Here is a 288,358-nt window from a genome sequence, read left to right as displayed (position 1 = left end):
TGTGCAAATGTTATTTGTCCTGTTCGTTTTTTCTCTTGCTGTTGGTCCCTCAGCTAATCTGACAGTTGGTAACAGTGGAGCCATCAGAGTCATAGGCAAGGGATGCAAACAGAAGCATCATGTGTATGATTCAAGAGCGGGAAGGGAATCCCATTCAAGGGACTCTTCTTTATGAAATCCTGAGAGATCCTCATTTGCTGATGGCATCCTGCAAGTAGTGATTGCAGTACCCCATGAGATATTAGTGGCACTGGGGATCAGACAGCTCTTAGAAGCTAGCACAAACCCCAGAGGAGCCCACTGGTTTTGGAAGGCTTCTCTAGGACTGAGTAATTTATTTGATGGATAGTTGCACAGCTAATATTTTTCTAAGGAGCTAGATCTGTAATAGACGGTGTATGGCACAATTACCTGGCTTGACTCTTCAATGGATGAAATTTCCCAAGTTATTTGGGGAAAAGTGTTTCTTTAGTTTCTGTGATTTGAAGTATTAGCTATAAAAGTTTGCATCACCACTGTTAATCATGCATATTTGAATAGCTGAGTGCCCAGTACATTAGGTAGCTACATAGGATAGTGTTATCTAATGATGATCTTTATAGCTAGTTGGGTAAAGTACAGCTAGTCACATTTTCAAAAGAAGTATGCACAGATACATGCACACAAATAATCTGGGAGAGTTTTTCAGTGACATATTATTAAATTTTGCAGGTAATGATTAATTCTCTTTTTTGTCCAGTTTCTCCAGTTATCCTGTATCTGGTGATCTACCTACTTCTAAATAATGTTGATCACTGGAGTTCCTGACAACAATGCACAAGTGGAGGTGTTCTCAGGACAGCATTCCAAGAAAAGACGGGATAATGAAACTCACAAGACACTTGGTTTTATTTCCAAATATAAAATTTTGAGATTTGGAGAAAATATTTTGTCTTCCAGGTTTTCATATTTCATAGAAAAATCAATGGAGCATGAAAAAACAGGCCTTGGAAAATTAACCAAAGCTCTAATTTTCTGCAAAAAGACTGCTTCAGTAGAAATATTTTCATCAAGCTGTTAAAAGCATGACCCCACCTGCTGATATAGTGCTCTGCTTTGAACTGGAAAAATGAATGTGGATTCTTAGACATTTGCATACATCCTGAAGATACAAGTTAGGTTGCAGAAGTTTGTCTTCATGCAAGATGTCAGTCCCTTGAACTCCTAAGAGAAAGCTCTTACTCCCAGGCAATACCTGGGAGATCTGCTTCCAGCTCTTAACTCTCCTTTTGCCTGATCTCTCTCTGAGTTAGTAAGAAGCTTTTTGCACTTCATGACTAAGATGCTCCTGTCAATATTAAACTATAATTGATCCTCAACTTCACCATTTATATCAGCAACAAAGTGTATATTATTTACAAAACCTATGACTGGTCTCTCTTAGTTTCTGTTGCTTTGGAAGCTAGTTACATGTCTTCATCTGTAAATTGTTAGTCTTTAAAAAAAATTAAAATAGTATTGGCTGAGGTTTTTTAATCTTTCTTTCTTTCTGTATTATCATTAATATGCTATGTTTAAGATCTCTCTTTCAAATTGGTAGGCTGCAGCTTCTGAGTCTTCTTAGTCAGCCTTCTGAAAGCTAATTAACTCATAATTCAATTTAGAGCAGGACTTTATCAGCAGAAAGTCATAATCAGAGAGGAAGGATGGGGTAATGACTAATGAAGTCTTTTTCCAAGGTCTTTACCAGTCTTCCTTGGTGACCTTAGAAAATCTGTGTAAATACTCTTATTTTTCTGTGTCTACTTTATCTAGAGAAGAAATATTTTGATCAAGGACCATCACTGTAGATGAGAATGACTTCAAAGTTCTGCTGTCCTGATAGTATTCTTCAAATATGCGTCATGTTGCCTTTTGTCAGTAATAGGTCTCAGGAGCTTTTCATAACATAACCAGGTTAGAACAGTCCTCTGTTACTTAAGGTCTAGCAAGTAAGAAAGTTGAAAGCATGGAAAAATCTTTCCAAGTCCGTGGTAATAAAATCTCCACTATAAAATTTTAATGCAGTATAATTGTGATGATTTAATTGTAGCTTTTAAATTGCATTTTCAGTTGTTTTAAGATGCATCTATCTATTTAATGAGACCGAGAAGGAACTTACATAAATATCAATTAAGTTCACATAATTTTTAAAAATAGTTGTTTTGGGAGATAAAATGTAGAACAGGTACACATCCATTCCATGACTTTCCTCTAAGTACACGGTTAAAAACATCATTATCTAACATTCAGTAATTGTCTAGTTAATGCCAAAAAACTGTTAGGGCGCTTTGTCTTCTGTATCATACTCAGACATACTGAGTTATTTTTACATTAGAAGACAGCAGGGAGTCTTATTTTAGTACTACCTATTCACCACAGTGCAGGATTTCTGGCATTAATCTGAAAAAGGCTGTTTTATTTTTGCCAGTGGTTGAAATGCTTTTGAAAGTTACTGAACTGACAACTCTGGAGACTGGCATCCTGTTTTTATCTGTTGGATGGGTACAATGCTGGCAGTGACTGCTCAAGCTTGTTCTGCATTGTTCTATTGCTATCTACTCCAGGCAGATGTAGAAGGCCCACCCATAAATAGGAGAGAGACAACCTTCATGACTTTATATTGAAAAACAGTAACAGTTCTGCAGAGCTTCTAAATATTATAATCTTCTGTTGGAATGACACTCTCTACACCATATTTATATCTGTCTTGGCTGATACCAGTTGCAGATAATTAAGTCCATTGAAATAAGATATTTTCTCCCTAATTTTTGTATAGTCAATACAAAGGTCAATTCTGCCAAAGTAAAATTCAGAGCTGGAGCCTAAATCTAGGAGCAGCAAATCTCTAATGTCACTCCACACTCCTCATCAAATTGCAAAAGGTTGAGTATCCCTACAGCAGACTTGCAGCTCAACCCACCAGTCCCCCTACAGGCCCTGAAAGTGATTACCTCTAGGCATTCTCCTAAACTACCTGAAAGGAAGTTGTACTGAGATGGGAGTTGGTCTCTTTTCCTAAGAAACAGTTGATAGAATAAGAGGAAATGGCCTCATACTAGAGGAGGTTTGGATTAGATATTGGGAAAAAATTTCACTAGAAGCTGTGAAAAGATTTCACAGCCAGTGCTGGAACAGGCAGCCCAGAGAAGTGGTTGAATCACCATTCCTGGGGACATTTAAAACCATTGAATAGATTGATTTGGAAGGGATCTTTAAAGGTCATCTAGTCCAACCACCCTGGCATAAGCAGGACATCTTCAATGAGATCAGGTTGCCTCGAGCCCCATTCAGTTTGACTTTGAATGCTTCCAGGGGTGGGGCATCAACTGCCTCTCTGGGCAACCAGTGTTTTACCAGTCTTAAAGGTTCAGAACTTAATATATAACATAAACCAAATGACTGGGGATACCAGTATCATAAAGTCACCCCAGGACACCACCTCATTGTGAAAAAGTCTTTTTTATATCTAATTGAAATCAACCCTCTTTTAGTTGAAAACCTAAAAATTTTGTTCCCATCTTTATTGTAGGCCCACTTCAAGTACCAAAAGGCTACAATATTGTCTCTCCAGAGCCTTGTCTTCTCCAGGCTGAACCATCCCAAGTTTCTCAGCCTCACCTCATAGGAGAGCTGCTCTATTCCTGTATCATATTGGTGGCTTTTCTCAGGACTCACCCCAACAGGTCTGTGTCCTTCCTGTTAAATAGATGTGGTAATTAGGAACATGGTTTAGTGGAACTTGGAAGTGTTACTTTAATGGTTGGGTTCTTAAAGATCTTAAAGGTCTTTTCCAAGTAAGTAATTCTATGAATCTATGTTTCTAACCCACGAGTTTTCAGTTCTCTCCCCAGGAAATACTGTACAAGAGGAATGCCTTAGTACTTTTTAAAAATTTCTGGAGAAATTTTCATTTCTCTGAGTATTTCCCAGGACACTTGTACTAATGAGTCACGTGTTCTTATAGGATTAATATATTTTAATTTTACCTAGATATTCCGAGTTTGTAATACAAGGGAAATTAAATTTAAGCAAACAAAAGTACTCAATTAAAAATGCCCAAATAATATTTACTATTGTAAATATTTAATGACAGCCTAGCTACAAATGTTAAAGAAAACCATCAATTGATCCTAAGCTTGTATCTAAAGTCATCTAGCTCACAAGCCATAAACAGTAATAGTTGCATAGTCCATATGACCAATATGAAGTAGAATTTGCACACAATATCTGCAAATACTGCACTTCTGGGACATGGTATATTAATGTTGGACTGTGGAAGAGTGAGTGCATTTCTTTTTATTCTTTTTGATGATGCCTGCAAGGGAGCAGGAATGTACTGAGACTGGGTTTTCCACTGAGATTTCTACCTCCTTTGTGACTACAGATCCTAAACTTTTTCAAGATGGAGGTTGATCCTCATAGACTGCTTTTCCTTGTATGGAAATGTTAATTCCCCTTTTGCAGTCATCTCCTCTCTTATGGTAAACATGGATTGTTTATCATTGCTTATCTAATCTGCTAGCAAATCTTTACTGTAGTGAGAGGTAAAATGCTCTTCCTACCCTGGCATTCTGTAAAATTCATTCTGAAGACATTCTGCACAGGGCACCTTAAATTTACTGTGGACATGTATCAACATGGGATTCGAGTGGTGTCTCATTACTATGATTCTAGAGACTAGAGGGTTTGATGATAAGTTTGGGATGGCTAATTTCCAAACCTTGTCCTTAATTGGTACAGTGATACTACTGCATCTGCATACATGTGCTCATTCCCTGCCTGGCAAATAGCCCATTCACTGCCTGACACTTTTCTTAGTTAACTAGCCTCAACTTTTTAAAGCATCCCCTTCAGTTTGCTACGACAAGGTACATGCAACCAAGGTTATGAAGCTTTCAGAAGTCTGAGTGTTCGATTGAAGCATGTGACGTACAAGCATGAAGACACTCGAGACAGCAGCTGAAAGTTGTAACTATCATAATTACTTTTCCTTTCTCAAGTAAGAAATATTTATTCCTCTTTAGGATCTGTGGACTCACATATTTCACAGAACATGTTTTTCTGGTCTTTGAACTGCAAATTTCTTAGGTCTCCATAGGAACATATATTAAAGGATGAAACTAGATGTTCTTGTGAAAGTTGAGATCTGCAGTATTTGAAAGATTTAGTTCCTAAAAATGTGTCTCTTGATCCATTGTGAATCAGCTCTCTCAGTCTATTCCACTCCCTACTTAAAGCATTAACAAAAACCCCCAAAATACTTCAAATGTATTAGAGACTACTTCAACAGCACAACAGAGTGGACAGTATTAATTTATCCTCTTATAACCATTAACTACAGTAACTTTAAAATTAAGAAAACACTTACCTTCAGCTTAGTATTCCCAGCAAAAGTAATGGACAGCATTCTGAGTAGAAGAATATATTGATCTCATCATCATTTAAGGCCACTTTTCACCTCAATGAGCTTGGCAGAATAGTCAAGCATTTTTTGTATAAATTATCTCATTTTGTTCCTCTTCCAAGCATTAGCACTTACTATTCTGGGCCTAAATTCTGGCTTCCTCAGAAGAAAAGTAATTATAAAGTTTTTGAAAAATATTTAAAACATTAGACTTGTTGTTATAAATGAAAAGTATGCCTGCATATGCCTAAAAGTTTAAATTAAATTAAATTTAATTTTAATTTAATTTTAATTTTAAATTAAAAAATTTTCAGGTGAAATATATTTGAACACAAAATGGTTTTGCATGCTGATAGTGCCACTGCAACATGCTGAATATCAGAAAAAAGGAAAAAAAGTGTTGCCTCAGGATAATTTTTGTCAAGTGATAGGGAATGAAATATGTATCTCAGATTTTCTCTTTTGACATGCATTTAGTCAGAAGTCACTGGGTAGCAAAAGGTGCTGAGTGGCGCAGAATCTTAAGGGAAAAGCCCAAATGCTGAAAAGAGGAAGAAGGGGAACCTTCACTTGTTCTGGAGCTTGTAAAAATGCAATCAGAGTCTTTCTTCACTGTGGATAAAAGGATCTTTGAGAAGCATCTACGCTGATTATATTTCGCTTCTTGACAATGCACTAGGACTACTTAATTGCTCCATCTGTCTGCATACAAATTCTGAAACAAAAGGTCTAATGGTTTTTGAACATATTAACTTTTCACATCTTTGATTGTTTCTAGTACAGATGAAAAATATCTCAAACTACCTCTGTGAAAAGAGCTGTGATCTCTGTTAAGATCCCTATCCAGAAGTTTTATACTTATTTAATGCCTAAAGAAGGTTTCTGTTTCTCACAATGTCATTATTAGAGCCATAGACAAGGTTTATAAGGCTTTCTTGTAAAGCTTCCTGCAACAGCATCATAATGTTCAAATTGTAAATAAAGATATAAACAAACAGTGTACAAATGAAAAATATTATTATTTTATGGTGGATACATGTATCCTACAAGTAGTAGGCAGTGAGGTTCAACTCTCAGTGGGTGGAGACCAAGACAACACACAGGACTGAGACCAGAACCTTAGAAATATTTAGTTTCACCTGCTGTTGTTTTGGGATGAAACAATATACGTTCCTGGCATTTAATGTCTTGGTTTTCTGAATGTAACTCCTTCTTCCATCTTTACCTCCTGCAACATATTTTGAGTCTAATGGGTTGAAACAATATTGCTTCAAATTAAAAGGCAATGCTTAAATCTAAAATCTCTCTTAACAGAGTTTTACTTGAGATCATGCGTTTTTCTCAGGCTTAATTGCACCACGTTTAGTTTAGTGCTTTGAAATATGATTCACATCACCTTTGTATCGTTAATGTGAGACAGTTTGATAGTTCATCCATCAGCAATTAGAAAACAGAAGGCCAAAGGCCTATATTAACAAGTAAGTAATGCAAGTATGAAGCAATGTCACCATAGCAACTTGGCTTGCACACAAGATGCTGTATTTAACTTTGGGGAGCTCTTAAAAACTCCTGAATCCTGAAATAAGTAAAGTCTACGTGGTAGTGGGGCTGTGCCTTCAATGCTATAGAAGTAGATTTATCTTAGAACTGCGCAATTGCTTTGGCCCAATATAACTTACAAGAAACCAATGGTGTATGAGCACTTAAAGACATGCCTCATGGAAATCTTGAGTTGCAGTTAAAAATGTGCAAGATTGCTTGCTTTTTTTGGGAACTGGGAAGGAGTTAGCTGTAGAGCTTATTGCAGTAAAACAAGCATTTTAACAAAAAAATATTCGCAGGAATTACTGTTAGATTTTTATATAATTTTTTTTGCTAGTCCACACACATCATTCTGTCTTCACAGTTACTGAGAGCTTTGTCAAGTAAAGGGTGAAAAACACACATGCTTTTCTGGGTTTGAATTTTCAAGCTCTTAAATTAGCTATGTGTTTATTCACATTAATTAATAATGTGAATCTTTATGTCTTCAAGTCAGGTGAAAATCGTGTGAATTAGCTTCACTAGAGGGTCATGCTGCTAGTAAAACGAGCTCTAGGCAGACAGTTTTTGCAAAACTAACATTTCAATAACCTTTGGTAGGGCACACAGAAGTTTTATAAGAGTGAGATCATAGGATCAAAATTAATTCTTAGAAGGCACAAACAGTGGCAGGTTTGAATACTGTATGGTTACTACTTCCCCTCAGTGGTCAGGCTGTAATGGTTCACCATTTCCCCATTTCGCTCAAGATGATAAAATTCAGAGTGCCTAAATCACATATTAAGAGTTGCACAAACCCCTCTTGAGCTTCTTTTTATCTACAACCCCTTGGCACCTCAATTTCCAGTGGTAAGTTGCCCCAAGTTCTTACATTTCTGCAGAAACAATGCTTAACTACCCAGTGTCCACCTCATACCTCCTGCTCTGGCAAGACTTGTAAATGAGGCCTTTCCTGTCTGTATCTCACCTGTAGCATAAAAGTGCTCTTGTCTTTATATATAATTATTTTCATAGGAGAATCACTCATTTGTAACAAGGAAATGTTAAGGTGTGTCAGTAGAAGAGACACCTTTATGGACACCTAAATTCCAAGGGAAGATTTATCAGAATAGTCCCCTTTAGCCTTTTAAAGAAATTACCAGCAGGCTTACCAATAATTGAAAAAACACTGGTATTCATAACATACAAAGAAAAAATAGTGTTTCTATTTCAGAATTATACCTGACATAGTGTGGATTTCAACTATATAACTAAGAAATATGCATAGAGAGAGTTGTGTTAAATGTGTTGGGGTTTTTTTGCACACTCTGCTATAGCCCTCTTGTTCAGGACACGTGCTTGTACTATGTTTTTGTACCCTGTGTGAACAGATAGTTTAAAACCCTCCATTATATTTAAGTGTATTTTACCTTATTTCACAACCAGAAACTGTCAAGAAAGTAGAAAAGTGCTGAAAAACAACCTGTTAAATAAGAGAACAATAAGGAGCATGAATAATTTTAAAATTCCTGCCAAGTATCAAAATCAGGTTACAAGACTAGCTGAGAATATCTACCCCATCAGTTTCCAAGTCATTAATTTGTAAAAGCTGTGGGTTCTTTTAAGTCAGGTCCCATGCCTATTGAATTCAGATGCCAGAGATTCCCCATTGCAGCAGAAAAGAAAGGTAAACTCCTTTAGGAGGGATAAATGTTGAAAATTTCCTGCTTTAAGACAAATGCATTTTGGTTCAGGTCTTCAGTAAGAGCTGTAAGGTACAATCCTATTATTTTCTGTGCTGCTCCAGTGACAAACTTCTCAGTGGATGACTGTGATTAGAGACTCTCTGTCTTGGGGCCAGAGACATCCATCTGCCCGTCTGACCATCCTGCTGGGACATGGGCTTCTTGACTAATTCAAAAACCTTAGGCACAGTGGAAAGACTGTTGAGGCATATCCAGTCCCTGACTGTGACTCATGCTATTCATGTTACTCATCCATGTGGGCACTAATGAAGTGACTGTGAGGTTCTGGGAACACAGGGAATGGAGTCCGGGTCACAAGTGACGCTTGCCAATACTCCCATTTGACTGCAGAGGCCTGCCCTGGGTCATATGAGTCATGAATTTGGATGCAGATCTTTACTAATATTGTCAGCAGCGCTGAGCTTCAACTTCCTTAAAAATAACATACTGCTTTTTAAAGGTGGACTGGTGGGAAGAGGGAGACTGTGACAGGGAAACTGTCGAATACCAGTGTTCAAGCTGGGAGAAGGACTTTAATCTAGGGTTAAAAAGATATGTTCTCAGTATCGAGAGAAGTCAACTACTGAGTTTCAAATACTGTTTGAAAAGCTACATGTCATTCATGTCATATTGCAAAGACTAGCAAAATGTCTAATCTGGTTCCCAGACTGACCTTCAGCTGCAGAGCAGACCACAACTTCAGGTTTTTAAACATTATTGTTATGAAAAGTTAAAACTGCTTGCAAAACACTCTCTGAATTCAAGGAAGGACATGTAAAACAAATAGCACTGTCTTATAAATTCTTAGAATTGCAGAATGTTTGAGGCAGGAAGAGACCTCAGGAGGTCTGTAATCCATGCCCCAGCTCAAGCAGGGTCAGCTACAGCAAGTTGTTTAGGTCCATGTCCATTCAGATTTTGAGTGTCATCAAGCTGAAGACTCCACTTTCTGGGAAATTTGTTAGTGTTCGGCCATGCTCACAGGAAAAAAAGAATAAAAGTCTTGTGTGTATGAGTGTAACTTCCTACATATCGGCTTGTCATCATTGCCTCAGCCTGTCAGGACATGACTGAGAAGGGTCTGCATCCATCTTCATTACTTCCTCCCAGTGTATAACTTTGCTGGAAAGGTGGATGTTGGGAAAAGGTGTCATAATAGACTATAATGCTAGGCACTTCCACAGCCACCATGGTGGTTTACCCATACCCAAGTAAAGTGAGTGCTGAACCCCCTCTTCATGGTTATGGAGTGACTGCCAAGAATAATTTTCAGTGATTCACATTAAGAATATGAACCCTCGTGTGGAGTCCCATTTCTTCTAAGTAGTTTTATTAATGGTTGAATGATGAAGTTCAATTAATATGTTTAGAAAATCTACGGTCAATATGAATGGAGAGGTTGCTCTGACTTAGATGACAGCATCAAAACTAGGAATTTACGAGTCTAAAAAATCAGACATCCTCTTAAATTAAAAGCAGATGAAATTCAATAAAAGATATGAAAATAGACATGTAACAGGAGTGACTTTACACAGAGAAGGATCTGAGGGTTGTGGTGAATCACAAATTGACTATGACTAACAACATGGTGTTTTTTCCAAGAAAAAGTCCTGGTCAAAAATACATTCCTAGGAATATTGTATGCAACCCTTGGGAAGTAACTGTTTTGCTCTGCCTGGGAGCCAACTGGATCTCAGACCAGGTGTCCACTTTTAGACACCACATTTTAAAAAAGATGACTTGGAAAAAGTCCACAGCATGGTGCAAAGAATGCTAAAGGATTTAGCAAACATAATCCATAAAGAAAGGTAATCCCATTCCTTTAGGCTACAAAAGGGAACATTAAAAGGAGAAGTTTAAATCATCTAGTATGTAAAAAAGATCATTATAAATAAAATAATGGTCACTTGTTACTTAAGACCAGAAAGGAAGGACAAAAACAAACCACTGCAACTAAATATTGTAATTTCTAAATTGCATAATTAGTGCAGTCTTTTAAAAAGGAGTATTTTGACTGTTGAAGTATTTAATACTGAAGTATTTAAGAATATGTGTGAATATGTTTTATTGGATGTATTTAAGGACAGTTCATACCAGTACCTGTTGGAGACAGTGCAGGAGAGGGACAGAACAGCATCCTGTTGTCCTTCCCAGATCTACATCTCTGTGATTTTAGGACAGTGAGTCTCAAAGTGAGATAACAGGCAAACGTAAATTCTGGCTCTGACAAAGAACACACCTTGGAGGGGAAAGGTTTGCATTTACCACAGTCTATAGATAGAATAAGACTCTATAAGCAGGAACAAAAGCCCCAGATATTTTTTCTCAAGTGTCCTGAAAAAATATAACCTAAATTTTTCCTACACAGACCCCAGACCTGGTGTAAATCAGTGTGTCTCTATGGCTAGAATGTGCACTTTGTGGAAGACGAATGGCTTAATATTTTAGTAGGTAATTAAATTAAAGGTATCAAAGCAGTGTTCTGAATCTAGCAACAATTCTTAGAGAGACAGAAATCCAACTCTAATTTACCAGTTTGCAGTGCAGAGACAAGGTTATTAATCTGGTACATTCAGCCTTTATTAGTAAAACTTAATTACACAGCAGAGTTCTTGTGAAGGCAATGGCCGCTACTGCTCTCCCACAGAAAATGCAGTTGCAGTGTCAAACCAGCTGCAAACAGAAGTAAACCTGCTGCTTTTTGTCTGCCAGAAGATCTGAAATGAACTTTGACTAAACTGAAAAGGCACAGGCGTCCCTGGGTGTTCCTTAGCTAAAACCTTGCTCTCTTTCCAGTTGAATGGGCTGTACTCAGAGCAGGAAGATCCATCTCATTAGTGGAGCAGTCACTGATCTCAGTCAGTGTGAGCTGGCCACTCAGTCTTGTGGATGCTGTGTTGTTCCTCACTAGAACTTAAACAATGTAGGAATTTAATGTGTTCTTTATTTTTTAAAAATACAAGTCCAAATGGCCTAATATATAGTGCATGCAGATCCCATGAAGCATTTTTGTTGCTGAATCTTAAAACAGTGTTGCTCCCTTTTGTTAAATTCTGAAGATTTTGTCTGTAAAAGAAGCCATCGCTAAGTGCCTTTCTCTATAGCAGTCGTTTCAGGGCAATATGCAGAAATTTCTTTACTCATTACAGTGTAACTTTATCAATATCTCTCTAAATAATTTTATAATAAGCTGTGTGGGACAGATTCATTCCTGAGGAAAGCCAGCAGAAGTCAGTATAAACAGACTTATATGAGCACCTTTTTTACCACAGATGGTTTTATCACCAGCTACACAGTTGAAAAGTTTGATCCAATAATAAGGCATCTGAGAAAATGCAAATTTACCATAAGACAAAAAATACTGTCACTACCGATAAAACCTATGTTAAAAATACTAGTGTTCCTTCAAACCCAATTAATTCCAATAATTACAGTCATTAAAGCAACAGTCTAAAGGTGAAAATACAAGAGTTCATGTGAACAGTTATTTAATCTGCTTTTTAGAATATCTAGATGAATGACTTTTTGATGAATATAGGACATTCTATTATCAATTCTTTGCAGTCATTCTACTTAATTACTTCTTTGCCAGGATCATTTGTTCTCCCAGATGCCTATATAAGGCTAGTTTGGAGGGAGAAGTTTTATCCCTGCAGCTCTAGGAGAGGCCTTTTCATCATTCTGTGAGTAGTTTCACACTGTATTTTCTTCACTATCCTCACTATCCAGCGCTAAATAGACAACTATTAATTTCCAGGTAGCCTTTTCAGTAGTGTGTCTGAGGGCTGCTGCTACAACCAGATTTGAACATTCAAATTCCACCTAATCTCCAGTATGAAGACTTCTGTCCCAAACATAGATTATTAACATCATGTCTGTGCTGCTGCTTAGCCAGGGGTGCCCACATATTTCAAGGGAATGTGTTCCTCTCACCCACCTTTCCCACTAGGCACCCTAACCGCCCAGTTACAGACATATTTCTGCACTTTCATTCTCTCAGGAACCTGATGAATATTCATTCCATGCAAAGTGGAACAGTTTGAACAGAAATAATGGAATGCCTCACCCTTGTGCCTTAAAATAGCCGACCTTTTATGATCAGCATATTCACCTCCAGGTGGGAGATACCAGGTCAGATTCCCTCAAGCAGCAAAATAAATTTAACCCAAGCCTCCCATAGCCTTGCTAGGACAGGTGGGTATCCAAGTTTTTCTTTGCTATATCTTTCTGATTACCTTGGCTTAGCTTTTGTCTACATGTAACTCTTGACTCCTTAAATAGTATTTGTCATTTATGAAATGAACATGATGGCCTCTGTGATGTATAGCTGAGCTTCCTTTCAGTGAAAACAGCATGCATAGAGCTGAGGACCCAGCCCTACCTGAGCAGAATATATATATATATATACTCAGACTGAGAAATGTGAAAGTGGTCACTCTTTACGTGGTCTGGATGCTGTCATTAAATAACCTGACATGTTGGAATCTCTGAAAGATGCCTCACTTTCCTCATGCTGTATGGAAGGCAGTTTCACAAGCTTTTTAAACTGGAGAAACAGCTAACTCTTTGGAAATATATCTGTCTTGCAGTGTTGCCACAACTGTTTTAATTTATAAATACCTAAATAATATAAATACAGATAGTTTAGCTTGGAATGTTTGTTTATTCCTTTTGCTTTCTTCCACTCTCCTTGCTTGTGTGCTTGTGCATGTAACACTATATTTACATGTAGGGGAAGATGTAGTTCAGTTTTGGCACTGGTTTTATGCAAAACCTTTTGATTTCTTGCAGACTACTAACTCAGAGTTGTGGGTCCATATACTATGATGGCTATCTGTTCCACTGCCAGAATCTCTGCAAACTTGCAGTGATTCTCAACTGTTAGTGAACTTCCCTTCACTGCATTCCTGTAGAAATGGTTTGTGCTAAAATCCCACTGTCGGAGATGTCCGCTACTTTTAGAAAGCCACCTAGAAAATCGTGTTTCAAAGAGCTTTTTAATGAAGAGACCTTTTTATGAAGTTTTATGCAGTGGGAACCACCCCCACCTGGAGTTGTGAGTATTCACTATGCATGCAAATTCATCCACAGCTGTTTCATATTAGATACCCAGAAAATGAAGAAAGCATAACTTGTGGCCACTTTTTGAAAACTGTGGTTTGGATGACCTTCTCAGCACCGTGCAGAGCTTGAGGAGGAATGCAGAGACACAATCCCAGCTCTGGATGCTAATACTCAGATTTGGAATGAAAGAGGCAGGTGTTGGGGGGCAATATTTTCCTTTGTTCGTACCCTTCATTTGCCATAGGACAACACAGACTGCATGCACTGAATGCCTCAGAATGCCTGTGAAAACAAATAGTACTTGATCAGTGAAATAAAGACTTCATTGTAATATTTCTTATAAGATCAAAATACGCTTTAAAAGCAATACTAGTCCAGAAGCAGCCCATCTTGTTCCTTCTGAGTGCTGGTGTCTCTTGTCAGTATGGGCAAAAGGAGCTGTGGTTACAGAATCAAATGTTGGCTTATCAACTGATCTGGTAATGTTGTTTAGTTTATAAAGATTTTGGGGATCTGACAGATGAGCCTGGCCACAGATTACTTTATGTAGCCTAAACCTTAGGAAGTGAAGCAATCATAAAATGAATTAATTTGAAGGTTTTTTTCCTTTTCTGGGAGGTGTGAGTTTAACTTAAAGGAGATTTTAATAGAAAAATAATACCAAAACCTACTCTAAAGTTTACTTTAGGCTCAATGAGAAGAACAAGTAGATGTTATTAGACAATGTTGATAGACAGAATGTATAAGAACTGTGACTGTTATCACCTACAGTAGTGGTCTCATGGGGTTAAATTTGATCATAAACTTAATGGAAGCAGGATGGCTTGTTTGGAGCAGCCTGTGTGTGTATACACAGCATCCATGTGCACATTGAGTTGAAGGCAATGTCAGGAAAGTACCTATAAAAACGACCCAGAAAAGAAAACCCTGAGACCTTTTGAGGCTCCAAGACAGGAAAACTTCTGCATTTGTTTATTCCATGGTGGCAAAGCAAAATTATGTTGGTTTTTTTTTCTCCGCTTTTGTTAAATAAAATGACAAAGAAAATGTCCCTTTTTTCTCCTTCTTTCCCCCCACTCCCCCTCTTCTGTTAAGTAAGATTGACTTATTTGAACGCTTCATAATTATTTGACCAAAAAAAAAAAAAAGCAATGGAAAAGCAGACTTCAGGCCTGAAACAGTCTTGCAAATGCCGTGGAAAGATATCACCTGAAAGCACTAGGGGAAGCAGAGATCTCAACAGATAAACCTCTGAATTAAAGTCGTATGTGTTTTCTGTGATTCTGATTATTTCTGGTAATTTTTGTTTCTATTTATGCCTTTTTCCCTCCCTTCTTTTAGGAAGTGCACAACAATATTCATGGAAATTTATTATCAAAACAATAAGATTTGTGTTGAATTTACATTCTGCTTAAACTTCATTACTTTTAAGAAACTGTGTAAAGTATGTAAATTGAAATGAAGTAGTATAGTTTCTAGAAGAATTAGAAGATAATAATTTTATTAGACCTGTTGAGATTATTAGATATGCTTAGAACTTAATAAAAGCTAATTTTAGATCTTTACGAGTCAATATGGTTTCACTGGCAACTCAACTAAATCAAACCTTGACCAAGGAAAATGAATGTTGAAGGAAACCGTCTTTACAGATACTACTAATACTTAGTATCAGTTATTATGGACTGGCTAAAATACAGACAGTACATTACATTACAACCGTTTATAAGAATGCCTACTCAAAGCTTGATCTTTATTGCTATTAAGATGAAGGTTTGAGAAATCAAGAAGTCAGAATCACAACTGGAAAATTTGGGGGAAAAAAAGGACAAATACATTGTTTACACAAATAACAAAAGGTCACTATTGCAAATAATTATAATGATGAGTCTGTGAAACACGACAAAGGGATGTGGTGTTCACCATCACATCATGGGCATTGCCTTGTTTTGCTGTAGGTCATTACATACAGACTAAGAGGAGATGGGGAAGAACTTCAGTAGCAAAATATATCCTTTAGATCCTGTACATAGTACAGAGAAGATCCCTTCAGTGGCACCACTATTAAAAGGTTCATAAGATCCATCTTGAAGAGTAGCTTTTGTTTACCCAAACGGAAGAGATTACTTCTATGTTTTTTCAATGTTGATTTCCATCGCTGAAGAAGCACCATGCAATGACTCCACTAACAAAAGCTAAAATGTGCAGGAGAAGGTCCAGGACACTTTTTCTTTGGTTTGCTCTGTGTAGAAACAGACTTGTATGGCACTCCATAAAGATGGAGAGTGAGTATTTGCTTAAAAGAAAGGTGTCTAATGCTGAATTTGCACAAATTTTAATTAGTTAGAAGATAAACCTTATTTTTATTTTGCCTTTTATGTAGCAAATAAATTCTTTTTGTAAATTATTTTCCATGGATAATCCCCAGCAGACATTGGTGAAATGATTTGAAGAAAAACAGAGCAAGGCTGAGCTTTCATCTTTCTTCTGGGAGTATCCAAGTAGTACTCCTGAGAGATATGGACAAACTGGCAGGCCAAGAGATACTGGAAAACCTAAGCATAAAGGAATATGAAAGATATGGCAGGAGAGAGAGAATTTTTAAGTGGTATGCAAAATTATGCAGAAAACATGTAAGTTTCGTTCTTTCAAAGCTGACAATTACTCATCCCTTTCAAATGCAAATGTTCTAAAGATGTCTTCTATCTGAGAAGGTAAGAGTGCTCACTTACTAATGACACATAATATCAAACATATTTTAATTCAGTCTATTTGGAGTCTGCTAGTCAGGAAATTGATCTAGGCAGAAACAAAAGTCAGTAGAGATATTTACAGAGGTTTCAAAAATAGGCCATACATTTTTACCAGAAGTCTGTATCTGAGAAGGTGGAAGCTAGAATTAACTTCAATTTCCTTGGTGACAGTAATGGCTGAATTAAAGTTTTCCTATAGTGGGATGAAACTGCTGCTATGGTGCAGCCTTGCAAAAAGTTTTTCCTTTTAACCCAGTGCTCAAGATTTAAAATGAAGTACTGGTACAATTTCTTATGTTGAAATGTTAAGTGAGGTGTTTAGGGGTTTATTTGCATATAAAAGAATTGACTTACACTTGAGGATGAGGCAGTAAATTGGGGTAACAATCTAATTAAATTATAATTTACAGAAAGTGAAAGTTGAAAAATTAAATGTCTGACTTTATTTGTAACATTCTTCAATGAATCACAAGTTTAATTCTCTCTGGCTAGAAAATTATTAAACCCCTCAAGTTTCTGTTGGGATACATTCAGCAGGCCATCTAAATAGCTAGTCTACAGAATTGTTTGCAATTGTCAAAATGTTCAAGTGAGCTATAAATAGCCAGAAATAAAGTAGAACAGCTTGCTGCCTCCACAAAGTTGTATCATTTTTCTCTATGGTACTTCATGCATATCAGGAGATTCTTTTGTTATAATAGGGTCTCTGTTCCTCATCAGTCAAAAATAACAGGGAAGAATTGGGTTTGAAGACTGTCCTGTGCAAATGTGTCCCTGACATGTCACAGCTGCCCTGCTCCCACTGAGCCAGCTCTGTGCCTCCACCCTCTGTTGTCACCTCCAGCGTGGATGTCCTCAGCTTTGTCAGAACTCATGCTGGCAAGCAGATACATGCATGTCAGGCTTTTCCATGGTCTTTCTTCTCAAAGGTTTCATCAAGTGTGCCAAAATTGCTCTGAGTTGACAAAATTTCAATGGCTTAAAAAAACCTGTCATCAGTTGTAAGAGATCAGTGCTAAGAATGCGTGGATCTTGTCCTCTGTAATAGATCTTCTTAGGATAGGAACAATCTTAACAGATTTTGGTAACACCACATAGGTAACTGCTGCTGCATCCATTTTTCAAGGCCAGAGGGAGCAGTGGGGAAACTGGACACTTTCTCAGGAGCAGTGACATGCTGCCCAGCATTATTCCTCTCAGTCTGCCTGGCTCCCATTGGCCACAAATCCTCCAGCTCAGAAGTTCTAAAGTCTGATTGAAAGCCTGCTGAGGTCAGAGGTAGTCCATTTCCTTTGAGGGGCAGAATGATGGCTTTTAGCACATCAGTAATATTTTTGTGCATTTAAAATTATCACATATTTTGCTAAATATATTTCAGAGCCAGATCATCAACTTATGGATCTATAACCAAGACAAATTCATTGGTAATAACACTGTGACAAATTTATTTTCTTTTATGCTTTTGGGAGCTCCTAATATTTATTTACTGTGCAGTAAGTCAGTTTCACAGTGCAGGTGTGTAGGATATAGAGACAACACAGACTATTTGCCTCCCTCAGTGAGACTGAGTCATGAAAGAAAAGGTTTCTTTCAGATCTTGAAGTATCATTTGTTATTTAACATGATTCTATATTTTGTTTTGTAACAAAAATGTTTTTTAATAGCTTTAAATGAAGGTGATCTCTGTGTATGGAAAAGTGTGGAAAACCATTTGGCACACTGTGACTAATGCTGAGGAAAGCTGTTTTTGTTACTGTGTTTAAAGAGGATTATGCAGTAAAATTCTTTGATTTTAGTGATCAGGAAACTTTAAAAGAAGCCGTCTGATCATGGCAGCTCTGCATCTCTCTGGAGTTATAATATTCAGCAGTAAAACAGGCGTTGCTATGGTAATTAAGTATTTTTCAACATTTTGGTTTTTTTCAGATTTCTTCAGTTATTAATAATTTTCCTGAAACAGTTTGGAAAAGTGCTGGTATGTTAAAATATCACTTGTTCCTCATAAATAGACTGTTTATAGTGAAATCCTTGGTTTTTAAAAGTCTGTGTTAAATATCCCACTGACTCTTATGGAAACATGGCTTGACCTTAAATATTTCAATTTCTGTATTATTGCCTTCGAGTATATGCTTTCTAATCAGAAATATTGAAAATTCCATGGTTTCTGACACACGAATTCCACCAAGGCTTTTGCAGGCACCTTGTTTGTGGCAGCACTGTTCAGCTAACTTGGAAAGGCCCAAGGCCTTCACACCTCCTGTCAATGCAGTGTTGTCTTTTGAGGCACCAAAGCACCCAAGCATGGTCATTCTCAGCACGCTGTGCCCAAAAGGCTGTGAAACTAGAGCTTCTTGTATGAACAAGATAACTTTGTAAGAAGGAAAAAATAAAAGATTATCATAGAATAACAGAATCATAGAAGAGCATGTTTGAAGGGACCTCAAGATTCGTCTGGTCCAACCTTTCTTGTCAAAGACACAGTCTAGACAAGATGTGTGAACTGTGTCAGCTGAATCTTTAAAGTGTCCGATGTTGGGGCATCCACCATTTCCCTGGGAGATTATTTCAAGGCTCATTGGTCTCATTTTAACAGGCAAAAGAATGCCATAGTCTGCAGCTTTCACCAGTGACATTTACCGCCAAGCCACCTCTGTCTCAGAGTGCCTTTCCCCCATAACTGACTGGCTGGATGCAATGGAGAAATTCCTCTACATGGAGATCCTGGAGGCAACTCCCAGAATGGAGCTGAAGGCTGTGTCACCCATCTCTGCAGCACCCAAAGCAAATGTCTCTGCTCCTGGGGGAGATCAGAGACTCCAGAGGCTGCCTGGGCACCACCAGCAGCTCAAAACAAAAGTCACAGTAGCCAGGTACTGAGTGAGGAGATTCCTGCCTATGCTTAACTCAGACTGTCTTTTTGAAAGTCCACCTTTTCAGATATTCCAAGTGGCTCAATCCTGTGAAAAGACAAACTGGGCTGTCTTCCATCTTGTTGAGAGCATTTGAGTGATTAAAAGTATCTTCAGTCTTCAGCCGTTAACAGCAGTTGCTGTTGCCATTTCATTAAACTCAGTGTGTATGCAGTATGTGCAGATCAGGCCTCCAGACGGGTCTCCTAGGAGCCATGCCTATTTTATGAATTTTAGGCTGGAGATGGAATCTTAGGTGAGAGATGGGATTTTATATGTTCAGGTCAAGTAAGAAAATAATGTCTCTGACCATTTGTGCAAACACAGAAGTTGGCACCCCAGTAAGTTTTCTTTGGATAAGGCTTAGGTACAGACAGACTTTCAGGCATCAGAGGAGGGGTCAGGATTTTTTCTTTTTGAATCATTGTCTTGAATCTTCATATCTTCTGCTTCAGCAGTGCTTTAGATGCCCAAATGTATTTTTTATAACTTGTCCTTAAGGAATTATGAGACTAATTATCATGTCTGTTTTGCCAAATATGTAGTGTCTATGTCCTGTATAGAGTACTGGAATCTTTATGAGACTTCTGCAGTAAGATGAGACCAGTATAGACAAAGTTCTTAATCTTATTTTTACTAATTGGAAATTCTCCCTCTTTATTAAGACCTCAGGGAAAAAACCAAATCATTTGGTGCAAGATCATTCCACAAGTTGAAAGAAACCTCCTTTTTTCTAGTGGAGTCACAAGATCTGGAGCACATCAGCCTTCAGCAGATGAAGAGACTTCAGCCCAACATGATCTTTCCAGGCTGTTTCATTTAACCAAAGATAAAAATTATTCCTTGACACACTATTCATTCTAGTCTTGCATTTTCAATGCCCCGATTTTTAACACAGGGTTCCTGCAGTATTCTGAAATTTCTTTTTTTCTGAAATAATGTGTACAGGTAACTTGGGCAAGTACCAGCATAGGTCTTCTCACTTCTCCTCTCTTTTCCCTTCAGAATAGTAGTTTACATTACTTTGATGCAGTGTGCCTTACAGTATATCTCCTTGTTAGCTTACTGAACAGTCAAGGATCTACATCTTTCATGACCTATAACTTGAAGATAATTAATTGTAGCCCTCAAGATTCTGTCTCCCAAGTGATCACACTTAGTTCAGCTTATAACGGGAAAAGCATAAACAAGCATTTTTTCACTTAAATGCTGCAGGAAAAGCAGACCTCAGAGCTCAAGCAAAGATCTGGCCTCAATACATTGCTGGATCTCTCCCCGGTGCTTTGGATTGTCCCCTCAGGTGATTGATGAAAAGTGTGGTAACCCGAAGTTTCTATGGCAAACATTGGATATGGAAATGTGGAGCTAACTCAGTAGACAACAACATCAGAGAAAAGAACGTTTCATTGTCTGGTCCATGAGTATATGTCAATGATGCAGACTGACTGGCTCAGAGTTCAGGAAGTTCTTGCATTTTTCTGTTTTGGTCTCAATGAATTCCTTCCTTTTTGAGGAAAGTATGTCTATTGAAAGTCTAGTCTATAATGGTATTGATTACAGCTGTTGTTCACAGGCATAATTATTTTAGGTGGGATGAAACCAGTACAAGAAATGTAGCCAAAGAATTTGCCAACAATACCAGGTCAACAGTCGTTGTCTTGTCTTCTGTATTTTCAGTGAAGTTCTCTGGTTAGATAGAGCTCCACCAGATATACCTAATACAAACCAAAAAATCAGCAAACCCCACAAAGATTAACAGTTAACAGAAGTTAGTTTCTGCTAAGGCCTCTTCATTGCAAGCAGTTGAAGTTTGTAAGAATGAAGCAATGCATATATCATGTAACAGTGAACAAAAGATCTAGAACAAAGGGTCTGGTTATTTGCCTGCTTAGACTTGACAGTAGCTTCTAGAGATTTTTACCAATGTAAATTTCAATTCTCAAGGTAGCTTCCTGAGCTGCACAAAGGATGTGATAAGGTGGTTTCTGAATGAGAAGGATTTGCCCAGACCCTGAACTGGCAGCAATATTTTCTCAAAATTTTAGTTTCTTGAGCAAGCATGGTTCAGGGTTTTGACAAATATTTTTCCTTCAGGAAGAATGCAAGAAGTGCACACTCAAATTCAGAGTTCCAGAATCTTGAAAGGACTCCGGTATTTCAAGGTGTCTCTGCAGAATGGCTTTGCCACAATGACCATGGCTTAGCACCACTTGGCAAGTTTGTAACAAGGTCATTTTTTGATAGTATTCCTGAAAGCAAACAGCTTTGAGTAAGCCGAAGGAACCTATTGCCCCTCAAGCTTGTATGCCATTTCTCCAGCCCAATAAACACTTTTGGAATTCTAGAACTCTTTTGAACACTATAGCTTGAGATTTGACCTTTGTCAGCTTTTGATCAAGGACTAAATTTTTATTTCCACAGCAGTTCAGCAACTTTCTCTCAAGGTCTTTGATCTTTACAGATAAGATCCCGTATTTGTACCGCAGCTGTTCACTTACCATTCATGTGGTGTTTAGGGACCCTTACTCAGATCAATACCGTCTGATCAATGGGCAAATATTGAGATGAGCCAGAACAGGCTTGCAGAAATTTCCTGTGGAAGAATGACAGCAGCCCTAATGTGACTGTTAAACATAACTGAGTGTCCAGTGACTCACTTGAGCATCATTTGCAAGTTCATGTACTGGAAGAGATGTGACATTGGGGCAAGACTAAACCAACTCACAACATATGTTTTCACAGAAATATTTTTATAATGAAAACTGCTACATGTAAGATTCATCATTGTAGGTGCTTCTATGTTAGATGCAGTGAGCAGATTGCTGAGGAGAAATTGGACATTTTTAGGAGACTCACTGTGATCTGGTGACAATGTCTATTATTTAATGATGGTATCAAATAATAACATAATCATTGTCACTTGGCTTAGCAAGACTTTGACAAATCTCTTGGGTGCTGCTGTTTCAAACCTGTTGTAACTGTGTTTATAGGTGTCAGACTAAAAATTTAGGAAGAGTATTTAAGGAGGAGATAAAATATTTATCAAACTTCCTGACAAAGTATTAGGTATTCTTTTTGCTTCTTCAGATTTTTTTTTTCAGGACTGTATAATATTTTGGGCTTCTGGGTCAATGGCAGAGAGCAAGTCAGATCCTTTTCTAGCTTTTTTTTTTCAATTTTGATGCTCACCCAGACCCCCTATGTGGGGGCCGGGGAACCCGCTGGCTCCGCGATCCTGGCTCTCCCTGGAGGCAAGACACCTTTCACTCAGAGAGAGACAATGTATCGCTCCCAGGGATCTCTGAGTTAGTTATGTTAAACTGTTGTGCCCCATTGGTGTTCCCCCCTGCTGTCCCACCCCGATATATGTATCTCAGGCTCCCCCCCACCCCCCCCCCCCCCCACCCCCGCCCTTCTCCCCTATAAATATCCCCGGTTTTCCCCTGTTCGAGAGATTCGCTGTTGCTGGCTCCCTTCGCCAAAGCTCTGCCTGAATAAAGGTTTGTGCTTAGCGGAACATTAGACCAGCTTTCTCGTCCCTTCTTCCCATGTCACCTGCCTGCCGCCGCTGAGCTGAGCTGGAATCACTCGACTGCCCGAAGCCGATCACACGCACTTCGGCCCAGCCCTTTTCAGGGCTGCCTCTAGAGAAGTCGCGGCACTCCGGCCTTTCTGTCGCCGCGGCACCTTAGATTTGGTTTTCCATTTGCTTCAATTAGAAGCAGCATGAAAAATAAATAGGTCTGGGGTTGCAGCTCTCTAAGCTGAAACAATGGAGGCTAAGACCCTACTTTTTACTCAACTCTTTCATTGATAATGTAAAACTTACTGTTATCAGAGCTTCCACTATTGCCCCATGCTAATATCATACAACAGGTTTATTGTATTAAAGATACCTTCTGTATCTTTAATACAATAATATCTGTACAATATCTGTACAAGCTTGTACACTACACTGATTTAGAGTATCTTTATTCAGGGGCTGCTTCTTGGAAGAGGAAAGAATTGTTTCAAACAGGGGAGGGTATGGTCTCTAATTTATTTATCTATTTCAAAAGAAAATAAAATCTTTCCACATAAGTTCAGAAGGAAGACTCCACTTAATAAATTAACTGACTCTATTTACACTTCATTCAAAAAAAGATATACTGAAAATGCTGGTGGTGTTACACAATGTTTAGCTTGTATAGTCCAAACTTTGTGTGGATCTTGTGTGAGGCTCTGGCATTTCCTTTCTAATGATTTTTAATATCTTCCAGTTCATGCTGCTGGAGCATTTAAAAACTCCTGCACCTCATATTTATTATTCTCTATTTCACTCTAGGGTGCCTTCAGCATTATCAAAAAGGACAAGTTGTTTGTTGGCTCTCTTCAGTATGTGAGTGTATCTTTAACAGTGAAATTTGGTGGATGCTCAGGGATTACTCTTCCCTGGAACAAGGAGTTCCAGGGTGCAGCTGGCTGTTATTCAGGATGAGAACTAGGAACGTTCTTGGGACAGCTGCCTCACTGCCATAGGACTAACTGAGAAGGAGCAAGCAGAATTACAGAATCACAGAATGGTTGGGGTAGAAGGGACCTCTGGAGATCAGGGTCACCTAGAGCAGGTAAGTGGATGTCTATGGCTGCTCAGGCCTCAAGTCCCATTGAAATGTAACAAAACAGACAAACTTTGAGCATTCAAATTTCCCAGACACTTTCCTGACCAGAAATACTCAGACAAATGAAGATTATTAATAATAAAAATAATAATGTGTGAATTACAGAACCTACTCTTTTTTCACTTCAAGGGCCTGATGTGCTAGAGCAACAGCCACCCAGCATTCACCAGTTTAGGCTGTTTAAAGCTCAGTCTTTCTGAATAATTATTACAGTCAATGCATTAGACATAATTTTTGCTGCTGCTACCTTACCTGGCCAGACACATTATTTTAGGTAAAGTTCACTGCATAATGCATTGCCTCTGAAGTGTAGGACCATCAGATGATGGGAAAAAATGAGGAGAATAGTTTCTGATTACCTAAACCCTCAGGTTTAAATCATGTCACACCATGTAATGACAGGTAAGAGGGTTGCTGTATGAGAATTACTGATTTTCATGGCTGGTGGTATTTCATATCCACTGCCTGAATTCTGGAAGGAATAATTGCAAGTAAAGGTAGATAGACTCCCACTAAATGGTATTTCCAATCCAAGTTTGAGATCTGAGCTGAAAATTATAGACAGTCCTAGGTGGTTTTCTCTTTAAAAGTATCTAAATATTTTTATTTAGATATACACTCTGCATCTCTAAAACTCTGACTTTCATCTCAAAAAACTGAGAACAGTGATCTGGAGTTCTATCTGTATCTTGAGCTGATTATCACTTAATGTAATTCCTGAAAGGCTAAGGCTAAGCTACAGACATGCGTTATTTCTAATGGTGACACTATATGTCACACCAATACTCATAAACGGACATGAAGAATTAGTAAATCATAGACCAAAAAACCATTTAACAATTCTGTATTACGAGAGGAAGAGCTCCCTGGATTGTGACAGGCAAGGAAGGGTCAGCTGTGTTTCATGTAACAGGTCTGCTTGTGAGTATGTCTAAGAAGTAGAAATACATTGAGCTGTTGCCATTGAATCAGCTGTCAGTTAAATCAAAGAAACAGACATAGATAGAAGATAGTAAAAATAAAACATGTCAATTGAAATACACGTGAGGGAAGACAGTCCACTCTGCAGGATGGCAGTGGAAGTAAGTGAAACAGGTATCAGAGTTGGAAGGGAAAGTCTTATGATGGGAGAGAAGGACAAATGAACCAAAGCTGAAGACTTAAGCTTAATTAATCACTGATGTATCAGCACATTAGTTGGAGAGAGGATCAGAAGTTGAGAGGGGAGAACAGGTGAGAAATCATTAAAAATAATGTCTCAGAAATTATAGGGGGATTAAATGATGAAGCACAGAGGGAGAAAGAGGACATATGAAGTTGAACTAGAGAAAGGAATAAGAGAACAGCCAGTGCAGGCCAAGTTTATGAACAAGAACATTGAACAGGGACTACCTCTTCCAGGGTAGCTTCTCTTAGCTATATAAAAGTTGCGCTGTGAAGATTTACTGCTTTTGTGAAAGGGGACATCCAGTGCTTAGCTTGTCACACTCTTTTTTCTCCTTCTCTCACTTCCAGAGGTATTGTGTTTTTCCTCTGAAAATCATCCTTCTCTTTGTAAGATATTAGGCAACACACTTTTCTTAGTGCCTGATAAAGAGCTGAAACAAGCTATTTCAGACTTAGGTATTTTTAGTGCCTCACCAGTCACTCCTTTAATAGGCTTTTATGGCTCAGCACGAATTCCCTGCAGGTAGATACTGAAAGCCTAATCCAAAATTGCATAAAGACAACTAAAAGAAGTAACATAATATTTGCAAGCAGATCTACAGTTTCTTTGTCCTGAAAGAATGTGATCAGAGGCCTAAGCTAAAAATACATTTGTTCAATATGCTTATCTTAGACCTTGAGAGAAAAAAGAAAGGAACAAAATAATAGCTATAAATAGATATAAATAGATATAATAGATATAATAGATATAAATAGATATAAAATAGTGGAAACAAGAAATATGGGGTATTAGAGCTTTTGCTACCTAGTATAAAGTATAGCAAAAGGATGTCAGGCTCTGCTAAATGTATCTCCATTGCTAGATAGTTTATGAATGACCATTTATTTTCAGGCAGCAAATCTAATGATTCTAAAGCTTTAGTCTTAATTTTTGTCTTGGGCCACATTTGGGGAGTTAATAGCATCAGAAAAAAATTCACCTTAAATCTTGAAATATCCAGGTGCAGCTGATCTAATTTAAACAGGAATTACATGACCAGACACATAGTCATCTCCTTTTTCTTCAGCAAACAACTGTTTCATTGAAACTTTCAGAGACTGCTACCAGCTGTGTGGTAACTCTTCCAGAACATATCAGGTTCCTAATGAACAAAACTGTTCACCCTAGCTTTTTAACTCATCAAACCGTAGCACCTTCACTAGTAAGAGAGCACAGACAGTTGCAGATCCCTGCTTCAAGAGACCTTTCACGCCCCACTGCCCACATCTGCTTTCCATGGTAGGCTCTTGGCCACCAAACAGCTGGTGGGTTCTGGCACAGTGATGCTTCCTGAAACTAAACAAAGCTCATTTTTCCCCTAAAAGTTCATGTGTTAAGCCTATTACTCAGTCTCAGTGTTTTTAACCCCTCAGGTTATGGGGATGTTCAAGAGCTTCCTTATGAAATTAATTTCTATTGAGAAATGGCAGGTTTTTTGGAAAATAATGCCTCAAGCCAACTCTTCTGCCAGTTCAACCTTCTCTTTGGTTTTATTCAGTCTCTGCTTGTTTCTGATGACCTGGAGATAGGCTGGAGTTTTCAAGTCCCCCAGCTGGTGGTTGCAGGGAAATGGTAACTGGCGTCTGAGCAATACTTAACTAAGTTGTCAGTGGAGTTGGGGTTCCTGGACTCTCTTGGCTGCAAATCTCATCCCAAATGCTGGCCTTCCTAGTGGCAGAGCCTCTTAGTCACCAGGAGAGTAGATTACTGGTTAGCTGGGTATCTGCTGCCCAGGGTCTCCATATCAGCCCAGTGAAGGAGAAAGCAGTGGTTCCTTGGTCGGTCTCTCTTGGTCGGTCTCTCTTGGTCGGTCAGCAGGTTTCAGGGTTTCTCCCTCATGCTCTCCACCCAACTCTCTCTGCAGAGCAGGCTTTCAGCTCTTTGGGAGCCTGCCTACATAGTGGGCAGCCAGAGGGGCTGGGCAACCCAGGAAACAAGCTAAAAAAAATGCCCATATCCTTCCAAGACTTTTCCCTCCCACAAAAATGTTCTGATTGTTAGCTTTTGTGTCCCACCTCAGCACAGCTTTGCTTTTCTTTCAAAAATAAAGCAATTTGGAACAAAAGACACTCTTCTTACCAGCTCTGGTTATTTTATTTCCCTTTTTGGACCATACCTGGATACCCACCAGGATACCCTGAGTGGGGAGCCAGAAGCAATAGGCTCTCATGGAAACTAAGGCTGAGATTTCCATCTCTGGATGGAAAGCCAACCAACTGAGCTTTAAAATAAACTCTGGATCACAGTGAAAGCTTGGACTAGTGGCTCTATGACTCTACATAAAAGAAGAAGGCTAAGGTGGGCAATACTTGAGGTGTAGCATAAAGCTGTTTGGGCCACACTCTTTTTTTAGCTGATCTAGTGATGTTTGGAACAGATAATTACTTCAGCTATTGTTATGAGAATACGTACTTCATGCTCTTAAACTCAGAGAGGAAGGGAGAGAATGAGAAACAATGAGACACTTAAATAGCAGAGCTTTAACTGGTTATTGTCAGTATGCAGGCAGAACCTGTGTAAGTGGAGCTCACTGATAATACCAACAGCAGAAAGCCTCTAACAAGCTTTAGACCCATATAAAAGCTATGCTGACACTGTAGAGTTTAGAATTTAGGTTCTTTCATTTTTCTTTCTTTTATTTTGTTTATTTGCTTATTTGTTTTGGTTTTGTGGGGTTTTTTTTTGGTTTTTTTTGTTGAGGTTTTTTGTTATTGCTTTCGGGTTTGGATATATTATTTATCTGTGGTGATTATTACATTATGTGTATCATAAGGAGATTCTTGGGTGTTAAATGTTTAAGATTGCTCTTTTTATATTTGCCATGGCAGGAAGAATTAAGTACATGTTATTACATATTAGCAAGATTGGCTAGAAAATATTACATGACACACATGTATCACTTGTATTGCTTTTTTCTGAGGTTTTCACTTCTGTCATGATTTTTTTAAACTTGATCACCCTAAAATTCTGATGAGCACATGCCTTATATTTTATTTTTCATAATAATTATTTTTCATAAATAAGCATTAAAATATCTGTAATGGCTCTTCAAAGAGCAGACCTCAGAAATGGAAAGGAAATTTAAGGAAGTGTTTTGATAAGCCCATTGGCTGAAAAATGCCTTATTTGACCAAGTAGGGAGGAAACTGAATATTGAAAAAAAAAAAAAAAAAAAAAAAAAGTGAAGAACAATATATTTAAATTCTTGCTATATAAATTTTAAAAATATACCAAGAAAACAATCTTCAGTGAGCTTGGTCAAATATTTAAAATTTTGCTTCACTAAATATATATGCCAGTATTGCAAAACATTTAGATGAAGCAGTAGCTCATTTGATTTAAAAAGTAGTTGTCAAGAACTTTCCATCCATTTTCTAGATGGTTTATAAAATCAGCAATCTGTCCCTCATTCAATAGAGAATCACACTGGATGTCTTCTATAGGCCACCTATTGAAGTAATTTCTTACAAAATATACCCTAATTGTATTTTGGTGACTGATTAGCAGTTCCAAAGTCTTTGAAATTACATTAAACAAAAGTTATTAAATGAAAATAAGTATATTTTGTGAAGCATTAATTCCTGCTTTTCATTGATTTCATGATCATGAGTTCAAAAAACTTAGCAGGTTCCAGTGAGTCACCCAGTTTTAGTGTAAAATAGGCAAGGTTCAACTGTACTTGAAGAATTAATTACTCTTTTACTTGAGTAAACTTGAAAGAAGAGAACAAAATGCCAGTCTGCATGTAATTCTTTTAGTATTAAATCAGACTTTTCAGTTGTCTAAAAAGCTTTGACTTTTCACAGTCAAGTCTTTCCACTCAACCCTAAAATGAAAAGTGCAATCTTGTGTTTCCCACAGAACCTAGCAGTGTAGCAATGAATGCCACTAATTCATCCCAAGATCATGTAGGAGGAGAAGTGGGCTTACTCCGAAGCCATCTTATTTATATAAATAATAATGTTGCCTTGTTTTTTTCATGGTGCTTTTTTTTCCTTCTCAATCTGAAATATTTGTCAAGAAGCTGTGCAATCTACACCTTGCAGTCAAGAAGAGTTAAAAATATTGTCCTATGCATCACCATGTCTGTGCTCTGAAGGCCCTGGCCACATGCTGAGCTCTCCTTTGTTTCTCCTCAGAGAGTGCTCACCACCCACCTTTGGGCTCCTGGCAGCAGTGCATCACCTTCTCCCCTGTGCCTCACAAAACCTCCTTAGCCTCTGCCTATATTCATAGCATGAATGGCTTGTCAAATGTCTGTGCTGAAGCACTACGTGTACAGATAAGAGAAAAAACAGCTGCCTTCTCCAAGCCCATAAATCCACAAGTCTGATAGAATCAAACCTCCTTTTCTCATCTTAGAATCTTTTTCTCATCTCTAATTAGACATAATAATTCAGTGCCATCACTGGCATAATTGGCCATCTGTGTACTTTCATATGTGTGAAATGAATACTGGGAAAGGTTACACAGGCTGGTGCCATTAATGCTCAGGAAGGATTGATGGAGACTAATCTTAGGAGCTGGATTTGAGCTGAAATTGTATTTGTATTTTTTCTTGTTGGCTTTGAGAGTTTTGAAAGGACCAGACAGTACAACAGCAGAGTCTGATGGCTGGTAGAAAAGCAAGGGTGGTACCAGAAGGCTTGCAATTCTTTTCAGGGGAAAAGACAATTGTGTTTTTCATACTTGTTGCTCAAGTTTTGATTTACTCCTAGACAGCTTCCATTATTAATGAAAAAAAGGACAGTATTTCAAAAACATGTCTTCAAAGCAGCGTCTCTGAGAAACTCCAGTAACAGGCCTTACTACCTATAATACCTTTTTTCCAAGTTTTTCAAAATGTAAAACTAGTATGAAGAGAGTGATCACTCTCATCCTTATTTCAGAAGAGTTCACTGTAATAAGAAATCACTGCACAAGGCTGCTAGGCTTGTAAAGGTTATAATGAGAAAGTAATACTTTTCATGTGAGATAATACATGATGAATATAAAGTGTCAACAATCACATCAGAGCTTCATCTCCATCCACAAAACCAGGCATGAGTTCCTGGTCAAAAAAAGGCTTCCCTCAGCAGAAGAAAAAAAGTCTTGTAAGAGTCCACTTTCTCTTTTAGCATATAGAGGATATTGGTCAGGTATAGAGATAATAGAGCATGAGCAGTTGAAGGTGGTTTTCATAGTTCTGCAGCACGATGAAGATAAATTTTTGAAGAGCTGATTCTTGGCATCCTCTGCTTGTAGTTTGCTTGTCTGCAAAGGACCCCATCTCAACTCTACCAAAGGTTCAGAGCATTTTCCTTCCAGTGAAGAAACTCTCCAAAATGGTATTAAATGGCACAGAAAATGGTGGCCAGGAGAAAACTGCTGCTATAAACCAGTATGCCCACTGGTATTATGCACCAACCAGGGGTGTCTGTATTGTGGTCCTACTTTTATTACGATGTCTCAAAGCTTATGTATGTGTTATGTGTATTCAGATATCTGTAAACATTTACTATATCTCACTTGTCTTTGGACTGTGAAGTCAGAAAGGCATTTTGATATTGAAGTCCAGCCAGTGAACACATGCTCACACACACACATGAGCCAGCTTCACACAGAAACATTGCATTGCCAGCACCTACATAAACACACACAAAAGCACTCACAAAAAGCACAGGCTGCCCAGTGCTGCTCCGCCTCTCCAACTGATTAGGACTAAAGTCCACAAGTGGAAAATACATGTGTATTTTATATATTGTACATATATATATAAACACATTCTGGATCATTCTGATAGCAGGTCAGAGCTTTCCTGGTCTCTCTGCATGCTGGTACCCAGATATACTAGATGTGGAGTTTCACCTTCCTATTCTTGTTGCTGATACACCGACCTCTTATCCTATTTTTCTGCAAGTCCAACTTGAAGCTCACTAGCATTCACACATAAGATCGTTGTAGATAGGATTAAACCAGAGTATCAATTAGATTGTGGTGAGGAAGCAAAGAGATCAGTTGGGCAAGTGCACTAAGAACCTGTTTACATATAACCAGCTACTTTTGTACCCTTTCATCTCCATTTTCACTTGCTTGTCCCTTCCCAGTCTACCTTGAAGCTTTTCCTTTGTTTCATCCCCTAAATATCCCGTAAGTTTCATACATTCCCATGGTCTCCTTAAGCCTTCGCACAGTTAGATGCATACAACTGCCTTTCCCAGTGCCCCATAGTCAGGCCTATGTCCTTGTAGGCAATAACCCCTGTCAGTCTGCAAGGTCTTCTGGGGAGATGGCATCTTCAGTTAAATTGTCATGGTGGGTTTCACACTGGATGTTATGGGTGAATGCTTCTCCTAAGATAGTTTTCAGAGCAGCCATTTTAGTGCACGCTGTTACTGCCTTTCAAGGGCTTCTCCGCTCCACTGTTCATCTGCTCTTTGCCAGGCCCTTGTGATTCTGGTGATTAGCCTTTAATCACATGACTAACGACCATCTTCCTGCTGTGCCAGAAAGACCTGGAGTGTCTAATTACGAACAGGATGTAAAGATGATAGCAATCCCTTCGTGCTATAGGGAGATGTGCAGAACCTGAAAATGCTGGTTTTCTTTTAAAATTCATTTTGGTATTATGCCCAAATACAGTGCTGGGGAATATTATACTCCTGAGGGATTATCCTCTGGAGCTGCAGTATGGGGTGAGAAAGATTGTGTGCTTGTAATGTGACAACAGTGTCATTGTCCTAGCAGGTCCTGGGACAAACTTGTGTTAGAGGACATGTCCTACCCAAATTCCAAATTGGATTAAAATATTATGCCAAATAAAGATCTTCTGTTGTCTCATTGGTAAAAACAATTAGCTCTCATTTTCTAAATGCTAGCATAGGAAATTATTAGCCGTCTCTCACATTTTACACATGCTGATGGGAGACCCTGGGGGTGGAGTCAGGGTTTCCATCATCTTCCTGAGAAGCATGCCAGGAGACCAAGGCTCAGGATGGACAAATAGGACTGTGCTGCCTGGAGGCCACCTCCTGTAGCTTAAAGCTATCCCACAGAAGGCCATAGTGGTATGTGATGTGCCTAGCAAGATGTCAAGTCCCAAGCTATCCTCAAAAAATTGCAAGGATGATAAAAGAAAAGAATGGAAAAGCACTGCTATCTTTCTTGAGGCAGAAGCAGCCATATGCATTTTTAGACAAATCTCTTCTATTTGGGTACAACTACTATAGTTGTCTCCATAGTTGCAGTAAAAACTTCTGTGAATGCAAAAAATATCACACTGGCAGAATGTTTTTTTCCATGCTAATGTGGAATACTAGTATACGAAAGCAAATTATTAGTCAGAAATTTGTGAGACAGAAATGGCAATGGTCCTCCCAGGTAATAAGCAATAGATGGAGCTTGTAAACCAGAACAGATTTTCAAAAGATCTTTTGGCAATAATTTCAAAAATGAGTGCTTTAGTGACTCAATAGAAATCAGGTTAGAGACACTGATAAAAATGGTTCTTAAAACACTAAACAATTTGTCTGGGAGAGAGCTTTCTTCTTAAGAAGCACTACAGAATTTAATATTTTGAGATTATTGCTTTACTGTAAACTGTTTATCTTGGACAGGTGTCCCTGCCCACAATACAGGAGTTTGAGCTAGATGATCTTTGATGTCCCTTCCAACTCAAACCATGCTCAGTTTCTATAATTCTGTGACCTATATTTGCGTTTAAAATACAATTATTACAGTACTTACTTGATGTATTTGAACTTAATTTTATACAATTTAGGCTCTAACTCTCTAATATGTGTGAGCCATTTCAAGTTTTTTTCATACCCCCCCCCACAACTTGACCAAAGGATATTATAAAAATATATGGCCACTCTTTGTGGATCAATGAGTATCCACTGACTATGGAGAAAATGGCTTTCGACTGCCTGCACAGCAGTTTGTACTAAGCCTGAGCTTGGCTTAGCTCCTGGAAATACTGGGACACTGTAGGTATATCTATCACCATGGACTGCAAGCGCATGCTCACACACACTAATGTGGAAAATGACAATTCAGGGCTCTCACCAGAGAGGTAAACTGAAATCTGATCTATTCTTCCACCAGTAATCAGCATAGGTCTGAGAGGGCTTCAGCAGCTTGCACTGAAACGTCATGTCTTGGATGGTAATCAGTCCTGCATGTGTCTTTACCAGATTCAGGAGCAAGTGTCTGAGAGGCTCTTTATCCTGCATTATGCCAAGGTTTTTTGTGCAGTCAACTCCACTCCAGACCACTTATTAGTTAGAATCATACAACAGTTTCATTTGGAAGGGACCTCTGAAGGTCCTCCAGTCCAACTCTCCTGCCACGAGCAGGGACATCTTCAACGAGACCAGTCCAGCCTGAACTTGAATGTTCCCAGGCATAGGACATCCACCACCTATTTGGACAACATATTCCAGTGTTCCTCATTGTGAAAAACTTCTTCCTTATATGTAGTATAATATGTAATAATATGTAGTATATGTAGTAAATCAAACCTCAAAATTTGTCCCCATCTTTCTTGTAGGCCTCCTTTAAGTTTGTCCCCATCTTTCTTATGGGCCCCCTTTAAGTACTGAAAGGTTGCAAATGCCACCTTCTTATTTTAAATGTTACTTAACATCATGCCAGCTGGAGTTTTAAATATTTCTCCAGAAACTAGATCAAGAAACCAATGCACCTTGTGATGAATAAATTAAGACTGCAGAGCTGCCACATTGCCACACGCATTGTCACCTAACTAAACGAGTGCACAGATGCACCACCAGAGATGAGTGAACAGTCTAAACACATGTCTATAAATAATTATCTGAAAACCAACTTATGAGTTCATGACACTCTCGCAGTCACATCTAAATGAAGACAGGCTATTAAATTGCACATTTGGTCTAGAGGGATGTTTGACATTAAATTTCCAATGGTATATTTGATGACAGCAATGAGTGCTTGCCGTTTGCCGTCTACTGTTCTCTTTAATCCTGAGGCAAACCCAGCAATGCATGAGTTACTCAGCCAAAAATGTCCAGATAATCACTGCTTTTTTAGAAAATACGCACAGGCTCTGCACTTAGGTAATGTTCTGTAAACCAATTTGAAAATAAATTTGAATAATGAGCATATCTGAAGAGGTTGAAATTTGCCTGCACACATTTCTCAAACAGAGGAAGAAGTGAAAGACAATTGTTTATCCTTAACGGATTAACAAGAAAAGTGGTAGGATTTAACTTACCTGGTGATACGTATGTCTGTAAACTCTTAGGTAGGTCTCTACTGCTGACTTTGTGCCCTGATATGCTTGTGATAGGATTTGAGCTGTTTTTTCTGTCCTTGAGGCAGGCATGTGTAATCTGCTTTCTGAATCAGCTCTTGTACTGATAAAGCCTCCAGAGCTGTGCATGAAGACAAAACAAAATAAGAACATGTTTACCTTCATTGCTCAAAACTGCAACATATGAGAAGCTCCTGCCTGGGGAACAACAAAGGACATGAAAGAGGGATAGATGAGGGTAAAGCACTTTGAGCTGATTCTGCTGCCTCAAGTACACTTTTTCCTTCTCAGCTCTTGCTTCTGCTCTTCCACTTGCCCACCAAGAAGGGGTTTTCACTAGGTGGCACAATATATATATATGACCTTGAGGCCAAGAATTGCTTATCCTTGGACTGATTATTCTCCCATCTTGCAGTTGCAGGCTAAATCAGAGAGGTGCTGGTGACCTCCTGCCTGCCTTCCCACAGATCTCTTTGTACCCAGAAAGATAGACATGCTCATTGGAAAAGAGGTAGGGAGCAAAAGCTCTCTTTATGGCTGTAGAAAGAAGAGCAGAGCAGTCCAAGTGCTACCAAGAACTGCCTTCTTGGAGAGATCACAGGGTATGAGATGTGGAAATGAACCAAATGAAACTGGCTAACTCAAGAGCTCAGAACCGAATGGCCTCTTGAACATGCAGTGAAGATCCCTTGAACATGGGCATTATCTGCTGGAAGGCCTTCCCTCTCTGTGTGGAAGGGCCTGTGATAGGTGCCTTTGGGGATTGCCCTTTCTGAGCAGGGAACCCTGGCTGCTGACACCTAGCCAAGCTGCCTCAGTGTGAGGTATCCTGCCCTTCTTTCCTGGTCTCCAGAGGCCACTGGCTGATGTTCAGATATCTCCAGTTCATGACTCAGGTCCCAGGGGTACCGAATTATCTTCTGGTGACATCTTCATCTCACTGACACAGGGACACCGAGCAGGTATCTTAGGTGCCACAGGTGGTGTCTAACCTTAGGTGACATTGATCTCCCACTGCTCTCTCCCTTCTAATCCTCAGCTTCCATTAGTCATGTCTTTACACACATATAGCAATTTTGTAAAGAAAACAGTGACATACAGACTCTGAGAAAAAAGAAATCAGGCTGAAAACCCTTTTGTAACTAACACTCCCACAGAAAGGTAAGAACAAAAGAAGGAAGGCCAAGGCAAAATATCTTAAGGTGGTGCCAGGGAGATGGAGGAGGAAGTCATATGTCTCTTTTTTATTGCCAAGCAACCAGGAAAAAACTCATATGATATATCACCAGTATAAGGGATTTAGACTTTTCAGCTTTTCTGTTTTACTTTGGATATAAAGCTTACAAAGTAGCAACACATTTGCAGGAAACTTGACAGCTGTAGCATAGACCTACAGAAGAAATAGGTAATTTAGGAAGACAGACAAAAACCTTGATGAAAAAAGTTAAGAAAATTGTCTGTTGGGCAAGAGAAAAGAGATGAATATACAAAGAGTGGAAATCATCAGGAACAGACAGACAATCTTTTGAGTTATTCATTTACAAAATCATTTACTAATATAATCCAGATTTCTCACCCATCAAACAATGCTGGTAAGTGACATTCCACCCTGCACATCTCAGAAAAATCCCAGATTGCAGTCACTGTAAGAGGAAGAGCTGCCTTGTACCACAATTGTGCTTGACCACCTCTATTTCTTTCTCTGTTTTTCATTGATAGATAGTGTCTGACAAGACAATAAATTATCTGCAGGTACTCAAGAGTAGATGTAGGGGGTTTCTTTTCCTAGTGTGTCATGTCAGTGCATAATTTGTACAGCATAATATACTTTATTTATTACTCCTGAAACCTGGGCCAGGAGTATACCTATATATCAGTGGGTTTCTTTTGCAATATCTGTACAATATAAGAAGATTAAATGTATTTATATAGGATATGTCTCATGTCTGAACTATTCTTCAACCTTTCCAGCAAGAGAGACTGCTCAGACACTATCTACTAGATGGTATTTTTCCAGTGTCCACAGCCCCTTGGATACCTTTTTTGCCCCAAAGTGTACCGTGAGTCATCAATTGCAGCTTCGTAATTTCTATGACAGAGGGCAGTTTATATCTCCATCTTTGCAATTGTTATTATGTACTTCTACAGATGAACTTAATTTTCTTTCTTTTATCCCATACATCAAACTTTCTATCCACTTTAATACTGTTGCTTGACTTGAGTGAAACTATTTGAAGAGTGGGACCTGTTGCAAGAGAGTTGAACTGCCCAATTAAGAACTTTTCAAAGTAGAAGAGAATATTATTCCCTGCTTTTTGCAGCTTCTGTACCAGTTTCCCATTCTCAATATGGTGTTTACCCACTTCTCAACAATGACTTTTTTCTGATATACATCTGCTGTCCATGATGAGCTATTAAATGGTGTCTTTAAACTGCAGAATATAACAGAAGGGTTGACTACCGCAAAAAGTAATCCTTACAACTAACTTGGAGAACTTGGCATAGTAGTCATGAAGACTTGCAGAATACATTGTGACCCTGAATGTCATATATATGTCAGGAGAGGAAGTCAACCAAACAAACTGCTGTTCATCTTTTTTCTGCCTTGGATTATGGTACTTTGAGCTACTAAGGCTTTTGATGTTGATTTTAACATCAAAAATATTGAAATAGGGTGAGGTAGGTTAAAAAATTAATCCACGGGTTTTTTTTATTTCAGTGGGTATTTAATGGTATATAAAGGTGGACAAAATCAATGGCAATAGAGGTGGCTTTTCCAGAACTCTTTGAATATGAATCCACCAAATCGGTGTACCTGATTTTTGTAAAACCAGAGAAGTGCTCTTTATTTTTGTCTCAGTTTTCATTATGTTTTCATTTTTTTTGCCTTCTGCTCTCTTCCAAAGAAGCTTCCCAGTTAGTCTTGCCTTTACTGTGCTGTCACCTGTTGCCGCTGATGATGAACAGATCACACGGACACAGGTCGAGGTGTGGTGAGAGAAAGAGGAACGTTTATTTTTCCTCCCAGGATTTATAGGCTTCTGACCATGGCCAGGGATTGGATGGTCAGGATAACACTTTCTCACTGCACTGGCCATGAGAGATGCCCATCACAGGACGTATAACAGAAGGAATGTACACATATCTATGTTTACAGTTACTGTCCTGGGAAAGGCCTTAGAAAACCATGTCAGCAAGCTCAGAAGCTGAGTTTTCAGGGTGACAGTCACCCTCTGACCTTCCTGCTGTGAAGATCACTTTCCACTAAACACATCAGCTGCTTTTATGCTTTCTCTCCTGACGCTAAATTCCTTCTCCAGTCAAGTTTTTCCCTCTTCTCCAAGTCATCCATACTACTGACTCTATAGCTGTTCAAGATCTCCCTCAACTTGCTCTCATACAGCTGCAATCCCTCTGCCCAGCTTCCATTGCCTTTGAGGCCGTGGTACCATCTGCCATGCTACCTGCCAGGTCTGGCACCTGGATTTCCTGTCTCTGCTCCTGGGCTGGAAGACAGATTCTGGTGAAATAACTGTGTCCGTGTATTTTCCATTGCCACATTCATTCTTCTTTAAAGCAGCAGAAATGAGTAGCAAAAAGCTAAATAAGATGCAAATTTGGTGAAAAGTTCTTTTACTGTAATGCATATGTATGTAATACATATAACTCTAAAATCTTAGGGTGGAAAATATAAGAGGGATGCTTAACTCCATTTGTGGCATCATTCTTAGAAGCCTGAACACTACGGTAAGGAAACCAGTCCCATGGCTGCACTTTCTTGTCTCACTGTCTCTGATAATCAAACCAAAGAGTAGTGTTTCCCTACAAGTATACCTGTGCAAGCAAACAGAATGCTGCTTAGTGCCAATAACCTCACATGAGAGGACCTGAAACTAAGAACAGAACTGGCCAGCATATGTTATAAATAATATCTCTGTAAACAAGAAAAAGGCTTAAGGACAAACAAGTTAGAAAATTGATTTTTAAGCTTTTCTGGAAAGCCCAAAGATGAAAACAGTAAAAAGTAAGAAGGATTCAATACTTTGGATATATCATTAAAAGAGTAAAAATTAGAGACAAAACTGCATTTGCAGTGCATGAAGTTATTCCCACCTCAGGGGCTGTTTGCACACATACATCCCCTAAGATGTTGCAGAGGCATCTTGCTACAGAATTAGCTGTCACTCAACAGCTGTGCCTTTGCTGACACAGATTAAGTGATTTGGAACAACAGAGAGTCCGATTCACAAAAGTCTGATGAATTTGAGTTTTGTAAAGCAGAACCATTAAAAACTCATTCATGACAAAATATTTTTATCAATCTGTTATGGTGATGGTGACAGGATTAAAAGGAGATTTTAAGTCTAGAAGTATAAGATCCTACTGAAGAACAGAGAAGTGTTGAAAAAGATTTGTAGGGGTATGACTGTGGGATATATAAGTTATGATATTTGCACTATAAAATGTGTGCTTTCCTCAAACATGTTTTAGACAGGGCACATTCAATTTGGGCTGTTGTGCGCAGGACCAGGAGTTGGACTTGATAATCTTGCGGGTGCTTTCCATCTCCAGGATATTCCATGTTTCTATGATCCTAATCAAAATCAGCACCTAGATGATAAAACTGAAAATATATTGTCTTGAGACCTTTGTCAGACAACAGATTGTGTTCAAATTTATGTAACATGCATAATTTTTGCATTACATATCTGAGGCCTGATATAGCAGACAGCATGGTGACTTGGGTGAGAGCATGTATAAAAAAAGCTCAAAATGTACCTCTTTTTCACTGGAAGACTAAGTCAAAACAACTGCCTGATCAACAGTACACAGTGCTTCCACTGTATTGCAATCATGTAGGCATGTGTATTAGTAAGATCTCTAGGTCATGTGTCATTTTCATTTCAACCCCTAGCTCTTTGGCCATGTTAGGCCCTCTACTTTCCTTTTTTAATCAGCTTGCTCCTGAAGTTTCATCAGTTTTGCCAGTCAGAGTCTAGACGATCAATGTCATGAATGAAACATTTTCATTCCTTTTTTTGTCTTGCCTCCATTTTCTGCAATACTTCCTATTTCACAGTTTCATTTTATGGCCAGGATTTCAAATGATGAAAAGGCAAACAGAAATTAAAGACAAGAAATTAAACACAAAAATTACTGTTTTGCTCATTGGCCCTTTGCAAATGCATTTTAATCTCTTCACAGGTAGAGAAAGCACTTACAGTTCTAGGCATTTGTATTTTAACCTGAAAGCAAGTTTTATGTTCAAGGGAAGTTTACTTTCTATTTTAAAATTGCAAATAAACTAATAAAATGCACACTAATAAAATGACACACTTTTCACAAAATTAAGTAACAACTTTGGGTTGAAAGCTTCAAAGAACAGAAAGCACCTCTAGGGCCACAGGTATAAAACAGATGCAAGTGCTTGGAAGTAGGAAATGTTTCTTGTTGCCTACAGTCATAGTGTACATGTATGGAAAAAATTACTTTATCAGGCACTGTGCAGTAGACAAAATGATTCTAAGTAGTCTTTCTTCGCAGCTTTGCTGGTCTGAATTTTCAATACACATTGTGTGTTTTTATCAGAGAGATCACACCCTGATATATGAAACAGCTAGAATTTGCATTTTCAGTTCACAGTTATACTGGTGAAAGAAAGGAGGTTTGCGTGGTTTTGTGTTTGCTACTTTTGTTGGGATCTTGCCTGTGCTTTGTAGATTAATGGCTGTTGCTTCCCAAGACACAAATTTGTCAATCAGGAATTCCTTCATTACCCAGAGAACAGTTCCCCATTAATGCTTATTTTTGAAAGTGTGAATAATTACTATAATATTAGCTGAAATCTACTTTTCTGATGACCTGTAACACTGCAGAAAGCATATTGACAATGTGATTTGGAAAGTATTTCTTACAGGCTACCTAACAAAGTGTTCAGCTTCAGTTAACATTAAACCTTTATTTCTGACCAACTTACATTATTGGACACTCCAGCTCTTCATCACCTCTTGAACTAGTTTATCTAGTTTTTCTTTTTATCTTCCTTTTTGCTAAATGAGAAACATCTTTATTTGCTCATAGCAGACTATTTGCTGTGTAGTTTTGATCTGTTGGCAATTCTGTGTAGCAGAATAAGAGAAGCAAACCCATAAAAATCATGTGTAACCTAGTCAGCAAAAGGCAATTTTTATACTATAAAACTTTCCTTTATAAATTTTTAGTCCTGATCTAACCAGAGGTTATGGTTGGTGGGAAGCCAGTGAAACATTAGACAAAGTGCTCAGAACCAGTCTTGGAGTAGAGTGAGAAGGCAGTTTATCATACCTACTGGAGGTCCTGCCCTAAGGCAGAGAGCTTGTAGGCCTGGAAATGAAAACTTCAGAGAATCACTCTACAATAATAAACAGTAATAATACAAAAAAGGAGGGGCCAGGATTTGCTGGCTTAAGGAAAGAAACACAGGGACACTGTAGAAGAGTGCTTTGAAGCCATCCTGAGCTACAGTTGAGATAGCAGAATATGTATAACCTATTTTGAGACCTGTTTTCTCAAGAAATAATACTTGGAGACAGTTGGCTGGTTTTAATTGCTCTTGTAATTACACCTGGAGGGAACAGAATTGCAGGCACTGAAAATAACTCAGCCCTGCCAAGGTAATCACTGTTAATGCTGCTCTGTGGGTTAGTTAATCAGGTGACTGTGTGGAGGTGTGTGATGGTGAGGAGGATAAGCTCCGATGAGAGCCATACTCGGAGGTTAGTCTGTGATATCTGCAGGGTAGACTGGACCACGGGGATGTCAGGGGGATCCCTATCACAGAAGCATGCACCCTTGCAGTTCAATTTATAAAATACCCAGATGCTGCTTCTGGTTTGTCTTTACATGCCAGGTCTAAGGCATGGTGAAAAGTCTGGTGTGCTTCCTGACCTGTCTCAGCATACCAGGAGGACTTTTGCACCTTGAGCACCCTGCACATCTGTCTCTGCATTAGGTGACATCAGTGTTCACCCAAGTAACAGCACTGAAGTCAGGGTAAAAAATGTTGAGCTTGCTATCCTATCTGTCCCCAGATAGTCACTAGGTGTGTACTGTGGTTTGACTGCATATATATATATATATGAGTTTTCTCATTCAGGACTGTCAAAAGTCACCTCCAGCCCATGTCCAGCTGCACACTGCATCACCATGATGTTACATTAACAAAAGGTGGTTTATTCTTGCTACTCAGAGTGGAAAGGAGCTTGAGTGTGCTGAGATGGACAGCATAAGGCCTTTCTAGGAACACCTCAGATTGACTCCACTGTGTATTATCAGCCATGTGAAACTTCCATGAGGCATTTGACAACCACAATGATCTGTGGTATTTCCAGACTGCAGGGGGTGATGAAGCTTAATCTGTACTAACAATTATGGAAACAAGTCCCTCCCTCTCCTCCTTCCCTGGTGTTGTGGAACTCATCTTGGAAAAAGGCTGATGTCCAGATGGGATAGAGATTTGTTGGAACTGGGGCTAAGTAAGGATTGGCCTGCTTTTGAAAAAATTAGAGGAATAAGAAGTATGACTGACCTGATAATTGTGACAGATACTACTTGTTACAGGGCCACTTCCACAGACATTTTGTAGGATTTTTGCTAAAGAAAATAGTCTGCAATTACAGTTATTTGCCTGCCTCTGTACCCAGAATCAGCAAGTTCCCACTAAGCTGGGACTCCAACTACTTCCTTCCCCTTGCAGAATACATTTTCATTAGTTCATTTCCAACAAACACATTCTGCAACTGTCAGTTTTGAAGGAAAAATTTCCAGTGTTATTCCTCATTACAAACTATTCTAATTCATAATTTCAAAATTATCTTTTAGACAAGGTCATTTTTCTGAGCATAAGTAAAGCCTTTAATGCCATTTTCCACAGCAGTGCCTGTCCCTGGAGACACTGCCTGCTCATGGCTTGGATGGCCTGTTCACTGGGTAAAAACTGGTGGATGTTTGGGCCCAGAGAGTGGTGGTGAATAGAGTGAAATCCACACTAGTGCTTCTCCCTGGGGCTCAGTATTCAGCACAGCTCTGCTTATTAACTTTTGCAATGATTGGGAAGAGGGGAGCCTTGGCACACTTAGTCATTCTGCAGATTACCCTAAACTGGGAAGGAACATTGGTCTGCTGGAGGGAGAAAGGCTCTGCAGAGAGATCTGGACAGGTGGTATTCACCCAGGTGATATTCACAGTATGCAATACGGGATTGTCAGATGGGCTGAGGCTAATTGTATGATGTTCAATGAGGCAAAGTGATGGGTCCTGCTCTTGGGTCACAGCAACCCCATGAATTGCTATAGGCTTGGAAATGAGTGATGGGAGACAGACCTGGGGATGCTGGTCAATGGCAGCTGAACGTGAGCCAGTGTGCGCCCAAGTGGCCAAAAAGGCCAGTGGCATCCTAACTTGGATCAGAAAGAGTGTGGCCAGCAGGACTAGGACAATGATCATCCCTCTGTACCTGGCACTGGTGAGGCTGCTCCTTGAATCCTGTGTTCAGTTCTGGACCCCTCACTGCAAGAAAGACATTGAGGTGCTGGAAGGTCTCCAGAGAAGGAGAACAAAGCTGGGGAAGGGTCTGGAGCACAGGCCTGATGAGGAACAGCTGAGGGACCTGTGAGTGTTTAGCGTGGAAAAGAGACCGAGGGGAGACATTATCACTCTCTACAATTATCTGAAAGGAGGTTGTGGCCGGTTGGGGATCAGTCTTTTCTCCCAAGTAACAAGCAATAAGACAAGAGGAAATGGCCTCAAGCTGCACCAGGGGAGGTTTAGATTGGAAATTAGGAAAAAGTTTTCCACAGAAAGAGTTGTCAAGCACTGGAACAGTCTGCCCAGGGAAGTGGTGTAATCATTGTCCCTGGGGGTATTTGAAAGATGTGGTACTTCAGGACATGGTTTAGTGATGGATTTGGCAATTCTGGGCTAAGAATTGAACTTGCTGATCTTAAAGGTCTTTTCCAACCTAAATGATAATTTAAAAAATATACAAACATTAGCATGCAGTTCCTGCAGACTGTTGGATCTCCTTACCAAGCCATGAATTTTACGAAGCTGAAATTGAAGCAGAACAGTGTTCCACTGAGATGATTAATGTTTTGCATAAATTTCCTCCAGGAAGAATTTCAAATTTTTTGAAGGCAGGAAGTGTTTCTAATTCAGAAATAAGTAAAAATTCAGGATTTCAATTTTCTCCATGTGTCAGGCTTTGTAATCTTGCTGGAACCTTGATCTCAGATGTGAAGCACAAATGTGCATTTAAATGGAATAGGATCCACAAGATAGTCGCTTTCTGACACGGCTGCTTGATACTGTACAGCAAAGATCACTGTCATGACTTTGCTTCACTAGCTATCTAGGGGTTCATCTTATCAGTAATTGCCTGATTAGCCACATCTCACAAAGCAGATCTTCATGCAACGTGTCACGAATCACTGCAAAAATAATCTTAAGGAAGGAGAATGGCATGAATGAGAGCATCTTGGTCCATAAAGTGCAGCAGCCTGAGCAGTGCATATATCTTGCATTGCAGACTAGATTCTAGGTTCCCCTAAGAATCACAGTGATAAAGTTATATTTGATTTCTTTGTGCCAAGCACTGAATAGCAAAACACAATATCCAAGCTGATATTTTTAAGACCCATAAAACAATGTCATGTTAACAAGGAAAAACGTACCTGCCCAATCTATCAAATGCCACCACATATATTGAAGTGTAAGTATGATCAAGTTTTCACTGGGAAGTTTCCCATTTACAGCAGCTCTAAAGAAAAGAAATCAGAAATGTGTTCTCAGAAAAGAATGAGGTTTCAGCTCCTCATTTTGTCTCTGTTAGGTGCTACACGCACAGTGGCATTGTCTCTATATATGTCTATTTCTGTGATTATCAAGATTTTCTGTGATTAAAAATCAGGCTGGACTAAGAACAATCCCTTAAATAAAATTTCATTTATTTTGTGTTCAGGATTGTGTCCGAGCAGGAGGCTGCAGTTAATGACTGCATTAATAGACTTAGCACAAACAGGGTATGTGTACTTTCCATTTGTAGAGCATCTGGCAGCAAAATTAACTGACCTTCTGTGATTCCTGTGCATTGTCAGCAAGCACAGTACCAGTCAGTCTCTTCTCTTTTGTCTCCTGAAAGCCAGACTTACTTATTTGCTTTTATGTAGAAGGCTGAAGGTAACAATAAGATAATATTCATAGTATTTAACAGTTGATTATCAGATTTCTGCAAAATTTTAGGTTGAGTTTAATGACGCTTCTTTCAAGCAGAAATGTGGCATCAGATGGCATTATTCTTTCATGAGAATCTGAGGTTGTTTCTCAGCAACAATAACACAATAAAGTAGACAGTAGTTCTGTAGCCATTCTTAAAGAGATGCCCTCATCTAAAATTTTTACCAGAACAACGAACATTTCATAGAACAAACAATTTCTCTGTAAATCACTTTGAAAAGTGATGTGCTGGCTCTGTTGAAGTTTCCTGTGGGAAGTCATCAAACATGTTTTCTTATGATTCTTATTTACTAATATACATGTATATCAGTCAGGTAAGCAAACAATCCCAAGTCATTCTAGCCACATAATGCCATGAAGTAACTGGATGACTATTTTTTAATAGAGCTGATAAAAAATATTACTGTGAAAAAGAACAATAAATTGTGCCTAGCTTCCAGGAACTGGATTAAAATAAAACACTAACATGTTTACAGGGCAGGTAGCATTCACAGACTTGTTCTTGGGAGCACTAGGCAAACTCAGAATTTCAGTCTCCAGCCCAAGACATGAAAGAAGCTGTTGTATTACTGGGTAATGCTTCTATGAGCCCAGACAACAGACAGAAAATATTTCCAAGTGAAGATTAAACTTTCAAGCCTTAAAAGTTTGCTATGTGCCATCATTTGACAACAACTTTGTTGCTGTCAAAAAGGATCTGTTTCTCTGTTGTTTCTGGAAGACAAGCATGACTCTGGACTGTTAACTTTTGTGGTCATCTGGCCTTGAGATGCCAACTTTTCCTTTGTTTCAGACATTGTTTATTTGTTTATATTGTTTCCTGAAAGAAAAGAAAATATATTTATGTGTATATATATATATATATATATATATATATATATATATATATATGTGTGTGTCTGTGTGTGTGTGTGTGCGTGCACGTGTTTTTGTGTGTATATATATGTATATATATATATATAGATATATAGATATATATTGATATATACCTGTCACTTTCACTTAAATACAGGCCATCAATTTGGACCTCATTCTCTTTCCAGTGACATTAGCATAGATTAGGATTTCTCTAGCTCTCAAAATACAAATGTTTTAATTCAGTATAGAACTGGTAAAACTGAAGAAAGAGCAAAAGTCTGTTCAGGTGAGAGCTTTGTGGATCAGAATCATTCCTTCAGCTCTGATGTTAAAATTGGAATGTAACATCTTCCAATCTTTGAGTTAAATAATGATCAGTTTTAATGAACCCTTTTTTCATACCTCTAGATTTCTCAGGTTTTGGATTCCATCTCTTTCATATTTTCAAAGTTTGCTGTTTTGCTGGAAGGGAGCATTTAGATCTAGATTTCTTTTTTGTTGTGGATTTGTTTTTCTTTCCTGTTTCTTTCTTCTTTTTGTTTCTTCTTGTCTTTCATCCTTAAATGAGAAAGGTATGCAGTTTCTTAGTTTAAGCATCTGATATATTTATAAAGATATCTTCTGCTGTGAAACTCAACAAAATAGTAGCAGGCAGCCCTACTATTAGTAAGGAAGGCATGAATTCCAAGACAACATCAGAAAAAAAACTAAGGGCAGAGGAAGAAAAATCACTAGTTAATAAGCAAATCAAAGAAGCAAATATGAAGGTGAATTGGGGGCAGAAGGAGGCAAAATATACATTGAGTTACCCATACCAGCTCCTTCAAGCAGGATCTTGTACCACATTAATCCTTGTAGACTTTTATCAGATAGCATGTAATTCCCCCAGTGATAATGATAAACCACCTCACCTAACAGCTTGTTACGCTGACTCCCTCTTCTCTCAGGTCAGCTGCCAAAAGTGGGAGCAAAACCAAAAATCTGGGGCTCCTGTGAAAGTGGGCTTAGTGCAGCTGGTGTTGGAAGGGTGAAGACCGACATGGGCAACAGGGCTGCCCAGCCTTGCCCCTGGGCAGGCAATGCAGCCCCCCAGGGCCAGATGTGCAGCCATGTGCCACCTGTGCTTCTCTCCACTCTGCTGCCAGAGACAAACACCCTCAGATGCTTCCCAAAAGTGCTGGCATGGCTGCACAGGTAGCTCAAGGCTGGGGTAGGTGCCAGCAACTTCTGTGTTGTGTTGGGGAAAGCTAGAGGCAGAAAAACCACTGGCCATCATCAGAACAAGCCCACTGCCCTTCCCAAGCCCCTTGGGAGCTGTGCTATGGTGCCCTGGGGACATCTTATGATGCTCTTATGGAGTCAGTTTCTACTCTTTAATTCATATCAGTCTTGTGCATTGCAGTCTCTTTCTGCGAGTTGGCAATCATTCACCTTCTCAAGGAGCAGTTAGAGCCTCAGGGAGCAGTGTGTTGTTATGCTGCTAAGTATTGTTATTATTACTTAGTATTTTAATTGTTAGTGTGCTGCTTTAACCTGATGAAACTGGAATTTCCAAATAAAACCTGCAAACAGTGAATCTATTGAAAAGTATGTTGCATAAAAATGAATCCCGCTTCAAAGGCCTTACTCAGATTAATACTGCTACAGCTTACAGCAGAATTTAGTCCCATGTTATTATCTCTGAAGGAAGATTAAGGCTCAAGATGCAATTAGTTTCAGTTTAGTGAAAAAGCCAGAATGGAACAAGTATTCCAGTAGGGAATTTTTCATAGAAGACCAAAGACCTTTTCTGTTGGTGTTTGAATTATATATGTCTCAAAGATTTCCTTAAGTCTTTAACAAACCAGTCATTAGACAAGCAATGCCTTTGTATTTCAGGGGGTTTGTTGGGGTTATTTGTTTTGTTTTGTTTTTTGTATACTGAAATAATGACTTCTGTAAAATTCCTGGCTTAAACACAAGAATATTGAAAAACATTCAGACTACAAACATATGAAAGTGTTTTTAGTAATAATGTCTATTCTCGTTCTGTTTCAGAAAAAAGTCTACTTGCATAAGCCCACTGATACAATTCATGCAATTCAGATCTTTATGGGAAACAGAGCCATTCTCCTAGTCCCATGTATCTCCTTCAATCAATGTGAGGAGGTGGAAATATGAGAGTTGCTAGAAATGCACTTTTTACCCTCAAAAATTTAGATTTATAAATTTAGACTAATAAGTGTGTTTAGTGTCAATACAGTTCTGTATTCTGGCCTGGCACTCTTTATTCAATAAAATTCTCTAAACTCCAGCAATCTTCTAATGCCTTAAAGGCAGAATGAATCAGGTCTATTCTTAGTTCTCTTTCTGCTACAACTGATCTTTTCACAGTGGTTAGTTCCTCTCTCTCCTTTGTTTGAAGTCAAAATTAGAGAAAATCTTGAAACGTAAGAAAGATTTTAATGATTTTGCTAATACAGACTATACACTTCTTTGGGTAGGGTCACACTACAGGATTGCTAAATCTTTCAGCCCGAAGTGATGAAATATTTAATTGAGATCTCTACACATTACCGTAGACTATGTGTTATGTTTTAAATATTTGGTTTACAAGTAATTCTGAAGGATATTTCTTCTTCCTTTTTGAGATGTGAGCTTAATACAAGAGGCTGTGGAGAAAGTAGGAATGCTTAAAAATAAAAAACATTTGAGAAAGTTTCATTTTAGACAGAGTTAATATAATAAACTTCACTGCTTGCATCAAGTGATGCTTAAATACGACTTCTTACAGGCACTGTAGTTTGAGAATAGGCTTTGTGATTGCTAAGACAATAACTGGTTGAGAGTAGCAAAAGAAATAATGAGGAGAAGCCTTTGTCAGAAGAATGTTCACAGTTTGAAATTCAAGTCCTAGAAACCAGAGCTTCTCTTAGACTTTAGGGGCTCCAAGCACTCTAAAATATGAAAGATAAAATGTTCTCCCACTGGACTATGGAAAGCTCGCAGACTGTATTCTAGAGAAAACATCTGAAAAAAAAAAAGTCTTATTTTTCTCAGAATCACCCCCTTTCACTTACCCTTTCAGGTAAGGCTGAGAGGATTAGGAGTGTGCCCCTGCCAGCTCCCTGGGAGCAGAGCTTACAGTTCATGTACTGTAGTGGGTTAAGGTGCTCTACAACTATTTCCTTGGTGAATTACAAAGAAAATTTCCTGTCTTTCTGTGTGTGGGTGAGGAAAAGAAAGACTGTAAAGCTATGGTTTTGTTTGCATATCCATTGCAAAGCATGCAGTCCTCACTGGATGAAATTGGCAGCCAGTTTCTAGCCAGTCCCTAGAGACTGGAAGACCAGCCTTGTCTGAGGTCAGTGTCAAGATCAAGTTCTCTGATTTCTGACATGTGTGACAGAGGTTTCTATACGTTAGTACAAACATGAGTTATATCCAGCAAAGATCTAAGATTTTGAGAATACCTTATTAACCATAGCCTTTCCATTGCCCATCATTTTTTCTTGCAATAAAAACAGGTTAAATAATACTTCTGAGTGTTTTGAAAAATTAGAACAACTTTTTCATATCCTCAGTGATTAGACATACCCCTTACTGTATGGGATTTGAGTTACATGAAAGCATTTGCTCTCAGTTATCATTTGATAGCTCTTTTAAAATATTTCAGTGCTTTGTATTTAGCTGTGTTTATAAAAAAATATTTTACATAATAAAGTAGGAAATAGGATAAAACAACAAAAAGTAATCATTCAATGCTCTTGAGAACTTTACAAACCATCATCATCATGGATGTAATTTGTTCTAGAGGCGAAGCAGAAGTATTTATAACATTAGAGTAGTTTGAAGTCAGAAGAAACAGTTGTGTAGATACTCAAGATAAAACTTGGAAAACCAGGAGCAGTGGACATCAAAGGCTTTCACAGAACTGAGAAGATTTCTAGAATGACATACATATAGTCTGAAAACCATCAGTGGAATATCATTGTCCAAAATCCTAAGCCTTAGTTGTCTGCAGTCCTTCACAAATGCACAGTGTAATGATTTATTTGTTATATTTGCCACAGCTCTATCTAGAGACTGACTTGAGAGCCCATTTGGGCACAGAATAATACATGGGATCCATACGGAAGGGTCTTGCAAGTAAAATAAATGTAGGGAAAAGACATAGTGTGAACATCAAGAGGGCGATACTTGAATGTCATTTAGTTCTCTTTAAGCGCTCTCAAGTCAATTGCACAGCAGAGTAACAAGTAAATGGGAACAAAAAAGTGTTATATTGAGTAGAAAAGGGCAGGAGAGGAAAAGAAGAGGTGTGGCTGTGAAGACATGGACATACAGGTTTGTGAGGGAAAGACAAGGGTTAGGCAGGAGAAGAGAAGAGGAGATTTGTGGTTGCACAGAGCACTCCTCATCATAGTGCAGTGGGTGCAGCATCCCACTGCATGCGTTAGCTCAGTTTAGCATTTTGCCTCTTTCTACAGAATCCCCTCTCAGGACCTAACGCCATCACACAAATAGGAAATGCTATAAATAAAAATTCATTGTACAGTTGGGTGCAGGAAGGATCAGAAATAATAAATTCATGTTGATTGAAACATAACCATATGGAAAATTCAAGCTTGTGTAGCCTATGTGCGCTTGTGCCAGCCTGGCAATGAGAAAAATGCCCTTGTCAAGTGCTATTTTATGAAAGGTAGAATAGTATACTGACAATCCAGATTTAAATTCAAACTTGGCCCTGGATTCATACCTGCAACACTCATTTATGATGAACCTGGGAGAATATTGTATTAATGAAAGCAGTTTATACGCTACTGGAATAAATGATGTGCCACAGATGGAGAGATCATGGTGAGATCAGCTTGAGATGCATATTTTTCTGATACATTAAGCCAAGAAACTAACTACAGTGCACTTTCTCATGCTGAGGTATTTTTGACATTTTTTCCTTAGGTCTGCTTGTAAAGATGGAATAAATTGTCCTTGACATTCAAATATATTTCTTCTGTCAGTCCATGCCCCTTCTGTCTCTATGTGATACCCCATGGAAACAGAGCATGGGGGAAGCCATGCTTAGTATTCTGCAACAGCAAGTGCCTGAGAGCTCTCAAATGGGAAGCTCCCCCCTCCAACAAATTACTGCAGGGAAAAATCTACCATGCTTGCTCTCAGCTTACAAATATTTGCCTTTGTGAAGTGTAATGCAGTTTGGGAAAACAATGCTGATGGCATTTTCAGGTGATTCTGGAATTCCTGTATTACAGAGTAGTGAAGAAAGATGAAGAGCTGAACCATCCAGAATAACCATCTATATTATTCTAGCTAATAACATATTCCCTGGACTATATTTATTTGCATATGTACATGTTGCAGTCTCCTTTTTACATTTATACAATCTTGCATATGTATTATATAGCTTGTTACCACCAAGAAGAGAAAATCCTACCCCAGCACCTAAGGATGCTATCTGTAGTTCAGCTTTCCTTCTTTTCCCACACTCACTTATGTAAAGACCTCATTGAGACAGAGATTGTGTCTGTCCTGATGCTGGTCCTTTGCAAATGTAAATCCATTTCAAAATTTTGTTGATGTTAATCTGTCACACAGGTCTTTCCTGAAAAATAACCTGTCACTGCTTTGCAATTCTGCTTAACAGGAACTTAAATGTTTAGGCTGATGGTGCCCTTCCTGTCATCCTGACAAATACTCTGCAATATTCCTTAGGATTTCTCTGCCTGTCTGGATTAGTCTGCTGTCTGTAGTTGTCTACTACATGATTTTTTGTTTTGTTTTGTTTGGTGATTTGTACAGCTCTTCAAATGCAGAATGTTGGTCTTTACACATTAAGATAATGCGAATAAATAATAATAAATTAAAAGTGGATTCATTAATAATACACTTAAACAGGATGAGAAATTCTGAAGGAGTTAAACAAAATTAAATCAGACAGAAAAAAAGAGAAAGAAAGTCAGCAAGCGTATCCTGCTGGGTGCCTTTTTTTTTTTCTTTATTTCTCCCCAAAGATAAGGAATGTAATCTGTTTTCTATTTGAAGAATTACAAGATTTTCACAATGACTTTGTTGGCTAACTTAGACACACCAAGATACCAGAATTCAGACATTTTTCTCTGCTTTTCTCTTAGAGTAACATGAGATTTCTAAGCATCTGCCTACAGGATGGTTTCACTTTCTCAGTGCTCTGCACCTGAAGAAACCTGCAAAATATAAACTGCATCAGATGCAGAGAATAGGCATTCTTTGCTCAGAAAGCCCGTTGTGCTGAAATGCCACACATACAGCTGTGCTGACCCAGCTCACAATGCTGAATTGCAGCTAAAAAGGCTGAAACGCCACCCTGTCTTTGCGTCCTCCCTGGCCCAGCCAGCGCAGAGGCACAGCAGAAGGGGCAGAACGCGGCTCAGCATCTCTCCAAGGCACTAAAAATAAATCCATTGATAAACAGGCAGGCAGAAGCTGGTGCTGCAGTGAGCATGGGTGCGGCCGAGCCTGTGGAAAGCGCAGAGGCGTGAGTCGGCGGGAGTGCTTCTCATGGAAGGTACCCAGTCCCCAAAGGAAAAGGACTGACATAACGTGGAGATTGGCAGTGCATATTTGCAGTATGTAATCAGTTTAGATTGCGTGGAATGTGGGACCCACACTCGGCTCTGCTTAACCCCAAACACTGCATGCAAGATGCCTCTGCAAGCCCTGTTTCCATGGAGATGGACGTTAGCATTAGCTTTCTTCGAAAAGTGAATCTATTAGACCCAGCTCAGTAAAACGGGTATTTGATCTCATTTCATTCTGGGAGAAGATAAGGATTAGTTTGAAATCTGCACGTGGCATTTTAGGAGCATGATTTGATTATTCCTTCTGGGCTTTATAAGATTGGGAACTACTAGACTGTATTATGTAGGTAGAACAATAACCGGTTAAGCTAAGGCTGACTCAGATGCATAACTCTGCCAAAACTTTATCAATCTCACACCAAAAGGAGGACAAAATAAATGCTTGCCCTCAAATTAGATTTTATTGACTGACATGATTGTCCTTCCAAAAAAGTATAATTATTCCAATTTCAATAAGCAAAAAAGTTGTTTCTGCTGCCCTACTAATTTTTGTGTGAGTTGGATTTGCTGCAAATAAACCCTCTTCTTTACCACAACATTATATTATTACATCTAAGTCAAGTGAAAAGCAGGCCTTTCCTGTAATGATATTAAATAATAAGGTAAACTCTATTGCAGACATAAAGGAATTGCAGGGTTTATATGGATTTGCTCACAATATACTTCACCAGAAACACTGCCTGATCAATTTCTCTCCGAGCTCTCAAAAAAAAAGGCAAATCTACAGGGAATATTCTGGAAAGGAAAATTTTAAAGCAAACCTAAAGACGTTTCAAAGCTATTTTCAAAGCATGGGAGATCACTGAAGTTTGACAGAATTAGTACAGTGTTCACTCAGTTTAAATCTGGTAATCTTATTTAAAGTGGTCAGTAAAAGGGCTAATGCAGAAAAAAATGGAACAATTTTTCACATTCTCTCTTCATACATATAAGCAATGGAGAAACAGAATATCTCTGTGGGGGTACATTGTCCTGGTTCATGGATCATTAAAAATGAATCACAAATAGAAACTCAGTTACAGAATCATTACTTCTCTTCTTTCTGTGACAGAAACCTAATAAGACTTCAGATCCCAGGCTGGATTTATGGAACATGGTTTACAGCTAGTAAGACCAAAGATAATTTGACCCCTCAGACAGAAACAAACTGAAGCTTCTATTTAATTTTAAGTGTGTTTTCGGTTCTTTTGAGGTAAGGTCTTGATATAAAATAACAGAAGGTTGTACCTGGCCTACTATGCTGATATGTATGTCAGCATGGCCCTTTACATAGAAAATAAAGTAAGATCAAGCAAGGGCGCCTCTCCTGAAGTGCAGAAGTGCACTGGTAAAATCAGGAACATCCTCCCCTCCCACCAAATCCTACAGGGCAGGGTGTGCCCATCATCCCACCCACATTATCAGCATTTTACACCATGCCATCCTCTTGGGAGATTGCAACAGATATTGACAGAATTAATGTATTTTCGTTTTTAAAGCTGAGGAAATTTTCCCACTATGTCCAGATTTTCTGAGACCTTCTGTGTAACACCTGCAACAGTAAAGTTTTCAGGTAAACCTACAGAGTGCTTGTTCCAAGTCATTTTTCCTTCCCTTGCAAACCTTGAAGTATGTAAGTAATCTAAAATTCTTAAAAATGTATCCATCTGTCATTTTAAAGCTACTATATAGAAAAAAACCCAACTATTCAAAAAATCTTCCTGAGAAACAAAATTCTTTCTCACATGAAGGTTATAACATGAGGTTATAAGTGTGTCTTAGTCTAGCACAGCTAATTCTATTGGGGCATAACCTGCTCTCCTACCCTGCAACAATTTACTGTCTATAACATGCTCTTTTAAATCAGTACCTGATCAAATTCATACCAGTTCATTAAAAATTATTGTACCAGAGTAGCTAATAAAAGAACTAATTGGGACACAGGCCAACATCTCTCAGCTTCCTGATAGAGTTCTGACATTTTAATACTTTTAATTAAGTGTATGTGCTGCTGTTAAAGTGTGCAATAAATTGTGCAGTAAAGATATGGAATAGATTTCAGAATTCTTTCTTTGGGAAGAAGTCAAATTTATATTTTGGTTTTGAAACAGATGGACAAAGCCCTCTTAAAGTTCTGTTCTTGAGCAAATGCATGAAATTTTGGAAGCTTCTCTCCTCTTGGTTTCATAATCCTGCAAAATCTTCCTTTTTCTCAAGTTTTCTAAATTTCATTGCCTTTAACAGAAACATTAAACTGGTTTTTTGGGTTTTTTTGATAGCTTTATGTCAGAACTCTGAGAAGAGATCTGAAAATGAGAATGAATCTGCAAATACATTAAATTTCTGGGTTTCTTTCCAAGATTACTTCATTTTTTCATTTCTCCTCTTTAGCATCCCATTGTGCTGGGGATATAGTTTATTCTTCCTGTGACACTTTCCAAAATCTTTGTTTCCATCATCATTTAGGCGAATAGAAGTTCTGCAGCAGACCTCTGCACAAACAGACTAAGACTGGACCACAGATACATGCAGACAATGGGACAGATCACGTACAGAAAATAGAGGGAGCCTAAAATCACTAAGGACATCACAATATGGGTATGGGTCTTGCACATGCCCTTTCTATCCACACACAAATCCATTTGTTTGACATACCAGTAGTCCTTCCAACTGTCACAGCTGAAGGCTGGGCTAAAATTTGGACTGGAACTTCACTTGGATCAATCCTTCTGAAACAGGACTTCTCTATAGGAAAGAAGCACCAAACAGCTCAGGCCAAGGCAACACAAAGACTTGTAGAACATGCTGCAAGGACTCCTGGCTGCTTGGAAAGACTGCAGCATGGCTCTGCATATCCAGGTGGGACCTGAAGAGTAGATTGCTCACATTAGCTAATTTTCACTACAGTTACAGTGGGAAGATCATTCTCATCTAATAAGTATTTCCATTTCAATCCACTTATTTTTACTGTAAAGCTATCACTGGTGTTTCCTTTGAACTTGTTGGCTGAGAAGGAGGTGACTGGTTAGACAGGAAGCAAAACTTCCATTTTACCCCTATAAGACCTGGTCTCTGCCTACATCCTTGTCTCCATAGTGTACATTTGTCATTTAGAGTAATTTGGAGGAACAATATGGAAAGTTAGTTCTGTGTCTTTTTTATATTGCTAAGAAATCATATTTCATGTCCAGAATTGCCTGCAGGATACTTTTTATAGGCGTATAAATGGAAGTTCAGTGAAATTTAAGACAGAGCTTGATACTTCATATATCAAAGTTTTGACCCTTTTTAAGTGCTTCTATTCTGAATAAGGATAATTGGTTGCAATTATTACATCACAACTTGTAATGAAACAATTAAAGGAAGAAATAAAAATAATGGATTAGATTACATGTATCTGTCAACTGCTACGTGTCTGTTACAATGCCAGCAATCCTAGACAACAACCACAAAATTTAGGTTAAGGAAGATGATAAAGGATTAGTATCTGATCAGGCACCTATAAACAAGTAATGTAAAAAAAGCTTTTTGCACATAAAGCCTAATTACTTTGGGAGAAAATCCTTCTTTGCACACAGGACAGATAATGTGCTAGCTCTAATTTATGCTGATCCTTATATACTGTGCAATAGGGATATGCCTTATCCCTTGACTGTCTCTATATGACATGCAATTTTTCACAGTACTTCCCAGTGATTTTCAGAATCCAGGAGCAATTCAGCATGGAGAAGAACAATGGCATGCAGGACATGGTGAGTTGTGGTTGCTCATGTCAATGCAGTTATGTTATCTTGCAGCAATATGAAAGAGATTGCATATTATCATGACTGTTATATGCTCTTGTAACACCTCTAAAGTGGCAAATAATTCCTACTTTGTCTTTTGCAACTTAGCCATGTTTTCTTTCTAAAGTAATTTTAATCTTTTCTCTCTCTTCATAATTTATTCTGTATCAACACCTTAACTTGTGAAGGAGATGAACCCACATAACTTCATCTACAAAAACTACCAGACATTCTACTAAATACAAAATGTTTCTTTGTTATAGAATTTATGCTTATGATCTCTCTGAAAGCTCTGCAAAATCTTTGGGTGATAATACTGGTACAGTAAGGATGGTTATTTTAGGTATATGTTCATATTTCAAGATTAGCAGGAGAATTTTTTTTTAATATGGCAGTTACTATAGTGACAGTGACAGTTTCAGAGAGGAAAGATGGTATTGTGATAAAGATATTGTGCTAAGATTCAGCTCAAAAAAACTCTTCAGAGAGGGTCACTTAGATCTTTTTATTTTCTAGTATTTTTTATTGTGGCAGTGCTTTAGTGAACAAGTTGTTGACCTGAATTGCAGGAGTAAAGCTGGCTGAGAGTTGTTCTTCCATTCTGCAGAATTCTACATTTAAAAAATACTTTTATTCTGTGTCAAAACAACCCCAAATCTCTTGAAAACTATTTTGTGTAAGTAAAATCAACTCTCCCTGCAAAATCTAATGCTCAAGACCTATGCTTTGTGCAGAAGGTAGACTTGACTGCCAACCTGTCCCTAAAAGACTAATACTGCTACAGTAGTGAGGAAGCTCTGTGGTTTACCCTGCTTTGAAAAGGAATTTGATCCTGGATTTGGAAAAAAAATCTACACAAACATTATCTGACAGTAACTTTTTCATGGTTCTTTGTTGAATTCATTAGAAATTCACCAAAGAATCATGCAAAGGCTAGTTTGATTCCCTAAATGGCATCTATAGCCTGCACAGCTCTGCTGGTCAGTTTACAGTTATCTAAATGAAATCAAGAATCAATCTGAATTGATTTCCTGAATATGTGTGTGTAATTCTACAACTTATAAGGCTGAGCTCTAAAAAAAAAAGCTCTAATTCAGGCTTGATCAGAATGTGCCTGTTTATATGTCAACATTTCATCTGTGACTAATAAGCCACAGAAAGCCTGTTCTCATAGTTGCAACCAAATATTTGCCTCATGTTTGCCCAAGATGCAAAAATGAAGCTCTGTAATCCAAACCTCTTCAACAAAAACCTTGAGAGGGGGCTGGCATCTCGCAATGAACTGTCAATGTCCATGATAATTATTGAAGTAGCCATGGCATGATAGTATATCTGTGGTGGCCCAGGTGGTCCATTTTTGCCTCTATAGAGCCTTTGACAGCTTAAATTTACTGTACATATGGAATCATTCATGGCTGCTGGCAGCTGAAATGATCATGGCTAAAGTCCCAGTGACAGCTGGGACAAGGTTCAGGCTTCTTATCTCTACTCCATTTCAATAGCTGATTGCCAGCTTAGAGCTGGCAATGTGAAGTATTGCTGTCTGTGGCCGGCAAGTGTAAGCCATCAGTGGACACAGCCCAGCAGAGGAGTGTAGGATGCTGTCACCAGCCTCAGCTAGGCAGCACCAGAATTCATTGATTTTTTTGTTGCCTCCTAGACAAGATCAGCATCTAACTGACTGTGCTGGCAGAGAAGATTCAAGACCAGAATTTTTCCCTGTTGTAACTAAGAAACCCATTCCTTATCTCTTCACCTCTTTACTACTTGTGAATGCTCCAGGGGGAAAGTCTACCAGCTCAGCTTATACCACCACAGTGTTCACTGACCTGTGAAATACTGTCCTGGAGGGACTGGAAGTGTCAACATAATCAATTACTACATCCCAGAAAGCAATTCCAGAGAAGCTTTCTAGGTTATCTCTGTACTGAAGTCCTTAGGATAAAGCCTTTCTCCTTGCACCCTCCCAGCAAGAACAGTATGTTCCAGGGTATCATAATGCCACATGGTAAACTTCTGCTAATACCACTGTATCCAGACACACCAGGATCTCCTGAGACAAGGCTGTTTGTCTTTGGTAATAGGAAAAGCTTATTTTCCCATTTTCATTATTTTTCAGCTTGCCACTTTGGTAATGTTATCTCTAACAGGAGACTGATGGTAACATACCTTCCAATGCAGGATGAAGAAACCAGATTTCCTTATTGACACAGTGTTGTTGGAGTGGTGTGATGAAAAAATTGTTATGTCTTATTTGGAGGTAATTTGGCTCATGTGGGCAGTGTTGGCATTATTGCCATTTGCCATTTGGAGCTGAAAGGCCTAAAAAGCTGATTATACTGAAGTGTTTGAAGGAGGAATTCAGGACAAAGCCCTGAGAGCATTATAATCCTGCTCAAACACAATATGACTGAAAAGGCCACTGTTCCATTTCAGTTGTTCCCTCTCTGTGCCTGGAAACCTCTATCCTTCAGACTGAAGTGTACTTCCAATTTTGAATAAGGTGATATGAGGTCTGAAAGAAACATTGTGGCTTACTCCACAAATTAGCTTTTCAAAGGGCTACAGTCAGAGCAGATCTCCATTGGTTCTGCTGGCAGTGGGTAAAACAAGTGGTATTTAGGTCTTGAAAATATAATTTCACCTGAGCTGCTTTGTTAGCCAAATCTATAACATTTAGTAAGGTGGGTTCAATAGGTCGCGTTAGCTTGAATGAGCTGGTTCATAGTGGGACCCTGGGTACAAGCTCTGCAATCCATCAAGAAAAGAGGATGGAATCTGGAAAGGTTAGATACATTATAGCAGAGGAACAGCAACAACAACAAGATTAGGGTTATGACAGCTACCTCAGGACCTGCAGAGGGACCTTAACAGATTAGAGGGCTGGGCAATTGCCAGCCATATGAAGTTCAACACTGGAAAGTTTCTGCACCTGGGATGGGGCAACCCTGGATGCATGGACTGATTGAGGAATGAGATAGTGAAAAACAGCACCACAAAAAGGGACTGACCTATGGGTACTGGTCAATGGAAGGTTGAATTTGAGTCAGCAGTGCTCTGGCAGCCAGGAGGGCCAACCCTGTCCTGATGCTCTCCATCTGGCACAGCATGGCCAGCTGGGCAAGGGAGGGCATTGTCCCTCTCTACTCCGAACTGGGGCAGCCTTCCCTTGAGTGCTGGGGGCAGTTTTGAGTGCCACAATATAAGAAAGATACAATACTGTGAGACAGTGCCCAAAGGAGGGCAGCCAAGATGGTGAAGGGCCTTGAGGGGAAGCCATATGAGGAGTGGCTGAGGTCACTTGGTCTGTTCAGCCTGGAAGAGACAGGGGAGACCTCATTGCAGTTACAGCTTCCTCCTGAGAGGAAGAGGAGGGGCAGGCACTCATCTCTTTGTGGTGACCAGAGACAGGACTTAAGATAATGGCCTGAAGTTGTATCAGGAAAGGTTTAGGGTAGATATTAGGCAAAGGTTCTTCCCCCAGAGGGTGATTGGGCACTGAAGCAGCTCCCCAGGGAAGAGGCACCAAGGCTACCAGAGCTAAAGTGTTTGAATAACTCTCTCAAACACAGTGTTATTTTTGGAGTTGTTCTGTATAGAGCCAGGAGCTGGGTTTTGATGATCATTTTGTGTTCCTTCCAGACCAGGATATTCTATGATTCTGTTATATGAGGAAGGTGAGGCTCACAGGGGGAAGAAATGGCAAAGATGATTTATGGTTGTCATAGTTTAAGCCCAGCTGGAAATGAAGCACCACACGGTCATTTACTCAGCCTCCTCTCTCCCACCCCACCCTGAATGAGGAAGAGAATCAAAGTAAAACTTGTAGGTTGAGATAAGAACTGTTTAAGAATTCAAAATAAAATACAGTAATAATGATAAATGATGGTAATTAAAAGGGAAAAAAAGTGGCGCTCTATACAACTAGTCACCACCCACTGAGCAATGCCAGACACCCCTTCCTAAACCCAGATTGGTCTCCCTATTTATATACTGGGCATGATATTCTATTGGAATAGACCTGTGGTCAGTCTGGGTCATCTGTTGCAGCTATGCTTCCTCCCAGTTTCTTTTGCAAACATCCTCACTGGCAGGGCATGACACTCCTGGGAGCAGGGTTGGAACTGGGTCTTAACCAACAGGACAGAGACTTGAACATGCTTATGCCAACATTCCTCATATTTAGGTTCATTTTATTCCTTCACATCTTGGATTCTTATCTGCGCAGTGGCCCAGCTTAAAAATGGAGCTGGAAAACAACCCCACCACAATCATATCATCAGAGCCACCACCCACTGTCAGGAAGTAGACAGGAAGCTATTTAGGTTGAGGAACCAAATATTTATCCTACCAGGCTGAGTGATTGCTGCCTCCTATCCTGTAATTTATTCCTAGTTTGGCACCTATTCCACTAAGAGATCAGACAAGAGCCTGTTAGATGCAGCCTATGCCTGGGGTTTCCTCTGGGTTTGTCCTTGGCATCTCCTTGGATAACATCCAGGATCGTTCCATATTGCGCGTTCCTCAGCACCATACAGAGTTAGAAAAAAGAGATAAAGAAACCATCTGAGAGACCTTTCTTTTTGTTGCACTGATGTGTTTATTTTTTAATAGTTTCAACATCTGAATTGGAAGGCAAGGGTTGGATTCATTTCACCCACATGAAACCATCTGGAAGATAGATGTTTGGTCCTGACTAATAATTTCAGCTGTCTCTGTGTGCAGTTATGGCATATGATCTCTCCAGGGATCAGTTCTTCTCATCTGTTTTAGAGTCCTCTGCAGCTGCTTGTCTCTCTGCAGTGATTTCTTAGTAATTTCTACATCAAAATCTGGTCCAGTGTAATCCATACATTTGCCACAGTAAATGCTAGAACTACTTGTTTGACAGATCCTATTGTTTTCTGACAATCTGTCAAAATTGATCCCATACAGAAATTGGATAATAAAGTCCTGAGCCCTACCAGCATGTTTCTGTCCAAGTTAGATGGAAGCTGAGAGAGAATGGAGAAGGTGGTGGTCCAGGATCTACACATTAGCACACAAAGAGACTGTCCTAAAAGGGAAAATTATCTGCTTGCAGCTTTTGCAGTGTTTGAAGTTTAAGACTGGGTATTTTACAACACTCTCCAGACATTACTGTGCATCTATACATATGTAGGACACTAAAAGAATGTAATGATTTACTCAAGGGCAAAGTGATACCCCACTTGCATAAGCTGTTCATCCCTTAGGCAATGTGAGATTATACTGTCTTTTCCACAGAAGCCTTATTTGTGGCATTTAACCAGATCTAATATACTTGCTATTAGACAAACAGTGGGAGCTAAAGTACCATAAAGATGCAAAGAAGGCTGCTTAAAGTGGAGGGATCTTATCATATTGTAATAGTTGTATTTACTTCAGTAAATACTTTGGATAGTATTTAATATTATTAACAGATAGTTTCCATAGCTTTAAAGGATATGCAAAGGTGCTTTAAAATGATGCCTTAATAACTGAAGGAAAGAGGATCATGCATGTAGTTTGTGTAGAAACTGTTTCTTTCAAATGTCTCTAATTATAAATCAATATTTTTAATAATCCCAATGTTTGACACTGGGAAGTTTATCTATTAAGCAACTTGATTATCTTGGAATAGGAGCTAATGGCATAAATCCTTTTTTGGTACCTGAAGGGCAAAAGTATAATTGAAGAACAGTTTGCAGTTGTGGCTGCAAGCCATGTCAGTGCTGGTTGGTCCTAGACCAGCTGGATGGTGATCTACTTTCCAGTTGCAACACAGTAGCCTCAGGCTGCTCTTGCTTGTACCAGTTTCCCAAATCCCCAGCACTACTGCTGTGATTGCTGAGAGCACAGGGAGACACAAGGGAGGCACAGAGAGGGGAAGGTGCCCTCACCAGAAGAGTCCACATTCTGGAACCTTACACCAAGACCTGTGCAGAGGAGCAAAATCAGCTATTGAATTAGACTGGCATAGATTTTACAGATTTTTCATTTTGCCACTGGAAGCTTTTTGTAGGAATTTTTCCTTACATTGTTGTGCTTTGTTTGTTTTTGTCCGCAGTGAGGTTGTACTAATTAATATTGATTGTGGCGTTTTCATATAGAACTCCCTTGTGATGGGACAGCTGCGATATAAATAGTTTTCAATCATTATTTGGGTATCTTATATATGAGATATTTTAAAAATACTTCTGTGATATAATTTGAAAAAAAAATTATAGAAAGGAAAGTGTTGTTTTCCTTCTCTAAACCCTTCTCTTTTTTTTTCTTTAATCTTGCAATCATCAATTAATTTAGTTCCCAGCATTTTTTGCAACAAGAGATGAAATGACTGTTCTGTCTTCAAAGAGGACAAAAGCAAATCTTCATGCACGTGGGCAAGTATCAAGATGTTAGTGGAGATCTTGGAAGAGGGCTTGTGTGTAGGATATGTGTCGATGGGAGATGCTTAATGCAGTATAGAGGAATTTCTGTATTGCATTTGGTAGAGGGTATGAATCAAGTTTGTATTAGAAATGGCTGAGAGATTTCTGCATAAATGGCAATTTTTCAAATGCAAATGTTTCAGAAAGATGTTATCAGTTTTAAACAGAGTTTTTTTACTGGGGCCAGGGGACATCAGGGTAGTGGAGAGAACTGCCAGGAGCAAGCAGTGCCAGCAGTGCTCTCACGGGACAGTATAGTTAAATGTATTTATCATTTACATAGATGAAGGGATCAAGTGCACCTTTAGAAAGTTTACAGACCACACCAAGCTAAGTAACACAGTTGACACACCTGAAGGAAGGGATGCTATCCAGAGGGACATGGACAAGCTCAAGAAGTTGTCCCATTGGATTCTCATTAGGTTTAATAACACCAGGTGCAAGTTGCTGCATCTGTATTAACACAAGTTTGGGGAGGAACAGATCCAGAGTGGCCCTACCAAGAAGGACTTGGGGCACACGAGAGGCTGGACATGAGTAGGCAAAGTGCCCTCCCAGCCCAGAAAGCAAATCCTTGTATCCTGGGCTGCATCAAGAGCAGTGGAGCCAGCTGGTTAGGGAAGGGGATTCTGCTTCACTGCCCCACTCTGGTGAGACCCCATCTGGAGTGCTGCATCCAGCTCTGAGCCCCCATCACAGGAAGGACAGGGACCTTGGAGCAAGTCCAGGGGAGGCCACCACAATGATTAGAGGGATGACATGTCTCCGCTACAAGCTAAAACTGAGAGAGTTGGGACTGGTCATCCTGGAGAACAGAAAGCTCTGGGGAGACCATATTGCAGCCTTCTAGTACCTGAAGGGCACCTGTAAGAAAGAGGGGGACAAATTGTTAGCAGGGCCTGTTGTGATAGGGAAAGGGTAATGGTTTTATACTAAAATGGTATCAATACTAAATGGTTTTATCTTGGATATAAAGAAGTTTTTTTATAAAGGTAGTGAAGTACTGGAACATGTTGCCCAAAGAGGTGGTGGATATCCCATCTCTGGAAACATTCAAGGTCAGGCTGGACGGGGCCCTGAGCAACTGATCTCATTGAAGATGTCTCTGTTCATTGCAAGGAGGTTGGTCTTGATGACCTTTAAAGGTCCCTTCCAACCCAAGCTATGCCATGATTCTGTGATGTCCTGGGACAGGTCCAGACCATTTAGACATCTTTTGGATGGAGTTGTCAATATTTTTCACTGAATTATGCTTTAATGAATGTCTCAGAAAGATTTTCATTTAATTCTACTCTGTAGTGGAACTAAGTTGCAAACTCCTAGTAGGTGCCACAAAACAGATTCATCTTGTTTGAGTTGGTTTTGTTTAGGGTGGATGTATAGATAATTTTAAAAATCTTTCAAGGTGTCAAAGCAAAGATGCACACCTGTAAAAGTAAATTACATCAGCTTACATTGCACTTTAGGACATGTGACAATCATATAATCATATATATTTTAGTTTGTTTGCGGTATTAGCCAATAGCATCTCTTTCTAGAACAAATGTGTTTCTGTGCAAATATACAGAAAAAAGATATTTAGCAAACTTAATAATCTTGCTGGCAGACTTTTTATACATAAAATCATAAAAAGTTTTCCATGAATTATTATATCATGACATTATAAGCCCAGAAATAACAACTTCAGGCTTTTGAGTAGAAGAAAGCTGCAAGCCATCAATGGAACTTATAGCTAGTTGTCTCCCTATGTCTCATGATAATCTTGTCAGAAGGCAGAATGTAGGTTATTTTCAGGTATTTTATGGAGTATTCTTACAGACAAATAATATCAATTTATAAGGAGAAGGATATGGAAAGTAGCTCCAGTAGCATTTCTAAAAATCCCGTTAAATATTGTGCTTTCCTCATCCCATAATATATGTGAAATCTCTCAGCAACATATGTGCTGCTGGGGGTGTGAGAAATTTTGCATACATAAGTTTTCTCTCAATTATTTAACTGATTCATGGTTTGCCACCTACATGTAGATAACTATCCAAAATCCTATTACTTTTACATGTCATCAGATAATTTTATATTTAATTACAAAGTCCTTAATAACTTTAAAAAAAAACCAAACAGCTATGATGTATAAATCTATATATGCATGTGTTTCCTCTCTTGTTTTAGGCTTTAATTTTGGCCCTTGATAGTCACTGCATGAACATCTGTCAGTAAAAGTTCTGCTCCAGATCACGCAGAACACCTGAAAAACTTCCACAATGGAACTGAACAATTTGTATGAGGATTAATACTCATCTAAATCTTAACCATAATCTTAATCACATTTTGAACAAAACTATCCATAGGATGAGAGAAAGAGTTAATGATAAACTTCACTAAAAACTGCATGGACAAACATAATTCATGATATAATTTCATTTTTAAAAGTTAGATTTATGGATTACAACCAACTGAATCAATTATTCCTGTAAATACATAGAAAATTACTTTATTTCCAACTAGAAGCATCTGTTTTTCCAGTACTATTAAAATTTGAATTATTACTAAAAGAAACAAAAAATGAAGGGAGCAAGTGGATTATAGGCATTACTTGTTCCAAATGACATAATTCCACCACAGACTCCACACTAAGTATTTTTGGTAAAATGATACTTCAGCTTTAACTATGATTACTGAGACCTTAGTCATATTTACTGTAAACTCTTCTCTGTGGAACTCTATAATCACTCTCATGAACAAAATAAAGAGGTAAAACTCAATATGAATAAAAAGCTTTTAGTTTAAAATATGATTAATTAAATCTCAGCTCTGTCCTTCACAGATTCCTTTGATGAGGTCATGGGCAGTAGGGACCACTATAATCAGTTGGTCTGACCTCTGTCTGCAGACATTTGTTCCGAAACTGGATTAAAGCACATTTTATAGGAAGACGTAATCATTTCTTGCAGACCTAAATTTGTGATGAATTTACAGCCTCCTGATTTAAGCTGGTCCAGTTTTTACCTAACTTCACAGCTAAGAAAAATCACATGTCGTTTTAGGGCTCAGAGTTGTTTTTTCTCCCCTTTATCTTCAGTCACAGATACTGGATTGTTCCAATGTCTTTGCCTGCAAGACATTATGTGAACAAAAGCTTTGTTCATGAATCAGATCTTAAAAAAAATCCAGTAGTACTCCTCAGTGTCCATGCTGTAAATTGTGTCTTTTGTGACCTGAATTATTTGTGACCCCCTTTGTATGCTCGGCACTTTCCACATCTTAGTTAAACGAGACTGTCAAGAGTCAGAAACAGGATTCTAGCAATGGTTTTAGTGCTGCTTTGTTGAGAGACAAAATGCCTTACAGCATGTTCTTGCATTACCCTTGGAGCATATGCAAGCATCTTACTAAGGGCTATGGCCAGAGCATTGAAACAGGTCAGTGAAGGACACTCAGGTGTTTCTAGTGAATGTTTCAACGGGTTGCTCACCTGTGAGAACAGCTGGCCTTCTTCGTATCAAAACACTGCACAGCACTGCCTTGAATTAGAGTACATTTTGCTGGACAGTGGTTTTGTCCCTAATCTCATAATTTACTGCCTCACCCATCTTGGTGGCATTTTTATTCTACAGTTGAACTACATCTTCTATGGGTTCTTGATAAAAACATCCAATAATATTGGAACAGACTCTCCTAGGAGATTTCAGGACACACTGTGGATGCTGGATCTAGGAGTAAGTATGAGGTGAAGCCTATCAATATCATAATTTCATTGAGATCTTAATGTGCATTCCTGAGTGGAGATTAGCTTTTCATCTCTCCGTTGGCTTTCACTGTAGCTTGTTTTCATTCCTGTCAGAATTTGTAGAAGTTTTTGAAACAATATAAGAGAAACCCCTTAAATAAATGCCCCATAGTTAAGAGTGGCAGTCAAACTTCTCCAGAACCTGGAAGAGCCCATTAGTGGCCAAACAATGTGATTAAAATGCAGATGGGTGTACTTTGTCTGTGACACCATGACAAAATATAAGAATCGGGCAAGGCATTTTCACAAACCATCATAGACAATGATGGAGGAAGAGGATGAAACTGTAAGCTCAAAATTCAAAGAATGGAGAACTCAGTTTATTAGGATGTTTTGTAAAATCTGCATGAGAAAGTAGTGAATTGGGTAAGTACTGTCACTGAATACCAACAGCAGTACCAACTGCTGTGAGGGTGGGCAGAGCACTGAGACTTCCTATTTAAGACAGTAGTTATCCCACAGTCCTGTGGGCAAGTCAAAAAGATACAAAGATCATTACAATTTTTTGGAGCACACCACTGTTGAGCTTCAGATCCTTGCTATGTCAACATGCATGTTTTGCAAATAGCTGCATAACAATCAGTCAGATTTAGACTAATGTTATTTCCTGAGGATTCTTCATGTTGTAGGTCTTACCAGTAATCAGGCAAAATCTCTCACAAGGTGAAGACTGCAAAATACTGCTGTGAGAAAGGGCACTTATTCACCAGCCAAAGGAAACAGGTGCATGGTGAATGGTGCAAGAAACAAAAAAGTAAAAAAGAGAAAAAAAAAGAGCAAGGATCTAACCTAACTTGAATGGAGTGGTTGGTGGAGTACCTCTTCAATCTGTTTTGTAACGTGTGGTTTTAGCAATTCTTGGTATGCACTACACAGGCTAAATCCCTCCTCTCTTTCTAATACTTTGTACTACAACGATTGACCTAAGGGCAGGATTTAAACATAATGTTGTCCTTGAGGCAGGGACTTTGCACATTTCCAACAGAAACTTACCACCAACTCAGAAGCAGTGACGCAGTTTCCTCCTCTACCTCTAATAAGATAGATGCCTAAAGTTCTTAGCCTGAAAACCTGAATTTACCTCTGCTTTTTTCTCCATGTAGGATGAATGATTCATTTTGTTCCATGACGCTGCTTCCAACTGCAAAACTATTACATAAAGACATTCAGGCCTTCTGCTTTTCATTCAGCTTTGGGAATTTCCTGTGCTTTATCACTAAGACCTAGGCAGAATGAAGTTCAGGATGATTTTGGATCAGGTGCCAGCAATCCACACAGAGTATTTTCTTATATTTGTGCTATTTTTCCATTGTAGGATACCTGCTGGTATTTAACAGTTATCCCACTTCAAAATTCAGTATTTTTAAGCTAAATACTGCTTTATCTTGTCCATGATAATTTTATAATATGACATTTACCCAGTCCCAGTTCAAGAAGACTGTCCTCTTCAGGAGGGAACTCAGGAACTGTGTTCATAGAAGAGTATACACAGATTTAACTTTTCCTTTCAATAGGAATGTACTGCACTGGGAATAGTATATTCCCCAAAATAATTCTATTTAATCTTATCTATTTTTTAAAACCAAAAATGTATATATCTCTTTTAATTGTGAAGGTGTTTTTAATCCTAGTTTTTCTCCTGGTTCTCAATATTTTTTATATCTGTTTGTAAGTTTTATGCTTTCCTATAGATTCAAAGGTAATTAAATACGCATTATCTGACTAGGCAGGCCCCACACATAGGCAGCATCTGTTCAACACAGCGAGTCTTCAGTGAGATGTGGGCTGACCTATATAGAGATGGGTAATGAAGAGATGAGGACTTCTCCTATTTCCTCACCCGTTTCCTTTCTGTATGATAGACTAGGATGCTGCTTTGCTCCTAACATAATGATTAACCATTCATAACAAGGTGATTTTCAGAAGGTGAAACTTTCCAGTTTATTAGCATTATTTTGACTTTGAAAAACTGATAATTAGTATATGCTAAAAAGGTATACCTGAGGCTTTCTACTGTTAGCTCTGAAACAGGAGAGAAGGAGCCAGGAGTAATGGAACACTTTTAAATTTAGTTTGGGTAGTATTATTAATATGCTTTATATAAAACTACTATTTCAGTTCACTGTAAGCTATTATTGAAACATATTAAAGGCAATCATCACAGTATTCTAGACATCATACTATTCTCTGTCAGTATGTTATTAAATAGCATCATATATATGACAAATGTGTTCTCTAAGCATTTAAATGCTTTGTTTTGTTTGGGGAGGAGGGGAAATGCAGCAAAACAGCACTATTGGGCCGTATTTTTAGCTGCTGCAAATTAACATAGCTCCACTGGGAGTAGTGCCAGGAATTTAAAATTGTTGTTCAACTTTACAGTAGAATCAGCTACTGTGGCACTTCAATTACATGGAGGGCTGGGGTGTAGGAAACATTTGAAAGAAAGCATAATAGATTATCTGTGGATAAGCTCTGCTTCCATGCCAGGTGAGCTGAATAAAATATTTCAAGCTGCAAAATACTGAATGTATGTAACACATTTCATTACTGGCATTATAAATATTCTGTAAAGGAAAAACTGATGCATACAAACCCCATAACTTTCTAATACAGTAGAATTCTCTGCATGCAGACTCTGAAGTAGAAGCTAAAAACCCTGTTTTTATAATCAGCATGGGGATTCACATATTCTCTAATGAAATCCCTGCTAAATAAGCCATATGGTCATAACACTATGGTTTGAAGCAAAAGAGTATTATTCTGAATCAAAAATCAGATAAGAGGCAGAAGATGAAACAATTAATTTATTTTTTTTTCAGATGGCAAAATGAGATAGCAAAACTTGTGTTCTAAAGTTAGGTAATATTAGGAAAAAGCCCCCATAGTTAAGAGGCATAATATTTTTTAAATGCTAAGAAGTGAAATGGTATATAAGTGTAAAGAAAGGTACTTAACTATTCTCACAGTGTGGCTGAATATTTAATTAATTGTACCAGCACTGAAAAAAGCATTTGGCACCATGGAGGACAGGTGAGTGGAGTCACTGTAATCCAATGTGAGGTCCTAAGAATACTGGTGGAACAGAGTAACTGAAAGTAATCTACTGTGTAAATCAATCTTTCCTGGAATGCTGTGTTCAGTTCTGCTCAGTTTGTCTTATTAGAGCTATAAACAGGAAGCAGAAGGGCTCAAAACTGGGTCATTGACACCACAAGCACTAGTGAAACTCATCACTACCAGTCATCATTAAAGTCAAGAAAAAAAAAAAAGAAAAAAAAAAAAAAAAGTATTAATCATACAGAAAATGAATGATGAAAACATCAACAGTCATAACAATCAAAGCATATCGCACCTCTCATAGACAGGAAGACCAAGCAAGGAATTAGTAGGACCAAGGGTTCTTTTAAAAAGTTACAAGTCATTTCCCCCAGCTGCTGTTCATTGACTGCCTCACCAGCTGGCTGGACAAGCCCCATCTATGTAAACCAGGAATGGGAATTGGGTCCTTGGTAACAATATCCAGTTCTGTCTGTGAATCTCAAAATGAAGAAAGTTTTTAAGGAAAGTGAAACTGAGATGCCAAAGTAATTCCTTTATTTGTAAAGGGGAGGATTCAGGAAGAAACATGTGAAGGGTGATACCCATCAAATAGCCTAGAATTAAACTACAGGGACCTTAGCAGTACAAGATTAATGGTTGGACTCAATGATTTTTGAGATCTTTTCCAACTTAAACCATTCTATCATTCTATGAAAATCATAATCCTGAAAGAAAAAATAAAGCCTACAGCCCATTACCTGTTTCAACTGCTGCTAGCCTAGTGAACAAAATTCACTTCTATGAGAAACTCATCTCAGACACTGTTGGAAGTAGAAGTCCAGTAACAAAACACAAATGTTTTATGTCAATTTCCACCCCAAAGTATGGCCTTAGGGTTCTGGTTTTAGCCCTTTGGAGAATAGAAGTGAAATGAGGCATTTCTTCATTTAAGATGTAACATAATGTGCAGCCTCTGCCAGTTTCTTTTAACATGCAATTATTTCTTCCTTGATAAGAGTCAATTAATTGGTGTGATAATGAAATAGCTATTCCCCAAGAGTTGTTATGTAACTTACATTAACTTGTCTTAATACAATTGGAGATACAAATGTTGGAAATATTTTATTTTTTTACTGTTTACAACCTCATGCATTTAATGTTTTAGCAGCACATAACTTTGCTGATTTGTTCAGTGAATGCTTGTTTTGTTCTTATTAATTACAAATGTGTATGTAATGATACACTGGTTTGATGTCATTGTTACACAGGCTATCTAAAGCTTTTGTCTAAGGACTGTAATACAATCTGCTGAACCCTGGGCAAACTTACCGAGAGTTCTACATTATCCTGTAGTTCATGCATCACTGAGTGTTTTCCTCTCCTAATTAGAGACCAACTTATTGCACTATTTATAATTACTTAATATGCTGAGCATTTATGTAAAGAAAGGTTAAATAAAGAGAGATTTAGCAAAAAGCACAGACAACAGATTTAATATTTAATTAGCAAAGCAATAAACTTCAGGATACTAGGATCTTCAAAGCTTGTTTACTATTAGTTTGTTCTTTTGAGACCACTTTCTCCAAGTGGAAAGCACACTGACATAGTCATAAAACCCCCTTTAAGTCTTACATAGAAAACACTGACTTAAAATCTTGATCTGAATAAATGTGTTGATGCAGGTAATGTTATTTCAAGGCACATATTATGTGCCTCTTAAGAAACAGGAGTGATTTTTCCACATCAAAACCTAAATTCTGTTAAAATACAGGACTATTAGGGGGTGTTTTGGTGGCATATATACTTTTCAGATTTCTTTACATCAGTTTTTGTGAAGGTAATTCAGTTATTTATTCATACTGAAATTTAGAGGAAAAAACCTGCAAAAAACACATTTAGCACTATGAGATCAGATGTGCTTGTGCTGCTTTCCTGTGGAGCAAAACTGCTTCTAACCCAGTCCAGGTCAGAGCTGAGCACTTCAGCTTTCTCTGCTTTGTATCTTCTTCTTTCGTCCAACAGATTTCATATTGCAGGGACTAGAGCAACTCACATTGGCTCAAAAAACCCAGTTGCTTGAATGATTTATTCTCTAGCAAATTTGGACTAAACTGTTACTGTTACGATTATGCAGGTAGTGGCTTCCTTGCTCTCTGATGCAGTCTTATCTGGATGATGGAGGTTAAAAAAAAAAAAGTGCTTAAATGTAGTGTATCCCCTAACCCGAGTCATACTGACAACCAGGTTATGGTGCAACTGTCTGTGACATTATGCCAACAGATTACAGCTGAGAATCTGTGAGTATGTTAGAGAAGGGATCCTCTGAAGTCCTTAATCAACTCAAGTCAGCTCAACACATCTTACAGTCCTGGCAAAGGAAAAGGTTTCTGTTCTGTTTTCATCATATTTCTAACTTTTCTGGGCTCATCATGTCTGCAAAGTAAATCAGAGGATGAAAACTGTTTTGCATAAAATCTAATCTGGTAGTATCTTGGGAGGGACAGAATAAGATTTACATTCAAAGGTGGAAATACAGTATATAAACAAAGATATTAAATTTTAAATTCTAGCAAAAGTAAGATGAAGGTGTTTTGGAAAAGCCAAGGCAACAAACATAAAGCACTTCAAAACAGCTAAGCAATAGAAAGCATAGCTCATCATTTGTCGGCACCTTTTTGGAGTGCTTTCAAATACCCCTCTTTAACATTTCCCAACCTATATCATTTACACAAACTCAAATGTATAGAAAGTACAACCATGAAACCAGGGGCTGCTCTGTCCTATGTGTCATGGCTAATCTGTGCTACAGCTTTCCAGAGATGAGAGAGATGGGACTTAGGGGAAGTGCCTCTAGGCAAAAGAACATGGGGTTTTTGTAGTCTCTGTGTTGATCCAGTACAGTCCCATTTGCTTCCCAAGAGGATACTATACACTGAGACATAAACACAGCACAATTAATTGAGCACTGCTTACATATCAGTTGTGTATCAATGGTGTAAAAGAGTGGCAGAGGAGGAAACCTGCATTCAGCAAAGGCACGAATACTCTAGAAGCAGAAATGCAGCTGTAGCAGCATACGCAGTGTATTTACTTTGAAAAATGGATAGATAGGGCTCTAAAGACAAGAGATGAAGCTTTAAGTAGTAGTGGTCATACTCTGACTTCATGTGTTTAACTTCAAAGACAAAATTACACTTCCATTTAATCAACATATTTCCTGGTACGATCTAGTCCAATCTCTGTTAAATATATTTAGACTACCAATGCATACCACTGTGGAAAACATTCTTATACTCTGGCCTAATTCAGTGTACTGGAACAGTGGATTTCTTTCAAACTTTTTAATGTACATTAAGTTAAACAAGTATACAAAATCTTCAGTTACTTGCTACCAGCACAGTTCTGTTGCAAAATAAAATTAAGGGACAAAGCCAAAACCAGTTGTATTATGGCAGTTCTGTGGACTGGTGGGGGCTGTTGGAAGGACGTACAGCAGGGCGGACACAAGGGAGGACACTCAGGCTGCAAGTTTCCATATGTCTCACTAGCTGGGCTTTTTAGCAGTATGCATGGCCTGAAAGAAAGTTCCAGCACACACTGGCTGGGACAGGCAGCACTTCTGGAATTCCGAAATGGAAGTATGCTTTCAAAATAAAGGTTTTTATTTGTGAGATTAGGAATGATGTTGTAGTGACAAATGATTGAGGGAAGGAACAGAGGCTCTGTACGGCTTTATGTTACTCTTCTCAATAAGGTGATTTCTTACTGATGCTTTAATTTATATTTGCCATTCTATAGTACATGTATTGTACAGATGCTATAAAAGACTGATGAAGGTCGTTGTATAAAGGAAAACTGTTGTACAAGATATGCCAATGTCTTTGGGCTAATCACTGCTCCTATTTTTATACCATACAAAACTGTAATGTTTCACAAGGGTAACCAAGATCAATGTACAGTATCTTTGCTTCATGCTGCAGGAAATGCTCATGTTAGAAAACTAATGATTTATTTCATATATTGTAAATATCACAGTGATCATAGGAATACTTCCTTTGACACAAAGGATTTTCCTTAATGAAGGCTGACGTGTTTAGTGTGTTAGTTTTGTCATCCAAATCGATCTCCTGTGAAATATTATGTACCGTCCTGAACATGCTGAGAAATGTTCTGCCAGGCTATTATTCTAAAAACCTGGTTTCCTTTCTGAAAAGCACATTTCTTTCTTAGAAGATAAACAATGGAAGTTTGAAGTTAGCCTAAAGGTAAAATAAGGTCAAAGTTGTTCAGAGTCAACAAATAATTTATCCTGGAAAAAAGAATACTGACAGGCTGAGGTAATCAAAGAGTTTGGTTGACTGATCATTGGCTATCATGCTATGGGACCCTATTGACTGTCCAGAACTGATCCCTTCTGCCTCCCCTGCACTACTGTAGCCATCAAAGAACATATAACAGGAGCACTGCTACAGCTCTAACTGGAAACAGGACAAATATTTCTGAAATACTGATTAGTATCTTTAAGCCCTTCCTCAAGCTGACAAAAAATTTTCTAAGCCTAGTAAACTGCTTGGAAAAAAGTCTCTTTGGTTTGCCAAAAAAACTGCTGGAAAGTCATGTAGTCTTGATGTGCCTGTGAAATAACAACAGTTGTAAAAAATCTTCCTTTTGTGTTTTTGTTTATTTGTTTGGTTGGTTTTTTAATTTTGTTTTTGGGTTGGTTTTTTTTGTTTGTTTTGTTTTCCTCCTAATCCTGCCAGCTGTGCAGTCTTGGTTATATATTTGTACTAAATGGAATAGCATTTGTAACTTAGGCTATATGTGATGTATACAGCTATATTTTCCCTAAAAGGGAGCATCTATTATCAGCAATTATTGTCATACTGTGTTGCTCCCTTGGTGGTTTACAATCAAGAATTTGTCAATCAGTCAATGTCAGCTTGTGTTTTGCCTCTACTTCCAAAGACCTTCATTTGATTGCAGTCCCTGACTGGCACAAATGTTTCTCCTGTCCTGCTATATGAAGATCTTACAGCTTTGCTTCCTTTTCTTCACATAAACTTCAATCAGTTCACCTTTTATGTAGTCTCTTCAATTTATTGAAGTAGAAACCAGTCAAATGCTGTGCAAGTCATGAAGTAATTAAAATTTGTATCACTGTAAAAGGTATCATTGTGGTCAATGGCAGGAATGGAGAAAGAAATAGCTAATCATATTCAATTAGATCCAAAAAGAACTCCCTAAAAAGCTCCTGCACTCTTGGAGAAACCAGATGGTTCAGGATTTACATGGTGTATAGATGTGTTGCTATCTGAATGTTAGAGAATTTATAGAGCTGCTAGAACAAATCCTGCACTCACCAGAGTATAAATATGCAATAATTGCACATAAATATGCAATAGCCTTTGTGGGTATATGTCACTAACAGGGAAATCAGAATGACTCTTTGTTTTCCATGCTTTATGTGATGAATAACATGATCATCATAAATACAGAGTGTCAGAAAACCCCAAGTGTTCCATCACAGGGATGAGAATAGATTTTCTTTAATGTTGCTGGGCAGAAATTCAGACAAATAGATGCTTCTGATGAATACACACTCTAGTGTCCAGCTCCTGCTCTTAATACAGTGAATGAAACATTTTTTTTCAAACTTGACTTTAATCAGAATAAAAAGAAACCCTGGTCATTTGCTGCCTGCTTTTCTTAGGTTTGCCCTATGCAGTTTTTAAATGACATCTTAGAAAGTATGGAGAGAGACAAAGAATTTAGGTTGAGGTTTTTAATTTCCTTTAGCTAGATTTTAGATTTTTGTGGGACTAAACTGAAGATTTGCAACCTGAAGATTTATCTTCAGATGTCTTAAGTTTAAGCAAAAGCAAAATCATAATAAAAAGTTGAACAGTATATTAACTCTTGTTCATCTTTGTCCCTATTCTGGATAGAAAGTGATTTTTTTAAGTGAAGAAAAATAGTACTTTATATATGTGAACCCTGGATGCCCTGGTAGTAAGTACGAACTAGCCTTGTACTAGACAGTGTTTACAGTGGAAGACCATATTTATTCACCTATGGTTTGATCACTGGAAGGCTGAACTCAGGTATGAAGGTCACAAGGATAGTCTCCAAGCAGGGAGCAACTTGATATATCCACTCCTGGAAAAGGAGCTGTGAAAGGATTCAGCAAGAGAGGGGGTGGCAGCGTCAGGCCCAAGTTCCTCTCTGTACTACCTAGGCTGATGGGTCTCCAGTTTCTGAACAATCCTGGCCTAGGTGCAAAGCAGGTCATTGGAGACTGAGTGTGCTGAAAACTTCGGTTTCAGTACACTTCAGTTTACAGCCTGAAGCAGGTCACAGACCTATTTGGTACTCAGTCTCACTGGGCTGCTTTTGGAGCTCCAGGACTTGGTTCAGGGAGAAGCAAGGAAGTAAGGAGTAGTTCACCTACTGGCTATTTTTTGTCCTCAATTAAATTAGAACATCACAAAATGTGCAAAAGTTGTTACTACAAAATTATTCTGATCTCTGGCTTTGTGTCTGAATGTGCAGGAGCTGTGAATTGTTAGAAATCAGTTCATAAGCTAATGTAAACTCTTGTTTACCTAACAAGGAGTTATTCCAATTGATCCCTTCTAAGAAATGCTTTTAGGGTTAATGACATATTTCCATAAATAATATTCCTAGCAGCCATTATGAAGCCAGAAACTAGTCATGGTAACAGGCATCCTAAAATACTGTGGATTTTACCATCAGCCAGGCATGGATTTACAGGGAAAATACAGATTTATAGCACCCTATTAGCACAGTCTGAAGCACCAATAACTGTTACACACTGTGGAAGAGGCAGTTCCACGGTTGCTATCCGTTTCAGAAAAATCAGGAACCAGGAAAGGGAAGCATTGCAGGCAGTGAGGGTTTACTGGAAGATGACAGGTAGTGGCAATGGCGTTCTGAAAGGCAGACTTCTGCCACGGCAGAGCTGGGGATGGGAATGTCACAGTACCTAAAGGAGAAAAAATGTCTCCAGATCTCTGCACTGATCTCATGAGAAAGGGGGTAGAGGTTCCCATTGTCTGCCAGGGCAACCTACTGGTTCTTGCCATAGATGACAGGCTCCAATGGAAATCTTCTGTGATTTCTAATCTAAAGCATATTTATAACTGCATGGCTCATTGCTGTTAATGCCAACCATTTCTGTTGATGTCATGCAAGGCACTAGAGTCAAAGGTCCAGCTCCCTGATCTAACATGACTTTCTGCACTGCAGCACTAAGAGACAAAGTGACTGCTTTTGTATCCCCTATCATGGCTGACACAAAACTAAGATAGTGCTATTTGTGGCATACATAATTTTTTCATAATAAGAGATTCATACCTTTATTTTTGAAATACAAAGGAACCTTGTATTTTTACAGTATTCATAAACAGATTAGAATAAAAGCCATTGAAATCTGGATGGTACAAAATTTATACCTTCATGAAGTTCAGAATTGCCATGCACTTCTAGCTTTTACTTAACATGGCTGCCTACTTAATGTACAGATTTCTGTTTGAGATAATCTGCAACTCCAATAATATAACATGAAATTTGTATTTTGAAATGTAAGATCCTAATTATTCTAATCCTCTTAAAAAGTCTTTTAAAATACAACACCTCTATCCAGTCCCAGGAGTTTGTATGTGCCTTAGCAGCAGAAAATGGACACAATGACAGGTGTGCCAGCCAGAGTCTGCATGGAATTGTTATTAGCAGAAATCTGTTTGAAATAACAGTTACTTCTTTGTTTAGCTGAATTCATTTCCAGACCTGACAAAAATTCAGAATAATATTGTGAAGGAAAAATAGATATGTTTATGAAGCAGAAATGTAACAGATCTTATTTTCAGGCTGAGTCTAGTGGTTATGTTATGTATTCAAAATTGGAGTCTTCATGTCAAAAATCTATACATACTGAACACATTTTGAGCATTTCTGTTGTACTGAATTTCCAAGGGGGGAACCTTCCTTAAGGTGAAAAAACACAGTACAGAGCTATAAGTGTATGCAGGAGAGGATTACAAATCAGAGAAGCTGATTTTGAATAGGACAAGGATCTCACATTTCCCACACTTTTTGTCTCTTGGCAAATTATTGGAGTCTGTTCTATTTGCTAGACAAATCTTGCAAAATTCAGAAAGCACATTTTAGAAGAATTGCCTGGATTAAATGTAAGATTTCAACAAACCTGAACATGCCTTCAAATATTTCATTCTTATTCTGCTTGAATGCATTATCTGACATACTGCTTTTGAATTATCGTTTAGAGAACTGTTCTTCAGTAACTCTAAGTAATAAGGTAACAGAAATGTGATCAGCTATTGGAGTTGTATTTGCATGCCTTGAAAAACTGTTTGCCATTTTGCATCTCTATGAAGAACCCAGATTCTGCTCTGTTGTGCACTTCTGCAACAAATTTATCTAAGATGAATCGTGATGATGGTGCTGCAAAAAGGATTCAACTTCTATGTGAACATCAGTCTGAAATGGCAACCCAGATCAGCAAATCCATTTCCCTGTACTAACAGGCATCTGCAGAGTCTTGAATAGCCTAAAACCTCTGCTTCCAGCTATAATAGTACCCAAGGTTTTTTTGGTACAAACAACTACAACAAATAATTTTTAAAAAATCTACAAAATAATAATTTTTACAAAATAATAATTTTTAAAAATCTAAACAGGATGAATAAAAAACATTGCTAATACTGAATATTCCAGTATAGCAGGATTTTTTTTAAAAAAATTGATTTTCTAAGGTACCTAGGACAAAGACTGTGCTCTTCAATATAGAGGAACACAACAAAACAAGGAAAAAGCCCTCTAACAGTTCCATTACGATTGGGTGAAAAGTTCTTCCTCATCCTAAACCTGACTATCAGTTTAACTATAAGCTTACTTGAAATGGGATCAGGAGCACTTCACCACTGTGCCTTTGCATCCTGTCTAGACACGTGGCCTATTTCCAATTGGCTGGTCATTAGGGGAACAGAACAAAAGTCAAACAAAAAAACCTCCAAAGAGGCAATTTATACATCAAGAGAGAAAAAGAAAAAAATATTCCCCCTTGGCCCAAAAGCAGCCAGTGAATGTCCTGAAGCAGAGAATTAATACAATATATGTCACAAGCAAGCAGTGATCCAATTTCCTTTCAAAACTTCTTGGAGACTTGGACCCAAAGATTAACATCTGTCCAACTTTGTGTTTGGTATTTGAAGGCATAGCCATCAAAACAGTTTTTTTGCAAGTATAACTTACCACTCTGGAAAAAAGAAAGAGAAGCTTTTATATCTATAGAATAAATATATAAATACTGATCTAAAGCAATATTTCAAAGCCTGAAGTCAGCAAAATAAGTACCCCATGCCCAAAACCTGTTGGTAGCTGGTCATCTTGGAAATGTAGTTAAAGAGCAGATGTGCAGGCAAAGAAACTGGGAGCAAAGGTGTCACAACAGCGTACAGTGCCATGTGAAAGCCTTGAACAAAAGGTCCATGTTTCCATATCACATATGAAGGTTCATTGCTTGGACATGCTATTACTCAGAAGACCAGAGCACAAGAACCACTTAAATTCTGTCACAAGAGGCCTATTACATCAGTAGAAAGAAATAAAGTTGTGAAGGCAGTGAGGATCATAGGAATATAAATATTTGGGGACATAAGAGTTCTAGTTTATTTCTGTAGCATCCTATGCTCTTTTTATCTGATGTATCTACTTTGCTTTTATTAGATTATCCATTCCTATCTGATTACATAGGCTAATCAAATATAGAATCTATGGAAGATGAACAAACATATCACCCTCATCTATACTATTATATTTAGCTATGTGTGTGTCTCTGTGTGTGCATTTCTAAACAGAAAAAGAAAAGAACTGATTGTTTTTATTTCTTCTAACTTGGGAAGAAAATATCCATTATTTTTATTAGAGGTAAATTTGTTTCAAACAATATTGTTTGTGTTTGTGTTGCAGTAGTGCTAAAATTTCAGATGGAGATGGATTCCACGTCTATTTGGCATGCTCTGTACACAAGTGTGCCTGATCCCAAAACCTTACCATCTGCACAGTGGATACAATAGACTGCAGCAGGATGAAGAATAGCGACATAGTTTAATCAGCCATACCAGGCATCAACCTGAAATGAGCCAGACTGTTTTTACCGTGCTTACTCAAAGCAGAGTGTTCTGTTATTTACAGGCAACTTGGTTTTACACTGTGTAGAAGGAGAACTCTTCAGAAAGGTCATTCCCCTTTCTGGCCATGATGCCAGTGATTTCAATGACAAAAGGAAGACTATTACTGATTTAGTATATACATATTACAAAGAGAAGGGTTTACATTGATCCACATGATCATGATCACTAAAAGGAAATAAAATTGAGCCTTCTTGTACAAATAATATTTTAGATTTCAAAAGATGGTAATGAAAATGGCAATAGAAAACTGAAGGTATTCTAAAAGAGGATGTACAGTCAGATTTATAAACAAATTAATACAAGTTCACTCCCACTAGATAGGATTAGATAATACAGGAAAATGGTAATTTTCTTTATATACATTTAATACCATCAACTTGAATACTGCTCAGATTGTTTATAGCTAAAAGTCCCATTCAGTGCATAAGATGTGTGAGAGACTTTATGCTACATTTTTATTTAATTCCTTTTAATGTCAGATATTGTTGCATCAAGTCAATTTCTAGCAGATGATTTGCACATTACCAAAATCAAAATGACTGAGCAGAAATCGTCCATCAGGTTGCATTTTTAGGCAGTTTAGCAGTTGCCAACCCATAGAAAGTTACATAAATGAACATATCTTTTGATAGAAATTCTTTCTTTGTAGGAAAAAAATAATTTGTCATAATTTACAAGCTAACACACACTTTTAATTTTGAATGTATTGCATTATTGGAAAACTAGAAAGAATAAAATTGTAACTTCTAAAAAAATACATCTTCTTCAATATTGTAAATCAAAAAAATCTTTAAGCACATAAAAATAAGATTTTTCCTGTGCATTTGATACATAGCTAGTGACTCATGAATTATAGCTCTTAAGTACCAAATTGGATAGCTGACATCCCACAGAGTGAGAAAATGCCTTCCCTCTCCTCTGAACAACCAGGCTTCCTGATTAAAGAAAAGAAAAAGGTTTCATAAATGGTATTCACCCCCCCCCCCCCCCCAGGGATTGGGGGGAGATTTGCATTGAATTCTTGACTTCCTGATTTCATACACTATAATGAACCTCAGATTTCTCTAGCATTAGTACCACAGGAGCTGAGGGTGGGTACCTGATGCTCCCCTTGTCCTCTTTAGGCTGTCTTGCTGCTCAGCCTGCTTTTTCTGATAGTCCCAACCTATTGAATCCCACCAGCTATGAATGTCATGGAACTACACTTTGATGAAGATATAGCAGAATGAGCATACTGACAAACTGGGTGTATCTTTTACATATTAATTGTAGGAAAATATAGCTACATATTGCAGCTATATAGTAAAATAGTATATCATCCAGACCTCGGCTTATATGGGTATGTAGCAAATTCAGAACATCACATAACCAGAAATCCAATGATTGGATTGCATAATACCCCAGAGTGATGCAGGGGATAGTCTAGGTCCATATGTGGGTGAGGTTTGTTTGAGGACATACATGTGATTACAGATAGACAATGCTTTCTGGCTGTTTTTTGAAGCTGTAAACAACCTTTTCCAAAATATATAGTTTTGCATATGTGTTTGGGAAAGGAAGACATGTGCCATTCATTTGATAAAAAGATGGACTAATTATCAGGCAGCCAGATGGCAAAATACAAACTATAATTCACAGGCAATCATTCAGCACAGATCAACACCTCCCGTATGGCTCCCACACCCCAATACCAGTTAAAAACACAGAGCTGCAGAAATTAAATGCTGCACGGATCTCAAGAAACCATCTAATCCATCTTCTTGCATCCAGCAGGGAAATTTTTGGTCAGTGTAATATAGAATTTGTCTCTATGGACAAAAGGTTTCAGTAGTTAACAACTCCTTCATATGCAAAATAGACAACAACAAATCCTCCTAAACCCCAGAGCAAAACCTTGAGGAATTCACTGAAACATAAACCACAAAAACCTCAGAAGACAGAATAACCACAACACATCCTGACTGCTTCAGACATGTGTTTCTTTAATGTGGTTACAAATAGAGCATGCACTAGGAATCGTTTACTGCACATGGGATCATTCACATACAAACTGAGCAAACCAAAAAATATGTTTCTATAACATGTACAAAAAACCCAGCACCTGACAGACTGTAATATAAGTTTTGCTGTAATGGGCTCACACAAAGCAATATGATGGACAAGTTATAAGAACCTGAATAGAATATGAACAACATTCACCACATCTCAAAGCCAAGAAAGCACTGATGAATCTGTGCAGGCAGGGATGCAGCTGCTGTTGGCTGTGTGTGTAACAATGCAGGTGCTCGTGTTTTGCCACAAAACACAAACCATGAGCTGTCCTGGGCACTGGCAGCAAGGAAGGAGACCCAAAACATATGAACACTTGTAAATTTATCTTTATAAAAATATATTTTTAGGGGCTGTAATTCCTAAATTACTCTAATGCTCACTCTGGATGAGCATTAGACACAAATAAGTCAGGGGTCTTCCTTGTGCAAGTCTTGATTTGCACCTGAGAAATGTTGCTGTGGCATCCTATGGTTTGGAGACCAGTTTTGGATTTTTCTTTGTGCCATAGTGCTGGGTGTACAGCACACCACCTGCAGACTGCTGAGGACAAATGGCAGAGAATGGCATCTTACTGTGGTTTTTAATTAATTCCAGATTTCTGTGCTAGGTTCTCTAAGAAAAAAGAGATTATAAAAGCCTTCTTAAACATTCACAATTGTCAGCAGAGAATGTATTGGGGTTGGCTTCTCTGTTCTCAGATGAGAAAATGAGAAGTCAGAATGTATGTACTTAATTAGTGCCATTTTTGCACAAAACTCCTAATTAACATTCATCGTAGTCTGATTTAAAGAACTGCTGTTTTTTCTATTTCTATGTTGGTTGGTTGGGTTGAGTTTTTTCCCTCTCTGAATAAGAGAAACAGGACAGGAATGCTGAGTTTCTTCCCCTTGAAAACGTTACTGGTGAACACTGACCAGAGTGACTTCTGTGCTGATGCTGGTGGTAGACAAAAGATCCAGCTTTCAAACAGTGCTGGCTTTTTGGTGCTCTCACACATGAACTGTGGGTGACAAAGTCTGCTCTAAAGTTGCCACAGCTCAGCTTTCTGAAACCTCAACAATCATGGGAGATGTGAAGCCAGAAGGAGAGTGGTGAGCACTGGGAGGTATCCTGGACTGCAGACACCATCTGCCTGGTTTTGCAAGCTAGTGAGTTTTGCCTGTCACCTTCAGGACCAAATCCAGTGTAGTTGCCTGGTCAAATGCTCAGTCAAATACTACATACAAAATATAGAAAACTGCAAATAGATCTTTACCTGGAAAAGTTTATGAGGGAAGGGAAAGCTTTTTATTTTTGCGATTTAGCCTTCACATATTTGCACAACTCCTGTGGCTACCAGTGTGTGTGCTAGGGATTTTTCTCCTTTTTGGTGCTTTAAAATTAACTTTCCATATGCACTGCAAATGTAATAGGCATATACCTTTTATTTATATTTACATTTACAAACTGACACGTTTGAAATATTTTGGGATGCAAGTACATAACAGAAAAGTGAAGTACATCAAAGAACCAAACACAAAAAATGTAAGAAATGCATTTTGTATGCATATATAGTGTATAGTTTATAGTGTAAACAAATTTAACTATATTTTCTACAAGAATTATTGAATGGCTGGTAGCAGATTTTCTTAACCTGGCTACCTGAAATTTAACATTGTAAAACAATAAGGGTAGAAATGTCATTTATTCAGCTGATATACAGCTATCTTTCATATTCAAATTTTGCTGGAATGCTAATTGGAAATTTGAATGTCAAGCTCATGTTAATAGACTAGTCCCTGAGGGGTACCAGCATAACAATACATTCCCTCCTCCTGTGTTCCTCCAGTTGGAGATGACCTCTGCCTGAATTCTGCTCTTCCCATAATGCTTTAGATGCTTAGAGAAAGGCTGCTGTAAGTCAAGAACCCTGGGAGAAACAAAAGTGTCTTTGTTGAATGTGAAAACACTTAGCAAGCCTGTGAAGTGGGTGCTGTGTACTTAGTTTCCCTGGAGTTTCATTTTCACAAGATTACAAAACAGTGCATTTCAAATAACAGACCAGACGGGCTGTGTTTCACTGATTGCACAGATTCCCTGCTCAGATGTTCCCAATAGCTCTACTTTCTAAATGGGAAGGATATAACTGCTCTCACCATGAACTATCACTGCCTACTTCTACACGTGCTAAATCTTTCTGGGGATTCATATTTTTTGTTGCAATACATCTTGCTTGACATCTGCAAGGTAATTTCATAATCTTAAGAAATTTATTCAGACAGCCATACATTTCTAGGCACTTTTCTCCGCAAGAATCCCTGTAGCAGGTCAGAGGGTGTTGTTGGTTTTGGTCTTTTTCAGAATAAAGTGTGCCACTCCACATAGCAACTGCATCCGAATCATGTAGTCAAATGACATAAATACTCCAGGATGAGGGCGGCTGCTCCTGAAATTCAATAACTACCTCAGAAGTCTTTGATTTATATCTGAGGCCAACACTATATTTGGAGTACAAATTAAAAATGGCTGCAGCCTTTGTAAATTATAATGGTAACTACTGTAACTATGGAAGATATTTTTAAGTATTGAAACAAAAAGGCTTCTCCTTCTTCTGAGCAGGATTCTGTTTTAACTGGAAAAGAAAACCAGAACATAAAGGAAAATGTTCTCCCTTGGAGCTGACCACTGTTTAAGAGTAAAACAGAAAATGTATTCCATAGCAGTCGTAGGGCCATTAGCAAGAACTGATTTTGCAAAATCTTTTCTATGTATTTACCTCACATTAAATCCAATCTGCAGTGTGACGTTATCATGATAAAAGCAAAGTATCCTAAAAGGTGAAGACAAACATGTCTTGAAGACAGAATTTGTCCAGAACTCCCATATTCACATGAATTGTAATCTACAAGCACATCAATCAGAGTCATGGCCACAGTACAGCAAGAGAGGCACCAGATGGTGACAGATGTGAGGGCCACCACCTCAGGGTGCTCCGCAGGTCCAGGGCAGGCTCTGGAAGAAGCATCTGGCAGCTGAGATGAACAAAGAGGGCAGTGAGACTGGGAGCAAAGAACTCCAGAGAAAAGAGCACTGGGGGGAATAAAGCAAACATGTCTGGCCTGCCAAAATATCCTGCTCTTTTCTGAATACAATAAACAGCTTTGTGCATGGCCCTGCAAGGCCTATATATAACCAGCACTCGGTTAATTTATCTTATTAAAATAATTTTATCTGGGGAGAAAAAAAAATTTAGGAACATTTCCTGCATCTGAAATTCACTTGTACTAACAAAACCTCTAGTATTGTTTTTCATACAATTTCACTTACCTCTGTTTCATGCTACCCTAATCCCAGTTATTTCAGCCAATGTTTTACAACATGACACCTGAGGTCAGAGTGGGTCCCTTACAAGAAACTTTGAGTATCATGATCTTGGAAGGGATTTTTCATCTTGCGGGATAAATTTTTTTACTGGGTATATTCAGAGCATAGTTTTTGTACACCTTTTAAATGTGTATAAGGGGCCATAAACAGCCTTTGTGGAAATCAAAGTTTGAAATCACTATGCTGAGAGTTTGAAATATTTGTGAGATTCACTATCTATAGACTGATTAGATGTACAACTCTACTAGGAAAAAGGATAGCTCTCTGCATATTATGTGTTCCTATTTATGCTTCCCCTTCTCACAAAGCATGCATTGCATTTCGCTTTCTGTCTAACATGTAGGACTGCTCTACAGTTTTGGGGTTTCTCTTTCAATTTCTCAGCCAGCAGTATTTGAAATTCAATGAAGATAGATTTTGCACATTTGAGTTGGGTGATGATTTTATTGGAATCTTGACTAAGGGGCTCTAAGATAAAACTCTAACCTCTGTAACACTCATAGACAAACACAGTGTATAGCGTGTATCTTTGTAAGGGAGCTTATTCTCTTTAACTTTTTGCATTAACAATATGGCCCCCTGTAAAAATAAAGTCTGCCCAGAAAAGGTGAATAGTGTGACTCTACTGGCATCACCCCTCCCTCTATCAGTATTGGGTCCTGCTGCTCTTCATTCTCCATCCTAAGCTCTGTGCCGCAGGGCTGTGGTCATTCTTCTGCTAAACAAATGGCTTCTGTGATGCTCAAATGATGTTAAAATGTGGGCAACTTGTATAAATCCACCACAGCCAGCTGTAAGGAAGTGAAGACCATTACAAACACCATGCTCCTCCCAGCTGCATATACATTTATAAGACTCCCCCAGGCACTGCATGACATTGTGAGGATACAGTGACTGAAATAATGAGTAGCCACTGTGCAGTAACACGTCATTTTATAGCAGGGAACCTGTGTATGGTAGGCATGGTGCCCCACAAAGATTGATTAGAATCAGATGGTAAAAAATGCATTGCAGTTTTTACCCTGGTGAAAGTGCTGGAGTGATCATTAAAATGGTAGTCTGGTCCTCCTGAAACAAACACACCTTCCCCAAGGCACTTTTCCAAGTTCTAGATATCAGTTCTGGGATGGAAACAATTGTATACACTGATGTATAAATGTAATTTTGTGGTGTAGAGTACAGAGCTCATGTGTACCAAACTCCAAGCAAAACAAGTGTTCCCACACTCCCTTTGCTGTTCCAGAATTCAGCAAACCTGCACTCAGTTCCTGTCTCTACTGCACCACTGCAGTATCGTCCATGTGGGTAAAAGCTTAATCCAGTTGCTGTTACTGGCAAAATTCCCACTGACCTGCATAGAAAGAGATTTTAATTCTTAATCTTCATGTTCCTCATCTGGAAAATAAAGAAGATATTTAATTTCTCCAAGTATATCTGTTTATTTAAAGTATACAACCCCTTTGGACAAAGACTCTTGTTAATTTGTGCTGTTCTTAAAAATTAATGTCAATAATAATCTGTCATCCCCAAATCAAGTAACATCAATGTATGAGAGCCCAAACATCAATATTGTGTTCACCAATAGGTAGAAAAGTACAGCTGACAATTTGCTGGTCAGCACTACACCAGCTGCCTGCCCACAAAGAATAAAGACATTTTCCTGGAGTTCACTGGAAACTTAGAGCAGTTCATCTGCCCCTAGCACACTGAACAATTAGGCCTTTTCCTATACTCTTACAAAAAGTCTGATTGCTGCAGCATAGCATAAGCTTCATAAAGTAGCCCATTCTCTGTTGAGTTAGATTAATATGGTTTAGAATATTAAACTTAGTCTTAGATAATATCTAGCACAATATCTAACTCAGTCTCATCTGAGATCTCTCTGGGTTGCAGTGATATAAATAATACTTTAATAATATCTGTGGGAATTAACTGATATTTAGTAATTTCAATTTTTTACAGCACTTGCTCTTTGAAAGCCAAAGATGAAGTGATAAGATTCTATAGGAACATTTGACACTTTGAAAACACAACTGTAGTTAATGATAACAGAAAGATCTATTGAGACAAAAATGTAGTGAAATTTCATAGCAAGTTTACAATAAAAAACATTTGTAATTATAGAACAAACTGAAAGAATTTGTTTTACTTGTTCTATGTGTTCAGCAAAAGTTTTAAATATGTAAATACTGAAAGCATTCTGGTTTTGTCCAAAACTGCTGAAGTTTAAATTTTATTTGTAGCTCTCTCTTCAGTGAGACAGTCCATTCTACTGGGGAGACCATGTATTTTTGCAGTCTAGTAATATCTTCTTCCAGTGTGGTAGATTTTGTCTTACACTGCAGTACAGAGTGAATAATTTTCCATTATAAGCAGGACTGTTTCATCACTTAAAAAAAAAAAAAAAAAAAAAAAAAGGCTTCATTTTCATCCCACCAGCATTTAATTCACTTTGGAATCTATTTTTCATTCTAGTTAGTTGTGTAATTCATGCCCATCTGGTTCTCTGCAAGCCAAGTGATAGTTTTTATTTTTGAAACGTTTTCTTCCCTTTGTATATGGCAATAAATCTTAGAGTAATATTTTCATGACCATTTGAATATTTCCACTTGTTACAGAAGTAATTTTTTAAAAAGAACATTTTAAAATGCTCTTTAAATGCATTTTTAAAAGAGCTCACGTAACATCCCTGAGGTTCACAGTAAGTGCAGAAATTTTCTTCAGTCACAGTAGAAATGGAAGCAGGAGTGCCAGGTTTTTGCTATGCATTCACAGTCAAAGGGATGTTATAGTTTCTAAAAGCAAATCCTTTAATATGGTCTCGTCAGCTCTAGAAGAAGATAGAAGAATAAGGAATAGAAAAATCATCCCTTATATTCACATCAGAGTTCTGCTCAGGTCATGAATAGACAGCAGGAAGTAAAATACACAGAGAAGGAAAAGAAATACTATAGGAAAAGGGACATGCAGTTAGTCAGCAGTAAAAATAGTGAAAGTATCCTTGGGGTTAACTTAAAATGGAAAATTAGATTCTTTAGTTTCAGGTGAAAATATGAATGTAACTTGAAATGTTGTAGAACACCTTTATTAGCATATATTATACTGTTTTGTCATAACTTGTCCTAGCTCTCACCCACACCACAGGAAAAGACTTCTTCCCAACGTTAAAAGCACTTCTTAGCTGGGGCTCCAGCTGCTGTGCAACAGCAAGATCTCCTTATTTCATTCCCATGTGTGTAAGACTAGAATAGCTACCAGATTCAGATGTTTGTGATAATTTTTCCAGTACTGTATTCAAGGGGAAGAAGAAGAGCACAGTGTGTGAGACCAACCACCTCCAAGGGATGCTCCTGGAAGGAGAAGATTATTCAGTAAAATTTACACTGAGCTACCCCTGAAGACACAACCTAGTCTTTGGTTTTTATGGCTCCTGTGGCATATAATCTTTCTCTTTTCAAGCTTACAGAAAAAAATCAGTTGCTTTAATGAGACATTTCAAATAATATCACACAGTGGTGAATAGCAGTGTTGGCAGCAGGTTCACTTTACTATCCTTCCATAAATATAAAAAAATGTAGAATAGATCTGCTCTCGGCCCTCATTTTCATTTGCAAATAAGCTATTGGCTCCATAATTTTTTGTTCTCTGCTGTAGGGCTCCTGTAGCAAATCCAGAAAATCATTCCTAAACAATTGTGAAGACACAGCAGAGTTAGTTTTGTCATTTTGAGGCATACTCACTTTATTTTCTAGCCTATCTTTCCAAGGATAGAGGATGTGAAGCTTACAAAATTACACCCTTTGTTTCTTCTTTTAGCAGTCTGACAGGCATTTCTCCCCCACCCCATCCCAGTAATTTCTCATTATTTTTGGTACTCCCTGACCATAAAGCAGATGGTTAAAAATCTCAAATACAACAAATGTCTACACTGAAATATAGATGCTGATTAAAGAAGAGAAACCTTACTGGTGCTTCCTCTGAGGTAAGGGCAGAGACAATTCAACATGATCCTTTCAGCAGCATGCAGCTGGGCAATCAGCAGGCATGTCCTGACTGGCCAGTTAGCATCCACATTTTACCAGGCTAAATACAGCTATTTTATACATCTAAAAGCAGAAAAAATTTCTTGGACTTATGTGAAGTGGTGGTGTGGGAAGAGCTATGTTAGCACCAGCAGGCTGGGGAACTGCTGTGGTGTGAGGAGAGGACGCAGGGCTGAGGGAGGAGGCGGCGTGTAGCGCAGGGGAAGCGAGGAGGACAACAGGACAACAGGTAGCCCAGCAGTGAGGCAAAGGGACATAAGGCTGTGCTGTGTTGTGGTGAGAGTATTCTATAAATAGAATAAAGGATATTCTTAATTCACATATACTACACAGACCCTTAAGAAACCCAGCTTCACCAGTTGCACTGGCTGTGGATCATCGGCATTACTGTACTTACCAGAACTTCAGAAGTTAGAAAGAGTCCATGGTTTGGAAATCCTGACAGAACTCAGACAACTGAGCTTGCAGTATGGGCCTTCCTGCTGTTAAGTAGGCAGGACTGAGAAAGCCCAGTAACAAATTCAGGAACAACTCCAACGATGCTGACTCAAAGGGATCCCAGAAATGCCAAATGAAACAATCACTTTTTATTTTCCCTGTTCAGACAAGTCAATCTGAGACTACATTAAAAACCTTTTATGTTGTGTGACTAAATTTTACCTGCCTCATTGCATTTCCATTTTGATGTCATGGGTTGATTCTCTGTTGTCTTAATTTGTGTAACTACATTGCTTCCTAATTTCCATGCATCTGAATCAAAAGTATGGAAGAGCAAAACAGGAAATGATTTTCCAGTTTTGCAGAATTCTCAGCCTTCCTCCATACCTTATCTGACTGAAATTTAATTTTTTTCAAAAACATCAGAGGAAACAAGACAAAATACATCCCTTCATGATGGAATAGCCCTGTAATGTGGTCATTCACACAGAATCTGCATCACCACCTGAATATCCAGAGTGAATTTAGAGGGATTCATATCCAAGCCTACAGCAGTTTATGAATGTTTGATCTTTAATAGATAGTGTGTTTATATCAACATACAAAATACACAAAGATGCATGCCTGGATCACTTGTCTCTATAATGTGTGATACAGAAAAATCAGCAAAAACTGTCTTCCCAGCCCTGTCATCAAGAGCAAGCTTTTTCAGTTTTCAAATTTTTGAGGTATACATGTAGAACCTGAAAGTTTGCATGTAGATGTATAAATACAGATATGTGCTCATACAAGAATTTGGTATTAGGCTTGCAAGCATGATTACAGAACAGCTAGGTCAAAATAGGTGCTTCTTCATGCCACTCTCAGTGCAGTGAGGTTGGATACCTGTTCAACTCAGCCATCAGCGAAGCCACAGAACTGGGACAAGTCTAGCCATGTACAGTTGAGGGGCTTTACTTTTTGGATAATATTTTGTTTTCCCAGTGAAAGTAATCTGCAAGGGCAGATGAATTACAGAACATGATTGTGATTACCTCTCTGAAGAGGTCCAGTGTCCTAGCAGGCTGTAACAGCCCTTGCTTGGATTCATAAGCCAAAAGAGAAACCAGAACAGAACAATTAGAACAATTACTCCTGCTGAGTTGTACTGATGGGCAGATAAGCTGCTGCATTATGCACATGTCCTTTAAAAGATTAAATAATTAAGCAATAGGTGGACATCCCTTCCATAGAGTTTAAGATCATTAAGCAAAATTACTTGGAAGCATTCCTAGACTTCCAATTATTCTTATTAGATTTAATAGTATCACAGGATGATGTAGGCAGCATCTTTTCTGATTCAGTTTGAGTGATAAGCTTCATGCTGTGTAATTGGAAGTCAAGTCTTAGTACCACTAGCCATTACTGTTTTGAAATATTTTCCTCAGCACTGTGCATAAATGGCATCTTAGCACTGGGAAGCCCTTGTGCTACTCTCCTTTCAACAAGCCCTCCCAACAATTCATTTAAAAAGTAAATAGATCAATAAAGTGACAAAGCAGTGGAGTGGACATTGCTCACTTCCTTGGTAATGTCATCATGGCAATTACACTGTTAGGGCTTTTCTACACAAGGAATAAAAAGACAGATAATTATACAGACTACCTGTATAAAAGATTACTCCATCACTTTTTTGAAGACAACTCAGACCATAATGAAATAATCACACTTTATAGGCAAAATGTTAATTTTCTATGCAGTGCCCTAGAAATAATACTGTTATTATATCAATTAGATGATACAAAGAGAAGTTTTTTTCCTACCTGTTTTCTCTTCACATTTGGCCAGAACTTGGCTGAGATCCACCTTTACTGCACAGTGAAGGAAGAGCAGTTGTGCCTCCAGCTGTTTGCTCAAACCTCTGTGAACTCCTTCTGGCCACCTGGAAAGCTCAGCCACATGTGAATGATAGAGGCACATCAGCATTCTCTCCCTTTGAAAAGATCTAACTGTCATTAAATTTGGAACCCATAGCATAGGAGAGGATGGAAGAGTAAGATGAAAGCATCAGCAACATCCTACTTCACATACCAGCCTGTGTACTAACAGGCTGTTTGTGTAGCAGCTGATCATGGTCCCTTCACTGTCTCCAGTGCATCTAACTAACAAAGGGACTTTGCTCTTTTTTTTATTTAAATATGTCATTTTACTCATTTTTGAAAGTTGCTATTATTAGGAGATGGTGAACAGGTGTCCCTCAACATATTGAAAAAAATTATTTCAGTGGAAATCAATAATGATTTTCTAGCATTAATTCTTAATTTCATAGTGTTCCATTACCGAAGAAGTCAAGGTGCTTGCTCTACAAATTTAAGTGGAAAATATCCATGTTAACTCAGAGCAAGTATGGTCCAGAACAATGTCTGTTTTTAACTTCCCTGAAACAATTCCTTTGTGTCTGCTAAACCTTCTTCTAAAGACATTTTAGTACACATGCCCTAGGGCTCCAATGCTATTGGTGGCTATCTCTGACTTTCCAGTTGCTCCCCCTTTCTAGGAGTTCATTCTGATTGGAACCCTCTTTTTCAATTAACCTTTACTTAAAACAACTAAATAGTAGCAGGTATTTCTGTTCTTCAGTTTTTCCTCAGAGCAAGGACTTCCTAAGCTTAGATACCTCTTCATTTTCTAAAATGTGGCTTGACCTCTATTCAGTCCATTCACTTTCTTCTGCATTGTTCTGACTGAGCTTCCTCTGAAGGAACCTCTTGAACATCTACCTTGTATTTCTGGTGATTTTATAATCAGACAGATGAAATTACCGAAACTCTTGGGAAAACTATCCATTTTCCTTTTCAGATTTGAAAAAATCTGTCGTAATAAGTGACCATTTCTTTCACTCAATTATATCATATTTGAATGAATCACCACAGAAGTTCAGAGCACGGATCTTTTAATTTCCATACAAGTTGCAGGGCTTTTCCCATTATGTCATGTGACAGGGAAGCACAGGAGGCTGAGTAGTCCCACATTCAAAGTGGATTTAGGGTTTAACACAGATATGTACAGAGGAACCGCACAAACGTCTCCAGAGAATCATATGAGGTTTACAATACTTGCTTTGTGACAGCAGAGCTGAAACAAATATAGAAGGGTGAGTGACTGCTGTAATTCCAACATAAAAAGCTTTCTATTCTTCAGTTCCACCCATGTGTAGTTACAAATGTGTAAACTTTGGTATGGTGTTCTAGGTGTTGGGCTCCTTACTACCTTATTAGCAGGAGCATTGGTAGCTGCTTTCCTTCTCTGTTGTGCTTATGGACTTTGTGCCTCTCTTCGGTTGATTAGCATTTTGAATTTTGCCACAAGATTATTCTGTTTCTATAGTGATTTGGGCACTACTAGTGTAGGTTCATTTCCTATCAGTCATGGTTTACTTACGTCAGTGAGCGCATTATTTTCAACTGCATTACTTTCATTCCTGCGCCATGTAGGTCATTATATTTATACGCACCCAATGAGACCTAAAGGTTTCTAAAATGGCCAGACAACAGTCTTACAAACTGTACTGTGTTCCTGCTTATTAATGTGCCATTATGTTGGGAAAACAGAGCATAAGTAAACACCAATTAGGAAAATAGGTGGAAAAGCAAGACAATTTCAGTACAACACTCAGCAACAAAAGTCTAGGAGATACAGAAGTTAAAAAGTCAGAGCTTGCTAGTTTTACAGAAGTAAAGTTTACAGAAACACAAGTACAGGATCCTAAAAACTAAACCAGGGGCTAAACAAGAAAAAGAAGGGGGAAAAAATAAGGCTAAGAAGTCTTCGGAAAATCCATTATTGCTATTTCTCTTTATTTGAGGTCCTAGCTATTATTTACCCTAACACGTGTATAGCACAGGGCAGATCTCATGCTCTGATCTATCTTTTAAGTGGGCAGCTGTAAATCAGACAAATGAGCTTTTCTAATTCTATGTACTGCAAACACTTCACAATTGTCTACACTAATCTGTCTTTTTAGCCTTCAGTAGGCACTGTAACGATTATTTTGTTCTCTTGGATCTCAGATTATGAGATGAATGAAGGAGGCCTCTGTTTCCAAACAAGGAGTGAATTCAAGAAGAATTTGTCACTGAATGGGACAGCTACTAAATGAAAACAAAACTTTCCCCACAAATTATTTACAGTTCTTCCAGTACAAATAATACAAAATGCACAGATGTAGCTTAGCTATGACTGAGTATGAAAACACGGATGTTGTTCAGACAGTATAATTAATTATGTGTGACTTCCTCTGCTTTTGAATCATGTTCTCAATAAAGTATTGGAATTCTAGATCACCTTGAGTTAAGCCTTTGCAAAGAAAATTAAAGCAAGTAGAAAATGCTTCCATGTCAATGGAAGACAGCTAGAAAATGTAAAGTTTTGTAATGATGGTGGGTAAATATGAATGTGAGTGAATTCTTTAATGGTCACTGTGCTCTATTTTTCGGTAACATGAATGTGGGGGGGGCAGGGAGGCTAATGAATTTGCAGGAACAGAAATTGAGGTAGAGCTACTGAGAGTCTTGATTCCAGCACTCCAGTTAATACAAAAATTAACAGAAATAAACTTGAAATCTCGTAGAAGGTTATTTGATTTTGAACCCAAGCCTGTCTCTACCCCTGCCACCAATGTTTCTGGCTATTTCATTAAAGGTACATCAATTAGAAACACAGTTAAGGACTTCACAAGACCTCATCTCAAAGCAACACTTCTGATGAGAAGAAAAATATTTTTTTCAGGATTTTTAGGGCAGGTAGGAGTTATCAGTTGCATTTGCATTCCTCTCAGCTCTTGGAACAAATAATATTTTCCCTGTTATAATATTGCTGCTAAGCTGTGCAATGTTTCTTTTTGTTAAGTAACAGCTTAACCTCCAGTAAAACTGTAAGAAATAGTGAACTAGAGGAGACAAGTGGTTTAAGCTCTTATTTCCCAGTATCATGGAACACTGAATTGAAATGTTTGACTGCTTTTTTGTTGGGTTGATTTTGTTTTGTTTTGTTTTCTAATAGGTCACTGAAAAATGCTGTTCTGGATTTAAGGAATTGCAGGTCAGGGTCAGCAGGCATGCAGCTGGCATGCATTGGCAGTTCATTCTTTTGGTTGTTTATTTTGTACAACACCCAAGAATCTGGTCTCCACTAAACACAAAATTTTATTACATTAACTCTGAGAAATTTCAAGGATACAAAAGAAGGTGATAACTCTTTACACCTACAATAGTATGTGTTCAGGTTCTCTGAAACTTCACATCAACAAAATGGGACTGAGGCTTCAAATCTTAAAAAGCCCTGCCCATGCTCTCTCTTTCACAAAATAACCAAGTTTGTAAGTGTAAATTCCTAACGTAAGGTGATTTTGCTGCTGAATTTGGGCATCTCCAAAGGTAACTTCTAGCTTGCTGGGCAATCAGGCAACAAATTTCTTTATAAATCTGGGTCTGAGAGAAAATATCGCTGAAGACAAATGAACTAAGTATAATGCTACCACAGACAGACACTGAAGTGGAAATGAAATGATGATTTTAGTTAGAGTATGCAAATAAATACAATATCTGACTAATGAAAAGTTCTGATCAAAGAATCGTAAAATAAATACAAGCTATTTCTAACAAAAAATGAAGGGAATAAACAAGATATACAACAGGAAATAAATAACTTCAGGCCCATTCCACTGTATCAAATGTAGAAATGGTGCAAAGTAATTCAAAGCAATACACCAAAATGTAAGAAAAATAGAGAAAATCAGTACACATAAAGACCATGTTCATTTATCTAATATTTCAAATCAGAAGAGCCAGAGAAAAGACAAACACACTGATCAAACACATATCAGGAAAGAGGAGGAGGTTTTTATGAAGGTTTGTAAGATTGCAACTTGTAGTCAAAAATCAGTATTACAAATAAGGCAGGATGTGAGTCACACTTTTTTGTAGGTTGCTGTATGAATTCTGTCATATAACCAAATTGCATTGGTCGGGCTCCAGTACAGACGCGTATCCTGAGCCCACCTGAAATTTGTGGTTGCTATCATGCAGTACCTCTTGGCTCCTCAGAACTCGGCAGTGACAGCAAATCCACCTGCTTTGGAAGGGTTATCAAAAGAAAATCTCTGCTGAAAAAAGATATTCCTAAAGCTGTTTGAACAATAGGATGTTAGCAACATATAGATTCACATTCATTATAAAATTACAGTATGTTAGTTTTCATTTTTAGGAATGCTAATTTAATTTCTTCATTTCTCTGCCTTCAGTATGCCTTTGTGGAAGAATCTTTTAATTTTAAAAATAACTGAATTCCCTAGCATAGCACTTCATTAAAAAGTACACAACCTATTAGTAATATGAAATGCATGAAAAACAGGTCTCAGAAAATGTTAGTCAAACTTTCAAAGTAGAACATTTATTACTGTGAATGGCCAAAGGATAGTAATTTTGTCTCAGTTGTGTATCTATCAACATTGTGAATGAAATTACTGCTCCTTATACCTTCCCAGTTGGAAGCAGTGAAAAGAAAAACAGTGGCCTCAACAAGTGGGCAGTAATGTTTTGGAGCTGAGAATGGTTATGGAGGTAGCTGTGAAATTTTTGCCCTCGTTTGGTTGAAACTGAATGTCTGGACTTCTTCACTGGAAAAAGACAGGTTCAGTCATTTTCCAATTTTATAATTTTTGTTGCCTACCTAATAAGTTTGCTGGCTAACATGCTCTATGGGTATTTGAAGCAGCACATTACCAGTCTGACTAGTGTTGCAATTTCTGAAGCATCCCATGGCAAATTTACCAATGTCAATATTCATGGCAGTTTTCTGCCACATATCCGTCTAAAAGGACACAGCTCAGGAAACAGAGTGGGAGGTTTTATCCTCTGTGGTGCTGCATCTACAGGTCACACAAGCCAAAATGTTTCTGTTCCCCTTTGCTACATTTCATGCTCCTTCTGCACAAACATCAGTGTATCCAAGATGCAGGAGAAGGTATCCTTGTCTGTACAAAGATTTTCAGTCACACAACCTCTTATTAGTGTCTCTTTGAGCCTCTCTACCCACAGTCTATTTTCTTTAACTGGAAAATAACTAGCATTCTTTTTACTTGCACTAATTGATAAAAGTTCAATAATTTCTTTCTCTAATTTTCTTAATACTCAGTTCATCTCCTGAGACAGTAATTTATTTTCTTGGACATTGGTTACAGTTTGTCACTGTCACTTCAGAGAAATTTCTGATATGCTGCTCTTCATGTTTTCACGTTCGGTAATGACTTGCATTGTGTGACTTCCATTTTCCTTTGCAGTAACAGGAGTAACTTCTAGGCTACCTTATTTAATTTCATGGGGTATAACCATTCTTATTATTCACCCCCTTAAAAGTGGAATGTACCATGAATACATCCCATTATGCTTGCAATGACTAGCTAGATAGGCAATGCTAGAGAAGGAAGAGCAGCTCTCCTTTCCCATAAATACAAGCCAGTGTCATCAGTGATATGCACAAACCTGGTAGACACTACCAGACTAAAACTGTTTGGTTGTTTGTTTCTATTTCTCTGTTGACACATGCAGCTGCTATTATTTTCTTTTACTGCTCTCATGTTCTAAGGCTTTCTTTCTTTGTTCAGCTACTGACCTGAAATACTTAAGAGCTAGGCACTTTAATTAGGAAAACAAATTAATTAATATTATATTCTAGTTCAGAACCTTTAAACAGTTTACTGTAACCATATTGCTGCAATTACAAAACAGCATCACAATGAAAAGCAAATATTAGACTTGGCACAGTCAGTCACCTTTGAACAATTTATCAAATTCTGGATTTTCTGCAGATTAATAATGCTTGTCCATCAGAATGAAAAATTACTTATTCTATGATGTGTCTAATTGCATATTTTCAGGATCTTCCATGGAAAAGGCCCATGGCAATAATTAATACCTAATGCTATATACACCACAGCTTTGGGTGTTGCCTAGCAACCAGCATCCTGTAGGCTTCCTAAGCCTCAAATAAGACAGGGAAACAATCCTTTCACACTGCCATGAGTGAGAAGCAGCTTTGTTCTAGGCTGCTACTCTATTCTGGTTGTTTCTAGAGTCATCTCTGCAAAACAATACTCCCTTAAGAGGTCACGTTTCTGAAAAGCCTTTTCAAATGATAAACAGAAGCTAAATGCACATGCTCATTTATTTTTATACTCTGGGATACCTTTTACCTTCAGAAATACTACAAATATCTTCTTGTTATCTGCCAATAACAATTTGTTTTCAAAATAAGTGTTTCTGTGGGTTCATTTCTACTTCTAATAGAATAGTTTTCCATCTGTGACAGGATGTTGAGCTGATGTTTTTCACAATCAAATGGTTTTTGGACAAATTATCCATTAAATTTTAAAAATAACATGTGTTTTTTACACAAATACTGTTGTATCTCAAGGGTATCTACATTACAGAGCAGCACAAACTTCACTGACATTAAGTTTTTCCTTTTTTGACAGTGCAATTTTTTAAAGTACCAGTTCATTTCCAGTTCAATCTCTTTATCTTGGCACAGGGATGTCTAAATCTCATTTAATTAAACGTATATATTTACTCAGATATGCACTTCAATAAGAGAAGGAGGCTGGAAACCAGTATTCCAAGCTTTTCCTTCTCAGCTACAGTTTCCAAACTCTTCGGTGGTCTTTACCAAGTCACTGATCTTCCCTTCATATTTGCTTTTGCATTAAAATAACAGCCCAAATATAATCAGACTCAGAAAGATATTCTGGTTATTTGATAGTCCTTAAGGAAAAAGTCACCAGCATCAGAACATATTTAATTTTTTCATAAATTTTGCAGATTTTATATAGTTTAATACACATTCAGCATTATTTGAATAGGAAAAAAAATGCAACAAAATTCTGATGGCAAAGTGATCATTTTACTTACAGGACTGTGTAAAATGTGTTCTAGAATCTGGAACGTGTTAGACTAAGTGATTGGCAATCCAGTCCTAGGTTTTTATGAATCATATTTTGTAGCTGTTTTAAAATAACAAAGATCAAATAGTATGTAAATATTGCTCACTCCAAATCCAATGACTTATTTTTTTTTCTGCTTTTGACCTGCAGCAAGATTATTCAGCTTCCCAAAATATTTTGTAAAGTCACATTCATACAGATTTCTGGCTGCAATAGATATTCTGTAGATCTTTGGCTTTGAATTCATGCTCAGTCTTAAAATCTCAGAGGAAATTGTCAAGGGACAGAAGGCAAGACAGTCCCCATCATCTATTGATGAAACTTGGGAGATTATGAAACTCAGAAGCCTAAGAACTCTTCTTATTTTTGCAACAAAGCTGGTTCATAATAATTTTTTTAATTTCGCTCCTGCTTAATTCCCAGTAAGGTAGGTAAATGACACTCTGGGGATCAATCCCATACAATCTGAGCTACATTTCAATCTTGAGGGACATGCTGAGCAAAATTCTAATGAAAGATAATCTTATGGATATCCATAATTTAAACATTAGAGCAAAGGCAGAATCCCTAATCCCTGACTTAAAGATTTCAGTGCAGTTGCACATTGAAAGATGCTTGTGCTTGACAGGAAAGACTAAGTCAGGGTTATCTCTCACCTGTTCATTGCTTTTCCTCTGTCTGCCTCATTTACATGTAAATAAGTGAATTTTGAACACATTCAGGGAACCACATGAATTTTAATTTTTCCTTTTTACTTACGATTTCATGATCTGTCATACTGATTTTTTTCCCCCCGATTAAAATACTCATCAGATCTCCTGTTACCCATAAGCTTGAACCACAGACTTATACGAGTTGCCTACCTTTTAGTTCAGGCCACTCTGAGTCTTGGCAATATGATCACATTACTTCAGTTTATGGAACACACACACACACAGGTATCTTGTCTTTTTATAAGACTTTTTTTTAATTTGGCAGTATAAGTAAAGTTACATTGCAAAGGTTGAGTTACATCAGTGAGTAAGTGCATCGCTTTCCTACAGACAAGCAAATTTGTTCCTTTATTCTAGCAAATGCTTGTTTTCCAGGTGGGAGTTAACTCCTCAGTAAAATCATTTCTGTTCTGTCTCATCAGCACAGGAGCCAGTTCTCCTGGGCTGTTGTTCTACAGTTCAGTGATGGAGGTAACAACCTATTGAAGCAGTTTTGTTTCATTAGCAAGGGAGTTTTTCCCCTAGTGGAGCGCTTCATTAGCAAGGGAATTTTTCCCTGGTGGAGCATTTCAATGCAAAAAACATTTCATTACTAAGCCCCTATATAGATGTTCTAAGTGCTAAGGTAGTTACCACCTTCCTGAGACTCATCCTTCTCGGCAATGAGTCGATTAACCTCTCTTGGGGTTTTATTTCTACAATTACAGAGTAAAGGTCCTCTTAAAGCTGTTTCATGTGCTGAAATCCTATACACAGTGATGCACTTGCAGTAAGATCTCAGAACAATAGCAGGGTTTGGCAGGGGGACAGCCTCCACTATGTGCACTACCATTCCAATTCCAGGTGAGTTTTTTCGAGGATACAGTGGTCCATTTTGCAGTGGTACAGCTTCATCTCTACCGGGAGGCATTCAGTGATCCAATTATGTTCACTGGATGTCAGCAGCATAAGGCAATTTCAAAATTAACTTTTTGTATAATGAAAATGAGCAAAAGGTAAAACAGTAGGCTTAGCAATCAATGGATTATTTAAAAAAAGAAGAGAAGGAAAATTAAAAAAAAAAAAAGTGAGAGATTCTGCAATAAAGTGATTTAATAGTCACTGAAAACAATTAATTTCATGGTGTGGTGATTCGTGGGCAAAGAGTTAAATTCCAAAATGAGGTAGTACACTTCCCAGCACTGCAGATCACTGCATAAATCCTGCCAGTAAAGGAACAGGCTCTTCCATGTCTGGCAGTTGCAGCATGAATTCTCCTGCCTCCTGCCACTACAGCCAATATGATCACAGCAGCAAGCATTTCTCCCATGTCCAGAAAAAAAGAGTGAGGTTTTCGCTTGGAAGTGCTGATGCCTGTAGAAGTACATTAGTCATCATGCCTGCTTAGGGAAACTGGTTCTGAGAATTCCTGATTCCTACACCTTTATTACTTCAGTTAAAAAACTTTTCTAGGTTTACTTCACTTTCCTTTCTGGTACCCACCAGTAAGAGAAGATGAGTGAGAGAGAGAAATAGGATACAGATTTTACCTTTTCTGAACATTTTGATACATTTTCAGTTTGATAATTTTATCTGTTCTATACCTTTCTGGTATTTAGAAAGCTGTACACACTCCATTTTGGTCTTGACAGCAAATGAGTTATCATTTTTTTCTTCCTCATAGGAAAACTAATGTATTTCAACTCCAAGATCAGTGTGTGATCTTTTTGCATAACACAGACTTCAAGACTTCTCTAAAATAAATGTTTCAAATTCATAAGCTGTACCCATTTTTAGTTTCCAGATTCCATTCTGGGCTCAGATTTCTAAAACTTAGGCACAGCAAACATTCAAATTTTAGATTCCAGTTGGAGCGAGCTTCTCCTCTTCTTGTGTTAAAAGGATTTCTCATTTAGAATCCTCCTGCTCAAGGTTAACTTTTTGAATTGTCACCCATAATTTTTAGACATTTACAGGATGTTACAGTATTGGCAAAATGATGTCATTCAAAGCAAAGCCTCAGTGATAGCAGCTGTCTCTTCTTTTGTGAAAGATACTTGAGGATGTTGTTCTTTAGTATGATGTGAGGCTTGCAGTAGGCACTAAATACTTCATTTTATGTTTTAAACATTAAAAAATAGCACATAAACATTCAAATAACCTTTCCTGAGATGTCAGCAATGCTGACACACAGAACATTCTATTTTGATAGTTTTTCCTTTTTTTGTGCATTTGTTCCTTTCTAAGCAGATTATAGACAGTTTTCAACACTCCAGTCATGTGAATCACATCCCTAGCTTATAGTAATATTCAACACTGTTGAATGTATGCTCACAAATCAACAACTCCAACACTTTCTTTATTAATTGTGTTCCTTCTGCATAGTCAATTAAAGCATCTCTTCTTTGAATGCCTACTAGAGATTCTATTTTGTTCTCAATGCTTTGACTCTGCCTCCTTTTCACTCTTCTTTGTAATGTTACTTTAAGATCCCCAGAAGCAGCCAACATGCCCTCTAGAATATTGTCTCTTTTGCTGTTTCACCTGGACAGTGGTGTGCTATCTTCCAGAGAAAGCAACCTCTTCTTCACAAAACCCAAGTCAATGGTTCAGAGTTATCAGTGTGCTCTGTATTGCATATAGGTCTCCAAACCCAAAGTTTCCTGAGGAAGTAATTAGTGCAGTACTTGAATTATGTTGTTTGGCTTGGCTTGATGAATCCTAGATGAAGGTGATGGAAGAAATGTCTTAAGTTTTCAATGGGATGACTTTTGGAAAGATTTTGATGATAGAGTGATTAATTACTTTTTGTTGAGAGACACAATTTGCTTCCCTGTCAATATAAAACCAAGGGAGGCATTTCCTGTCACTGCAGTTGTGTGCTAACAGAGGGAATAAGCACCATTCAGTTCAGAGGCTGCAACCTGTAAGGTGTGGACACATTCCACTGCTTTGTGCCAGCTCTCTACTCATAGGAAAGAAGTACACTTAAGGCCTGCTCCTAGGCTTGGGCTTTTCTTTATGTTACTCAGGCTAAATAAAACTAGAATAGCAAAAAAATAGTTAATTGCATCCAGTTTGCCAGCTACATGCTAATAGTAAAACAGCAAGCACCTTGCTCTGAGAGAAACCATTCCTTTGCCTTGCTGTAGTGATAATTGTCTGTAAAAGCAAAAGCAATTTCTTCTCCTAGAAGGGCTCTGACTTAGACATGTATTAAAGAGCAGTTTTGCTCTGAATAATGAAGGCATAGAAATGACCATGCACTATGACAGCAGTCATGAAGTCATGCTGTCCCTCACTTTGAAGTAATTCATATGGGTAGATGCTGTATTACTGTGACTTTAGAGCCAGTTCTGAGAGAGGATGTCAGTAGCATAAGACAAATAACCAGAGAATAACTAAGACCTTGTCCAGTGATGCAGTAGTAACAATCAAGGAAAAAAACATCTATTTTGAAGATGATTGCCAGTGTGAAGGTGTTCTTCATGCAGCAAAATCTCAAAGACATTTGGACCGTACCAGCATATCTGATGATGCAGTGGTTGCTGTGCAGCACAAGAATCTACTCCCAGTAGCAACTGGCAATATTTAATATGGATTTTAGTGCTCTCATGCCAACCATAAGCTTCGTTGCTACTGTTAGGGGAAAGAGTGAAGAAACAAACATGCAGTATGGTCTCATATAATTACAAACATCAGTAATATTTTCAAAATGTTGTGACGATTAATTTCATGACATAAAGAAGTATAGATCACTCCTCCAAAAGCATGTCTGTCATCTTTTTGACCATAACAGCAAGTCAAACAAATTCCAGCACTTGAATGATGTGCTGTATATTAGTTGTCTGGAGATAGGCTTTTAACTGAAGTGCTGCTGGTCCATCTATTCTATTAATTTTTTGCTGGCTGATATTGAGCACTCCCATATCTCTCAGAAATCATTCTAAATTTATTTTCAGATGAGGAAAGAGAGATCAGTTCTCAAGTCTGAAATAGCAAGCTATGACTAATATAATATTCATTGTTATTTTGATAAATGTACACTTGGTAATTGATAAAATATCAGCTAAACCAGTTTATGATCTCAGCAGAGCAAGAGATAAATGGTGCACTCTTTGCTACATCATTACTCTGACATATATGGTGTTAAAAACAGTATTTACACAATACGTTATGTTCATGCTTTGCACCAGCTCAGAAAGACACATAACTAACAGTGAGGGACAGAAGATTATCTTAACACAATAGGGAAGTACTGGCAATGATAACGGTAGATAGGAATCAGTAAGAGAAACGATATCCTCAAGCAATTTAAAAAACTTCAGTATTTTAATCCATTTTAGAGAGGAGCATGACAGAATTATAGGAAACAAATTATTTTTGTTGCATTTCTTGGAGGCAAAGCACCAAATACTATTCCGAATGTATATAAATAATTATGAGTAATGTTATTTGATGTCTTGAGCATGTTACTTTGCTGTCAATAAAGAAGGCAAGCAACAATTTGTCCTAAACAAGTATGGTATTAGAGTGCTGAAAACTGAGAAAAACAAGTTGTTTCAGGCTATGTGTCATCAATGTAGTTTCTTAGCTTCAGTGGTAGAGGGGATGTGAGCACACACTATAGTTATGAAAAATGTAAAACCTGAGTAGGAGGAGAGCTCATTTTTAAGGAGAAACAGAAAACAAACCCTAAACCGTAAAACATCTGTTCAACTGGATTTTATGTGCCCTGTAATAGATCCTATATACTGCCTTCTTCTTGCTCTGTTCAGTGTATGTTTACCTGACAACTGGAGTTCATTCTACTAATCACAGTACCCCTTCTGGTAATGGAAAATGGAAAAAGTTCATTTATGGATTTACTTCCATCCTTAGGTACATCACGCTTAGAAAAACATTTGCTGTCTTTGATCAAGGCATTGGCCCATTTCTGGTCCTGATGTCAAGAGACTTAGTTCAGCAGACTTGAGGCAGCCCTGTGAAAGCAGGAGCCTGGCAAGGCTCAAAGGAGCCTGCTGTTGGTGGAAGTTCCATGTGGCTGCAGAGTAAACAGAGTTGCCAATTCAGCTTACAATAGGTAAGTTGGTTCCACTGGGCAGTACATTTAGATTTGGTTCTGGTGTAGGTGCCGATTGCTGGGGCAAAGCAGTACAGCAAGACCGTGAGGAACATCCGCTGGAGAGGGGCAGTGCGGGGTACTCCTGGGTGAGGAACATTGAGCCTTTGTGGTATTTGGCTCAGCTCAGCTGCCAAAACCTTCCTCTGGAAGGAATCCTGAACAGGATGTGGTTTCAGTAGCCACCTGGAATGGCATTGGGCAGCCTCAGGTCAGGATAGGCTCCAGAACCGGGTCTGAGAGGTGTCAAAATACTGGGCCTGGCTGAGTGTCCACCCTCAGGCTCTGAAAACATGTCTTGAAAATAAGCCAGTCAAGCAAACAGCAGAATGTTCCCCCAAATTTCTCCACAGGGGAAGGGGAGGGAGAGGTGACTCCTCCAGTCAGCACCCCCAGGACGGAAGAGGCACAGTTGCCCTTCTCTCAAACACTTCAGCTGGTTTAAAGGTCTCACGGATCAGGTAAGCCAACCCACTACAAATGTTTTTTCGTCCCATCCACAACCTTTCCTTTCCTTCTGCTGCTGCTAAGGCACGGGGGTGGGTAGGGAGGAGAGAGATGCGTGCGTGGGGCCCGAGTAGCGCGGTAGCGGGGACACTCCCCTCCGCCACGATTGCGCGCCGGCCGCCGGCGGCGAGGTCCCGCTCCCCCTCCGCCTGTCTCCGGGCCGCCGTATGGAGGACGGGGAGCGGGTGGGTGGGGAAGCCCGAGCGCCCGGCGGCGGCTCAGCTCGGCTCGGCTCGGCAGCCCCGCCTGCGCGGCGCCGCAGGGGTTAAGCGCCCCCGCTGCCGGCGGGCTCGCTGCCGGCGGGGAGCGGGTTAAGCGCCTGGCGGCCGCGGCTCCGCCACTCGGCTCCGCACCGCGCTCCGCGCCGGAGCCGATACAGCGGGAAGATGGCGACGGAGGGAGCGAGCGGCGAGCCCGGCTCTGGCGGGCGGGAGGACTCGGCGGCCACGGCAGCGGTAATCGGCCTGGCGGGAGAGGGGGTGCGACCCAGCCGCGGCGAGGAGGGTTCCCCCATGGCGTTGGGATGAAGCGGTGCCCGGAGACCTGCCTCCGCCGCTCCGTCCCTCCGCCCTCCTTCTCCCCCGGGGCGGGACGGGGTTCGTGGGACCCGCTGCCGCCGAGCCCCGTCCCGCCCCGGGCAAGGACAGGGAGAGGCGCGGGGTCTCCCTCCCTGCGGCTCTCCCTTCAGCGGGGCGGTGGGTTCTCGCCCCCATTGTTCCTTCCCGCTGCTCCGGAGCGGGGAATAGCTCCCGTGAGGGGCATGCAGGGGGCTCCGCTCCCCGTCTCGCTTCTCCCGTGCCCACCGCCCCTTTTCCGCTGCTTCGCACAGCCAGGGGGCTGCGCCCCGGCTCTCGGGCAGGGCTGAGGTGCTGACAGTGGCTGGGGCGGCGGGACCTGTCAGACCGCGGCGGGGGAAATGTTGCTCTTTAACGCTTTGCTGGGCCCGCAAGGCGCTTGGCTTTCGCCTGCCTCTCGTAAGGCATTTTCGGTGCAGAGGCACCGTCCTTTTCCCCCGCCCCGAGTTCCCGTCCCGAGCGCCGGGTGTGTGGAGACGTCTCGGCTCCCATGGCCCGTGCCCCAGGGGCAGGACCTGGTTTCCCGTTTAAAATATCCTCAAAAGCCGAGCAAAACCCGCTCCCTGCCGGCGTGTCCTCTCTGCGGGTGGGTGAGGCGGCTGGGAGGGAGGCGGAGGGATGCGGTGCGATGCCAGCCGATGGTTAAAGCGGTGTCGGAGGAGGCTGCGATCCCCTGGGCCAGCGCTGGGCTCTCTCTGCTGCTCCACACGACGCCAGGCAAGGCTGCGAGGCTCGTCTTCTCGGGCGGTCTGCTCCTCTGCTGGGCCGCGGCTCCTCGGCCGTGCTTTGGCAGACCTCTGTCAGCCCGGCAGCTCTCCCGATGCACCCCAGACCTGGCGTGGGCCAGCCTGTCGGGGGACTTCTCGGGGCGAACCAGCCCTAGGAGCTCGCCTGGCCGGCAGCCGCGGGTCCAGAGTCAGGCTGTAGCTGCTCAGTCGCGTAGCCACATGCGAAGTTCGGGGCAGTAAAACCGCGGTGGTGCCCGTTCTGATTGGGATCGTTCCTGAAGGCGATGACTCCCGAAGGGAAGGGCACTAGTTTCTCTGAAATTTAGGTTACTGCTAGAATTTTATTTTTTATTATCTTGTTTACTTCCAAACTGGCACTAGTTCTTACCTGAAACCGTGTTCCAACTGTGTACGTAATTGTCCTTGTGTGTCTTACAGTCTGCAGTGCTGTGGAAATTCAGTTTTCCTTTAAAAAAGCAAACCTTACGCAGTGCATATTTATAACATCACAGTCTTTTAAAACAACGATATAACCATGGCTTAAATGGATATTAAAGCAAGAATTAATGAAAGCAAGCTTAAATACATTAAAGCCCAAGTTTTGAACAAAGTTATTTATACTAAATTCTTTAGTGTATTCATATTAATACTGCCTTAATTTTAATGTTTAAAATATCAAACAAATAGCCTGTAATCAAGTTGCACTTCAATATCACACTCTTGGGCACTGGAGTATAAGCCACACATGCAATTTGGTGTTCTCATTGTGAAAGGTAGGAGGGCTAGCTCTCCACTGCACACTTAATTTAAAATATGTTTTTAAAAGTGAAGACATGCTAGGATGTAAACTGTGTCTTTCTCCCCAACAAAATAGCTATACTTGAGCAGTAACAAAATATTTTTAAATTATTTGTATTAGTAATGGGTTAATGTGTAAGTTTTATGCTGTAAGCAGAAGGTGTGTGACACTGGACAGCACAGTAGAGTTTCTTGATACTAAATACTGTTCTTGTGTCTTGATACACTGTCAATGACATCACTGAAAAATAAAGACTTCTTCTGCTCTTTTTAGAAGCGCTTTAGAAAAGGAAGTGCTTCCCTCCCCTTTTTACATTCACCAGGGAATTTGACTCAAAAAGCCTAGACTGTTCTATAGTTTGTTACATTTAGGAACAAAGCCAATAATCTTGTTATTCTGAGTTTCCTTGGATAAAGCACAGCATTTGGTGAACATATCACTTCTTTCCCACAAAATACTGGTATTTTTATGGTGGTAAGAATGACAGGGAAAAATGGCAGGGGAGTGGTTCTGGTCCTTTTTCATACCTGCTAAGCATGATTTCACTGAAGTCACTGAAATTGTGATGATGCAACTTGGACTAGAATTGAGAGAAAACATATGTGTGTGTTTTAAAACATCTTTGAATTATTTCCATCTGCCTAATGTCTACCAATAATAATTATATAATAGCAAGAAATAATCCAATTTGATAGTCCTTTTGTTGAAACATTGAACATCAGCCTGCTGTGCAGAGAGGGTTGGCTTGTCACATACTTCAGCTTCAGTGTAGATTTAACAAAGCCTGTGAGAAGCCTGTTATATCAAACATGAAGTCTGTTGAAATTACTCAGTGAAATTTTTGGGGTTGATTTTGCTTGACCAGTGATCAAAAGCTTAAATGTTATTTTCCCCTCAAAGACAGTACCTTCTACTGTCTGTGAAGCTGTACATATAGTGGATATTCATAGAGTGAAATCTTTACTCCACTAAAGTGAGTAGGAATGTTGCTACAAAATTGCACTGAGAATGTGTGCATACCCCAGAAGATCACTCTGGTTTGCTGTGGGTCATGTAACAGTAGAAAAAGTTACACTACATGAAAAGTTATCAATACTAAGAAAAAATATATAAACTGAGAGAAATTCCATGAAGTGTCATGGAACTGTGGTGACATTGTGAGCGGTATTTTATTCCTAGCTTGATGTATTCATTATCAATCAATCTGTAAGAATATTTGTAGTAGGACTGCCATTCTCGTCAGTATAGTGAAATGCTAGATTATGGCTTGATCATATCAGTTATATAGGCTGATTTAGATGAGTTGGATTCTTATCTGAAAACTACTGCAAGTAGACAAAAATGAGATCATAGCCTTGAAAAACAAAGACTGTATCTCTTACAAGAGATTACATCCTAGAAAATGGTCACTTACAAAAGGACCATTAGCAACCTTGTTTTCATCTGAATAAAAGTTTTCATTATGTAGCATTATCATTCAGAGAAGTTATTTTCTTCTAGTCAGATGTGCCATGCTGTTGTGTTTCAGCATGTAGGGGACATGCAGAGACAGAACAGTTCTGTCTGTTCTAGTTCTCCTGTTTCTCTGTGGTGAGAGGTTGGTGTCAATCCATCTTGCAGTGGCACTTCAGACCTCGTTTCTTCCTCTCCTCCCCCTTCTCCAAACTACAGCACTGCCTTTTTCTATTCCTTCTACTTCACAACCTGCAGCACATCCTCTGTTCCTGTGTTGTGAACAACTCTGGGGATGAGAAAAGAAAGCCACTGAATGCAGTCCACTTTGTAAATGTTCCTTTCTCTTCCAAATGTGGACTGTCACACTGTCTGTCACTAGAGGTGAAGTGCACAGGTGAAAAATCTGAGCCAGATATGTGAAAGTGGCATGGGAGGTGTAAAGCTGATGGATACGGTAAGTTCAGTTGTTTTCCCAACTGCTTTGACTTCATTTGTGTAAGCATTGCCTTGGTCTCAGAGGGGATATACCAAGATAGGAATAGAGATGGAAATTGGGACAGGAAGGAAAGATCTCAGGAAGACAGCAGTTTGTGGTCTGGTTGTGCACCTACTCTTACCCAAAAAAAGGAACAATTTATTTAAAACACCTGTATAATCCTTGAACATGTAAACCAGAAGCTGTCAAGTAGGCTTAGGGAAGATGTACAGGTATGCACAAATTACATATGAGTTAAAGCTTTCTTTGACATTGTGTTTTGGTTCTCCTGTATCACAAAGTAAGGTGTAAAATTCTGGAAAACAGATAGCTTCGACAGTGTGTATCCGTATCTATATCTAATCATATACTATTTGCCTTAAAAGTGACTTATTTGAAAGCAACTTGCTGAACAGAAATTGCCCATTAAATATAAGAATTTAAACATGATTTTAGAAGATTTGTGGGCCTCAATCTGTACAGAAGCCTAACTTGCTCTGAACTAAAAAATGATAAAGTATCTTTGTGGCTTTTTTGTGCACAAATGTTTTAACACCTGTGACAATATCTGGGTGTGTATAAAGGTCAGTGTCTTAGTAATTTTGGAGGGGTTGGGGGCTGGTTGTTTGGGGGTCTTTTGTTGTTGTTTCCAAAACAAATTCCCCAGCTCTGAGGCATATTTTTGGTTAATGTTGAAACTGTTACAAGTTTTGCTGTTAGCTGAAGCCAAGAAAGCCCACAATAGCTAAGAAAACCTTCTGAAAAACCCAGAAAGCTGGGGAGGTGTGCTTGAGGAGGGCAGAGTAAGTGGGTAACTTCTTGTGGTGAACAATCCAATAAAAGTCATTGAGCTAATGGGTGCTATAATTTAATACATATACAGTATCCTCATGATCCCTTGGGTATGACTGTGAAATTTTATGAGTCTTGAATGCTAACATCAGATGATATTCTCTTCAGCAAAAAAATCCATATTAGTTGGGGAGCAAACCACATTGCTTTTCCTTGAAAGATATTTCTCTGCTTTCATACTTGTTTCTGTTACTAGAACATTCCTAAAGGTTATATCTTCTTAAGTTCATCTTGGATGTGGTGGGAAATGGACATGTATTTTTGCATCAGATAATTTCTGGTGAAGCATCAGATCACAGATTCTTATCCTAGTTTCAGATTAAAGAGCATGCCTTCCACAGGCAAAGCAATAAACTGTGGTTTTCCCTGAAGTATTCATGAATACTATGTGGATATTATAACCACTTCTTTTAGCAGTCTCTCTGCAGTTTTCTTTATTAGAAAAGGGCTATGATTCATTTGACCACATACCCACTTCCTTTTATAGTTGGTGGGGTGAAGTAAGTGGCTAGAAGGAATAACCTGTTTTAGAAACAGGTTTATGAACTTCACTGGTTCTGAGTGAAGTGGCTTAGGTAGCTGACTCTTGAAGGTGTGGGTAAAGGTATGAATGGGGTTCAAGACACTTGAATTTAGGTGTCTGTGTGTATGCACATTATTTAATATCCTGTTACACCCAGTGGAGCCATGAGAAAGTAGTTCTGGTGGTGGTTAACTGAATAGCTTTTTTGTTTATTTGGCTGAGCTGATTAGTTCTCCATTGAAAATAAAGGGATATTGGGTACCTGACTTGCATAGCTGGTACCATTAAGTACCTCACTTACATACATGCATACAAGACACACACCTTTAGGTTTTCACCTTTAGTGGCCCATATGTGATACTCTGGGGTATCCCAGCTGGACTTCTGCTACTAGTCCAGTTGGCATGGATGAGTCTCCTAAGTTCTGTATCAAATCTGCATGTCCCAGAAAAGCTGTCTCTGATTCCTGGGACATTTCAAATAATACTAAATAATTCTCTATAGGAAACTAAAGAGAATTAGTGAAAATAGATATTTATGCTTGATCAGATGAGTTGTACCTGGGAAACATACTTGTTGTTGTAAAACATACAAATCATGGTTGTGCATTTCTGGTGCAGTTGTTTCATGGGTCTTGAAGATGTGAGGCCATCAGTATACTAGAAGTTTATTTTGTATAGCCTAATAAGTAATAGCGCACCTTTTTGATTTTTAGAACCTTATCTGGGAAGTCTGCTTTGTAAATCCTCAAGAGGATTCTGCTGTGTATTGATGAGAACTCAAGTTAAAATATGTAATAAATGTACCTTTATGTACTAATATGTACCTTTCCCCCTTTCCCTTCCTGAAAATACTTTTTTTTTTTACTTTTGACAGCTTTTCCCTATGTGTCTTCTTGTACAATGTTTTTGTATTTGTCACCGACCCACTCCTGCCCTTCCAGCATTATGCTCCACAGGTTTCTTCAAGTCCTGGATTATTACCCAGCTCCATCTTTTAATAAGCATTCTGAAAAAGGAGCTTGTTTCCTGTGTATTCCGTTTGTGTATCTCTTCTGGTTGATTGTGGACAGTTTCATATTTTAAAATGAGAAGGCATCAGACAAAAGTACCTGACAGCAAAGGTGGTGGATTCTACACAAAATGTGTAATTGTGCTGTGGAATGCTGTGGATGCTAAAATTACATAGAGGTTCAAAAAGAAAGGGGGCAGGTTCACAGCAGATATGTCAGCTGAGGACTGCTACATAGAAAATGACAATATCTGGCTCAGAAGGTGAATAAGCTGAAAATTGATGGAGGTTGGGAGAGTATTTCTGGGAAGTATCATTATGGACTTGCTTTGTTCTAGTCCTGATTTCAAGGCATCCCTTATTGGCTGCTTTTGGAGACAGGATGCTTGGGTAAGTGGCTTTAGCCTCATATGCTAGAATTGTTTAGATATGAAGTGGTTTTGCTAGTTACTATTTAATTTTTTTTTTTAATTAAAAATATAAAAACTAATTTGAATGTCTTGTTGGAATGTCTTCCTGTTGAAGTTTCTTTGTGTTTATTTATTTCTAACCATAAATTACCAGAGAGAACACTTAACTGCTAGTTTTTGCTGTCTTTTCTAATGTTCTAGTTCAAGGTGTACCCATGAACAAAATTTATTTAATTCCTTAATCAAATGCTTAGTTAGAAATCTCATCACTGCATCACATATATTGAAGAAAATTTATGGTTTGTTAAGAATGGAAGAATGTTTTCATTTATGTCTCAGGAAAGATTGCAGATATTAGATGTTACACCTGTGATGGACAGATCTGCCTTGTGTTATACCTTCTGACAGACTGAATTGACTGACTTGGGCAAAAGAGTAGGGTTGTGTTTCATGTACTGTACTTTTGGGATGCCCCCCTTTGTCCCTGGCTATCAGAAACCTTGAGTGCCTTTGTTTTTGTTTTTGGTTTTTTTGTTGGGTTTTTTTTTTTTTTTTTGGCAGAAGAGACAAGCATATTTTAGAATGGGAAGCTAATGTAGTGGATAAACCACTGAATGGCAACTTCAAAGACCGTTATTGAATATTACTTTTTATACTATTTGATTTTTATTTCGGGAAAAAAAAATATATCCCTGCATTAGTTTCTCTATTATGAAAGAAGTTGTACGAAGAAACCAATTCTTATCCTTGAGGTATTAGGTTTTGTGAAGTGCTTCACAGAAGAAAAATGGTGGATAAGTGGGTCCTTGTATCTGACTGAATTAAATTTAGTAAGTAGAAGTGCCAAGAGTGAAAACTGCTGCAGCCTTTAAGGTAAAATCTACTCTACTGACACTAGATTGCATGAGAAGCTGTATAATTTTAGTGACTTTTCATTTTATATGTGTCCTTAGATCAGTGAGCATTATATAGAATCGTGAGGAGCACTGTGAGAGGCTGCTGCAGCATATATAGGAAAAAAGCCTTCAAAGGAACTGGCTGTTTCTCTCAATTCATTGGCATGGAGAGTAAGAGCTGTTTTTTGGATTAGAGGAATAGCTAACCCAGGCAGCAAAAATAGAAGATAACTGTTGTTCAGGCTAAAGTTCTGATTAGAATGGATGGCCCCATCTTCAAACCAGTTATGCTGAATAGAAGTAGGGTGACTGGAGCATTTCTAATGAGGACAAACTGAGGGAATTTTTCAGCCTTCAGAAGAGATGACTGAGAGGGGGCCTCATCCATGTCTGTCAGTATCTGAAGGAAGGGTTCCAAGGGGATGGAGCCCAGGCTGTGCTGAGTGGTGCTGAGCAGTAGTAGAAAAGGCAGTGGGCAGAACCTGATGCACAGGAAATTCCACCTGAATATGAGGAAGAACTTCTTTATGTTTGGGTGACAGAGCACTGGAACAGGTTGCTCAGAGAGGCTGTGGAGTCTCCCTCACTGGAGATGAAGAACCATCTGGACATAGTCCTGTGCTGTGTGCTCTGGGACAGCCCTACTTGTGCAGGGAGGTTGATCCATGTTACCTAAATGAGGGAGCTTGATCCAACATATATTGCATGTAAATAGCTAAAGTTCTGGCACACAGTTCTTACTAGCCATTTGTGCACTTCTGTGTGTTTTCAACTGCAAAGTAAAAGTGTAACAGTAATACTAACACAGATTCAGCTTTTGGGTATTTTAGGTCTATCTAGGTCTTCAAGCCTGATGGAAGTACTACTGTTCTGCCATCCTCTAGCCTTGAAAAAGTAGAAATGGTACTTGCCTTAATTATTATTAGATTTTTCTCTACTGAAGTAAGCTCCCAAGTAGGTAAATGTTTAGATTATATGTGCTCTGGGGAAAATAGACAGTATATCCATATACATGGCTCACCTAATTTGGCAACAGATTACTTCATACTGAAGATAGTTGAGTGTTTGCTTTGCAGTGCTTTCTAGTAAACACATCTACATCTAGGAGTTTAGTGTTTACCTTACAGGGAATAATAGCATATTGAAAATTAATCTGGTCAGCTGAATCTAAAAATTATTCTCTCTCCCTGAAAGTAATCCCCTTCTAAATTCATTAAGTGCCTACTCATGTTAGCATTGTGGATGGTGAACAACAGATTTGTATTACTTTTATCTACCTACCTTTGTGATTTTGTGAATATTATAACATTTCCCTTGCCACACCTCCAAAATCAAGACTTCTAGCCTTGTAGTGTTTCCTCATACAGTACTTATTCCTTTTATTTTCATTCTTTTAATTAAAAATTAATTTTGCACTTTTTAGATGAAGACTTCATGCAGTACTTGAGATGTGGTTTTACCAGGGGTAGAATGAGTAAAATGAGGTTGTTCACCTGTAAGTGAAGAATTATGTGCCAGCTTCCATATGAAATATCTGTCTCTGCCACTTCTCTATCCCTTTTTCAGGTTATTGATGAAGAACTTGAGTCAGGCTGGTCCCAGAGGTGCCCCCTGCTTACCTGTTTCCGTGTTGGAGAGTGGTTGTTACCCATATTTGTTTCCTATCCATGAAGTATCTTCTATTCCTATACATTTGGATAGGACTTCCTGTATAATATTGGATACAGAACCTTGTCCAAAGCTTCTGGAAAGTTCAAATACATTAGTGTCCAGTGGATCCACTTTACCATGTGCCTGTTAACATTGTTAGAGAGCTGTAGCAGTTTGTCAGGTGAATTTGGTTTTACAGAAGCCATTCTGACATTCACAGTACACACTGAGTATGTGCTGAGTGATTTTATTCATCAGTATTAACTCATTCTCCTGCCTTGCTCAGGGTGGCAGTCAGACCTACACTGGTCTTAGTAACTGTGGACTGGAAAGATACTGTTGCTATGAACTGCCCTTTGTTAGTGCCTCTTAAACCTGTACTGTTTCCCTCCAGCCTAACAAATGAGAGAGACTGTAAATAAAGCATATGTATAATTCACAAATTGTCCTTCAGAAGTTCACATTCAGCCTGGTGTGTGGTGGTAACTTGGTAGCTGTTTGCACAGGTGCTTTAGGTGTGCTGTGGTTAATATCCTTTCCCTCTCTCTCACCTTCCTCCATGTAGTGATGCTTCACGTCTGTTGAATTGTTTCAGCCTATGTGAAGCTGCACAAGGGAAGAAAGTCACAGAGTTAGCCTTTACCATTTCACCTTTATCATTCACAAGACTTTGCAGGACTGATCCCTTGCAACAATTTGAAACAATATAATATGGGAAGGCTTTAATTTCTTCACTTTAAATAAAATTAATCAGACTATTTTCTATTCATTTTGACTTTATATATTACAGGTAGACACCAACTGTTCACAACTGTAGATGAATGCTGACACATCTGTTTCAAAATTACAGTAACTACTGTAGTCAGTGTGTTCATCAGTGCTTTGTTTCTTACAGACAAGAGAGTTTGATGTGGATAACCTGAGCAAGCCAGAACTGCGAATGCTTTTGAGTGTAATGGAAGGAGAACTAGAAGCACGAGACCTTGTGATCGAAGCCTTGCGGGTAAGTTGTTTGTTGTGATTTGCTTTTAGGCTTTTTTTTTTAATTATCTTTTGCCACTTCCTTTATACTATACACAGAATATTGTTAGTGGAAGAATAAATTGTGATTTTTAAAGTTTTAGGTTGACTAAATCTCAGTAATAACAAAATATGGTCTTGTTTAGTAGCCGTTTGGTAATCCTACATAATTTTGGTCTAAAATACCAACAAAATTTCAGAGATAAGTGAAAAACCTGTGAAATTCCTTCCTCTTCAAATTATCTTATTTTCTGAAGTCTGTTATTTGGGAAAGAAAGGAATAATTTCAAAGGAAAATTCAGTCCGTTTGTAATTTGTTCTAATAGGCTATATTCAGTTATACACTCCATTCAGTGCTTTCATTTTCAGTGAGATGGAAGTAGGGACAAAAATCAGGTGGGCATATCCACTTAGGGAAATATTTTTTTAATAAAAGGTGAAATAAGATACATGCTCTTAACAGCACTTGCAAGTATTTGGTTAGATTTTTATTGTTAGGCACATGTGAAAGTTAGTTTTCTGCTTCAGGAGATTGTACATTTCCATCAACTAAGTTGCCTTTCAGACTGCAAACAAAACTACTTAATTAAAATATGTTTTTTTATGACCATATTGATTTTAATATTGATCTGAAACAAAAGAAAATTTAACAGAGCTGCCAAACCAGATGCAGGTTTGGGGGAAAATAGTATTCCGTGGGTTAAAAATATTTATAACTTCTTGGCTGAATAAGGGGAAATTGTGTTCTTTAAGGTATTGAAGGTCTTGTAAAGCAAAACCTTAATGTAATAAAATACATTTCATGCTAATTTTTAGTAGTATGTATAATGATTATCAAGTAGTGTGGGAACATTTTTCACTTGAAATGTCACAGTAACAATAGTAAATGCATTTTTATTAAGTTGTTTTGTGATGGCTTCAGATCACCTGTTGCAAATGGAGCTTTAAAGTAGCTGTCATTGATGTACATAAATTAATAACTGAAGGCTTTATAAGCATAAATCTCTCCTATAAAATGTAATTTTCATTTTGTAGTGACAATAAGACACTAGGAGCAATATTTTTCTGGAGTATTACTGCGCTTGAACTTACTTTGTGTTTGGCCTTCAGTTACATGCATGTGTTGAAATGTACTGCCTTTTTATCTAGCTGTTTGACAATTCCATGGCTCATTTTCCTGGACTAGGAATTTTATTTTCCCTGTCTGCCAGTTAAAGTTTTGTAAAAGTGAAAACAGTGCGCACAGCACATCCAGAGTCTCTTTTTTTGACACTTCTAACTTTGAAGGAATGCAAATAGAATATTTAGTCAATTTTTTCTAGTAAATATTCAGGAACAAGCTACTGCACTACATATAAAAAAATGTATGAATTGAAATTGAGCAAAATGATAAAAAAGAGGGGAAAAAATTAAAATGCAGTAAGCGTTTAATGATAGTAGACATTAAATATTCAGCGTAGTGTGGTCCCAGGAGGAAAAAGTCTATATCAAATTCACATGCACCTGCTGAAATGGGCTTTGATGATTAAATTGAAATTGAAATATAAAAAGTAGCTCAATTTCACATAAGGTGAAATGTGAAATGTTGAAAGGGGGGGGCTGGGATGTTTTTGTTTGGTTGTTCTTTGGTGTTTTTTTCCTCCTGCATCTCAGTTTCTAGTTTCTCTAAGCAAGCTCTGTGTATAGCTCAAATCTTCCTGGCAGCTTGCCTTTAGCTGTACTAGTACTGGGTAACTTGGAAGCCTTACCTGCTGAAGAACTGTAGGCTGATGTGCTGTAGTATGATACTTTTGGATCTTCTGGCTTCTTAGCTGGGAAGCCACAAGTCAGAAGTATTAGCAGCTGGATTCTCCAAGCAGCACACAAAAATAAACAACTAGCTAGCCAAAAAAAAAATGCGTAGAACAAGAGAATGCCAGTGGAATTGTGTCAGATTTGGTACTTTGATTTGCTGCAACAAACAGGCATACCTAGTTTGCATATCCTTAAAGCAAAAAGAAAATGGTTTTTGTGTAAGGGAAAAGGCTAACATAATTTCAAAAAGAGATGATGGTCTGTTTCAAAATTAGGAAAAGTTAGTGAGTGTGTTTTTGTGCGTTGGGGCAGTTGGCTTTTTGTGGAATTTTTGTAGTCCTACTAGTAGTTCAGGGCTGTTTCAAAGCCCAATTTCTATGATAGGTCAAAGCCTGATAATTTTCGACACTATACTAGAGAATTTTTTTTTTCTTTCCTCTTAAGTAATCTTAAATGAAAGGCCAGCAGTTTGAGATTATGTGAAGAAATGTTGCTAAATTAAATGGTCATCCTGAGGGTTTGTATGGGGAAGGAAGATAACTTTGGTTAATAAACTGTTGATTTTTATTAAGGTAATGGAATTTGTGCTACATAATAAATTAGAAAGAATCAAACCTCATGTCATGTATAAAAATTAGCACTTTTTATTGTGCCTTTTTTCATAATGTGCTGTAGAGTTTCCACTGGACTTTATATAAATTTTAGATACTTTCAAGACTGCTTTTGAAACTAACCAAAACTTCAAGAAGAAATCTGTGAGAAATATGCAGATATTTACTTCTACATTTCCACAATACATTCTTGTTCCTTTATAATATGCACAACTGGTTCCTGCTTGAAATAGTTACATTAATTATCAATCAGTAGCCGGACAAGTTCAGCCCTCTGAAAACCAACAGACTTGGAAAAGTAGACCTTTGTGATGCTTAGAGTCAAATTTCTGGGTTTATTCTCCCAAGTCATAAGTGAATTTACAGTGGAGACGAGCATCAGGATTCACCTCAGAGGATCTTTCTGTAAATCTTTCTCATTAGTGCTCTGATTTTATATAACTACTACACTGAGTGGCTAACATGATTTTTTTTTTGAATCCGTAATTTCTGTATTTTAGTAGCTTCATGATCATGGTTGTGCTGCACTTAAAATCGGCTTCAGATTACCATTTAAATCATGAAAATTATTTCATTAATGAGAAATAACTTGCTGATTAATTGCTATTGAGAGTCCATATAGTTCAAAATGGAGGGAGACTTTGCTGTAGTTGCTGCCTGCATCTGTCTCAATTATCCAAATAATCTGTCTGCCTGTAATAAGGGAATAATTTATTCCTAATGTGGAGGTAATGTGGCCATATAGTCAAAGCACAGGTCTGGCCTCCCACAACTGTGATCTCAAATACATCATTCATTTGTTATTTTTTTCTCCAGACAAAAAGTGGTTGCTGTGGCTGTTTATTTTGTAGAGGATTTTTTTTTTAAATGCATTGACCCTCATATGAGGAACTAATGTGGTAGTAATAGCTATCAAGAATAGAATTGTACGAAGTACTGCTTCTTGTTGTAATTGACTAATAAAGTTAAATCCTTTGTAGGTTATTTTTCATCTAAATTTTAGAGCCCCACTCAGTTGGGATTTCTGTTTATTGTAAAAATACATTTATTTGCTTATGTAGATTTCATTAGGTGGTCAACGGTAAATTCAAAATGTATGCTTGCTTCTATGGTATGCATTATTTAATGTGAACAAAAAAATGCAAATTTTTACCATACTAGATTTTTTCATATACCACATTGCATGGATTTAGAACAACTTTATTTGATTGTTGAGAAAAATCACTAATGAATTAAAAAAAAAAAGTCTAGAAGAACTACCAATACCAGCAGTGGATATATTTTTTGTTAATTAAAATTGACTGCAATACCAATGAGCTTTCTCTGAGCTTTAGCAAGCTCCAAATCAGCAGATTCTGTATATGTGCTGGCTGAGTCAGGAAGACATTATATGAATGGTAACATGAACTTGGTTTTAAGTGTTTCTTCAGGGTTGGAAAGCCCTACTGTATTTAATATTTACTGTAACTTCATAAGACATGAAAGCTTATTTTCTTTGTATGCGTTTGTACCAATGTCTGTTTAATCTTCCACCCAGTTTCTGCAGAATCTGACAAAATGCTAAGCATTTCAAAAATAGGTAGTGCCATAAAAACAGGGTGCTGAGTAAGAAAATTCATACTATTGTTAGGGCTTTAGTTGAAGGGAAGGCAGAGATTTGTGCTGTCCTTTATTGAGCACTGTACAGGAACTGTAGAGTACAGTTAGGGAAAGTCAGACTTTGCTAACTTAACTGCTCAGAGAATTTGAGTTAGACTATCTAAATTTATATAAAAGATAAGAAGAAAAACAATCTCTGCTGTAGAAGCTAGCTCTGCCTGAATTTTATCTCCCTGAATCTAAGCATTTTGACAGGCTTGCAGCTTAATCAATGGAGCTACAAAGAAATCATAGCTTCTGTATTATATCCAAGTAGAAATTCTTGTAAGATAATTCATGACTTGCCTTAGCAAAAGTATATGAGTTCTTAAAGCATTTTGTAATGAAGTTGCAAATATTAATGTAATAAAACAGGTAGGTCAAAAGACAGAAATGAATGCATCCTGTAAGAATACCTCATACTCACATTCAAGTTTAGTAACCCATTCTATTAGCTTTATTTTAAAATTTTGCAGTTTAAAAATGTAAGATTTAAAAACAAGGATAAGCAGCTTTTAAGTGAGCATAGTGATTACTGTGTAGATTTGCACAATGTTTCTTTGACATAGCTAATGCATTGTGTCTTGAATGCCAGTTTTCAGGTTCCAGCTCTCCTGTTAATCATTTTAACATTACTGGGATATCAATTGCCTGAGAAATTCAGTATTTTAACACAAATCTTCCCAAAGGGAGGATCACAGGAGGCTTACTTGTTTTAGAATGATAAGATTGTTTCAGAAATCATGTGTAGTTTATAAGATACTGGAGTTCATAGTGATAAAGGCCATTTTTTACATATCTAAGTGTGTGTGAATGAACTGCTTGAGTGAACCTGCCTTAGCATTCTGATTAAGAACATGCTTTTGAAGAAACTGTCCCTATTGTCTCCACCTAACTTTGCTTTGATTTGTCTCACAGACTACACTTGGACTGTGTCAGCTGAACTGACAGCAGCTAGTCCTAAGACCTTCTTCCAAAAAGTAGGACCTTAGGCACATGGAGTCTTTTCCTTCCCAGAAGGTGGATTGCATTTTTGCTTAAGCTAGTTTGCTTTCAAGTCCTGAGCTGTGCATTGTGGAAGATTTTTATTAGTAAACTTGTCATTCAGTTTTGACCCACAATGATTAAACACTGTACAGTATAGTTTTATTTTAATCTCATTGAAAACATGAACTGTTTTGATGACAACTGGCAAAAGTAGTTGTATTTCTATACCACTTTTGCAATTCAGTAAGCATATGTGTAGATGGAACAATATTTAAGACACCCTGAGTCAATCATAGTTTATCACAATAGTATACTATATAATTGTGTTAGATTTTTGGTGGGTAATTGAGAATGATACTGAAATTTCTTTGCAAAATGTGTGGCCTTTCATGCTCAGCTCTGCATTTTCAGTAATAAATAGCCTGTTCCTTGGGAAAAAAATAGTTGCAAGGAGAGTCGTAGATACTTGCAAGCTATACTTGTCTACTTCGACCTGTCTGCTTACCAGTGAGTCCTGTCTAGCTAAAGGGCTTCCTTCAGTTTGCCAAGACAGACTTTTGCCTACTGTAGGCTGAGATTTTGGGTTAAAAGAATTGGATTTATCAGTTAGAATTTCCATATCCTTTTAATATTATTTGTTTTCTTTTGCATCTTGTCATGGGATGATACTTGGTTTTGCCTGTACTTTGAAAGTTACACATTAAAATAAAGTTATTACCAACACAGCAAGTGTCAGTTGTGTGTGAATAAATTTTTTTTATCCTCAACTACTGCACAAAGTCAGTAAGAATTGTACTATAAGACTTAGGACTTCTAGAATTAATTTTGGGGTTAGAAGGGAAGAAATCTGGGACTTATCAGGAAAAAGGGAATGCATCCTTGTAATTTAGTTGTTCTCAAATTGATTGATAGGGAGAAAAACTGCACATAAAGTGTAATCTGTCAAAGGGAGCTACACATACTATAAATTATAGACCCTAATCTTCAGTAATTGTTCTAAGTTGGGAATCTAAAATGTGAATTCAAGTTTCTTCTATATGTATGAATCCCATGAATCCAGAATGGAGTAAGAACATGCGGAAGGTGGCTTTGGAGGTTACAGGCAGTAAGGCAGCCTGTTTTGTAGCCAGGTGTCTTGGAAAATTATAACTCCATAGAAGGAGGAGAAGAAGATATTAAACCGTGTGTAACAGAAGGTTATTGTTGTAGACAGTATGATGGCAGTTGTTGGTCTTGGTGGCAGAAGTGAACCATGAAATAGAAGTCAGATAATGCCTTATTTGCATTTTCATTTTTGCATATTGCAGTTTCTTTGCATGAAAATTAATTTGTGCTAAATTTTTGGGAGCTAATAATCTGCATATTGTCCTTGCTTTTCTCTGCAAATTATGTCTTTGTTCATCTGATCATTACTTTTGATTTACTGAATTTAATGATGGTTGTGTATGCATTTTCTCTTCTCTTAAATATAGGTTGTCTTTACCTGTCCCATGTGTCTGGTTATGTTTAGAACTTTTACTGTCCTAATAGGAGTTTAATGTACTTTTCTGGATGGGTTGGTCAAAAACTAGTATTTCATTGTTGCAAGCTATTTAAAATTGATTTCAAGGAAATTATGAAGTGTGGATAAGCCTCAGACAAGTCAGTAGATGAATTTTTTTTTATAGTATTTAGTTTGAAACAGTTTCTGTTTGAGTTTTAGAGTAATGAGGCATGCTCTTTGAACCTAATTGAAAAGGCATTGTTTTTTACAGTCTTAATGTTCAGATTTTGGTTTGCCCTTATTTGATCATGGTTTATATATTCGGTTACCTTATATTGTATTGTATTTACTTTTTTTATACTCTTTTTTCTGTGTAGTAGTAATTATGTAAGTGTACACTTTGTTAGGAATAGAACAAAGTCTCACTTTTTCCAAAAGATGTTGGGCTTGTGGCAGCAGCAGTCCCCAGAATAATTAACTTTGATGATCTGAGTGATCCTGCTATTTTGACACATATAAAGTCCACTTCTAGAATTTGTTGATAAAATAAGTTTTCAGTCACATTACATCACTCCTTGTAGTAGTTACTTGCTGTTTGCCAAAGGGCGACATTAAGCACTGAACAATGCAGAACTTTTCCTAAACCATATTAAATCAGTCCTATCTCTGTGTTGCTTCACTAAGCTTAAGCTTCACTACTCAGTTGAATACCTTTATTCCAGGCTCTCCTAAAACTGGAGAGCACGTGTTTGAAACTGTGAGGTTTGTTTTCTAGCATGAAAATTCTATGGCCTTGCATTGCAAACAACTTTTTCACTCTTCATGCCAGCAGTGACTGTTAAACTGATCATAGTGTCCTTTTGTTTTTCACAAAAGATCTGAATGTCTTTATTGTTGGCAGGCATGATACTACCTATTTCCCTGAAAGTGTTCTGCTGATTTTTTATTTGGATAATTGCTTTCCCTTTCCCACTTGATTTCTCCTACCCTTGTTTGATCTTTCTGCATAATCCAGCATCAGCTAGTGGGCAGAGATAGATGCACACATTCTTTTTAATAATAATAATAATAATAATAATAATAATAATAATAATAATAATTACAACATCGTGTTAATGTAACTGTTTATCCATGTCTGTGATCTTTGTGAATTATACAGATGTGACTTACCTGAAATGTTTTATCTGTTTGCCATCATTACCCACATTGCTGAAAAAGAGAAATGTAACTGGGTCATCTGTTATCTGTGTCATGTTACCTGAAATTTTCCATTTTTTAGTTCAGGGAACATATTTCCCCCATGCCAATAAATGGTGTAGGTAATTTCGCTGTTAACAATGCTCAAGTGCAACTGAATATATAACTCCTTTTCTTGATTTGTGTGTCTCTTCATGTTAATGTTGCTGAAGAAGGTTTATATATATATATATATAAGGTTTGTTCTTGGTTCTTCAAAAAAGAATATAGTAATAATCTGTAAAAAGTAGTTGTGAATAAGCAGGAGATTTGATTTGGGGTCCTTTTCAACACCTTCGAAAATACACAGCTTTGATTACTTTTGTTGTGCTCGGATGTATATGTTCCCAGGCATTTCTCCCTTGCACGCTGTTTTGATGTTGTTCTGACTGGTGGACAAGTCTTTCCACCTGCTGCTGTCACAGAGAGAGGCATCAGTCTTACAAGCTCTGGCTTCTAAGTGAAAACACTTAGCACTAGGTCTAAAGGCGGAGTTCCATTTTTATTAATGAATGAAAAATTTGAGAAAATAGAGCAACAGTGATAATAGTGAATTAGCACTGAAATAGCAAAGTAAAATTTTAGTTACATATTATGGAGATATAAGCTGTTACATGAAAATTATTTAATTGCTAATGCTATCTGTAAAAGGAGTTATAGATGGAAAATTGCTTTAAAGTTTTAATATACAGCATAAAACTCAAAATGTAAAATCCAGTATTGTTTACTTTAAATTGTTTCTTTCTATCAATCAAAATAATTTAGTAATGTATTTTTTCATTCATCTTATTCACTACAGGTTGTATCAATAATTAAATTCTCCTTGGAGGTAATACATATTGCTATCACAATTTACCTTCCAGTGAATATTCCAGTGAAAAAAGATTTGAAAACATTTCTAAATCTGCCTCAAATAAATGTATAAGGGGAATAGAAGAGACTATTTTAGTTGAAAGGGATATGAACAATGATCCTCTGGTCCAGCTACCTGACCTACTTCAATGCAGACCAAAAGATAAAGTGTGTTTTCCAAGGGCATTATCTAAATGCCTCTCAGACACTGACAGGCTTGAGGCATCAATCACCTTTCTAGGAAGCCTGTTCCAGTGTTTGACCACCATCTTAGTAAAGAAATGCTTTCTAATGTCCAGTCTGATCCTCCCCCAGTGCAGCTTTGAACCATTCCTGTGTATCCTCTAACTGGATCCCAGGGAGAGAGAGTAGCTGCTTTGTCTCCCCTTCCCGGGAAGCTGTACAGAGCATTGAGGTCACCCTTCAGTCTCCTTTCTCCAAATGGGATAAGCCCAGAGACCTTGCCTTCCTCACACACTGTTCCCTTGAGCCCTTTCCCCAGCTTCCTTGCCCTCCTCTGGATGCATTCACGCATCCTTCTTAAATTGCAGAGCCCAGAAGTGCACACAGAACTTGCGGTGAGGCTGCTCCAAAGCTGAATAGAGTGGGATAATCACCCCTTTGCCCAGCTGCTGCTGATGCTGTGTTTGATCAGCCCAGGCTGGGGTTTGCCCTCTTGGCTGCCCGGGCACACGCAGCCGACTCGCACGGATCCTGCTGTCAGGCAGCCCCCTCAGATCCCTCTCTGCAGGGCTGCTCTGCAGCCACTCCTCTCCCAGTTTATACTTGTGCCTGGCATTGCTCCATCCCAGGTACACAATCTGACATTTGGACTTGTTAAACTGCAATATTGCCCAGTGTTCCAAACTATCTAGATTTCTCTGCAAGGCCTCATGTCCTCAAGAGAGTCCACAGCATTTCCCAGTGTGGTATCATCAGGAGCCTTGCTAATGGTGTATTTGACTCCTGCATGCAGATCATTGATGAATATGTGGAAGAGAACTGTCCTTAGGACTGAGCCCTTAGCAATACCACCAATGACCATCACCAGCCCCATGCACTACAAGCCTTCAGCCAGTTTATCACTCAATGTACTCTGAATCTGCCCATTCCACAGAGTTCTGGAGAACTTGTCCAGAAGGATGCTGTGAGGGACAGTATCAAAAGCCTTACTAAAATCCAGGAAAACTACATCCACTGCCTTCCCTTCATCCGTGAGGTGGCTGACTTTCTACAGGATATTTAACTCCTTGGAGGAGTTCTTTACACAGAAGGATATTTAAACTGTTGGAACTATTTAAACAGCCCTTTCCCTTTGTGAACCCATGATGACCCTGCCTGATGATGGCATTGTAAAAAATTAGTTTGCATACTTTTTCATTAAAATACGTAAAGCTTTGTAATAATTTGTCATGCAGTAATGTGGGATAGTATCTTAACTGAGACTGATAGCTTGAACATCTAAATGCTCAAATAGAAACACAGATTGATTTAGTAAAGGTTTTACTGTTGTGTCTTCGGTATGTTTCATTATTGAGCTAAAGAATCATTTTTTAATGGCTAAGCCTGAAGGTTAAATTGCTCTATTTTGGTTAGAGATGAAGTCAGATTTCCTTCAGCACTTCAGAAGAATGGCTGACAGATTTCCATGCAAAGAATTATGAATTGATTTGCATGAATTTCAACTATAAATTTCAACATGCAAAAAAAGTCTAGATGACAAATGGTATTTAAAGTAACCAGAGAGCTCAAGTCTCTTCTATCAGCTGACACTCATTATCAGTATGAAAATCTGTATTATTTTCAGAAATAAATGTCTGGGCGGCTAGATAATCACAGCATCAAACAGTGATATTTCCTGACAAAATATTGGCCTATAATTTTCAAATGTTTAAGCACCAGACAACAAAGCTGTCATAAAATAGGTCTAATGTAATCTTTATATGGAACATCTATGTGGCTCTTTTCAATCAAAGGCACATGTTGTTTCATTACTTGACTGTTTTCTTCTTCCTCTAGAAACTTAGTGCAAGGCCAGAATTTCACCTTTTACATTGTGCGAAGTGAAGAATATTTTATATTCACTGTTTTTTTTCTTGTTGGGACTGATCTGTTAGTAACTGATCTTAGCCTTGTAATAACAGAATTTTTCTTTTATTAAAATCTACAACCTCAGAATAGTGAGTTTTCATTACTCTGGGGGAGAAAATTAATTATGAAGAATTGGAACCATATATCTGCTTGTCCTGTCTCTGTACCTCTTCCTTTCATGGGGGTTTTTGTCAAGTAACAGGGAGAAAAAGAAGGAGGTTGTGCTACTTATCAATATTGTGGTAATAGTAATCTGGTACCATTCATTGCATGATACTCTCCTTTTATAGTGTTGGACCTCTAAGAAAATTCAGGCTTGATCATTACCTTGGTTATATAATTCTGCTTCAGTACTTGTCAAGATTGTTTAAGTGTTACTTAAATGTTTGTCCTTCTATACACAGAGATTTGAATTAATTGTTTGGCATTTTGTGCTTTTATCAGATATCCTTCTTAGTTCTGAGAAAAGAAAATTATACAGCTTTTTTCAAAGCACTGTAATATTTGGGTACTTGCTTGAAACAGAAAATCTCTTAAGGATGCTGTGAATAGCCTTGTGAAACAACATACAGTCTTTTATTCAGAGCTGTCTTTTTACCTTGAAAAATGCTTTTTAAAAGCTTGGATTTAAAGCTGTGTGATTCTGAGAGACAGGGATACTTGCAAATACAGATTTTTAAAAACGTTTTGTGGGTTATTGTGAATGAGACAATAATGCAGCTTTTGGATATTAGTTTCATGTTTGGGATAACTTTTCTAGGAAAACTTTATATCTCATGCAGTTTACTGTACTGTAGCAAATTGCACTGATATATTTGCACGTGTTATGAATGTGATGTGATGGTTTTCCAAGATAGGTTTGAGTGGTTTTTATGAGTATGTGTCTCAAATTAAAAATTACTGAGTATGTTTTCTTTTTTTATTAGTACCTGTATCAAATGACTTGACTTCTTTCACGGTCCTGCTTAGTCATCTGTAAAAGAGCATGTCTTTATAGTACAGAACAATTATGTAGGTCTGTCAGAGCGTAATCAGCCTGTATGCTGGTTTTGTTTAACTTGCTGATTGTATCCACCAACTTCTCAATTCTACTGTTTTCACTCTTTTTGAACTAGTGGCCTGTTAAAATTGTCAACCTTTTCCCATCAATTTCCATTTTTCTGTCATTAAAATGGACACACAAGTTTTTGTCTTATCATACTTGACATTTAACATAGACACTTTGAATGTATTGGTAAAGTATTTTTCATATAGTTTGGAGTTCATTAACATTTAACTCCCTTGTAGATTTTGCATGGGCATGTACTGTCACCGTGCTGAAGAAGGGAATTTAGACTGAAGTTAAAATTGTAAGGAGAAATTGAGCATCACATGTTCACTGACAGAAATCATACTGCAAGATACTATTTCCTCAGTCATTGATGTTTGCATTTCTATTTTTAGTTTTGCTATACAACTTTATATGGAAGTAGCATTTTACAATACTTTGAAAACACTCATTTACATCTGCCTTAAAAAAAAAAGGGCAACTAAAAAAAAAATAACAAAGCCCCCAAACTCAACTGTGTATGAAAATTGATAGCATTCTTTAAAGAATCATTCTTAACTTACTATAGTAAGGCATGATATCCTCCAGTCTGGTATTTTGCAGGTGTATCTGAAAGTACTGCTTTTATTATGAGTATATACTCATTGATAATTCTCTTTTGCTTGATTGAATAGCTACAACAAATCACTTTGAGAAACTATATAATCTCACTGAAGAAGATTTATAAATGTGTTCTTTTTCAGACATCTTCCTCTTTAAAAAAAAAATCAATTACCCTTTTAGTTTTATTTAGAATGAAGGGCTCACCCTCATCTTTAACATAATACATAAAATAAGCTTTTACTGCCTCCTCTTCTGTACTGGTTTGTTTTAGAAAACTTCTTACCACTCCCTAATTCATATGTCAGGAGAAAATACTAATATGAACCTGTCAACATCTGTTGAAACAATTATCGTAAATGTAGAAAAGGAAATTAATCAGAGCAACAAATGCTCTTGAAAGGAAGGAAATTTTGTTTAAGAGTTCTGGGGCAGCTTTAATTCAGTTCCGTTGTTCCCCAGCAGTGTAGGACATGCAGTCCTATTTTTGATGTTTATCATCGGTTTCTGCATGGAAGATTTAGACCTGCTGAACTCTCTTAACTTGGCAGATAAATGAAGAGGAAACTCTGAGATACATTGGGGGGAGAATACAATATTAAGCTTAAAAGCTCTATTGCTTATGTGTATTATGTTGCTAATTATGAAAACTTATTTCAACGAATGTATGCCACTAGTATCAACATAAATAAACTAATAATAAAAACTAATAGTATAGCTTATATGATTAATTTTTTGGTTTTCATTATTTGGCTTATTTCTTACATACATTAATTGGTCGTATTTCTTTTTCCTAGCTTTATGCTTTTAGCTGTAAGTCCACAGTAAGAGGTATAATATTTGAAGACCTCCTTGCCCCCTTACATTCTTGTTTCAATAACAGAGGGAAAAGTCTAATTAGACTACATAATTCTCAGTTTGGTTGCTGAAAATGAATTTTTGTTTTCTTCTGAAGTGGAATGCAAGAAACAAATTGTTGCAGACCAGTTCTTATACTGGATTTGCAGCTTTACCCACAGGCCACTCTCCAGATATCCTCATTCCTTTTGTTCCTCTCCCTGCACACCCCACTGCCCATCTTCATCTGCCAGTTGATAAATGGGGTCAGTGACTGTAAAATGCTCAGCTTAAGAAGTGAAAATTTCCATGAGGTAGCTTGCAGATAACTTGAAGTAACTTGAAAAAGGTTGGCGTAGGATGAATGACATGTCTTGCTCTATGTGGTAGGAGAACAGGCTCCCTGAGAGAGTCATAAAAGAAGCAGTTTATCTTAACAGCCTGATCTTCAGATTCTTGTTAGCTACAGACTTAGTAGAGAAAACTTGAGAATAAACTTTCCCCCTGTATTGTATAGCTGCATAATCCCTAGGGGTTGTTTAGTAATGATTTTTTATTTTTGAAAATATCCCAGACTAAAAGTTCTGTTCCCCTGGTCATAGAAAGTATTGTTATTATCCAAAATGAGACATAAGACTTGTTCTACCAATATTTGATTTTTTTTCCTTCCTCTGAAAACTCATTTATGTCATTTGGTACTTTACAAGATTACCAGCATCTATAAGCTAAAAAAACAAAAAAAAACCAAAACAAAAAAACAACAAAACACAAGACAATCCTAGAATAAATCTCTAATTATGCAGTAATGTAGGTGTAAAGGCACCTTGAGAGATCGTTCAGTCCAATCTTCTTAAAGCAGGACTAAAGTCAAACATAGATTGAGTTGCAGTTAGCTTTATCCAGTGTATCTTGGGAAATCATCCAATGATAGAAGTTGCCTGTTTTCCCTGGGCAGCATGTTCTGGTGCTTATCTGCTCTCAGTGAAAAGAATTTGGCCCAACTCAGATTTCCCTCATTAGATCGTGGGACAAGCGCTACTTGTTCTGTCAGCCGGCAGACCTCAAGCACCTCTCTCCCTGATTATCTGTTTCACACTGAAAAGTCCTACTTCTACTTAGCTCTTACTTGAAGAGAACCTGTGTTGTATATTTTAATCATTTTTTAAATGATCAAAATGAAAACATTGAAGGTATTTTTCAGATCTATTTTTTTGGTAGTCCATGCTTGATCTAACATAATGTTACAGATCAGCCATAAAAAACTTTAGTTTTTTAAGTAGTAGCTTTATTTTAGTCTCCTTTGTTTTGGGTCTTGTGTAAGCATTTAAAAGTGCTGTATAAATTTGATGTACTTACTGGCTGAATTAAAAAGCTGTTGTAAGTAAGTTAAAACTTTTGCTCTATTGCCGTAGTGACTTTCATGCATTAACTGTTTAAAGGGTTTTTGTCTTGATTTGTGTGTGCCTACTGTCACTTTTCATTAGCAGTTACCTGTTGGAGGGTTTAGCTTAACTCTTAAGTCATGATTTTGTATACCATTGACATTGCCTGAAAAAGGTATAATTTCCCATGGACATGTTTTCATACTTATAAATACTTCTAATCTCACTCCTTCCATTAAAAGGAATTGCTGAGCAAATAAGTATGTGCAGAAGACTAAAGTTGATGGTTTATAAATTCATGTTGCACCTTTCACAATACAGTAGTCCTCATGACCTCCTACAGTGGGTGCATATTCTGTTTTTGAAAATGTTGTGTTTGAAAAGTAATTCAGTTAATTATTTACAAATAAGTAGTTTAAATGTTATTTTCTCTATATGTTGCTTTGCAATTGAAATTATATATGAGACACTGCTAATGGTGCTTTAACACAACCACACAAGTTACGCAAGACACCCTTTTAAAGGATAATGACTTTAGACTGTATGTTCCACAGATAATGACTGCCATAAAATGTCATTACTACTAACTCTTATGACTTGAAATTCAATAAAGAAAGACAATATAAGAGAAAAAATTGCAGATTCTAACATTTCTGTTTCTCCCATCTGATGTACTTTAGTGAATTGTAAAGTGACAGAAGTATTATTTAGAGGCTGGAGGAATCCTGTAAAAAACCTCAATCCTAGTTTGTCTTTCTGTCACTTTGTGCCTAAGTTTTGGGAAAATACTCATCATCTCCCTTCTACCAAGTTTCTGCTTTGTCTTTTATTCTGGTACCTTTTTAAATAATGTGTTTTCATCCCATGAAATCATCCAATGATTGTATTTTATATTTATAGTCCTTGTATAAAGACACTAAAGCATTTGTTTTATTATTTTAAATTTAGTTCCCCTTTGAGTTGAAAGCATCTTTAGATGACTTTGCTGTCAGTTTGAGACTTGCCAGTCTGTCTTCCCCTCTGCTTGAGCTTTTGCAGTTATGGCTTCAGCCAGTCATCCTGAACCATGTGCTGTTTCAGACCTATTGGTGTTTACCTTCCACATTTTCCTATAGCCACTTTAATTCTGGTTTTGATTTTCATTCAGATGGAGCTCATCCCTACTTTATAGTATCATCCTTGTCATGGTTAATGAATCTCAACCCTTGGTCGTCCTACTATTTTGCAGGTTCACACTTTCTGTCTTTTTGCCCTGCTCTATTAATTGCTGTGCATGTTAGAAAACATTTCAAAGAATATAGTCAAATTACGTGCATTTAGTATGTGCCAAGAGGACAGCTGGTTGTGGGTCATAGAAAAAAATGGAAAATGCACATTATTTCACTCGTTGGCAGTCTGTTTCCATAAAGGTACAGGTGATTGCCTTTGTCTCTAAGGTCAGTTAATCATCTTGGCTTTTTCTTTGGATTTAGCAATGAGGGCTCTTGGCGGTGGTCTTTTTATACTTATAGCAGACCTGCCGCATCTGTTTTTTTCTTTTACTTTGATGTCTCATTTTGTATAAACTAAGTGGCTTTTAAGTTGTTGTTGTTTATGTATGGACTGTGCATCACTCTCTATGTAAATTCTTAACCTGCTTGGATTTATGATCTTGCTCGGCTGATTAGCAATTTAATCCATTTATGGTAAAGCTTTTGGTTTTGATGGTTTCCTTTCCATAAAGGTTGAATTTCTAAGCAACATTCTGTCCTGTAACTTCCTCTTATAAAAACAAAAATTATAAATACAGCACCTCCTCCCAGTCTTGTAATAGTATCTTTGGAAGTAGCTGTTTTATTTTATAAGTTATAAATTAAGGAATTAAATTATTAGACTAATTAGGTATTACTTGTAATACACTTAGTAAAAAATAACTAGTTCTATCTATTATTTTTATCTCTTCAACTAGTCACTACCTGATTTTGTAAGCCAAACTAGACTTTAGATCTGAGTAACTCTCAGCTTTTTCTGAAGTTATGTTCTAAAGACCTGGTATTTTTAATAAAGGTTTTAAATTTCTGTATATACTATCACATTGAAAAACAATCTAGAAGTATTTCACGCATCAGAATACGTAGGCACACTTGTTTCTTTTTTTCCAGACAAATTCTCATTTACGACATTTCAAGTTTGTCTACAATGTATAGAAAAAAGTTGGGCATTAACTACGGTGTGTAATTTGTCGTTAGTCTTTGAGAATTTTCTTCTAACATACTTCTTATGTTCTTCTTTGTTTTCTCATGCCCTGAAATATGTGTTACCATTCATGAACTTTTCATATGTTAAAATTTTAGCTTCAAGCTTTCCAAATGATGTGCTAACCCACTGGGTAAAAGTTTGGTCTCTTTCACCTCTTTTATATCTCAGAACTGGTTTCTTCTTCCCTTTTTATTTTTTGCTTATTCTTCAAAACAGAATTTGGACCAAGTTGCAGAGAAATTATTTTCTCTATTTTTGGATTATTTCTCTTTCTTGACAGTGTTTCTCTGCACTGTGGGTGTTTCTCTGATTTTTTGAAGCTTATTTTTCTTTTAGAGGTTGTTGTAAGTGAATACCTAAAGAAAATATTTTTAAACTTTAAATGACGTGTACTGCTTTCCCTGTAGTCTGTTTCCTCTATGTGTAAATGTACTTCAGAGAATGCATTTAGTTTTATTTCTCTGCTTTTAATTTGTTTTGGGTTTTTTTTTGGTTTTTTTTTCCTGTTAGGCTCGGCGCAAGGAAGTTTTTATCCAGGAGCGATATGGAAGATTTAATCTGAGTGACCCATTTCTGGCTCTTCAGAGAGACTTTGAGGCAGGTGCTGGTGATAAAGAAAAGAAGCCAATATGCATGAACCCCCTGTCCATTTTAGAAGCTGTTATGGCTCACTGCAGGAAAATGCAAGAAAGAATGTCAGCTCAGTTGGCTGCTGCTGAAAACAGACAAAAGAAGGTATCCTGCTATTGACTTTTTCCTTTTCCCTCTCCTGATTTGTTCTTTCATGTAATTTTTTTCATTTGCATTTTTGTCTTGATTAACATTGTTAAACATGAGTTAAAATGTTGACACTTAATTTTCATATAGGGTGAGGTGCAGGTTTTCTGGTGACATTTTGAATGCACACTTCATTTGTTCTGTGATTTAGCTCTATTTATGGAAAAAAATCTGTATAACTGGTACAAGTTGATACAGTAGATATATAAGTAGACAGCTCAGTGTGAACGTAGATAGCATCATCACAATATATTTTTAAACCGATACCATTGGAGCCTTGAGGAGCTATTGTTATTTTCATTCTAACCTGAATAAAATAAATAATTTATTTTCATTTTATATTAGGTGGCTCTACTTCATAAATCAGTAAAAGTGTTTTATAACTCTAAAAGTACTTTTTTTTATATTTAGAACATTTTCTGTAAAAAGAAAATCGTTTAGGGACAATAACGTTGCAAAACAGAATGCCAAATTGAAGATAAAACAATGTCATTTTGAAATTGAATGATTGGTTGGTGGCATGTATTTCATTAATATGTAAGGCATACGTTTCTAAAACATAGCTAAATAGGAGTATGTTGGGGAGGGGTTTCTGAGAGGAAAGAGGGGAAACAGTCATATAAAGGACTAATCTAGACAAGGTATTTTTGAATAAATAGGAAAAAATGCTCTATGTGTTTATCTTCACTGGGTATAAGATGGATCGAATGTCTTCTGCTGGGATACAGCTTTATGGTGACAGTTTTACATTGACATGAAAACCCTCAAGCAAACAGGCTAAGACAATTGATATAACAATGATTTTGGTAATGATTGCTCTTTGGGAAAAAACATGCATGTGAAAGTGCTGGAAGTTGCTGGAAATATGGTTAGATTAAAAAAAAAGATATTACTAGACTTTATGTATGATATGTAAGTCTTCAAGCAGTTCAATGTGGAGTGAACTATTACTGGTACATACCTCACACTTCTTTCTGAGAACTCTTAAGAATTAATTTTCTATCTCATAAGCTTTTTCAGTAAAGAGAAAAATAGGAAAGGGCAAGCAAACTTACTTTTTGTGACTGTAAAAGGATATTGGGAGAAAGCCTGACACATCTGCAGGACAGTTGAACTAGTTTCTTGTTTCAGTGCAAGGCCACAAGTCTCTTCTTGTACCTAAATTCTTCATCTATCTCTGTTTTTCATTATATGCACAGATAAAGGCACCCAAGGTGGGCTCATATGTTAAGAATATGTCAGTATATTAATATGTAAATTCAAATTTTGCCATTTTTTTGTCTTTTTTTAACAAAGTCTATATCTGTAAGTCTGTACAGAACAGACTTCCTAGGATACATGAGCCTTTTTTTCTTTAAATCTTAATTTTAAGGATTTGAAAACAGACTGCATGTTGTTGAGCAGCTGTGTGCATGACTCTCTACTGAATTACATCTTCCCCTTTTAAGCTCCATTAGAAACGCTATTTGTACAAGACACTCTTAAACTCCTTGGGTTTGGCAAGAGATGTATCTCTCAACCATCTCCATTCATTCACAAACCATTCATTCAGTGTTTTACCTTCCCTTCATTCCACATTTTTCTGTCTGTTCTTCATCTCTCAAATCCTTCTGTTGAAGAGGGTAGTAGAGATGTTTAGAGGGACTTTGAAAAATGATCAACAAGGTAGGGTGGCACAGTGTAAAAAAAAAAAATCAGCCTAGACAAATACAACCTAAATACAAGCCAGCTGCACCCCCTCCCTCCAAGAGTGGTTCCTCCTTCTCTAAATGTCTGATGCCTCTATCTTGGTGTTTGAAATTGCTTCACTGTCCCACTATAAATAATGGAGTCTGTATACAGCTGTGTTTATTTTCTCTGGGTATTACTGAACTTTAAACAGACCCAGAGTGAACTCTTATTCCAGGGGGGACATAATATCTGTGAATATAATAATCTCAAAAGTATTTTATTAATAAAATTTTGATTTGATCACAAAAGACAAATATATTAGCATGTAGAAAAATCAAGGAGGTGCACAAAGGACTGTAAGTCATACACTTACCATACAGAAACATTTAATTCTCAGATGTCATCTGCTTTTTGTTAATTATCCATCCTCTTCCATCTCTCTGGATGCTTTTCTTGGAGCTGCTGTGAAAATTAATTTTGAGTTTTCCTGGGAACACAAAACAGATCATCAAAATGACAGTTCTTGATTTGTTGAGAGCTTGCAGAGGAGTCAGTTTTGGGTTGCATGCTCAAAGAAAGGCAGGCGTGGGTTGGAAAGGGCCTGTTGGTGTAATTTATTCTAACCTTTTGCTTAAAGCAGATTATCATCATCAGTACATCTGGTCATCTGTGAATTTGTCTTGCTTAGTCATGAAAACCCCCAAGAATGGAAATACTGTATCTTTTCTGCAGTGGTAAAGTGCACCACTTTTACCTTGTAAAGAATTTACTCACCTTGTAAAGAACTTTTCTCTGAGACTGAGCCTCTCAAAGGGCAAGTTTTCTTTTCCGTAAACTTTTATTATGGAGCCTCACCTGCCATTACCAAGATGAATTTGACTCTTGTCATCACTGTAAGGGCCCTTCAAAAGAATGTTGCTCTTAGATTATCTCTCTATTTTTCACTAAACTATGCAAGCCAAGCTTCCTCAACATTTTCTTAAAAGGCATGCTCTCACCTTTGAAAGGCCTTTGCTGGTCAATTGTTTATGGGACACTATATTTTTTTCTCAGTATCCTTTTTTATCCCTTTTCAAATCCTTCTTGGACTCATTTACAGATGTTTATATTACTGATATGATACAGTGTACGTATATAGTACATTTTGCAAAAATCAGGTTCTAGTTAATTTGTAAACTCATAAATAATTGCAGTTAGTTCCAAATCTGTCATCTAAAGGAAAAAAATACCATGTAAATATTCAGAGGTTTTTCCTATTCAAGATGATGCAGCCAAAAGAACAAGAGGGAGAGAGACATACATAGGAGACAATGTAAAATGAGAAAATAATGCTGCTTTTGTATATTCAAATCAAATAGAGGATTTACATTTATATTAGGGAGCCTTCATTTAGATGCAGTGCTTACAAATAAGGTACTATAATAGTATGGTAAGCTGATTTCATGCTAGTTAAATACTAAAATCTGTTTGTAATTATTTGGAAGTAATATCATTTCACAACGCTTGATTTATAAAACAAGAACCTCATCTGAAAAAAAAAAAGCAGAATAATAAAGTATAGAAAGTTTTGACGAAAAATATTTCCACTATAATCTTAAACATCTCCAAGCTTTAGAAATTGTATACATTTCTCATGATTTTTGTACCTATTTTAACAAAGAAAAGAAACTGTTGGATGCTCCACTTGTTTTGAAATTCTAGTGAAGCATGCAAATGCTGTTGAATCCTTTGAAAAAGCAATGAAATAATTGAGAAAAAAATTAGGGTTTTTTTCACTTGTAAGCTATGATTGTGACCATTCCTAAATACAATGTCAGTATAATATTTTGTTAATTTAATTTGAAGCTGTACTTCCATTAACAGGCCTGAAGAGATGTTGCTGCTGATACAGTTTGCTTAGCAATGACTGATAATGCCATACCTTATTTTTCATATGTCTAGCACTGGTTTTGGGGATCTGAGCAGCCTGATCTAATGGAACGTGTGCCTACCCATGGCAGTGGGGTTGGAACTTCAAAGTCCCCTTCCAACCTAAACCATTCTATGAGTCTGTGATACTGTTTTTAAGAAAGGGTGGGTATGGTTTTTGTGAAAGGCATTGTGCAGAGTGGCAACCCCCAGGCTGACAAGCTCTAAAACCCCAGTGCAGCCCATATACTGCTAAACAGGCTTTGAAGTATTTGAATCTGAGATGATATTTAAAATGTAGGTATTATTTTCCACAATGATTTCTTCCTCATAAATGTTTTATAAAATGGTGCATTACCATATTTTTGTATTGCTTTTCTAGAAGAGGGTCTGTGAATAAAAGTGTAAACAGTAGGCAAAATGAAGAGGCAATGGCTATATGAATAAGGGGGAAAATGATTCTTATCCATTATCTGCATTTTAGTAATAGTTCTTTGATTCCAGCTTATACATCACTGATGTCAATGAGACTTCTCACTATTAGTAAGTACAGGAAAATATTTGTGCCTCTGCCAAAAAATTGTCTAATTCATAAACGTTAAAACAAGATACAGGATATGTGCATGATGGACTTAAATTCCTTCAGTTGGAGGAAGAGATAAAACCTAACCCCTTCATTTCTGTCCTCAAAGATTTTTTGCAAAGCTCATCTCTTAGTTGTGTTTGGTTCCTTTACTGAGATGACTTTATGTTATGTCTTATGTCAAATTTTTGGAGAACAGATAGCTCCATCACTCAGGAATCACAAGCATTTAACATCCACTTTGGGGAATCTCTCTTTTGTCTATGGAGGAAATGAAAAGAGTTTGCTTCATTTCTAAATTGCTTTACTGAGATGGCTCTGTCTTTCTTTTGCTTGTGTAAGGTTATATGCACTTGTGTTAGATATCACAAATCACCTTCCTGGGTTCATTTTAGTCATGCTCTCAAAGATTAAAATATCAGTGTCAGGTTAATACTAGGTTATTGTGAAATGAAAATGGTTAATGAGAATTATTTTTTGTGTTTTCTTATAGTTGGAAATGGAAAAATCTCAGTTACAGAGTCTTGAACTGGAGCACAAAAAGCTATCTGCTCGCCTTGAAGAAGAACGTGGAAAGAATAAGCATGTAGTATTGATGCTAGTGAAAGAGTGTAAGCAGTTGTCTGGCAGAATTGTAGAAGAAGCCCAGAAACTGGAAGAAGTGATGTCAAAATTTGAAGAGGAAAAGAAAAAGGCTACTGAATTGGAGGAGTCTCTTGCAGCTGAAAAACAAAGGAGTACACAAATGGAAGCTCAAATGGAAAAGCAGCTGTCTGAGTTGGACACAGAGAGAGAGCAGTTGCGTGCCAAACTTCACAAAGAGGAAACACACACCAGTGACCTCAGAGAAGAAAGAGATAAAATGATCAAAATGATTGAGCAATTAAAAAAAGAGAACGAAAGTAAAGCCAATCTTTCTCAGAAGAAAAGCGATAGGAGTTTTGTTTCTGTTTCAGTTGAAACAGAAGAGTCAAGTTCAAGAGCTGTTGCTTGTCAAACAGAGACTGTAATGATGGACAGTAGCATAGAAAATGCTAAGAAGTTGCCTTTGACTGTCTCTATAAAGCCTTCTACAGTGAGCCCACTAGTGTCTGGCAATTCAAAAATGAATGTGTGTGCCAATGCAGCATTTGTGAAGCCTGTCTTTGATAGGCAGTCTTCATCTAGTGAACTTGTCCCTCCTATGACTCCTGTTCTTGCACAGAATCAAAACAGAATTGAGGAAAATGGACCAAGTACAGGCTCATCCCCTGATTTATCAAGTAGCACTTCCCCTTTTTCAAATAGTAATACCCTTTGCACCCCCACCACACCAACTGCCACAGCTCAGAATTCCTCGCTGTCTTCATCTATACACAGTTTGCCTTCACCATCTGCCAACACTACTGGCCATCCAGGCCTAAATCCACGAGTCCAAGCAGCTAGATTTAGATTTCAGGCAAATACAAATGATCAAGACCAAAATGGAAACACAACCCAAAGCCCTCCCTCAAGGGATGTATCCCCTACTAGTCGTGACAACCTTGCTGCCAAACAGGCAGCTCGGAATACTGTTACCCAAGTTCTTTCAAGATTCACAGGCCCTCAGAGTAGCGCTCCTACGCGGCCAGGGACATCTCATTCAGGGGAAGCTGGCACTTGCCCCCCAGTTGGTAGAATGACTTTAAAGACTCCAAGTGTATCAAGAATTGACAGAGGAAACCCTCCACCTATTCCTCCTAAAAAACCAGGGCTTTCACAAGCTCCTTCTCCACCACACCCACAGCTTAAAGTTTTAATGGATAGTAATCGGTCCCCAAATACGAGTGCAAAAACTGACAACAAAACCATGACCTCACCTCTTTCAAGTTCACCACAAGGAATCAGGGTAATAAATGAGGAAATTATTTCTAAGTCCTCACCTCAGCTGCCACCAAAACCTGCTATAGATTTATCTGTGGCACCTGCAGGCTGTGCCATACCAGCCATAGCCTCATCTCAGGTGGGTGCCTGGCCTTCCCACTTTCCTGGACTGAACCAACCTGCATGTTCAGAAAATTCCTTTGTCATTCCCACCACCATTGCCTGTAGCTCCTCCATAAACCCTGTTAGTGCTTCATCCTGTAGACCATGTGATTCAGACAGCCTCCTGGTAACAGCATCAGGTAAAGGGATTGATATGCTACAAACTGTCTCCCTCAAAAATAATGTTTTGGTTTTCTTATATGTCTTGTTTGCTTTATTTATCTTGTAACATTCTCTTTCTTACCTTCTAAAAGCTAACATTTTTGTTTATATTTTTCCCACATTCCAGGGGTATGGGAATTCTTTCGCTGATTTAGAAATGTTATAAATAAGTTTGCTTCCTCAAGAAGTCACCATATTGATAGCTTTTTTTAAAGATAAAGAGGACTATTGTTTAAAGTAAGTGAGCTGCAGATTAGAGTATATTTAAAAAATCCTTTATTTTTTTAAATTTATTTTTGGTTAATGGTAGTATTTTGGACTTCAGATTGCTTTCTCAGTCTGGAATGATGTTTTGAATATTACCTTTCCAGGAGATCTTCTATGGAATATGTATTTCGATGCTGTGTGAATCTTTTAAAGAATAGGGCATAGCTGGGATTATGGTATTCTGCTGTGCAGTAGGTAATTGCACATTAAGACATGTAATTGCCTGTATAACAGTGCAGTTTCCTATATGCCCATAGAATATCTTTCATTTTTATTTCGGTTTTTCTATAGGTTTTTTTTTGGTTGTAGGCTTTGTTAATACTCATGTATAGCATCTCACAGCTTTACTTCAACAGATAGAGGCACAAATTTACTGTTGGAAAGTTAAAATCTAACTGTTGATAATTTTAAGTCTGGAGTGAATGTGTGTATCTGCTACTCATTTTGTGTTTTGGTGGGAACTTACTGGTGTGTCGAATGTGCCACCAGCTTCTGGGAATCTTCCTGATGGCATTAAAGTGAACAAAGACAATACTAGTCTACGTTTCAGTAAATTGTAGATCTCCTATAAAACTTTTTATCAACATTTCCCTGCTGGGATCAGTAGCACTAGAACATTAGGTAGAAGCTCCTCTTTAGCTTGACTTGCAGTGAAAAAAAAAGGAACAATTATATCCAGAACACACAGTTATGGAGCACTTTAGACCTTCATCAGCAGTGATAAATGTTTGAATTGTTTCAAACTTTGAACAGTTAATTCGGTTATATTCAGTATACTGCAGTCCCTCAGAACTCTAGTCCCTGCATCATCATCTGTAGGGCACAAAAGCCCTGCACAGCCAATCTGCTGCCAACACATAACCAGCCACTTTCTCTTGGTTGCTGCACCACTAGCTAATAACTGAGTTGAACTCAAGTACCAGGCCTGGGGAAGTCATTCCAAAAACTGTGTGTGGTAAAATTGAGTGTGTATATATAGGAGATTCCAGGTTTCCTATTATTAACCAATTTTTATTCTCATTCCAATTCACTGAAGACTTTCTACGTGTATCAGTAGTCATGCTTTTAACATTTGGTTATTTCACCATACTGTCAGAATCATCTCTCCTTTCTGAACTGTGCCATAAAAGGATGAGCTCAGAAATCTTATCCTTCTGTTTGTCTACTGCTCCTCAGAGCCAACAGAATTGGGATTTGATGACTGCCTATTAGTTTGCTGTTTTTCATATGGATATCCTGAATTTTCATCTTAAATTCGTTTCCAAGATGAGTCTGGTTGCCATGTCAGATAGATTATTAGTCTCCCAGTATTTCAAGTATTTTTCAAACTTAATTTGCCTTCAAGTGCTATTACGCTCCATAACAGAATTTAAAAATTCTTTAAAAAAAAAAAAAAATCTCAAATTTTATGAGCAAAAAATAAATTACTGGAAAAGTCACCTTCAAAGTGAATCGTTTTTGTAAGCGAGAGATTATCTTCCACAAACCCTATCAGCATTACTTTGGTGTATGTAACAGTATTGATATATACATTTATGTATGATACTGATATTTGGTAATAATTTAAGATGGTTATTGATTGTTCTTTAGAAGAATAAATCTCATGCCTTAAAAATTAAATTACCAGTGCTTTTCTTTATAACTCCATGTATTGTTTTTTATTTAGTTGGTTCTTTGAGGTATTAAATTTTTCCCTAGGAGAACAATAGTTCTTTTAATTTCACTTTATTTCATCCAAATATTTAATAAGTGTTTCTTATGAAATGTGTGACCATTCTCAGAGAAAGTTCTCAAAGAGAGGACTTTTTGTCAAAAATTGTTAGATTTTTTTGATTTTTAAGATTGCTTTCTTTCTCTAACTCCCTTAAGTTTTTTTGAAGAGGCATGGAAATATTTGTTGATTTAAGTCCATTGTAATCCTCGCTCTGAACATTTGATCTTAGTACTTTGTAAGTGACACTGTTTTTTTGGGAATATTTGCAACTTCAGATGGGAAATATATCCCATGACCTAAAGTTTGCTAAGAAATATTGCTTAAACTCTACTTAGCTGTATGCTATTTTGTTTTAATATTGAGATGTTATTTTAGTATCTTCTTTACTGTCTACATACAGGCTCAAAGAACCTTAATAACTTCATAACTTAATAACTGTAATATTTGCATAAATATTCAGGAGGTTCTTTGTGTTTTACCCAAAATAATGCTTATATTTTATTGCACTTATTCTTCAATCTCTTTATGTTTTTAAGGGAATTTAATCTATTTTGGCCAAGTGTTCTACCAAACTGCAGAACTAAATAAATTTAGGGCAACAGATATTATGCAAGTATGGAAAACATTTCCTTCAAAATTTTCAAAAATTAAAAAAAACCCAAAAAACCCAGATTTTATAAATATATATGGCAATAGAAAGATAACCCAAATTTAATAACACTGGCTTTGTTACGCCAATGTCAGTAATACCTGAATTCGTGTGATTTTATTCCCTTTATTCAGCTTCTTTTTTAAGTATGACTTTTTTTGAGGTGGGAAATATCTAACAAACTACAAATACTGCTGAGACCTCCTTCCCATATCTGCATTTTCATGTCCTCTAGGCATGGAATCAGTTAGTTTTATTAATGGTCTGGTTAATTTTTATATGTTTTATTTACTTCTTTTTTCAGAAAATGTTTAGAATTTCAATTTTACATTCAATTAAAGCAGAGTATGGTTAAATCTGTTTCATATTTTATTGTATTGTAAGTAGTGAGCTTCAGTCAGAATTTTTTTATCTTTTTAACAACAGTGGCAAACAATTTTAACATATTAAAGGACATTAACAGAATCTTTCATTTTTAGATTCTTTTTGTTTGTCCATAAATTCATGCTTCTTTCTTCTAATGGTGGAGTCAAAAGAGTCAATAATAACCTAATCACTAAAGTATTATATTTATTAATTTTAAAAGATTTTCCTAGTTAGATCAGCTTTCTTTAGGAACATATCAAGAGTCTGATTTTCAGTAAGGTGGTGTCTTGGTTCTAAGAAGAGGAACTGTTAAGAGCAAACTTAAAATGGGAGCTCTGATCCTGTCATTTATGCATTCTGCTAAAGTAATGTGATCGTATCTTCTTTTAGAGACGGGTTGTTGTACCACATATTGTTCTTTTCATCCCTGGTAGGAAAAGACATGGGCTTTCATCATTAACATTAAGCAGACTGCACATGGAGACATTACAGTGAACATTTATGGCCTGATTCAAAATCTGTGGCAGTGTTTTCATTAACTTCAGCAGCCTTTGAATCAGTGCCAAAATGCTTCTGCTGTTTGGATTTCTACAGTTCAATGACTGTAAGATTTCAAAATGGAAACAAATGTAGGCGTTTGGATTATCATACCCCTGGGATTTCTGCTTTCACTTTCTTCTTACTTTTGTGCTTTCTATGTCACTCTTCAATGAAATGTATTTTTTTATTTTGCTCATTCCTCTAATGATTGATTTATTCTGTCTTTACAATTGGCTTTGAAGATAAAAGTGTGTGTGGCAGGGGGTGAAGGACTGATCTAGGCTCTGAAATTAACCATCTCATATTCTGAAGCTGATGCCAGAAGCTGTTTTTGTCTGTCCCTCTGCCCTCCATCATTGCATGCCCTACAAGCTTTCACAGATGCTTCACATTTCCCAACTTTTTGCATCTGTAATGGTGTCCCTTATTTATTGGTATCTTCTAATGTTGGTGCATTTTGTTGATGACAAATTGAATTTTATTATACTGCTTCACATTGATAATAGAATGTAAAGTTATATTTGTGTCATTGCTTATTTTTGTATCTTTATCAGTAGAAGGTTTTCATTTAATGGTAACCTAGTATAATGAATTTCATCACTGAATTGCAACAATATATTTTTCTTTCCAGGGAGCTGAAATGAAAATTAGGATGTGACATTAAAAATTTTCTTTCATTTTGGCCTTTCTCTTAAGGATGCCCCAAGAACAAACAAACAAACAAGCAAATAAACTACATCAAAAATTGCCCTTTTTTTAAAAGGGAAGGAAACCCAACTACTATTCATATTACCAAAATTCCAGTGTTACTTGGATAAAACATTGTAGTAACTGCAGTGCCATCTTGGCAATATTCACTATCAGTTAACTACCACAAGAAGACAGTAAAAACTACACAAGTACTATTTAAAATACATGAATGGATGTACAGCAACAGCTGCAGCACAGTTAGTTTCAAAGAATAGCAAAAGGCTGGAAAAATAAAACCATTTTCACAATGGAAAGGAATACCATAAGTTTTTCTTTGGACCTTAGTGAATTTTGTAAGAGTGAACTGTTCTCAAATGCTGGAAGTTGAAGATAATATATTTTTTTGCCACTTAAAGGATACAGTTTAATTTGTATATTGCTTATTGGTTTTTTTTATAAACTTCAGAAACCCTCAAAATCCTCTGATTAAAATTATTGGAGAAATAAGTATTACTAAGAGTATTAATAGTCAGAAGGTAGCTTCAGAATTGAAGTTATGAGAAGGTGTATGGAGTTCATTTTACAATTTTTCTTTGGTTTAAATTTGGATTTAAAAGGTAACTTCATAGCTACAGTGTTGACTTCATACAGTGAATATGAAAAAAATAAGTTCAATAATAAGCTAATGATATTGGGAAAATACTGAAAATATGTTTCCTTTCGATACTTAACAAGTAAATGTAATTTAAATTGACAAATGTAGCTTATTTTAGAAACAAATTTGAAAATACTCCAATCCTTTTTTGTTGTTTTTTTTGTTCTCTTTTTTTTTTAGTGGAATCAAACAATGTATTCTTCATTAGTGTTGCTCAGATAATAAATTCTTTTGTAAATCTTGATTAATTAAAAAGTATCAAGATACTACAAGGTGCCCAGTCTGTTGTTTCTGTTGGTAATTTCCATATTTGATTTTGTTTTCCAAAATGTGGAGCAGATCATCCCAGTATGGTACTGCTACTACCACATACTTTTTCTAGTTCAAGATAGAACTTACTAGCTAGAATGGAACTGAAACTAATGCCCTGCAGCTCTTCTTCAGTCTCAGGCATTTCAAAACTGCATTAAAAGCTGCATTAACTTGCTTTGTATCAGATTTCAGCCTCAAATAGCAGCCTATTTGTGGCCACAGAAGACAGTTATTTATTCAGGAAATAAGTCTAATGTGTATTTTCTAAAGGAAATAGTGAAAATATGAAAAAAAACCCAAAACAATCTTTCTCCTATTTTCTCTTGCAGTCTTTGATCAAGGAAGAGTGCACAAAATATTCCATACCTTAAGCAGCAAACTTCATATTCTTAACAAAGTCCCTACTAAAGCCAATAAGTAGTCAACAGAACACTTAACCACAACTTCTAAGCTTTCAGAGTTTTGGACTGAATAGTCTTTGTTAATGGAGTGACTTGAAAGCTTTCATCTATGAATTTTATATAACCTGTTATTCATTCCCATTAGAGCATTTTATGATATATTGTTTAAGTATCACTGAGTAAAAGGAATGTTACCTTAATGGAGGGTTTCATAATAAATGTAATTTTTCTGTATTATTTGTGTAAATGATTTCTACGTGTGTTTTCAGACTTTCTGAAAGACACCTGAAATCATTAAGGGCTCTCTGTGCAATTTATCTTTATAACTACATGTGAGTTATATAAATAATAAATATATAAATACTAATGTTTGCAATAAGGAGGATAAAATTACATATAAAAGTAAGTACTTTGTTTTGAAAACTTTTCCATAGATACTTAAAAAAAATCTTCCCAGCATATTGCAAATAAATTAAAACTTGTCTAAAACTTTGTAATTTTTGATAATATACCTTTTTTTGAGACATCCAAATGCTACTACAGTTCACAAGTTTCACACTGACGTTTTGTAGTGAAGTCCTGTGCATTTGTATTAGTAAGTGTCACCCGAGAATGCAGTTTTCATTCTTCAGGATACCTTCTAATGTGTAGACAAAGCACTGTCACAAAACTTTTGCTGAACTAACAAATGCAGTCGTTTTGAAGATATTTTTTAACACTTAAAAGAACACAGAAAATGCAGGGCTTTATTTATGTGTCTCTAACTTTTGTTGCTTTAACTCACAGGCTGGTCTTCCTCCCTAACCCCTTCGTTAACAAGTGGTGGTCCTGTCCCCCTGGGTGGCAGGCCCACCCTTCTTCACCAAGCTGCTGCCCAGGGAAATGTCACTTTATTATCAATGCTGCTTAATGAAGAAGGACTGGACATTAATTACTCTTGTGAAGATGGCTATTCTGCCTTGTATTCTGCTGCTACGAATGGACATACAGGTAAATGATACTAAGATCTAGTATGGCATCCATGTAAACTAGTGAAAGCTTATTTTATAAGTTTTTAATATTCAATTAGATCAAATGCATTCTTCTTAAAAATGTGAAATTGAAAGTGAGATATATAGGTTATATTACGAAAGTCGTGGTATAGCATATATGAGCAATGCTTCTTGAAGCAGAATTTTGAAACAAAGAAATGGTAGCATTCTGCAGGAGCATCCATTCTAATTCTCCACTTACTTTGTATAAAAAGCTACAGGTACTATCACCCAATATTCTGTGAAAAAAATAAAGATCTTTTGTAGCAATAGGAGCTTGAAAAAAAGCTTTACAGGGAGTAAGCAGCAAATAGATGGTCATCAGGGTTTTGATCTTCTACAGCAGCAGTGAAAATGATGGAAGATAGGGTCAGAATAGTGTGTTACTTGGGAAATAAAATGAACTGTCTTTATTTTTGAACTAAATGAAATAGCCCTCATTTGTTACTTAGGCTTTCCTGAAAAAATTAAGAGGGGTTTTTTTCCTCCTATGACCCCAACCCTCCTCTGTATTGAGGAAGTAGCTTTTCTGAGCCTTTCAACAGTCTTCATATTTTATGAATATATTTATGAAATGCAGCAGGTATCTTACTAAGAGATAATTAATTTCATTGATAGTAACTCCTAGCAATAATTTTCAGACTTTTCACACAAGGTTCTCAAATAGCAGGATTTTTTTAAATGTCCAGTGCACGTTACTATAGCTTTTCTACCTACATGAAAACCTCCAGATTCTTATATTGCAAGTGGTATCATTATGCTGTTTTAAACACTAAAGATGAAATCCAGCAATACCAATGGAAAATATTCCATTAAATTTTAGTAAATTCAAAATTTTATTTCAGAGTAGAAGGTGGAACATAGTCTCATTAAAGCCACTGCTTTCAAGAGTACTCTGTGGTTTTATTTAATAAAATATTTATTAGTGACACAATTACAAACCCTTGATCCAGTGTTCCAGATAGTCCATAGTGACACTATTTCATAATTCTTTTCAAGTATTTAAACAATGAAACTAAACTTAGGATATAAAATCTGCAGACAGGCAGATGGTGTACATTTTTCTCACATGTTCAGGGTTAATTTTGCTACCTGGCATAGCAAAGAAGGAATTTTCATTTTGCTCAAAATGTTATATTTTGTCTTTGCTTCCTAGGGCTATGGGGTTTTTTTTGTAGAAATGTCTGGGTCTTTTCACCTGAGTTTCTTTCCTTTGCCAAGACCTTTAAAATAGTGAAAAAGTACTTTTTTTTTTCCTTTGGTGAATTTTTCGTTTTTTCAATTTGTTATCTGCAGTGTTATGAATCCTAATTAATTATATTGTGTGGATCTATTATTCTCCCCTCACTGAATGGATGTTTGGTGTATTCTTCTCGGCTTACATCCAGTTATCATTGCTAAGATTTATGGGAGACCCCAATTGACCCAATTCTTCTTTATTCATCTTGTGTTCTAAAATTGCTTCAAAGCGAATGATTTTCAGTTACAATTACAGAGCAGCTTCTACTAACAACAAAGGCAATTTGGTTCCTCATTTTATTGTCAAAATTTCAAATAAGAAAGAGACTTGATAGAATTGTGAAAACATAATAACAAAAAGCAAACATATTCATGTGCACCCTGTAATTGTTTAGTATGTTTTATTTTTTGAGATAAAACCAGAGGTTATAGTGTTGTTCTAATATTTATAGTTGACAAGATGTGAAAAGTATTTTGTTGTACAAATCATCATATTTCAGCAACTAAATGGATTGTATGAACTCTGAAGGAGAGAATTACACAGCCAGCAGTGTTGATGTCTCCTTAATGAATTATATGATAATTGAAAGTTTCAGATTTATAAAATTTTTGGAGAAAGATTTTTGTCCTTAACTTTATTATATAATAATTTTTCATTACTTAAGTCCTTTATCATACCTCTTTTTAACTAGCTAGGTGGAAAGAAATTACACTGGTGTCATTTTAAGGATAAAATCACTTATTGTTCAAATTTTTCAGTGTGATGAGTTGTGTTGCGTATGCTGGTGGGTGCTCACACCATGATTTAATTTGTTAACAATATTTTCAAAGTTGACCTAATGACTTAATAGATTTTGAGATTTCTAAGTCAACTAAGCAGATTTTCCTATTTCTCCTGGAAAAAAAATTGCCAGAAGAAAAGAGTAACTTTAGAATTTATAAAAGCCAGCATAATGAACCCTTCAGAAATACCATGGTTCAGAGATTCTTGGAAGAGTGTAAAGTGAATGATCCCCACACATTTTCAGTGAAGAAATACAGTATTTGAGATGTGTAGATAACTAGAGAGTGGTAGAGCACATTGTAACCAGCATGGTGGCAGCAGCTGTTACATGCTGTCAGCCCATACTGTAGAAAAATTTGAGTTACACAAGAAAAGAGCACTGAAATACTCTGTCCTAATCTATCCTAATTGCAAAATGTGCAGCTTTCCTGTTTGGCAACAGTTGCCTTTTGAAAGCTGCAGCAGAGGGTTTGTCCAGCACATGAGGTTAATAGCAGATGCTTTGTTTCCAGCACACACTGTCCCTAATTCTGTCGGTCTGAGAGAGAGAAATTCACCCTAAAAATACACACTTCCTTTGTATTTGGACAGACATGAGGAAATGGTTAATTTTGTGGTTCAGCCACTAGATTGGGATAGCTGAACAGGTTGTCTTGTCAGACTGTATTGGTTTTACCATTAGCAAAGAAGGAACCACTTCAGGTCTTTTGTGTGCTTAATAACAGTAGTTCTCTTAGCTAATAGATCTACATAGGTGTATGATGTTGCAAATCATGACCATTCTCTGCCACAAAGAGGTGGAGAACAACACAATGAAACTAAGAGTTTCTGAATCTGAGAGATTTGAAGATAATATCCTTTGGACTCAGCTATGTGCTAATCATATGTATTTATGGTGTAATAGATTCTCTTCTATCCTGAGTATTTGGAGGCTGTGGCACTCTGGTTGATAGGAAAAAACTGGAAGGATGTGGGAAGTAGAAAGGAATGAGGTGCAGAAACATACAGCTACATGGAGTCTGCTTTGTCAAGCCACCGGATGTATCTGCATGATGTTTGCCAACACTCTGGAAGAACTAACTACCCAGCTATGGTGGAGAGCACTAAAATCTCCAGGTGTTTGTCTTAATTTGCTTCCATGTTTTGCTTTTGCTATGACCAAAAATTTTATCTTAGTGGCACCAATGTCTGTCTAGTGCCTCCCCTTCCACCCAGTACTCCGCTTTGCTGCTTACTTTGGCAGACCAGAGTGAATTGGAGTGAATGAGCCTGGATTGACCCAAATTACCCTTCTCCAAATCCCAGTAAAAACTCTATCCAGAAGACCCAGGCTTCTTGGAGATAATTGCTATTTTACTTGATATGCCACCAGAACGGGTCATGTGGAGCTTATTGGCTCACATGTTTTGCCTTATGCAAGTAGCTGTATTTTCCTCATGGTCACACTTATCCCTAAGAATAAAAAGCTGTTTTCAGAAGCAGTATTTTCATAGAGATAAGCTTCATCAGAAGCAGTATTTATACAGACATAACCTACCACCGGAATGATCTGCTGGTCAATAAGTGTGAATTAACCATGCCTTTCTAGACAGGTAGTCTTGTTCTGTGTGTTCATGGCTTTTGCATGGCTAACATATGCTTTATGAAGAGACAGCAAAGTATTCTAGCCAAGTACTTGAAACTTCTGGATGGAAATGCTTTCAACACCCCTCATAAACGTTAAAAGTATTTTAGGATGTCAAGCAGGAATCTGTATTTTCAAGTTAATAATTTAATATAGGACCAGGATTAACAATGGAAAGAAGGAAAAAAGATAAGTCATTCTTAGCAGAGTATTTTTGTGTTAAAAAGTGAATAAAAATATAATTTTATTTGAAGTAGTACTATCTTACAATTGGGGGGAATTGGTAAGTTAGTTAACAGAAAGCTTTTTTTATGAATTAAAAAAAATTACAAGTCAAGTCCTGGTAACTAACCGTGTTACAGACAACCAAGTTTACAACAACAAAAAATAATTTCACATCAGATTGTTTGCTTCAAAATTAAAGAATGCTAATTTGCAACATAACTTAGAGTGTTTTAAAATCTTGTTGCTTAATGTTAAATTACTTAATCAATTCCACAACATCTGAATTAGTATTCAAAAAAATTGTAACAGGAGTAAATACATCGAAGAATGGTTTAGACTAGTCAGATTTCTGAGTAGTTCTTAATGTATTTTTCTGATATCCAAGTAGTTCTTAATATATGTTTGGTTCTGATACCTAAACTTCACTAACAAAACCTGGCTTTGGGATTTTACTGAGTGCTGGAACAGCATGCATTAAACTTGCTCAGAAATCAGGTCAGGAGTTTGTAACTGGTGTTGTAGCCGAGCTTATTTTCCAAGTAGTAGTTTCAATTACAAAAGACTTGTTTTATTTTGGTCTGGAGCCAATTTCAAGAATGAGGAACAGATCAACTGTTTTCTTCAAAGTTAATTGCATCAAATGATTTACCAATTTGTGGATGAAAAGCAGTCTAATTACTATGTAATTAATTATCTGAAATTAGCTGTAGGGATGATGGAATCAGGCTGGTACTATTTTTAGCATGTGGTTTTGGAAATATATGAATGGCAATGGTTTGGGGAGATTTGAGTTTGTCAGCTTATTTTATTTGTCATTGCAATCACAAGTCGAAGTGTCTTAAAATAAGACTGACCAGTGTGTTGCTTGAGGTCTGTGTGGCTTGTGAGCATCTCCCTTGTGGCTGGCATATTTGTCACGACTGCCAGTAGGCAGTGATGCCTTCAGGGACTCCTGGATAAGTCAGATTCCTCACTTGGGAGGTAAAACAGCTAATACTGTGGGAATTGCCTGCAGTGGCATGTGTTTAAATCCCAGCAGAAGCCAACCCAAGCCCTTTTTGCAAACGGGTGGTGATGCCCCTGGGAGGCAGTTCTCATCTCTCTCCTGCAAACTTCTTCCTGAGCTTTTATTTCAGTCCCCTAAGGTGTGATGTGTAGTCCAAAAGACTGGCTGATTGTTGCCCCTTGAGCAGACTTTAGCCTCTAGTAGTTTTAACCACTTGCTCTTGTTGACTCATTCTATGGTTTTGCTCCATTTATAGATTGTGTGAGATTGCTGCTGGCTGCAGAAGCACAAGTTGACGCTGCTGATAAAAATGGCTTTACACCCTTGTGTTCAGCAGTTGCTCAGGGACATGTCAAGTAAGTGAAACCTTTAAGATTTTGCCTGTCAGCTGTTACTCAATATTATATTCTCTTCACATTATGTACATTTTATTACGTTGCTGTTGCATTTTTATGTATAAATTTATGTATTATACATTGTAATAATTTATTATATTATATAATTACATAATATAATACACTACTATATCTTATAGTATATTATATACAGTATATATTGTATAATTATTATGCTATTATGTAATATAATATTAAATATTATATATAACTATATATATTCTATTCATATAATATACATTATTATAACTCATATTCATATATATATAACTCGTATTCTCTCATATTATATAACTATATATATAACTCCTAAATTAATATTCTTATGCCATTCTGATTTTAATATTTGCTATTTGTTTGTTTCCAATTTCATCTCTTAAAGTTGCTGAGCATGTATTCTTAGAAATTACAATGTGGTACTGGTCTACATGGGCATTATATCTCTGAATTTCTTAATTTTCTTGGAGTTATCAGCCATAATATAGGATTAACAGACAAAGGAAGAAGGAAATTATTTTTGCACTGATTTTTTTCAAGCATAGAAAACTATGAATATCCTATTCAGAGGCAAAAGAACATCTGAATTTTTTCCTGAGTGATGCATAGTCAAATACCTTACACAACAGAACAAGGTTTTTTGAAGATTTAAGTTTTTTGTATCAGTAACTTTGAAAAACAGAAAATTATGTACAAGCCAAATAATATTGCAACAAGCATTCTTCAAAATCTCATTAGAATAACTTATGTCATATAATCACAGGAAATAGAACTGCAGGTTGGAAACAACTATTAAATAACCATTTCCAGAGCATCCTTTTCCAGAGAAAATTATTTTACAAATTGAAAAGGCTTTAAGCAGAGTTACTAAGAATTCCTACTACAGAATTTAACTTTGTTTTACATATCTTTGCTGGTTTTTTATTTTCCTGATTATTTTCATGTTTATATTTTGTTATTTTTAAGGATTTTACTCTGATATAGTAACACATAGGATCAGTCTTTAAGTGTTATACTGTGATAGGCCCTGACCCAACAATGAGGAAGAGTGGAATCTCTCTTCTCCTCACAGTCATCCTTAAGTGTACATGAATCTTCAGAGATCCTTGCCACTTCTTATAGATTTCAAGCTCATCAACTACTCGTCATTTTTTACTGGAGGTATTACTCCAAAGGTAGCAGATGCCCACTAGGTGTTTTGAGCACAGAAATACATGTCTAGTTAAGTATTTCAGTGTTTTGTATAAAATCTGTAAAAAATACACGTGACTTGACAAGACAAACCCAATATACACCCTTCATATTCTTTCACTAAAATAAATATCTTAATACTTCATTTAAATAGGAAGCTATTTATTTCCCTGACTTAGCCTCACAACACTTTGCTCTGTGTCATTTGCTGTGTTGTAATATAGCAGACTTTATATTCTTTTTGCCTTGGAGTTACTTATATAATATGTTATCCCTAAACACATTTTTTTGCTTCTACTTTTTTCGACACTGAATATGAACTGAATTGTAAAATTGAGCATGGAATGATAGGGCTAGCCAAAAATGTCAGAGACACTACAGATGGTTCAGGCTGTTTGATTTGTTGGTCACTTCAAAGTTCAGGCTCAGAAAAAAAAATCTGTAATAGGTAAAATTTGGGGCAACAGTATTGTCTGTCTTCTGATGTGGAGTTAATGACAGCACTAAACTGCTCTCAGTTGCACTGTAGGTGTCTGTCACAGACTTGCTAACCAGTCCCCTGTGACATCTTCATTAATCTTTTTCCTGAGCCAAGACAATACTGTTGTTCTAACCCTAGTTATGTAGTCAGAAAAAAAAAATCTACTGTTTGAGGCTGGTCCAGTAGTATCACCAGATCAGAAAATGGTTTTAGGAGAAAATTCCAGAATCATTTCCCGTATGGTGCAGGCTAGGATGACTTTCCCTGAACTTGAGGTGAAAAGACAATGAAGCTTTTCAAGATTCACCAAATACAATGAAAAGTATCAAACCAGATATTTCTAACCTATCAGACTTAAAGCTCAGTCTTGAGTTGCTATATGGAATGCTTGTGATTTTTTTAATATGTAGTTTCTTATATACTTAAATTCTTATATATACCTTAAATTGGTTGAAATACTTTGTCACAGTATATTTTGTTACAATATGGTCTCCTAATCAGTAATCTGGCATTGCACTGACTGCTTTGAGGCTTTATTGTTGATATGCTTTCTATTTTTATGGACTGATAATTATTCAGCTGGAGAGCTGGGAACTTACCTTTGTTAACAGTGCGTGTTTGAACTGCAGAGTGAACTGACTGGCATTAAGATTTTTGCAAGGTCATAAGTGTTGTTGAAAAGCTAGGTTGGGGAGGGGAAAGGTAGCCAACCCTGGCACAACAACTGGGGGAAAAAAATGGACCTACTGCTACAGTCTTGTGGGGAAGTACAGGAGCTTGGATATGAATGCCAACCCCAAGTTAATTGCTCTTCAGCACTCCATCTAATCTTTCATCCTCCATAACCCAGTAGCTGCTAGCAGTACACCCAAGCCATCCTTCTGCCGTGGCCTCCATTCAGGGACCTGAATAGCAGGTACTGCCATAGCTGTTTTGCTGTCCCCCATCAGGTTACTTCCCTAGATCAGTGTCCCTTTTGCTGGTAAAGCTAGTCCTAGTCCTTAATTTTATTTTTCCCTTTTCTTTTTAATTCTATTTTAAATACCAGTAGTCAGAAATGTTTCTTTTTTTAGTCAGCTGAATGTTTTTCTTTAGCAGCTGTCATCAAGTTTTTATCAATCTTGTGAAATTCAGTGTTTTACATTCAGAATTTTTAAATGCAGCTACAGTAGTCTAAGATTCACATGTTTAAAGTAGCCTGTCTTTATACCTATGTACAAAATAATACTTTGTACTTGTATATGGGCTGATCAAGGTAGATCTGTATCTGTAAAATCAGTAATTTATTCAAAATATTTAAATGTTGTAAGCTATATAGAGGTGTTGGATTTCTAACATAAGACAATTTTATTGCTTTATTGTTTGCTGTAGATGTGCAGAATTATTAATTATGTATCAGGCTGATATTAACCATGCTGCTGAAAGAGGACAAACACCTTTGTACCTGGCCTGTAAAAACGGAAATAACGATTGTATTAAACTATTGTTGGAAGGTGGAGCAGATCGAACAGTAAAAACCAGTGTAAGTTAAAATAGTTTGTAAAGTTACAGTACCTTACAGTACAGTATAGTACCCAATATTGACATTAAAATATTTAAACTTTTCTTTAAAGCTGGAATAAACCATATAATTTGAAATTAGTATTTTGTTATTTTCATCATACTTTCTGGGGTTTTTTTAAACTGTATATTGTCTAAAATCTCCTAAATTATGTGACTTTCATGCCATTTTACGTATTTCAGATTCCATGGCAATTTGTTGCAACTTTTCTCCACCACTGGATTTGTAAAACTAAACTTGTCTGGTTTGGCTTATTTTTAAGGTGGAGAAGTGGAGATAATGATTTTTCTTCCACTTTGTATGTTAGGGTGCTTTATTGTTGTCCTTGAAATGACAACACCCCAAAAGTATCTTGCCGGTATTGTAAAGTCTCATATATCACACATGGTGGAATATTGGCAAAAAAAAGTTGTATCTAGAGAAGAAGGGGAGGAGGACTGTCTCAAAATTAGTGCCTACATGTTGCTTTTTTCAGGTGCTCTTCTAAAGTTTTTTTATGACTCTGATGTCAATAGATTCTTATGACAATAAATGTGGGTTATAGGCTGTTCCAAAATACAGAACAATGAGTAGCAGCTTCACAGAATATTCTACTCCCCCTGTAATTGTTACACAAAATTTTTTGTCATTCATTTATTTTGCAATTGTTAAGTAAATATATTTGACTTGGAATGAAAGTTGTGATGTCAAAACTGTGAAACTGACTAATAAATGGATTAATGCAACATGAAACAATGATAGTTAGAATAATTATTTTTTTTGATCCACAGGAAAGAAGCAATTTAGTTGTAAATTTAGCAATTTACAGGGCATGTAAGACCTGTATCATTTAGACTCTTCTAAACATTTTGAGACTATATCTGTTGGGCTGGCCTTGGAGAAAGCTGTAAAATTTTTTTCTGTTACATTTTCTTCCCTCTCTTCAGCCCAAAACACATACAAGCAACTTTGTTTTCCCAAAGGATTATTATGCCTTCCATTCAGATTCTTTGCTGATATAAGTCTGCAAACATTTTTTCTATGTGTTTGGTGGCAGTGTGCTTTTTGATTTTGGTTTTCTTTTAGGATGGCTGGTCACCAATTCACGCAGCAGTGGATTCTGGTAATGTTGAAAGTCTCAAGCTCCTCATGTACTATGGAGAGACGAACAATGGGAACTGTTTGATGGATGCAGAGCCTAATTTAGACTACTTTGATTTGGAGAAGAGAGAAGATTACTATAGTAGTAGAATAAAGCCTGTTGTTTCTGCAGATCTCATCAACCATGCTGACAAAGAGGGTTGGACTGCTGCCCATGTAGCAGCATCAAAAGGCTTTAAGGTTAGTCCGTGTGAACAAGTTACAGTAACCTGACAGAATCTGGGCAAAATAAATCCTTTTCTTTTATCTTTGAAGAATTACAACTTAGATGTCAAGTCTTTGTTATCTAGTTTATAGGCAAACTTCATTTAACAGAGACAGACCTCCAGCAGACCATTTGTCCCAGAATCCAGTCTCAAATGGAGTGAGTTATCATATTTAAATGTCTGTCTCTTATGGGACATTAATAAAAAGACAAAACATCATTACTTGATATTTTCAAAGTTAAGGTGATATGAATCCTACCCTGAATGCCAATTCATAGGATGTCATGTGCTTATTGATATTTGATGGGCATAATTTCCAGTTACAGGTAGGAATGATTTCACAATGAACAATTTTTCATCTGTGAAGGAGGTAAGAGGAAGAAATTCAAGAATCAGATTTGTGCAGACATACATTATTAAATTTATTATTTTGGGCAGCCTTTTTAGCAGGCAGTGATACATTTTTGTGAGGTTGCAATAACTGATGACATGGAGGATGACCTGATAGTTCCTACTGATGACAAATAGGAAGATTTCTGGAAATTTAATATTACTTCTTGACGTCAGAAGCTATACACTTCTAACACTGACCATTTAAAGGACTTCTTTTTGTATGGTAGCTGTCCATCAGATCTCACTGTAAAATTTTTACCCAGGAAGAAAATAGAGGGTGCTAAACACAGAAGAGTGAATTTTAAGAAAATGCAGTCCCAAGACTTCAAAAATCAGCTTGTGTTTACATTCCTACTTCAGTGTCTGTTATTATGTTTGCTTTTTTCCTGATAAATTTATGTTCAAAATAGATATGTTCAAGATAGACACAGATTTAGGATTCAGTTTAAGTTATGGGGTTTTTTTAGGGAGAGCCACTGCCTTCTCAGCATTTTGCATTACAAAGAGTCAATGTTCCATTACCAATGTCTGTTAGGCAGGTGCAGACTCTCATTCTAGTTTCCACTCATACAAATTTAGATGGAGTTTAAGGTATTTGCTATAGTCTGTAAATACCTAAATAATGTGAGCTATGTTGGCTCTTTCTGCAATACTGTAATCCTCAGGAACTTTGAATTTAGGTTTCATTTGCTGTCTAAAACTGCTTTGACTAGGTGATCTCTCTGAAAGTTCTGACACTGGAAGTCTTCATGTATGTCTTTCGTGAATTACTCAAGGGTTTGACTTTCTAAGCACATTACAAGTCAGTTGTTTAATAAGATCTCCATTTGGGCTTGAGGGAAGTCTCTTTAGTGATGAACATGATGCACAGCTGGCAATCAGATTCCTGGTTTTGATGGTGCAGAGACTATAAAATTGTATTTGATTTAATGTATTTATCAATTTGAGATATGTTAGGGATATTTAAAAGCTAAAAAAACTTAATAGCCATCTCCAAGTGCTGTTAACACTTAGACTTCATTCTTTAATCCATTATGTACACTGCATGTCATTCATTCCAGTGCATGATAGCTGCATATAAGCAGTTAACTCTTGTATCCTCTTGTTTTGAGATAGGTAATCTGTAATTGTTTACAGATTAATTCTGCTAGGACATTTTAGCTGTTATTTTGTAGGCAGTAGAGACAACAAAAATCCTCATTTTACTAAGGAAATAAGCTTGCTTTCTTGGTTCTGCCCCACTTCTTTCTGCTTTACTTGCCATTTTCAGCCTCACAGTTCAGTCCCCAGCCTTCTGCTGTTCTGCTATTCATTGCTCCTATTTGAGAGATACTGTTAACAAACTAACCTGGCAAGAACACATGTGCTTTTTTCTGCTTGATATCCTTCTGGCAAGCTTAGTGAGATAATAATTTTTTTTTAAAGTACTTATAGGTGATGTAACTATAGCCTGATAAAATTTCACTTCATGGGCAGATATACCTTGAATGACTGCTGTATTAATGAAAGGTCTTAGGGTGTCAGATACACTGACAAAAGTTTCTGTAGAGCAGCTACAAAATAGGTAACACTAGGTCAACCTGCAACTAGCCACTCTTCTACATCAAAACACTCAATAGCTGCTTCTCTTTCTTTTTAAGGTTTGATTTCTCTGCTATGGTTAACCCCAGACATTATCAATACAGTATTAAATAATATAATTTCTGTTGGTTTCTTTTTTTAACAATATGGATGTGTCTTTAAAAGCATATCTGCGATGGCAAGGCTTTCATGAAGGCTGCCTGTGTTGTTGCAGAGTGATGGTCATTAGAAACAAGGACTTGATCCTTTTTCTGATTGCTGATTAATCAATCTGAATGTAGTTTTATGAGAACTCTTTTACCCCACACTAATTTGGGAGGATCTATATAGTGAATATTTTTCCATTTTACAGTACGATTCTACCAATCCATATTTGTATGCTAATAGCTTGTTTCTAATTTCAGTGATTTTTGCTTTTGTTGAACATACGGTATTTTTAGAGGGCATCATGTTGTTGGCATCCACAAGATGTTTGTGCTCTGACTTAATAAAAATACATTTTTATATGACGGCATTCTTACGATGCTTGCAGAATTTCAAGTTTCTGCTTGCAGAAATTCTGCCAAATAAGAGGCTTGCAAGGTGATTTTAAAATTATTCTTTTTTTGTGTCCCACTCAGGTTTCAGATATGATGGAAACTCCTACTTGGTGAATTACAAAGTGAAAACTGGTTTTATGGATTGTTACCTAAATAGATTCATTTATTAGTCTATTCATTTATTATTTACTAAGCATTAAAATTGCTTCTTTAGTGTTGCTTGAACACTGAGGCCAAGATGTTCAAACCAGGTTAATAGCTGGGTTTCTGTCTCATCAAACCTAAGCTAGTGGCCTGAAGAGGCACAATTGCCAAGAAGACTTTGACACTGTCCACACAAAGAAGCACCACTTTTCCTGTAGAGATGTTTACCTCTGTTACTGTCAGATGTAAGAATTCAGCTTCATTCAGCTAATCAGCACTTGATGCTTAGAGACTGTAGAGCCCTGGCTCTGTGTGTTCTGCTTTTTTATAGTCATTGTTTGAGACTTTCATGTCTGCTATAAAATATTTTTACTCCTGGTTTTCAAGTCTGTGAGAAACATCATTTTATCTATAAAAACGCTGTAGCTGATTGTTTTTGGAAATGCATGTATAAGAATTTTATTTAGGAATCTAACTGCATACTGGTAGAACGCTTTAGTGCAGCAAATGGACAAGTAAATAATACAGTTCCTACCTTTGCAGAACTGTCTAGAAATCCTTTGTAGCCATGGTGGACTAGAGGCTGAGAGAAAAGATAAGTGTAATCGAACATTGCATGATGTTGCTACTGATGATTGCAAACATCTCCTAGAAAACTTAAGTAAGTAAATGCTATCAGCACATAAAAAATGTTTTTAGTAAAGAACGTGTGGGGCAAAAATGAGACATATGAAAAGGGTAGTTGTCATTTTTTTGGCACCACAATATTAATTTACCTTGATCTAGCAAGTTCCTATTTTCCAAATTTTGCAAAAGTGTATGATAAAATTTTGTTGAAGATTATTAAATTCCTCATGTCTTTGTTCCTAAACCATTCAGAAAATGGTACATACTGTACATTTGCAAATATCCATACTCTCTTAAAATATCTGAATTTAATATTAGTAATTACTTTTTCAAAAGCTATTGCACTCATCTTTTCTTCAAATTCTTTCAGAGTTAGTCAGTGGTGGGTAGCTGTCAAATTTCCTCAGGCTAAGATGATCATCTAGTCATATCTGAATCTCTTTTTAGAGTATAGTTTATTTTGTCACTTGTTTATCAGTGAGGAGATTGTTTGTTTGATTCTTCCAATATGTCTTAGACACAACATCAAAGAACTTCTTTTTTCCAGAATCAGTAACTTCTGTAAGAAGATTGCTCTTCTGTTGAAACCTGTCATCTTCTTCCTTCTCTGTAAGTTTTCTCAAAATTCAGTAGAGCAGGCTCATCTGTATTTCTTGAGACAGAACTTAATTCATTCTCTCACTAGTTCTGTGTATTTTATATCACTGTATAAATCTAGATGTAGCTATGGCTATATATATAGAGAAAGGTATCTATATTTCCCTGTATAATTAGAGTTATGGCATTTGTAGATTTGTATGCTCTATTTTTTTACCCTTCTTTTTGTGTTTGTCTTGTGGGATATAGGGATGTGGGTAGTTAAATTCACTGATTATCAACAAATTAAGGAAGTTTTCTGTCTGCTGCTTCTGATTTTCATCTTCAGCTATTTTAAGTCCCAGTTCTTACCATTTTACTGCAGTTTCAGAAGGGAACACAGCTCGCTTTTTAATAGATATTCCTCCATGGTCATCTTCTTTATTAGACTGAAGCAAATTTCTGATGGCTGAATCTGTAGCCTGTTAAATTAATGCTTATATTATTTCAATCAGTGTTAGTACCCTGTGTCTCTGGTCATGCTTGTCATGAATCCAACGGCTTTTATCAGATCAGAACCTTTGCCCCCCACTTCTCTTCTTCTGTACACCTTGAGCCAAGACTGCGTTTTTGGTGAAGGTGTCTATATACCACCCTCTACCTTCCTCACACTCCCGTAAGGTTTTCACTGCAGGACATGTGCTCTGACAGATCTGAAAGACTGGGGGCCAGGATTGCCAGCTATGCCTTAGAGGTCACGTGCATTCAAGTTTAGGCATATACTGTACCTCTGTCCTAGGGCCCTGTTTCCTTGTGGAGAGCCCTCTGTACTCCTTACAGCATGTGCTCATTTCCCTGAGGTCCAGCCATCAGAAGGGCAAGCCTTTGATGCATTTCTCACAATTCCACATCTGAAGGATGCCTCTGAGTAATCTTTTCTCTATGGTAGGCTAGCGGGTTTAAATCAGAGCTTTTCTGACATCGGGAAAACTTTATTGGTTTGTATCTGCTGAAGATCTGGCTTCTGGACATAAAAGGGTAACAAAGATCATGTTGCAAGACTTCATAATAAGCTGATATGAGTTGTTTTTTATGGTGTACTTCTTTGAGGTATAATTTCTGAAAGGTATTGTTTGGCATGAAAATTAGAAGATAGTTTCTTTTTCATTTTTAGTCATCTACATGATCTCCAGAGACTGCTGCTTCTGTTGAGTTGTATTCCAAAGAGCAAGATTTAAAATACTTCATAGTTTCTAGAATGTGCATGTAAATTTCCTTTTTTAACATTTTGTCAATTTACTCTATAGCAAATCAAATACACCCTTTCAAGTGCATTTTCTGTCTTAGCTCCTAGCTTTTGATTTAAAGATGTTTGGCTCAGCTGTGTTTTCTACTTGTGCACTAGTGCCAGAAAATTATTTTCTACATTGATAATAAAAAATGTGCACAAACACAATGAACTGAAAAATTAAGACATTGCCTACCATCTGTCCTAATTGATAAGTAATTAGTCTATAAAGAGGAAATGGAAGATTAGGTAAATTTTGTCTTGTTTCCTGTTATTTAAGCATAATAATACTGAACTTTTTTTGTAAAAAATTACAGATACCTTGGCATTTTCATCAGTGCTCTGATTTTGTGGTGGTGATCTGTTTACCATTTGCTTCTTTGTAGCAGGAGTTATTTTGTAGCATTCATTTGTAATATAAGATGTTATTGGTTTGTAATAATGGGACTATCTTAAATTGAGTTTACAATTTTTCTCATAGTTGGTGTTTTGTTTTTCAACAGATGCTCTTAATGTGCCTGTAAGGATTTCAGTCAGTGGCATTGAACCAGTCCATTGTGGTACAGAGGAATTTGATACAATATGTGCTTTAAATATCCGCAAGCAGACATCATGGGATGATTTTTCAAAAGCAGTGAGTCAGGCAGTGACAAACCATTTCCAAGCAATCGCTTCTGATGGATGGAGGAGCCTAGAAGATCTGTCATTTAATAGTGCTGCAGAATCCAACATTGGCCTCGGTGCAAGCAGTATATTTTCTGTCAAACTAGGTATCAATATTAGTGTTAATGAAAAAAAGCAAAACTTGGGGGTGTTCTTGAATTTGTGAAATCTTCTAAGATAAAAATATCTTTGAATTACTGCATCTTTTAAAGCTTAGACTAAGAAAGACCAAAACTAGATATGAACCTTTGAACAGTGCTGGCATGAAAGCATTCCTTACTTTTAGCTGTGTGTATAGCACAGTTAATTATGCGGTTCAATATAATCTTGGAGATCGTGAGGCCCAATGTTAATTAGTCTTTTAGTACTCCAGAGGAGAAATCAGTATCTCAGGTGAAACTAAATTCTCACCCTGGGTGCTGTGTGCAGTTTTGGATGCCACAATATAAGAAAAAGCAATTAGTGGGTATCCGAGGGAGAGACATGAGGATTGTAAAGGGCCTTGAGGGGAAGCCATATGAGGAGTGGCTGAGGGCACTTGGTCTGTTCAGCCTGGAGAAGAGGAGACTGAGGAGAGACCTCATTGCAGTTACAACTTTCTCATGAGGGGAAATGGAGGAGCAGGCACTGATTTCTTCTCTAATGACCAGTCACAGGACTTGAAGGAATGGCCTGAAGTTCTGTCAGGAAGGTTTAGGTTGGATGTTAGAAAAAGGTTCTTCGCCCAGAGGGTGGCTGGGCACTGGAAGGGGCTCTCCAGAGAAGTGGTCACAGCACCAGCCTGACAGAGTTCAAGAAAAATTTGGACAATGCTCTCCAGCACAGGACTCTTGGGATGTCCTGTGCAGAGCCAGGAGTTTTATGATCCTTATGAGTCCCTTCCAATTCAGGATATTACGTGGTTCTACAAAAACAATTCAAAACCTGCATTGCTTCTTTACAGTACATCCAGAATATACAGTAAATACAGACTGTAAATCACTGGCATAGGTAAACAGAGCTGCTGTTTTACATAACTTCATTTAGCAAGGTACAAAAGAGAAATCTTTAAAATTATGAGAAATTGGCCAGAATGTGGTGGTCTTAGTAACAGTTGTATAGTAACAGGTTTCTGAAAATCTATGTACTTCATCTTAAATCTCCTTCTTTCACCTTCCCATCAGCAAAACTGAACCCTAGTCACATTAGACTGGGCAAATTGTTCTATTTTACACTACTTTATGTGTAAAGATAAAAAGACAGGCTAGCTGTTTAACTTGTGTCTCAACTGGCATAAAACACTAGTAACTTCATTCGTATATCAAATAACAGCATGATTTAGTACATCTCATACACGGGACTGGTTTATCAAATTTATAAGTGTATGCGCATAGTCTTTGTAAGCAAGCAAATATGCTTGAGTGTAAGAAACTTTATATACATACAAGGAATATCTCTCTCTTATTTTTTCTTTTTAACAGGAAACATTTCGTGGTCAACAGGTCAGATTTTTTCCCAGCCACCATGGGACTTTTTGAAGAACAATAGAGCTGAGCATATCACAGTATTTTTGTTTGGTAATTTTCAAGTCATAATTTTTCAGTTTTGAATGTTAAGAACTCCCTATGAAATACATAATTTGAGAGTAGTTTGCTACTGGTTTTGTTCTTCAGTATTGCTTGATTCTCAGAGACATCATATCCATTTAATTGTTTAACTAGATTTTAAAGTGTCTACAACATTTAGTAAATATGCTGGCACGTAAAAGCCTTACTGCCTTTTTCAGCCATATAGCAGTATTTATATTGCTTATGTCATAGATACCCATGAATCTATGGTGCTAGGTAAAAGCCTTTCATTTATTCAGCATTTTAATTTGCATAATTAAATTTTAAAAATTTTAACAGGTCACTATAGAATACTGCATGAAAATCATATGTATCAGTCATACATGCATGTAAACATAGTAGATTTACAGAAGTTATTTGTATGTCTCATTTTAAGGACCTCAAGAAGGCTGTCTAAACAGTGTGACTTATGCATCCATGATCCATCTTCAGACACTTCAGAATTATCTCCGCCTGGTCAGTAATAAGCTAGCTTCTCTCTGTATGCTAATTGTTTGTCAAAGTACTTCTGTAATAGTGTTGACTAAAATCAGGGTTTTTGCTGTATGAAAGAACATCAAGACTTTTAAAAAAATGAAATGGGATGAAAGCTGTTTTAAAATAAAGTTCCCCCTAAATTTGCCCTTAACTTTAGTCTTGTGAGGGCATTAACTTTCTTTAAATAGTTGCTATCTGATTAACTGACCTGCTTAAAAACATATTAAAAGCTCTCTGATATTTTATTGCTTTACAAAGTTATTTTATTCCACTTTTTGAGAAGAAAGTAAATTAGAATAGCATTCATGTAAGCAGTTATTTGAGACTTAAATTTTATTACTTTCTTACATAGAAATCTCATGTAACACAGTTTATTTAATATCTCAAAGTGTAAGGATAATTGAATAATATGACATAACTTTCATAGATAATTTCTTTTAACATTGCCTCAAATCAGAATTAGTTTAGAACCTGCTTAATTTCTGCTGTGTCCGTGGATAGTATTTTATGTTGTTTAGGAGAGCATGCCACAGGTTTCTGATGTATTCAGCCATATTGCAGAGAGATATGAATCTATTCCCCTACTGACATTTTAGAGGTAAAATAGAGTTAATACCAAAAAAAAAAAAAAGAAAAAAAAAATTGTTCTACCATACTGATAACATGATCCCATTTCTACTGCAAATAAAGTCCATAGTCGTAATTCAGCAGTGACTTAAACTGATGATTTTGGCATCATTCTGATGTATATATTTTAGATCAAGATCAAGAAAATATTTGTGATTACTAAACTTATTCTTCCCAGATAAATGTTTTAAAGTCTGTTGTAAAAAATACCTTGCTATGTACTTTCACAAGTTAGGATATAAATTTCTCAACATATTTTCAAGAAGTTGTATGCAAATATTGTCTACTTTGAAACTCGTATAGTAAGGATTATCTACTCCAGTACTGCAAATCAAAGAATTTTGTCTTTTAGGTGATGATTGTGTCATCTAGGTTAGAAAAAAAAAAATCTAAATCTGAACTTCCAAGAATAATTTATTTATTAAATAAATGTTTATCTGCCTGTAGGTTGAACAGTACCGTAATGTCATTTTCCATGGTCCAGAAGGAAGTTTGCAAGATTATATAGCATATCAGATAGCATCCTGCGTGAAGGTATTTACACAAACATATCAAGTAAACCAGACTTTTCACTATTAACATAAACCAGAGTTTTCACTATTTCACCAAATATATAAATTTTCAACACAGCAAAAGCAAGTGGCTGCAGGATCTACATGTGAGATTGTTAAAGTTGAAGTGGATGCTGGTTTCTCCAAGGAGCAACTTGCAGAAGTGTTCATCAGTAATGGTAAGGTTATTTTAGCAAGACTAATTTTGGTGATTTGTACGAAAAGTTTTAATGGTGCAAAATAAAGAAATACATAAAACCATTTTGCATAGTGGATGGCATGGAACTATGGGTTCCATTTTAATGGAACCTATAGTTTTTCAGGTGCTTGGGGACAAATGTATTGAGTCTAAACTGAGGGAGAGCTGAGCGTGACAGCCTCCCTATAAAGACCTCTGTCAAAAGTTCATGCCATTTAAGTAGAAGTAGGAGTTTTAAAAATTTATTTATGTAGCTTTTTTTTTTCCTCCCTTTTTTGTGATCCTTTAAAAGTTGATTGCTCTGGTTCAGATCTACTCAATCAGAATTGTAGGTCTACTGTGTGTGCTCATGAACAAAAGCAGAGCCATCCTATCGGGTTCTATAGTGCCATGCAGTGCTCTGTTCTGTTTGTTCTTGTACTGCCTGGTGTAACTTCAGTATATGGCAGTTTTTTCTCTAAGGAAATCCCAGGCACAGTTCTCAGGATAGCTTGTGACAGCGATGATTATTCCCACACATCACTTCCAGTGCCATCACACTGGAGGGAGAGATCATTTAGTCAGAAGTCAGCCAGGCTTTGGTGCTCATCCTGGAGGCAAGAATGTCACTCTTGTAACCCATGTAGTTGCTTTGTTTACTGGCCACTGTCTCTTAGGAAAGCTGCTTCTTTTGGATGCTTTACTTTGTGTCAGCAACACACTCTTTTTAATAATCTGGTTTTGCATTTCAGCATGGTGCATGCTAGTTGAGTCACTCATTTTTCTGCTGGCTTCTTTCCCCACATTTCTCCTCTAAATTAATCCATCAGACACAGAGGGGGTACCCATTCTCCCTCCTCTCAAGCTGTTGCAACCTCTTAGTAAAACAGGACAGTAAATAGTCAGGAAACTGCAACTAAATAGCAATGATCAGATACAGTCAGTTTCTCTAAGTTTTGCCTTATTATGGGTAAGTTTCCTTAATGACCATTATTAGCTTTGAAAGGTTGTGAGACAATGCAGGGCACAATACAGTCAAGATAAGTGTTTTGTTTTATGTGTGCATTGCAGAGGCATTCACCTGGGATTTAATATTGCAGGAAAACTTGCAAATCTGTGTCTTTTTTAAGCAATAAGATCAAAAATCGGGAAAATTAAAGGAAAATATTTAAAATGTTAAAAAAATATATACATGCCATTTTAATGCCTATTAGGTTCAGGTGCTACTGGGTTTGCCTCATACTAGCTCTTATTGAGTGATTCTTAAAGATACTGAAGAAAGTTTTGAAGAGAAGATTGCCTACTTCTCATAGAAGTTTGCTACTATCTCACAGAATGATAAAGTTTCTTACAAACATGGGCTATTCTTGAACCTTTTATCACTACATGTTATAAAGAGTACATGTTAAAAGTTTAAGATATAGTACAGCAAAGGAAAGAAATGTTTGAAGAGGTCTTTGCTATCTTTTCTTTTGTATTTATATTCAGTGTACTGAAATTTTTCCTATCTATGATGATCCTATTACAGACATTCCAGAAATTTTAATCATAGATTTCATTCTTTTTCTTAATATACAGTATGATACTCTTTCTGTTGTTTGATTTTATGCTTTCAATTTTAAGCTTATTATCCAGTCTGTCTGCTCCTGTTAAGTTAAAAAGGAAAATTAAAAAAAAATTAAAAATCCTTTGTTGCAGTAAATTCTGTATACATAAATATAAGTAAATTTTCCTAAGTATACATTAATGGGATTTTTCTATTTCAGCTTGTCTGATCCCAGTGAAACAGCCTCCTGTAAACAAGACAACAATTGTGATTTTAGAAAATCTGGAGAGAGCTTCTTTATCTGAATTACTCGGAGATTTTCTAGCACCTCTTGAGAATCGGAGTTCAGAAAATCCCTGCACTATTCAAAGAGGTATTTAAAGAACTTGGGTTGCAGAAATGTTTTTACTATAGTACAGTTTTATTGTAGTATATGACAAACAGGAAACAGGAGAAAAATGTAATTTGTTCAGTTTTTATATTTTGTTGTAAACAGTTGTCCTTAACAAAACTAGCATATTTTTTAGCTAATTTATGGTATTTTGTGGTTAGTTTTCCTTTATAATTATGTCACTCCTTCTTGATTTTGTATGAAATCCATGACAAGGCTTTTGAGTATTTCAGTTAAGTGTTTTGTGTTTCCTTTTTAGCGAATGGAGTTTCTGGTGCTTTTTACTTTCATGAGAACTGCTTTTTACTGGGGACCATCGCCAAGTGCCATCTTCATGGCTCTGACCTGCTGGTTCAGCAGCATTTCCGTTGGGTTCAACTTAGGTGGGATGGGGAGCCAATGCGAGGCTTGCTGCAGAGGATTTTAAGGAGAAAAGTAATAAACAAGGTAAGAACTCGAGTCAGCTTCAGCAGTTACATTCATCACCAGGTCTGTGAGTTATGTATGATGGTAATGCCAAAAGCAGAGCAGATAACTTCAGTTGTTTCAGGAGAAAAAACATTAATTTCTGGGATGATACAGGTATCTGGAAATGTGCTTGGCCTCACAGAAAGGTGTGTGGCCATGGCTAATTGGCATAAACCATTGGTTGGTTGCAAATAATGATATTGTGGCTACTTGCCTGTCCACTTCATGAAACTTCCTTCAGTAATTTTTTTCAACAACTTCTTTCATTCTTCTGAGAATGATAGTAAAAATCAGTTCAACAAACATACCATCTCTTTTTCAAAGAATTTAATCTCAATATCTAAAATAAGATAGTCATATATGTGTTTTGTCTAAGTTTCAAGCAGAAAAGTATTTTCCATGATTTTCAGATCAAAAGAGGGGCACATTATATATAATCATTATTTGAGTTAATAGGTCTGCTGAAGCTGGAACAAAAGTCCAAATGATAATAAAGATGGAAGTCTGTTTTAATAAATAAATAAAGATGGGAAAGATGTAGGCAAAAGAAGAATTGTGGACTTTCAAAAGTTATTGGAATACCATTTGAGTGTGATAGCAGCTATTACCAACAGTCAGGCACTGTTAGACATTGGCAGAGGAAGTTTAATCAAAACAGCTGCAAAGGAAAATAATCTTGGCAGCAGTTTTGAAAAGGCTTAAAAAGGGAGATTGTTCTAGGAGTAGAAAAAACTGCCAGTAATAAAGAGTCCTGTTGTGGGACAACAGACCTACTGTCAGTTTTGAGTGTTCAGCTGGATGTGTCTTGGTTATCCTTGCAGATGTCATCTCCTGTACCCTTTGCCACAGTTCTCATCTATAAAGGCTTACTGATTCAAAGAGATCCTGAAGAGGAAATGTGTAGTAATTGGACATTTCAGCCAGGATAATGAGGAAATTTAGAAACATTCCTAAGTATTTTTTAATTGCAAGAACCAGAATACAGAATAGAAAAAAAAGAATCATGGGATATCTATGAAACACTTAATAGACTACTTTTCTTAGATTATTTTTTTTAAGTTATGATTTGTTCATAGTCAAAGGCTGCATCAGACTTACTCTGCCGAACTGGTTTGGCTACAAGAAATTGCAGCATCACATAACAGATGTCATTTTCAGGTTATTTATTTTGGACTTGAGAAAAATCCTTAGTCTAATAGGTTAGAATTTGATGATGTAATAGGCTTCTACCTCTGACTGAAGTTGAATAGAATTTGGGTAGTAATCTCATTAAGTTGAATTTCTCTTGAGCATATATGCAGATGGTGGCTATTTGGAGAAAAAAGCCATGTGTCTTCCTGTATCTTCTCTAATTAAAATATAATATATTGAAATGCCCTGTGTGGTAGCACATTTTTTGAAATACATACATGTACCATATATAAGCTCAAACTCCAGTTGGTATGGGACTTAAAATAGTGGATTGCAGGGTCAAAAATAGAAGAAAGATGAATCTGTTGTAAAACTCCAAAGTAGAAGCACATTTATTAGTAGAACCATAGATTATTTCAAAGATCATTGCTCTGTATTATGATACCTTGTTTGTGCCATAATATTCATGTGTTCTGGTGAAAAGCTCTTTTTCTGTTAGTTTGAACCATTAGGTTATATGGGAACACATTAATGTTTTTCTACTTTAAGTTCACTTATAGACTCTATCAAGAGGTTCTGGCTTCAGTGCTGTCAGTTACTATCCCTGGTGCATCTTTTAATGCTTCCTTTAATTTAAACTGTTACAGAAGATAATCCAAGGATTAGGATGATGAAGACTGCAATTTGAAGTCAGAGGAAACAAGAGGTTTTTCTGGCACTAAATAATTTGCCCTTAACAAGGCATACTAAAAACACAAGTCTTAGAGGAAGACATCTTTTCTTCCCTGCTACAGGATCAAAAATCACTGGGCATATGTCTGGATCAGATATTCCTGTTCAGTGCAGTTGGGCATTTTTTCATATGCCTTATTTGTATCATATACATTGCATATATTGCATTGTATATGGTAGGTATCTCTTGTAATCCTAAGCTCAAACACTGTAGAAAAAGCACTGCTAGGAAAATTTCTGCCTCAGTTTCCCACAAGAGAGTAACGGCATGTCAGTTTATTGAAAAGGATATATCTTTTGAAGTGTAGTTGGGAAAATAAGTTTTAATACGGCAAGATGTCAATATATTCTATAAAAAGGTTTGACCTGTTTTTGACTGTTGCTGATCTTTTAATAGCTATATATGCAATAAAAAAAACCCCAAGCCTTCCTGGGGCTTCAAGGAAAGTGTTTGCAGCTCTGGTCTTATGCCGTGTCAAACATCTTTTCCCCCTGCAGTTCAGAGGCAAAGTACCTCCTCCATGTGATCCCGTGTGCAAGATCATAGACTGGATTCTTGCTGTTTGGCATCAGCTGAACTCTTGCTTATCACGTCTAGGAGCACCCGAAGCACTTATGGGGCCAAAGCATTTCTTCTCTTGTCCAGTGGTTCCGGGGCACAGCCAAGCAACAGTCAAGTAAGATTTCTGTTTCCTGTTTGATGCTGCTCAGAGCCAACTAGATACTTACTGCAAATGTAGCAGTTGTGTTTCTTCCAAAACCCTGCTGACTCAGCAACTTAAAAAAATCATTTTAATTGAGATTGTTGAAAGTTTTAAACTTCTGTTGGCTGTTTAATTACTAGAAGGGCAATCCTGAAGGACACAAATGGGAAATGAGTGTCTCATACTCCACCAAGTCAGTCTTCTTGAGATCTTTCATTTATTTTCTGACACAGAGGTTAAAAGTTCCAAGAAAAGTCGGAAAACTCTCCTTGTAAAGTTATATATAAAGGAAGCTTGGAGAATTATTTTTCACTCTTTTAAATATATGGTATAATTTTAAAACATACATGCATTTTAGAGATATATTATCTCAGTAAGTAGGGCAGGTACATATGTTTAGTTACACATATGACTAGCTGGCCAATAACATAAAAAAAGACAAAAAAATTATGGAAATTTTGGCTTTTCTCACCTACAATTGCATTAACATCTGATCACATTCCAACTCCAAATGCTAGCAAATGATAAAAGAAATATAGAAATTTGAGTTATATTAATTTCACACTAAGATGCTGTTTGGCTGTATCAGAACGGTAATGAGCCTCTAATTAATTCAAACTTATTCAGAATACAAAGTACAACATTGGTTTCTGGAGATGTGACATAACTTTTCTCAACAGTCAGGTCACCACTTCTGTTCCTTCTCTGATCTGTTTCTCTTGTACTGGTTTCTGCTGACCCTTCTTCCAGCAGCCTTTGCTTAACACGTGAGGGACCTGTACTTATTATGTGCAGAGGCTGTCTGATTTCATGTTCTGTCTGCAGATCTTGATATGTTTTGCTTATTTATTTTCCTTTTTATTCTCTAAAAGTACAGATTAGATACTAATCTTCAGAGTACTTACCAAAGTCTAAATGTAGACATAACATTGATTTGAAATTTTATTGGTGATGGGAAATAAAAAAATAATAAAGCTTACCATGCATCTGTCTCTCATCTTCCTCTTGAATCATGTCCTCTGAAATGTTTTAATAATTTATTTATTGCATTGGCATTAATAGAGGACAGAAAAACTATTCTTTAGATATCTTAGTTATACAATTCTGAGTCTGGATTTCTCCTCAGTGTAACTCTGACTAGTTTCACAACACTGTATTTTGAGTACAGCCCAAAATGTCCTTTATTGTAGCTATATGCCAGCTGACTTCTCATTTTAATGTAGTTTTTCTAGTAATTGTTAATAAATAATTGAAAAGCACAGATCCAGTGAGCTCTTACTGCACACTTTTAGCAGCATGATGGCTAACAGTGTGGTCATATAATAAATAGCTTTTAATTAGCAGCTCACTGGTTGCTGTTATTTCAATCTAATTAACCACTCCTTTCCTCTTGCCCCTCCTCTCCACTGCACTATTCTTCTGCTTTTTGCATTTAGTAAAGCTTCTCTGAGTCAGTCCAATTCATTAGGACAGCAAACAGCTATCTAGAAATTGGGTTCACTCTAGGCTCAATGTTAGCATGAGACAAGAGGAAAAAGCAGCACCAGGGGAGGCAGAGAGAACGCATTACAGGAAATTGTTTCCTGCTGTGTGTTTCATGTAGCTTCACCTGTTTTGGTGAGTAGAGTGAATAAATGAAGAAAATTTTAACTACACTTTTTCTTGGTTTAGGTTTAGGGAACTGAAGATAATGTTCCAACAGGAACAACTTTGACTTTGCAGCCCTTTTGAGGTGCAGGGGTGTGTTATACCTTTTCTAAGTATCAGCTATATCAAAGAATGGGGGACTTGATCAAGATGAGCACAAACTTAAAACTGAATTTAAATACCAGGTTGGAATTCTATTTAGAGAGCATGCCCATCCATTGTTAACTGTTAGATTAGAATGGCCTTAATTAATTTTATCTTTGCAGTGTTCATTTTTGACCATTTATACAGGCAGTATTGCAATGTTGAAAGCTAACATAGACAGAAATTGAAAAGAGAGAGTTTTTCATGACTAAAATACAAGCAATTGTTTATTTTGGTAGCTTAGGTAGCAGAAGCAGACTGTAACTGTATGGAATAATATCTACAACATTAAGCTGAGGACGCTTCAAGGTCCTTCAAGGACCATCTGCAGTACATATTTTACATTGTATTTTAACAACTGTACTAATTATTTTTCTAAGTAATGTAACTAATGTATTATATCAAGCTTATAAAAGCACTTTGAGCATTTATATATCATAAAAACTCAATCTTATTCTTCACAACTGACCAAAAATATATCTTTCAAATAATTCACGCATTCTAACTTCAAAAAAAATGGAAAAAATCCCCAAAAAGTCATCATATTATTTTAGGTAATAGGATGGCTTCAGTATGTCAATGTATTCAGCAAAATTGTCCATTTAAGTCAAACAGACATTTTAGCCTTCATGTTTTCTGAATGGGTTTCTGCAAACCTGAATGCAGTATGATAGCCTATAATTTCTTACAAACTTCTTTAATATAATTTCAAATACAAATTTCTTTAATATAAACCCAATCTTGCCAAGTCTGACCCAATCTTACTATCTTCCTCCTGTTAGAGGGTATAAGAATAAACAAAAAGAGTTGGAGTTGATCTAAAAAAGATTGTCTCAGTGTCTGTTGTAGATGTGAGCTGAGCCCTAAGTCTGAAATAAGCCTTTATCCCCAGAGAACTCCTAAGTTATAAGAAATAGCATTTATTTTTCCCTAACACAAATTTTTCACTTCTTTGCTAATACGACATAATACTTCTCTCTTTGAAAAGCAAAAGTCCCAAAAGACCTATGTCCCTTTTAATCAAATTTTTGAATCAAAATCAGACCCAGTCTCTAAACCAGATAATCTGGAATATCCACAGCATCCTGGAAACAGTTCACCACAGGTCAAATAGACAAAAGAGGAGTAAGAGCAAGGCAGCTCTACAAATAGAAATGTCTTTTAAACTAGACAAATTTGGAAATGGAAGAATACTGGAAGAGGTACAACCATAACTGAATATCTCCTTTTTTCCATGCTGGCAGCAAATAGGGTAGGAATTAACACCTGCAAGCATGGAAATTTCTCCATGTACTTTTAAAAAAATATTTTTTGTATATACATTAACACACATCTTTCTGGGACATTTTTTTAGCCTTAAAATGACAAGAATGTTTTATAGTCCTTATCTGAAGGAGGAAAAGCATCAGGTGGTAAGTTTGTCAAGGCAAGGTAAAGAAAATTTTTAGATCCAATAGCTTAATACAAAACAAACAAGTAAGCCCTTCCTTAAATGAAATCAGTCACTCTCTGAAATGGAGTGCTTCTTTAAAATACAAAAACTGATAATGTTACCAAAGTATGAAATGGCAAGCTTTCATAATTGTTTTTGAAGTTAAAGGATTTGTTTTGTACCACAGGTGGATGTCCAAGCTATGGAATGCTGTGATAGCTCCCAGAGTACAAGAAGCCATACTCTCCAGAGCCTCTGTGAAAAGACCATCTGTACCAGGACAAGCAATAGCCAAAAAAAATCCCAGCCAAGGGCAACAGGCTGTTGTTAAAGCTGCTCTCAGTATCTTGCTAAATAAAGCTGTTTTGCATGGCTGTCCTCTACCCAGACCAGGTAACAGTGAACTGTCTGAAAGCCAAGTAGTTGCACGTTGCTGAACTGGGGCTTTTAACTGCTTCCTTACATTTTTAAAACTTCCACAAAACATAACTGTAGTTCTGAAGGGAGGTGGTGGGGTTAAAAGCATTTACAGTCAGTAAACCAAGTAGCTGTATAATGTACTCTAAGAAGAACCATTTGCAACAATCAGTTCCTCTTAACACTGTTTTACTTTTGTTTCAGAGCTAGATAATTACATAGCAGATTTTAAGGGAGGAAATTTTCCTTTATCTGTGGCTTCGAGCTACAAAAATTGTAGTAAGAAAAGAGGTGAGAATGCTTCTTGGAGAAAAGTGAGCACAAGTCCTCGCAAAAAGTCAGGCCATTTGTCCTCCCAGTCATGGAATAAGCAGGAGACAAATACTGAAGGTAAATAAAGCTTTTTATTTTCAGTTCTGAAAGTTGCCGGGGTTAAACTGTGTAGATGCAAATCAAACATTTCTCCAACATCAGGAATTAATTTTTTTTCAATTAAATTACACTTGTGCTTATGTTCACCAGTAAAACACTGTTAATTTTTTTTCTCCCCAGAATTGCTTCTTTGTGACTGTGAGGTGTCCTAACGAAGTTTGGTTGTTCTCATGCCCGTTCTGTTGTCTGATAATGAGGCAGGTCTTGGCTCAGGTGGTGGAATTATAAGCAGTGGTTCCACCTCTGACTGTATGGAATGACACTGTATCAGTCAAATACCAGATGAGAGAAAGCTTCATTACTTTAGTGGTACTCCTTAGATTTTCTCCAGATTTACAGTATACATCTTTTTTTCAGTTTCCTTACCCTTACTTTATAACTTCACTACAATAATTACTAACAAGTGAATTCAGCTAAAAATAAATTAATACATTCCTCCCTAGGTCATGTGTCAGTCTTACTAGAAAAATTGAGTAGAACAATGTAGAAGTCCAGCAGTGGAAGAATGAGATCGTTTGGTTTAAATTGAAGGTTTTGATTTGATTTTCACTTTAATAGAAGAAAATAAATATAAAAAATTTGGTGTGGTCACAGATACTGTAAGGTTTTCAATCATTTCAGTATGTTGCTTGATAAAGCGGGCTTTGTATGGCTGGGTCTATGCATGTGTATAAATGTGGAATTTATATTAGTGGCTGACACTTTTGAAAATTATTTTCACCTCAAGATCATAAGTCATATAACAAGTAATTAATTACACAGAGATAATGTATGGATATATTCAGAAACAGCATAATTCTTCTAAAGGACACATATTTCTAGAAGGAAATCTTAGTATTGTTGTGACTGAATACAACATCAAGCAGAAAAACTTCCAGGGAAAAAAAATCAAAGTACTTGCTTTCTGAAAGTAACTGCTTCAGGGGGAAGATTTGGGAAGAGAGAGAAGGCGGCGCATGCACACGTGTGTGTGCGTGCACACACATTTTAACAACAGTGAAATTCTAGCCTTAATTACCTCATATACAAAAGACCAAAATACTTGATGCTTTCTACTTTGCAGCACTAAAATGAGTATTCATTTATTCAGCCCTTGTTCAGAAAGGTCTGTTTTCTCTGACTGCAACTTTAACGTCCTGAATACCAGTTTTCTGTTTGAATCGTGAATTTACCTAATCCCACTAAGAGGATTTAAGAAATAATGAACATAACATGAAGTGGGATGGCTGATGTATTTTGTACCTGAGAATGTTCTTGGAATGCAGTTAATATCTGTGAATATAAGTTAAAAATTGAATGGTCAATTAATTTTAGTAGTCTTCTGTTTTAGACTATCAGAATCAAATGCTGTTGCTGTTTCCAGTAAAGATAAATTGTTTGATTTGACCTCCATGGAGCAAACTTAAACCTTTTCTTGTTGACAAGAAAGTTTTCTTGGGGAGAACCTGTAACAGTGATTCAAATGCCCAACACAGAAACCTCATGTCCTCTCTTTAACAAAAGCTTAGGCAACTCATCCTCTATTTGCCATTTTAGGAGTTCCCTGTGCTCCCCTGAACACTTTGAAGGGATGTATTCTGATCTTTGACAGACCCTGTTGACATAATTAGTTAGAAAATAGGAACACATTTCCCCTGTTTGTCATAGATTTTAGAATAAAGAAATCAACACACATGGTAATAAACTAACAAGTCAGCCTCTCTTTTGTGCAGGTATAAAATCTAAGACTGTGTTGCAACCAAACTGTAAGAAAAGAGCTTCTCTCACTGCAAAGTAAGTTTTAATTTCTGATATTTGTGACAGCTTGCAAAAGATAAAGGTGGTAGCATTCTGTTGTAAAGCAGCACACTATAACAAATAGATCAGTAGGGTTTTTTTTGGTAATGTTTTGGTCCCATATCTGAAGAAAGGAAGTATTTTTAATTTGCGTTTCTGAGAGGAAATAAAATTTATATGCTTCAATGTAATTTTAGAATCCATTTCTTTAATTCAAGCCTTGCAGAACTACATGTCTTTTTATGTAACAGAATGGTCTATGACTTAAGAATATTATGTAACACTTAATCTGCCTTGAAAAGTTGACCGTATGCTTTTATCAACTGGCATTATATTTTATAAACTCCTCAGGCTATTTCAACTTTCTGAATGGCAATTCAAAATGGTACAGTACTATGCACTTTAGTCTCACTGATACAGTGTTTCCCTGAGAAAGTGTATAAATTAGCTAGAGGGAACTGCATTTGAGAATTCACTGCAGTCTGAAACCTTGGTTCTACCTTATTCACAGGCACAGAGAAAACAGAATATTTATGCTGCCAGTATGCCAGAGGTTTTTTTAAGTGTTTGGAATTATTTCCAAAAAGCAGAGTAGAATGAAATTTATTGCTGCATCTTAAAATAAGAGGAGTCTTTGAAAATATTAGACAGAGGAATCCTTTGTTAGGTTTTCAGAATAGAGAGAATAATTTATATAGAAAGATCTATTATGAGATAATTATTGACAACTACTGCTGTAATTCATCAGATGTTATTTTGTTTTTGTTTGTAGTAGTAAAGGTCATTTGGAAAAAAATACTATTTTTGAGGAGTCTATAATATTTATTTTTAAATTCTGTATAATAGTTTCATTTAAATGTTCTCTCTGTTTGTTTGGGTTTTTTAACCAGATCTTCAGAGAAGGATCATTTGAGAACATTAAATCTGGAGCAAAGGCTGTCTGTTGGTTCTGATGATGAAGTAGATCTTGTGCAGGAACTTCAAAGTATGTGTTCCAGCAAATCTGAGCCTGATATAAGCAAGGTAAATACAAGGCTTTTAAATAATTTACTACATTACCGTATGCAGTTGTTTGTTATGTGTTTAAAATAAATCTTTCATTTACAAGCCCTGCTTGAACTAAAGAAAGTTATTCATTTTTTACATACACTATTTTAAATTACACCTTCACCAATTTTTTGTGTTGAGATTTTTCCAGTGGAGGATAAAATTTCTATAGAATCATAGAATAGCCTGAGTTGGACAGGATACACAAGGATTGTTGAATCCAGTGCCTGGCTCTGCACAGGATAACACCAGGAGTCACAGCACATGCCCAAGAGCATTGTCCAAATGCTTCTTGAACTCTGTCAGGCTTGGTGTTGTGACCACTTACCTGAGAACAGCCATCCCTGCATTACTGTTCTCATTATGTTTCACACTCTCATTGCTCCCAGTGGGAAACTGTTCTGTAGTCTTAAAGACACAAACTTTTCCCTAATATGCACTGAACATTTGGTTTGTTTAATACAATCTCATCATTCTTCACAGAACTGGCTCAGAGCTCCTCTGCTCTGTAGGCAAAATGCAGTTTGCTGCCCCAAGCAAGAGAGGATGGATTGGCCTAGTTCTTCAACAGTGGCAAAAGAGGGTGAAGGATGTTTTCAGGGCTCATAGTTTTGCATTAAATTCTATGCTGGAATGGGCTGTGGGTGTTTGTGGGGGGCTTGTTGAGGCAGAGTGTGGAGCTGTTGGTCTCTCATTTTTCCTTTTATACCAATACCATGCAGCTTTCCCTGTGGCTGAAGCTATTTATTCTTTTTCATCTTTCCTCCTAGCACAGCTGAAGTGGATGGCTGTGACAGCAGGCTGTGTTCACACTGGAGCAGCTGTTCCATATCTTTTGAAATGTGGATAGAGTCAGTCTTAGGTTATTGTCCAGTTAGGCAGTGCATGACATCCTTTAGGATTTCCCTGAACAGTGGTTCCATTAGTTTTGCTTTATTAAGTATTCTGTTTATTCTTAGAAGACAAGCAAGTTTTTATTGAAAAAAAAGAATGATTGTGTTTGGGAAGATTTTTCAACCTATTTATTGAAACCCTTTATTATAGTCTTTTGTTTTGGGTTGTTTTTCTTAAAGTATTTACAGTACATGGATGACTCACATGCACCAAGCTGGCAAGCTAATCACTAGTCAGTTAGCAGGGATTTACTGTAGCTATCCTTAAAAGAATGAGATGTGCTTAAAGAAATGGTAACCAACTCAAAATTGTGTTTAATAACATGCAAAGTGTAATTGCTTGTTGATGACAATTCAAGGAAATGCGGGTTAGATAAGGAAGGAGATAGATGTCAAGCCTTTTGTTCAGTTTCCTCACCATGGGTGGAACCATCCTTGGCTGGAATTTCTGTTGTTAATTCCCCAGCTGCCTAGTAGAGCCTTGCAGAAGTAGGGGTGCTGTTGCATGCTTTCTTTGTGTGATGTAATTTCAGGCTGCCAACAGAATAAGTACTTCTGCTCTTTAATTTGCCATTTCACTCAAATATGTTCCTGCTGCCTTCACTGGATTGGGATTGAATATTTTTGAATTGAGTTGCAGAATTGAATTGGATCAGCTTGCCCCAGGATGAAATACCTAGTTTTCAGTGAGGACAGCATCTTGAGCAGGCTCTGTCTGTTTTTTTTCTGATCAGGAAAAATAGGAAAAAGGGAAGGAAAAAATAGTAGGGAAGAAATACGGTAGGAGAAAGAGAAAACAATCATTCCTTTCTCTGATGTTCCTGGGGGCTGGATAAATATTGATGGGAAACTACCCTTAAACTCCACTGGCAAGTATTACTCTGGCAAGTTTAATCTTCCTTTGATTATAGTTGATAAGAAATCTCCATCTCCCATCTTCTAAAAATGCACTCAAGAGTAAAGAAGAGATATTTTAATTGTTATTTGGATATTTATGCATTGCACTGTACAGAAACCATGAAAATAAAATGAAGCCTCCAAAAACTGGCAAATTGAAACAATCTCTGTGAACAACTAAAAAATCACAATTTCCTTATCTTTCTTTAGATTGCAGATTCTAAGGATGAGTTACTGATGTTCAGTAACTCCCAGAACATTCCTGTATTTTCAGCAAGTGGTACTAACCCAAATAAAACAACAGCACAAAAGGTAGGTGAAATAAGTTTTACACTAGGATAAGAAAGGTGTCTTGAGTTTGTCCAAATCTGAATTTCTGATTGTATTCTAAGAATTAGTGCCCTGTTTATTACAAGAAAAAACTGTCATAATTCTTAGGAAACTTGTTAGACTACCATGCCAAATTTCTTTCATGTGTCTTAATAGAAGCTAAAGATTTATTAAAACAAAGGATGTATTTGATTTCAGTTTTGGCTTTTTAAATAAAATCCATCTCCCCAGGCCAAGTATTTTTGACATTACATTGGCATTACAAGTTATTGCCATCAGATCTGAAGAGAAATAAAAACTGTTTGTTGCTTCCTCTCAATTAATGTCATTCAGTAAGTTCACAAAAGTACCACTTTTAAAATTCTTGATATAAAATTGCTGCTTGCTCTGATGTCAGAGCTCTCAAGCAAAATATTGAAAAGCCATGATATTCCCAAAATCTGTGAAGAGTAGTATATTTTTAGGGGTATTCAGTTCCTGGTTTTGACCTAACTATTTGTTGAAATATACAGCCATTTTGCTATGTTATATATGTAAATAAACTTCAGTAACTTCAGAGTAGTTTCAGAGTGGGAATATAAGCTGAATATTATTGAAAGATATAGTAAGTCTACTATCATCTTCTGTTCAGAAATTTATATTGTTGTTTGTGGGTGCTACCATCCGTACTAAATACAAAGATGAGATTACATCCTGCTTAGTTTTCATTCTTTGGAAAATTATGTTTTCTCTGTTGTTACATTTTGTTCCCTTTTCTTTTTTGCTCTTTGTGTTTTTGAACATCAAGAGAGCTTCTGAGCTCAATTACTCTTAGCCAGGGCATAATCTGTGGTCTTTGGATCCTTACCAGGCCTTTTGTGTTCCTTTGATATGGGTCTTTTGGAGGGCAATCCTGATGTTTGGCTGACTGCAATAAATTGTTTTCTAGAGACACAGTTTTCTGCAGATACAATGAAATAGCCCTGAAACTGGATTAACTTTCACACCTTAGCATTAAAAGGGCTGATGTTCACAGACCACCAAATATTCTGAATTGGAAGGGACCCACAAGGATCTTCAACTTTTAAGTGAATGACCCATATGAGGACTGAACCCACAACCTTGCTGTTAACAGCACCACGCTCTGACCAGCTGAGCCAGTCTCAGGGTCAGATGAGTTACTAGCCTTGCAATCATATTTCTTCATAACCAAATATTCAGAAAGTTAGAATACTTCCTGTAATTTTACTTAAAATCCATAGAAGTCTCCACTAAAGGAAATAATTTTAAACTTGCAGATCCACAAGTAGGTGTACTCCTTTTGAATATTTCTCTAAACATATTTCTAGGCATCCCAAATCAGAGATTCCCATCGTAGTGATGCCTGGATAATTGGCTGTCAACTGACCTACCAGTTCCTACTGTATATTTTTCCTAGTGATCTTTTTTCTTTAAAAATTCCTGCTAGCAACAGAAGGCATTACTATATTGATTTGCAAGGAGACAAGCTTAGCTACTTGGGAGGTTTGTGAAGAATTTGGTCAAGAGATTTCATACAGAATTTTAAAAAAATATTTTTCTGGAGAAATGTTGGCTGAAATGAAGGAAACACAACCCAGCAATGTCAAACAGTAATACTTACTTATACACAAAATGCATTTTTTCTTTATTTCTAGGATGGAATGCGTCCTGTCAGCAGCAGTCGAACTGTAGAAAGCAGCAACAGTAAATCAGAGTTGGGTGTTTCAAGAGTTAAATCTTTTCTTCCTGTTCCTAGAAGCAAAGTCACCCAGCCTTCTCAGAATACTAAAAAAAAGCAGCAGCAGTAATACAAGGCAAATAGAGGCAGATAATAACACAAAAAGAGAGATTTGGAATTTGCACAAAAAAGAACAAATAGAAAAATCCAATAAATAAACCTGCCTATCTTACAATTTTTTGTGTTCATAGAATCTCTATTGCAAAGATCCAAGTACTTAAATATGTAAATATTTTTTAAAAACAAACTGTTACCCTGTAATGTAAAGTTTGTACAGGACCACAGTTTTATTTCTATGTACATCAGCTAGAAATTATATTGATTTAAAGTTTAGAAATGGGCATTTTGCCTCCTCCATAGATGGTTGGGTTTTTTCTTCTTTTATTATGAAAATTACTTATTTAAATGATAATATTCAGGGGTACCTACCACAGGATTCTGTTTGTGTATATAATGTACATAAATATATTCTATTAAGTTCACATGTTAACCTGCATTCAGATGAGTTGCACAATATATACGACAATGGCTTAAAGCTATTGTTCATGCATTTTAAAGATGTTTTATCTTCACTTAATGAAAAATTAGTGAATGTGGCAATAACTGAGATGTTTGGAATTGCAGATCGATTACTTTCAGCTACAAGCCATATTAAATACTTTGATTTCTTCATCATCATCATCTGCCTGCTGAATTGTGATTTTGTTTTTTTCAAGCTTCTCTTCATCTAAAATGTAATGAATTTCCTTTATATCTTTCATCTCTTAAAAAAAGGAAAGAGATTGAGAAATTAAAATGCAACAAAAGTTATTTTTCTCAGACTCTTAACTCTTTGATAGAATTGAGGAAAATGTGATCATTTATTAACTTAGTTTTTCTTGTATACTGTAAAAACTTTTATATGCTTCATTAGTGTTTTAAAAGCATCCAAGAAATAACGGTGTTTTACAGAAACAGATTTTACTGAAAGGAAATTTGAGCAAAAGCTTAACTACAATATTATCCAAGATAATGTAGTAGCAATGAGTTACTATGTAATTATCAATTTCTGTTGTGGATTTAAGATGTAATTGCTGTAAAATGATACTTGATTTGCAGTTAAAATTAACTCTTTGTCATTTTTCTCTCCACCACTGAGGTAGATCACGTTCCCATGAGGGACAGTTTCTATGCAGGGCATATTTCCCCAGCCTCTTTCTACAGTAGTTGCAGTTACATCCTTTTGAATTGTAGGAATGTGGAGATGTGCGCTGTCAAGACAGCTCACCTGTTAGGCAGGGGAAAGTGCAGATTTTTCTTGAGATCAGATTTAGATGTCTTCTGCTGGGTTACTGGGAGATGGTTTGGAGAACTTGGACAGTGATACGTCTCCAATATCTAAAAGATCATTTTTCTCAAAATAAGCCCGGAGGAGGAAAGGATTAACTGTTTCCTCATGCTTTGCCTTTGTATGTAAAACAGTCATCCCAGACTCATGTCAATAAAATCTTTGTACACCATATTGTCTTTCTTTCTCTTAGTTTGTGTGTGTGTGTTTGCTCTATAGATATTGAATATTAGAAGCTTTTTTCTGAAATTATTTCCTGCACAATATATTTAGAAAGTACCCTGATTTTAGGCAATTGCTGCTTTCACTAAGACTTCAATTTACTGTGTGACAATAACGTGTAACCAAATACAGATAATTTCTCTAGAGATTGATTTTTACTTTTATTTTTCTTACTCCTTTTTGTGCTGAAAAATGGATGCTGCTTTTGCTGGTGGTTCTTAGCAGAATGAGTCAGCTGTGAAGCACTGCAGGTCAGAGCAGTGAGTCTCAGCAAATAGGATCCCTGATGTGCTGAAGCAGTGAGCAGCAGTGCAGTAGCTTGTGTGAGAAGCTCAGGTATGGATTTCATGGCCAAAGAGGAATAAAAGTAGAAGACACTGTTTGTAAGGATAACATAAATTTCAACATCAGAATTTGTAATAACTTCTTTTTTTTTTTTTTTTTAAGGAGAGGAAAGGTAAGGAGAGGAAAAATCCTGACATGTTTCTAAGCTAAGTTTGTTCTACATTTAAAATATGCCTTGGAAATGTCAGACCTCATTTAGATCAAGAGTTAACAGTGTGCTTCTGTGTGGGAAGATACTGGGCAGTGTCCTAAAGCACATTTTGAGGCATATTCTAAAACTGCATATTGTCTGTGAGACTGAAAGCTTACCAGTGCTGTACTGTGCATGAAAATCTGCAGAGGACAGAGTAACTTTGATCATGGTGTGAAAGTTGGGTCTCTTGCAAAATTTAGCATTGCCTTTCAATGCCCTCATTATCCTTCCTTTTCAGGCTGCTGTCCTAAACTCTCCATCTGCATCTTTTACTTGTTTGACTTCTGTCTGCTGTCATTTTGGTTGTCTGTCTGTCAGTCCAACACAGTCTGTGATCTCCATGCAGCTTTAATCTCACAGTATCTTGCAGATCTCCTTGTTGGTTCTTCTCTTCTGCAGTAAGTGCTAATCTCTCTTGTTAGGCCACAGCAGTTCCTGCCCTCAAAGAATGACCACCACAGAACCATAACACAGTTTGCCTGGACATGCTGACTTCTCTGCTGGCTTATCACTTGGTTTGTGCTAGGTTGTGCTGAAACAAGGCCAGGCTCTGTTCATGAGCTCAAGTTTTCACTGTGTCTTCAGGTACAGCACTCCTCATGAAGGACTTGTCATACCAGCTACTCTCACTTTGGGTTTGTACTAGGCAAAATCCTTTCTCTTCTTTGCTTTCTGTGTCTCAAGCAGAGAGGAATGGAGTGTGCTGTGGTGGGCCATGCCCATCCATGCTGCATCTGCTCCCAGCTATTACCCCATAACTTTAAATGAGGTAAGTGAAGAGAGACGCCATCTCCCTGTAGGAGCATCTCAGAAAATACAGGGAAACTTCTACGGTTGAATCCATCTGACATGCCATTGGGGCAGTGAAAGACTTTTAATTTAGCCCTACACTACATTCTTTATTCACATTTCCATGTGTTCAACCAGAGAAACATGAAAGATACTTCTGTCCTAGTTTAGGGCAAATTTGGGAGAGAACCTCTAAATGGTGTTCCCCTAGGAAAGCAAAATCCAAATGATCCCTCCCCCCAGCTGGTTTGGGAAAAAAGAGATTTCTTTGGAGAGAAGTGGAAAAAACTGTTTATTTAACAAAAATTGAATAATATTAAACAATAAAACCTCTCACTGTTCGACAAATCTAGGAAGAAAAGTCCTGTTCATGTGGTGTAGCTCGGCTCGCTCAGGTTCTTATCAGTCCCTCTGGCGCTGGAAAGTGCCGAGGCCCAGGCCCAGGTGGGCCACAGGCGTGAGCTCCCGGGGTTTGGCTGGGTGTTCAGTCCAGAGCAGGCTTGCACAGATCCAGGAAAAAGGGAAAAAAACGGTTCAGGGAGCTCCTCTGCCTCAGCTAGCTAAAACTAACTAAACGCCAGAGAGAAGCTCTGTCCTGCAGTGTGTCCGTGCTGCAGACACCACAGTCCAGGAGCGGGATGTGTGGGAGTGATGTTTTTCCTTAACACAAACTGCAGCTTCTTCTTCCCCCCACTCTCACTTTCAGAGCCAGTCTTAAAGGTGCAGAACTTAATATATAACATAAACCAGACAACTGGGGATACCAGTATTATAAAGTCACCCCAGGACAACTTCTCATCCATCAACTTTGGTAAGTACTAAACAATTCAGCTCTCCACTTCAAGCCAGTCCTGAAAATAAAAGCTTTCAGCATCTCTCCTTCTTGACAAGAACATGGACTATGTTCCTTAAGTGAATGTCTGAATCCATCAGATATTTGCCTTTGGTTTTGGGTTGCTGAGCATGAACTCCAAAATTAAAAGCATGAAGAAACCTACTCCATCATTCAACAAAGGCAACATTCATCAGCAACAGCAAAACCAGCAGGCCTGAGGCACATCTTTTCTGTAATACAGCTCAAGTGATTTACAAAATACATCAAAAACCTTCCAGCTTTCCAGTAAAACTGGAGAAACAAAACAGCCTCCGGTGGTGGAAAATTCTTGAAGAAAGGATGAAGGATCACTTTCTTGGTCATAACGCTGGCTAAAGTGATGTTTGTGATGGTCAAACCATAGTTAAGAGACTTGAGAATTATTAAGTGGGCTGTTCCTCAAGAAACTTGAAGTCAAAGTCACTTTAAGGGAGCACAAGGTATGGTGGTAGCATCACTCAGAAACATGTCTGCATTTTACAAGGGTTGTATTTTGAGGTTGAAGTGAGCCCTGGGGAATGAACTTAGTATAAATATTGCTTATCCTAGGAACAGGAAATTGGTTTTAGAGAACATGGGGGTTTGTAAAGGAAACATATTACTGTATTGCATTGCATTGCTTAATTTGCAAGATGTTTTTAGGCAGCAACTAATGGTCCATTAATGAGCAATCGTACATCAGTTCTAAAGCTGTGTGGGTTTTTTTCCAAATGTTAAATCACAGCCAAGTAATTATAGACCTAAAATACCAAATCTACAATAGAAAGATGAGGAGAAAAAAATCACCAGAACACTCTTCAGGTAAACAAAATCAAGCAAATTATGTAGTTCTGAAATTATCTCCAGCAATTGACACCAATTTAGAACTAATATAGGAAAATTCTTTAAAAGACCTAAAGTTAATAAGAATTTAAGCCTGTTGCTTAAACAGGGTAGATGGAATTCAAGTGTAGAGGCCATCAGGTGTTTAGCAGCTCTGAGGTAACAGCCTGAGAAATCTGAGGCTTGTGGAGCTGGAGGAGCTGGATTTTAAGAAAGACTTTGGGAATGGATATTTAATGAATAAAGCACAGCTGGTAAGACACAGTTAAGCAACTGTGAAAGCAAGTTGTTTGTTGGAATAGCAGGCTTGTTTGACTCCATTGAGATACTGAGCAGTTCTGCTAATGACGCTTATCAAGCTATTTTGTGTAGTTACTTTGTGTATAAGATTGATGAAAATGGGTAAGTGTGCATAGTTCAAGTTTGTTTAGGCTATCCCTGCTTCACCTTTGCTCTCCCAAGAGCTTCTTAGTGCTGTACTAGCAGTGTGGACACCCTTCTCCACTGTACTTAAGGACAGCTAAAGAATCTCTTTTCAACTTTGTCTTTTTGGTTTCTTCTTAGCAGACTGCAAAATTAAATCTCCACATGTAGTAGTATTAAAGTCAGCATGCTCTTCTCTTAGGCTGTATGTGTATACACACGTTTCTGCATAGCTGGTTTTAATGACAAAGTGCTCTGGTAGGAGTATTTTTTATATCTGTTCTATCAAATGCATGCAAAGCACATGAGAAGAAAAATTCCCTTAAGTAATGCTCAGCCTGTGTTTATGAAGGTCATTGTTTGTTCTTCCACTGTTTATGGCCTCATTTGCTTCTTTTTTATTTTCTCCCTCTCCTCTTGAGCTCTATTTTCCATCACGAACAGCATATGCAACTTCCCAGATGAGGTTCAGGCAAACATCCCTGGGAGCTGTCACGCCCTGACAGCAAGTACAAAAACACTTTCTCTAGAAGGTAACCTGCTCTTCTCAACCTTTGTCAGGAAAGAGAGGCTGTGTCATCCTCCTCATGGAGGCTGGTGCTAACTTACCTCCTGTTCCAGCCTGAACTCCAAAGGTACTGAAGCAGTGGCTTAGGACTGAAAGGAATAGCACACTCTCAGCTGCCCTGATAGGGCAGCATTTTGCTGAGCTCTTTGGGACCAGCAGTGTGATGGTGGTAGCTGGGCACTGATGGCAGAAGCTGTTTTGGTGAGTATTGTGGCCCAGGGAGGGGGCAATCAGTCAGCTGATTTACTTTTTCCTACAAAGTCCTCCTGCTGAGTGTTTGTATCAGCAGCTTCCATATGTCCCATCTACTACATGTTCCTGCTGTATTTATCTTTTTCATTCTTGAAATGTGCCCTTGTCTGCTGAATCCAGCTTAGCTACCACCTTCTAACTCTGACGATGACACAAAACACGGTCAGTTGTGCAAGCTCTGAAGCGTGCACTGGTTCTAATGACACAGTGGTTCTTTTCTGCTGATCTTTCTGATCATTTTGTTTGTTTATATAACAAACTCCCCCACTTAGTGTGTCTGCTGTAACTCTGAGTAACATCCTGAAAAAGAGCGACCCTTGGCACGCCTCCTCGGACTTGGCCACACTGCAGCAGCCCTGGCCTTGCAGCCAGGTTTGGCCACATACTCTGTAAAGACTTGTACAAATAGAGACCTGACTATGTGAGAAAAGGGACAAACACCGTGAGGTGAACAGTTTGAGTGGAGATGGGATTCAAGTGATGCTATTTCAGTACACAGTTGGTTTTCCATTGTTATAAATCAAGCAGAGCTTAGTGGCAAAGAAACAGTGACATGGGAAAATTAAGACCCAGGGGTATCCAGAATGCTCTGTAAGCAAGAGGCATTGCTTTGTGGAGAAAATCAGGTGCCACAAGGTGCCTGTATGCCACAGGCAGAAAGGAGAGAGACCCAGGTAAGTGCTAGAAGATAGACAAGCATCGAAGTACAGTACGAAGGACAGGGCAGGAAAAAAAAACGCAGAGGAAATGTGCAATGAAGGCCAGAAAGTATGCGATGGGGGACTGAGCTAGAGGAAACCAGCGTGCTGCAGGGCTCCTGCAGGAGCTCAGGGCAAGCCTTGCGTGCGCTGCTGCTGGCAGCTGCAGGGCTCCCCGGGGCCGAGCACCGCCCGCGCTGCAGAGGCTGAAGCCCGCAGCACCACCTAGTGCCGCCCCAGGCTGCTCCGGCACCCGCCGCTCCGAAGGAGTGAAATTACTACAACGATGCCCGTGGTTTTGATACAGCAGCAACCATTGAAGGGGAAGTAGCAGAATAGGTCCACAGTGCCTGCTCCACTGGGGGGTGTAGGGCATGTAATGTGACATACAGGCAGTTTCTCTTTTTAAAAATTTATTTCAAGGGAAAAAAAAATAATCTAAAACGCCTGTGTATCACTGGAATACTTTCGTGCACAAAGACAGCATTGGACAGTACCTGGCCAAACTCTGGGGCTGCCCTCGTTTTCAACAGCTCTAGCATAATGAGACATCAAAGTCTAGTAGCAAAATATCCCTGCAACAATCCAAATATAAAACTTTTTGTACAAATATATTTTCCTTTATAGTACATGATCACTCTTAAAATACAGAATTTCCTTAGCAAAAGTTTGCAACAATATTAAAATAAATAAAATATCCTAGAGAACATTCAGTTCCATAATAAAACTGCAAACCAGAAGAGTATAAAAATTAATTTCATTATTAAAGACTACTTCTGAGAGGTTTCTTCCCTTTTTCTTTTTTCCTTTTTTTTTTTTGTTTTTTTTTTGTTGTTAGGCCAAAATAAGAAGTATATAAAAATGCCAGACCTATGCAGACTATTACAGGTCCACTGTCAAGAGTCCTACCTTTTGCTAGATACTGATGTCAGCCTGCACTTATCCAATTGTGTGTGCAGGATCAGGTTAACAGTCTCTTAGGTTTTAACAGGAAATACCAATTCTCCCTTAACTGTGGAGACATGACAGATGTTGATTGGCTTCCAAGACAATATCCTCTCTTCCTTCATTTTCACCTATGCACGTGGCATTTGGCCTTTCCTGCTAAGCTGAAATTACAGTTGCTGCATGGAAAACAAAGAGGAGGAAGTATTCTGTGTGCCTTGCTGAAATTGTCCCTTAATTCTTATGCAGGAAGTGAATCCACAGAAGTTTTTTACATACTGATTTTTCTATTTTCCACCCAGATTTGATTATTTTTTTCGCATTCTTCCTGCTGTCTTGTCCTCTCACCCCAGCAAGAACATTTCTAAAAGTTTTCTGGAACAATTATGTCAGACTAGGCAGGTTACTTCTGCTTACCATCTTGTTTGTATCCAATCAGAGCAGCTTTCCAAAGAAAATCTGGTTTCTCCACTATAAGTGGCAAAACCTCAAAGAATGTACTAACTTGCACATGATTAACCACAGAAGGGAAGCAATTCCCACATGCTCATGCTGCAGCAAACACCTCCTGAAAGGCTGAATTTGTGCATGGCTGAGGCCGGTTCAGAAGTGCTTGTCCTGTCATCATGGGGCACTGCTGCCCATTCCCTCCACGAAGAAGGTCTCTACACAGCATTTCACAGTCTTGTTTCCTGCACTTCTTCCTCCGTCTCCTCCTGCAAGGCAGTGATTTGGGGTCGGGGTTTACGTTTGCTGGAGTTTCTGTGGTGTGCTGGGAGTAGCTTAAGGCGCTCAGCATGACTGATGGCCTGCCTGAAGGAGCTCTTCTCGTTCAGCAGCTTCTGAATGGATTCGTACTGCCTCAATTTGTTGTCCTCGATTACCTGGAGAAACATCACTCACATGTTAGATGTGCAGTGGTGGTGCTGACAGAATTCAGCTAATGCAACTAATGGAGCAGGGAAGAGACATGAAGACATGGCAAACATCTTCTAACAGAAAAAGCCCAATTTACAATTTCTAGTTTCTAGTATGAGGTTTCTAATTACAACCACAAAAACATACATTAAAATTTGAACATGTGGAAAATTTGGCCTAATGCCCAAATTACAAAGTGCCACTGGACTGCCTGGTTTCCCCTCCTTGTGACTTGGTTTTACCTCTGAGTCCCTTTGTTGAAGTCTCCCAGTACCTTGGCATTTCCCTGCCACTGCTAGACTGCCAGGTTAAGAAAGCGTTAATTTCTCTATAGCAAGCAGAGGGAGAAGGCTGCCAGCAAGGTGCCAGGCTTTCTTTGCTTTCTCCTCACCAAACAAGGAAGCTCTGCTCACCTCTGTTTGAAGGAGACAAGAAGTTTGCCCTGTAAAGTTGTTCCAGTCTCCCCTGTCAGGCAGGAGCAAGGAAAAATCAGGCTCCTTCACTGGCACTGCAGTGTCTGCACATCTTTGATAAGGGCACAGGACTGACAGGAGAGAGAACTTTTAGCACCTCTTGTTGCTAAAATGTGGTCTGGAGGGTGGGAAGCCTTTTCAGAGTGGAGGCTGCCTGCCTGCTAGGGCTCTGCTGCCACAGCAGCTGGGGACAAGGCTGAGTCCAGAACACACAGAGGAGCAGCACATCCAAAAGGATGTACAACCTGCCTACTGACTAACCTGCTTTAACTCCAGGCAGTGTTCCACTGCTGTGCTAATGCACCAAATCAAATAGACATCAAAAACCGTGTCTCACTCTGCTAATAAAATTTAGATGCCCTCTCACAGAAGAGTGAAAAAAATACAGAGAGAGGAACATAATTTTTAAGAACAATTTGCGTAACTTGGCTTTTCTTTACTAACCATTTTTATGTGACAAAGGAAATACCCCAGGACTACAGTAATTCATCCCCTTGATTACATGTGAAAGGAATATTTACATGGCTTGTTGAAAGAGGTCAGTAATTCTGATCATCACATACTAGGAAACTCCTCTTCCCCAGGCAGCCTCCTATTGCTCAAGGGCAGCTGATTCTGCATTTGCAATTGTAAAACTCTGTGAGATGCTGAGATTTTTCTGAATCTCCTGAGCCAAAATCAAAAATATAAGGCACCCAGATCAGCAGCTGGGTAACTGAAACAACTTTCCTTCTGGTTGAAACTTTTCTTGCTCCTCCAGAACATGACCCAGCTCATCTGAACACAGGTGTCTGTGACAGATCAGGTGAAAGAGCAAACAGGAGCCTGCCACTGTTCTGCCAGTCGGTAGGTTGCTCAACTGCCCTGAATGACCCCCATCAATCCAGAAAATCATCATTTCTACTTGGTGTGTTTTATGTGTTCATCAAATGCAGTGAGACAACAGTCAGTGAGCCTATGAGAAATGCTCACCAAAAATCTCTGGCACTCCAGCATCGCCTCCAGCCTGTGCTCAGAGAGTATCACTGTGCAGTTGGCAAACGCATGCTTCAGGGTCTTCCTGATCACTTGGGAAGTTCTGAAAGGCAAACAAACACTGGCATTCAGACTGCAATGTGCATGCCCATAACTGCATTGACATGTGTAACAGCCTGGCTGTAGGTTGTAGAGCCTCCATGCAGGGACACAGCTCTGAAGTGCCTCTGCTCATCTCTGCTGTCAAAGTTCCTATCAGCCATAGAGTAAAGGTTGTAACCAGGCTTCCCTGATCCCCTGCACAGAATTACCAACATACATTACTGAAATCAGGCTTAGGAACAGGCCAGACAAGTTACAAAAGATCTCTTTAGATGGTGCTGCCTCATGGGTTTTCTTACTCCGTATTAGAAAACAGAACAAACGAACAAAACATACACAGGGTCCAGGTGAGCACTTGGTTCATCGAGCAGCAAGATTTTAGCTTTGCTGAGAACTGACCGGGCGAGGCACATCAGCTGTTTGTGGCCATGACTGAGGACGCAGCCTCCATCCACAAGAACAAAATCAAGCTTGCCTGGAAATTGCTCTATTACAGACTTCAGTCCAACCTGCCAGAGGAGAAAAAGGACACAAAAAACCAGCAAGATATAATTACTGCTGACTGTGGAAATCATGTACATCATTGCAAATGCTATGGAAAGTGATTTTTGAAAGAAAACAGGCCTCTGGTTACTAGAGTTTAAAAGAAATTATCAAAATTTATGTGCTACGTTATAGCAACAGAGACAATATCCCCAGTCACCATGGTCACTGTCTCTACAGTTCTGACAGTGTTTCCAGGTGCTCCTTTTGCTGCCCTAAAGGTTCTGTGCACTTTGGTTATACTAATGGCATGAGGGGCTTCCCTCTGGCACTGGTGACAAAGCGTTTAGAGGGGTGCCCATGCCAAGTGAAGCTGCTGCCTTTGGATCAGAAACCAGAGTACAGCCCAGATGTTTTCTGATTTTCCTCCAGTTTACTATCCTTAGGAGATTTACACTTCAAAGCAAAGCTTTCTATCTTCCACAGATCCAAACCAACTGTGGTCCTTGGCCTTATCAGTGGAGTTTAGAGACATTTTTACAAAATATGAAAACTAGGAAACATATGTGAGTTTCATGGCTCTATAAAACACTATAAAAATGTAAGGAAACCCCAGGAATTTATGAAGGCCACCTCCCCTGGATTTTTTTAAATATTACTGACCTGAAATTAATTTGCATTCCGGGGAAAACAAAAATTTGGAATTCCTACAAAGTGTTTTCACTTTGCATGGAAACCATATTAAACCATACTGTATGGGTATATGTGCTGTGTTTCTGAAGAGTTCGTGCTTTAATTTTTAAACAAATTAAGACCAGTGATTTGTTTTTCCTTCTCTTTTGAACACACATTGTGTCCTCAATGAAATTTTGCATTCAATGGATAGAAAAAAGTGCTTTCTTCTTAAAACTGCACAAGGTCTCTCCATGTTCCTGTAGGGTTCAAACACCTGACTGCAGGAGCAAGACTTAAGCTCACAAGTTGACACAAGGCTGACAGATTCATGTGCTGAAATATGGGGGCAATAAAAAACAAAACATCAGACAAGGCCTGGTCCTCTGCAGTTGATTGCAAGGAGTGTAAGAGGCAGATGCTGATCTCAAGAGGATCCTCTGAATCTTCAGCAGTCAATGTGGGTCTGGAGTAAGCTGACAGTTCATTTCTGTGTCGTGCTCCCAAAGTTACACTGACTCATTGCCACTGCCAAGCCAGACTTCAAGAGCATGAACTTTGTAAACAATCCAATCACTCCTAGTAAAAAGCATTACAGCTCTTTCTCTTTTCTATTTGCTTTGCATTCTGGCCTGTGCAATGAAAACCTCAGTATCACATACAGATTTGCCAAACTCCTTTATTATAAACATTTCAAAATAAATTTTTTTCAGGCCATTGTAAAAGAGGTTTAACTCTTTAAGATCGCAGAATCAATTCAAACACACACTGGAAACAATTCCCCAAAGCAGGAGAGCTTATCTTCCTAAAGAAAGGGGATATTGATCCAGGCTTGATTAAGTCCCACACCTGTAAGCATTTTTTGAGACATGAAACTCGCAATGAACAGGGAAAATTGCACCAATTTATGGTTAGGTCCATGTTAATTAGCTCATCTGTACCTTGGAAAAAGGTATCCACTTTCTAGGCTGTGGCTCTTTCCCTTCTGTAATGCTCACCTGACTTTTCCTAGGCATTATTGACACCTCTGCAACCCATGGAGCACTGTCAGAGCCAAGAAGTGGTACCTGACAACTGCAAGGTGTGTGATCAGTGCAACATGGAAATAGAATCTGGCCCCTAAGCTTGAGAATTTGGAAAAAAAAAAAAAAAAAACAAAAAAAAAACCTGTTGAAACCTCAACAAAATATTGGAAGACAACCTGTAGGTTTGAAATTCTAACATTCCCTGATTCTTATTTCCCATGGCAAAGGAAGCTCCATGACACAAATAGAACAAAAGCCTGAATGCCTTGTTAGAGGGAGATCCTCTCATCTGGCTTCACATTGGCCTCGGAATTAAAATAACTATTTATATAAAACATAATAGATACAGTTTGTAACACAGCATGACCTTCCCCCTGCACTTGTTTCCTAAGATTCTACATAAATTGAAAATATTACAATCATTTGACCTACACTGCAGCCTGCTGTAACCACATCACCAGAGGGAGACAAATAACACTGTACAGCTTTACCTCCTCTGCAACTTTCCATATTTCTTCATCATTCCACTGCCCATAAGGATCCAAATTCATCCGAAAAGTTCCAGAAAATATGAACACTTTCTGCAAGAAAAAAGACATACCGACACAGGTAGATAGATAACCTGAAACACTGTATAAAGCATTGGAAATTGTGAAGCATACAGACAAAAGAAGAACCATCTGCAATTACCAGATAGAGCTAAGAGCAGGTTATTAAATTTTTTAAAAAATATTGTTCCAAAACAAAAAGCAATTTTGAAAAAATTTGCATATTTAGATTTTGGCAATTATCTTAATAAAATCTTAGCCAAACTTTTCTGGAAACCAGAAAACCCCAGATTTCAGTAGATTTCAGAATAAAACATTTCCTGTATTGTCATTTTGAAATAAACATTTTAAAAGTATTTGAGAATACATGAAACATATTCAAACATACCAAAAAAATTAGTCAAACTAAAGTGTGTATTTCCACAACAATTTTATTTAGAGAGAAAAAAACCTATTGCTTATTTGTCAAAATTCAGGGACATTGTCCTAAGTTGTTTTTCATCAATGAATTTCTTTCTCTAATACACTGTAGCCAAATACACATCTCAGCATCGTTCTGTCCCCTGGCATTTCACCATGTCCCAGTCCTACCTCTAAAGATGTTCTTTCCCTCTCTCACTGTCACATGGCTGAACATGAGAGATGTGACAGAGCACGGCTGCAGCAGCAAGAACCCTCTCTGTCGGAGTTTGCCCCCTGGACACTGCGGGCTGTGAGACGAGGAGGATGCACATTTCCTGGCACTGAGAACACACCCTTCTCCAGCTGAAGTTTCCTACTCCAGTCTGCTTTCCCTATCGGTTCAGGCAAGCAGATTTAGGTGACCATACCTTAGATACACGTTTTGTAGCTCAAGAAGCAGTGACTCAGACAAAATTAAATATTTGTTTAATCTCTTTTTACATGGGGTGGATTTTGATGGAAATTAAATTCTTCAAGGGACACTGAGGCTGTCCAATATTTCTTAAGAAGCTGTTTTTTGTCTATGCTGTAAGGTACACCCGCTGTTTTTAGCGGGGAGAACTTGCTCCTAAAGAATTTAAGTGCCTTGTTGAGAAGTATTACCACTTGCTTGCCCTTTCCTTATATGTACACAACAAATACCAAGAGGAAAAATTTGAGTCAATTATTTTCTTCCATCTTTCTAAACAAAGTATTTATTTAGAGAAAATGTGTTGAAATGCCAGTGATTCACAGCCACGTAAGTTCCTGGAGTTTTAGTAGTCAAACACTACCAAAAGCTGTGAAGGACTAGCTGTACCAGCAGAAACTAACTGAGAGAATACACTTTCAGTGCTGTCCCAGAGTTTGGCCTGTCTAGCACAATTTCCATGTGACCCAACCTGAGAACTTGGCATTCTTTCATCAGATTTCAAAGTGATTTAAACACACATTTACATTAATCATTAAATTATGATTAATTAAAAGTACAAACATTGCAGAGGAAAATAAATTACATTAATTAATTTGCTAGATTAAGATATGCATGCCACTGCCAACTTATTTGGTGTAAAAGAGAAGGAAATAACTAATTCAAGAAACCAGAGGAGAAAAGCAGCTGCACTGTGGCGCTGTGCACTCAGTGGGGTAGATTTAAGTGCAACGATACCTTCAATACATGGCAAACAACACATGACAAAGCTGCAGAACCACACTCAGCTAAAAATTAATCACTGAAGTACTTTTTGTAGAGACAATGGGGAAAGAGTAGACTCTTTCCCTTATAATTGTTAACAACAGTGAAAGCTTCAGTGAAGTACAGCACAGTCCTTTTCCCATGCCCTGCACTGGTTAGGTGCAGTGGGGTGACATATTTGCAGCAGGATTAGGTTCTTCCAAGTAGTGGGTGTGGTGGAAACAACAATGCTGTGGAAACAGTGTCAGACGTGGGTTTGTTCACACTGTGAGCCCCATGCATTTAACTAATGGAATACGTGTTTTCATTTCTCAGTGGTTAAGAATAGTTAACTGAACAAACCAGTTTTAAAGAAGATAGGGCTGAATAACATTCCTGCTGAAGTGCACCAGGCACAGCAAGAAAGGGTACAACTTTCTTCTGAAGCTGCTGCTATTTCTAATAACTGTGCTTTCAAGAAGTGGGGCACTAAAAGCAAGCTATTCCCAAAAGCAGGGTTGGTTTTTCATCCCCACAAAGTAAATATGGCATAGTCCTGAATTCTGGTACTTCTGTCTCAATTTCAACACCTCCTTCCTCCCGACTCATTAGAAACCATATAGGGCTCACTTAAATGTGTCACCTGGGCAGTTTGGAGTCTACTTGAAGAGAAGCAGAAACAAATCTCTCCACATTCTTAAAAACTAGAAGTCTAAGGTGAAACAAAAACACCAGGAAGTGAATATGAAGGTCTTACATTGTTCATAAATATGGAAGAAGTAAAAATAAGGAGAGAATTGGAAGAGTGGATGGCTGGGTAGACTGACAGCAAATCTGGAATAATCTCCTTCTTGGTCACTTGTTCACATTCCCACAGGATGATAGTGGGTGTGATTGTACAACAAATAGTTTTTTAGACCTGACACCAACCAAAAGCAAAACATTCAGAAACATAAATATGGTCGTGTTTATGTTCTGACCACCCCAAATATTGCAAACCAACCCTTCTGAAGGGCATTAATCCCCATTAGTGGCTACAGCCTCTGTGTATTGGTGTGTGTGGCAATCAGCTTCCTAAGCAATTGATGTGTTATGTGGAAAATCAGGACCCCAGGTACCTAAGGAAATGCTTACAGAAGAGTTAAGGATCAGCTGACAAGAGGCTGCTAAGGAGTGAGAGTATCCTGGCTGTGAGTAGCTGCTGCTTGCTGTGTGCAGGTCCTCAGCAAGACCCATGGACCCTTCTCCCCATATGCCCCAGGGCTGGAGAACAAATCTAACATCAGCTGGAACCAGGCAGCAGCTGCATGCACAGAGAAGTTATGAGTAACAATAGCATGACCTCCATGTAGCCTCCTCTGCTTTGTCTGTGTTATAGCACCAATATCAACATGAAAAAAAAAAAAATCAAGTCACTATGTGAATGCTTTAGTGCATTCACATAGTGACATTTAGTGCTTAGGTGCAAAGTTAGAGGATTTGTTTTAATAAACATAATTTGTTTTCATAATCCTTTAGGGACTTTCCATTGACATAAGAATAAGAGCACAGAAACAATAAAAACCTGAAGGGTTTCTGGGACCAGTTCTGTAACATTCTCTCTTGAAGATGCCAAAACATCTGCCTCCCATAGAGCTTACTTGTAAATACCATTGCTGTGCTCCTGGCAACACTGAACTCATGATGTAGAAAACAACCTATATACGACCTGAAATGAGCATGTGGGGCTGTTAATTAATGTCCCCAGTTGCTCTGTGCACGGGTCTGACGCAGCAGATGCTCCCTGCTATGGTGATACTGACTCATCCCAACGCCCTGCAGGAGTCCAGGCTCTGCAGGACCCTCTGTGGGAACACCTTGGGATGTGGCTCTGCTTGGCAGCTGCACCAGGCAGGAGTGTGCTGGCACACCACAAAGCACCCATGACCTCCAAAAGTAAGTGCTGGAGACAGACAGACAGAGACAGACAGATAGAATGAACAAAATGTGATAGATGCTGAAAAACTGGAACTACAAAGATAAATGTTGCAAAATTTTACTTCTTCTGTAAAATAAAGGAGCAAAACATATTTGATTTTTTTTTTTTTGTCAGCTGGCAGTCCTGCAAAGTGTAGAAAACTTGTTCTCTGTGCTGAGCTTGATTTTAACTCTATATGGAGTATTTACATGTAGTAAACAGTGTGAGATCCAGTAGGATGCATGGAATAACACTCAAGAAAACATCAGAAGTCATCCCCTTCCATGGAGCTAGTAACATCTCATGGGTCTCAGGTTTCTCATCATTTGTTTTAACTGGAAATCAACTGCAGGTCTCCTGCCCTCCATTCCAGACAAAATTCTGAAGGCATGTTCTCAATCTGACTCCACTAAATACTTCAGGATACAATCTGCATGAGGACCCATGCAAGAAAGTCTTGAGTATGTTGAAACCACATGCAGCTGGAAATCCTCACTCTGGAAATGTTGTGGGCAAATACCTGCAGAAGAACCGTCAGAAAGGCCTGTCCAGGAAGAAGGGACAATGGGTGCAAAGGTACAGCCTGGTGTCAGTGGAGCAATTGTTTTGTGGCTGGATGACAAACAGCCTGTAGGAGCAGTGCTGGGCAGGCTGTGCTTCAGCAGAGCAGCCTGTGAGGAGCTACAGCCAGGAACTTCCTTGTGGGTGCTTCAGAAAATATGTTTTATGTGATTTAACCCTTATCACCACTACAAGGCACTGACAGCCAGATTTGAGATACTGAAAGAAACAAGGGGTTTAGCTTTGCTTCCGCTCAGTGTGATCCCTGACCACCCTGCGGGTCATTCCAGCACAGCCTGCACAGAGAGGACAGCAGTGTCTTAGGACTCTGTTTGTGTTATGTGGCTGTGCATTAGTGAGGTTCTCACACTGGAAAAGCACTTCTTTTCTACTAAATTGGGAAACAGTGTTAAAGAAGAGGAAAGAGCTGGAAAGTTTTCAGGAGGAAGCATGCCTCAGGTAGAGCTCCATTCTCCTTTTGCTGGCAAGGGCTCTCCTGGGGACAGTGGAAATCCAGGTGTTGCTGTAGGAGCACCTCCCAGGAAAGGAAAGGCAACTTTTTTTCCATTCTGAAGCTGTAGGTGAATGGTAAAGAACAAAAGGCTCCCTTTGTTCTTCTGGGAAAGGCAGGGTGGCATATGCAATTTCTCTTTCCTGCTGGGAAAGTGCTGCTGAAAACTTAATTTTGTTCTGAATGTGGGAACTTTTGAGGCATAATGTGCGGTTCTGTGCCAAGGCTTTGGGACAAGTGCTGCGAGCTGAAGCATGCAAACGGACTGGCAACTCACATGACCTTCCAGAGAATGGAGGGCTGGGATTATTTGGCATTGATCCATGTATCAGGGACTTCCAAATGTGAACTAAATGTGTAATTTTAACAATGAACTAACTGCACCTCACTGGCAGAAGGGCAAGTTACACTGCTCATGTAATAAATGTCTCTTGCATTTTGCTGATAGCTGAAGAATTATGTTTTCTATACTATTAGTGACACTATAGTAAGCGCTCAGCTATGAGAATTATTCCTCATATTTTCACTGGGACAATGAGACTACTTGTTACCAAGTATTCAGATTTCTTCTCAGTCCATGCATTCCCAAGGACAGCTGGAGATGGAGAACATAAATTCTGATGGGCAACCACATCCCAAATGGCAAAAGGCTGAGAGCAAAAGGATAACTATGGGAGAGATAAGCAAGCCTATTCCAGTACAGAAATTTATACTTGGCTGTACAGGAAAATTTACCAGTGCAGACATACCTTACTGGTAAAAGCATCCTTCATCCTATACAGCCATGCTTCAGAAGACAGCTGTATAACATACCTGTCCTCCAAACTAAATACAAGCAGCTGCACATGCAATTCACTGCACAGCTGCCTTGATCTGAATGGGAGACATTTTTTCATACTTGCAAGCAACAAAAACTCTGCAGAACTGAACCAGCTGTAATAAAGATATGAAAATTTAAGGGAATAGATAGATATGGACATGTTGAAGAGAGTACGGAAGTGGTGACAAGAGGTCAGTTATCAAATGGCAGCTTGCCAAGTAAGCCTCAGCTCTGCAGTCTGTGACTGGCAGAGCTCAGGTAAGAAATTAATCCAACCCATGGACTCGACACCACTCTGTTAGGCTTGGTTTGTTGAGGGTGTAGGGGCAGGGAAGAAAGGGTCTATTCTGACAAGGTCAGAGTGCTAAAAAATTGCTGCCTCTAGGAAATTTCAGAGCATGAAATGCACAGAGAAAAGGGAGTTGTGCCTGCTTTGCATGCCTACTCTAAATAAATGGCACTTGGGCTACTGTGGAATAGCATATTTGAAAAGGAAGCTATCATAGCTCAAAACTGATCATCACTTAAAAAAATTGAATTCTGAGTCCTCCTTGTGTTGCAAAATCAAGGCCATTTTTCTTCCAGCATGAACATTTCAGTGTTTTTTAACAGTGACCCAAGATGTAAAACTTCGAGAATTTTATGTTAAACTGTCTGTCTGTTCCAGAGTCTCTTGAACTATTTTAAAGTGCCCTGTGTAGTCACTGCAACAGCTTCATACTACACATACACTCACCAGCTTTCTAAGACGGTAACCACTTTTCCCAGATGGGAGACTATCAGGAAAAAAAACCCAAATCTTTATAGAAACAAGATAGAAACAGCTTTACTGTGGGGGTAGGATGGGGGGAATAGCACAATTAGGGTTTGACAGCCAACAATTCAAAGGGGTTGCTTGGCCACTTTGGTCAGCCCACTCCTTTGTGGGTGTTTCAAGCAGGAGGTTACCCAGGGTGACAGGATCAAACCATATTTTTTAGTCTCTGGGGCTAGTAGCCACCCTCAAGGATGGATAAAGGCAGGACAGGCTGCATGGTCCCTCACAGTGTGGCAGACTGATCTGCAATTGGTCTCCCAGTGCCACCTGATACTACGAGCAACTCATCGGTAAGATTGCCATCAAGTGTCACTTGAATTGGTCTGCCACAGTCACAGAATTCCAAAGGAATGTTATGGAGGAAATTGTGTATGCTTTGAAACTGAAGAACTGTCTAATGTATAACTGTCAAAGAAGAGATGGTCAATATGTGCCACTCAGCTTTCAGTGTTGTTGGTAAGGACAGACAACAAAAGTACAAAAGAGTTAAAATTCTGCAGTTCATTCCTTCAGTTTTCATTCCTACCCTTACAATCACCTTTTAGCGTTACTGTATGCAGACAATAATGTTAATTTTTCAGACAGATAATCCACATCTGTAACTGAAGATACTGTCCAGCTGTGGGAACACTGGCAAGAGACTCAGAGGCCCTAGATTTACATGTTTGCTATCAGTCTGCCAGGGAAAGCACGCAATGTGCAGTATCCACATGTTAACCATGATATGTGATGTAGCTGAGAACACTGATTGGTATTTTTTTCTTCAGGTGGCACTATCTTATCCTGAATCAAAATTCAAACTGAGTCAGAGGAGCAGGGATAAGCAGGCTAAAAACACTTCTGTTTGAGTGTGCTGTATCTTCCTATTTCTACAAGAGTACCTGTGGGAGTGGCAGAGAAACCCTAAAAATGCAAAGTTTGCTGTGAATCATTGCATCCTTCCACCCATCCATGCCACTCCCCTTTTCACAAAATCTGTGTTTTTTTCTCAGCATACAATAACAAACATCTTAAAAGCAGCTATGTACATATGGGTACAGAGCCAATAAAAATAAAGGCACAAAAATTTTCAAAAATTTCATTACCTGAGGAATCACTCCAAATGCTTTTCTCCATTGCTGCACGCTGACCGTGTTCCAGGAGACTCCATCAATCTGGATATCCCCTTCAGTATTCAGCAGTCTTAAAAATGCAAAAAGTAAAGTGCTTTTCCCTGAGCCTGTTCTTCCTAAAAGGCCCACCTGCAATACAGATCATACAAGGAAACATTTAATACTCTTCACATAACAATAATCACAGACTAAGGCAAAAACCTTAGAGGTCTCAGCAGTGAAGAACAGTCCAGGTGGATCTCAGTGGGACAGCAAGTATCATTCATGGGGGAATGATAAAAGCCTACAGCAAGAGCTGAATCAAACAATGGGAAGACTCTGTTTTGTTAGAATTAACCAGATGAAAACTCTGACAGCTTATGCTTAGCTGAAGAACAGGAATTTGCTTGTCTATTATCTTGCACTGATCAGCTCAGCTCTTTGTGCCTTTTCCCTTCACTTTTCTATGAAGCACTCATCAGCAAAATCACATCCAGAAACCAAAAACTAAGTGGGGAGTGCATTTGGATCACCCTAGTAAGCTACTCCATTTTCATATGATTGAAAATAAAGGGCCTAACTCTAATTAGTTAGCTTGAGGCAGAGGCAGTGGTTCCAGCAGACATCATGCCATTGGAGACCCCTAAGCACCAGTGCAAGTCCTCAACCTGCCCAGTTGGTGCTGATTTTCCTTAACTCTAAGGTGTGAAGAAACATAATAATGTAGGTTTTTGTTGTTTTTTTTTTAAGTTGTGTTTCCCTTGTAGGGGAACTGACCTATTGCAAGAACAAACAAATACCTGCAGTAACCACCAACAAACTCCAAGATGCTGCCTTTTCCAATGTACATGGCTAACAATGTCCTGTCTGAGTGTGGGCTGCTTTTGTAGCATGACCATACTGGAGAACTGGCTGAAGGCTTGTAGTGCATGAGGCTGGTGACGGTCATTAGTGGTATTGCTCAGGGCTCAGTCCTAAGGACAGTTCTCTTCCACATATTCATCAATGATCTGCATGCAGGAGTCAAATACACCATTAGCAAGGCTCCTGATGATACCACACTGGGAAATGCTGTGGACTCTCTTGAGGACATGAGGCCTTGCAGAGAAATCTAGATAGTTTGGAACACTGGGCAATATTGCAGTTTAACAAGTCCAAATGTCAGATTGTGTACCTGGGATGGAGCAATGCCAGGCACAAGTATAAACTGGGAGAGGAGTGGCTGCAGAGCAGCCCTGCAGAGAGGGATCTGAGGGGGCTGCCTGACAGCAGGATCCGTGTGAGTCGGCTGCGTGTGCCCGGGCAGCCAAGAGGGCAAACCCCAGCCTGGGCTGATCAAACACAGCATCAGCAGCAGCTGGGCAAAGGGGTGATTATCCCACTCTATTCAGCTTTGGAGCAGCCTCACCGCGAGTTCTGTGTGCACTTCTGGGCTCTGCAATTTAAGAAGGATGTGATGGTGAGTGAATGCATCCAGAGGAGGGCAAGGAAGCTGGGGAAACTGCTGAAAGGAATATCCTACAATGAGTGGACAGGAACTTGGGCATGTCCAGTTTGGAGAGGAGGCTGAGGGGAAATTGACCTCTTATCCCCGAGATCCAGTTAGAGGATACACAGGAATGATTCAAAGCTGCACTGGGGGAGGATCAGACTGGACATTAGGAAGCATTTCTTTACTAAGGTGGTGGTCAAACACTGGAACAGGCTTCCTAGAGAGGTGATTGATGCTCAAGCCTGTCAGTCTTCAAGAGGTGTTTGATAATACGCTTTAATTTCTGGACAGCCATTAAGTGGAAATTCCATCCCTCAGCAGAGGAAAACTCCTTTGTTTCCTTCTTGGTGTACTACCTATGCAGGAGAAACAAATTATCTCCAGTTTAAGGAGCATCTGAGTCCAGGGTTCATCACTGAACTTGAATCACAGTCCTTGAGAGAAGGACTTCTGGTTTTACTGCTCTATCCCTTCTTTGTAGAGTACAAAAATGTCTTTCATTTTCCTTATACCACTGCTTCAAGGGATTTTCCAGGAAGTAAACCCACCAGCCTGCAACAGCACCTGCATCTTCACGTTCCAGGAATCACAGGTGTCTTTCTTTCAAAGGCAGAGTGGAAAGGCTGAGTTCAAAGTTTTGGTGCCCTCAAATTTAGTAGATTAAACACTCAGTTCATGTAAACCAAGACAAACCTACCAAACCTGGCAGAGACTGGTGCTATCCAAATTAGGAGTGAATATGTGCCTCATGTCAAGGCCAGGGAGCTGTCACTGAACCTTTCTCATTAATGTGGGACAGTTGAAATCTCTTCCTCCATAAGGCTTCAGCTCAGGAAATCACAAGCCTTTCTTCCCATTCCAGCAAGCATAGGTCTTTAGCATGAACTTGAAGCCAACTGTTAAACTTCTACCTAAATGCTGTCCTGAAACTAAAGCCCTTTCTTAAACACAACCCCAAACACGCACAAAGATTAATCAGAGGTTTGTCGGTCCTCTAAAGAATGGAGCTGTTTACAGTCTGTAATAATTCAGGGTGGCGTAGAGCCCTCATGGAATGGGTGAGACGGCACCTCCACCCTCCGGCCGCCGGAGCCAGCGGTGCATTACCCTTGGCACGGCAGCCAGTATTCTTCTGTGCCCTGCCCCACCGGGTCAGGCTGTCCCCAGCACCTGCATTCACCAGCAACCTTCCCTCTCCACAACAGCAGAATCTCAGGCACCAGAATACAGCTTGGAAAACTGTTGCACGTGTATTTTATCCGAAGTCATTTCTGTTCTTCAGTTAGTTTAGAAGATATTTTGTGTTGCAACAATTTCATTTAGAAAAACTTACCAGACTCAAAATCCCTTTAAGTCATTGAATAGGTTTGTGACAATTCTCTACTTAAGCTTAATAGAAGTTAGATAAAGCACAGCAAAACAGTGTCTTACCCTCTGCCCTGAACTTATTGAAAAGGAAATGTTTTCTAGTACAGCAGCTCCTCCTTCACCATATTTAGCTGTAAGGTCTTTCACAGTCATTTGGCCCCCAGATGGCCAGTTCTTCTCTTCCTTCACATGCCTGTTTTCAATTACAAGGGCATCTGAAAACTGATTATTCTTCTGCGGCTTAATGCTTTTTGTCTCTTCTGTTGGCATGTCAATGAATTTAAATATTCGTCCGACAGACCGCATCTACAAATCAAAACAAACAATATTCTAATTGTAATTCATACTAAACTAACAACACAAATGAAATAAAATTATTCCCAATTCCTAGACAGCACTGGAGTCTTTTTTCTGTGTAAGCTACTGTAACGAGTAACCCACAACTTTATTGTGTTCCATACTTATCTGTATCTAAAAACTCTTAATGCCTCTTTAAGACCTAGTGTGGCTGGAACTGGAATTACAGGGCGCTTGGGAGATGCCAGTCCCTTGAAAAGGTCAAGGCACCCAAGCCAAGTCCCTCTTGCTCCCGGCAGAATTTCTAAAGGCCGAGTCTAGTGCTTATTTACTAGGGGTTTTTTCTTCCTGTTGCTGTTTCACTTGTTATTTTTCACTCTTATTTTTTCACTTAAATCTACTTACTTATTCATTATTGGTGGAAAGAAATTGGTTGAAACTAAGGGGAGGTAACTAATTTTAAAGTGTCCACCTTTTTAAATTGTCTTAAACCAAGACACCAATACTGTGATATAATCTTTAAAGGCAGGCTACTTCTCCTCTAGAGCTCTAGATTCCATTGCACTTGTACTTCTGACATTGGTCCAACATATGATTCTTGCTTCCTTTTTAAATGGACATAGTAGCTCTTTCTATCTTAAAAATTCTATTTTGGAAAGTGATGACTTGTATCTAGGAAGACAAAGAATAATCATAAAAACAACATGGGTCACTTAAACTCTTCAGGAAGGTATGGGATTACCCAAAACCCGAAGTTCTTTGAATAATGACTGATCACGAAAGATCAGTAGACTGCACGGGATTTGAAAAATGAAAAACAGTAGCATTAAGTAAAAAAAGAACAATCATTAAACAGTAACAGTTGAGCATTTATGATAAATTATAATTAAAAAAAAAATTAGTAGGAAGTTCCATGATAGTGAATTTTGGATCAGTAATTATATATATTAGGTAAAATAATAAAGTCCTGTAGTTCATGAACATCAGACAGAAGTTGCTAGTAGCAGTCTTAGTGCATTTTCAAAGGAACATGGGGCTAGAAAGGAGCCTCTTGATCTTATTTTTTTAAATGGATCAAGGGTCAATAAATAATTAATTTCCTTCACTACAGCTTCTCTGCTCAGGTGGCCAGAAAACATTTTCTGCTTTATGGACAACTTTGCGGTTAGAACTCTATTAATTTTAAATTCTAAATAACTCCTTTTACTAGCTGCTTTCCCCATTCATTTATGGAGGGACACCTTAGATTAGATCACCCTTTGTTCTCCAGGACTAAAGAAAATCCAGGTTTAAGCCTCTTTCTTAATCCATGTTCTCCTTCTCCAAACTCCCCAGTTCAAATCAAGCTTTCCTGTCTGACCAGAATGTATGCAGCATTTTGGATGATGTTTTACCAGGACATTATACAAATGCATTGCTAATTCCTTATTCTATATTAGGAATATCTGCATTAACACATCCTAGGATCATACACTATTTTTTTCACAATCACATCTTATAGTCAGCCTTTGACTGAGGGGTGTTCAGCCAAGCTTTCCTCCATTTTAGCCATTTCTAACCAAGATCCTCACTTACCACTGAGGTTATTCTTAGCCATCTCTAAATCCAAGACTTTGCACTTTCGTTAGTGGAATCTATTTAATACCTGCCATTTGAGGTCACCTAATACATTTAAACTCCCAGGATCCTTTATGCCAACACTGCCTTTCAGCTTTGTGCCATTGGCAGATTTCTTCAACAACTTTTTTTATTTTGTTGAGAGCATTTTAAAAAGATTAAAATTAGCTCAGTCAGCAATCTAATCTTTGTTGAGTAGCCTCCCTACAGGTTAATACATAATACAGCTTAATGCCATTTCCTTTCTGACTAACTCATTAACACTTTACAGTTCTTATAATAATCCTGATATCCTTCATTTATTTAATTCCTGAAACAGAGCCACAGTCAATGCTTTCCTGAAGGTAAATGAGATCTATTACATTACTATTGTCTGGAAAATAAATCATCAGACACAGTTCTGAGGATATGGTGATGCAACCCTAATGTCAGTAAATCTAAGTGACTCCAACCTATATGCATCACATTTTTAGTTATAGAAAATAGTTTCTAAAGACAGGTGCTATCACACTAACAGACTGATGGTGGTATCAGTGACTTCTCATTTCTCCTTCTCAGCAAAAATTGACAGTTGTTATTTTGTCACATGTCACCACCACTGCCAGCTTGTTTTATTTATTTGAAGTGGCCATTTTATGATTTCCAGCCTCTCAGCCAGTTCTTCCTGAACACCTGGGTGCAAGGTCTGCTCTACCTGGTATGGATGGCATTGTTGCAGTCTGGTTTCACAGGTGTAAGTGAAATGTCCAGCTGCAGAACCAAATCACCCCTAGCTGAAGGTTATGATTTTAGATGGACTGACTCACAGGGGTTCACAGGTATGTGTCCCTTCAAAAACTGTACAATTTAGGAAAACCAGGATTCTAGCTGGTTTCCATGTAATTCTACCTCAGATATTATAAATCCCATTTCAACCTTCTGCTCCACTTTTAATTCCACAGATTAAACACTGCCTTTTCAGTGAAAATTAGGATCAAGTATTTATCCAGCTTTTGAGCCATTTGCAAGCCTAACTTTGATTTTGTCAAGCTTCTCTATCTGCTTCTTGTCCTCCAACACATAGCTAGTTTAGGTTAACATTAAAATCCATTCTGTAGATGCTGTAATCCCTCACATACTGTCAGAGAATGTAGTTCATGCTGGCAGTCCTAAAGCCTTCAAAATGTCCTATTTTCCTCCTGTTCAAGAAATAAGTTTCAGCTCCTTACTTATAGAAGACGTGACTTCCCTTTACATTCAGGTAAGTGCCTCAGTCCAACTAATTAATTAATTAGATTCCTTGCTTTACAAAAACTTGTTCTTGTAAACATAATTTGTTCTCTAATCTGTATTCTCAGAAATATATTTCTGTTTAGTGCTATCATGGAAAACCCTTTGTACATCTTTGTTTAACTGCTTTTATATTCTTTCTGAAAAGTGTTTCTACTTGACATATTAGGTGCAATTCATTTTTGCTCCTCAATCCCAACTGAAATACTGTTGGGTAGATTTTCTATGTGGAAGTAAATGCAAGGGAATACTGGGATGATAGCTTATATCTCAGCATCTTGAAACACAATTGTGACAGAAGTTCTAAAAAGTGTGCTAACACACAAGCCCATCAAGTCTTATTTCCATCTCAACCACTTTGCAAGACAGAAAAGCATGGTCATCATCATATCCATGTATATATGTCAGCTCTTTTTGATGTCACAAACAAGACCTCAGATCAGGCTGACAGTTTTCTCCCCATCTGACTGTCAATAGTAAATCCCACAATGAGCACCATGCAGTTATTTTGACTGGTATTTGATAGTACCTTTGTTTTCATAATTCTTAGCTTTATAGAAACATAGCCATTTTAGAAACAAAGGTCTTTCTTCAAGGTCTTGGCTTCATCAAGAGCTGTGAATGTTTGTACAGGCCGAGATTCCCCATAACTGCCCAAGAGGTCAGACCACAACACACTGTCTAATGTCTGCTGTGAAGCCAGCTGGATGAACAGCCTTTCTACACAAAAGAAAATTTAATCTCAATGTCCTAGCTCCCCTGACAGACTTGTCAGTTACGTATGCACATATTTTAGACAGTATTATAATTTTAAAATCAATTCTGAATTCCTTGTTCTATAGCTTGAACTATGATTTAAATCTGGGCAGAATGTAGCATGTCAGGAACATTTTACAAAAATATCCATTCTTCCTTTCACAGGTAGAAATGTTCTGTCATCCATAATGACAGGTATAGGATAGGTGACAGCAAGTTTCTTATCCATTTTTCCCATCAGCACTGTGCCAGCTATATTCATGTTCTTTAACTAGTGCTTTTGAATAAAGGAGTATATTTACTATTTTCATCCCTAAGTCTATAGCATAGTACACTATTTTTAGCCTTGCCTAATTTTATTTTGCTGAAATTTTAGTAGCACTGCAAATTCTTTAATTTATTTTCTCATTAATATCACTTAAACTCTTCTTAACTTTGAAGGAGAATTCATAACATAATTATATAATTCATATTTCCAGAAGGTGGAAGAAGTAATTATTTTACAAGTAAGATAACAGAATTAATTTAATCAGGGTCTGTGTTTTCTTCTGCTAAAAAGAGAGCAGGCACTCTCTTCAGACCAGACACACACAGTATTCAATGGTTGTGTTGCCAGACATCACCTCCTCACAAACCCACTGCTTGGAAAGTGCAGCTGGGAGATCCTGTGGGGGATTGGTCCAATGGTTCCTGTTGTAAAAAATCCTGTGCATTAAGTCATTGAGCCAAAGCTGGCTTGGTAGGCAGAACATACGGTTTTACCAAGGTTCCACATCATCTGCTGTTACATATTGGGTGCACTTATAGGATGTATACTTCTCTTCTGAACTGCAAAAATTAAATACTTGGTTCATTTAAAACTTTTACTGATTTTTTTCTCTTTATCACACTGCTGTGCAGGCAGGCAGAAAAGAGAATGTTCTAAAGATTTTTTTCTTCATTATGTTTCCTTCCAGAAGACCAACACTCCACTTTGAGGACAGCCATTCTGATGCAGATTTTACAGTCGAGTATTTACTCTACTTTAATTTAAACTTTGGAAATTAACAGTGTTCTCAGGTTTTCTGCCAACAGTAGTAAAAACAATAATAAGATCATATCCTAGATTTTAAAAAAAAAGAATCAATTGAGCAGGTTAAAAGAGGTTAAAGGTATGGGAATATAAAAGCATAAAAAATCATCTGTAAAAGCACCATTATTTTTCACAGCTGTATTTTTAAATTTAGTCTTCTTCCCTACCCTGTATTGCTTTAATTCTTCAGCATCCCTGATGTACAGGGTTGGGCACTGTGACGTTTAGCAGGTGGGGTTTTAATATCTCTTTGGGGGATTCTTTTTATATCTCCTTATATAAGTAATCTTGGCAACAGTAAAAGCATGGCATTGTCTCTTTCCCTGAAAAAAGGAACTGTCCTTCACCATTAAAGCACTGCTACTGCAGGATATACATCAGTGAAAGAAGAGGTTAGAAACCATTTAAATAGTCCACTGGGACTAGCTAATGCTTATCAGTGAAAGCAGCACTTACTGAAAAAATTATTTTTTATTTCCTTATGAAGGGGAAAAAACAATTTGGGACACTACAAGACAGCCTAGAAGTATAAAAAAAGACTGAAAACCAGCTGAAAGGATATTAGCAGAAATTATCAAATTGAAACAATAAATCTACCCTAATCCCTAGCTTTAAATGAAACAACAGATAGCTGTTGTAGTGACTATGTATGTTTCTGGGGGGGAAAAGGGGGTTTGGGGGTTGTTTGTTTTTAAATAAAGGCAGAGCAGACAAAGTATCAGGGCTGTAGAGAATGAAATGCCAAAACCATTACCATTACCATTGTGGGGTATTAAGAGACAATAGGGATTTTTAATTTAAAGTCAAGCCTGTTCAACAAAAATTGTTTTGAAGACAATATCTGTGTATGTAGAAATAAAAACCAACCTAGGAACTCAGATTCTTCAATCTGTGTGCCAGTGTCATGGAAAGCTCACGAAGGAGATTGTGTGGAATAAAGTCAAATTTGCCACCTACCCATCTGTTTGGCCAGCTACTCCTTTGGACATGGCTTTCAACCACTTGCAGAAAACTCAAGCTTATATGACAACTAAAGATTGCTACCTACAAGTGTGCTATTCACTTGGGCATGCTTGTCTGCAGGCTTGTAAACACAGATATCACAGCTGCTCAAGGAAAGGCAAGAGTGATGTCAACTAGAGCAGTGTGTGTGTATCTGTAACTGGAGACATGGGGAGAATGTGCCAATTCTAGTCAATCTGGTCCTGTAGGGAGCTTCAAACCACCTCTAGAGAGAAAAATAGAGTATAACTAAATAGACTACTAAGTCAGGCAACCCTTTGCAAAACATCTTTAGCCAAATAATTTTAAAGTACTTTGAAGAAGGAAGTGCTAAATGCAGAGACTACAGAGTAGGAAATGATAAATACATCTGTATCACCCAATGAAGTATTTTTATTATCTTGACACCATTAAGCTATTTTTATCTGCTTGTGCACAGGAACAGCTTTTGAATGTCAAGACAACCATCCTGCCAGCAATATTTATTAATTTCTCATCTGGGAAGTCTAAAAATTCATGTAATGAGGGTGGGCAGTTATCCACTGCTAAAAGATGTCCAGAGGATCCACTGTAACCTGATGGACCTCAGAAGGCTGTCAATAATATAACACATAACATAACCAGTGCTCCAGCACAGTCCTTTTCTTAACACAGAGCAAAAGTACTCAGAAATGTCTAGAGCAATTTGAGACTTCCTTTCCAAGGGAAAGGGAGTTACTTTCTTGTTGCTACTAACAGGTGACATTTTAAGATGGCTGTACTTTTAAAAAAGGGAAGTTCTTCTTTATTAAAGCACTATTGTGTCCAGCACCCTCTGAATCCTGCAGTAAGACTTCCTGTTGCTCTTGTGAAACACCTTCATTTTGTATTAAGCCATGTAATATGCACACATTATTTGTATACAGATTTTCATACTTAAAGTGATCATATTCTGCCTTACAGGGGATGGAGTTCACAAATGAGAGCCAAGTGAAGGAACATGGCTGTTGCTGATTTTGTTTTGGGGGGCTGACCTACTAGAGAGCAGCTTTGCAGAGGAGGACCAGGGAGTCTTGGTGGATGACAAATTGACTATGAGCTGGCAATGTGCCCTTGAGGCCAGGAGGACCAGTGGTGACCTGGGGTGCATCGGGAAGGGTATGGCCAGCAGGTCAAGGGAGATGATCCTGCCCCTCTGCTCGGCCCTAGTGAGGCGACATCTGGAACGCTCTGTTGAGTTCTGGGCTCCTCAGAACAAGAGAGACAAAGAGAGGGTCCAGTGGAGGGCCACAGAGATCATTTGGGGTCCAGAGCATCTCTTTTATGAGGAGAGGCTGCAGAAGCTGGGCCTGTTCAGTCTAGAGAGCACTGACAGGGGATGACATTAATGCATATAAATAGCTCAAAGCGGGTTTCGGATGGTACCAGGCTCTTCTCAGCAGTGCCCAGCGACAGAACGAGGAACAATGGCTATAAACTAAACCATTAAAAGTTTCACCTCAACGTAAGAACTTTTTCACATTGAGGATGACAGAGCACTGAACAGGCTGCCCAGAGAGATTATAGTCTCTCTCTCTCTGGAAACATTGAAACCCCACCTGTGGGGAGTTCCTGTGTGCTCTAGGTGACCCTGCCTCGTCAGGGGAGTTGGACAAGAGGATCTCCAGAGGTCCCTCCCAACCCTAAAAATTCTGTGATTTACCAACATCACATTTTACTTCATTTTTAGTCGTGTAACTACTGTTCAGCAGGTCTTGCAGCTGAAGAAGGCAATGAAGCCCTTTCACAAAGTGCTTGCCCTTCAAGACAGGCTGTTCAAAACAAAGCAAAGGAGGAGCTAGCATAAAATGTTTGGTGGATAGGAAACACTTCTGAATGGCCATCATTCAGATCATTCTCAACTATCAGCAGTCACATGTGCAAACAAGAGATTAGATGCTCTAAGTGGTTAATTCCTTGTTCTGAGGCTTTTAATGCTTTCTCTCAGGATGCATCTAGTTGAATAGATTCTTTTTTAAAAAAAAATAATGTTAGCCTTGCAAATATTGCTTCACTGTCACCATCTGCCCCAATTATGTATTTTTAATATGACAATTAATTTCAATTAGTCACGATTTAAGGGACTCTGGAATTTTCTGTAATTTTTTTTTGTTTTCCAATACTGAAACAGTTGGCTCGAAAAGCTAATTTAGGGTTCAGAGCAGGTAAGACAGGATGTGGGAGATCTTTTTTCTCAGAATTTTTTTTTGGTTTATAAGACTGCAGTATTTTGTTACACAAATTCTGTCTAAGATCCTAGAATGAGTGAAGTTCATGTATCTAAGCTAATGTATGATGAAAAGTGTAAGAACAAACATATTCTTTTATGAGTTTCCTGTCTGCTTCACATATCTCAACAAATAGGTGATGAGAAGCTGACCATGTGAAATAGTCTAAAGCCAGTCTTACCTATTAAAATTATGTACAACTGCAATTTGAGGGTATTTTACATAAAACCAGAAAAAGACTGCCAGGAAAGTCAAGGACAGATTTTTAAATCACTATTGATAATAGCTAAAAGGAACTCAAAAACATCTATTGTGATCTGCTATGCAAAGCTAAGTAGACCAAGGAAGGAATATTTTATATATATAAATACAGGAAATATAATCGTAACAAAATAACCCCAAGCCTTTTCAAGGTTTTCCTATCGCTGCTACATCTGCAATCTGAATCCTCAAATGCAAGTATTTGCTGTTGCCTATTCCAGGCCAGAAAAACTTCTGATCATGGAAAAACTCATTTTGTGACATCCCAAAAACAGTAGTTTGCTATCAAAGGTATGAGGGAAACTTTTCTGACACACCTGTGTAATATTCAGCTCTGAAGAGAGTTCACTGCACAACCATAATCAACAAGACAATTCCTCAAAAGAAAGCCCAGCACTGTGCATTTTTGCTTACCAAACTATCAACATCTATGCTTGAGTTTACTGCCCACTGCAAGGTTCCCATGATGTTCATAGCTAAAGTAAGAATAATTCCAGCTGTACCCGGTCCATCACCTGTGGAGAGAAAAACACATTCCATTTCTATGTAAATAAAAAGCCATTAGAAAACATAAAATTAGCATGTATATCTTAAAATGCATATTCATACTCTCTCCTCTTTCATTTCATGGAGAAAACATGGGTTTGTTAATCATAAAAAGGACTAAGAGCTAAATCATAGTTAAACACCTGACTAGAAACCCTAATCTTGCTTGGCAGAAGAAAAAGTTAAATCTTGATACTTAACCTGTAAACAGAATCAGGTCTCTGCAATCTTGATTTGACTTCCCTTTTTCCAACACATATGAATCTGTGAAATTACTCTTATCTAATTAAAACACCACACACAGCTAACAACTTTAAAATTCAAAATGGCTTACATTTTCATTCCTTTGACAAATAGAGGATGTTCTCCTTAGTGTTTCACAAAGATGCAGGTGTAAATTTTTTAGCTTTAATTGTCAGCTGTAACAATGGGATTTCCCAAGGATTTTCCTTTATTACTTCATACAATACAATATAAGCATTTAATATACCACACTGTTGATTTTTAACCTCACCATGTGTTAAATGGAATTGAGAATTTAAGGCAAATGCCTTTCTATGATTTCTTCATTCCTTATATAGTTTTCTTCAATAAACCTCCTCCTGCTTTTTTAATAGACATCTCATTATATAAGTAAATGTAAAAGTAAGCAATAAAAGCAACATATTCCTCATGAAAATTGATAGATTAAGAAAAGAAATTTAGCGTTTCTCCAAGGGCCTATTATAACAGTAAGGATTATAATGGTGGAAAGATGAAAAAAACATCCAGGACAACTAACACAAGAAATTATTTTCCTAAAAAACCCAAACTACTAAGGACACAGAGTAAGAAATGAGAAGGGCAGCAGAGAACATTATTTCCCATGAATGGAAGGGGAACTAGAAATCTCCTTAGTAACAAAAGTATTGTAAGTGCCTATTTTCATACAGAAGTATGTGTGGTGTCTTCTTTTGTAAGGAGAGCTAGATCTCCTTCTACAGAAAACAGAGGATAGCATTTCATAAACTATACAATATTTGATAAATTGCAAGCTCTTATTTAACTCCTTTTCAACACTAAAGTACAGCTGAGAGAAATATGAGTATTTTTAGATTTAAAAATCTCCTCCATATAATCATCAAACTCTTGTTAATCAGCAACCATAGTACTGAAACTGCATACAGATAGATCCTGCACACGAAGTTAGAGTAAAACTCGGGGAGGTAGAACCATATCCAAACATAACTAAAGCACAGTGAATAAAAAACTGTATTTGAAGTAATCTCTAGCTGAATTTTTCCACAGAAATTAATTATTAATTATTAACATTTCTGGGACATCACACTCCTACTTTTTGTTTGTTTGAGGCTGGCTACACCTGGCAAGTCATGGGCACCACTTCAAATACCAGTAAGATACAGTGTGATTTTCATTCGTATATTGTGTTTACTAGGAGTGGTGAGTCATTTTTCAGGGGATTTTGAATAGAATTTGCAAAATTTCACATACAAAAATGGGTCAGTGAGTTGGGAATTAAAGAACTAGATGAAAATTTCTCCTAATGGTGTGGACTTTAAAAGGATATTAAAACTTTTCATGTCTTAACCATTTGCAAGTGAGAGGAACATTAACTTCTATTTACTAAAAACCTTTGAGCTGCACAGGTGTGATCAACATCCAAGCTTCTCGGAACAGTAATGCAGTTTCAAATTCATGAGAAAATTTTACAGCAATTTACTATCAAGAAAATTAAAGTTTAGTCCCTTTATTTATAATTTTCTGATTAATCCCTTTAATGAGTCCTCTACAATATCAGACTGCTGGCAATAATGGTGTTATTTATATTTTAATTAAATTGTGTTTACTGTTATGACATACTTAAATCAATGACTCCAATGTATGCTAAATTCTGCAACAGTTTATTTCTTTCTGAATTTTCTAAAGCTGAGCTGTTAAAAAGAAGCAGCACACTTCCATTTCATTTTTGGGGTAGAGTTACCATACCTGTAGTTATGATAGAGATAAATGCCACAGCAACAAAAAAGACAACAAAAATAATTTCTATCCTCATCTGGAACCAGCGCAGTGTTGACAGGTAGAGGAACCAGTTTGCCGTGTGTAGGTTCAGAGCTTTGTGAAATAAGGTCTCAAAATACGGCTGCCGCCCAAAGGCTCTCAATGTCCACAGCCCTTTTAGGCTTGTGACAAGATGGGTGAAAATTGGACTCCGAGCTGTAAAGTATTTAAATTAGAACAACATAAACATGCATGAGCAAATGCCTTTGATACAATGCAAATAGCCCCCCATGCTCTACCTCACAGCAGCGTAACTACTGCCAGTGTGTAATTTACACATGTTGTCAAAGTACATGACTGAAGAAATCCTAACAAAGGATATACAACAACAGTCTTAGCAAGAATGGGTTGAAATTGCATTCAGTGTATTGGCAGGAAGGGATCACAATAATTCTTCATAATTATCACATAACTACTTGTCTCATATCTACTTGGGGAATCTCCTGGCCCTCTGTAGGATGCCACAAGAGAAAGTCTGTTCCTCCCCAGCCAAAATTAATTCCTACAGTTTTGATAACTTTGATATATGAAGCTTTCTTAGCATAGGCAGAGTACTTTAATGCTCCAGATTCAACTGCACTGACACGGTAATTTTAAGCAGATCTTGCATTACATAAAAAGTGGTGAGCCAGTGCTGGATCCCTGTGAACATCAAAGAAATTCAAATTTAGATCTGAGGAACTCCAGAATTACACTTAAGTAAAAGAGAAGAGGATCACCACTGTTTAAGATTCAGGACTGATTTGCTGATGATCTGCCAGTTTGCTGCAAAGCCAGGCAGCAGTACATGGTCTGCAAATTCACACTTCCAAATGAGGTTTTCAATTTTACTTAGAACATTTTTGTCTCTTAATGGGGGGCAGAGGAAGGAAATTTAATCAAATAACTTATTCAGAAATAAGAACTCTTTGTGATCAAGATATATCCATTGAAAATTTTTCTTACAAAGAAGAAAACTCAAAGGGTACATACCAAGTCTGACCACAATTTTGCAAGTTACATTTACTCTCAAGAAAACTGTCAAGACTTTGTTTTCAGCTGCAGTGGTGATAAAGGCCATATTTTAAAGGCCTTTTTATTGCTCTTTGGCAGCAGAGCACTCAGTATTGGCCGGATCAGAACAGCCCTGACTTTAAGGAGATATGTGTTCTGCTCCCAAAGACAATGTCATCTTGCAAGAGCAGAGGCAAAAATGAGGAGAAAGGGTGAATCACTTCTCAATTGATTTGTTGTGGATTTAAAAGTCTACCAATTTTTCTGCTCCTACCTTCAGATTCCAGTTGTTTCAGCTGTTGAGAAGTGTGGAGGAAGTATGCCCTTAACAGAATAAAGGCTGCTATCACAGGCACTGATGCCAGGAAGATGTAGGGCTCTAATATTGAGACTACTGTTATAGCGCCAATCACAATCAGTATTAACTGTAGAATGAAAGAAAAATACTATTGATATAGCAAACTTGTCATTTTATAGACTAGAGATTGGTGATGATTCTCCTTCCTATGGCAACTATGTACTGTTTCTACAAACATGAAGTGCTAACCTAAGAAGACTTGCAGCTGAGAACAAACCTCCATGAAAAGATAATGAATAACTTGGACCAGATCCATAACCTGTTGCAATAATCTGCCATCTTTTTTAATAGATGGAAGAAATGTTTTCCCTAGTACAATCAGTATTGCAGGCTTCTAAAATATGAAGCTACACAAAAACAATAGTAGCTAGGCACTCACTCTCTACTTAAAATTATAAGAACTACATTTACAATATCTGCAGCCACCTACCAAACCTACTGCTGTTGTCCCTGTCTTGTCTGGACTAGGTGTGCAAGACTGACAGGAGCTGTGTGACAGTCTCCTCCTGCAGATTCTGGGCAAAGCAGTCTTGCTGAGGATCAGAAAAAGTGAGTTTTCCTTCTTTGCTAGCTCAAGGGACTGTAACTCATATATGAAACTAACACTACTGCTCCTCCTGATCAGAACACAGGAAATAAGTTGTACAAGAACTTGTGGTATGACAAATTAGCAGTTTCAGGAGAAATAAAAAGGTGTTTAAAGGTGTCAGATGATTAAAGGAACAAAATTGTTTCAGAGTTAATCTATTTTAACCCGCTAGAGACTACTACCATTTTAAGACCTCATTCTCAATAGCTCCAGACAGATTTAGCTAAATCTGGTCTTGATCTTTACTCTGTAGGAGACTTAAGCAGGTAGACTGTTTTTGCCTCATGTCTAAATCTAAAGAAAATCAAGTATACCAATGTACATAGAATAGCAAAGTTCTTCTTTGTATGAGAGTGTTACTTCTAACACTAAACAACTGCTTCAAGCTGCAAACTTACCAGCATAAACCAACTGCAAATGGACAATTTGGACAAAATTATGAACATTTCATTGAAACATCACTGCAAATGACCAGTCAGCAAAGAAACAGATGGAAAGCAAAACTAATTTCACATTAAGAAGAAACCTGTAGTGGGTGCTTTTGCTACTACGTTCAAATAAACTCAAGGAAGGATTTAAATTCCAAGTTAGAGGTCTTTCATGAACAGGTAAGCACATTCTAAGTTTCCTACCACTTTTTATTTTTCATCAGAAATCCGAGAAACGCAGTATCAGCATCACATATGAAAAAAAAAACTACATTACAGCTGAACTAGCTAAAGGAGGAATGGCTTTGAACTGAAATAGAGCAGGTTTAGACTAGATATTAGGAATAAATTCTTTACTGTGAGGGTGGTGAAGCATTGGAACAGGTTTCCCAGAGAAGTTGTGGATGCCCCACTCCTGGAAATGTTCAAGGCCAGGTTGAAAGGGGCTCTGAGAAACCTGATCTCATGGAAAGTGTCCTTGCCTGTGCAGGGGGAGTTTGAACTAGATGATCTTTAATGTCCCTTCCAGCTAAAACAATTTTATGATCCTATGAGTTCTTTCATTATTTTCCTCACTTCTCTTAAAGAACAGTGATATGTGTGGGTTACGCTTGTGCAGGCTGTTTAGCACTGGTCTGCAGCAACTCAAGAATGGATTTGTGTTTACTCATTACTTCAAACTGCGGAAATTAGTAACACTTGTATCTCCCTCTAATTGTTAAGAAGCAAATGAGCTATTCAAGTGATATTGAGCCAAGTTATACAGTTCTCACATTACTTGAGATTAGTCACTCAGTGACTGTTATAATTCCCGTTTCTGTCATTTACTCAAATTTTGTAAAGGTCATCATGATGTCATATTGTCCTAACTGCTGGTCCCACGGTTATTTCACTAAAAAGTTGAATATTAAAATCTGTGTTATCTCATAAACTCCGAAGTAAGCCTAAAGTCTAAAGCCTAAAGAAGATTATGTTTTCTCTAAAAAGTCAGAAACAAAAATCTAAACCACAAGCCAACTGTATTGGCATACAGTTGAGAAATGGCAGTAGAGGGCTTCTGCAGCCCATTTCAGTGCCCCAGATGCTGAGCTTTCAGCCCTGGGACAGAGGCCAGATGGGGAGACATGTTCCACTGTTTCCCAGTTGGGAAAATGCAGGTGAGAGTGGAGAAAGCAACTCAGCAAGAGTTCAGGGTGGCAGTGACTGCAACAGCCAATTTGATTAAACAACAGGAGCTTAACATTTAGGGGAAAACAGTCATGATCACAGGCATAAATGTTCAGTGAGTTCACTATGAACTTTTGAGTGAGACTATATTAAACCTTAGGGACAAGCAGTAGGTGCCAGCAGCATCTCACATGGAGGATCTCCAGGAAACGAGAACTGGTTGATAGAACTGGGTTTAGCCTTTAGAGAAGGCTTAGGGGGATCTCATCACTTTATATAACTACTTACTGGTACTTATTATACTAATATAAATTATAAAAGTTTCTGTATATGAAGTTTCTTATCATTTATGTAATTAAAAATATATTCTGTTTATATAAACACTAGTAGGTATTTCTTATGGACCATATGTGCTTGAGCCAAATTCTTTTCAATGGCTGGGAAGAGGTAATGGGCACAAACTGAAATGCACAAAATTCCATTTAAACATAAGAAAAGGCACTTCTAGCATAGGGAAGGTCAAACACTGGAACACATTGCTCAGAGAACTTGGAGATATCCAAAACCCAGCTCAGCCTTGAGCAACCTCCTTTAGTTGAACTTGCTTTGAACAGAGGGGTTGGAGGGGTTCCAGGTCCACACATCCCCTCCACATTCTGTGACTCTTCAACAATCATCAGAAAGAAAAAGTCCTATTTATAATTTCTCTGTATCTTTCAGAGTAATCTGACTTTGTTAATTAGCAGAGTCCATGGAAGTCTGAATCAATAGAGGACCAGAAAAAATTGATTGTGAAGGAATGACTGTTAAAATTATTCAAGACAGTGGGTAGGTTCTTCAGCAGAAGAACCTGGAAAGACAAGGTAGCTTATAATGCATGTCTAGAAGCCTCTGCAGTTGAGACTGAGGAGAGAGAGGTGAATCTATGGGACAATAGGGTATAGTTAAACCTCTGAAAGGCATCAGAATAGAAAAGCCAAATATTGGGATTTTCCTTCCTCTTGAAAACATGAAAAACTAGTCAGTTTCTTGTAGAAAGTTCAAAATGTAGAGACAGACTAATTAACATGCTTCTGGAATAACATCCCCATGGTAGATCCAAAATATCAGAAACAAAATGGTTGTATCAGAAAGTCACACTGAAGATTATACTGTTGATTCAGAGAGTCCCAATGCCCATGTTTGCTCATTCAGCAAGTCCTCATGGCATCATCAGGACATGAAGTAAAGTCTTCTTCATGTCAACCTGCACTGGCCCTTCTGAAGCCATGAGTCAAGGTTATCAATTACTCAAAAAGATATAGGGAAAGAAACTCTGTCTTTATCAGATCATCATGTTGGTAGGGACCATAAAGCAGGCAAACTCATAGATGGAGAGTGTTTGGGTTGGTTAAATTGGGCCTGTATATCACCTCAATAATGCAGAGAGGAGCAGGAGCACCAGGGAAGATTTGCTTCTGTTTTTAAAATGTTTTGGGAACCAGTTCAATATAAGGAAAAGCTGGCATTTCCATAGACAATAAAGGAACAGAAAAGTCAAGAATATATTCAACAGAAGAGAAATAAACTAAGGGTGATGGTAGCAAACTGGGAACAGAAGAGCTTAAGGAGGGGAAGTTATGAAAGTGACTGAATGCAATCAAAGAATAGCATTAAAAACCATTAAACTTGAGCCATGATAACAGAAAGAATTAGGAATGCCCTTTATGACTTACAGTTGAATCTGGGCAGCAGCAGGGATACTTGTCCTGTAGGGGTCTGCAGGGCAAAAATATTTCTGAGCCTGAGTAGTAAGAGTGGTTTGCATAAACAGTGGAGGTAAGTACACATAGAGACTAGTACTCAAAAATGAAGCAATAAAGCTGACCTACAGGATAAGCAGCTATGTAGATACATAGATTGAAAAAAATAATATGATTTCTTTTGCAAGATGTACAGCTGAAATATGACATTGCTATAAGACAGCAAAAGTTACAACTTTTATTCTACAAACCTGAATGAAGTCAAATACTGTAAGTGGAAGTAAGTCATCCAGTACTGCTGTATCTTTTGAGAATCTGTTAAGCATACCACCTATGGATTAAGAAAAAAGTAAGTATAACATTTTACTGCCCCCCAAATCCCACATTTATTACTTTAACAAAAAGTACAACTTTTTCTGAATAGATAATATTAAGTACAAGATCTTCTCAAGTACAAGCAATTCCATTACAGTTTAGTGGAGCTACAGTTTCTGTCCCCCTGGAGAAATTTGGCTACACAACTTCTGTTTTAGCTCTTGGAAGAAAAAACCAGGAAAATATAATTATATAAAAAAAAAAAAATAAAAGGGGAAGAAACAGAGGCACAAAGCATAAGGTCAGTACCCCTTGTTCAGCAGGCCCTGTGATACACAGGTAATTTGCACATCAGCATTTGCATGGGTTTGTAACCTGTTTCTTAATTTCTGAGTAGAATTACTGTATTAAACATCATGTAACAACAAAGTAAAGAATAAAAGGGAAAATGAAGGAGAAGCCCATTGTTGTATCATCATTTAGCAGCGTCTCCTGTAACCTAGTACTTATCAATAAGAAGCATACAAGATAGGAATTTCATGTACAATGGGAGATGGAAATTGTTGCACCAGTTATATAATGAGCTTTATATCAACTCCTAAATTTGAATATGCGTACCATCATTCACATTAACTGATGTTTTATGCCATTTTAGTAGGACTATTCATAAAAAAAAGCACTATTTATCATCCACATCTGATTCCTTGTCACTCACGACATAGCTGACAATATCTTTTCTATTGCAGCTTCTGACAAAGTCTATTCTTTAGAAGTTATTCTACTTTTATTGCCCAGAACAGTTAATAGTTTATTTTATCCAATTTTCTTTTTTACAGGGTGGTATTTCAGAATCAGAATTGACAACTGAAATATGTCACACTTAAGTGCAATCAAGTTTCATTAAAGGATTCACAAATTACCTTATGTGGCAAACTTCTAACATTCCACTTGACTGAAAATGTAAATGGAAGGCAACACTGTCCTTCAACAGAATGAAAACCATTTAATTGAAATTAAATGCATAGATGAGTCAATCACCTCCCATCTCATTTACCTGCTTTCCAAGAGTTGAAGGTTGACATAGGTGCATGAAGAACTGCATGCACCATCTTTTGATGAAGAGTTTTAGACACTGTTATAAGTGTATGCACAAGGGGCAAACCTCTGAAGATTCCCATGGCAAGCAGGGTATCTGCCACACCTACATAGATGTAAATGATGTAGTAGCTGCTAGTGTCAGTGACAATCACAGGAGGTTTGTCAGAGGTGCTGTTTTCTGACTGTGTTGAATTTGCCTTCAAAGCTGTCCTGTGTGATGGAAATTAAAAATAAAGGCATTACTGGAAACTGTGTGCTTTTCCTCTTTTATTTACTAAACTAAACCAAACAGTACTCCAGTGTCCATTTGTTTTAAAACTATGCTAATGGTTAGTTATAGATATTTCCAGTTGTTTTTAAAATATTTTTATATATGTATGAAATAGAAATTATTAATTACTCTCGTAGTCACTTGCAAACCTAATGCTTATTTAATCACTGACAAACCTAACCTAATCCAGGAAAATACACCCAATTCTTTTAAACAGAAAAAATAGTTTAAGTCTTAAAAAAACTGAATTCCTATGAATGTAAAATTCTTCAGGTATACTATAAAAATCAAAGCCCTGAGTGACTTAATGTAGACAGAAATCAACATAAATCACTCTAGCTCCAGTCAGACCTACATCACCATATGCTTCTATACTCAAACATACAGACTCATTGCCGCAGGACAAAAACAGGGATTAAAAGCCACTGGCTTTTCCACTGCTCAGTATGTTTTAACCTTCAACTCCTGACCCTGTAACTACTGGGAATTCCTCATAGATGAGCAGAGGAAATTTTACAAATGGGGTCTTATAGAATCTGCTCCCTTAAAATGTTCCTATGCAAGTCTTCCCCAGCACCTCTGAATCACAGTATATTGACGATAATCAGGTCCATGCATCCCTAGAGTGACCCAGGAAAATCTTGTGTACACTGTTGTGTACTCAATAATAAGGCATAAACCATTCAACTGCCAGCACTTACAGAGGTAGCAGATACCACCTACACGAAGTATTTATTAGGTCATCCATCTATGAACTGTTTTGTTGACTATAAGATAGTGACTATCCAGAAAGAATTCTGGCAGAATTTATTCATTATTTACAGAAAAAATAATAAAAGGTATACCCCAGTTTCTCAATAAATTATCACCACAACTTACTTTTGAAGAAACCATACCCCACCAAGAGAAGCAGCTACCTGTGACCAAAGAAAATTGAGTCAGATTTTGTCTTGTCACTTTATGTAATTTTTCTCTCTCATCTTTTTTCATTGACTTTATACCTGTTTTTAGAGGGAGCATAACAAATGGGTTGAAGTCAAACTTACTTGAAGCAAAAACCTTGTAATATCTGCTTCTCTCTCCACGGAAACAATTTAGTGCATCCCACCAGGAAAGCTACATTTAGACTTGTATTACAATCATGCTCTCAAGTGCCTAAATATTCTTGTATTGTTTTTTACCATACTATTAACAAAGGTTTGCTAATGCCTTCCTACTGATAACTGTATGCCTTAACAGATTTTAAGTTTTAAAGATTAGTATTTTTAATGACCCTAGAAGAGTCTCTCGGTATCTTCAAAGGCATCTATTCAAATAAGAATGTCAAACCTTTAACATAATTATTTTTGCATTGTTGTCCTTGCTAGCTGATATCTACATTTGGTATATTCATTTGACTGATATTGCTTTGCTGCTTAGTTTTACATAATTTTCTACATAATCTATTGCAATATTTTTTAAATGTAAAATTAAACCCTTTTTATTGTGGGACGGTTCAGGGTTCAACAAGAATTTATTCTGTAATATATTCTTGTCTGTCCATCAAGACATTGGAGATCGTCATCTAGTCTATGACATTTTAGTTTGCTCTGTTCCTACCATTTTTCTAAGGGTTAACAGTTTTTACATTTTCTTCACATATATTTTTATGCCACTGGTATAGAAATGTATTGTGGCAATACCCCAACACATAACTGAAGTCTTCTCTTTGGGAGCCACTAACTTTTGCAGGTCTTACAGTAAATAACTCAAGAGCAGCCGTGGTCCTGAATTTAAGTATTTGTAAGAATCAGGCCTCTTTCACAATAATGTTTTTAAATCTCCCAACAGAATTCTGTTCTCATCTTGACTCCTCACAACAGAGGAATTTTTTCAGCCATGAAGATGATGGTAATATTGTCACAGAATAGTTTCACAAATCCTTTCTCTGTGTTTCCTTCTAAAACTGCTCTTCCTGCAGTTCAGTGGCCCTAGTCTTTGGGTATTATATCCATGAGACAGTTCTGAGCTGGTTAAGTAAGCTACACAACATAAACCTTGCAAACCTAGGAAACAGGCATTTTTGGTCCTATTTATGGTGACCTGTGTGGACTCACTTTGGCATCTCCAGAACTTCCACAGTAGTCCCAGCCAGATCTGAAGGGTGTAAAAACACCACTTTCAATTTACTTGGATGTTCATCACTATTCTCTCTTCATTGTCTCAGGTTGGAAGGGTATAAACTGTTAGCACAGGACACATAAATACTTGGTATGGTATTTCAGAGATTTACTCAACACCGGGCTGCAGTTGGATATCTTCCAGCCCATTCATCTACCAAGAGGCTTTTACTTCAACAATAGTCACACTGGAAAGTTTAAATTGTATGGAAACATACTTTCTCAAAAGTGGGGTTTTTTTTTCAATTAGAAGATGAGGCTTCTGAACTGTTTAAAAAAGGTTTAGTCTAAAATAAAAGCAAAAATGTGTAATCAGCATTAGAAATATATGTTGACTATACAGGGATAAATCTGATATACCTTAAAATTAAAATTTCCTTTGCCTCTAGAACCCATGTTCAGCTTCGCTGTTGTTTACATAGCCATTTTCCACTACCATTAAAATAAAACTTACATGATAAGAAGAGAAATACATCTAAATACTCTCTTGCTTCTGGAGTTGGTTTAAAAATTTGGGATGTTAAACTAGATCTAAGCTCCAAGATTTATTCCTGGTACAAGAGAACTAACTTATATCACCTGCAATATAACATTAGTGTAAATTTAGAATACCATCAGTCACATCTTTCTCCAGCTATGATGATACTTAATGTTTGAATTTCACTGCAGAACTGCTAAAAACCCTTTGCTGATAATCTGCCAGAAACCAGTCCTATATTCCTAATGGATTCTTCTCTTCATTCAGTTCATGTTGAAAAACACCGAGAGAAATTGGCGCCATATTTTATAAGCTGACATACGAATACAACCTCATTGATTTCCCACTATGAAACATATTCCTTCCCTTTGGAAAATACTTGGCTTAGGATATTTACTGTAGAAGAGAACATTAAGAGGTTCTGTATGCTAAAATTCTTTCCTAAATTCAGAAACAAGACAAAAAAGCAGGCAATTTCTGGTATATGAAAAGCAGTCAAATGTCCACAAACAGACAGATGTTCTTCAGTACTTGTTCCAGTGTTTTACACCATCCTTGGAAAATGTCTTCTCTGCATGCTGCAGGAACACCCCTTCCATCTTTAACTGCACCACAGGCATTCAGCACTGTGCCTTACTTACCACTCTTCTTTCGCCAGGAGCAAACCTACTAACTCATTTTTCAAAGCAATTTTCCAGAATTTATGTATGTGCTCATAAAAAAAAAATAAATTATGGCAATTATTGTTGTTAACTCCCCAAGGCTCTGCAAAGATAATTTTTAATGAAAAATGGAAGATTATTCACCTGTGAACAAGAGACTTGCGTAGGGCAATAATTCTTATTTATGGTACCACATAGCAGAAAATAACCTGGATAATTTGAGAAGATGGGTCTTCTGCTACTCTGCACTAACCACTAACTTTGGTGCAGAAATGCTCATCTAAACAGTAGAAAAGTCACTGCAATTTTATTTGGCAGTAGTTGTCAATAAGCAATACATGCAAGAGCTTGTCTTGATGCTTTATGCATTTTCACAAAGAACAGTTTGAACAAACATCATTTGTTGCAACACAACACCAAGCACCAAGCATTCTTACCTCAACTAAGAAGACAGTCACACATAAAATCAGAACAAAAATCAAGTTTTTGTGGATAGTAACGTATCTGAAATAGGTATTCCATGTAGTCACAGTACCCATGCTTTCAGTATCATCACTGAAGCACTCCTGTCAAAAAATCAGTAAAATAAGAGTAAGAATGCTAATAATATCTCTGTATGAGCATTTCTGACACAAGAATGCTATATAACTCACGGCAAGTAATTGAGCTGAAGCATTAAATTGGCTGATAATGGCTAGAGAGGAAGGTACTGACTGGTTGAGTCACCTTTGCTATGAAAATACAATCAAGAGATTATTTGAAATTTTCAGATAACAATGAGAGAAGCTGAGATTTGTCCAGCATTACCAGATTCTGAAACTGTTAATCAACAGCTATTTTCTTTCAATGGAGAAAGAAAATTATTATTGTGATTTTAGAGTAAATTTGTAAGCACTTTGAGCTTTTTATTTCTGTTGAGCTCAAATGAAAAAATGGGAATGCTTCTGCAAATTATGGATTTAAATTTTCCTTGGACATCTGTTTCTGTTGAAGAAACTCCACCAGAAAATTTTCCTGTCCTGAGAAGAGCAGCCTAACAAATTTATCAAATTTGATCAAATTCCAGTTTTAAAAACTGCTAGTACTTCAAATGTATTTTATTTTTCCTATGAGCCTTAATGTTTCAAAGGTGAATTTTACATAAATGCTTTAAAACAATGTTTTTCCAAGTTGTAGTTTCAAATTATATTTTATCATAAATAATCTGAAAGGTAAAGTGCAGGAGATGTAAATTCTGTATTGAAATTCCCCGCAGATAGCACTCAAAAATTAACAGAAAATAAAGCAAAATAAATTTGTGAGAATTTCAATAATTTCAAGATAATACTTGAGTTTAAAAATTTTCACAGGTATTCAAAAAACATATTCCACAGAGAAATGCTACATTAGGAAGGAAATAGTCAAGTAGAAAAACAGATGAGTATATTACACTAAGCCACCACCATAACCAAACCCAAGATGAATTCAAATCAACACACACCTTCAAATCCTCTTCACTGATTTCGTCAGTTATGTCCAGGACACTGTCTCGAGACACACGCCTGGTGTAGATATCTATCTCAGAAGACAGGTTTGTCTGAGGCACCATAGACATTTTCCGAAATGTTGTACTTCCCTTTTTGGAAAAGTTGGGTCCGTAGTTGGCAGAGGTGCTCGTCATCAGGTTCAGCACCGACTGCCTCCTCCGTCCTTGCAGCAGATGGTCAGCCTTGAGCATGCTAGTCCGCAGCAGAGCCACGTCCCCCTGCTCCAAGTCAGGTACCAGCGAGAGCCTCCTCTCTGGCGCGTCATTGTGGCCATCCTCTATCCCATTGACCTGCATCCCGTTCTTCGGCACTACTGAGAACTTCCTATTTGCATTAAGGGGGTTAATAATTATGGAATTCTTCCTTTTGTCATTAAAATCTGATTTCTGTTTAAAAGATTGCTTCTTTATTTCATTGCGTGATCCCATACCTTCTCCTTCAATGGAAAATCGTCGGAGAGTCTCAGTAAGGATTGAATTTCTTCTCTCTGCACTGAACTGATCAAAAGAATCAAATCCCATCAGCTCTGAGCTGAAGTCCGGCCGTTGACCCTGAAGTTCAGAAAATGTTCCATAAAAATAGCAGCTTCCTTCATGTAAAATTAATATCTTGTCGGCAATCTTTAAGTGTTCCAATTTTGAAGTAACCAAGATCCTAGTTTTATCCGCCATCAACTTGCACACACAGCTGTAAAAGACGGAAGTGTGAACATTTAGACTTTTTTCTTCTCATGATTAAATGATTATTTTATCCTTTCACTTTCAATTTGCTTTTACCTGCTCTGCTCCCAGTATGAGCAATCTTGGTTGCTCCTTCAAACTACAAAGGAGGTGGTAAAGCTGAGATGTGTAAAGGGTGAGTGCTTTATCACAGGAACCAAAAAAGGGGTTTAATTTAATCATTTTCAGGTCAATCCACAAAGTTCATCATCAAGTATTTATTTTCATTTTAGGATTACTCAGATCTGCTGATCTGAGGTTTAAGAGTATTACTCCAGTTTCAAAACTTAAAAACTACAGTGGCTGAAAAGCTCATGGATGGCAGTGTGTGTCCTTACTGTTTTCATCAAAAGGACAAGCAAAGAGTCTTTGACTTGGGCCAACCTGCTGCCAATCTTCAGAAGGCAGTTTCAAGTGATTCAAGATCCAGCGATTAGAAAAACAAGTCAAAATATACCTTTTTGTAAAACAAAAATTACACTTATAAAGCAGGTAATTGTTTTAAAGTGAAAGCCTTTCTGATACAAAGACATGTCAGATATGAAGCCACACACACACTGCGGGTATGAGATTACAGGAGGCTCAATACGTTGAGATGCAAGATGGAGCAGTAACACATCTGGACCAGGTTTTTTCCCCACTCAGTGCACTGTCCTACCACTAACACAAAATACTCAAAATACATACATAATACTACAACATAATACTGTGAGAAACCCTAAAATGAATGGCCCAACAGGTATAATTTTGATCACTTCAGTATTTTTGTACGGCAATTTAAAACCCTTCATTTTACTTTGTGCTGCTTGGTGAGATTCCTAAATACAATCTGTCAAAACATACAATACCTTTCAAATATCTCTTTTTCTGTAAAAATATCTAAGTGTCCAAAAGGAGAATCCAGAAGATACAAATCAGCATCTTTGTACACTGCCCTGAACAGAAAAAATAGAAATTACATTAACTTTCACACCTCTTATAAGTTTAAATGAATATAATTTATGAAGAACCAAATCTTTTCATTGATAGACTTTCTACAGCATCAATATGGAGCTGGAGTTTAACATGAAACGTGCTTATAAGACACATTTCAAGCCTTTTCTTGCTGCAGACCACATTACAAACTAACTCAGTTTTCCATTAATTTCTGTGCAATGAAACAATGATGAAATGATCTTCTTTTCCACAGGTTACCCTGTGGAAAAGAGATCTATTTATGGCCTGAATTCAACATTCCCCATCAATGTACAATGACCATTTCAATGGGAATTCAATGTCTACTGTAACATCTACTGGAGCCTGAGGGAACATTGCATACATGTAAATAAACATGTGAAAGGATTTATGTCTCAGCACCTGATTTCAAAGGTACCTAGAAAAAATGGTGAGCAAAAACAAGTGTATTAATGAGGCATAGTCTTGCAAACATCATTTGCAACGGGACTGTACAATATTTCAAGTTGAAGACATTGAAAAGGACCTTAAGCTGTACGTACCTGTACATGGCTCACTGAGACCTAAAGCTCTGGTTAAGGGGGGTTTTTTTAAGAAATAAAATTTGAATAGAAGTTCAAAAAGACCCCCTGCCTTCCTCTGTGAGAATAAAAATTACTATGCATTATCAGAGTATAATTAATAAAGAAATATGGGCAGCTGCATTTCTGTATTTTTTAATGTTAATCAGTGTGAAAACATTTAACCACCAGGAGGAAAAGCCCTCAGTATTAGCTCATTATGTTAATAAAACTAGCAACTTTATTTAAAAATCCTCTAACACAATGGATTTCACTGACCATACATTATGATGTAATGGCTGCATAACAACAAAAATTCACACTGTTCTGGGTGATTTTATCAGCAAGAAGTTTGGTTTATTAGTAGAGGTTTATTGCTATAATTTGTGGGTTGCACTTAGTAGCTACAAAGTTACTGGCTTTAGGGTACCAGGCCAGCAAGTTGACTCAAATCCAGGACATGCACTGTGTTTTTCCCTTGGTCCTTTCTTTCCCATGGTTGCAGCTGCAGGCAATGACAGTGCTCTGTAAGAAAGGCAGACTCACACAATCTCTACCCGCTTCTCATGACAGCTGGTTGATGTCACTTCCATCACAGATTCTCATTTTACTTGACCTTGCATACACTACACTAGCTAAGTTTATGCAGCCAGTCCAAGAATATAATGTCCAGTTTATCAGCCCAGGTACAACCCAGGGCTGCAATCCTAAATTTACACCTCTAACTTTTCAGAGCTTCATCTGCAACCCACACCTCAATACCTGCACACATAGTAGCACACTGAGCTTGGACTGGAGCCTGGACAAAATCTAAGACAGTCACTGTCTTTATGACATGCAATTGTTTTAAAAATTACTATTCTACAGGTGACAATAAAGACATAAGTTCTGTGACCCTCCAGGAAACGAACCATGACTATCCCAAACGTGACAGACATGATTATCCATAGCGTCTAGGAAATAGTCGGTGTAAATGTTGCATTTCAAATGAAAATCTAAGTGGGTTTTGTAGCTTTGGGGTTACATGCTTTCAAAGCTTTGCCTGATCTTTCCCTCCTCTTTCCTCTTACTGCATAAACCAGAACCATCCATATGCCTCTTCAGTCTCACAAACAAACCCACACTGAAAGATTCTCTATTTTAATGATCCCATCTTTTAGCTTCACAGAGACATGTGCATCTTTCATGGGATGCCAGTGTGGATCACTAAAATGTGATTTTACTTCCACATAGTGTTTCTGGGCATGGGAATCAACACAGTTTGCACTTGGCACAGAAATAAATGGGGCCATTTACACATCAGAGCTATCATTACTGGATTTCTGACAATAGCTAAGTGATTCTCCTGAAACACATAGCTAATTTATAAGACAAACACCTATATTACTGTTCTCTAGACCTTCAGAATTACTTACTAACATAGGAAGGTCAAACAGACAAGGCCGTTATTCATACATACTGACTAGTCACTGCTTTCTACTTTTCTTTTTCTTATGACAGAGAGAAACCCAAAGTGTTCGTGCAAAATGCATTGGAACATGGCTGGTTTTTTTTCCTCTTTTTTTTTCCATTGATCTGCAGACAGGCAGTATGCCATTGATCAATATATAAACCACTTTGAAGAAAAGCCATAGCAGGGAAAGATCTTGGAATATTTATTTGTATCTTTCTATGGGTTTCTTCAGTACATAAAAATCTTCACTTAAAGGTCTGAACTTCCAAAGACATCTCACATCAAGGAGGGAAAGATTCATCTTATGCTAAGCCATAGAATTTGTCTGACATCAAACTTTTAAAATTCATTAAATTGATATGCAGGTTATCATAAACAAAATTGCACAGCGGAACTCATATTTCTTATAGTAAAATCAAGTTTCTGATATACCTGGAGGATATTTGTTTAGCAGGACATAGTCCACATGTATTTAAATGCTTAGTCATAATACATTCCATATAAGTGAAACAGCACACTACTTGAAAAGCAAAATACTCACCTTGCCAGTGAGATTCGTGCTCGTTGACCTCCACTCAGAATGATTCCACCTTCACCCAGCAGTGTATAATCTTTGTCTGGGAACTTGGAAATATCCTGTTAACATTTTTTTTAAGAATCAGTATTTTCAATGTCCAAGAAACTCAAGCTACAGACTTGATGAACGCATAGTGTACAATTGTCTACAGACAGGTTGGATAGCAGTTATAAAAAAAAAGTTCCATAGAGGTTTATTTATTTCATTTGTTTATGTAATCAGAAATGGTGATATCATTCTATTGCAGAAATCAATCATGAGCTACAAGATCTTAAGAACAAATATTTGTCTGAATAGTTAATCTCCAAAAAGCAAGAAATGTATCTTCATACAATGTCAGTCCAAGACATTAACTGCTCAAGTGTAATGATAAATGCACTTGCTGCTGAAGTTAGGGAAAGCAAGAAGCAAACTCTGTTTCTGAGCTCTTCAAAACCCAGAGAAATATATACTTTAGGCAGGTTCATTATGAAAGGCTTGACAAGCATTCCCAGCCAGGAACGCTCATGGTTTGCCAAAGGTTTGGGAACCAAGTTCCACTGCTTGGGCTGTAAATTATTTAGAACTCATGACTATGCTAAAAACAAATCTTTAGCTGGGGATAAAAGCAGAAAAATACCATTTCATTTCATATAAGACACAGAGAGGAGAAAAGGACACTCTTGTGTCCCACTGGCAAGGGTAGTCAGAAATTTTCTTAAGAGGAGTACTTAGTACTAAAATTGATGATCCATGTAAACCGCAGAAAGTCATTTGAAGACAAAAAGAATGGCTTGTGTGCCTGAAGGCTGTCTAGTTTTTCCACTTTTAGAGTTGCTCTAACAAAAAATATTAATTCTGCCTTCAAGCCTGACCTACATCTGTAAGCCAATACAGCGACACCGCTATCACTGTGGCGGATATAGTTTCAGCAGAAACACAGGCTGGATGAGCTTCCCGTGCCTCATGGCACCCAGGCTTCCAGGGGATACAGTTTCAGGGCAGTTTGCCATGCAGTGAGTGGGAATCCCTGACTGTGCCAGGAGCCTGTGCCTGTGCTCACTGCTCAGCAGCACCATAGTGCCTGTGCACAGCTTTCCTCACCCAAGGCAGGGGTCCCCCACAGCCAAGGAAGATGACTGGGGCATCCAGGACTAGACACAATCAGTTCCAGTGCTCTCATGCACCACATTTTGAGTGCATCTTCTGAGAGAAGAAAAATAGTGGCATGCATTATCTGACAGAAGCTGAGTTTCTTTAGGCCATGCTCTGGAAGGGGTATCCTGTTTTGGGGTCTCGTCCTGCAGGCAGCCAAGAGGTGGGCAGGAGCTCAGCTGTCTGCACGCTCTCTGCAGCACCCACAGAAATCCTATGGCTTCCAGACTGGAAGACACATGAGGCACTTTTAAGGCAATACTACCCAGATTCTATGTTGAGCTGCTCTCTGTAAGGCCATATTCATACAAAGCCATATACAATCCAATTTTGATGGCCTCTGCTGTGATTTTGATGGTTGAGCACTCTCTGTTGGACAGCCTGTTGGCATTCCAGGCCTCTGAGGCTTTGCAGAATAAATAAATAAATAAATAAATAAATAAATAAATAAATAAATAACTTTCCAAAAAATGTTTCCTTCTTCCTCTCCTGCAAATTGCCCTGACCTCAGGAACAATGAGTGAACAATGCTGTTCAGACTTGGAACAGTGACAGATGAAGGGTCCAGCCACTCAAGAGCAAGAAATTGTCTGCCCGGCCTATCAGGAAATGGGAGATTCTCACAACTCTCTAATTTGATAATAGTATTTACTTCCTGACTTAGAGGATTCTGACCTTAAAATCAAGATGCTCTTATTTATGGAAAATCTATTGCAGGTGACTTTTAAATTATTCTCACATTAACTAGTTATTTCCCTCTCTTAAATGGACAAGCAAATCCCTGGTATTAACATAACAGCTCAAGTATTTGCAGAAAGAGGAATGTGAAAACCAGTGCCAGCAGCAGTTTTAAAGAAAAATTTTCTGAATGTGACAAAATCACCTTCCTGTAAGTCATGAAGAATTTAGAAAGAACACAAGAAATTCTGGCATAAAATGCTTTTTAGCATTTCTTTGAGACAACCTGGTCAGATCACTTGTGGTCTCATGATGTATGCAGGAGTCATGTTATTCATCTATAACTTTGGCATTAACATAAGGGGTTTGCATGATTTAGTACGTAGATCTCTAAGCTGATTTGTTTCCCATTTCTACCAGTACTGCAGCCTGTAATGGTGCTGGTGCCCTCACTGTTTCCTAATTCCACTCCTTCCCAAAAAACCCAAGTGAAGAACTGGGCCCAGAATTTCTTCTCCTGCAAACAGGGTAAAATCCCAGCTGTAGTGAATTCATTCCAGGGTTCCCATTGCTTTAAAGGTTGAGGGGTTTCATCAGATATATTTCTTTGCAGGTGTGTCAACATGGAATTTTAATCAGACTTTTAATGAGTTCCCCTTCTGCTCTCCTCTACCCTTCACCTCAAGATAATATATGGCATGCAACAGACAAAGAACTTTTCAGGCTGTAATTACAATAATTTAAAAATGTTTAGTAATTTCTTTCAAAGGCATAAACAAAGTAATGAAGTCCAATAGACACACAATGCTTTTTTTTGGAACACGCATGACCTATTGTAAAAAAGTACATAGGGCTGGTCCAAATACATCCTTGCTGTCATTTTATGCAGGAAGTGAAATCAAGCCAGGAACAAACCTAATGTAATGATGCTGAACGGCACAAGACTAGGCATATTAATGAAGTATGAAGTAGCCACTGGATTTTCTCTAGCAAATCTATTTCTAAATGCTTAAATTGAGAAATCAGTTGGTAACTATTCATAAATGAAAACTCCTACAGTTACCACAGATACTCATTCTTTTTGTGGATGTTTCTAATGTGAGGTGCTAAAAAATCCCAAGTTGCACACTCAAGGAGAAGGTATCCTTTTTGATGGCTATTTGCATTTTTTGCAGTGAAAATGCCATATTCATCTACCTCAGGAGCAAAGGAATGGCCCTCGTAATACCTTTGGGCTTGGTAAGGAAGAATACAGCCAGGATAGCTTCAGGGTGAATAGGAAATATGATCTTGTTATTAAAAAAGGAAACCTCAGAATGGACTTCACACTCCAAGTCTTTTCTGTAGAGATTAATTGTTATCACAGTCATTTGATAAATCATTAGCAACAATGAAGATAATAAAGCATGAGTGCATGATTGCTAGAGAAAATAGTCTCTAACAATCAAGAGTTGCTTAATATGTCCAAGGTTACTCAAACTACTCGAGCAATTCTAAAGATAGAACCTAAGTATTTTATTTATGTGACTTCCTTTTCCTCCTTAAATTTGTCCTTAATTTTGTGGAGTTTGATAGTCTCTCTTCTGCCTTCCGTCATAAAAGACAAAACAGTCATGAAACTGATGGAACAGAGCAGCAGTCTTGACTCTCTGCATTTCATCTTCATCCTATTTCAGTTCTCTATTTACCTTCTGTTTTTATTATGGTGACCTCTACACTCATCTCTATCCCCTGCCTTTTCTTCACTGCCATTAACATTCCCTATGCTTATTTTCACAGTTCCCAGAAGATCCCCCTAATTTCACTGCTACTGAATTATTCCCTTTTTCATCATCATCATCATCTTTTGAATTCTTAAAGTTTTGAAATCAAAACTTGTATTTCAGACTCATACCCACTACAGAATACTTCTATGAATTTTTAAAATATGAAGAAGTTCCAATTATTTCTTGTATCTTGGCTTTAGGTAACCAGCCTGAACATATTTAAATCTTCATTTTGCTAGGAATTAAGCCAGAAAAACAGATTTCTTTTAACTATTTCAAATAAGATTTCTTTTTAATTTAATTTTATTTTATTTTGGTAGCTCTCCTCTCTCTCCCTGTGATTCTGTAAGCCAAGGCTTTTGTTAGATTTTAGCTGAACCATTTAGAAAGGATTCATGATCCAAAAGCATAAGCTTTGTTTTTGCAACAGTTTGTGACCTTGAACAGTGTCAGGCTCACCCAAAACTCACATGAATGCTGGCAAAACTTGCTTTCTCTATGGCAAAATATTTCTGTGGAACACATCTTTGAAATGTGAAGTAGCCAGAGCACCGCATGTGGGTAGGTTAAATGCAGGGTAAGAGAATTAAATACGATTCCAGAAAAGGCACAGAAGATAGGACAACATCCAAGGTAACAAATCCAGAGCCCTGTACCTAAGACAGGGAAAGGGGTAGGGAGACCTGTCTTGACTGAAACAGTTTTTTAACCAAATTATATCAACAGAGAACATTGCAGGGGGAGGAGCTTCTATACATATTTATGTAATCACTGATAAACTTCTTGAAGTCAGTGCATTTGTGAGTTTTTCTCTAATAGACATTTTCCCCTGCTACAAAGAACCTGTGCTGGCCTCTTAACTTCCAGTTCACCCAGAAAACTCACTGTCTGAAGCTCCACAGCTGATCTGCCAATGATTTTGGGCCATAGATAAGAATTTCAGTTAGAGGACTCTGTGTAGGCCAGTGGATCACACCAGTGTAGGGTGGGAAAAACATAAAGGTAGCCAGATTTGAGACCCAGATGTCTGAGGTGCAACGGTGGTACTGGGAGGTTCTATGTGGTGCCAAGACCCACACCAAGACTGTGGGTTCAGTCCCCAGATGGGCTTAAGAGTTGGACTTGATCATCATTGTGGGTCCCTTCCAACTCAGGATATTCTGTAAATCTGCAACATATTAAGTGGCCTTTTGGTCTGAAAAGGCATTTATACTCTTTTAGCTGTTTATATTAGGATGTGATAAATTTCACCTTGACATGCCGTTGGCTCTCCTCAGCTGTGAAGACAGGTTAAGTCACTTGCTCTCGCATAATTTACACCATAGACATGATTAGATAACCAAGCTACCATTTAATACCCTCTTGTAGAGAATTACATACCACAAAGCACTCTGTTCCACACTTGAACCCTTTATTGCTCCTCTCTTCCACACGCTCTGTAATCTGTCCATTTCCCTTGTGAAAACGAGGCTCAAAATCACGACACAAAGTATTTCACTCACTGACATAAGAACTTCTCAGCACCTACTGATTTAGTCATGTGACAAAAAAACCCAAACAAAACAACCCCAAAAAAAAAACCCAACTCAAACCAAACCCAAATCAACCAAACAAAAACCAACCCAAAAACAGCACAGATAAAGGAGCTGGAGCAGTACATGGGATGCAAAGATGTGTTTCTGTTTTGGAGCATTCTTGACACCGCAGTGAACTTCTCCCCCGGGGTGGATACCATCCTTTGCAAGGAGACATTGAATACACAGTAACACAAACCAGGGCTTGGCCTATTGACTGTCTCTTTCTATAGTTAATCTCTCCATAATCCAGTTATTAGATGAAAGTTAATCTCCTGCACTCCCAGTAAACCCACCTCAAAACCCTACAGAATCTGGCCACAAACTTCTTTAGTACTATCATATAACTCAGTTTCACGTGGAAGCACCTCCTCTACTTGCATGTGATGTTAAACATTACCTTGATGAGCAGCTGGTGTCTTTCAAATCGGAACATGTGTTTACTTAGAGAGTGGTAATCTCTCAAAGGTAATTTGTCATTATGTGTTTATGGACTCTGAGGTAACTATTAAAGGATCAAATGAATTGACTAGGTGGAAAAATATCACTTACATAACAAAACGGTAAAACTGGAAGTTATGGAAGTATGGCTTCAAAACTCATGAACTACTGAACCAAATCAAATGTGATATAATGCTTGTTTATTTTTAAACAAGAATAAGTATACCAGGCCTGCTTCTGTAGTCTTGACTGGAGGAATGCCTTCTCTTAGGATGAGTTTGTTCAATGGTAACAGCATTTAAACATGAAAATTCCTGTTTCAGCTGCCTAGAGGTTTTACCTGTTTAACTTATCAAGTGGTAAAATCAAACAAAAATCCCATACCCTGCATATAGCAGGCTATTAATACTGATTTTTTAATCTAAATATCTGAAAATCAAGTCACATTCCTTTCCCATATTTTATAACATGAGTAAAAAGGATTTTGCAAACCCACATACCACCTACAAATTAAGTCCTACAAACTTCCATTTATATTCATGTTATCCCTGCCATTACATTAATACAACCTCCAATTAATATAATCCTTAGGAAAGTCACACTTGTAGAATTACTTCAGATTTAGTGGCAAGTTTCCACAGACATACAAACTTGGGAAGTTCACATATCTCAGTGGCTTTTACAGTACACTTGAACTCGATGTGTTAGACAAAAATTCAGACTCTCTTGCTACAGTTTTTTATTATGAATGTGATGAAAGGTACTTGATTAAAAGGGTAAACCACTTTGTCAAAAGTGCTGCTGTGACAGCACCAACTCATCTTATCTTACTTTTTGAGTACCTTTAAACTTGCCTATGGGGACTGCCTTTAGAAAACATGCTCAGAATCCATACAAACTACGTCTCATCTTGTCTCTATTAAAGTATGCCAATATAAGACTTCAGAGGTAATAGATTTGAGGTAATACTGCAAACTCAAAAGTACTCTTTTTGAAACAATTAATTTCAATAAAGGACAAATGGTAAGGACTACTGATCTGTGCTAGAATGGTTTAACCTAGGAGGTTAAAACATTCACTTTCTTATTTGCTTACTGGGATCTTAATTTTAGAGGACATATTAAATAAAGCATTCATCCTGCTTTCTTGGTTGTTAAAATAAACAGTTTCTCAAGAAAAGGAAAAGAGAGCAAGAGGGTAGTGGAGAAGGAACAGGTAACCCTTTTCCTATGTGTCTTGAAGACTTTTTACTGTGATGTTTTGCGGAATGTGTAATGTAATTTAAATGCATTGGTATTCCCTTGAGTTCAACATCACACAAAAACATGGGCAGTGTCTACACACAACTTGCATCTCACTGCAGTCATACTCAGTGGGTGCCAGGCTTTCAGAAAGAATGTTTGCCAGTGAGGCTTTTTCTTTTGGATATCAAGAACACTAATGAAACCCGCAATTACGACTGTCTCTTTACCTCAACTCCAAAGCACTCTTTTTTGTTCTTTCACCTTTTACTGCTTTTCTCTTAACCTCTTCCCATTTATAAACTGCAGTAATGAGAACAACATTGTAAAACATGACTTTAACTCCTCTGATGCCCTACTTACTCTCAAAGGAAAAATATAATCAAAAAATGTAATTGTAATCAAGTTCAACACATGACTGTCTTTCATTATGGATCGTTTCAGCAACTCAGATCTCATACACTCAGACTGGGCTGCTCTGTGGTGTCCCTTGCTCTTGCTCTCCCCAAGTGCCCGAGAATGCTACAGAGAAGAGCTGTGAGGACCAGGGACCATGAATGAAACCTGTGACACTCTACTGCTGTCACATGCATCATCAAGGGGGACAACACTCCAAGGAGCACCATTGAAACACGTGCTTCCCACAGGCAGACTCACAAAACAGTACTGCAGGTCCATTGCCTGTGTCTGGCTGCCCATCAGTCACACACCATGTCAGGGCATTGGGTGAGACAAGAACCACGCCATGCACGAGAGAAAAGGATACTTGAGAGACATGTACGAACTAATTAAGCTTGTAACCTCAGGCACAGACTGACATCCTAGTGCGTTGTGCCCTACACAAACACACTTTGTCAAACTATCTCGGCATAGCATTTATGAGGCAGGCAGATCTCCAATATATCACAACCATTTTCTTTTTAATCTTCATTTTCTGTTTCACAGTACATCTTGAACAGGTATAATGGCACAACTGCAGGGTAGGTGAATTACATCAAGGCAACAAGATTAAGAAGCTGAAGAGAGAAATCTCTTATGAGAGTTAAGGAAGTACAGATGTAGCTACCTGAACTACTTGGACTAAAAAATGTCCCATTTTAGTGCTCTGAATTCCTATAAACTTATGTACGCTCATAAAAGAAATATAAGAAAATCCTTTTGTTGCTCATAGTTTCACTGCTTTTCAGTAATATTTTTTTGTGATTAATCAAAATTACCTGGAGAAGAAATCATCTTTTTAACCTTCCTTTTGATGGTTCCATACACACGTAGAACAAAATGCAAAGCTGTGAGAATATATTTTAGAACAACATAAAAAAATTCTTCCATTCAAGAAAAACCTACCATAGCAAATCTGTTGTTTAGGTAATGACTAACATAATCAGATTTGCCATTCTCTACAACTTTACAGAATCTAACACAAGACACATTCCAACTTCTGAATAAAGATCTGATTTCATATACAGGGAAAATTCTATTCTTGAACACCTAAAAAATATGGAAAGCTCTGGGAAATATTTACTTGCACTTTCCATTTTTCATAGAGATAAATTTACTTTGTGTACTTAGCAACTCTTAAGAGGCTCTAAGTGATACCTCCTTAGTAAATTAACTACGTACCAAATCAAAAAAGTCAGTCAGGAAAAAGTAGCACTGACTTCTGTAAAAATTCTCATGCACCCCAAATTATTTAAGTAACACTCCTGTAATATCATTTCTATATCTCTATAGACCTAAAAGGAAGTGGAGAGCGCCTTGTGACATCACCTGGTTTCAGCATCCTGTTTTGCTGCAGACAAGAACAGGCTACTCACTGTGGTCTGGAAGTCTCAAGTCCACATAAATGGTAGGATGTGACCCACATAGAATGACCTGAAGTATTTTATTGGTACTAATAAAGAAGAAGGGGAAAAGACATCAAATTTATGAGTTGGGCTAGATCTTCAGTTTGCTACTTCTATAGGTTGATGGTGGAAGTGGCAAAGTAAAAGCGTCACCTCACAGGTATATTACTTTTTATCCTGCTAACACATCTACTTGCCCACTGGGTCAAAGAAGATGTAGTTGTATTCCAAAAGCATTTTGGTGAGTATGGAGCTTGGAAATAAATCTGACTTAGCCAATGTTAAGAGCTCTATATTAACTGACTTGGAGTATATGTGCAATAAGGAAATAAACCCTCTTGTTTCACCAACCTTTGGTTTGAGGGCTCTACATAAGAATTAGAGTCAGCAGGCCTGTTTTCAGGCAGAATCTATCACTACCTACGAATATTGCAGAGAAGGGGACAGAGTGAACTCAGGCAAAACTCGTTTCTCCTTTCTGAAGAATGAGAACACACACACACACAAACTGCAGTGCAAAGCACTAATATAATAAACCCCTAAAAGGTCACATGGGGGAATAAGCAGGGAATTAATATTTGAAATCTGTCATTCAATCTTCTATACTGACTCGTTTGGTAACTAATACATGAAAGCTAACAAGACAAGAAAGCATAATAATGGAAATAAGGTAATGTGTTTGGCTTCCTTCCAGACTATTCTGCCTTCTCTTCAGGCAGCCCAATTTATTTAGTCCAGGAGAAAAAAAAGTAAAAGTATCAAACCTGATCTCAAATAATAAGCCCTGCTAGGAGGTGAAGCATATAATTCTGCACAGAGCTGCAGCAACAGAGATCAAAGCTGGCTTGATTGAGCCTGCTTGGAGAACAAAGGAGCTGCAGCCTGCTGAGACACCGAGCCATCCCACGACCACTGAGACACCAAGCTGTCCCATCAGACAGTGCTGAGACACTGAGCCACCAGTAATCACCTGCTGCTCTAGGAGGGGCCTGGCGTGGGAAGCCTCCTTGAGTGAGGGCAGCTGTGAACTGCTGAAGCCAGTTGTTTCTTGGGGATTTGGCGTTAACTATAACTTTCATAACCGGGGTTAAGGACAACTCCACAGAAAGCCTGATACAGAAGTTGTTAAATCTCCTGTCTTCAGGAGCTTCCAAAGAGATTTCCAGCAAACCAAATTAAAAATCTAAACATAAGCTGATACGGTCAGAAACATATAGGGAAATATTACTTTATTGCTTAACTACACCCTGCTCTGAGATAATCCGTGGTAGTAACCTTATCTTATTTTTAAACAGGCTGGCCATGGTTTCTTGCTTGACTGGTGCTAAGGGAAAATATGTTTCACTATGTAGCCAAAAGGAAAATCCTATTCAGCACAGCTGAATAGTGTTTTTAGTTGTATATTACAGACAAAATCTTAAGGCATAGAAAATTTCACAAAGGTCGCAAATGCTGGCTCCTTTTGTACCCTGCCATGTGTAAAATGTATTTCCCTACACTACCCTCTGACAACATCAAACACATAAAAGGACATTTTGATATGATTATACTCATTTTGGGCTACATGTCACATAAAGATCGATCCTGCAATTATTTCCAGTGCAAGAACTTTTAGAGTATACACAGAAGAAATCCCAAATTTAGTCAAGATGTTTCTGCTAAATAATTCAGATTTCTGCCACAAAATTAAGGTTATCCCTGGAGCCATTTTTTAAGTGCAAAAGAAAGGAGAAAAACAGGTTAATTTCCAAAACTGTAAGGAAAAGCTTCTTTATGTGGAAGAAATATGACCTAAAAAAAAATTGGAATAATATATTTGTACATAATTTTTTCAACACCAGTATGTTTACTCAGGTTTTTAACTAGCAAGGAAGGCTGAGAAGGCAGACATCATATAATATCTGTGCCTGCTTACTTAGCTTATGTTGTGTAAACTACCAGAATAGTCAATGTCAGTGTATCTCCCAAGCAGCTGTCAACAAGATGACTTGCAATTCCACAAAATTCGAATGTCAGACTGAGTTCCTTAAATCTCAGAAATTTCTCACTTGCTTTAAGCCCCATTCCCATACCTTTTCTTTGGGGGTTTTCACTTGGGTTGAGTCACAGGTGTTAAAAGTCCTAGATGACTAACCTCTTCTAGCTGGCAGGCTTTGATGACACTCTTGTACCGGTATTCATCGTAGGATACACCAAAAATTATGTTTTCTTTTATTGTTCCGGGCATGATCCAGGAAACTTGAGGTGAAAAGGATATCCTTCCACTGTGTTTAACTTTACCCTGTGAAGGCTCCAGTTCTCCCATTATCAACATCAGAAGAGAAGTCTGAAAAAACATTAACTCTTGATTAATATATCAGAGATCTGTACAACAAAAAGAAATGTTGAACAATGTGGGAGTCACTCTGTTAAGTCACTTAAATTACATATTTGTCTTGTCAAAAGTATCCCTGTAAATACTGATTTAGTGCAAACTGAAATTAGTGGAGATTTTCATATGTGTGATTCTGAAAGGCCTCTAATATACGAGAAACTTAATTTAGTAAATGATAAAAATCGTGTAAGATATCTTGTAAAAAAGGCATGCTACTGCAAAAGCATGTCATTTTAATGAAGCTATCAATAAATTTACAAGGTAAAAATCAATCTGTGAAACACACAGACATAAGGTACTAGTATTTATAGAGAAATCTATTTGATTTTTCACATTATCAGTGACTATTTTGTTTGTTCTTTGTAGGACATAATTCATGTTTATAATTTTGCTAGTGCTTATAACTATTTTATCTGTATTGCCTTGAAAAATTCAATTTCTCTGTGTAAATATATACAATTGCTCATTATGATCTGAATTCTCCTGTATAACTCTTAGCTCATTTAATAACTATTTTATCTGTATTGCCTTGAAAAATGCAATTTCTTTGTGTAAGTATATACAATTGCTCAGTATGATCTGAATTTTCCTCTGTAACTCTTAACTCATTTACGTGAATGCATGACCTAAGTATATTTACTATTTCCCTTCATAAAAGAATTGATTGCAATTTCAGTACTGACATGTTATAATTTCAAAGTTAATCAGTAGCTTGTAGTAACCTTGTCACACATGATTGGCTACTAGATCAAAGAATAGAATTGAGAAATACACGGAAAAATATGTTACAGAGCCATTGCAGTGGTGTTCTTATCACTAATAAACAGTCAACAAAGTTGGGACGTAACAGCCAAAGACCTAAAAAATCTGTCTAAGTCACAGTTCAATGCTGTCAAGCCCAGGATCCTTTTGCAAGTTATACAATGTACTGGGGGAGTCTCATGAGATTCCTTCCTCTATACCAGAATCTGACTTTTCCAAAATGCTGAGTAAGAAGTTCCCAGTCTTGCAAAGGACAGCTGCTCAGTATGTTTTGTACACTGGATGTTAAACCACTGCATCTTGTGCCATATAACACAAATTAAAAAACAAAATAAGACCAAAGCAAACCCTATCTAATACTGAAGCAATATTAAAGAGCTGATGTCAGGCTTCATACCTGTTGTAGATTAAATAGTTAATACAGATAAAATTGTGTAGTCTGTTTCATGGGCCTGATAATTCCTGGAACATACAGTAACAGTCTCAAGCACAATGAAGGAACCCTTACATTTAGAAGGTGTAAAGGAAGGGCAATATTTTTTGGGGGGTGGTGGGTGGGAGGCAAACCTTATTTTTTGACTTTTATAATACTAACTTCTTGAGTAAGGCTTTTATTTTTATTGCCTTGGAAAGAGAAAATTTTTTGTATGTATATACTCACATAGACTGTTCAGTGTAATCTGAATTTTCCTCAATTTCCTATGTAGCAGAATAAAGGAGATATACATACATCCTTCAGCATTTTCTAGTTCACACTTCTATATTACAATTACCAGCATTAGCAATAGCAATAGATAAACTATTCTGTTAATTTGAAAGTATCACAGTAAAATGCACCTTAACATATCATCTTAAGGACAATCTCATGTTCTGAGTCCCTTGCTCTCCCTTGTGGGGATCATTAGTGAAGAATAAGAAGCCTTGATCATACTGAAATTGATGGGTCCTTTGTCATTGACTCCAACAGACCAAAGATTTTACCCCATGCAAGTAAAAGAAATCATAATATTTTCACCTATAATTTATTAAACAGGAGAAGTATAATGAACATTTGTTTTAACTTTCACATCTCCTCAAAAAATCCAGTAAAAATTAAAGGCTCATCAAGACTCATCTAATTACTTGCTGTTCAAAGTGAATAACAGTATCACAGTTCAACTCATTTTATATTAATGATGTTAATTGGATGTGTCATCTGCAAACTAAGTGCATTGATAACATTTTGTGGTAGTAAAATGATGAATAATCTAAACCACAACTTTTCACAGGAAACCACCAATTTCAGCAGCATCTCCCCAGGCTTTCACATGGGTCTCAGGATGCCCAAGTGAGGCACTATAGGAAGCAGAGCTGAGTGATCAGGTACACCACATGTCCAGGGCACCTGGCTACATACCTATCAGCCTTGTCAGATTACCAACTATCTTGTGTTCAGTTTTTTCCTTGAAATGTTAGCAAGGCAGGGAAAATAAATGCTTTCTAGCACACTGAGCCATCAGAATATCTATTCTATATTCTTCATTTTTTTTAAAGGCAGGGAGATTCTCACCATGAGCCTTAACTTTAGGTTTCAGTCTGCATTACTCCTGTAAAATTTCCTTTTACTTCCAATGGGAAAATATTTTGCCATTAAATTGATATTTCCTTATAATTATGTAACCTTCTACTACAAAAAAATCCATCAAAATCTAACTCATATTTGCCACAGTATAAAATATAAAGTAAATATTTTAATGAAGCTTGCAGATTATCCATACTTTTTCCTGCAGCCATCATTTCTGCAGCAAACACAGGATAGCAAGAATACAGTAAATATACAGGTAACAATAGAGGTAACACAATATTATTCTTTATAGTTATTAGGACTCTTGTTGAATGAGCAAAAACATAAATACCTTGCCTGCTCCAGTAGATCCAGAAACAGCTAATAGCTGCCCCTTCTCAATCTTGAAATTTATATCCTGAAGAACAGGAGAGGCATGAAGGGGAAAATTGCCGAAGAAGAGATTACTGTCAGTGCTAGGAGCTTTGCTGTTGTTGTTTTCCTGGTTTGCTTTTACAAACAGCTCTCCAATTCCCTGCAACATACATGGATATATATTTGATATACATAAAATATAAAAAAAACATGCATATGCAGATGTGTGTATCATGCTATGGATTTATGAAAATACATGAACTTACATTTATTATGTTACTTTGCCTATCAATAAAATACTCATTATATTCTTAAATATACTTTTTTTGATGTACGTATTGGACTTGTGCCAAAATTTGTGGACACAAAGAAGATTTGGTAATTATATAATTTTTTCCAATGTTTACATATGCCATAGCCTGATCCTGTTTTCAGGCTGGCCTAAGTCAGTAAAAACTACTTATTACAGGCCTTAACACTTATTAAAAGGGTTCTTCCAAAGTTTCTTGACTGTGGATAATCTGATATCGTGCATTAATTACTTGCTAAGTATTCCTCACCTGCTGAGAGCTGAAGGTAGTTAAAATGAAAGAGTGTGGGCTGCTCTTTTTAGAGCATCATGGCACATATTAAAAAAATTAAAAAAAAAAAAAATACTCTATGTTTTAATATAGTTTGGGTAAAAGTACCAACCTCATCCCAAAAAGCTGTTACTTTGTCCAGCTCAACCCCAGTGGTTGTTAGATTATACTCCAGAGCTTTATATTCTTTTTTCAGCAAGAAATCCTAGAAACACCATGAAAGCAGATGAAACAGTAAGGGACAAGGTCATATTGCACAAAGCAATCCATATTTGCCTACACAGAGCACTAATACTTCTGGTGGCACTTTGCATTGCAGTGCTTTCAGCAAGAGGCATAAATAGAAATTATACAACATTCTTGGATGCAGAAGGAAATGTTTTTAAAACTACCAATTCTTTCATTGCTACTGAAAACATAGCCATAAAGTTCTGATTTAGAAAGAATATCAAAGCTTGGCACTTGTTTTGCTTTCAGGACTTGTATCTGGCAAGATCACCCCTCTGAGTTTAACCCTTTTTAAATAAAGCTTTACTTTTGGAGTAAGATGTAGAAGGTTGTGCTCTGGTAAACAGTGGAATGAAGCAGCTACATGCTGGTATCTCCCTTTTCCAAAACTGCAAGAGTTTTAAAAAGCTGGAATGATCTCTCTACCAACAAAAATAAAAGGCAGATAATGATCCTGGCATGTGCAGCACTGATGCAGTGTAATTTCAGTGACACAAGTCAGAAATCTGGTGCTCATGTTGCCTTCTAGGATAGCACTGGGAAATAAGAGTAAGCCTGTGCTAATGTAGGAAAGACAGCCTCTCTGTTCCATTACTTCATTGAGGTTATATAGTCTATATCTCTAAAGTAGATATCGATATAGTAGTATCGATATATAGTCTATATTGATCTAGTAGGTATTGTCTCCTCCAAATTCTACTTTTTTAAATTTTGTGGAAGCAAATAGATCTACGTGGGCAATAAAATGGAAAAACTAAGCAGACTCATGGGGAAATCAGTTCTCAATGGGATACTTGCAGATTTCCCAAGTAGAACATGAAGAGTTCTCTTGGCATAACAATTAAGCAGCTGATTGGAAGAGCAGGAACTGAAAAACTGGAAGGCAAGACACACATGGTTTATGAAAACAAAAAAAAATAAAAGGGTAAATTATAACTATGCTTTCATAACAAAGGGGTCATCCAGTGGAGTTCCTGGAGCAGTGATAGTCAGAGAAAGCACACTGTGAAATATCATGGTCTAAAAAACATGTGAAAATACAATAATCCAGGGGATTTGCCTGGCCCAGTCAACTCTCTAAACAGATGTGGAAATTAAATCAGAGAGATGTATGAGTGGTTTGTTATTCTTATTTATATTTCTTAAGACTAGGAAAGGGCTTTCGTATTCTGGGATTCTGTCCTGTCTGTCTATGGGGACTATACTGAACCTGCCACACAGAGATGATTATTTATGGATTCTGGAACTCCCATTTGCTAGTATCTCCAAAAACAAGCTTTCGGTGAAGTGAGGGCAATGTTGTGACAAATGGGCTTGCCAGTTCTGTGACTGTGTCCAGGGCATTGGACACATTCTTCCAGGAAACAGGAAGATACTTCCACTAATGCCTAGGGAATCTGAGAGCACAAGGAAAACCTATAGTGGGGCCTAACAAGGCAGACTTCTGAAAGTCAAATCGACAAGTTTATGGCTAGATTTCTTGAATTTCTTGCCCAGTTGAAAGTCATAAAAATCTTACACCTACTTCTTATTCTAGACTGAGGTTCAGACATCTGATTAAGATCGTTAGGTTCTGTATTAGTTATTTTTATCACACCAAAAATAATAAAATCTATGTTCTACAAAAAAAACTACATCTATAAATATACAATGGTAAAGGTCTAAGATTTCACCCCAAAATAGTGTATGAATTCTCTTCCTAGGGAGTAATTTCAGAACAGCAGATAAAAAAGACAGAGTTAATGAGAATCCACCCTGATTTTACTCTGCAGATAAGCCTCTCATGCTGGTACATGAGCAATTAATCTCAGTAGGTAAGGTGGGTAATAATTATTTGACTGGTACCTTAATTATATTTGCTACTCATAATGAATGGGATGCACATTTGCATAAAATGCACAGTCTCCTGCTGTTGTTGCCAGTAATGTCTAGAAAAACAGAAGATCTGTGACTGCAACTCCTGGAAGCCATGCTATATAAAACACATCTTATAATTTTGGACTTCCTTTTCTGAAGGGAAAACATCTCTTAAGCACCACAAGTCATGATTTCATGATTTTATGAAGTTTCTTATCCTGCAGTGAGAAAAACTAACTAAATGTCACTGTTTCAAATAAAATAAAAAAAAAAAAGCAGCAAGCAGGTAGCATGAGGCTCATGTGGTTATGCTGCCTGGGGAACAATATCAAGATTTATAATGACACTTCATGGTGTTTAGTCAAAGCAACATATATTCAAAAAGTCAGCATAAATGCTGTGTGCTTTTGCTGATCAGCCGACAAGATAACACGATATAAAGAATTAGCTTACGTACTTGGGAAGATTTTAGTCTATGTACCCTACCTGTATTTTGTTTATTGCTCCAATAGAGTCATACCAGGTCTGTACAGAGCCGGGAAACTGCCTGGTCACTGTCATTCGAAGAACAATGCAGAAGGAAATGGTGGTAAATATTTTTCGGAGAATAATTCCTTTAATCACAGCATACGGAAGCACAGCTAAGAACACCACAAAAAAGCCTGAGAAGAAGAAGGCTGAGCTGTTGAAATATCTCACATAAGCAGCTTTTCGGGTAAGTTTTAGTTCAGTTCTGTTAAAAAAAAAAAACAAAAACAAAGCCAAATACAAATAATTAGTGTAGGATTTCACAGTTTACAACTTAGAAATATTTTGGATGGAACTGTTGGTATAACAACTCAGAGGCTCACTCATCCTCCTTATTTTCTAGAACTGCAGCTAAAAAGTAAGACTCCAAACTATTTCTAGGCCTAAAAAATCATTAGAGTCAAATTTTGACATCAGTGTTCACAGATGTCAGACAAAGCAACAATAATCTGTCATGATTTGCATACTGAATAAGCCACAAGCCTCTACAATTCCTGGCACCTCAACCTCAATCATCTAACACTGTGGTAGGTGATGTACTCCCAGAAGCATCATCACATATTCATTTAGATGCGTAACTCCTCTAGAAAAAAGATACTTTGAAATGCTAGATTTGCGATGTGTTACCATATAAATAACTTACAATAGACAATATGATTATAAGGTCATCTTCTTTGGCATGGCAACCTACTAATGGCTTCACCCATGAATTAAGGTGCCACTTCACCTCAGTTCGAAGAGGTGGAAGGCAGGAGTCTGCTCTCCACCCTCCCTTCTCCATAGAGGTGCAGTCTACAGAGAAGCTTACTGATTCCTGTGCAGTCAGGAATGCAACCAGTAATTACTCCTAGCTGTTTCCACCAGGTCCAAGCATCTTACAGCAAGCTATTAAATTAAAGGATGAATAATCTAGGGGATATAAATAATTTTCTGAGTTGATAGCTCTAACTCTCAGTGCTGAAGATTTCTATTGACTGCTCTCATTTTGTTCCTGTTCATTTCACATCTCCCAGGTGCACTGCAGCTCAGTTTTGCCTGGACAGAAGCACTTCTGCTGCAGTGACAGAACAGTTGTTCTCCTGCAAGAGCAATTATCTGGGGCTAGGAATGGTGCTAGACCCCAAGATGCCAATTTACTGGGCAAGTGCTATGACCACTGGAATACTGTGCAGTCACATTGCTGATGGCAATAGCTCGTGTTGCAAGGCTGAGCACCACAACCTTCATGTGTCCTCTCGTACTGACCCAGTGTCTGCATCCAAAGTCCATCCACATTGGTGCTGTGTGAAACACCTTTTCAGCTCCCATTACACATGCATGAGACTTGTACATGCACCAAGCATCTTACCAACTTCTGCCAGCCAAAGAGATCTTAAAACTCCCTGGCAGAAAATCTGAGTTCAACCCATTTTGGAAAAGTGTATAGCATTCCTTGTTAAGTCTACATTCCACAAGAGGAGCCTGAATAAAGTAGGCAGATATACAAGTCACCACCATGATAGAGCTACGGCCTGGGAGAAAGGACCTTGTAAGTCCCTCCAGAGCTTGTATGAAACTGTGAGTGGCAGCACCAAGTTGGGATAACAAAGATTTTGGGACTCGGTGCGCATCCAGTCCTACATAAATGTCTGGCTAGAAGCTATCAGAAAGACCTCCAGTGCTGAAAAACACAGCCCTACTCCAAAGAGGGAGAATGAAATCACTGTCAGCTTCAGTGTTACAACTGAGACTAAGACACAGACATGGCTTCAAACACAAGGTCTTGTTTCCTAGCAGCTTCACAAGCCAAATGACTGGGAGGTACTGCAGAGCTGATTCTGCAAGCCAAATTCAATTGAAACTGATATTCCTCAGTTGACTTGCTCTGGTGATGTCATCACTGAGTGACCTGCTGGATGACTTCAGAATACAGAAGAATCACAGAATTATAGGATGGTTTGGGTTGGAAGGTACCTTAAAGATCATCCAGATCCAATGCTCCAGCCATAAGCAGGGACACCTTCCACTAGACCAGGCTGCTCCAAGCCCCATCCCGAACTTGAACACTTCCAGGGATGGGGCATCCACAGCTTCTCTGGGCAACCTCTGCCAGCACCTCAGCACTCTCACAGGGAAGAACTGCTTCCTAATATCTAATGTAAATGTATCCTCCTTCAGTTCAAAGCCATTCCCCTTTGTCCTATCACTATATCCCTTGCAAAACATCCCTCTACTGATTTCTTGTAGAGTCCCTTCAGGAACTGAAGGGCCACAGTAAGGTTTGCCCAGTGCCTTCTCTTCTCCAGGCTAAATAATTCTAATTATTTCAGCCTTTCTTCATAGGAGAAGTAATCTGATCTTGTAATATTGCTAGCATTCTTGTCTTTTAAAAATCCATGCATCATACAATAAAAATTAACTCCAGCATTACAAAATTTACTATAAATTATTATAGAAAATACAGATAATAAAGAAACAGTCCAAATTCCAGGTTTCTGCAACTAGTTTGTGGACTACAATTTATTTAATTAATTTTTAGAGGATTTCCTAGCGTGATGTGCTCTCAAATTTCATAAAAGCAATACATGTGACTAGCGACATGAGGAGAATCCTAAACCAGTTCCATCCTTGAGCTAGCACTCGTGACCTGGATTCAGACTGACTTTCTCTGATTGCTTATAGTAAATAATTACAAATTCTAATGGTAAAGAACACTTCGCTTTCCCTGGATTGTCTTTCAGAAAGCAGCTGAACAAGAAGGTGTTTGTGGAACAACATAATTTTATGTCTGCTATTTACATGATAATATGACACTTATATTTCTTTTATTTTCCCAATCACACACCTGGTACAGAATTTTATTTCTCTGTAAAGGACTACACAAACACAAAGGACACATGGGAGAGCTTTAATGCAGCGTCACCCATCAATCAATATGTCACTTCTCCTCACTTTCCCCAGAACTCCTTGCCGGTAACAAAGACTTCCTTCTCACAGGTCTCAGCTAACTTTTACCTCCTTTCTCCTTCAGGTCTGGTAGTTACAGTTCAATCCTTACATTAATTGAGGAGATAAGCATTCTACAAGGCCATCTACAGACAATAAATGTTAATGCAAATGTGCAGGACAAATACATGAATCTATGCTACTTTACTCCTTTCACAGATTGTATGCAAATTTTATAACAGGCTTTATTGCATTTCTCAGAAAATGGCTGCACAGGATTCATATTATTTCCTTCACCACAGAATAAGGACGTCTGTTAAGCCTTAAGTAACGATCACAAAAGGGCTTTTTAAGATGAGGACAGGGTTGGCCAGAAACAAACACAGATCCCACAATTGTTTTACTTGAGCAAACTAACCACTGAAACATCATTATAACAAATGAGGAAGTGCATAAAAAAATAATAATAATAAAAAAAAAAATCTCACCTCCATAGTAAACTTGAAAAAAAAAATTGGGAAAAAACCCCAAGCTGCAGTGTGGGAATGCATGGTTAGTTTACTGAGGATTAATAGCTGTTGCTTTACTTCTTAACTAACGTGTCCACAGATTATGTTCATAGCCACCCAATTTTTTTTTCTGAGCACGTAAAAAAATTTGTGTAACAAATGAGCACACTTACTCACGGATGTTTTCAATCATTTTTTCCATTGCATCTTCCCAACAGTAGGCTTTAACTGACTGTATATTTTCAATTATTTCTGAGGTGATGACAAGTCTCTCATTGATCTTTCCTGCTCTCTTATTCCTACAAAGTAAAAAGGCAGTAGGTCAATCCTCATCTTTTTCATCATGTATAGTTAGCTTGTATCCCATTATATCTTATGAAAACAGCTTCCATATATGCCTCTGCTTAAAATATTTACTTTAACAGAATTATTCTGACGAATGTAAAAGAAGAAATTATTAGAAATCAAACAATTGTTCTAAAAGGAGAAAATACAAATTCTAAAAAGAATTAATCAAATAACTAACAAGGAGTTTTAATTCTAAAAATTCTAGATTTAAAAATTAGATTTTAGCATAAATAATGCTAAATCTAATTTTATCAGTATTTACTCTATGTTAGACCTTTCAATTTTTTAAGTTTAGACACCTGCTGCTAAATAAGTTAAATTTCATCTGTAACTTTCCCTACACAGAAAACACTCTTTGGACTCATCCTATGTAATGTCATAACCAGAGTTCCTTAATCAAGTGGTATAAGCTGCTTAAAACCAATATGTTTCAGAAAAATACATTGAAATGCTTTAAAACATTCTTGTCACCTGTATTTCATCATCATTTGTCCCAGCCAGGCTTGGAATAAGACCATGACTATTAGAAAAGCAAGTCCAGAAAATGCAGAAGCTTCTAACATATCCCAGAGCAATCCCATCAGCAGTGCCACTTGTAATGGTGCAATCCATACAAAATGAGCCAGAGCAAGACCCTATGGAAGGCCACAGTAGAAAAAAAATAATAAAAGTTAGAGATGTGCTCTAAAAGCCACATGAAAAGGAAATAGTCATTAAAGTGACACTTTGAAAAATGTAGTGAAGAATGGTACAAATATTCCCAGTAGAAAAACAAGTTTCTAAAGGAGGACTTGTGATCCTGAGCACATAGCATTCTGGGTGTTAATTATTGTAACAGTGCAGCAATACATATACATTCTGCACCTAAACTTTGATTTTTCTAAGGCAAAGTTCAATCTGCAACTCTCTCTTTGTTATGTTATATGCCTGAGGAAAAGTCACAGCTTTGTAAAAGTAAACTGAATTTGATATCAATGCTGGATTTTTTAATCACTGTAAAATGAGAAAAATATATGTTAGAATCTTCTGAGAGTGTTTTAATCTGATATAGAAGGCAGATATTACTTTGGTGAAGAGATGACTGTTGTATGAACACAAATGTATGAACACTAGTTCAATGCAGTTCTCACTCAGGAGATTTGGGAGTGAATCCCATGATCAGATGCAGAGGGGTCTGCGTTACTGCAGCTACACTGTGGCAGTGACAGACCTCTTGTCTTAGCCTGTGCAGCACCAGCTGACCTTATATAGTCATACAGTGCTTAAACTAAATACACCCTGCAGTTCCAGCCATATCTCTACAGTCTCTCTGATCTTGTGTCTTCCATGGGAAGCAAATCTTATACTACCAAAGGGCCAAATGAACACACATGAAGAACAGAAGTTCATAGAGTTTCCAGGTCCTAAAGGCATTAGCAGGGATTTATTGTAGTCTCTAGGAAACGAGAGGTTTTACAGAAGGCTCTCTCAGATTTTCTGAGATGGATGTCTATGTCTTCCTAACACAGTCTTACATCAATGATCCCTTTTTAGTGGACTGGGTAATAATAGGAAGAGGAGGCTAAACATCATTGCTTGTTCAATGACAGAAATGGACTGGATCACCTAAGTAAAAAGATACAGTCATCAGGAAGTAGGATGGAAGGATTGAGCCAGCAAGTTCTGACTTCTGTGAAACCAAGTGTTTAACCCAGAGATTTCCTGACAAGTTCTCACTGGACTGAAGAACAAACATGTTTTTATGATGTAAGTGCTTTTTAAGTTTCCTCTTCTATTCAGCATAGGAGATAAAGAATGTCATAAGTATCGGAATAAGTATTTCTATGACTATGTGCCAACACATTTTCTCAAGGTAATGAGTATTTAGTCCACAATAAGCACTCAGTGCAGTTCTTCATTTATGCTCCTTCCTTCCTTAATATCTGTCATGAACAGCTTGACATTTGTATTTGATGGATCACCAAGTGAATTAAACAACTGATGACGCACCTCATCAAATTTGTTCAGATTGTTAGAAAGAAGACTGACCAATTGTCCAGTGCTTATTTTATCTAGAACTCTGCTTGACAGTTTTAAGATCTGTAAAAGAAAAAAAAAACACTGAAAAATTATCATCTAAGTTATCTCCATAAAACATATAAAAATAAAAAATAAAAATAAAGATTAAAATGATAAGCAATGGTGCAGTAGTGTAAGTAATAACCTGTTTATGCTATAAAGAAAGTCTCATTGAACTTGTTATTTATGTCACTTGAATTCAATATAGCCATTAATTTGCTTTAAAAATATTGATGTTTGACTTAGTCCTTGCTTCCTGTTGAATGTTTTATGGATATAGATATATATGCAAATGCAAGTTTCAATTAAGCATGCATGCTGTGCGCTGCTGTGCATCCTCCTACTGTTGTCTCTCTTGACAGATATTTTTGAAAGATACTTTCACAGTGGGCTTTATCCTAGATTAACTAACACGTTTGTTTAAATTCTTTGGGAATTGGTAAAACAGAGTGACTTTTTAAATCTTAGTATTTTTGAACATGTGATGGGTCAGTATCTGTTGACTCTTCCTGCTATAGTGGTGTCATTAGTATCATTCAAACTCAATCCCTTCCATGTTACATTTATTGTTTAAATCTTCACCTCTAACTGTCTTTTGAAGATATTCTTTGGCCACCAGCATGTTATTATGCAGTACACATTTTTAACAGGAGTACAGTGGTAAAACAATTAAGGCATCTCACCACATATGCAGCAAGACTAATCTCACAGAGGCTGATTTCAGTCAAACCAGCTCTAGACAGGTATTTCATTCTTTAGGCTGGGAAATTGAGAGCTGTCAGAAACTGTTAGCCACGTTATTCTTACATGTACTTTGCATACCTTAACAAAACTATCAATCTTTCAACAAACTAGCTTAAAAGTTACATAGGCTACAGACAGAGGCTTGGCTTTGAGTGTAAGTGAAACAATTACCTTCTTATAAATCAAGCTAAACATAGCTATCCTCATTTGCATTCCAATATGATGAAGACCAAATACAGCAGGGTGTATAAGCAGTGTTCTCACAAAAAAGAGAAGGCACAAGCCAATGCCCAGGTAGTAGGCTATGGATCTTTCATCAGAGTTGTCTGGATCATAGGAAGCTATTATTCTTCCCAGCAAAAGGGGTTGCACAGATTTGGTGACTTCCTGTAGAGAGAAACAAGAAAAGTAATTTTGGTCAGCAGCTGGCTCACTTTTTCAAAATGGCTAACATTTCAATTCAGTGTCCTACCAAATGGGATTTAAAGTCTTGTATCTTCAAAGAGGAAGTCAGGCCTGTTTGCTATGCAAACCACAGAAAATTGCAGTAATTGCACAGGAGAACAGACAGCTCACTGCTGTCTGTGATGCTCCTGCAACTGCACCAAAATCTGGCTTGTAAACTTTGTTGGATCATTTTCTACAAAAGTGACAACTGAGATTAGCTTCCACATTTGCTTTACAGAGTTGTATAGCTTAGCCATATCATATGACTGAATCTAGTTTATCAGGCAGAAAGTCTCTTTTGGTCCCTAGGGAACAGTTATCACTGCATTTTACTGGACTTACAGGACAAGGGAAGCCTCAGAACTCCCAAAATGAACACCACCATTCTCAAGACAGTGAGAATATGGCTAAGACAAAAACAAAACAAAACAAAACATGGAAATAGGAACAGAATAAAAGTGTAAATAATTGGATCATCCTACTCAACAGTTCTGGAAACTGCTTCGAGTTCTGTAACAAAAGCAGGTGGAGAGGAAGTAAATGGTAGAGGTGGCAGGTTTAATAAAGGTCCCAGAGAGAAAACAGTCCTTCCTGCATTGATTGGAGGACCCAGCACTTCCCATCCAGGGATAGAGAACCAGGGTAGGAGGGGAGAAAGAGGTCAAGTCAAACCACTAAACTACAAGGTATCCAAATGATTTGCTAAAGCACTGACTTTAGTCTGGTATTACATTTGTCTTCAGTCTCTTTTTCCATTGTAATTAAACCCCATCAGTGCTACCTCATCTTTGCCTTCTATTTCCCTCCCTGCCCCATCATTCTCATACTTTCATTCCTCTAACCTCATCTTTTTCCATCTCTGCCTCTTGCCTCCTCTTTCCTTACCCAGTCTTTCCCAAAGAACAACAAAAACCACCTGTGTGCTGTGGTCTAACATTTTGTTTCATCATCTGCACGAGCTTCAGAAGGACATGAAGTATGAATGTGCTCCTTTGTTTCACTGTTATGATCAGTTTAAAAATACATAATATTATGAACTTGCATGCATCTCCTTATTCTTCTTTCTGTTGCATTGCAGCAGAAAGCATGTGATACTTCCAAAGTAACAAGACATTACTGAATTCTTTTGTACAGACATGTTAAATTCTGCCCAAAAGTTACCAGTACTGCCTTCCAGATGAAAACCACACAGACCACCATAGAGACTCAGAGAAGGGAACTGGTGAAGTTCAGGTGTAATTGAAGTTATATTGTGGTAAACAGATTGGAAAATCTCCTTTAGGTTTTTTTCCTTCTTTGGGTTCTCTTATACCAAAGCAATTGCAAGTGCTTCTATAACCTGTTCATGCTACTGTTAGTGGAGCTGATATTCATCATTCACTTTTTCCACAGAAGAGGTAGAACTTTACATCTCAAACGCCATACCTGTACTATGTGCTACATTACCCAAGTTAAACACCACTCTGCCGTGAATCTGGAGCCAGCTTTGATAAAGACTTCAGTGTTATTAGTGGGCAAAGGGAGGAGTGTTTATTAAATAACACATGACCCAAGACAGCTGTGCTTAGACCATATGCATCCCAAAGCATCGAACCAAGACTCCCCAAAACTCATAAAATACAAAACATTCACCCCTCAAGGACAATACAGTGTTTTCATATTCTTGGAGATTCAAAGATAAGCTTTTCTAAAGAAGCTTAAAATAGCAACTTTTTTTGTGTGTTTACTTTTATTCCAGTGAAAATTACATGTTCTGCTGCTGTGTTTGTTGTGACTATAAGTGTATTGCATACATTCTGAGCTGGAAAAAAAGATGATTTACAGACTAGAACAGTGGCTGGCAATAAGCCAAGTCATACACTATCTCATGGGGCATAAAACTCCACTGGTTTACAATAGAGATTTATCAGTTTGCTTACCAAAGATATTATCTAGTCTACATACAAATCAAAGCAGAACTGCCTGTTTTTTGTGTCTCCTCTTGTAAACTTGAACTTACCCACTGATATAAATATGAATCAACTGTAAAGAATTTTAAAAATAATGGAATTTGTACACCTAAGAGAAAACTCTGTTTTCAAGAGTCATGTCTTGCCTTTGCCTGTCCTTATTCCCTCTGCATTCATCGTAGGCCACTGAGAAACCCATAAGTCTCCCCCTCACCAAAATCTTAATTAAAAGAGTAAAGATCTGAATAGAAATGAGATTATGACACAGCATATTGTGCTAATCTGACCTGGTATGATTATTCTAACAACTTTTATGTTACGTGTATCCCCCATATGGTCAAACACTCTGCATTTGCAGACAATAATGCACATCTCTTCTTCGGCATATGGCCAAGAAGTGCTTCCCTCCCTGCCTCCTCACTCACACCCGTGACCCATATGTGAGAACTCCAGGAAATCCTCATTATGGTCCTTTGGGATATGAGACTGAAACCACTTCTAAGTTAATATTAGCAGCTGTTATGCCTGAGTGGAAATATAAATTTCATGGCAATAAATATAAGACCAAAATGCAAACAGAATCAAACTGATCCTCACAGGAAAGTACCTAGTTGGCTAGCAGGTATCAAGTTGAAATACAAGATTTTTGTTTCACCACCATAACACCTGCTCTTTAAATTGCAAGATTCATATTCTGACAGGATGAAGAATGGAAACAGTCTCAAACAGCAGGAGAGCAGACACATTAAGTGCAGTAACTCAAGGTGCCTAACATAACACTATTTATGAGGGGGAGTTGTAGTACTCTAGGGGGCCAGAGCAAAAGTGTCCACCCTGCAATAACATCATTACCTACAGCGCATCAGGGATGAGGGAGAGATGGAAAAAAGGCTAGACTTAATGAGAGCAAAGCTGTGCTGCCAGCTGAAAGGACATCTATACAAACAGCAGGGATGTCAGCACAGTTTAAACCACAGTCCAAGAAAGATGCCATGAAAACAGCTCAGAGATTAGACAAGCAAAAAGCTGAAAGGAAAATGAAGTTCAAAAGAACACACAACTTGGTTACACCTATGCCAGTACGGCACAACATCCTGTCCCCTTTCAAATTTATGGCAAAGCTCCCATTAATTTCCGTTGAGCAAGTCCTGCAAAGAACACCAGCAGCTTCAGGAGCAATTTGGTGTTTTTACAATTCCTCTTTCAATAAAGAAAAGCAGCTTTAAATAAAATGAACACTAATGATAATAGAATCAAAAATTTAAACTAAGATTTAATCTTTCTATGTTCATTGTGGAAGGTGCAGATTCATTTACTGTGTTTAATTGCACGCATCTGTGATTTCTTAAAGAAATTTTTAAAAAAACCCATACACACAACCGAAGAGTATGAGTCAAAAATCCTGCAGTCTTCCTCTGTCCTCACCCTATCTAAAATTGTACTCCATTTAAAAAGTGCACAAGGAGAAATCAACCCTGTGCATCCACACATTGCCTAAACTTTGGGAAAGAGTGTTATCCTCTGTTATCCTCAAGACTGCCTGCAAGAGCCCTCAGACACTGCTTAACTTTTAACAGGGATGCATTAGTGCAAAGGTTCTGATGGCAGACTCTGCAGGAACAGCTACAACAGTCCATGGAAGGCTACTTTTGTAGAACTGTTTTGTTGTCAGTGGGGTTTTATAAATACAAACATATCATTAATAAGGAGTTGCTGGCTTGGTGAGTAAAAAAAGTTTAAAATCTAAAGGCAGTAATGAGATCACAGGAACACATAAAAGACTTGATTGAGTAGGGGTCTGCAAATACAAGGTGACATCCCAGAGAAGAGCTGACAAAGGTGATGAAGAAGTAGAGAGAGCTATCATGCAGCTCCTTACATAGCAAGAGCCCCTATGGATGCTAACTATGAAGCAGGGAGCACAGTACCTGTGGAATAGCAGGCCGCATAACTTTCTCAGTCTCGCCTGAGAAAGTGGCCTGGGAAATCATGAGGAGGAATTAAAACAATCCTCAGAGATAGAAAACAGCCTTGCAGGTGCTGTTTGTCAGTTCCTTGTTTTCTTGCAAGAGAAGGTCGAGGGGTGGTGTTCCCCACTGACCAATGATGGTGATGTGTTAATTTACTAACCAATAAGAGTTTTCCTTTTCTGTACTTTTCACATGTCAGTCTATAAAAAAGATCTGAGGTAATAAACCGGGGAGAAATTCTCCTGTTGACTCCCAAGAGAGTCTGTGTCGTTGTTCTCGCCATTCCCAATAGAGCAACAAGGCCTTGTCCTAGATAGCTAACTGCCCTACCTGGACAGAGACAATTTAGGGTCCAGTACCTAAAGGGTAGCCTCCTGACACTACACTACCCCCTGCATCCAGAAAAGAATGGAAACTCTCCTTAGCCTTTCTTTTGCTACTAATGTATTTATAGAAACCTTTTTTTTGGCTATCTTAAAGTGCAGTGGTCAAATGTAGCTACAATTTGGCTTTAACCCTTCTTATTTTCTCCCTACATAACCTCACAACACCCTTTCAGTCCAAGATTGGCTGCCCCTCCTTACAGAGGTGATGCACTCTTTTTTACTACTAAATCACAGAAATTTGTAAGTAAAACAGATACTTAATTTGCATATTGGTTAACAGCAATTTTCAAATTTACAGTCTGGCTACACAGCATACCTAGTGAGACAGCATTAGCAATAAATTATTTTCACATCTCTTAACCCCAGTGATAGGATTGTCAAACAAACAGGTGGCATTTGGTAAGTCAAGGTAATCCTACATAATGTGTTAGAAAGGTGATAAACATAATCAGTTCAGGTTTTCACATCAGGTTCCTGATCACACACTTGGGAGCACTAACAGCACTAGAAACATTTAAAAACTATTAATGTGTATGTTCAAAAGGTATTAAGATTTTTTTTTAATGAAAGCCCCTGAATACATCTCTCTATTTATCACCTTTGTAAGCAACACACAGAGGAAAAATCTGTAGCTATTCACAATATTCTGTATTAATTTAGCAGTCCCTAAAACTTGGATATATTTAAGGAACACTAAAACTTCCTGAGGAGAACAATTCTTACCCCTAAATATAAAATTATTCCATAGAACATAAATTTCCAGAAAAAGCATCGTCGAAGAGCATTTATGAGTTTGGGTTTCTTCTCTGAAGTTGCCAGCTCTCTGTCCCACTCTCTGAAAAGAAAGCAAAACCAGAACCATTAAATTGCATGAGCAAATACATTGGCTGTGACATACTTCAATTCACTCAAGTATATCCAAGGAGATTTAGCTAAGGTGGCTAATGAAAGAAAGCTGTGCAGAGACCCCAAGAATCTGGCCTTCATGGACTTGATAGATCAATAAAAGCTCAAACCTAGTTCAGCCACATATTTGGTAATTTTAAGTACTTGGTCATACATCACCCAGCAGGGAATTATTTCATGAAAAGGTCACATTGTATGTTTTAAAGAAACCTGCTGTACTTAAAACCAGAGTACAATAATAGGCAAATAAACGTTTTGGAGCTCTTCCAGTCTGAAAAAAAGAAAGCACCAACAAAGCATCAAAAATGTGACTTTTCCACTGCACAGTACTATTTTAAACGTTGTTACTGGGACAATAGCTTTCTTCTCAATAAGAAAATGTAGACCAGAAGCAATGCTGTATACAGAGAACATACGTTTTGATTAAAGCACTCCTGAGACTAACTTCAACTAACTATTTTCTCAAGTTTTCAATTGAATATTAGATAACCAGCATATTTCATTTATAAGCTATCAAAACACATTAAGCATACCAATGTTCTCAATAAATTCCACTGGTTTGGAAAACTTATGTCACACTGCAATTAAAATTGACTGGATTGGCACAACAGTGTAGATGTAAGCTGCCCTGGTACATCAGTGAAAGTTACATGTAAGCTGCCTGGTACATCAGTTGGTGGAGAGGGAATGGGTTTAGGCACCTCTGTTGCTAAGAGTTAGTCATAAGTGCAGGACAATTTCTAAATTAGGGCCCACTGAAATTGGATAAAGAAGACTGGAAACCTAAATGAGGAAAGTCAGAATATGATTTCTGCAGAAACAATTAGTCTGTCAACAGTGGTATCAAAGGAAATTAAGAATGTTACTTCACTGAAGAAAAAATAAACCATGGTTTTACAAGGTTATTTTGGGAAGAAAGAACAGCATTTCTGCTGTCTCATTTTTCAGGGAACTAACATTGAAACTCTGAGTCTAGCTTCCCTCATCACCCTGAAATTGTGCAGGTGCCTAATGGGATTCATCCGAGAATCCTCAAAGAGGTGCTGGTGTCATCGCAAAATCTCTCTCAATGATTTCTGAGCAGTCTTGGGGATCTGGTGAGGTCCCATCTGTTTGGAAAACACTGTGCCAGTTTTCAAGAAGGGCAAGAAGAAGGACCCCAGAAAATACAGGCCTGTCAGTCTCACTTCAGTGCCCAGCAAAACTGTGGAGGAGATTATTCTGCGAGGTATTGAAAAACACCTGAAAGACAACGTAGTCATTTGTTACAGCCAGCACAGCTTCATGAGTGGAAACCTGATTTCCTTTTATGACAAGGAAACCCACCCAGCTGACCAAGGGAAGACAGTTGATGTAATCCCTTTGGATTTCAGCACAGCTTTTGATACTGCCTGTCACAGGATCCTTCTGGACAAAATGTCCAGCACTCGGTTGGATAAACACCCCATGTGATGGGTGAGCAGCTGGCTCATGAGTTGGGCACAAAGGGTTACAGTGACTGGGGTGACATCAGAATGGTGACCTGTCACTAGTGGGGTTCCACAGGCTCCATCCTTGGCCCTGTGCTCTTCAACACCCTCATAAATGACTTGGACATTGTACAGGAAGGGACATTGAGCAAGTCTGCAGATGGTACAAAACTGGGAGGAGGTGTTGACTCTTTTGAAGGCAGGAAGGCCTGGCAGAGAGACCTTAACAAGCTAGAGGACTGGGAAATCACCAATTATATGAATTTTAACAATGGTAAGATTTGGCCAGATTCTTCACCTGGGATAGGGCAGCTCTGGATGTACAGACACTCTGAGGAATGAGATGCTGGAAAGCAGCACTGCAGAAAGAGACCTGGGGGTCCTGGTTGATGGCCAGTTGAATGTGAGCCAGCAGTGCCCTGGCAGCCAGGAGGGCCAGCCCTGTCCTGGGGTGCATCAGGCACAGCATGGCCAGCCAGGCAAGGGAGGAGATTGCCCAGCCCTACTCTGCACTCCTGCAACCTCACCCTGAATATTCTGGGCAGTTTTGGGTGCCACAATATCAGAAAGATACGAGAGAGTGTCCAAAGGAGGGCAACAAAGATGGTGAAGGGCCTTAAGGGGAAGCCATATGAGGAGTGGCTGAGGTCACTTGGTCTGTTCAGCCTGGAAGAGACTGAGGGGAGACCTCACTGCAGTTACAGCTTCCTCCTGAGGGGAAGGCACGGATCTCTTCTCTCTTGTGACAGGACTCTCCAGTGACAGGACTTGAGGAAACAGCATGAAGCTGAGTTAAGCTAGGTTTAGGCTGGGTATTATGAAAAGGTTCTTCATGAAGACTGTGGTCGGGCACTGGAACAGGCTCCCTAGGGAAGTGGTCACAGCACCAAGCCTGGCAGAGTTCAAGAAGTGTTTGGACAGTGCTCCTGGGCACATGGTGTGATTCTTGGGGATGTACTCTTTAGGGCGAAGATTTGGACTTGATCCTGTTAAGTCCCTTCTAACTCAGCTTATTCTGTGATTCTGCGATCAGTGGCAGGTATCACAGGTACCTGTATATAGAAATTTAGACCACTTAAGTTGTACATCTGCACCAGGGATCCCAGTCATGTCCAAAGTACAACTGTGTTCAATTAGTTTGCACCCAATGCTATTTAACCATTTCATCCTAAAGCTGTGTAATGAAAATTGCAATGTGATTTCTGAAACAAAATTATTTAATTAGCCTTTCATACCTTTCCAGTTTTTCAGAAAGATTATCAGCAGAGTCTGCAGAAGGGATTTGATAAATATCTGACAGCTCCAACCGTCGTCTGTAACCCTTTTTCAAAATTGGGTTTGTCCATCTAAGCAAATATTAAAAATAACAATGTTAGAAATAAAAAAAAATTTCTAGCATTAATCCTGTGTTGCTTTCTCTCATCCTGAATACTTCGTCTATAGCATCCAAGTATTTCTAAGTGCGCATGCACTCACATACACACACATATATGGCACAATATAGTGCAGCCCTGCGCTATATTTACAAAACTATATTGACAAATATAATATTAAAAGAATAATTGTGAAACTCCTACATTTTATAAGTTTTGGGCTGGGATCATGCCCCAAACTTCCTACCAAGTCAGCAGGAGGCAAATGATCAGGGGATTGAAACCTTTGTACTGTATTTCCAAATATGCTATGTCCATAAAAATAAATAATAAATAAGAACTATAGTAAAGTGGTCATGTAAGTTTCATTTCTATCTGCTCTGCTCTGGGGAGACCCCACCTAGAGTACTGTGGCCAGCTCTGGGGTCCTCAGCACAGGATGGACAGGAAGCTGTTGGAGCGAGTCCAGAGGAGGCCACAAAGGATTAGAAGGATGGAGCACATCTCCCTATGAAGAAAGGTTTAGAGAATTGGAATTGTTCAGCCTGGAGAAGAGATGGCTCTGGGGAAATCTTAAAGCAGCCTTCCAGTACCTAAAGGGGGACTCTAGTAGAGCTGGAGAGGAACTTTTTACAAGGGCATGTAATGACAGGATAAGGGGGAATGGCTTTAAACTGAAAGAGAGTAAGTTTAGATCAGATATTAAGAAGAAACACTGTGAGGATAGCCAGACACTGGAACAGGTTGCATAGAGAAGCTGGGGATGCCACATCCCTGGCAGTGTTCAAGGCCAGGTTAAATGCAGCTTCCAGGTTTGCTGGAAAGTGTCCCTGCCTGTGGCAGGGAGTTTGGAATCCAGTGATCTTTAAGATCTCTTCCAACACAAATCATTCTATGATTCTATGACATCCTACATTGCAATATGTACTTAACAACACAAATCTTGCACAGGACTCCTCATAAGAACTTCATTGTGTCCATTATACACATGTATTTTGCATTTGTTTTTTCAAATGTCTTGTTTAAAATTTTGCAATTTAAAGGGCAGTCTGAAACAAAACCAAGCAGGAAAAGACTACTCTGAATGGCTACTCTGTAGAGAAAACCTTTATACAGCATGACTAATTTTATCAAACAATTCAGGTCCAAAAAGGCCTTTGAATCCCCAAGGATCAACTTTGACAAATTTTTTCACCAGATTCTGTCCAGAAATCTTTTTGAAAGCAAAGGACTATATCAAAACATCAGAACTGTTTTGAACTAATGGTGTATTTTGAAACGACTTGAACTTCTGCTTTACTGTCACCAATAAAAAGTATTTACTTAAAAAAACGAAGTGCCTGCAAAAGAAGTAGCTTGTGGTTGATGGCCATTGTACTTCCATGTGTAAACCAGAGTTTGCAAAAAACCTGCATGATTCATGATTATGATAAAATTCTGCAAAACTTCAATAATTTCAAAATTTTTCTTTTAAACTGTTTTTCTAGACAACAGATAAAAACCCACAAAATATATGCAATAATGTTTCCCACAGTCACACAGAAAATATGAACAGCTTATTGGATATGCTTACCTGTATGCCTGTAAGAACGTATGTTATACACACAAAGTAATCCACATTCTCAATTGCAGCCTCTGAAGGTGCAAAGTTGATACAAAGGGAAAAGAACATCATTGAACACTACAGAAGCACAAAAAGCCCTTAAAACTACAGATGAAGACTACTTGTATGCAACTGTGTGCACACACATGCACACTTGAAAATTTACTTTAATGAAGTTATGAATTGCATGAGACACCAGTCTATAATCCCCATAAATCAGTAAAGCACCAAGATATTTCCCAAGTGCATGGTTATAGCACACCCACTGCAAAGAAAACATGCTCTAAGAAATTGAAGGAGTATCCTTAATTTCTGCAATAATAGTATGGTTTCAGATGAATCGTATGGCTTTTAGCTCAGTCTTTCACAGCACTGTAGCTGAGAAATAGCAAGTGATTCATGGTACATTATTGGAAGGGAGCTAGGAGAGTCCACTTTGTAGAGCCACTGAACTCTCATTTTACCATTTGGAGATGAAACATCCATAAACTTTACAGCTACTGGAAATAGAGGGCAATAATTTTCAGGGATAAAATGGATTAGAATAAAAACCTTGAATTTCATGTATCATTTATGTGTTATACAGAGTCTTTCATGGCTACTGCAAATGGTATATCAGGTACTGATTTGTATTTTGCCAGCTCCTGAAGACAGAAAGGGCCAGTTGCTACTGGCTTTGTGCACATTTTGTGGAGAACTTGCTAGTCCCTGACATTCAGGAACAGAAACTCTCATGAGTTCCTGTTCTCAGCTTCACCAATGTCCCGTATACATAGGTATTTCAGTAATGACACAATGAATACAAATTATGGGACACAAAACTACTATTGCACCTAATGCAAGGAAGTAACAGTACTTCCTAGGCAACGTCTTTAATTCACAACACTGTAGCTAAGTAATAACCTTCCTGAGCCCCTTAAAAATGCTTTGAGGCTGCAATAAGCAATTCCCAGCCTGACAAAAGATAAGCGCTTTACAGTTTCACTTTGTATGTTTTGAGAAAACAGTTTTTATTATACTGCTTCCCTCCACATATTTGATTTTATTTATAGTTTTGATTAACACTTACCCTGGCATTTTGCCACAGCCCAAAGTAACAAAATGTGACTGCATTTAGAAAGAGAGCTGAGTGGTTGTATCATCATTAGGAGAAGGTAGCACACTTAGCAGATCTACTGTACTTCTAGAAATGTCTCACATGTTTACACTGTGTTTAACTCTGTGTTAACCAGGCAAATTTATCATTGCCATCAAAACTATGTGGTCCCTAAACTCCCCTCCTCTCCCAAGTCAGCGTTTCATACAGACTTACGCAGTCCTCATCCTCATCTCACTGCTCATCACGGTAGCTGCACCTGTGCGAGATAATGTCCTCCAGCCAGCTAAATAAGCAGTGCTGACACCTTCCCCTGAGGACCTCCTAGTCTGCAGCCAGGCTCCTACTGCAAGCTGCTGGCAGGGCTTGCACAGAGATGTTCATCTCCCAGCTGCCCTGGCCTTGCTTGGAAGTCCCACCCTAACTACATCTGGCCAACCTGTGCGCCGTGCCAAGTGGCTTCAGGTTGGAGTGGTAATTGTGGCAGGAGTTGGCCTGATGTGTGATGTTTGTCTCAAGGTGGATTTTCAACAGCTGCTTGAGTTGTGCTGTCAGGAACTGCAGGAGACAGTTTGCGTTTTATTAAAAGGAATATACTAGACCTAAATATATATACTAGACCTAAACACTTAAATATCTCACAAAACCTTTTATTTTTGCCAGTTTCCTATAGCATTCCTATAGCAATTATGTTTTAGATTTTTTGCAAATATTTGAAATGCAAAATGACTATGAATTTATTTTAACTGGCAATATAATCTGTAGTTATCCATGTTTCCATAACACGTGGCGACATAGTCCACTCAGAGCTATTTTTTTGGCTTATTGGAAACAACTTGTCAACATTAATGCTGAGGTTTTTTCCTGAGGTTGTTGAGAGAGAGAAATTTATTCTGAAAGGAAGCGAGCAAGAAGGAAGGGAAACAGATTGGCTTTACAGCATTATGTTAACAAATGCCATCGGATTACTGGCTGGCATTTAATGAACCCTTTCACAGAGAAACCTGTAGTGCTGTGAGAGTTTTGCCACAAACTATGAATGTCATTATGGGTACACATGCATGAAATCCATCAGGAAACAAGTTTCAAGGATGTAGAGTAGGAAAGGAAAAAAGAAGGCAAGTTCTATATCTATTATCCACTGCCCATAGTAAAACATACATTATTCATTTTATATGTAAATATCATATATATAACGTACTGTTTGGTAGATTTCTAATGACCGTTTCTTTTCTTTTATTAAGGAGTAGTTAACAGGTTTCTTATTACAGTTATTGCTTTCTACAGCATGTTCAGACTCATCCCACTCAAGCAATTTGTACCAATAGGACAGATGTCTTTGGCTTTCCAGAGAGTATTAACAAAGACAATTTGTCAATAGGATTTGACTCTCCCTTAAGGCTGCTTTGCATGTCACTGAAGACAGAAGGAGCATCTGTGTTGCTAAGCCAACTGCCCAGATCTTCTTCCTGAGCACAGGAATACCCTAGCTCCATCAGGCTATTCAGATCAAGAAGCACAGTTTGCTGAGACAGAACAATGGTGCTGGGCTACCCAAGACCAGCAAAACAGAGTAGCTCTCCTACAGGGGTCACTGATCAGACTGCTGCCATTTCAACAGGTGCTCTGTGCACAACACAGCAACATCTCCCGAGCAGTGCAGAGGTGGCCATGCCTTCACTCCCTTCTACAAAGCATTAATACCTGTGCAAAATATAGTTAAGCATAGTGACTGCAGCTCCTAAGGAACTGGACCTGAAATTCAATGGAGAGATCAAGAATAGTGCCTCTGGCTTTAACTTATCCTTCCTCCTAACAATTAAGGGGGAGGTAGGGGGAGGGCAGGGAGGAAGGAACATAATCAAGCTGTAATTATGATGCTTTGGAGCTTAAGTTTTACTATATGTTTGTAGAGCCATGAATTCTTACCAGCTGCAAGGTAAGGCTGAGGTACCATGTAGATCTCAGAAAGTCCCAAAGAGTCCCTCTGACCAGAGTGCATCAGAGGCTCTGCACTCCCATCCTCCCACAAAAGATATCCATCAGTGCAGCAGCAGCAAATTGTAAATTGTTACTTACTTCATACTGGAAGTGGCCCTACTACACCCAAAACTGCTTCTCCAGAAGAGTGTCTGCACCACCAGCTGTCTTCTCTGAGCGTCCTGCGGCTGTAATGCAGCTGTAAAAGGTGACCCTGGCTTTCTGTGATCCTTGCTAACAGATGGGACAAGTCAGCATGCCCACGGAGCACAACAGCCTTATTCCTGTCCCCTGCCCCTTGGTCACCCTCAACAGAGCAGAGTTGCAGTTATTTTCTTTTGAATAGTAACCTACTGAGATAGCATGTTATATATTCTGAAAACTATATTAACTTTAGCATTTCCCCCTTTATAAACAAAAAAAAATATATAGTTTAATATTTAAATATAATTATTGTAGGGTTTCAACAACAAAGGTAAATGCAGACCCTACTGATCTCCAGGTTGTTGTTGTTGTTGTTTTCCCCACAATCACAAAAATTAAGATTTTAATTTCTTCACTAATAAACAATTCTTCCCCATGAGGTGTTATTTGACATGGAAAGTATTTAGCTGCAATATTATTGACTCTGCCACTAGCTGTGAGCAGCACCATTTTAAGACTAATCAATGTTCTGCTGAAACCCCAGGATTTTAATATCAAATCTTAATTAGGATTATGCCACAGCAATTCTTGGGGAAGTCTTTTCTTTTATGGCCAGTTTTTGTGAAGTGATACTTATTCAAATTATCTAACTGCTAAATGCTTTTTTAGCAGAAATTTAGTACGTTTTTCCTTACAATTAGTAAGGCAGTCAAAATATTTCATTTTGCAGAGTACTGACAGATATTTGAGAGAAAACAAAGCACATCAGGGGATAGGTTGTGCAAGATGGAAGGACAGAATATATTAATTGTATTGCAAACTGTCAGTTGTTTAGGTACCAAATTCAAGTGTAGGACATGCTTCAAATATTTCCTTAACAAAGCTAACAAAATAACAGTGGTGATGATGTGCTATGAACAAGGCTGTTTCAGCATATACCTACAGTTAGACAGACTAGGAGAGGATGTTCCTTAATTTTCATTCTTTTTCTCAATTATATACCCCTCAGCAAGAATAAGAGAAAGATTTCTTTTCTCCTAGTCCTTTGAAAGAACAAGGAACATTACAGAAAGTTTGCATCAGCAAAACTGTTGCAGAGCAGTGCTATTCATGATTTAATTGAATTTTTAAATATTCCAGATGTGTCACTAAGTGACAGCAACACATTCCACCCAATTTAGCACTTCATTTGGTTAGCCATGAATTTTTTAAGATATGTTTCATAAAAAAATAGCATAGATTTGCACATCAGGTGCAATGACCCTTTCCGAAACCATAATTTGTTCCAACCCAAATGACTGATATGTGGTCAGGTATAAATAAACAGGTGAACACAGTTGCATTTTATTTAATTTTAATACCAAGTGTCAAAATATAAATTGCCATCACAGTAACATGGAATCAACCCTGAATTAGGTGCCGCTTCTCTTACTGCTTGCTCTTTGCCATTTTCTCTGTATCCTGGTATTTATGATGCTAGTCTTCAGCATGATCCTTGCAAATTAATAAGAAAATGCTTCATATCTTTTGATTTCCAAAACAGTCAGGCTTTGAGCAAAGCAACATTGGGGGGAACCTTTGTGGTTTTGTTTTCTTTGTATTTATCACCTATAGAGAAATAAAAGCATTCCAGAACTTACAGATTAACTTCAAAATGAGTTAAGGTGAAAGCTAAAGTGAGATATCAGAATGACTCCAATACAAAAAAATCACATTCTTTATTTTAAAAGTTTGGGGAGAAAATAAAGAGTAAATAACAACATTAAAATATGGGAATCTACCTAAAACCAAGTACCTTTATCAGCTGTCACTTAGGATTTTCTCCTAAGGCACAACCTTGCCCATGGAATCAAGACATTTGTATTGCAACAGCCCACCCCAAGCACTGCCTTTCAGGATCTATTCCCCCCTTCCTACCTATCTTCTCCTGAAAGAAGGATGCCTACCCATATCTGACAGGCACAAAGCTTGTGGTTTAAATTGAAAAACAATATTGTTTCCAAATATGTCTTAAATGCCTATTTATTCTCTTGTAGTTAGGGGAGTTTCATGACAATGCAGCCTTGGATTAGCTACTTGCTGACTGAAAAAGCTCATGCAGATCCTTTTGCTTATGAGAGAGGGACTGACACAAACAGCCTCTGAGTTCTTGCTTGTCTCACCCAGGTGTACCCCTAGTCTCATGGAAGCAGGTTGAACTGCATCTACAAGTACACATGGTAAAATCTGGCAATGTGTTTCAATGTGTCTCCTTAAACACTAGTTAATTATCACCTTTAACTTACTTATTTCAGAGGACATAATGTGACACATTATTACCTGGATGTCAAGTTGGCACCATCCTGCCTCCACAACTATACCTACACACATATGCTGCAAAGCTGGGGGGTAGGTGAACAGAAAAAACATAAACCAAGATATCTGCAACCTGTAGAAACCTCTTGCAATAAGTCACACTATTCTCACCACTTTGAAACATAGCATATCCAAAAATGTAGACTTAGATTCTTAAGCGTGAAAAAGGTGATAATTGTTCACTGCAGAAATATTCTTAAATAACCTTGTCACACCAGAAATACTCTTGTGTAATCAAAGTTCTGGATAGGAGATCCCAGGCAGATTGCACTGACTCCACCACATGCTCCTAGGACAAATCACAACCCTTGTATACTCCACTTTCTCCTCTACAAAACCAGTAGGGAAACTTCTTTTTAACCCATCTTTGTGATATCTGCTTAGACTTCAAGATCTTCAAAACAGAATGCTTTATCAAATATTTTGTTTAGTGTAAAGGACTTTGAATTTCTGTCAGTGCATTTAGAAGCCTCTATAATATAGATAATAAATCTACTAACCATGTCACTGCCTACAGTATTAAAAAAAAAATCAAGGATTTGGACAGATTACTTTCTATCTCACCAAAATCAAATAAGCATGTAGAAAATAACGAGGTCTGCAAATATTTCAAATGCTTGATAATTTAGTTTTAATATCAAGATAGTAAGTCTTCCTCCTGCAGGAAGAAAACAGACTTTAAATATATTTCAGAAGTCAGATGCAACTTGATCTAGGCATTCGTGCTTCAGAGTTATAAAGCAGCCAGAGAAGGTCCCTGTGCTACACAAGGTTTGCATTTTTTGGTCATTAGACCAAAGATGCAGTATCAGGCTGAGCCAAGGACACAATTTAGCCTTATTGCTAAAGAAAGTATTCCTCTGTACTTGACATGTAGGAGACCCTGCATCCTTCCTCAGTTCACTTCAAGTTTCATATTTTACCTTGGAAACAGCAATAGAAGTCAAATTTTCAGAAGGAATCCAAGACTTGCATGCACATCTTTGAGCTATCTGACTTTCAGGAGCTGACGCCTTGCTGGTTTAGACAGATCTGAAGGACTGGCAGACCAGCAGGTCTCCAAGGACCACTTGTGGCAAGAGAAGAATGATCAGGCAGCCTCACAGGGCCAGAATCCATGCTGCAGCTGCATCTGTACTTGGTTATCACTAACAGCCATCATTTATGATTGTCTGGGATCAGTGAAAGGCAGCTCATCAGGGCTAGATACATACAGGGCCCTAAGAGTATACTACAGAAAAATTGCCTTGTGTAAGTGTCTAAGCTGACTGCCCCAGAAACTGAGGCATAACACTGTGCCATTCACCTGCTACTGTACGCAGAGGCTCCTTTTTCGAAGGGGGAAGATGATCGAAGTGTTATAGCTAGGTATTGATAAGGGAAGCTTATTTAATTTCCAGACACCTGCCCTCCAGAGTGAAATGTAGAGGCATGAATTAGTCCTTTAAGCTTCCTATACAAAATCTGGGACTTTTAGGAACCCAAGATAGTTTCAGGAGAAACTTTGAGTAAAAATGTATGCATTAAATCCCAAACTTTGCAAGGAAAACACAAGATTTTTCAATTCAAGAATGAAAATCCTAAGGAAGTTGTTGGCCTAGAATTCTAAGATATGCAGTTCAAGAACAGAGCAGGGACTGCCCAGGGAAGGTCTGGCTTTTGTTAATTTCTCTGAAGGGAATCAATTTAATTATCATTAATATGCCTTTTCAAACCAGAAACTATCTTGTACAAGGCACTCTTTAACTTGAAATTACGACTGAATTAAGCTAGAAAGAGCGACAGAATAACATTACTGTAGTGTATGGCCTAAGTACCCAAGTCCTGAATTATCTTATCCACCTTAAAGATTATTAGCAGACTTCTTAAGAAGTCTCACACAAGGAATTAGGACTTTCAAAGAAGTTTTTTATTCAGAAGAGTACAGACTCACTCTTCATTTGTGCTCTAAAAAGTAGCTGAGCCAGAGATAGAGAACTAAAACACCTTCACTGCCAAACACTGGTAACATTTGGTCCTGCTTCCTAGAAGAGGTAAGGTATAGAACTGAATTCCTTTTCCTAGCCTTCACAGCACACACAGGGCAGAAGAATGAATCCAGCATTTATCCCTTACTGGCTAAATTGTCCTAGGAACCACTGGACAGTTATATAAATGCATAGATTTCTTTTTCTCTGGTTTGGAAAGCAAGAAGCAACTAGAGCAGATCTGATTGACTGAATCCATGAGAAGACTTGACAAAAACAAATGGGTTAGTTTGTATTTCTCATTTGGTTTTAATAATGAATCAGGCACTAAAGTACTAGGTCTTGCTAAGAGTTGTCATGTTTGATAGGTACCAAAGCAAAAGTATATGCTTAAAGAGTTGCACACAAGCACAAAGATTACTTTTTGAAAACTTGTATTTTAATATCTAAAGGTGCATGTAAAAGAAAAGTAATAAAGTCAGAACTGTCCCATAGCTGCAGCCATTTCTGAAACTCCAGAAATAACTCTGCGTGCCAGTTCTCAGATAAAAATTGATTAATTAGCAAGACTTCCTGATCTCAGTTAATTTTCAATAAAACCTAGGTGATTGCAAAGTAGTTTGATATTGTTTGTTACAGAAGGTATGGCCTTGATCCCGCAAAACCCCAGAATTCCAAAGGAAAATAAGTATTGGCTATAAAGACAAAAGTGAAGCTTCATGATGAATATTAAGCTAAGCATACGATGATCTGACTGCTTCTGCATAAAACTCTGTTTTCTTTAAGCAAGGGGAAAAGTTCCTAATGAACAGAAAGAATGTTTTGCATGTGGCTGGGAACAAGAAATCAACTCTGAAAATGTAATAAGGAAAATACAACAAAACACAAAACAATCTCTGAAACCTCAAACCCTCAGTATTTAGTATTTTCTAAGTGTCCCCTTAACAGAAGATGTCAAACCACTTGTTTTCACACTTTGTTTCTTATCCACCAAAGCTCAGTTTTTAAACAAAAATTGTTTAAAATTTAGGATGAAAGTTAATTTCTAATTTTAAATACTTTCTATCATGACCACTCCTAGAAATTCTCTTTTTTTTTTTTACCCCAGTAGTATCACTAACACAACAAAAAGGTAACACCTTCTATAAAATACTACTCTTTGTAAACCAAAACATTTCCTCACTTTTTTTTTTTTGCATAAAGAATTAAGAAAAAAGGTCCAAACAATATTGAAATATGTATAAACTATTCAGTTATAATCAGAGAGCTACATTCTGACTTTAACCTGTTAAATCAATCTCTCCCACCCAAACAGGATAGATTATGAAGCAATAAAACCTCGCCAATAGGTTTACACACCTATAGCTGATAACAACTTGTACATTAAATAGTAATATATTTATCAGCAAGATTTCCTGAATAATCATAGCTAATACTTTAACATAATTTCTGCTAACATGATCTTCAACTTATCGCATTATATTCAGATTGGTACTTTACACATAAGTGCATTGCAGACTCTTATGAAAGTTACTTCACTGAAACATGTATTGTGTTGTACTTGATAGCAACTATTTCATTATCATTGAAAAAAAGCAATCTCTTCCATACACCTTTTTTCTCTAGTTAATATTCATCATGAGCATCTCCTTAACTTCATATACTTTATTATTATTACTTTAGTTAGTCACCTGACCGATATTTGGTACAGTATAATGCATCATGCATGATAAACATGATTAAAACACCATTCACTTGACTTAAAGACTGTGATTTAAAAGATGAGCTCAGGACTCAGGATGGTTAATTATGTACTTAATGAGCAGGAACTGCATCTGGTTTCAGACATAGAAACTTTCACTACGGTAGGAATCAGAAATATGTTTGCTTTATCTTATTGGGTTTTTTTTCTTCACACCTTCAACACCCCAGGTTCTAGGATGATAAATTTATAGAAGTTTATAAATAAATAAAATTATATAGAGCAAGTGGCCCCTCAAGAAATTAAATTAATATACGGACTTATTTCCTACAGATTTCTGTCTTATAGTTGACAGGAGCACTGGCTGAAGTATCATTTATGGAGAATTTTAATTGCTTACACTCCTGTCATGCATACTCTCTGGTTCCAAAAGTATTTGGCAGAAAGCATGGCTTCTTGCCCACTGCAGCACCATTGGAGAAAACCTGCAGGATCGCTACTTTTACCTGGATGTTTGTAAAACTTTAGGAAGAGGTTATATTTGGGATCATTCTCCTCTATCCTATCTGGCTAAAATGAGCCAAAGCAGGGGGGACAGGCAAACAGTGACTCATACACACTCCCTTCCATTAAGAAACTTTAAAAACCATACAGACCAACCTGCTGAAAGCTATCCCAAAAGGATATAGAAGTGGGCTAAAAGCCCTCAGTTTTTAAGGCAGAGACCTCATGACAGTGTTTTACACCATGTGCTCTCATTTCAGTCATCATGTTTACATCTTGCACAAGATTTCCTCCCGCCCTTCCTTGCCATGCAAAAGACCCTTCAGTAACAAAAGGGGGTAAAACTCTGGTGAAACCAGTGCTGTGAGGGCCAATGCCCAAAAGATTATTTGCTCTTTCCCGTTCACACTGTCATTTCTAGCAATGTCACATAAGACATATTCAGCTTCCATATTGTCTTACAAAGAACATTGTGCCCAGGAACTGTTATTGACTCCTTCTCTTTTTATTTGAAGTTTTTAGAAAGAAAAGGCACTAGGAAGTTTGCTTGAAAGAGAACTTTTTCAAGGATTACAAGGAACTGTGGAAACAAGATATAAGATCATATATTACACTTGCACACACACTGAGCAAATGCTAAATCCTCAAAGAGCCAAACAGAAGGAATCCTTGCTCTGAGACCATTTCCCCTCTGCTCCTTACCACCCCAGTGTTCTCAAAGTTTACACGAAATAACAGATTAACTGGTTGAGCAATTACCAAAGGTTGCTCAAATTATGTCATAAATTCATCTGTCCGGGTCCAGCAAAGGTTTATGACACCTGGCAGAGCCCATTCCTGGTACTAAAACCCCAGCAACAATAACGAAAAAGTAATCTGATCAACAAGCGAGGCTCCCACCGCTCTCCCCGCAGACCCTTCCAGAGCTACTTGGTGCCCGGTGCTCGGTTCCCTTCTCCGCGGAGCTCCTCGCCCGCCGCTGCCCAGCCCGGCCCGCTGCCCCCGCCCGCACGCGTCCCGCCGCACCGGGGCTCCCACCTGAAGAAAAGTTTGGAGAAGATGTTCGCCTTCTCCAGGGGAGACCTCTGCATGGTGAGGTGAGCTGAGGTGAGCTGAGATGAGCGGGGAACCCGAGGCAGCCGCTAATCGCTAACGCCTCGCTCGCCCACTCCGCTCCTGCGGCTCTCCCACCTTATCCGCCCGGCCGCTCTGATGTCACCGTCCGCCTCCTGCCCCGGCCCCTCTCCCCGCCTCTGCTTTGCCCCGGTTCAAAGGCGGGCGGGCCGGGGCCCCAGCCCGTGCGCTGCCGCTGCCGCCGCCGCTCCTCCCCCGCCTCCCCTCCGCGCCCGGCACCGCGCACCGGGCGCGCCCCGCCGCTCCCCCCGCAGCCTCTCCTCCCCAGCGGCGCTCGCCCAGCCCGTTACCTCCACCTGCCGACTCAGCTTCCCGAGGCACCCCGCCCCGGCTTCCCGACCTCCCCCCAGCACTAAACCCCTCTTCTGACCAAGCGCCGAGGTGGGGAGACCACCCCTCCAGATGGACCTTCTGCCCTCGGACCAGGGCAGCGGGGCAGCACAGCAGCGAGGACAGCCCCGTCGGGGCGTGGACACCCCCTCGCCGTGCCGAGCAGCTCCTCACCGCAGAGCCCGTCCCAGTACACAGGGCGCCTGCTTGCAGCCCCCTGAGACCCGCGGGAGCCGAGCCCGGCTTTAGCGGCGTTTGGCCTCGGTGGCTTCCCAGGGCCAGAAGCCCCCGAGCAGCGGCCCTACGCCTGTGCGCGGTCCCGCGGGCGAGCGTAGCGGCACACGGGCTTAAGGCAGAGGGCGAGCGTAGCGGCACACGGGCTTAAGGCAGAGGGCGGGCGGGCAGCCCAGGGAAGGGTGCGGGCCAAGCGCGATCACAGCCACTTGAAAGAACACTTGCTTCAGTTTTTCGAGTTCTCTGCCAGGCCCGTACCTGAACCGAAAGGAGTGGGAAATGAAGTTGTATCTTCAGTAAGTTTAGCTCAAACACCCATATCTAACACTAAGGCTGTTTCTGAAGCTTTATATGCGTGCCGTACAAACAAAATCACTGCTTTAATGGCGCATAGCAGAAAGCATACTTGAAAGAGACAGAGATTACAAGAATCAAGAAAAAAAGAACATGTGATTTAATTCTATACAGGATTTTATTTGCTGCTTTATTTTGATATTTACACACTCCAGTGTCCTTTCATTTCTGTAACTGAAAAAAATACGGATGGAAAAGTCCAAGCTTTCTTGATTACAGCCGTTGCCCTCTGAACTTGCTCTGTGAAGAAGCGAACGTACTTTTATACGGACTTATAGCTTGCGCTACAATTTAACCAGCTGTTACTCTTTCCAAACTTTGCAGGCACTTTTTATTTCGACGTTTTTCGCTACAACCCGCTGCATTTTAATAAAGGATTCCTCTCTGACTTGGCAGTTCTTCCTCGTAAATTGCCGAACCAACAAGTGCCCTCTTACCCTGCCACCACACCGGGCTCCTTTGTGTCTCAGACCTCCCTCGAATCCTTCCCGATTCTACTTCATTAATGACAAAACCAGTAAGAATCTCGGGGCAGGCAGGACTCCAGGAAACTGTCCGCATTTTATCATGTCCTCGGACAAAACGGAGAGGCAGGACTAAATCCGCCCGGGCTCCAGGACAGCAGCGCGGAGCCCTTCGGCATCCTGCCACCTAGTGGAGCGGGGCGCCAGCCCATCCCGCATCGCACTCCGCCCCGCCCCGCACCGCGCACCGCACCGCTCCGCACCGGATCCCGCACCCCACACCCCGCACCGCAGCACCCTGCACTGCGCACCGGATCCCGCACCCCGCACCGCACCCTGCACTGCAGCCCGCACCGCACTCCGCACCGGATCCCGCACCCCGCACCGCACCCTGCACTGCAGCCCGCACCGCACCCCGCACCGCATCCTGCACTGCGCACCGGATCCCGCACCGCACCCCGCACTGCGCACCGGATCCCGCACCCCGCACTCCGCACCGCACCCCGCACCGGATCCCGCACCCTGCACTGCACTGCGCCGCGCACCGCACGGTGCACCCTGCACTGCACTGCGCCGCGCACCGCACGGTGCACCCTGCACTGCAGCCCGCACCGCACCCCGCACCGCACCCCGGCAGCCAGGAGAAGGCGGGACCGGCTTCTCTGGGCGCTCGGTGCCGGGCGCCTGGAAGACACCTCCCGGCGCCCCCTGCTGCGGCAGTGCCAGCCCGCCAGCCCCTCCAGAGGCCAGGCAGCTTAAGTAGGAACGCGAATCAGGATTCAGATCCCCTCTCTGCACGAGCCGGGACAAGGCTGGGATCCCACATGCTCCGTCGACCTCTGAGAGAAGTTCTTTGGGTAGGCCCTGACATGTAATCACCTAAATCTACCAATTATTTTTACTTCATTAAAAAAATGATGAAACATTAATTTAAAGACAGAATCAGAGAATCAACTAGGTTGGAAAAGACCTTTGAGATCAACGAGTCAGACTGGAAAGTCACTCTACTAAACAGTACACACTAGCCTGCTACAGGCTCTTCCCCTTCCCAGCCTTTGAAACTCTGGTACAAGTGAATAAAGCAGAAAGTGAGCAGGGGATTTGAAATTTTTTTTCTTTTCTTTTTTTTTTTTTTTTGTAATTTACATTAGAAAGTGAGGTATGTTAGTAATTTGAAACCATTAGTGGATCAGGTCCAAAGTAGTTAAAATGTCAATGGGTAATGAAGTATTCTTCATAACAGTATCTCCCTGTGGCTATTACCATAAGAGCTGATTTGCAAGCACTTGTAGCAAATTTGGGACTAACAAAGACATCCCATCAATCATTGTTGATTATGTAATTTTTGTTACATGAAAAATTCCACGAACTTTCCCTAATTTTGAATATTTCTTCTCTAAACTTAGAATATTTCTATGCCTACTTCCTTAAGTACCAGCTATGGCTATGTTCACCATGGAGTGATGACTCTGTAATCCAATAGTTTTGCAAATAAATCAGATGCTTTTACATACACACATCCCTCAGTCAAAAAACTCCTAAACTCTTGGTTTTGTTTTACATATTTATTGCCATTTTTCTCTCATGTATCCACAAAGTTTCCACTGGTGCATTGTCTTGCTTATTTCAGACTCCTCATCTTCCCGGGGATCTTGAGCATACTCAGCTGACATGAATGTAAAAGTTGTCATTAGCATTACTGTGACTAGGAATAAACGGAATATTTCTATTCTTCTCTAGGGACTGAAATACCACCAACTTAAGTATTACTTATGCATTTCATTTACACAAACTTCTTCACTTTTACAGAAATGCAACTTGATACACTGAGACAACAGCTACTTTATGCTTTAGATGCACCCACATCCACCATCAATCTGACTTTACTCTGAAGAAAACACAGTGAGGCTGAGTTAGCCAGGCACGAGAATGGGAAGATGAATACAGGCTGGTTCCCTGTGCCATCACCATGGTAGTTTTGGCTCCCACTCTCCTGCAGGGGTAACTCAACAAGTAGGTTCAGCAAGAACCAACAGGCTGGACCGTGGGCAGACTGAAGTCACACACCTGGGAAACAGACTGGCTGCTTGGACGCTTCCATGCTCATGGCAGCTTAAAGTGACTTCTGCCCTGGGGACTGTACCTTGACCTCTCTCCTGCCTTTGGGTACCTGTTCCCATTGTGCTCCAAAGCCACCAGACTGCATGTAAGGCTGGTTAAGGCTTCTGAGCTAGCTGAGAACACCACCAGAGTGGTGCATTTTCACTGGGAGGAAGAAAACTCAGTGCTTTGTCATGGTAAGTAATGGTACAAACTTATGGAAAGGGGCAAGGCAGAAAAGGCAGGGCATGAATTTGCTTTAGATGCCATGAAGCCACCAAAGGAGTTTTGCATTACCTTTTCTAGGTACAGCAATACTTTGCGAGTCTGGTGCTTGTTTGTTTGTTTTTTAATCCAGCTGCTGGTTTTCAAGAACAGGAGGTGGTGATGGTGATGGAGAAGATGGTTTAGTAGAGTGGTGGTGATTGTTCAGATTGGGCTTTATGATCTTGGAGGTCTTTTGCAACCATAATGATTCTATGATTCTAAAAAATTAATTCCATTTGGATTTTTGATAAATGTCACTGGACAAAAGGGTAGAAATTTTTAGTAGAAAGAGAAAGCATGATCATATTAAATACAATCTCCTCAGAAAATGAAGCTAAAGAGCTGTCAAAACTAACACTTTAAGTCACTGTTTTTCTCTTGTTGCTTAAAATGAAAAAGTTCTTTGTTCAGTCTCAATTCTGACCTAAAAAAAAAAAACAAAACTGCTGCATTGACCTATCAATGACATTTCCAACTAAACCCTCTATTTTTTCTGAATACTTCAATTAACTGGAAACTATTTTTGTTTTATTAATAATTTTGTTTTGCAATGTCTCATTCAACCTCAAAGAAGTCTGGTCTATTTCCTATATATATATATTTATTTTTTTTAATAAAAGCAAAGAACCTTATCCACAAGTCTGACACTTGTCTTTCTCTCAAGCTTCCCTGTACACTCAGTTGGACCAGTGTTCCTTTCATCATTCCAAGTAATTTCAACAATGGTGGGAAGCCTTATGGCAAATCCTTTTAAAAGAATGGCTTTAATATATGGGTCAGGTATAGCTCCTCATATCTCCTACAAGCAGGGAAAGGAGTCTGGCCACCTTTCCATAGGACAGTGCTTCAATCTACCCTACAGCTGTCAGTTACAAAAAATTGATTACTCTGTCTCAGAGATGCTTACACACATTAAAAAACTACTCAAAACAGTAAGGCAGCAAGAACAAAAGAACTCTGTCAGCTACAGTTTTAAGTATAAGTTATTATTCAGCACAAGCATTCTACCTGATGACTTACAAATATCTACTCCTAGTTGCTGAGGTCCTCACAGTATTCTCTAGTTGTGGAAAAATTAGCAACATCTTGCTTTTCATATTGTTTGTCAGCTTTGGCTTATACTACTATGAATTCCAAAGAGTTTCTCTGTTCCCAGGAAATATATTGAAAACTGAATCTTAACCAAGATAACAGCTGTAGCAGCATTCACCTAAAAAGTAAACTATTCCCAGATATTTACCAGACAAATAGTTTTTGAGTCCACATTCATAATACTTTTAGAATACAGATGGACATGCAGACAGTGCCAGACTGACACTGGATCCATTTTCACAAGCAAAAACTGTATTCCAGTACATTGTCTTAATACTGCTAAAAGTGATTCAGTCAACGCTTCAAGTATTTGCAGATTAAGACTCTTAATCTATGCACACTGAATATTTTTGGCAGAGTTATGTATGCTTCACCAGTGTCTGACTGTTAATTCAATGCATGGTCTCAAAAAACACAGAAAACAGTTTAATATTCCAGAGAAACTAAACAGATCTTTTATGAGGCATTTGTTTTTGTGGCACAACATATGCAGTTGGGAGGTGAAGTACTGTGAAAATACCAGACCTTTCATTCTGGAATAGGTAAAATGGGAAGATCCCATTTTGGTAAGATCTTACATGGAAATCACAAGAGGGAAAACAGTGAAGAATACATCACAGGCTTGATGAAGGAATAGCAGAATAACTGTGTGTTGGTGTTCAGTATGGTGCAACTCATACTGAATTTGCAGAGGTTGATTTTTCAGGCACTAGAGGCACACTTCTTCAAAGCACTTGCACACAATTTTCAACAAAAATTGTAACACCACACTACATGGAACCATCAGACAAAAGTCAGATATGTTCATATGCTGTTATTTGGTCTGTGGAGTTAATAACTAGTACAAGAATACCTTTTTAAACTGGAAAGTATTTTTAAGTCTTTTGTTGGCACACATAAGGGAAACAAAAGCATATTATTTCATTCAGAAGCACATGATTCTGTGACAACCTATTTCTATTTATACCAATGCATCGAAACAAGTAAACTTTTTACTTAAAACTTTTAGACCTACTGAAGTGTCATTTTGATCTGCCTTTCTACATGATCTATCAAAGTACTGACTGAAATCTTGCTGACTAAGTTGATGTCAAATAAAGTCCTAAAGGATCTAGAATTTGAACAGAGGAACTTCAGACTTTGGCTTTGAATACATATGATAATGATACTACTCATTTTTCTAAAAGATTAGAAATTTAGAAATTACTCTGTTAGTAATCCTCATAATATCAACACTTGTGATGGGTGCTAAGTTTGTTCACAGCTTAATCAGAAACAATAATTGTCCTGTCAGATAAGGTATCTGCATTAAAAAAAAAAAAAAAAAAAAAAAAAAAAAGACAACTTTGGACAAATGTTGAAACTAATGGAAAAAACAACAGGTACATTTGCGGTATGGGTAAGTAATGTAGGGTACATTTCTTCACTTTACACTTGATAAAATATGTTCTTTAGAAGTTGCAGTAGAAAATAGTTTTCTGAAAACTTCAGGGTTTGTTTGCTTTCAGTCTAGAACTAGTGAGAGGAGTTAAGAGCCTAAAAATCCAAGTCACACAAGCATGCAAGGTTTATGTTTCCAAAGATAGCTTAAACTTCTTCCTCTTCATACTGTCATGTAATAATCCCAGAACAATGGTATCATTGAGGTTAGAAGGGCAAAAATCCAAGACTGATACCTTCTGTGACTCAATAAAAGGCACACGCCGGCAATCTTAAACAGTTGAGCAACAAAGATTATTGAACTACCTAGAGCATAACAAAAAGTGCTTAATTATTTACAACTGCTTAAAAGAGAAAGAGTTGGAGTTCCTGTCAGAGACTTGAGACTGGGATTGTCTTTACTGGAATGTCACTGCAAAGATCATGCAGTATAAACTCTACCATGTGAATCCATGCAGCACGATGGATCCTTAACCCATTTCTTTTTGAAAGTATGATTAGTTTGGTGGATGCTAATCTTGCCTAAAACAACTCTACATGTGTCCAAATATTTTCTGAACTTAATGGAAAAAGTTGGAAGCAAACCACCATTATTCCAGTTACGAAAGAACTGTAAGACTTGGTCTTTTTTTTCTAGTCTTGAAATAGTCTAACATTGCCTCTGCAATTGCCTCTTCAATAAGGAAGTTGTCTTAATATTCAGAATAAAAAATAAAAATTAAAAGAAAAAAAAAAGGCAAGATAATCACTCCCCCTAAAGTTATCCAAGAATTTTGAACCCACTGTGTGGGTAAAGGAGCAGACAGGACTCCACATGAAGACAAAGGGTGGGGCAGCATACAATCCTCCATTTTCCATGCAGTTCTCTCAGCCCACATCCATCCCATTTCCAGAGGCCATGCTGAGATCCAGGTTAGTAGGTTACAGCCCTGTATTTAGTCAAGCTTCAGAAAACCAATAACTTTTTCAAGTACAAAGGAACAAGGATTGGGTCACTGACTGACATTTTTAAAAAGAGTTTTCTCCCAGCCAAAATGAGAAGCAATCTCTTTTTTTCTTTTTTTCTTTTTTTTTAAATGGCAGATGTCAGCAGAATATAATGAGTTACTAAGTTTAATCAAAAACCTTTCACAGTGGACACAATGAAAAATTTATATGAGGTTAAAAGTTTCTTCTCATGAGATCCTGAAGCTACTTGTGCTAAACCAAACAGGTACAGCTGTATTTTGAATAGTTAGATTTTTGAGGCTAAAAGCAAGATCTCTTGAAATTGTGTAGATTTATGTTAAGATGTGATTTTTTACAAAATAACCTATGACTTCTCTGCAAGAAAAATATTCCTATTACAGGATAAGAATCATGTTAGACAATCACAGCACAGTGGTGTGTGCTATCAGTGACAAAGTAGGCATCAGTCTTGAAGCTGTCCACAGAATTGGTTGATAAAAAAGCATTCCTCCACTTAAAAAGGAATTCCTGAGATGCAAGAAATGATCTTTTAAGATGCCACTTTTTAATAAAAATTGCTAAACTGCCAGATCAGCAAGTTTGATCATCAAGACCAGCCTGCTACTGTTGCAAGTAAACCTGCAGAGCAATTCAATCCTACACACCCCTAGGTAATGCAGACCAAAAAATACTTCCCAAGGCTCTAGGCAAATTAAAGCTTATTGTAAAATACTAGCTATCACTGTTAACATTGCAAAAATAAGTGAGCAAGGAATATAAAGGTATAGAAATTAACTCAGGTCCCTGACTTTTGACTTATTTACTTATAAACCCCCAAACTTTATATACTGATATAATAGCATATATAAAGGAATAAAAAGCTGGTCAACTGAAAGGCTGAAGCACTTTGCAAAGACTTAAAAACTGGTGATGAAGTTCATGTTCCACTGAGTTCTGCCCATGAACTTACCACTATTACAGTGCCATTATCTTCCATGCCTGGTAAGAAACCTATCTGGATGATAATTCTGAGATGAACTTTCTGAGTTTGCTCTGCTAGAGCTATTTGACTTGAAGACAGTCAAGCACCCAGTCATGAACTGCTTTATGGAACCCAAGTTGCAATCCTTTATTTGAACCCTTATCTTTCAAATGAGGGACAATGTGGTATTTTGTTTTGTTTTGTTTCTCTGGGCTTTTTTTGTGAAAGGAAAGGTGTTATTTGATAGAAGAAAAACAAACAAAATCAACCAACAAAACCAAATAAATCACCCTTGTCAAGTGTCTCAGTTTCTTCCCACAGAAAAATGGGAGAATGGATAATCTATTTTATTTTTATTTTTTTTTTGCATGAGAGTAGAGAGACATGGATTCTGAGAGAAAATAAGAAAATACGGAAAAATTTAACAACACTGAGCACTGAAATGATAGACTCAAGCAGTTCTGAAGAGTTATCAGAGAAAGCATTTTCAAATTAGAGTCTAGAATCAAAAAGGCTTTTTTAAAAGTTCAGTTTTATTTTCCTACCCAGGGGTTTCTATAATTAGCTAGCTACAATTAGGACTATTAAGTTGGTCAATGTCTGCCCAATACTTTTACAGCAGAATTTAAAAAGCCAGGTATACACAAAACCAGTTATAACTAACAAACTGAGTTTATTACTTACAAAAGGGAAAATATTTGCAGTTTAATTTCTAACTGCATTTACCACAGATATTAGAATCAGGAATTTAATACTCTAGCCTTACATAGACATCTCCCTTGCTGGCTAACAAAAACTTAATTTACACTTCCCTGTGTCCATGTGAAAGGAAAAATGTGATCTATTCATGCACATTAATGGGTTATAAACTAGTATAACCACTGAGGGAAAGAACTTTCTGTGGGTCTAATTGTAGATAGCACAATGAAAAAAGAGCGGACAACACAAGGTGTAAGTTATGAGATAGAAACTAATAATCAAAATATTTAATTATATTGTACAGAAATAAAATTATTTCTCATCAAATATTTGTTTCAGTCTCATTCATCTTTGCTCAGAACAATGGCATAGAAGTTAGAAGACAATGAAAAAATTATGTATTTGAAATAATATAGAGGAAAGAGAAACAATATCAAGATTTCTGTTTACACTTTTGCACAATACATAAATAATTTATTTGATGCATAGTTAAGCTGTGAAAGTCAAAGACCCACAGCTTTGTTAAGCTTATAAGGACTCAGGACACAAACAGACATGCATGTAGGAAGGGAAATATTTAATGCATTTACAATAATTATTTACTAAAATCTGAAGTGCCTTTTTATTAAGACAACCTCTATTTCTGTGAATTTAGTATCTAGTATATGCAGTTTGTCACAAAACATCTCCTACTATAGCTTTACTTTTTTCACAGACATATCCTTGACAGGACCCTGAATAGGGTTGGCAACCACAGTAGATAGCTCTGTCATATACATTTGGCAGCAGGAGACTAAAGAATTTTTTATCGACACAAATAAAGACAATTTCATTCTGACAGAAATGTAATACAGCTTTAGATGCTTCTTTTAGAGCTGGAAAACAACATCTGAGTACTAGCAAGGAAATGAAATAATATGAACACTTATTCATCTGTTTGCTGTAAAATAATTTCATTTTGGAAATTAGAAGTAAGAGATATTTTCCATTTATTTACTTTATTACCTTGTAAGTTGTTTTCCCTGTTATTGCAGTGCTACCTAAAGGTCAGCTAAATCAGGATTCTAATCACTCTCCTCAAACTGCTTTCATTTTGAAAGTAAGATATGACAAATAAGTGAGACGATCTTTTAGATTGTGAGAAAACCTGTAAGAAGAAGAGTCAGCAGCATGCATTTTAAAGGCTTCTCTTTAAGCTCACCCTGTACCCAAGCTCAGCTACCTTTCTGCTTTTCTCAGTCAAGCAGACCAAACACACTTTTGAAAGAGCAGGTTCACCCAGTTATACCTGGAAGAAGGTGGCCAGGGGTGCATAAGTTAAGTCAGAAAGAGAAGCAGACATTTATGATTTTTTGAAAGACATAGTTAAACAGAGGTGTGGTGAGATTTCTAACTCCCTTCCTTCAGAGATGATTAAGAACACAAATAAAAAGACCAAAACTAGAAAAAAAGTTGAAGGTTGTATTCCCTGAATTCTAGATGCTAAGCTGAGAGTAGAAACACCGAAGGCTAGAAGAAAGGGAGTAACAGAAATAATGGAATTTTATTCTTCAAAGATTAAGATAGGAAAGAAAATGAGAAGAGAATTTTTAAATGGATACCATGCTGAAAAATGCAAATATAACCACTGGTGTGGCTGGCACACCTCATTTTATATATGTATCAATGAAAAAAAAATTGTAAATAGTAAAAGAATCCCAAACACCAAAATGGCAAACAAGATGATTGTCTTGAGATCTGTCACAGGAATTCTGAACAGTGAGCATATGAGGAGTCAGCTTTCCTAAGCAATGAGACCATTCCAGCAACTTACTGTCTAACTACAAATATGCTTACTTTACTACAAATGCCTGGGGAAAAGTTCCCTCTCAAAACAGAGCCTAGAACACCAAGTGCCTACACCCAGCGTAGCACACTGTCTAAATCCAATGAGCCTGAGTTGGTATCTTGTCACAAATAGTCTGCTTGGGCAGACAGGAACAGCAAACAGATTCCATTGCAAAAAGGCAGCCTTTTAAAAAGGAAACACAGAAAGAGTAACCTACCCCTATCTGGACATAGCTGAACCCAAGCAACAGCCTTGTTAACAGAAGGAAAGATGACCTATGGAACAGTGAAGAAGAAATACCCTCCATAACAGAGCTCATGAGAAGGGGTGCTAAAATTTGCTGTGTAGGTATATCAGTTGTTCATATGTGGAGACCAGCTCATTCCCACTTGGGATACCCCCCCCCCCCCATAATTTATTCATGAGAAATTAAATTAAAACTAGTGCAGGTCAGTGCTGCCCCAACAAGAGAGCACCTACTTGGTGATAATTCCCTACCTGATCCATGATTTTTAGGTTTAAAGGATTTTAAAAAAATATCCTTTGTGTTCTTCTAGGAGGTTGGCATTTTTTTTTAATCATTCAGCCTAACCCAAGCCAGGATCCACACCCATCACAGGCTTGCAAAACCCAGAATGCTTCAGATATCATTTATCTAGAAAGAGTCCTTAGATCTTACTTCCTGCAATTAAATATACACATATATGTATATATATATATATATTTAATTGCAGGAATATATATATATGTAAGTGCTAAAAGAATGAAGGTAGAGGACAGTAAACAGCAGCCCAACCAAACCAAGTGGGATGCTCCTTAAGTTTCTGCTGCAACTCAGTAACAGACGAAGCATGTGATCCAAACCCAGCCTGATCAATCAAAAATCTCTTTCTTTGCTTTTTAATCATCTCTGGATCAATTAGATGTACTACTCCCACATGCTATGCTTATGATTAAATTTATTTTCAAACAGCAGTTTCAATGCCATTAACTGAATGCTGCATTACCAAATGCCTTTCCTTATACTTAATCCACTGTTCTCATTATACTTCTGTCATTGCTGTTTTGATCATTAACTGTATCACTAGAAGTGGCTTAATAATTACTCATTGCTTCCAGAAGCCTTAGTATAAAATTCTTCCTGATTCTTCAGGTTTTCTGGGAAAAAAAAAAAATTATGCCATTACCTCTTTAAAACTTTTAACACTATTTCAAAACCAGCTGCAGTTTTTTAACAGTCTTCGAAAAGTATTGTAACAAGTACAGCAGTGAGTGTAACAGTTCAATATGACAATTGGATGTTCATAACACAATCATTACAAGAATTCACCTGTAATAAAAAAAAAGCAGTCCTTCCCAGAAGTCCTCCCAAATAACAGTGTAATGAAACATGCTACTACTGTTTTGCAGAAAAACTCCCCAAACCAAGATCTGTATTTACCATCTTATGCTCAAATTTAACACTGTTCCTCAGGAGCTGCTGGTAAACATATTAGACAGGTTCCCACGCTGTGAACTTCTTCCTCCATGACTCTAAATTTCAGAGACATCTAGACAAAAAGAATTCATACAGGAATTAAAGCTATGTGCCTCTGCGTGAAAAAGGCCACTTGAAAAAGACAAGGCAGAAGATTTCCTGTTGGCAGTATTCAAATAAACTAAGTTATGTCAGCAAAAAACTACAATCAAGAAAATCTTCCTCAATCCAAAAAGATTGTTTATTGCTTTTTCTCAAGTAAAAATGAAAAGTCTGAAATGAGACAGTATGGCTACTACAAGCATTCATACTCAAAACCATCTAGGAACTATTACTTCAGAGGGATCCTGCCCTTCAGGCACACCACATCAAACCTTGCTCTTACCGTGACACCGTATTCACTGCACCACCTTCTGCCTCACAGACCTGGAGAACACTTGAAAGCAAATATCTTAGTACCAATTCAGGTAAGATTTGACAGATCTGAAGAGGCATACAAGATGTGGGGTTGCAATGCCTTTCTGTGGGATTATACATTCTCAATACCTACTCGTATGCACTATGCCCCTGAATCGTCTGGGGCTCTGGCCAGATAATTGCCCAACACAACATGATGTGAGTCTCTGCTGTTGACTGTGAGACTCTTTTCCACACAGTGACTCACAGCTTTGTAACCTCAAAAGTGCAACATTAGAACGTGTTGCAAAATGATCAGCGGTGTAATGGGCAGGTAAAACAAGACTGTTTTGCTACTGCATACAAGAGGCTGGAATAGTAAGTAGATGTTAAACCCAAGTCATCTTTATGTAGCAAAAGTAGAAACAATGCAAGCAGGAGAAAAGAAAATAAATTATTCTAAATTATTCGACAGCACAGACAACCTTAACATTGCTTACAAATTTAATCAAGAACTCTAATTCCTTTTTTCCAGGCTAATGCTCTTCAAGCTAAAATATGCTTTAAAAGTCACATTAATTCCTTAAAAAAGTAGTTTCTTTCAACAAACACTGTGGTCTACATATTTATTTGTACATACTCATGCTGTTTAGGTGAGACTATGTAGGTAGGTGAGACTTAGATGAGGTTTATCCTG

General features: G+C 37.9%; 2 protein-coding genes across 5 annotated transcripts; one reads left to right on the top strand and one right to left on the bottom strand.

Moving 5' to 3' along the window:
• The first annotated feature begins 104,496 nt into the window (after positions 1–104,496).
• Positions 104,497–181,168, top strand: LOC131573308 (cortactin-binding protein 2-like). Of its 4 annotated transcripts, none has more exons than XM_058827129.1 (23): positions 104,497–104,704; positions 115,020–115,127; positions 132,452–132,676; positions 137,374–139,024; positions 145,427–145,630; positions 150,806–150,905; positions 153,985–154,135; positions 155,240–155,494; positions 158,721–158,838; positions 161,172–161,438; positions 162,792–162,887; positions 163,315–163,394; positions 164,490–164,576; positions 164,673–164,772; positions 166,538–166,690; positions 166,968–167,155; positions 169,538–169,716; positions 173,154–173,359; positions 173,588–173,773; positions 175,528–175,588; positions 176,482–176,614; positions 178,639–178,740; positions 180,414–181,168. In XM_058827129.1, exons 2-23 carry the CDS (start codon positions 115,065–115,067, stop codon positions 180,564–180,566), a joined length of 4,758 nt encoding a protein of 1,585 aa, XP_058683112.1. In that variant the 5' UTR covers positions 104,497–104,704; positions 115,020–115,064; the 3' UTR covers positions 180,567–181,168. The 4 variants fall into 4 exon arrangements, with proteins under 4 accessions (XP_058683112.1, XP_058683111.1, XP_058683110.1 ...); XM_058827128.1 differs by lacking the exon at positions 104,497–104,704 and adding an exon at positions 104,966–105,205; XM_058827127.1 differs by lacking the exon at positions 104,497–104,704 and adding an exon at positions 104,966–105,229.
• Positions 181,169–186,817: 5,649 nt separating this feature from the next.
• LOC131573836 (cystic fibrosis transmembrane conductance regulator-like) lies at positions 186,818–275,128 on the bottom strand. Its single transcript, XM_058828120.1, has 27 exons — positions 274,955–275,128; positions 262,428–262,538; positions 259,541–259,652; positions 254,237–254,452; positions 253,253–253,342; positions 251,735–251,898; positions 251,089–251,214; positions 247,440–247,686; positions 244,981–245,073; positions 244,265–244,447; positions 241,368–241,559; positions 230,520–230,614; positions 227,860–227,946; positions 226,247–226,979; positions 225,204–225,332; positions 222,347–222,384; positions 221,153–221,406; positions 220,035–220,114; positions 215,774–215,924; positions 214,435–214,662; positions 212,317–212,417; positions 203,446–203,688; positions 200,517–200,672; positions 193,094–193,183; positions 190,759–190,931; positions 190,318–190,423; positions 186,818–188,838 (listed from the first exon to the last, which is right to left on the bottom strand). The coding sequence occupies exons 1-27, from the start codon at positions 275,005–275,007 to the stop codon at positions 188,632–188,634; spliced, it is 4,458 nt and encodes a 1,485-aa protein (XP_058684103.1). The 5' UTR covers positions 275,008–275,128; the 3' UTR covers positions 186,818–188,631.
• Positions 275,129–288,358: the final 13,230 nt, after the last annotated feature.

This window comes from Poecile atricapillus, chromosome Z, assembly GCF_030490865.1.
Source record: "Poecile atricapillus isolate bPoeAtr1 chromosome Z, bPoeAtr1.hap1, whole genome shotgun sequence".
Lineage (NCBI taxonomy): Eukaryota > Metazoa > Chordata > Aves > Passeriformes > Paridae > Poecile > Poecile atricapillus.
The sequence above is the reverse complement of the archived record's forward strand: the minus strand, read 5'-3'. Positions and strand labels throughout refer to the sequence as shown.

Coding starts and splice junctions, on each gene's coding strand:
- LOC131573308 (XM_058827127.1), top strand. CDS start 105,137: ATGGCGACGGAGGGAGCGAGCGGCGAGCCCGGCTCTGGCGGGCGGGAG. Junction 161,439..162,791: donor TATATTTTCTGTCAAACTAG/GTATCAATATTA, acceptor TCTTTTTAACAG/GAAACATTTCGTGGTCAACA. Junction 163,395..164,489: donor TTCAGAATTATCTCCGCCTG/GTCAGTAATAAG, acceptor ATCTGCCTGTAG/GTTGAACAGTACCGTAATGT.
- LOC131573836 (XM_058828120.1), bottom strand. CDS start 275,007: ATGCAGAGGTCTCCCCTGGAGAAGGCGAACATCTTCTCCAAACTTTTC. Junction 230,615..241,367: donor AAGCCTGCCAGCTAGAAGAG/GTTAGTCATCTA, acceptor AAATGTTAACAG/GATATTTCCAAGTTCCCAGA. Junction 222,385..225,203: donor TGACTGTCTTCTTAGTTGAG/GTAAGAATGCTT, acceptor CTTTGGTCACAG/GTAGCTGCTTCTCTTGGTGG.